At 40.9% G+C, this 249,469-nt stretch overlaps 24 protein-coding genes and 2 non-coding genes across 34 annotated transcripts; 12 read left to right on the forward strand and 14 right to left on the reverse strand.

Annotated features, from left to right (window-relative positions):
- Positions 1 to 37,151: 37,151 nt before the first annotated feature.
- On the reverse strand, positions 37,152 to 47,704 carry LOC115668637 (uncharacterized WD repeat-containing protein C17D11.16-like). Of its 2 annotated transcripts, none has more exons than XM_056308999.1 (17): positions 47,456 to 47,704; positions 44,069 to 44,189; positions 43,273 to 43,472; positions 41,108 to 41,187; positions 40,932 to 41,030; positions 40,714 to 40,825; positions 40,433 to 40,491; positions 40,275 to 40,349; positions 39,976 to 40,046; positions 39,771 to 39,867; positions 39,192 to 39,266; positions 38,636 to 38,734; positions 38,350 to 38,493; positions 38,219 to 38,248; positions 38,068 to 38,130; positions 37,886 to 37,963; positions 37,152 to 37,701 (listed from the first exon to the last, which is right to left on the reverse strand). In XM_056308999.1, exons 2-17 carry the CDS (start codon positions 44,185 to 44,187, stop codon positions 37,645 to 37,647), a joined length of 1,458 nt encoding a protein of 485 aa, XP_056164974.1. In that variant the 5' UTR covers positions 44,188 to 44,189; positions 47,456 to 47,704; the 3' UTR covers positions 37,152 to 37,644. The 2 variants fall into 2 exon arrangements, with proteins under 2 accessions (XP_056164974.1, XP_030445917.1); XM_030590057.2 differs by having other exon boundaries at positions 40,702 to 40,825; positions 47,456 to 47,702.
- A 21,765-nt stretch (positions 47,705 to 69,469) lies between these two features.
- On the forward strand, positions 69,470 to 71,177 carry LOC115669267 (uncharacterized). 2 transcript variants are annotated; one of them, XM_056305398.1, is made up of 3 exons: positions 69,470 to 69,606; positions 70,051 to 70,379; positions 70,479 to 71,177. In XM_056305398.1, the coding sequence occupies exons 2-3, from the start codon at positions 70,056 to 70,058 to the stop codon at positions 71,058 to 71,060; spliced, it is 906 nt and encodes a 301-aa protein (XP_056161373.1). In that variant the 5' UTR covers positions 69,470 to 69,606; positions 70,051 to 70,055; the 3' UTR covers positions 71,061 to 71,177. The 2 variants fall into 2 exon arrangements, with proteins under 2 accessions (XP_056161373.1, XP_056161381.1); XM_056305406.1 differs by having other exon boundaries at positions 69,492 to 69,606; positions 70,046 to 70,379.
- Positions 71,178 to 71,325: 148 nt separating this feature from the next.
- LOC115667555 (uncharacterized) lies at positions 71,326 to 72,993 on the forward strand. Its single transcript, XM_056303745.1, has 4 exons — positions 71,326 to 71,855; positions 71,937 to 72,168; positions 72,254 to 72,317; positions 72,780 to 72,993. The coding sequence occupies exons 1-4, from the start codon at positions 71,334 to 71,336 to the stop codon at positions 72,991 to 72,993; spliced, it is 1,032 nt and encodes a 343-aa protein (XP_056159720.1). The 5' UTR covers positions 71,326 to 71,333.
- Positions 72,994 to 74,126: 1,133 nt separating this feature from the next.
- On the forward strand, positions 74,127 to 76,621 carry LOC115666079 (caffeic acid 3-O-methyltransferase-like). Its single transcript, XM_030587888.2, has 4 exons — positions 74,127 to 74,707; positions 75,260 to 75,570; positions 75,692 to 75,756; positions 76,161 to 76,621. The coding sequence occupies exons 1-4, from the start codon at positions 74,292 to 74,294 to the stop codon at positions 76,467 to 76,469; spliced, it is 1,101 nt and encodes a 366-aa protein (XP_030443748.1). The 5' UTR covers positions 74,127 to 74,291; the 3' UTR covers positions 76,470 to 76,621.
- Positions 76,622 to 76,886: 265 nt separating this feature from the next.
- Positions 76,887 to 78,015, reverse strand: LOC115666102 (acetyltransferase At1g77540). Its single transcript, XM_030587897.2, has 2 exons — positions 77,648 to 78,015; positions 76,887 to 77,189 (listed from the first exon to the last, which is right to left on the reverse strand). The coding sequence occupies exons 1-2, from the start codon at positions 77,921 to 77,923 to the stop codon at positions 77,118 to 77,120; spliced, it is 348 nt and encodes a 115-aa protein (XP_030443757.1). The 5' UTR covers positions 77,924 to 78,015; the 3' UTR covers positions 76,887 to 77,117.
- Positions 78,016 to 84,633: 6,618 nt separating this feature from the next.
- LOC130134358 (inositol 4-methyltransferase-like) lies at positions 84,634 to 86,771 on the forward strand. Its single transcript, XM_030587872.2, has 4 exons — positions 84,634 to 85,055; positions 85,359 to 85,669; positions 85,820 to 85,884; positions 86,284 to 86,771. The coding sequence occupies exons 1-4, from the start codon at positions 84,634 to 84,636 to the stop codon at positions 86,599 to 86,601; spliced, it is 1,116 nt and encodes a 371-aa protein (XP_030443732.1). The 3' UTR covers positions 86,602 to 86,771.
- A 9,773-nt stretch (positions 86,772 to 96,544) lies between these two features.
- LOC115664904 (uncharacterized) lies at positions 96,545 to 97,563 on the forward strand. Its single transcript, XM_030586781.2, has one exon. The coding sequence runs from the start codon at positions 96,732 to 96,734 to the stop codon at positions 97,074 to 97,076; it is 345 nt and encodes a 114-aa protein (XP_030442641.1). The 5' UTR covers positions 96,545 to 96,731; the 3' UTR covers positions 97,077 to 97,563.
- Positions 97,564 to 97,601: 38 nt separating this feature from the next.
- Positions 97,602 to 102,207, reverse strand: LOC115664903 (chlorophyllide a oxygenase, chloroplastic). Its single transcript, XM_030586780.2, has 9 exons — positions 102,080 to 102,207; positions 101,082 to 101,318; positions 100,742 to 100,846; positions 100,329 to 100,604; positions 99,954 to 100,101; positions 99,658 to 99,842; positions 99,440 to 99,552; positions 98,816 to 99,110; positions 97,602 to 98,034 (listed from the first exon to the last, which is right to left on the reverse strand). Exons 1-9 carry the CDS (start codon positions 102,155 to 102,157, stop codon positions 97,864 to 97,866), a joined length of 1,608 nt encoding a protein of 535 aa, XP_030442640.1. The 5' UTR covers positions 102,158 to 102,207; the 3' UTR covers positions 97,602 to 97,863.
- Positions 102,208 to 106,083: 3,876 nt separating this feature from the next.
- TRNAQ-UUG (transfer RNA glutamine (anticodon UUG)) lies at positions 106,084 to 106,155 on the reverse strand. Its single transcript has one exon. It is a non-coding gene; the product is annotated as a tRNA-Gln (tRNA).
- A 753-nt stretch (positions 106,156 to 106,908) lies between these two features.
- On the forward strand, positions 106,909 to 106,993 carry TRNAM-CAU (transfer RNA methionine (anticodon CAU)). Its single transcript is given in 2 exon segments — positions 106,909 to 106,946; positions 106,958 to 106,993. It is a non-coding gene; the product is annotated as a tRNA-Met (tRNA).
- Positions 106,994 to 111,363: 4,370 nt separating this feature from the next.
- Positions 111,364 to 113,529, forward strand: LOC115664148 (photosystem II 22 kDa protein, chloroplastic). Its single transcript, XM_030586093.2, has 4 exons — positions 111,364 to 111,687; positions 111,812 to 111,925; positions 112,711 to 112,954; positions 113,157 to 113,529. Exons 1-4 carry the CDS (start codon positions 111,466 to 111,468, stop codon positions 113,402 to 113,404), a joined length of 828 nt encoding a protein of 275 aa, XP_030441953.1. The 5' UTR covers positions 111,364 to 111,465; the 3' UTR covers positions 113,405 to 113,529.
- A 595-nt stretch (positions 113,530 to 114,124) lies between these two features.
- LOC115664147 (small glutamine-rich tetratricopeptide repeat-containing protein 2) lies at positions 114,125 to 119,728 on the reverse strand. Its single transcript, XM_030586092.2, has 9 exons — positions 119,570 to 119,728; positions 118,637 to 118,902; positions 117,872 to 118,045; positions 117,285 to 117,351; positions 116,925 to 117,024; positions 115,949 to 116,112; positions 115,406 to 115,452; positions 115,275 to 115,322; positions 114,125 to 114,788 (listed from the first exon to the last, which is right to left on the reverse strand). Exons 1-9 carry the CDS (start codon positions 119,643 to 119,645, stop codon positions 114,276 to 114,278), a joined length of 1,455 nt encoding a protein of 484 aa, XP_030441952.1. The 5' UTR covers positions 119,646 to 119,728; the 3' UTR covers positions 114,125 to 114,275.
- A 4,431-nt stretch (positions 119,729 to 124,159) lies between these two features.
- LOC115664424 (sister chromatid cohesion protein PDS5 homolog B) lies at positions 124,160 to 144,263 on the reverse strand. Of its 2 annotated transcripts, XM_056308880.1 has the most exons (27): positions 144,014 to 144,263; positions 143,033 to 143,266; positions 142,693 to 142,874; positions 141,983 to 142,103; positions 141,531 to 141,752; positions 141,176 to 141,392; positions 140,924 to 141,069; positions 140,693 to 140,850; positions 140,467 to 140,613; positions 140,345 to 140,393; positions 139,764 to 139,952; positions 138,572 to 138,751; positions 137,630 to 137,769; positions 137,018 to 137,144; positions 136,544 to 136,684; positions 136,342 to 136,410; positions 134,897 to 135,033; positions 133,914 to 134,031; positions 127,894 to 128,028; positions 127,605 to 127,801; positions 127,358 to 127,505; positions 127,162 to 127,275; positions 126,988 to 127,074; positions 126,441 to 126,902; positions 126,290 to 126,357; positions 125,488 to 125,569; positions 124,160 to 124,534 (listed from the first exon to the last, which is right to left on the reverse strand). In XM_056308880.1, coding segments are annotated over exons 1-26 (3,885 nt in total). In that variant the 5' UTR covers positions 144,110 to 144,263; the 3' UTR covers positions 124,160 to 124,534; positions 125,488 to 125,568. The 2 variants fall into 2 exon arrangements, with proteins under 2 accessions (XP_056164855.1, XP_056164856.1); XM_056308881.1 differs by lacking the exons at positions 124,160 to 124,534; positions 125,488 to 125,569; positions 126,290 to 126,357; positions 126,441 to 126,902 and having other exon boundaries at positions 127,162 to 127,256.
- Positions 144,264 to 146,668: 2,405 nt separating this feature from the next.
- LOC115667835 (uncharacterized) lies at positions 146,669 to 149,113 on the forward strand. Its single transcript, XM_030589377.2, has 2 exons — positions 146,669 to 147,026; positions 148,806 to 149,113. Exons 1-2 carry the CDS (start codon positions 146,729 to 146,731, stop codon positions 148,856 to 148,858), a joined length of 351 nt encoding a protein of 116 aa, XP_030445237.1. The 5' UTR covers positions 146,669 to 146,728; the 3' UTR covers positions 148,859 to 149,113.
- Positions 149,114 to 155,783: 6,670 nt separating this feature from the next.
- LOC115667791 (UDP-galactose transporter 1) lies at positions 155,784 to 160,083 on the forward strand. The gene is made up of 5 exons (XM_056308202.1): positions 155,784 to 156,303; positions 157,218 to 157,467; positions 157,576 to 157,783; positions 159,187 to 159,418; positions 159,697 to 160,083. Exons 1-5 carry the CDS (start codon positions 156,193 to 156,195, stop codon positions 159,916 to 159,918), a joined length of 1,023 nt encoding a protein of 340 aa, XP_056164177.1. The 5' UTR covers positions 155,784 to 156,192; the 3' UTR covers positions 159,919 to 160,083.
- A 903-nt stretch (positions 160,084 to 160,986) lies between these two features.
- Positions 160,987 to 163,193, reverse strand: LOC115667802 (uncharacterized). Of its 2 annotated transcripts, none has more exons than XM_030589365.2 (2): positions 163,042 to 163,193; positions 160,987 to 162,066 (listed from the first exon to the last, which is right to left on the reverse strand). In XM_030589365.2, the coding sequence occupies exon 2, from the start codon at positions 162,022 to 162,024 to the stop codon at positions 161,257 to 161,259; it is 768 nt and encodes a 255-aa protein (XP_030445225.1). In that variant the 5' UTR covers positions 162,025 to 162,066; positions 163,042 to 163,193; the 3' UTR covers positions 160,987 to 161,256. The 2 variants fall into 2 exon arrangements, with proteins under 2 accessions (XP_030445225.1, XP_030445210.1); XM_030589350.2 differs by having other exon boundaries at positions 163,063 to 163,166.
- A 1,447-nt stretch (positions 163,194 to 164,640) lies between these two features.
- On the reverse strand, positions 164,641 to 175,753 carry LOC115667778 (uncharacterized). Its single transcript, XM_030589321.2, has 16 exons — positions 175,364 to 175,753; positions 174,801 to 174,959; positions 174,386 to 174,553; positions 173,977 to 174,276; positions 173,747 to 173,832; positions 173,367 to 173,451; positions 173,051 to 173,263; positions 171,364 to 171,423; positions 170,295 to 170,374; positions 169,072 to 169,388; positions 168,885 to 168,976; positions 168,669 to 168,798; positions 166,822 to 167,987; positions 166,440 to 166,732; positions 165,578 to 165,742; positions 164,641 to 165,466 (listed from the first exon to the last, which is right to left on the reverse strand). The coding sequence occupies exons 1-16, from the start codon at positions 175,634 to 175,636 to the stop codon at positions 165,337 to 165,339; spliced, it is 3,717 nt and encodes a 1,238-aa protein (XP_030445181.1). The 5' UTR covers positions 175,637 to 175,753; the 3' UTR covers positions 164,641 to 165,336.
- A 4,494-nt stretch (positions 175,754 to 180,247) lies between these two features.
- LOC115667896 (lysM domain-containing GPI-anchored protein 1) lies at positions 180,248 to 183,147 on the forward strand. The gene is made up of 5 exons (XM_030589428.2): positions 180,248 to 181,010; positions 181,778 to 181,895; positions 182,011 to 182,172; positions 182,281 to 182,312; positions 182,634 to 183,147. The coding sequence occupies exons 1-5, from the start codon at positions 180,335 to 180,337 to the stop codon at positions 182,912 to 182,914; spliced, it is 1,269 nt and encodes a 422-aa protein (XP_030445288.1). The 5' UTR covers positions 180,248 to 180,334; the 3' UTR covers positions 182,915 to 183,147.
- Positions 183,148 to 184,338: 1,191 nt separating this feature from the next.
- On the reverse strand, positions 184,339 to 187,798 carry LOC115665185 (uncharacterized). Its single transcript, XM_030587076.2, has 6 exons — positions 187,387 to 187,798; positions 186,880 to 186,997; positions 186,560 to 186,771; positions 186,442 to 186,469; positions 185,778 to 185,886; positions 184,339 to 184,662 (listed from the first exon to the last, which is right to left on the reverse strand). Exons 1-6 carry the CDS (start codon positions 187,663 to 187,665, stop codon positions 184,581 to 184,583), a joined length of 828 nt encoding a protein of 275 aa, XP_030442936.1. The 5' UTR covers positions 187,666 to 187,798; the 3' UTR covers positions 184,339 to 184,580.
- A 2,859-nt stretch (positions 187,799 to 190,657) lies between these two features.
- On the forward strand, positions 190,658 to 194,924 carry LOC115665196 (uncharacterized). 4 transcript variants are annotated; one of them, XM_056308520.1, is made up of 7 exons: positions 190,658 to 190,797; positions 191,576 to 191,846; positions 191,956 to 192,017; positions 192,406 to 192,601; positions 192,698 to 192,794; positions 194,269 to 194,410; positions 194,596 to 194,924. In XM_056308520.1, the coding sequence occupies exons 1-6, from the start codon at positions 190,750 to 190,752 to the stop codon at positions 194,360 to 194,362; spliced, it is 768 nt and encodes a 255-aa protein (XP_056164495.1). In that variant the 5' UTR covers positions 190,658 to 190,749; the 3' UTR covers positions 194,363 to 194,410; positions 194,596 to 194,924. The 4 variants fall into 4 exon arrangements, with proteins under 4 accessions (XP_056164495.1, XP_030442964.1, XP_056164496.1 ...); XM_030587098.2 differs by having other exon boundaries at positions 190,659 to 190,797; positions 194,269 to 194,351; XM_030587104.2 differs by lacking the exon at positions 194,269 to 194,410.
- Positions 194,925 to 194,965: 41 nt separating this feature from the next.
- LOC115665175 (WAT1-related protein At4g08300-like) lies at positions 194,966 to 198,743 on the reverse strand. 2 transcript variants are annotated; one of them, XM_056308519.1, is made up of 8 exons: positions 198,681 to 198,743; positions 198,398 to 198,642; positions 198,143 to 198,205; positions 196,987 to 197,103; positions 196,105 to 196,354; positions 195,829 to 195,987; positions 195,571 to 195,722; positions 194,966 to 195,393 (listed from the first exon to the last, which is right to left on the reverse strand). In XM_056308519.1, the coding sequence occupies exons 2-8, from the start codon at positions 198,598 to 198,600 to the stop codon at positions 195,087 to 195,089; spliced, it is 1,251 nt and encodes a 416-aa protein (XP_056164494.1). In that variant the 5' UTR covers positions 198,601 to 198,642; positions 198,681 to 198,743; the 3' UTR covers positions 194,966 to 195,086. The 2 variants fall into 2 exon arrangements, with proteins under 2 accessions (XP_056164494.1, XP_056164492.1); XM_056308517.1 differs by having other exon boundaries at positions 198,398 to 198,638; positions 198,681 to 198,690.
- An 8,956-nt stretch (positions 198,744 to 207,699) lies between these two features.
- Positions 207,700 to 210,317, reverse strand: LOC115663001 (uncharacterized). The gene is made up of 3 exons (XM_030585071.2): positions 209,981 to 210,317; positions 209,735 to 209,824; positions 207,700 to 208,236 (listed from the first exon to the last, which is right to left on the reverse strand). Exons 1-3 carry the CDS (start codon positions 210,236 to 210,238, stop codon positions 208,159 to 208,161), a joined length of 426 nt encoding a protein of 141 aa, XP_030440931.1. The 5' UTR covers positions 210,239 to 210,317; the 3' UTR covers positions 207,700 to 208,158.
- Positions 210,318 to 218,657: 8,340 nt separating this feature from the next.
- On the forward strand, positions 218,658 to 219,666 carry LOC115667738 (ethylene-responsive transcription factor ERF014-like). The gene has a single exon (XM_030589287.2). The coding sequence runs from the start codon at positions 218,738 to 218,740 to the stop codon at positions 219,410 to 219,412; it is 675 nt and encodes a 224-aa protein (XP_030445147.1). The 5' UTR covers positions 218,658 to 218,737; the 3' UTR covers positions 219,413 to 219,666.
- An 11,327-nt stretch (positions 219,667 to 230,993) lies between these two features.
- Positions 230,994 to 233,538, reverse strand: LOC115668199 (uncharacterized). The gene is made up of 3 exons (XM_030589690.2): positions 232,372 to 233,538; positions 231,606 to 231,834; positions 230,994 to 231,340 (listed from the first exon to the last, which is right to left on the reverse strand). The coding sequence occupies exons 1-3, from the start codon at positions 233,310 to 233,312 to the stop codon at positions 231,176 to 231,178; spliced, it is 1,335 nt and encodes a 444-aa protein (XP_030445550.1). The 5' UTR covers positions 233,313 to 233,538; the 3' UTR covers positions 230,994 to 231,175.
- A 4,392-nt stretch (positions 233,539 to 237,930) lies between these two features.
- Positions 237,931 to 241,672, reverse strand: LOC115666001 (uncharacterized). The gene is made up of 2 exons (XM_030587805.2): positions 241,341 to 241,672; positions 237,931 to 239,302 (listed from the first exon to the last, which is right to left on the reverse strand). Exons 1-2 carry the CDS (start codon positions 241,563 to 241,565, stop codon positions 238,151 to 238,153), a joined length of 1,377 nt encoding a protein of 458 aa, XP_030443665.1. The 5' UTR covers positions 241,566 to 241,672; the 3' UTR covers positions 237,931 to 238,150.
- Positions 241,673 to 244,116: 2,444 nt separating this feature from the next.
- On the reverse strand, positions 244,117 to 246,203 carry LOC115662677 (protein NODULATION SIGNALING PATHWAY 2-like). The gene has a single exon (XM_030584784.2). It carries the CDS (start codon positions 245,874 to 245,876, stop codon positions 244,338 to 244,340), a length of 1,539 nt encoding a protein of 512 aa, XP_030440644.1. The 5' UTR covers positions 245,877 to 246,203; the 3' UTR covers positions 244,117 to 244,337.
- Positions 246,204 to 249,469: the final 3,266 nt, after the last annotated feature.

Raw genomic sequence — 249,469 nt, forward strand, 5'->3', positions numbered from 1 at the left:
GAGCAAAGTAGATTCGTATCCCTGACATTTTTAAAAAGAGAGAGAGACAGAACAACAACGCAAAATCATGATGACTGATGAGTCGCGCTCAGACTGCGGATCCAAAGCTGATGCCGAGCTTTGCTGAGTCAGTTGGAACAAGATAGTCACGTGCTTATCAAAGGACGTATTTAGCTCGACACCGAACTCTTCCCACGTCTCTCTCACGCACGCAAATGTGTGGAGGGAAACAACGTCAAACCCTAGGCCCCAACTCAGTGCGATTACGCAGCTTTGATCCCCATCAACCTTCGAAAGGTTCCGACTCTTGAAAAGAACAGAGCACGTGAACTCACCAATACAACGTGCGACTCGTTAGTTTCTCCGTTCACGTAATTTGTAGGATCCGTCTCCATGATTGAACCTGTTTTATAGCACGTGAAACTCGTTGTCGTTGCGACCTAGCAGATTGCGGCTCGGTCGACATCGGCCGCATGATTTCTGATCGCTCTTCTTTCTGGTTTTGGCTTCGTCTACTTGCATCCCGCGTGAATGTGATCCCTTGAAAGTTACGGCTTTGGGAAGACATTACTTTTGACGTTTGCCGCATTAATGAGCAAAATTATATCTTCCTAAACGTTTCGGTATATATCTCTATGAAAAATAAAAGGAAAACACTTATGTAACGGTTGCCAATATTATTGCAAGTAACGGTGGCATGTGCGCCACAAGTCGTAATTGAGAGAAAAATGGCAACTACTCAGTCAATTCTTCATGACAAAATGTTTTTAATTTTCTGTGGTTTTTTTTATACAAAATTGTGACCGAAGTCTCAGTTTTTGTGGGAAAATTACCAAAAAAGTCATAAACCTTTTGCAGTTGTGCCAATTCAGTCATAAACCTTTTTTTTTTTTGCCAATTCAATCCTAAACCTTTTGCAAACCAGCCAATTCAGTCCTTTTGACCGGCCGGCATTGACGTGGCCGCCGGCTGACGTGGAACCGGCCGGCGTCCACTTGGTAATATTTTAATATTTTTTTTATTTTCGAATTTTTTTCCCTTTTTTCTTTTTTTTTTCTTTTCCTTCTTCCCCCTGGCCTGTCCGGCACAGGCCAGGGGGGAGGCTCGCCAGCAAGGGCCCAGCTCCGGCGAGGAGAGCTGGACCCTTGCCGCCGCTGGGCGAGCTCGCCCAGCTCCGCCTCGCCAGATTTGGGGGAGGGCGGAGCTCGCCCAGCCAAGGCGAGCTCCGCGTCGCCGGAGCTGAGCGAGCTCGCCATGGCTGGGCGAGCTCCGCCCTCGCCTTGGCTGGGCGAGCTCGCCCAAATCTGGCGAGGCGGAGCTCGCCCTGCCATGGCGAGCTCGCCCAGCTCCGGCGACGCGGAGCTCGCCTTGGCTGGGCGAGCTCCGCCCTCGCCCAGATCTGGCGAGGCGGAGCTCGCCTAGCCATGGCGAGCTGGGCCCTCGCCATGGCAGGGCGAGCTCCGCCTCGCCAGATCTGGGCGAGGGCGGAGCTCGCCCAGCTCCGGCAAGCCCCCCAGGCCGGACAGGCTAGGGGGGAGAAGGAAAAGAAAAAAAATTGAAAATAATAATAAAATATTAAAATATTGCTAAGTAGACGCCGGCCGGCGCCACGTCAGTCGGCCGGCGGCCACGTCAGCTCCGGCCGGTCAAAAGGACTGAATTGGCTGGTTTGCAAAAGGTTTAGAACTGAATTGGCACAACTGCAAAAGGTTTAGGACTTTTTTGGTAATTTTCCCCAGTTTTTGTTGGACAATATGTGATAGTTTCACAAACATATTTTATGCACCGGAAGTACTCGCTTAACAATGATATATAGAGAAGCAAGTCAATCATAAATTGAGAATTTACAAATTTTAGATGCAAAATTTCTTGTGATGTATATCATGCATATAACATGAATATGTGATTAGTTTGTTTCGCCAAAATAGTTTTATGCAATAGTTTTGCATACATGTTGTGTAAAAAATATCCGTGCCTCAAATTCACATATTCGCATTCGTTATCGGATTGGTATGCATTACAACCAATTTTTCATTTGAAATTTGAAAATTCTCAATTTGTGATTGGTTTGCTTCTTAAAATGTCATTGTCACGCGAGTACTTCCAATGCATAAAATATGTTTGTGAAACTATCACATATTGTCCAACAAAAACTGAGACTTTGGACACAGTCTTTATATACAAAAAGAAACCACAAAAAAAATACATTTTGACATGACCAATTGAAATTGATTAAATTCTGCAACCTGTAATGAGTAGTAGCCATTTTCTCTCCATTACAACTCGTGGCCCACGTGCCATCGTTACTATTAGTAACAGTGACTGTTATGTTAGCATTGTTCAAAATAAAATCTAAAACTTGTTACCGAAAAAACAAGGAAGTGGCGTTTTTTCATTAAATTGGACCACCACATACTTTGAAACTTTATTTCTTGGGCATCAAATGATTATAAATTTGATTAGAAAGGAGGACTCAACCGATATTCTTTTTTGCGCATACGTACATGTGATGCTAGTATTTGAGATTGGGAAAATTATCCAAAAAGTTTTAAACCTTTCGATTTTGCCAATTGCGTTCTAAATATTTTCACGTTTGGTCAATTAAGTTCATTCGGCTAATTTTAACAGGAAATCGCTGATGTGGACATCGACCTTCCTATGTGGCACGGCTGGTACTGACGTGTATAATTTTTATAATTTTATTAAAAAAAAAAAAATTTTATTTTTTTTTTCTTCCAGACCAGGCGAGGGTCGTCGGCCAAGTCACTCTCGCCTAGTGGCTAACGATGGCCAACGAGGGTCGCCAGTCCTCGCCTGTGACCGGTGATGGTCAGAACTTTTGGGACAATTTTCCCATCTGAGATTTATTCTTGATATAAGCTCATGGACTTGAATTAAGAGAAAACCCTAATCTCCTTATTGATTCGACATACAAAAAGTATTGTCGAGATGATAATAGAACACAGTACTCTTCAAATACATGAAGGGACAAAAAGGTATAGCTAGTGCTAATGTGTACAATTTTTATAAGTTTATCTAAAAAATTATTTTTATTTTTATTTTTATTTTTTTCCTTCTAGACCAGGTGAGGGTCATCAGCCAAGTCACCCTCGCCCAGTGGCTAACGATGGCCAAAGAGGGTCGCCGGCCCTCGCCCGCAGCTGGCCCTTGCTTGTGACCGGTGATGTGACATCAACGATTTTGGCTATGAGGAATGGCTACAGAACAGGTGTGCTGATTATGGGAGAAATTGGCCATGGACCAATCCAAGGATAGGTCATGGACTGATCAACCCGATCGAAAGGATAACCAAGAGATCAGCCATAGTCTGATCGAAGAATCGGCTCTGGAATAATCAAAGGATTGACAGTGAATCAATCCAATTACCATACAAGTGATCCGAGCTATTCGGCCATGGATCGACTTCTCGACCATAAGGGTTGGTTGTGGGATGGTTATGTACCACCATGGATCAGTTCGTGCGACCGTGTGTTGTTCACGGAACGATCGATCCCACACAACTACATGATAACCGAGAGTTGGCCACGGATTAAGTATGCTTGGCCATGGACCAGTCATGGACCACTTGGACGGGTCACGGACCGGTCGTGGATCGACCATAGATTGGTTCGGTGACCTTGCCGAATAGGCCTGCCCAAGCCGTGAGCCAAGCCATGTGCTGGGCCACGAGTTGGTCATGCGCCTAACTTGGACCCTCCCGTAAGGCCAAAAGCCAGCTCAAGCGCCGGCCATGTGCCTATCCGGCTTGTGGAAGTTGCGGACAGGCCACGAGCCAAGTCGTGCACAGGCCGTGTGCCCAGTCTGCTCTGCCTGTTGCCCGGCCATGTGCCCCTCCAGACCAAGGACACGGAGGACAAGCCGCGAGCCAGGCCAAGCACGGGCCATGCGCCCGGTCTGCTCGGCCACTGTGCCCACGACAAAGGCCACCGACTTAGCCACTCAAAACAAATTTGGCCATGACCGCCACTTACAATGGTGACTCAACTACGAACCTCGATTGGGTAGGCATGATCGATCGTGGATGGACACAAGGAACTCATACCCTACTAAGTTAGCACTTCCCTTAGCCTAGTTCTCATGTTTGCCTTATTCCTTGCAAAATGGACAAAATAGAAGATTCTAGAAGGGAGGCTTGTCTTGGAGAGCAAGCTAGAGATAAGCACAAATCCAAAGTCATTGATTACACCAAATCTAGACATTAAATGAGGGAGGGTGAGTTATATGCTTAGTTGTTTTCTACATCATTACATCTCATTAATTTCAAGATGAAACACACCTTAAGTGGCCCAATATGAAGACGACAAATGTTCACCTAAGGCTTAGGCTTGCCATACCACCACATTAGGCTTGCCACCTTTTCTTGTTAGGCTAGCCAACACATCCATTAGGCTTGTCACTCCAAAGATTCTTATTGGTCCAAATGGAAGAGTAATGATAAGAGCTTTGCCTATAAATAGAAGCACTAATCCTTCATTTCTCACTTTCACCACTCACTTTCCTCTCCCACTCTCCCTCACGCCCTCTCTTCTCTCGACTGCGCCCTTGCCCGCGCTCGCACTCGTGCCGCGCCGTGCCGCTCGGCTCACCATTAGGCCACCACCGGTCGCAATCTTGGAGGGTAGTAAGTAGACCTACTAAACTTTGGCTAGGGCATTGCGTTACGTTGTTGGGCGAGTCATGTTCTTGTTGTGCTTGTGTGAATTCCGTTGTTTGTGAATGCTTGATATAGCTTGCCACGCATGTATTTGCATTTGTAAGGTTTGCTCATGCATTTGGCATCATGCGTGAAAGCACGTCTGGGCCATGAACGAGCCTCGCTTGGTTCGGATTGGCGTTGAGGCATGTCGGAACGAGCCTTGCTTGGAGGATCGGTATTGAGGCGTACCAATCCAAGCCTTGCTTGGTGTAGGTTGGCGCCATGACCGGTTGGTTCGGATCACAAACTTGGTTCCATGCCTGGCACGACGTAAGATTTTAGAGGCTATATTGCATGGCACACATTTTGCATGGTTACACAGGGGAAAAGTATAGCCGTCGCCCTTGATTAGGGGATGTTGCCCAATTAAGTTCGGATAAATAGCCATCGCCCTTGATTAGGGGACGTTGCCTGGAGAATTTCCGGAAGAACCGTACTAATGGTTGAGATAACGAATCCCTCGCGTGCATGCTCTTAGTGGTAATGTTATTGTTTGGAATAAAAAGGTAAGTTGAAATCATCTTATGCACAAGGACAAATGTGTTTGAAGCATATTTACGATTGATCTGCCATCAACATTGATGTGGCTATATGCATGTGCTTTGTTCGACGGCGAGGCATCCTCCTATTCGGAATCTAGCGAGTTTACTTATTGAGCTGTGACTCACTCCTTATTTTTACAGATTTGTAGGTATGGCGACGCCGCCTCCACTTCGTCACGGACTTCCCGTTAATATGCATATGTCTGTAGTTGATATTGTAGACGTAGAAGCGAATACCACATACCATAGGTGCATCACCAATTAGTTGGGTGCAAGAGGATGCTGATAACCTGGTTCCCCACCGATACAAGGCCTAGTTCATATGGTTCGATGGAGATTTATGGTGCGCATGAATACCATTCTGTGCTCGGGAACTATTTCTGAACAGAAATGATTTTTTTTATTCTGTGCCCGGAAACAATTTCTGAGTATTTGAAGGCGTTTGATAAACTGTCCAAAATTTCTATTCCTAGAGTAGAAAAGAACAGAAATGCGTTTGGTAACTACACAAAATTTCTGTTCCCAAATAATATTTTAATAATATTTTGAATTGTTTAATTTTTTTTTCTTTCTACCATTTTCTTCTTTGGCCATGGCCGGTCGCCGGCGATCGGCGGCCGGCGACCGGCCACAGCCCAGGGCCGACGAGGGCGTCACGGCCCTCGCCGGCCCGGCGGCGGAGGCGAGGGTCGCCCTCGCCGGCCGCCGGTGGAGACGAGGGTCGCCCTCGCCGGCGAGGGCGAGGGCTGGACCCTCGCCACTGGGTGAGGCGGCCTCGCCGTCTCTGGGCGAGGCCGACCTCGCCCTCGCCGGCGAGGGCGACCCTCGCCGGCCCTGGGCTGTGGCCGGCCGCCGGCCCAGCCTAGGGAAGAACAACACAAAAATAAGAAAAGAAAAAAAAGAAAAAGAAGAAAAAAAACTGATTCTCAAAATTGTGCCGAGAAACAAGAAGCAACTTTTTTTTACTTCTTGTTTCTCTTCCAAAACTGTTTCTCGGCACAAATTTTTGCAAAAATATGCCCGGGAACAAAAAGTTTACCAAACGCATTTCTGTTCCCAAACTATTTCTGGGAACAAAAGAACAGAAATTTTCACTGTTTGGCACGTTGACAAACGGGCCCTTAGTCGGCCCTATCCGTGGTTTTGACGGACCGCCAGGATTCACGCCTGCTGGAACCGTGGAGGATCCTTAGGTTGCTAGTCTAGTAAAGGGGGAAGCCGTTTTTGATAGTGTAGCCCGCTAGAGGAGCTAAGGTTACCCCGGTTTTTTATGAATGTAAGAAGAGGCCGTTCGTAGAAAAAAGGCTTATAAAATATGAAGATGTGATGTATGAAAGCAATAGTGTGTTTGTGAATTGTTTGTCCTTCCTGGTTGCATATTGTTGATATTGTATGGGTGTTGTTGAATGTATGCTTCCGCATGCTCTTAAAAAAAGATAAAACATTCAGGACGACGACGAGCCTGGGACGTCGCGAAAATAATTTTTCCCCGACGTTAGGGCCGCGAACTGGGGTTCTGACAAGTGATGGTCAGAACTTTTGAGATAATTTTTCCATCTGAGATTTATTCTTGATATAAGCTCATGGACTTGAATTAAGAGAAAATCCTAATCTCCTTATTATCTGACATACAAAAAGTATCGTCCAGATGATAATAGAACACGGTACTTTTCCAAGACATGAAGGGACAAAAAGGCGGGTTTTCAATCTGTTGCCATATTTTAACTAAATGGGACAAGAATCTTAGCAATTAACAAAACATTCTCTTTTGACTTTCATCTCGACTATAGTAAAACCCCATCTAATCAACTACATAAAGGTGGGGAACTGGACGGTAAGGAGATAGAGAGAGCGAAAAGGCGCTATGCATAAACAATCCATCATCTGCTTCATGAAAATAAAAGAAAGACGTAGTGGAATCTTATGGTTAACAAAACGATAAGTCCAACTCACGCAGGGGCGGAAGTTGCTGACGCCACTGACAGGGAACGTGGAGTCCCGGCCATCTGCTGCTTTGACTGTTGGCGTTCATAGTGACGCCATCGATAGATTTGCCGCTTGATTTTTATTCTCTATGTGAGTAAGAGAATCTCGAACACCAATATTCTCCGCAGATCCTCAATTTTCTCCCTTATTTTATGTTGCACGCGAGCAACTGTTTATATTGATTTTTTTTATTTATTTTTTTTGGGTAAGGGTAAGGTATCTGTTTATATTGATAGGTTGCTGATTAGTCAGTTTTATACTGTGTTTTGGCAGCCGGTGCGGTGAAGAACACGAAAGGATAGATATCCAGGAAATGAAATTTTTTGAAGAGAAGAAATTGTTCTCTAGCTCTATACATGTGTAATTGCTGATGCAAGCCTTGATCTCAATAGGGCTTTTGTATTAATAAGTTGCTGACCCATTTCTTAATAATAGAAAGATTTAGGGAAAGAAAAAAAAAGATTCCTTTAACTCGTCCTTGTGTTTGTTTACACTTGAGTAAAAGCGAAATGTCTGCTTTTTAAAATATCTGAATTTTATCAAATTATGAAAACTTATAGGTGAGTTTACGCGCCAACATTCGAGGGTTGTGGAAATTTCAAGAGTTTCGAATTCAAATAAAATTCGAAGCGTGCGAGTTGTAAAATTTTTAGAATAAACAAAAAATTCAAAAAGTAAATATCAATCCAAATAAAAAAAATTCATCAGTTAATACGAATAAAATATGGTGAATTCCCTAAAAAACCCCGAACTTTAGGTCAAGTCCCAAATCTATCTCAAACTTTTTTTTATCTCGGAAAAAATCCCAAACTTTAGGTCCCGACCCAAATATGCCCCGAACTTTTTTTTGTCTAAAAAAACCCCAAACTTTAAATTCAGTCACAAATCTGCACCAAATTTTGTTTCGTGTAAAAAAGATCAGCAAATTTCAATTTATTTTCAAAAATATACTCCTATGATCCAGTCCCAACTTAACGTGGTACTTTCACATCGATAACAAATCCACATCAGCAAAGTAATGAACGATAGGTACAGACCAATATCGCATTTTCATTTCGATAACAAATCCAACTCAATAAAAATTATTGAAATTCTCTAGGATAAAATCGTTCTAGGATATGACAGTCAAGGACGATAACAAATCCACCCCAAAAAAACTTTTTAAAAAACTCAATTTTTAGGTTTAGTCCAAATTTGGCCCGAACTTTTTTTTGTCTAAAAAAAACTCCATTACCTTGTTGATGTTGATTTGTTATCGATGTGAAAGTGTCACGTCAAGTTGAGACTGGATCACGCGGGTATATTTTTTTAAAATAAATTGAATTTTGATGATTTTTTTTACACAAACAAAATTTTGGACAGATTGGGACTAGACTTAAAGTTTGGGGTTTTTTTTTTAGACAAAAGAAAGTTCATGACAAATTTGAAATTGAACCTAAAATTTGAGATTTTTTTTTAGATAAAAAAAATTCGAAATAGATTTAAAATTTGATGCAAAGTTTGAAATTTTTTAAGGACTGAGGCTGAATAAAATATAATAATTTCACGATGGTGGATAGGATAAGTACAAGAAGAACAGCAGGGAAAGCAGAAGCAGCAAAATCCAATGAAGGTATGGAAAATGTGGAGTTGCTCGTGACAAGACAAGACAAAGGGGCGACTGGATCAAGATCGAAGGTGGTTGCCGCACACAACGTTATCCGCATTTTTTTTTTTTTTGCTAGAAACGACATTATCCGCATTAAACCAAAGAAGCTCAGACAACAAGAGGTGGAAAGTTTGAGTTTCTGAGGGACAAAAGTAATATATATTTTAAGGACTTCTTGTAATTGTGTCCCCTACTTCCAAGTTGTATCCTTGACCTTGGTGGCCAGCTGGTCTATCTTTTGGGAAGAGGAGTGCATGAAAATGGAGTATTCTGTTCTTGGACTCATGGTGCTTGTCCATGTTGGGAAAAATGTACACGTGAATAGGAAAAATAATAAAGTTGAATTTTGAGGCGTGATATCACTTTCTTTAAAAAATTATTTGGCCCACAACGTTGCTAATTATTATTGACAAAAATCCTCTAAGATATAACAAAATCTCAATGAGAATACCAGATAATAATTCTGGTATTTCTCTAGGATCTCTCAAGGGAAGCAATTGAAAAAGATGGCTAAATATCTTTTGGAAGAAATGGAAAATGGTTGTTCTAGTTCATGAACAAAAACGTTGAAATATTTATACGTTGAACAAACACAACCTTTCGAATGTGAACAAGTTATGTTCGAACAAACACAACCTTCCAAATGTTGTAAGAGAGCCTAATTATCGTTAGGCAGAAAAATAAAAATTCGAATTTAAATTATTAAAACATAACCGCCGCTTTATTACGAACAATCACACTATTTCAATAGGACAAAACAGTTATTTTATAATAATAAATTCGAAATTTAATAAATAAAAAATAATGATAATTGATTAGTGTCAAATCTCATCCACATGCACACTCACATCCTTTCGATGTGGGACAAGGCACCTCTTAATTTGTTTTACGAACAAAATACCAACAATCTCCCTTTTTGTTTGTAAAACAAAATTGAAGTAAAACGTTAAAAATATGCAGCCAAAATTTCCATGAGACTAATATGCATACACAAAGGTCTCTTTCGAGTTAAACCTTTACTCAGTGGAAGTACCTTAAAATTCTATAAAAGTTTCAAGTAGCTATGCTTTAAACTTGCCACTCTAATAATAGAATCGGATATATCGCACATATATCAACCTCTTGTTTCAGCAAGAAGTTCTAATTTACTCAGCACTATTATGGCATTGTGCTTGTACCTGTTTCATGAGCTCTCTAAAAAGCAACCCTAACTTTCGTAAGAACCGGCACCACTTCTAAGCTTATATAGGTGAAGTATATAATATGTGTTTTTGTTACTAATAGCACTTTGTAATATACTTCATTAAGAATTTAATTCAGCCTACTAAACATAACAGACGATATTGACTTTTCATGTCCGGGCTAATGTCAGTATCAAACAATTACTTTCAGTAATTTATTTTTACTCATTAAACCTTATAACTAGTGATTTTCTAGTATTAGGTTGGGTTACCATTACTGGTGATTTTGGTTAAAAGGTTTCAACCCCATTTCTTTTTAGGTCATCTTTACCTCATCTCTTGGTAAAGCATTTGTAAAAGGATCAGCTAGATTCTTTCTTGACCTCACATAGACAATTGTTATGGTACCATCCTGAATTAATTGTCTCACGTACTCATGTATTAGACTAATATGTCTAGACTTGTCATTTTAAATGCTACTGTGAGCTCTTGCTAAAGTAGCATGACTGTCACGATGAACAGAAATAGGAGGCATAGGACTAGGCCATAATTTGATATCCAACAACAAATTTCTAATCCATTCAGCCTCTTTCCTAATTGCAATTAAAGCAGTAAATTCAAATTCCATAGTTGAGTGTGTTTCTTGCTCGCCCAAGATACAGTACATCCACCTAATGTGAAAATCCATCCAGAAGTGGAATATTTATCATCCACACTTGTAATCTAACTAGCATCGGTATATCCTTCTAACACTACCAGATAATTATTATAGAACAATCCCAAATTTTTAGTTCTCTTAAGATAACAAAAAATTCTGGTAATAGCTTTTCAATGTTCTATACTTGGATTACTAGTATATCTACTCAACTTACACACGGAAAATGCAATATTAGGTCTAGTACAATGCATTGCATGCATTAAAGACCCTATAGTACTCTCATAGTCAAGTTGTGCTACTGCTTTACTAGTATTATAATTTAATTTAATACTGAAATTAAATGGAGTACTCATATCTTCGAAACCAAGATGTTCAAATTTATTCAACATTATTTCAATGTAATAACACTGGCCCAAAGAATAACCTCCACTATGTTTTCTCACTTTAATATTTAAGATAGTATCTACTTCACCCAAATTTTTTTCATTAAAAAAAATGGAAGTTAGATACTTCTTAGTCTTGTTAACTCCAGTTATATTAGTTCAAAAATAAGCATATCGAAGAAAGACGCTTTTGATAGCTCTAGGACCAAGTTTTTTTCTCTTGGGATCGGGTACTCGGTAATATGCCAAACACCCCAACACTTTAAGACTATTTCGAGAGGCATCCAATCGAGACTTTGCATCCTTAGGATGCCAGGCCAATTTGGTCACTAGGCGCAAGAAACCTTTGCATACAATGAGACTCCATGGAATGTTTAGAAAAGGTTCAAGTGATAATTCTTTTCATGGGCCCACTGACACTCCACATGAGACTCTGGGGACCACGTCTTTGACGCCCCCATGCAAGAGGTGCCGAGAAGTTGGATTTATTTGTAGCCTCCAAAGGACCAGACGTTACCCCCTCCTCGATCGGCCCATACATAATACCACCTCCTCTATCCAAAGGTTAATTGGTATGACACAATTGCATAGACTACCAACTAAAGGAGGGTCATTGATCCACCTTTCACTGAACATTGGATATAAACAGCAGAGTCTGCTCTAACATCTAAATGCTAGTTCAACACATGCCACAAACTCTTTCCAGTTGCGAGCATCAAAGTCCAGTTTGCTCACCTCTAACCAAGATAATTATAGATACAATCAGAATAAATGATCTCAGAAAAAGGGAAAACCTCTGTATCTATATGTAGGTAGCATTATCATATCATTCATTCCTGTGATCAAACCCACAAAATTTGTCCTTTTTCTTTTGCAACATATTCATTCATAAATTGACAATACCTGTAGTGAGCGGAAAAGTACTGGCTCTATCAGACAAAAAAGACCTTCTCAACGCCATCAACAGTTCGCTGATTGATAACCCACCCAAGACTCTTCATTCACAGATTTGTCTTGTATCTATTGATGGCGATCATGTGCAGCTCTTCACTCGAAAACAGGGAGCGGCGTGGGGTGAGACCCAGCAGTGATGGCGTGGGTATGGCGAAGTGTCGGGGCTGTTCGCCGTGGAAATCGTCGCACGCAGCCACAATCTGATGCCGGAGTCACGGATGCAGTTTAGGTGCGGGCATCTCCAAACCGAAGTGCATGAACGAGTAGGGACTCGGGGCAGCGAATAAACTTGTTACTTTCTCTCTAGTTTGTGCTGTATTTTGTACCTAATTCTGCTTCGGCATTTTCTCGACTTCTCCCTGGATGAACTTATATCCCTTTTTTTTTTCTTTGTGAACTTCCAAGCCCACAATTTTTCCTTGTATTGCCTCTGCTCATGAATTGTATTTCTATTTTCCTTGGGGCCAACCTCTCACGGTTTCTCTTCTTTGTCTCCTTCCTCTCCTTCTCGGGCCGATCGCCCTTCCACCATTCCTCACACAAGCCCACAATCTCTGCTGACCAGACCGCGGCCAACTCGAAGAGAACTAATTATCCTGCAGTGCTCACATCATCGGCAACAGATCGTCCGCCGACTATGCCTCGCGAGCGACCGAGATGCACAGCCGGGCCACGTAGGCCAAGAAATGAAGCCTCTCCAGGAACTTCTACTTTTGGCGATCGACTCTGACTCCATTGTTACACAAATAATTTCTTAAAATTATTGGGAAAAATATACATGTTGTTACGGCTAGTGCTATCACCTAGATGGAGTAGGGAAAATTACCAAAAAAGTCCTAAACCTTTTGTAGTTGTGCCAATTCAGTCCTAAACCTTTTTTTTTGCCAATTCAGTCTTAAACCTTTTGCAAACCAGCCAATTAATTCAGTCCTTTTGACCGGCCGGCGCTGACGTGGCCGCCGGCCAGCGTCCACTTAGCAATATTTTATTATTTTTTTTTATTTTCGAATATTTTTCCCTTTTTTCTTTTTTTTTCTTTTCCTTCTCCCCCTGGACTGTCCGGCTAGGGGGGAGACTCATCGGCGAGGGCCTAGCTTCGGCGAGGCGAAGCTCGCCATGGCTGGGCGAGCTCGCCCAATTCCGGCATGGCGGAGCTCGCCATGGCTGGGCGAGGGCGAAGCTCGCCCAGCCAAGGCGAGCTCCGCGTCGCCGAAGCTGGGCGAGCTCCTCCCTCGCCCAGCGGCGGTGAGGGCCCAGCTCGCCATGGCTGGGCGAGCTTCGCCCTCGCCCAGATCTGGTGAGCTCCGCCCTCGCCCAGATCTGGCGAGGCGGAGCTCGCCATGGCAGGGCGAGCTCCGCCCTCGCCCAGATCTGGCGAGCTCGCCCAGCTCCGGCGACGCGGAGCTCGCCTTGGCTGGGCGAGCTCCGCCATGCCGGAGCTGGGCGAGCTCGCCCAGCCATGGCGAGCTCCACCTCGCCGGAGCTGGGCGAGCTCGCCCAGCGGCGGCGAGGGTCCAGCTCGCCTTGCCGGCGAGCCTCCCCCCTGGCCGGACAGGCCAGGGGGAGAAGGAAAAGAAAAAAAAAAGAAAAAAGGGAAAAAAAAACTCGAAAATAATAAAATAATAATAAAATATTGCTAAGTGGACGCCGGCCGGCGCCACGTCAGCCGGCCGGCGGCCACGTCAGCCCCGGCCGGTCAAAAGGACTGAATTGGCTGGTTTGCAAAGGTTTATGACTGAATTGGCAAAAAAAATAGGTTTAGGACTGAATTGGCACAACTGCAAAAGGTTTAGGACTTTTTTGGTAATTTTCCCAGGGGGTGAATAGGTGATTTTACCAAATTGTATGATTTAATCGTGCGGAATGAATATAGTCGAGGTCAACAACTCGTATGATCAATATCAAAATGATGCGTATGACAAACTTGTATATAAGTTGTCGTCAAATGATTGCGTCTGATGACTATGATGATATTTTAACGAACTCGTTTGACAGATATATATACAGTATATATAATGTCTGCAATGATAAATGTAAGTTTAGGGATAGAAAATACTGCACACAGATCTTTATAGTGGTTCGGCTTTATCAAGCCTACGTCCGCTCTCCACGCTGACAGCCTGTTAGCTGTGTTTCACTATTGAATCACCAAGAGATTACAAGAGCAGTGCTTCTCAGATGATAGATTGCACTATCACGTACACTCTTCACTCAAGTAATTTTCTTTCTAAAGTAACAACGTGAAATATAGTAATCACAAGTGTGTAAGATCGAAGTTCTATTCAGACTTTGGAATTCTCGATTCTAGTTATTCTTCATGTACCACATTTGCACTCCTTTTATACTCCTCTATATCCAATCTATCTGTTGGATAGTCTTAAGAGGATTGATCCCCAAATCAACCCGTAAGAGAAACTTCCCAAAAGAAAATCCATAGCCGTTAGAAGAAGAACCATTATCTCCAAGTGATTTTTAATCGCCCATACAATCAAATCAAGGTTTCCATAAATGTAGTTCTTCGTATTTAAGGAACGATCTTGTGATTGACAATTATGATATCTTGAAATATCAATTTGATTATCCTGCATAAACTTGCCAAAAATAACACTTATTGAATCTGGCGAGTAATTATGAGTCTGATAACAAAGTCCTTCATCGACTAAGTCTGATGACTCAGTATTTACCTGCATCAAATAACTTAAGTGTAATTTTGGTCAGTAAAGGATTGTTTTGTCTTTCTTCAAAACTAATTAGGGATTTTCCTCAACACACGTGAATCGAAAAGAACAATGAAGTCCGACTTTGAGGCGTGATATAACTTTCTTTAAGGAATTATTTGCCCCACAACATTGCTAATGATTACTTGCAAAAATCCTCCAAGATACAACAAAATCTCAATGAGAATACCATATAGCAATTCTGATATTTCTCTAGGATCTTTCAAGGGAAACAATTGGAAATGATTGCTGTATATCTTTTGGGCTGTTCTAGTTAATGAACAAAAACGTTGAAATATTTATACATTGAACAAACATAATTTTTCGAATGTGACGAAGTTATGTTCAAACAAACACAACTCTCCAAAGGTTGTAAGAGAGCCTAATTATCATTAGGTAAAAAAATAAAAATTCGAAATTAAATTATTAAAAAATAACCGCTACTCTATTGCGAACAGTCACACTGTTTCAATAGGACAAAACAGTTATTTTATAATAATAAATTCGAAATTTAATAAATAGAAAATAATGATCGCTGATTAGTGCCAAATCTCGTCACGTGCGCACTCACATCCTTTCGATGTGGGACAAGGCACCTCTTAGTTTGTTTTACAAACAAACTACCAACAGTCCATGTTCAAATGTTGCGACAAAAAGACAAAGATTAACTATTTCTCTCTTGCAGATTCGCATATAGGTTCAAAAATTATGTCGAGAAATTAAAATTGGTATATACATAATTAATCTCTAAAATGATGTGCGAAACTATTATTAGAAATGTGATTCGAGAATAACCCATTCGTTAAATACCCATCTCCTACTAACCCAAAAAAAAAAAAATACCCATCTCCTAGCATTTCTCTAGACTTTGTGCGTGCTTCACCTCATGATTTGTGAGTGCATAAAAAATATGGACCTTTTCTCTTTCCAAAATACTGCTTATTTTTTAATCGCTTATGCGGCAATTTCTACCTTTTAATGTAAGCAGGAGGGAATTTCACTAAATAAATTTTCAAGCGTCTTACCTTCTTGAGACGATACAGAATCAGTCGAGTCAAAACTCTGAATACTCGTCGTGATACTCCAATAGAGCCTCTTTTTTCCACGAAAGGAGGAAGCACGAGGAAATTATGCTGGTTTCGTGTCTAATATGTGAAGGTCCAAATCAATCTTAGTCCGGCACTGAGGGAAAAAGCGAGCCCTGTCTTTGTTTTACAAATTGATGTAAGATTGGATTTCAAGCCCATGATTTTCCAAGATCCACCGATCGAAAGGGACGATACATGGTCGCGCATGTTGAATTAGGCACCTATTGCCAGCGAGTCCGCGAGGGCGGCACTTGTTGGAAATTTAATTGAATTAAAGGCACTGGAGGAGTTGGTGAACCAAACAAACATTGAAAGGGACCATATATGGCATTTGATGGCAACTTTGGCTTCTGGATCACAGAGCTCTTGCCCATGTTTTTGGCGTTGCTTCTTTTCACGATTAGTTTTTGAGACGGAGAAGAAGATCGAGGAGGAAGTTATTATCGACCAAACACATGATGATTCCCCTCACGATTTCGACACCAACATCGTGCATGAGCTCATGAGAGATCGCATCATGCATTAGAACCATATGCATGTGATGCCTTTGCTAACTCGGTCTCAATGAAAGTGAAGGTTCATTCCCATCAAAGATTGGAAAAATCATGCATCAAGAATACCTCCTTGTGTAAATAAACAAAAGGAGAAAACTTTCATATGTTGATAAGTTTACGATAAACGCGACATTTTGATCATGACAAGTAAACTAGCTCTTTACACGAGTATGGAGTAGTCTTGAATCTCGTTCATGGCATCCATTTGAAGCTTCGATGCTTCACGGATTCATTTAAGGAATTACTATATATCGACCAAAAAAAAATCATTATACTAATTTATGCTCCGGTTATTTCACGGAAAATGAATGATTTGAAATTTTTTTTCTAAAAATGATTGCTTGTATTGCTTAAACTAATTAGTTAATGAAAAACAATTTTACTACCGATAATAATTTATATCTAAATATTTTTGTAGACGATGAAAATATTTTTCGTTCATTTATTTTTGTAAGCGATACAAATAAACATTTTTGGAAAAATAATTTTTGAATCATTTATTTTTCACAAAATAAATGGCCGTCCGTCTTTGACATTATCTGGTTCGCTAAAATTTAGTTCAAATTTTCCTCTCTCGCTCCCAAAGACAAGTGCTTTTCCGTGGTTAAGTAGTGGAACTGACTGTGCATGAAAGACCCATACTTTATAACACAAGGATAAACAATTTTATTCTCTTTGTATAAATCCGTGAAAAATAATTGAGCCTAAAGAAAAGAATAATCTCTTGTTTCATAAAAAAAAATGTTAGTCTGATGTGACCTGATGAATGCTGATAATTAGCGAGTTGAACGGTAAAATGAAGATATAACCTTGAACGGTAAAATGAAGATATAACCACGAATCACATTGACCCCTATGAGATTTGGTTTAAAAGATTTCGTCTTTTAAGTAGATTTACGTTTCCTTTTATTTAGTGTTTGTTGAAATTTGCTAGAAAATTGTCCAAAAAGTCATAAATTTATTATATAGTGGCCAATTCAGTACTAAATCTTTCAATTATGCTAATTTAGTTCTAAACATTTTGACGATCTGTCAGTTTAGTCATTCCGGCTAATTTTGGCCAAAAATTCATTGACATGACGGCTCAGTCAGTGTTGACCGTCCTGCATGACATGATTGGCGCTGAAGTAGGCATTTTTTAATCTCGAAATTCGCAATATTTTGGCAAAACAGAGGTAATCAACTGACCATACATGCATTTTATTCCTCACCTGAAAACTTGAATTGCCGGTAAAGACACGAGGGATCCTATTTAGCATCGACGAGGTAATCATAAAGTAGAAAACAAGCAAGAAAAACATTAAAAGAGTGTCATTCTGTCGGGATTTAAACTCGTGACATGTGACCTTGCACTATGTTGGACAAATCTTTTTTTTTTCTTCCAAAATGTTAAGCTGTCAGGGTATGATGCGTGCACCAACATGTTTCTTTAACAGCTTGTGGGCATGGCATATGCTTTATACGCAAGCTTTTCGTACATAAATGGTTAGGCTACATTGGGTCATCTTTGGACAAGCTAAAACACGACCTGTGATTCGAGAGAAATGTTTTTGGAATGCAAGCTGATGTTTGGATTTCAACGGAACAAAAGGTTTGACATTTGTGACATCTTATTGTCTCGTCTAATCATAGAATTAATTTAACTCTATTGACATCAACGCCAACCCTAGCCCAACTCCAGGAAATGGAAGATTACAGACAATAGCTCCTAAAAGAGTTCTGTTCTTAAATCAATGACAGTTTGCTTTTGGAAAACGGGTCATATTAACGAGTACCTTTGGGATACTTGTTTAGTAAATTTTATTTAAAATAACTCAAATTTTAAGGTACTTGTTATTTATAACACGAGAACAATCAATACATTAGAAACTGTAAAGTTTCTTTAATTGATTGCTTAACTAGTGCTTCTGGGACACTCATTAATATAATTCTTAGAAAATTTGTTGGATGGATTCATATGCAACGTTGGATAAGATAATACCCAAATGAAATTTCTTAACCTAAGGTTAAAACTTTCACGGTTTCTCTTAATTCGGATCGTATAGATTGTTGATTATATAACCTTAGATAGTTACCGTAGACTATGTCTTCATTATCAATGACTATAATGACGTTTTTAAGAGAACTAACGGGCAGGTCTCCTGTGAAGGAATTTTATGTGCTCGTATGTCTAAAATACTTCTTTCGGGCATATAATACCTTTCGTTACGATACATTATATTTGCGAGTTAAGTCTGAAGAGCCTGACCTAGTTTTGTTATTCCCTGTTCCTGATACTGCGCCTACTGGCCCATTTAAAACTGGGTGATGGGTTTTAGGTAGACAGCAAGAGAGACGAGTCAAGACTGTTCTTGGAAATTTTGCTCGTTGGTGGCGACGTTAATTTCAGAAAGAGGGAGAGAGTTGAGAAGAAGACGATATGAAGCGTGAGTAACAGCTGAAGGCTACAAAACTGAGAGAGAGAGAGAGAGAGAGAGAGAGAGAGAGAGAGAGAAGTGAGGGAAGGATAAGACAGTATCAACTTGGGTTGTCTTATTCTCGAAGAGTGATTGGACATCCTAGTCACAGATTAGGGTTTTGGGTTTCAATTGAAGTTCCGCGAGGTAAAAACATGGTTTCAGCTGGGTGGTTTGGGGGAGTTTATTCCATCAGCAAGTGAGGTGCTTACTTCAGCCCTAGTTCACCATTCTCTTTTCGATTACGTAGGTGATTCTTCTATCCGGTTGAACTGGCCATGAACCAACCTAGGCCGATTCTCCGGTAAAAACTTTGTTTCGAAGTCCAAAATCGGGACCTATCCAAATAGGCCAATTCTTGACTTCTGGAATCAAGAATTAGATCGTTTCTCAAGTTGAAACCCGACCCGACCCGCATCCTTATTTGAATAACGATAACAATCAGTTTAAAAATTTTGACAATGTTTCTTCTTCTTCTTTTATGATTTTTCACTCTTACCTTTTTTTCTTCTTTTTATATCCAAATGCATGATTTCGTAAGGCGAAATCCATTCGCCAATTTTTCATCACAATTGTTAGACCGTATTAGGATTACTATTTAGGATTAAGTTAATTCTATTTTACATTAATCGTACTTAAGTCTCATTGAATTCTCACCTTATATATAGGGTTGTTTTTGTTACGGCTAGTGTTATCACCTAGAGGGAGGTGAATATGTGATTTTATAAAATTGTATGATTTAAACGTGCGGAATGAATATAGTCGAGGTCAACAACTCGTATGTACAATATCAGATGGATGCGAATTACAAACTTGTATGTAAGTTGTCGTTAAATGATTGCGTCTGATGACTAAGATGATGTTCTAACGAACTTGTTAGACAGATATGTATGCAGTATAATGTTAGCAATAATAAAAGAAAGTTTAGGGATAAAGAATACTGCACATAGATCTTTATAGTGGTTCGGCTTTATCAAGCCTACGTCCACTCTCCACGTTGGCAGCCTATTGGCTGTGTTTCACTATTGAATCACTAGAAGATTACAAGAGCAGTGCTTCTGAGATGATAGACTGCACTATCACATACACTCTTCACTCAAGTAATTTTCTTTCTAAAATCACAACGTGAAATACAATAATCACAAGTGTGTAAGATCCAAGCTCTATTCAAACTTTGGAATTCTTGATTCTAGTTTTTTTTTCTTGTACGACGTTTGCACTCCTTTTATACTCCTCCATTTCCAATCTATCCATTGGATAATCTTCAGAGGATTGATCTCCAAATCAAACCGTTGGAAAAAACTTCCCAAAAGAAAATGCATAGCCGTTAGAAGAAAAACCATTATCTCCAGGTGATTTGATCGCCCATATAATCAAATCAAAGTTTCCATAAGTGTAGTTCTTCGTGTTTAAGGAACGATCTTGTGATTGCCAATTAGGATATCTTGATATATCAATTTGATTATCCTGCATAAACTTGCCAAAAATAACACTTATTGAATCTGACGAGTAATTTTGAGTCTGATGACAAAGTCCTTTCATCAACAAAGTCTGATGACTCAGCATTTACCTGCATCAAATAACTTAAGTGTAATTCTGATTAGTAAAAGATTGTTTTGTCATTCGTCAAAACTAATTAAGGATTTTGCTCAACAGTTTTCTTCATTTGCAATGTACATGATATTACATTTTTTTCTCCTTCGTCACATTTCTCATCTTGGTATCAGAGCTATCTTGAGGTGTATCGAGTGCACATCACACCCAATATATATCTCAGTGCGCACACGGAGCACATCTCTTATCTCGTGTCTCTTTTATTTTCAATAACTATTATTGTCCCTCTCTCTAGAAGAACACAGATAATTCCTTAGTCAACAATTTGAAATGAAAGATCTTGTGCGATTCAGCTACTTTTGAGGCTTGGATGTTACTTTAGATTCCTCTGGTTATGTTTACACCAAAATCGGCATGGATGTCAAGTCGGTTTAATGTCAAAATCCGACGGACAATGGAGCTCAGTCGTCTGCCGAAGTACGTTTGGATAAAATTCGGGAATGTAGTAAGCGTGAATGGCACCATGTCCCGAATTCTGTGATTGGAGAGAATCGGTAATTTTACCGAAACATGAAAAGTTTACATTTCGGGAAATGTTGAAGCTACTGAAAACCGACAACAATGCAAAAACACTCAAGCTTATATGCACTTTAGTTTCCTCTGCACTTTTACTTCCTGCATTTACAGCTTCCTGTAGCTTTAGTTAACCTTCAAGTCATTTACAGCTTTCATAGGAGTATTGTAACATAGTTAGAAACTTTGTTGATCTCAGATCCATTTTTCAATCCACTCAATTTCTACCTGTTTCCATATAACCCTGCACTACACTCTGTTTTTCGCCACGATTTTCCTAGAAATCAAGCCACAGAACCTACTTTAATAAAAACCGAAAATCGAAGTTTCGGTGAAGGATATTCCTCGTCGTAAAAGGAGCGAACATCTTTTTGGCACGCCCGGTGGGACCTGCGTGGTAAGATTTGGAGAAATGGTAAGAACTAGGCAATCTGAAGGAATACCGGTCGGCAACGTCAACAATCCAGTTGATGAAGCACGTTCTGAACACTCTGCGGCGAATCAAGTAGAGGAGAATGCCGACATTCCTCGGCAATTAACTGAAGAACAAGCCCGTGTGTTGGCACCAGATAACACCTTGGTAGCCACGATAAAAAGGATGTTTGAGGAACAGCAGAACGATCTTACCAATCATATGGTGCGACATGTAACTGATGTGATAAAGCCCATGGTGATCAATGCTATAAATGAGGTAATATCGCGTCCCAGTTCATCTTCTCAAGTTCCACCCTTTTATGCAAATCCTCCTGGGACAACATCATTCCCACCAACATCGGGACCTCCTCATGTTGGATATAATGGTAATGGGGGATCAAATTCTCAACCTCCTGTTAGAATTATACCAAGGCCAGAGAATCCTACCCCTATAAACCTTGTGAATGGTGTGAGTGCTTATAATTTCCCTCAAAATGCCTCAAATGAGGTTAATTTGATTAATTCCATGGCCACTAATGCACCATCAGTGATGAATGTACCTCTACCAGTGAATATGCCTAATGTTGACCATATCAGACCACCTGCGCCTCAACCATATCCTCATGTGATAGAAAATCCTCTTTATAGACCACCACTACCCGTTAATTTCAACGTGGAGCAGCAAGGGGTGAATCGACCTCTACAGTTCGATCCTAGAGGTCAAGATCCTTGGTTAGGCCAGCAAAATTTAAGGCCATGGAACCCAAATAGAGTTGCAGAATTGGTAATGCAACAATTGGGAGCAGAGAGAGGAATGCCAAGGCCAGTGTATAGGAAACCACATCCCGATTGGGTTAACAATATACCATATCCGAGGGGTTTCAAGATGCCAGATTTTGCTGTATTTACAGGAGAAGAAGATCAGTCAACTATGGAACATGTGGATCGGTTCTTAGCACAATGTGGAGAAGCTGGAACTAATGAGTATTTAAGGTTAAGGTTGTTCCCACTGTCTTTGTCAAAAACAGCGTTCACTTGGTATACGAATTTGCATGCGAATTCTATTCAGACATGGACGGAGATGGAAAGGCAGTTCCATTCTCAATTTTACCGAACAGTACCAGAGGTAACGGTAGCCGATTTGGCCAGGATGTATCAATATGGTACCGAAACAGTAGATCAGTTTATTGCACGTTTCAAGAAATCCAGAAACCGATGTTTAACGTCACTTACCGAAAAGGAGTTCACGGATTTGGCTTTTAATGGCTTAAGGTTCAACCTTAAAGAAAGATTTGAAGGACAAACATTTGACGATCTCTTTCAGTTGAACGCACGGGTTTCCAAGTACGAACAATTGTTGAAGGAGAAAGATAAGAAGCCGAATAAGGACAATCGGCATACAGTGGCATTTGCTGAAAATACCAAACAAGGTGATATAGCCGAAGAGGAGAATGAAATAGCCGTAGCAACTATGGTGCTTGAAAAACCATATGTGTGCCCAGCACTAAAGCCAGCTAGGATGAGAGATGCATCCAAGTTCAAGGTTAAGGAGACAAATAACTATTCCTTCGACATCTACAAGTTGGATGAAATATTTGATCTGTTGTTAAAGGATAGAGTGATCAAGTTATCTGAAGGGCAAATAATTCCGCCAAAGGAGGAAATGATAGATAAGAGGTATTGCAAATGACATCACTCTACAACTCATGATACGGTGAATTGCATTGTATTTAGGAAGACTATTCAAGAGGCAATTCGCCAAGGCAAAATTAAGTTTGTTGAAGACAAAGGCAAGGCCCCAATGAAAGTGGACACAGACCCTTTCCCGAACATGATTAGTATGGTTAACATACGAGATATGACAGGTGACGATAACAAGCAACTTTACACTCGTTGTCACCAAGAGCTAATTCACCAGGATCGGGAAATACCCAAGTTCCAATACATGAGAGGAACAAGGGGGAGATATCGATCGGAATCGTTTGTCCGCAAAATAGGTAGACCACAGGTAAAATCTGAGATTGTTGCTACCGAAAATTGTACGGTACAAGCTAGAGATCAGGAAGTTCAATCAAGACAAACAACACATGTTCCCGAAAGAATAGATGTTAGTCGTAGATATGAGAAGAAGGAATATCACTATGATTCGTCGCAACCAGCATTCCCACTTCGGGAATCGACCACTCAGGTTCATGAAGAAAAAGAAACATTACCCAAGCCTGCAAAGAAAAAGAATTTGTGGCAACGATATAAAGAAGGTGATCCTAAAGTCGGATTGCTCGGAGAACCTAGTGGGAAGTTTGACTATATGGTCTATTACGGAGATACGGATGATTATACACCTCCGTCATTACCAATTGTGCCGACTGGCTGGGGAGATGAGTTTGATGATCCACCACCATCAAATTCCCAGGAAATCCACAAGCGAAAAACAGTTAAGGTGCCACACAATTCTCCCGAAGGAAAATGATCAATAGTTAAATCGCCAGGACAAGCGTCTTACAGAACCATCAAGAGGCGTTTTCAGCGGATGAAAAACAGGCAAAAGAATTTCCAAAATAACCGAGTTAAAAGTACAGCAAAGCAGGATTTACCTTTCACATCTGTTAGTAAGAAAGATAATTGGGTCTGGAAGAGAAACCCTGATAAAAAAGATCAGATTAAATCAGAGCCAGGGGATTCGGGAAATAGTTCTCGAGTTGAAATGAGAAAAGAAGAAGTTTCACAAGCTCCTCAGACAGTTAATTTTGGGCAGTTCACTGTAGCCCTCAATTCAAGACATCAAGGAAAGGTGGGGCAAAAGAACTTGGGTCCTAAATGGTCACGAGGAAATGACAGGAGTTACCGAATTGGCTACCCCAAAATGTCAAAGAAATATGATCATCCATTACGGATAAATATGATCCATGCTAAACTTCCAGCAGAGTATGGAACTAATTTGGTAGTGGAAGAAGATACCGAACACATTTCGGAAAAGGAGATAGCCATGGCGGAATTCCAGTTTCCCGATAAGGAAGCCATTAAGTTTGATAAGGTACCTTCTGAAAAAGCAAAGCATCTAAGATCCTTGGTTATTTCAGGAAAGGTCAATGGTAGGTCTGTCGGTAAAATTTTCGTAGATGCCGGAGCCACTTTGAACCTCGTATCTTACAAGTACTTCAAGAAATTAGGGAAGGACGATGATGACATTATCCCTTCCAATGTTCAGTTGGCTGATTTTCTTGGGGAAGTTACCGAAGTCAAGGGGGCAATAGTGCTGGACTTGATTATAGGGTCCAAGTCGTCCAAAACGACTTTCTTTGTGATAGAGTCTGATGGTTCATATAATCTGCTGCTCGGAAGAGATTGGATACACTCTAATCAGTGCGTACCTTCAACTTTGCATCAAGTCTTGGCATTCTGGAATGGCGAGAAAGTGGAATATGTTGAGGCAGATTCGGGATATGCTTCAATCGGGTGGACTGACATTTGCCGAAAGTATCGAGACTGTGCACATGAAGGTTATGCTGTTGAAACACCAGGGACAGATCCACAGTCCCTTGCTTATTGCCGCTTCGGGGATGTGAAAGCCGAATGGATCCCTAAGTCAAGCCTGGCATTAGAAGAATTACATACTCTATATGGAAAGCGAGTCAGTATTGCAAGAAGTTTGTAAAAGGTATTTTACATATTTGGCGGAAATGGCGCATCAAAAGGTTGAAGCCTCAGATTGTATAGATGAATGGGAAGATCCACTGGTCAAAGAAGACAGGACAATGGAGGCTTAAGATCCATTGTTAGAAGTTGATATAGGGGAGCCTAGTTGTTTCCGCCCGATATATGTGAGTGCTTTTTTACAAGGGGGCATGAGAGAAAAGTTGGTTAATCTAATAAAAGAATATAAGGATTGTTTTGCATGGGACTCTAATGAAATGCCTGGTTTGTCAAGAGATATTGTAGAACATCGCCTTCCAATCAAGAAAGGATTTCGTCCGCATAAGCAGCTAGCAAGGAGGTTTGCTCCAGATGTGGTGGATAAAGTCAAGGAGGAAATAGAAAGGCTGCTGAAAGCAAAATTTATTGAAACAACCAGGTATGTAGAGTGGCTTTCAAATATTGTCCCTGTGAAAAAGAAGAATGGGAAGCTGAGAGTTTGTATTGATTTTCGGGATCTGAATAATGCCACTCCAAAGGATGAATACCAAATGCCTATGGCAGATATGTTAGTAGATTCAGCATCGAGAAATGAGATGTTATCCCTGATGGATGGTCATTCGGGTTATAACCAAATATTTATAGCTAAGGAAGATGTCCCGAAGACAGCATTTAGATGTCCTGGTGCAATCGGGACTTTTCAGTGGGTGGTTATGCCTTTTGGACTAAAGAATGCAGGAGCTACGTACCAGCGGGCAATGAATTTGATTTTTCATGATATGATTGGTAAATTCTTAGAAGTTTATATTGATGACGTGGTGGTTAAATCAGCCCAAGAAGATCATCTGGATTATCTCGAGCGAGCATTTATTAGGATGAGGAAATACAAATTGAAGATGAATCCAGCCAAGTGTGCCTTCGGAATACAAGCAGGAAACTTCTTGGGATTTTTGGTCAATCAGAGGGGAATCGAAGTTGACAAGAACAAAACAAAAGCTATCATGGAGCTTTCTCATCCTACGTCAAAGAAACAATTGCAGATGGTGATCGGGAAAATAAACTTTCTAAGAAGATTCATTGCCAATTTGTCTGATAAAATGGAGCCGATGACATAGCTTCTGCGTCTCAAAAAGCAAGATGAATTTATATGGGAAGAAAAACAACAGAAGGCGTTTGATTCGATCAAAGCTTATCTAATGAATCCGCCTGTATTAATGCCGCCAAAAGCAGGCAAACCATTGAAATTGTACTTATCAGCTACCGATATAACTATCGGGAGTATGTTGGCTCAAGAAAATGAGAATGGGAAAGAACAAGCGGTATATTATTTAAGCAGGGTGTTAACTGATGTTGAAAAAAGATATACCGCAATTGAAAAATTATGTCTATCTTTATATTTTGCTTGTATTAAGTTAAGGCATTATTTGCTGTCAACTATAATACATGTGATCGGTAAGACTGATATAATAAAATATATGCTATCCCGACCTGTTATAAAAGGGCGTATAGCAAAGTGGGCCTTTATCTTGTCCGAGTTTGATTTGATATATGTGCCGATCAAAGCAGTAAAAGGCCAAGCCATTGTTGATTTTCTTACCGAATATCCATGTTTACAAATGGAAGAAGGTGAGCAAAGTCTCGGTCAAGTACTGCCATGGACTATGTATTTTGATGGATCGCGTGCTAAGAGCATGGCTGGAGCTGGATTGGTAATAATTTCTCCCGATGGGAAACTTACAAGGTGCGTCTATAAGTTAAATTTTGTATGTTCAAATAATCAAGCCGAATATGAAGCATTGATTATCGGACTGGGAATATTGATTGAGTTGAAAGCACAGTTTATCAAAGTATTCGGTGATTCACAATTAGTGGTGAAGCAATTAAGGGGAGAATACCGGTGTTTGAATGAGAATTTGATTGGTTATTACTATCTAGCTAAGAAGCAGTTAGAGCAATTCAGGGAGTACGACATAGTCCATGTTAAAAGAGATACAAATTTTGAGGCTAACGAGTTGGCTCAAGTAGCTTCTGGATACCGAATATCAAAAGAGCTAGCTGACATCACAACCACCATAACACTGTCGGTACCTTCTATTGAACAAAGAAATATACCAATAGCAGTTAGCGAAGTAGTCCAAAAAGAAGATTGGAAGCAAAGTATCATCGAGTATTTGAAGAATCCAGATTCAAGAGATCGAAAGCTGAGAAGACAAGCCCAAAAATATGTCGTATTAGGAGAAGAATTATACCGAAAATCCTCAGATGGATTGCTCTTGCGTTGTCTTGATGAAGATAATGCAAAATTGGTTATGGCAGAAACACATGAAGGCGTATGTGGAGTTCATCAAGCAGGAATCAAGATGAGATGGCTGTTAAAAAGGTATGGATATTTTTGGCCAGCAATGATGCAGGATTGTATCAATTATGCCAAAGCATGTCTTTCATGTCAAAAACATGGACCGTTGCAACATGTACCTGCTATGGAGCTCCATTCTGTTATAAAGTCGTGGCCATTTAAAGGATGGGCAATGGATATAATTGGTAAGATCTACCCACCTTCTTCTCATAAGCACAGTTATATTTTGTTAGCCACAGATTATTTTACGAAGTGGGTGGAGGCCATTCCATACAAGAGTATAACACAAAAGACCGTGATCAAATTTATGGAGGAAAATATAATTTATCGATTCGGCTTGCCTGAATCAATTACTGCCGATCAAGGTACAGTGTTCACTGGAAGTGAAGTAAAGGAATTTGCGCGATCAAGAGGAATCAAAATGATTTATTCCACACCGTACTATCCTCAGGCAAATGGACAAGCTGAGGCTACTAACAAGGTTGTTATTAGTCTTATCAAGAAACATCTAGAAGAAAATCCAAGGGAATGGGAAACTTTATTGTCAACAGTATTGTGGGCATACCGAACGTCACGAAGATCAAGTACAGGTATCAGCCTTTATATGCTTACATATGGACAAGAGGCAGTTTTACCAATGAAAATAACAGTGCAATCTTTAAGAGTCCAATTACAGAGTGAAATGTTGCCTGAAGATTATAAAGATTGGATGCATATAAATATGGATGAACAAGATGAGGTTCGTGCTGCTTCTTTGGATCAATTGATTGCACAAAAGAGAAGAGTAGCCAGAGCTTTTAACAAAAGAGTTAAAGTTAAGCAGTTTGTGGTAGGGGATCTAGTATGGAAAGCGATACTGCCTTTTAATCTCCAAAATAGAGAATTCGGTAAATGGTCATCAAATTGGGAAGGACCCTATTTAGTTACCGAAGTGCTGAGTGGGAATGCATACAAGTTGATGGACGTCAATGGAAAAGAACTATCACGTTCTATAAATGGGAAATTCCTAAAGAAATATCATCCATCAATCTGGGAAACATAAGGAGATTTATTCATCCACTAGAAGTCAAAATACATTCTGATCTTGGTTACAAAGATTTGCAGATCCTTAACAAGTTTGAGATTTTGGGCTACAAGATTAGAATGTAAGGCAAGATTCGGGTGAAGTTCAGAAAGTTGTTCTTCAAGATACTTCATGTGACGAGAATGGAAGCGGACAACTTCAAACTTTTCCCAAGCTTCTCGAAGCAACTGCCTGTACCTGTTTGAAGAAACTTCAACCATGGATCTAACTCGAGAGATTTCATCTCTGATCACTCTCTGTTCTACACAACGGTGATTCAAAAAGAAAGTAAGGAGCCGACGTGCCATCTCAACGTCAGCTTTAGCCTGAGTACAAGACTCCTGGGTTTGAGCATATTCAGCGTTAGAATCTTGCAATCGGGAAAACTCCTTTTCAATATGAAGTTGAAGAGCATCAGCTTCCACAACAACAGGTTCCAAATTCCAAATCTCCCTCACATTATGTTTGAATGCATCAAAGTTATCAGGGAATAAAGAACATAGCTCCCAGACTAGATCCAGAAAGGTAGAATCTGCAGACAGAAATACTTTGGATCTGAAGAAGTCTGTCAGGTTAGTAACTTCTACCTTATGATTGTTGTTCAATAATAAAGCATGGTGTCCTTGGGACAGCAGTTCGTGTAGTCGCCTCCATAAGGATCGATCACCTATAGAGAATGAAGCAAGTTGTCATGTTAAAGGGAATGAAGAATGGTCGTCAAAGGTCAGGTAGAAAGTTTACCTTCATAAGTATTACGACTATTCTGTGATCGAGACCAAAGAAGCAGCCGAGATGAAGAACCATGTGAAGACATCATGAACAAGATTGTGAGTTTGCAGGGAATCTGTGGCAAGCTTAAAAGTTATAAAGGGAGCAGATTGTGGAGGATGATGTGTCAGAATTTTCTCGGAGAGATGGGATGGAGATGGAATTTGATTCATGCGTGTGGATAAGCAGTTATTAAGTTGGTAACCAATAAGTTCAGAGAGAATGAATGATAGGAAAGGTCAGCATTTGATCTTTCAGTTACACAAGTTGCAGTGGAACAGTTATCTTTGAGTTGATTCAGATATCCAAAAGAACCAGACAGAGATAAAGAGCGACATTTGGGTAGAACGTTTGAGTTACCGATTGCTAAAATATACAGCGTCGGGAATTTGCTTTATCGGGATATCCTACATTTGAATATACAGCATCGGGAATTTGCTCTGTCGGGATATTTTACAATTAAGCAAATGCAAGGAAGACCAAGAATGGAATCCAACAAATGGTTTCGACATTTTATCTCCAATTAGCCAATAGGGTTTTGGCTTCAGTTACAAAGTCTCTTAATCTAATCTCTAGCCTGTAGTTTTCATCCATAATCTCTGCCCTTTTCTTCTCATGAACCCTAACTAACCCAATAGTATTATCAAACTCTCTCTCCAATTCCCTACATTTCTGCATCTTGCGTCTAAGTGTGGGAGAAAAGTTTGAGACTGTGAATTTCTGATCTATAATTTGAGCATCCACCATCCTCAGCTCTGCTTCAAGTTCTGCTTTTCTGGCCTCCAAGCTTTGAAGTTTGATTGCCCCAACTTTAAAATAATTATAGAAGAGACGAGCATCTTCACGCTTGTTGGCTAACTCATCCTGGATTGCCAGTCCTCGGCTTTCTCCAAAGAGAAGATGGGGGAAATGATCAAGATTGACTCTAATTGTAGTCACAGCATCTACAAAGTCAACAGCGAAGAGATCAATCTTGTCTTGGAAAGAATCCGACAAGATAAAGGATGGATGGCCAGAGCATATTTCCTAGAAAAGATTCCTCGCTTGGCGTTCTTTGTTAGAGTCAATGATCAACTTCCCATAACCAGGCTCTAATAGGTTTAAGAGCTGTTCCCATTTAGCTTTAGCCACTTCTCTAGGAACTTCGGCAAGCATTGACAAAGTTGAAGGCCCTGAGGAGTCATCAGTCATTGAAGAACTGGGATGGGTACCTGCCAATATTCTTTCCAACTCCTCCCGTTCTGCTAAAGAGAAAATTTCTATCTGAGCAGATGGATTGGGCACAGCAGAGGATGTTGAGGGAGGTAAACCAGTGATAATCTGAGACGTTGGTGGCACTTGCACACTCAAAGGTTCCTGAATCGTCGTTTCTTCAGGCATTGGAATCTCTTGAGGTGCAGAAGCAGGTTCTATGACATCGGTAGAAGTATCCTGCGTTGGTATACCTTCTTGGGAATCTGAAATAGGAGGTTGATCTTGAATCAACTCAGCAGTAACTTCTATCAAAGAAGCAGGAATTACTGGTGAAAGATTTGGGGCTGATATGATAAGAGCCTTGCTAGGAGAAGGAATAGGGGAAGCAACACTGGATGGATCAGTCTTGGGAGTATCTGGATTAATCAAAAGATATACAGGTTAGTGCTAATATGCACATTGCTAGTCTCCATAAATAGAGCAAGAGAAGTACCTTTTGGTGGGCGCGGTTTCATCATAGCTCGAAGCGTGAGCTCTGAAAATTGATCAGATGTTGGAGGATTCTCTGGAGATTCTGAGGAACGAATAGTTACTTTTCTAAAGCCGCGTTTTGCTGGTGCTTTCTTTGGGACAATAGAGTCTGAAGTCTTTCTTTTCTTGTTCACTGCGAGAGTATGATGTTAAATGGGAGGCCGAAAATCAAGCAAAACATATATTGAAAATCAGAATCAAATTACCTTTGGAAGGTTCTATTGACTTGCTTGGAGACATATTCACAGCCTCAATTGCTTTTGGTGCTATAGGAGGAACAGCATCTCTTATTTTTTAAAGAATCAGGTTCAGAGGATCTGAAAACACAGTCTTTTGATAATCCTTCCACCAAAGGTCAAAATCGGCTGAAGAATAATCAGAGTAGCCAGTGAATTCGATGACACGGGACAATCGGTAGATACTCCGTATCAACGTGGTCAGCTCATTAAAAGGCTGATCATCCTTCAGCTTGCAAGTTAATTTATCAAAAGAAGCATCAGAGAAAGTGTAAAGAGTAGGAACAGGAACTCCTTGAATTAACCCAAGTTGCCTGGCACAGTATTGGGGAGAGTAGATTTCAAAGCCAGCAGCAAACCTGCCTTTTGTCGAAAATCTCACAGGAAGATCAACAGAAGTCAAGACAGATTGCCAAAAGTCACTTTTGTTCTTCTGAAAGGCAGGAAGGTAAGATTTGAATTGAGGAGTAAAGAAAGGAGAGAAAGAATGTGGATTCTCCTTAATGGAATAAATTTGAGAAATAAAGTACCGAAAACAAGAGGATGGTGTTTTAGGAACAGAGACCAGTTTCCTACTCAAAATTTGGCAGACTAGTTGGTCAGGAATAGAAACCGAGAGAGGCTGGATAACTTGATCCTTGGAAAACCAAGCAGGGAAATAGAAGGTTGCCCATGCTTGAAGAAGCCAAAGGGGACCGCCAAAAACGCCACTAACTTCATCTGAAGCAGTGGAGGAAGAAGCATGGGCTAAACCCCGATAGAGTAAGGCTAACATTGTCTTGCCTAAAGAAAGTCGGGTCCCTGAAGCTAAAGCAGAAGCAACAGCAACAAAATCGTTCGAGACCCTAACTATAGGGTGGCAGAAAAGGAATTTACAGAGCCAGTATAAAAGAAAAGCAGTGTGCTCTTCGTCGGTAATTGCATTTTCCTTTTTAAAGTAGTTTTTCATGAATGTCCCGTAGGCCATTTCAGAATCAGATAATTTGCCGAGCGGCGAATGAGAGTCTAGAGACAGGGTAGATGGGTCTGTACCCAAACGAGAGAGCCCAGCAAGGCAATGTACATCAAGCAAAGTTACCGACATAGGAGAAAAAGGGAAAAAGAAGCAGTTGGTCGAAGATGACCAAAAACAGGACAATGCGCCAATTAGTTCCCGATTCACATGGTAGTCGAAACAACTAAGACGCAAAGCATCGTGGATGGAAAGGGTATTCCAAAGAGAACCCTTAGAAGGAAGAAGACGAAGGTACCATTGATAGAACTCAGAATCAAAATCAGAGAAAGCCCTAAGGCGAGAAGGACGAGAATACCACTGGTACGCCAAAATAGATGACTCATGGATGGGAAGTACCTCAATCTGATGACGAGGGAAGCGGTTTGACAAGCATTGTGGAACGAAAAAGTGATTGTGAGCAGCAGGGCCAAGGATATAAGAATCTTCAAAATCATTCTGTACAGAGAACAGATGAGATCCTTCTTTGAAATTATCAGAATCCCGGAATAGATAATATCGGTCGAGGGCATCTGATGCAGAAAAGGAGAAAGTTTGGTCCTTGGAAGCTTTGGAAGCCATGGATTTTAGTAGAGTGTCGGAAAAGATTGCAGAGATTCAAAAAGGTGAAGATGAAGAAGAACGAAAAAGGAACGATTTTTATAGAAAGTGTTTTGGAGACGAAAAGGTAGGCGCGCGAAGCAAGGTGACGAAGCGACGTCAAGAATAGGTACTATTTCTTTGACATTTAAAAGAATTAAAAGTTCTTTTAATTCTTTTAAAAGGGGGCATTTGTTTACACCAAAATCGGCATGGATGTCAAGTCGGTTTAATGTCAAAATTCGACGGACAATGGAGCTCAGTCGTCTACTGAAGTACGTTTGGATAAAATTCGGGAATGTAGTAAGCGTGAATGGCACCATGTCCCGAATTCTGTGATTGGAGAGAATCGGTAATTTTACCGAAACATAAAAAGTTTACATTTCGGGAAATGTTGAAGCTACTGAAAACCGACAACAATGCAAAAACACTCAAGCTTATATGCACTTTAGTTTCCTCTGCACTTTTACTTCCTGAATTTACAGCTTCCTGTAGCTTTAGTTAACCTTCAAGTCCTTTACAGCTTTCATAGGAGTATTGTAACATAGTTAGAAATTTTGTTGATCTCAGATCCATTTTTCAATCTACTCAATTTCTACCCGTTTCCATATAACCCTGCACTACACTCTGTTTTTCGCCACGATTTTCCTAGAAATCAAGCCACATAACCTACTTTAATAAAAATCGAAAATCGAAGTTTCGGTGAAGGATATTCCTCGTCGTAAAACGAGCGAATAGGTTATTATCTTTCTTAAGCCAATTATGCCATCGAGCTTCTTTCTCGAGCAGGACTCACTAAAGACAAGGTTACTCCCACTCCTATTGAGACCAATGCCAAGTTTGATGCCAAAGGCAGGAGTTCTCTTTTGAATCCCATACTCTATCGGCAGTTCATGGGCAGTTTTATATCTTCCCCTGTTGCTCTTTCTCACATTGCTCATGCTATTTATATTGTCGGTTAGTTCATGATAAAGGCACTAGCAACTCATTTTGCTGCTGTCCTTTAGGTTGTCCGCTAAGTCAAGGATATCTTATCTGATGCTTCCAATAAATGCGTTGAACAAACCATCCCAATTATGCGCTCAATTCAATACATAGTGACCATGTTTTGACGCTCTCACATCTACTAATTGGTGTAGTTGAAATTTATTTTCTCCGGCTTCTGAAAAAGACATTATCTTGCATAATTATTGACTGGCCGACACTGTGTAGGTGCTGTTCTATGTGTTATAAAAAGAAGGAAATGCGAGTAGAGCACCGAGGAAGGAAAACCAAAATTTAATAGGGAAAATGACGCAAACAATCACTGAACTTTGACCCAATATGCAATTTGATCTCTAAACTTTTAATTTGTTCAATATAGTCCCTAAACTTTAGCCTAATATTCAATGTGGTCCATGAACTTTTAATTTGTTCAATGTGATACTTGAACTTTTGGTAAATGTTTAATTTAGTCCATGAACTATACGAAAATGTCCAATGTAGTCCTTCCATTAATTCAAGTTTAGGGACTATATTGAACATTTTCATAAAATTCAAGGACCACATTGAACAAATTAAAAGTTCGGGGACCATATTGAACATTAGGCTAAAGTTCATGGACTACATTGAACAAATTAAAAGTTCAGGGACTCTTTTTATTATTATCCCAATTTAATACTAAGGCTCTGCTTATTTCGTGGAAAATAACTTTTAGGAAAATATTTTTCGAATTTTTCGGCGTTCGGTGCACGAAAAAATAAATTAGTCAAGAAAAACATTTTCCACCAATGGAAAAAACACATTCAAAAGTGAGAAATTTTTTTTTCCGATTTTCAGAAAGGGAAAAACATTTTCTATCTTCTTTCTTTCAGCTCTAAACAAAGCACTTTCTTTCACCAAACACACTCTTTTATTTTTATTGTTTCTATTGTTCTTTTTTTTAAATGGAGTTTTTAATTATTTTTAATTTTTAGTTTCTTTTTTCCTTTTCTTTTTGCTTCTACCTCAGCCGGTCGCCGGCCATTGCGGCGGCCGACGATCGGCCATGGGTGAGCTCAAGCCTCACTGACCTCTAGCGACCTCGAGCCTCGCCAACCTCTCCCAATCGGCCTCAGGCGATCTCGACCTCGCCTGTAGCTGGTTGTCGTCCATCGAGGAAGAAGCAAAAGAAAAAAAAAATAATAATTAAAAAATTCAAGTTTTTGGTAATTTTCCCTAGAAAATCAATTCAGATACCAAATTGTGAAAAATATTTTCTAATTTATTTTCAGGTTTCAGCCAAACACTAGAAAATATTATCATTTTTCAGGAAAATGACTTTTTAAAAAATATTTTTTAGAAATATTGCATTTTCCGTGAAAGGAACGGTTTACTATGATCCCCCCACAGTGGCGGGACCATATCTAATATTTATTGCATCTGGCCCAACTACCTTTAACCGACACAACAAACAAAACTATACCTTGGTTTGAACCTTTTGACATGTTTTTTTACGCCTTTTTAACAAAATTTTGAGGTAGTTTTATGATTGGGATTATTTGCTCAAAATCCCTCGAAATTTTGGTAGTGTTTTGTAAGTCTCCAAATTTTGAAAGTTGCAGATGACCCTCTTAAACTTTGGCACCGTTGTATAATAGCGCTCGAACTTCGACAAGTTTTAGATCAACTCCCTAAACCTTGACTTTTTTGTGGTTACTAGTGTTTCTGTCTACATAACCGTTAAATGTCGCTTGAAGATGGGACTTATTTACCCAGATGATCTCTATTATATGGTTGATGAAGTTAAAAAAAAAATAGAGAGGGTGCATAGTTGTTGATGTAGCTAAGAAAATTTTGCAGAGGTTATTTTGGAGAAGAAAAATGAATTACTCCATGGCAACACTTAAGGGCTATGTTGAAGGAAAAACTACCACCACAACAAAAATCAAAGTTCAAGGGGGTAAAACGTAAACTTTTCAGAATCGAAGGCAACTGTATAACGATGCCAAAACTCAAAAGAGGGCTTTGATTAATGACATGAAAGTTCGCCTGTGATAGGTTCTTGAATACAGTCCTAAAATAAAGAACAAAATCACATATTCAGAATCATAGAAAAAGGAAAAATACATTGCAAGAATAGAGAGTAGATTGAGAAAGGAGGGGAAGACACCAATTCTTGGAATAACCAATATTAATCAATTCAAGATATACAACTTGAAAGGGTGTCAAAATATTGACACGCTGAGCTTAATTATGTGTTTCTGATATATCTTGTTTTCTATTTAGTATATATGATGGAAATAAATGAATGTGTAACTGAATAGTTTCTAACAGAGACATTATAGTTTGACCATTATTGTACTTCTCATTTATGGATCATGTTAAGTAGAGAGCTATAGTTGTAGTACATAGAAGGGACTACTATGACTCACATTAGTTTTCTTTTCTTAATTGTGATTGTCATGTGGTAGCCAATTTAAGAAAGGTTTTAACATAATATTGTTGTGCATATTATGGTCTTTATTAAACCATGAAAGGAATGTCATATGGGCCAAGCGGGAGAATGTAAGAATAATTGTGGCACAAGTGATCTTATTAATTAATGGTTTAATAATTATTTAAATGCTATAAATAACCCTTTTGGCTAAGAAGACATCCGACTCTTCTGAAATGGAATGCGCTTTGATGGAAGGCACCTATTGATAGACTGTATAAATAGAGTCTGATCCTTTCTCCACCCGTAAAAAAGAACGAACGGTGTATTTTATCCTTCATCAGATAAGATACGTAAAGAGAAAAGTGGGTTAAGGGAGAGAAATCGAATTTCTACGTTTCTTCTATTTTTACAACAATTATCATCAAGGACAACGCTATGAATAAATGTATGTCTTTGTCCATTTTATTGTGAAAATCATGAAGATTTAAGATCCTGGATTTCAAAAAACAATTTGCATAAAAGAATTACATTATTGCTTATATTGTGGGGACTCGAGCATAGACCCGTTCAGTTCGATTAAGGGGCCGTTTCACCGAACAAATTAAGAGATTAAACCAAATCAAATAATGTGTAGGAGTCGATGAATCAAACCTTGGGTTTTATGAGACAAGACAGAGGTGTGGTTTGAGAACTGGGATCAGTCGGAGGGGGCCAACCCCCGCCCTCTTCCAACAATGGGCCAAATGTGGAGCCGAACTTGGAAATTAAGCTATCAACTGAACAGCCTGATGGTCTTGTTTCAAGACCACCGTACTTGGATTTTTGAGTCCTAAACAAGTACAACGCCAAATCACGAGCATTTGCATAACGAAAGAGAAACCCACCTCCTCCCCCCACCCCAAAAAATAAATAGCTTGGGGCTCGCCTACAATTTCCATATTAGTGCCTTGATTATGATTAATTACAGGAACATGTAGTAATATGACAGGAAGCAAGAATGGCTGTCCATCTTGACAAAGTCTATCTAACAAGATACTGGATACGCGGATTCTAGAGCCGATGCTCGTAACTACCGGTTGAACAAGATTCTGAGTCAAAAAGACACTATTGCATTAGCTTCATATATCATTTGTAACACTTTTCCCCGGGATCTTTTCCTTGTGATGCTCTCTTGTGTACTTGCGGAAACCCCACCCCAAAACCCCCACCCGCCCAAGAAAAAAAAAACACTTTCTTTTTTCCTTCTCAACACCCAAAAATAAGACAAAAACACTTAAAATGCTCAATAATATGCTGCTACAAGAACATGACTGGACTCGCAGAGCAAACCCTGACTTCAGGTGTTTCAATGCGCTCTAAGAACTGAGCAAGGCCGACATTGAGAAGATGTAAGACATCTTTACCATGTTCTCATTTGGCAGCATCAAGAACCAGGTTCTGCTGTTTTCGGCTAGCCGTGGTTTCCAAATCTTCGTGATACAGCTGCATCAGATAATGTATCCCACACCTACAGATTCCCAACCGCATAGAAATCATTAATAAACCATGAATGGAAAATCGCGAGGTAAAATGTTGAATGTGGAAATGGAACCTACAGATTCCCAACCGCATAGAAATCATTAATAACCATGAATGAAAAATTGCAAGGAGGAAAAATGTTGAATGTGGAAATGGAGAAGATTTCCACTTACTTCAAGTCTCCCCTTTGAACCTCCAATAGCAAGTAAAAAGGGACTATCCTCCGAGAAGGAAACAGAAAAGACAGCACCCTAGAACAATGACAAAGCTCAGTATTCTGATTGTCTACAACTGTTAATTGGCATGTGCATAATGCTTCAGAACATCAATATGGGAATAACATATGGTCTCTTACAGCTTTTGGGTTTCTCGAAGCAATACACGAAGGTTGGTTATTGGACAGATCCCAGAGTTTTACCTGCATTTGGTCAATGAACATACATATATAAGTACCATCCACCAGGAAAGATCAAGCCAACAATATTGCATGAGGAACCAAAAGATACCATCTTATCTGTTGACCCTGTCGCGAGAAGCTGAAGTACATGCAGAAGCAATAGTCATTATAATTAGTTTAAGAAATAAAGTTCAGAATGTGCATGGAAAAACATAGGAGAAGGAACGTCGTGGTTTGTACATTAGGTGCCAAACGATTGTATGAAATTGTGCTGGCAGCTTTCTCATGTGCATGAAGAGTAAAACTTGCTCGTGACTCGGAGGCAGAATTAGATGTAGCAGCACGTATATCGAATCCTCTAATGGTGCCATCTTCAAGGGACACCTGAAAAACCCAATTAGTTTATAATTAAATATTGCTTAAGCTTTCCAGCGAATCCATAATATACATGTCCAAGGAGCATCCTTTCAGATGCCTTTTTACTTGTAAAAAAAACAATGAAGACTTTCACTGGTTCATAACACACCACAAAGGAGTGTTCAGAATGCGGATCCCACGCCAAACTTTCAACATCTGCCGTTACAGACCATCTATATCCAGAATGTGAAGGTATTCTTCCATCCTTCTGCAATTTATAAATGATGGAAAACGTATCAAAATCTCGTAGACATACATTATGCAATGTTAATAAGCAGTATAGTAGAGTATGCAAAGATCCTGTCATGAGACACTGCCATAGCCGTACAATCTGTGGCATGAGCCAAACAGAGATAAAGCCCTTACACAAAAGTTTGATGTCAATGCTCAGCAATCGTTCTAAACTTTAAAACAGAAAAAGGATACAAAAAAAAAATGGAGTCCAGAGACATATTCCTAACCACAAATCGAGCAATAAAGGGAATAAGGTCCGTAAGACCCTAAATGATGTCACAGTCAAATTTGATTCGAGAATAAAAATTCAATAGTCTAAGTCATCAGTCAATGTTTGAGGTAGGCAAAAATACATGAAACTGAATAGTATTAATAACAGAAATGCCACAGTAGCGACTGATGGGGAGCCTCTGAATAATACAATTCGTTACCATGACTACTGAATGATCAAAAGATCCGCTAAGAAGAACTTGTGGAGCGTGATGATTCCATGCAACTGCTTGAACCTGTCCATGTTAGAGGAGAAAAGTCAAATCAAGACTGAATGCAAACAAGTTTACATACCTAAACAGCCAAAAAAAGAACACACAGAAGACAGACAGACAAAGGCTTCTCAAAATAATGCATTTGCTCAAATGTCTCTCAATTAGTGATTGAACTCACTCCAAGATTTTATGCACATCCTTGTGTGCGTTCAAGCTTTGTTTAATAGAGTAATCATCAACATCATACAACTTCTAAGATACAAGAAGGAACTTCCCATCTTCTGAATTTATAACTACATCTCAAATCCTCGACACTTCAATACCAGGTCGTAAGTAACATGCATATCCCCTGGTTCTTTCTATGAAATACCATCATGTAATTACCCTCATCTATACCATGCAAAAGGTCCTTTCCTGATGAACCAGAGATTTTACCATAACAGACTGGATCTTAGGATGAGCAGAAGCTGAAGGTTCATCATACAAAAGAATGAAAACCATACATTAGATGAGATGATTTCTTGCCTTGTCGGTGTGGTGTTCCATGGTAATATTGCATTTTCCAGCTGCAACATCCCAAATTTTGACTTGCCTGTCAGCACTTGCACTGGCAAGTATATTCCTGTTTGAACATTTGCATATCAGTCAAGGATATCATTAAGCATGGAGAATTGGAAGAAGAAACTACAAAATTACCAGGACCAAGAGAATAAGTAACAGTTTAAACAACCTGAACTCCTTGTTCCAAGCAAGGCCAAGCACTGAATCTGTGTGACTACCCTCCTTGTACTTAATCGATGCCTATAAATTGAAAGTGACAACATTCATAAAGGGAACCAGCAGCCTATGACAGGACTTGTCAAAAGCTTTTCTCAATAACACAGAGACATGCATGACACAATAACATAGAGATATGCATAAATTATGCTCTCTTATATATTTTCATTATAGTCAAGGAAAACTCATTAAGATAGAGTATGTGTACTGGCATTAAATGCTAGACATTCCAATAAGATAGTAGTAGCTGACCTTCTTTCCTTTCTTCTTTTTCTTCTTCAACTCTTCTCGACCGCCTAATACAAGACATGGTTCTACAGCATCAATCTACAAAAATATGGATGAAAACTCAAACAGACAGCTTAAGCAAATCAAATGCAAAAACAATTAGTGATCTATAGTTAACATACAATATCAAGATCCCAAATCTCAATGGCAGGCTCCATAGAGCCAACAGCAACAAAATTTCCTGCCATCGCATAGCGTAATGTGAACAAAAATGAGTTAATAATACATAAAACCAAAATATATTCCAATATTAAAACAATGAGGCAATCATCTTGATCAGAAAAACATACTGATGCAAGAACCTAGCTATATTTAGGAACCTAAGGTACATTTGAAACCCTTAATGCACTTCCTATTCAATTAATCTTTCTTAAAAGGGCCAAAATCAAACCTTTGTCTCCACCTTTAAGCGGACAGTCAAGCCACGCTGTGCAGAGGGGAAATTCTGAAATAACTACTTCATGGTGAACATACATATTTGATTCATCATTAGCTGATGGCTCCAATAAATAGACCTGCTTTACGCAATGAATTGACCAATTAGTAGCTGTTTTTATATGAATCCCAGTACAGCCAGGGAAAGTGCAGCGAAAAAATGCATTATCCCATGAATGTACATGCCTCAAGAAGATTGACTTCGTCATCTGTACGCGCACAAACAATGAGAGAGTCCATTGGTTTAATAGACAGGTCCTCAAGCTCTTCAGAGTCATCGTCATCCTGAGCAAAATGAAATCACATTAATAACTACTAAAGTAGCCACAATATCAAGGTTGAACCAGATAGAGCAAACTCACATCCTTATCCTTGAGGTAGGGATCCATGTCATTACTCGGGTAGTACAAGTCACCAAGTCCAGTGCTAAATAGCTCTACATCTGGCAGAAACCAGAACGAAATCCAGGTTCAACAAACCATTAATGTAGAACAGTTGGATAGAAAAGGTCCCTAACGATTCATTCATCAAACACCTTGTCATAATTTATTAGGACTATCAACCAATAAAATGTAATGAGAAGACTTTAGTGTGCACTCTTTTTTAATTTCAAACGAACTTAAAGAACTGGAAAGGTATAAATCCATGTTACAAGACTTTCAGAACAGGCGTGACCTGAGGCCTTTTAAGTCAGATTTCTACATTGTATGCATATTAAAATGCACACAACAGTCCTCCAATTAATTTGATTAATAAGTGGATCCAATTAATTCTCACTCAGGCTGTCCCTGCAGTTTTTCCAAAAGACAGGAGGACTTTTGGCGCTTGGTTGGTTCTCATAATTAGTTTGCTACTCACATGAGCCCATGTCCTGAAAACAAAGCAGGACGTGCATCTCTTATATTGTTCCATGTTTAACAAGATATGTATGATAATATAACTAATAGAGTATGGTTGGAAGCCAAGTCTTTACTCTCAGGAAAAATGATTCCCTTCCCCGTTATTCCGTCATCATGTTACAACCAGTCCAAAAGATATGGAAGCAAGCTTGGAACAGAAGCTCTCAGCATTTCCAATCATTAAAATCAATTAACGGAACAGCCTCTTAGATCCGGCTATGGGCAGAGCCTGACTTCTTCCTGGTGTCCTCCTCCCTTACCCTTCCATTAACGGGTCATCACCCAGTTTCATTCATAGTTTGCCTCCACGTTTAGCGTGATCAGCAGATCAAAGGCACATTCAAAACCTTTAAAATCTAAATTTCTATGTGATTGTACATCCCTTCTCAACTATCCTACCATGTACTAAATTTTATGTCCATGTAACTTTCGCTGCTTCACATCCCAAGAAACTCTGTAATAAGCCAAGCTAGCTAGCTACTACCGCATCTCATGCAATATAGGAGAACCAGTGGAAAGGCAATATTGAGCCAAGTTCTCACACAGTGTGCAGTCTTTCCATTCCTAAACATGGAATTACAGATTACATTTTGTGAAAGATTACATTTTTCAATAAAGTTATCTTGACATTTTAAAAAGGATGGGAGTATTAAGATGGATTGGCATAAAATTAGCATGTTTTCCTTCAGATATTCTTTAGGGTTAATACCACCAAAAACCCCAAACTATGCCCACTGTGACACAACTACCACATACTTTTTTTTTGTGTCACTAAAATCCCTGAACTAGTCCACTGTGACACAAATACCCCAAACTTTTTGTTGTGTCATAAAAAATCTTGAATTTATACCAATGTGATAAATATATCCCGGATGAAACTTTAATAGAGGGTATATATGTCACATATGTAAAGTTTGGGTTTTTCGTGACACAAAAATAAGTTGGGGATATTTGTGTCACATTGGCCAAGTTTTGGGTTTTTGTTGAAACAAAAAAAAAGTTAGGAGTATTTGTGTCACAGTGGGTATAGTCTGGTGTTCTATATGGTATTTGCGCTATTCTTTAACAGTTTCTTTTCTGTGGCAAGCAATTCAAAATAGGCTTGCCTAGAACAGTAAGATGCTAGAGCCCAGTCATTTCTTTCATCCTTCTTTAGTTTTCTGTGGTGGTGTTGTTGAAACAAGCGACATGTTATACTTGCCTATTAGCAAGCAGATTTAGCAGCATCCATTGGCTTTATTAAGCATGATAAGTGGGGTGTAAAATGTTGAAATTCAATTGGCTCAAAAGGTCTTTGACATAGACAGCTCTTCCTTCTTTGCTCTTAAAGTTGGCTTAGAAAGCACATCTAGACTATGTTCAGATTTCTCATACTACGAAGATTCATGATATGTCCATTACTTGTTCTGTTAAGTTTGGCTGGCTCCTGTTAGTGATTTTAAGAGGAAGACTGACATGCCATTATAATGAGTCCTTGTGTATTAGGTGGGGCATTCGCATACAATCCATTCTGATGCTACTTTTTGGGAATCCAAGTAGGAATTAGCCATCCAACTTCCCTTGGATGAACTAAGAAACTTACTTGTAATGAAAAAATAAGATTAGAGGACCCACAGAAAGGAACATACCTTCATCTTCTTCATCATAATTATCCATATCAAGCTCCCTCAAACCATCAGTTATATCCTCAAAACCAGATCCAACTTTTGTCACCTTGGAACTTCTCCCAAGTGCATCAGCGGCAGATAATGCAGTGGAAACTTCATCAGCCTTTTCTGAAGCAACCGCATCCATGTTTTCATCATCCTCCTCGCCGTCAATATCTCCACTGCACGAAAATCAAGCACAAGCTATAACAACAGAATATGTGTAATCATAGATTCTCTCTAGACAATTTCACTGAAGCAAACAAAACTATCTCTCTTGATAAGCTCCTCAAAATTCATTAGCAGCATTAAACCAGAAGGAAAGAAAATGCACAGACAATCTCCATCAACTCTATCATAGTAATTTTTCCCTCAATGCTCTTGGAAATGTATGCACTTCTTACATGCCCAAATAGACAAACCCTTATTCTATCTTAATTGACTAATATAATATACATAAACAGCTTTCTTAGGCACTACTTGCTAATTCCCAATACTCCAATTCCAATGCACTTTTCTTGGTCACTGATTTAACTTCATTTCGCCACAAACAACCAAGAATCGGTCCACCTTAAAGGACATTATAGACCTGAACAGATAGTTCAAGAACTTAACCAGACACACATGGACCAAACTTCACATTAGTCATTAGAACCATCACGCATTCGGCTCACTAAAATCATACAAAGAGTGACCATTTCTTTAATAATCATTTAGGTCGCTAGAAAGGGTATGAACACAAGGCCAAACACACTTAAAAAGAGAGACTTTTCTTTACCTTATTTCCACAACTCCACTCTTCAAAATCTCTTCAATTTCCTCCTTGGAAGGCTGTTCGGCCACATCGGGGACCGCCTTTGAAGCCCCTCTAGGGACCCAGGATATCGCTGCTATCATCCCTTCAAAAGACAAATTACCTGAATTCAATATACAGAGCACCTTGCAGAAGACGGGAACTCTACCAGCGAAGAGTCTAATGTGGAATTCAAAGGAGAAGAAGAAGAAGAAGAGCCAAAGAAGCGAGGTTTTAGCTCTTCTTTGCACCGGGTCGCGAGCTACTTTTCCCAGATCCGCTCCTCGGCGAAGATAGGTTTAGAGAATTACCCAAAGAGACGCGCCATAATGACCTATCAATTTAGGTGTGAGCTCTCCCAAGCCCATGCATCACGTGACATTGGACATTCAATTTTTAATGTTCTCTAACAACCTAATAATTCTAGGAGTCGTCACTAGCCTATTGGGGTCGGCTAGAAACCAATCGAACCGCGGGAGTGTTGTCTCAATTTCTACGCAACCAAATATTCTAGGGTCGAGAACTTGTTTACGCTAACATTTCTATTACGCCCTTTTGGTACCTAACTTGAGAGTGCGTTATCTAAGTGGCCACGCGATCTTGATTACAAGTTATGATCCTAAGGTATCAAAGCCGCTAAGTGATCATACAAATGTTTTTGTAGGGCTCATTTATATTAAAGTCTAAACTAACCCTAACCTATTTTAGGAAAGCGGTAAACAACCAATTTATTGAAAGACAGTGCGGTAAATAAAGACCCAAGTATTGAAAGCAGCTAAGTATCGGTACGGAAAGTAAACACCCAATACGAGTCGGGGCAAAGAATACAGATGGTCACATTACAAGTCTTGAGACATGATCCCTCGGAAGCTTGAAGCTAGAGACTTAGAAACTATCAAAGGTGATCCTAGTTCTAATCATTTTCATTAAAAGAGAGGCTACACTAAGCTACCCTAACATTTATTTTGAAAGTGAAGCTAAGTCTAAATTGATTTTATCAACTATAGCGTAAACTAATTAAAACCTAAGTTCCCCAATTAACTAGACTAATAAGAACTAAACTAAAATTATCATACAAGGATTAAGACCAGTATGGACATTGTTTTCGATTGGCCAATTCCTCCATGGACGCCACCATTGAACACCTCTCATGATGTCAATTCGCACACAAGTCACCCATTCATTCAAACAAAACAATCAAGCAAAATTCATCCAATCAAACACAAAGTGGCCCTAGGGTGGACCTCTGATCTCATGCAACTCAATTTTCCCAAGCCACCTCCTAAATTGACTAATGATTCGGAGAGTGGAATTACTGATTAATAGCCTACGCTTGCATGCATGACACGTAAAGCTATCGTCATTAATCCCCTAATATCTAGTCATCCTTCTAATCTACCCGCCAAAAAACAAGCATTAAAATTAGAGCTTGTGCATCTATACACTCACATACGTAATCAAATACGTGAACTAAACACATGAACAACATGCAAACAAGCAAGCCTCTAATTACACTAAAAAGACAAGACACGACACTTCCTAACTAAATTTCTAATTTTCTAATTAATTTTCTAAATTTTTTTAAATAATAATTTTCTATTCCGAAAATAAGGACCCAGGCAGGGCCCCTGGGATCCAGTCCGAATATGGGCTGCGATGGACTCTCGGGTCAGGCCGTGGACACAAAATTGGGCTCTATTACATCAAACCCCTTTTAGCAATAAGCCCAACTCATTAAAGAACAATATTCAGCCCAAACCTATCCATACTAAGCCAAGCCAAAACTTTCAAGATCAAACCAGCCTATATTTACTAAACTAAGGCTAAGCCCAACACCCTATAACCCTTCTAATAGAAGAAAGCCCAGAATTCCTAATGCTCTTTCTTCTCTCATTCTTTCCTCTACGCCCCTCTCCACCATTCCCCTCTCTCACGTTCAGGTCCACCTCTTCTACCCAAGCAAACCAATGGACGAGAAAACAACGCTTGACACTTCACAGTGAATCAAAATGTAACCTTCAATAAACTTCCATTGTCAGCTGCCATATCGGGGCACCATTGTCGTCCATCGACCATTCAAGATTCGCAAAATACAGTCACGACGTGACTGGAGCAAACGTGGCATCTAAAGAAACTCCATAGACAAATCGGTATGGCCCCATTGAGGAATCAACAGAAGGCCTTTGCTTCACCAACACACCTCATCGTTTACCACAAGCATACATACGGTAAACAACAAAAAAAACAGAGAAGAGGGTGGGCAGAAATATTCAGGGTAGCCACGAATCGTACTAAAACTTCAACACACCAGTTCACCAAACGAGCATTAGTATATGGAACAGAACAGGACAAGCTGGGATTTGGACAAAAATGGAGATTAGTGCCATGTGACTCCTACTGATACGCGAGCCAAAATAAGAGGAAGGTGCTTGCGAAATATGTTTAAACATTTCAGCAAACAGGTGGTCGGCATGCATTGAGAAGAAGGTATTGACCACTTTTAGAACCCGAACTCAGGTCTGGACTCAAAAGAAATCTTCACAATACGACCGAAATCAACCACAACAGCTAGCTCAAACTCAGTATGCATATGGACTTAAAAGAACGAGTCTCAGCTTCGCTTGGGCCAAAACAGGTCGGCTCATGGGAATGAACGTTCAATGGAGGAAACATAGCATGTAGCTAACAGAATACAAAGATGTGGTAACGTCATAACTCATGAAAAACAAGCCTAACAACTAATGACCGGATGAGCCGCGCCCATACATGCCTTTGGATTCGAACAGCAACAAAAGTCATCTTTCTTACACTTCTCAGAAACATTTCATCGAGCAAGTCTCGCACATTTGACTAAAAGTGATATGGCACTCCGATGAACCGACACTCTGGTGTCGAGTTCATCCTACATCAGTCAGAGAGGCCCTCATAGTTGATTAAAACACTTCTAACAGATCCAAGATATGCTTTCACAAAACCAAACAAATTCTCGTTCTCGTTTTCAGAAGAACATTAACTGAGGCATTACATCAAACATGTGGTGAGCACGGATAAAGGAGGAGGTAGTGATCCTTCTAGAACTCTAAACCACTCCTAAACCCAAAGAATCATCAGAGAATGCTCGACATCAAAGTAATCAACCCAATACGACACAAAACACTCAAAAACCCGTGAAACCGAGCTTGGCTCAGGCAGAGCAGGGTGAACCAAAAAGGCGCGTGGGATGAGCATGTAATCTCGGGGACCCGGCACGGCGGCGGCGAATAGGGGCGAACTCGACAAATCGATGGCACGCCACCGAGCCGGAATCCTCACTAAATCGACCCCAAATCGGAAAAATAGAAAAACGACGGAAAACTTGAAACCGAGACCTACCGGAGCTTGGCGCGGGAAAAGGGGCGACGTCGGTGGGTTGTCGGCTGCGGAGCAGGCCCGGCGGTCACCGGAGGAACTCCGTTCTTTCCGTTCCCGGTCGTCCCCCCGCTCTCTCTCGGCAAAATTGGGTGTCAGCAGACCGCAAACGCCGCCACCGCCACGAGGGTTTAGTTCATGCGGCGGGCGAAGGTTGTAATAAACCGACCGGACGTCGAACCGGTCTCTATGCTTGTTGTTGTCGGCTCAACCGGACAGGCGCAAACCGGTTCGGCGGTGACTCGCCGAAGAGAACGAGCAAGGAGTTGAGAGAAGAGACGCAATGGGCAGAGGTGGAAATAGGGTTTTCAGTTTAATAACGTTGAAAATAAAATAAAATAAAAACTCAGCACTTGTATAGGTTTTTTTTTTTTTTTTTGTAACCGAGGATCCGCCACCATTCTCCGGGGACGAGCCCGCACAGGTAATCGGGGCGCCTATACCTCGGGGGAGACTAGCCCAACAACCCACCGCCAAGGCCCCCCACTTAAATTACGGAACCGAGCGGAGATTCGAACCCAGAACCTCTCTGAGGGAAGGAAAGCGCCCACCAACTCAGCACTTGTATAGTTAAGCATGATTAAGTTCAATAATCCTAATTAGCATTTGAGGTTCAATTAAGTTAAACCAAAAAGTCCGCCCTGGACAGCGGGCATCAGCGGCATGTAAGCGTGCACCACAAAATCGGACGAGAGAGTATCCCATCGAACGCTCCGTGATCATGGAAAGTGTCGATAAAGACTTCCTTTCTCTCGTTAGCGTGATTGGTAGTGCTATTGAGAATTATAAGACAATGAATGGCAATTTCAAGAGTCGGGAACTATCTGTTGAATTATCATATTATTTCAATTTCTTACAATTTATCCTTTCTAATTATTTGGCATTTATTTCGTAATTAAACAAACTTGAGTTATTTGCGGCCACATAGTCGGCGGCGGCGGCGGCGGTGATGGCAGTGGAAGAGCTAAAAGTTAAACCTACAAGTGCAAAAGAGGACAGTTTCAAAATGTTGGATGGAACCTTCTATATAGAAAAGACTTGCTATTACATCTCTGGTTAATTATCCACAGATTGGCAACGTTTCTTCAAGATGCAATGTCTCGGACAATCGGTGATGTCTTCGGTGATGGTCCCTTGGTAGCTATCGTCGTTGTCGCCACCAGATCGTTGACGTGGGGAGCCATCCGCTTGTCGAGCCATTTTCTGGAGGTTGTTGCTAACTGTCGGGTCAGCCAGAGGTGGCCACGAGCCGGTTTTGGCCCGGAACCGGAACCGGAACCGGCCCGGTCAAACCCGGGCCCGCGGTTCGGAACCGGAACCGGCCCGTGGCATACGGTCCCGGTTCCGGTTCCAGAAAAATTTGAAACGGCCCGGAACCGCCGGTTCTGCGAAAAAAAAATTTAAAAAAAAAAAAAAACGCAGGCTACGGCCACGGCTGCGGTGCGGCCATCTTTGCGGCTGCGGCGCCTGCTCGGAGAGAACGGGCCAACGGCCCAACCAAAAAAAAAAAAAAAAATTTATCCGCAGCACCTTGCGGCCCGTTGGGGCAACGGCTACGCCCCAACGGGCGTTTTTATAATAAAAAAAAAACACATAACCGTTGCAATTTTGCAACGGTTATGTTTTATTTTTTTTAATTCTAAATTTTCTTCTATTTTTTTTCTATAAATTCTCTCAAATTCTCACAATACACACACAATTCTCTCAAATTCTCTCCAATTCTCTTCTCTCAAGTCTCAAATTTTCTCAATACTCGAAATTCTCTCAAATTCTCTGAAATTCTCTCAATTTTCTCAATCCACGCAATTCTTTCTTAATTCTCCCAATTAATCCGCTCAATTCTCTCAATCCATTCGAAAAATGGCAAGTGGAAGTCAAGTGCCAACTGGCAAAGGTAAGAATATCGCGACGGAATCCCATCATTCTTTTGATCCTCGTGAATATACAGATTTTCAAGATGATGAAATCAACATTTTTCACGATGTGGAGTGCGTCCCGACGCAAGAAAGTTTTCATCCTCCTGCTGAAATATCTACAACAAAGGAAGCGGAACGGGAATTTACATCCGACATTTGGAATCACTTCACGAAAATGGAAAGGTTTGATATCGGTCAAAAAAGGTATGATATAATTTGTAAATATTGTCGAAAAATATATAAATATACAGGTGGACAAGGATATGGAACATTTAAACGACATCTTATGAGCAAACATCCAACCGAAACGGGAATCGATATCGGGCAACAACAAATTTCCGGGTACGTCAATCCTAACACTTCCCCTTTATTTCGTTTTAATGAAAAAACTTATAAGGAAGAATTAGGCAAATTTATTTCCGTTGAGCATTTAGCATTTAATTTTGGAGAAAGATTTGGTTTTAATGAATTTGTACAAAAAGCATGTGCTCCACAAGCAAAACGTGTTTCTAGAAATACAACTAAACGAGTAATTAAAGATCTTTACAAAAATGGAAAAAATGATTTACAAAACTTTTTTATGCAATTTAATGGATGCGTGCATATAGGTAGTGATATTTGGAGTGATCATTGGCAAAATCATTCTTACATGGGCATAACATGTCATTGGATAGATGACGAGTGGACTATTCAAAAAAGAGTTATTGCATTTAAAGTTTTCGATGATCATCATACGGCAAATAATATTTATAGACTAATTAGGCAAGTTTTAGAAGAATATTATTTGCTTAACAAAATTTTTTCAATTGGTTTTGATAATGCCGCAGCAAATGCCGCTTCAATTGCCGAGTTAGAAAATATTTGTAAACCCGCTTTTGGCGGAAAATTTTTTCACATTAGATGTGCTTGTTATGTTTTAAATTTATGTGTACAAGATGGTTTGAAAACTCTTGATATTTTTCTTCAACCAATAAAAACGGCGATTCAATTTTTATGGAAACATCCCAAAAAAATGAAAGAATGGGGTAGATTTTGTAGAGATAATGGCAAAAAGCCAAAAAGATTTCCAAGAGATGTTCCAACTCGTTGGAATTCTACTTTCCACTTGCTTAGTGAATCTTTAGCATATAAAGATTTATTATGTGCATTCATTTCTAATAATATACCTGAGATTAATTTATACCCACAAGAGTGGCATATTTGCCAAAAAATTTTAGATCTTTTAAAGGTTTTTAATGATGCAACTTATACTTTGTCTGGTGTTTATTATCCTACTACACATTTATTTTTAGTAGAGTGTACTAATATTGTCGGAACTTTTGATGAATATGAAAATGATGTTGAATTACAACATACTATAGTTGCAATGAAAATGAAATGGCTTCATTATTATAGTGAAATTCCCATGATTTATTTAGTTGCTTGTGTTTTTTATCCGCGTTGCAAATTGGATGGCTTAAATGATTTTTTGCGTGCGTATTATCAATGTTTACATTATGATGTGACAAATGTTACAACCATAGTACGTGAGGTTAAAAACGTAGTAATAGAATTATATAATGAATTTTATACTAAATATAATTTAGGTGATATTAGATCTTCTCAATCTACGGAGATACAAAATGACAGTACAGGTAAAATTAGTAGAGGGTACTAACTTTTATTACATAGACAAAAAAAACAAAATGGAGTAATAGGAAATATTTCTGAATTAGAGAGTTATCTAACCATTTTATTTGAGTTTACTGAAGCCGAATGTGGTACAGATTTTTTTATTTTGGATTGGTGGAAGAGGCACGCAAGCCAATACCCAATCCTTTCTCTTATTGCAAAACAGATTTTTTCAACCCCTTGTTCCACAGTTGCGGTCGAACAAGCATTCAGTGCCGGAGGTAATATTTTGAACGAACATCATTCAAGATTAGATCCAGAATCAGTGGAGATGCAAGCTTGTGTTGCTGATTGGACGAAGGCTCAATACCGGCAACAAGAGATAGATCGGAATAATGAATCCGAATTCTTTAACGACGGAGATACTACCGCTACCACTATCGGTACTGGAACGGGTAGTGACGATTGAGGGTAAAAGAACTATTGGAGTTGGCAAATATTTCGGGAACTCTTGTTTCTCATACCGGGTACGCCCACGTGAGCTTAGGGAAACCGAAATATAATACGACGATATGTGACCTCTGGTCCCCTGCGCACGGAATGCTTAGGTTTTGGGATAATTTTAGGGTATATATATTGTACTCCTTTTTTTTTAAGATCGTTGTAACGAATTGTAATGTGCTTAATGATAATTTATTAAGTTGAAGCCCTCTCTTTCTCTCTTGTCTTTTTGTCCCCAAATTTGAGTACAATTTACATTGTAATCACAATTTATATTGAATAATGTTCTATCACAAGAATAGTATTTTTTTTAATTTTTTTTATTTTCATTTCTGTTTTTCCTTTTCTATTTTTCTTCTTTTTCTTTTCCTTTTCCTTTTCTGTTTTTCCTTTTTCTCTTTTGTCTTTTTTCCTTGTTTCTGTTTTTTAAAATTATAATTTATATTTTATTTTTTTTTCTTCCTCCGCGGCCGCCGGCCGGCCATGGCCAGGGCCGGCGCGATGGTCGCCGACGTCGGGCGAGGGGCCCTCGCCGGCGTCGGGCGAGGGCGGCCCTCGCTGGGCCAGGCGAGGCCGGCCTCGCTGACGCCCGGCGAGGCGGCGGGCTCGGCCTCGCACACCGCAGGCGAGGCTCGACCTCGCCGGCGTCGGCGAGGCCGGCCCTCGCCTAGGCTGGGCAAGGCCGGCCTCGCCCAACGCCGGCAAGGCTCGGCCTCGCACACCCGCAGCGAGGCTCGACCTCGCCGGCGTCGGGCAAGGCCGACCTCGCCCGGCCCGGGCGAGGGCCGGCCTCGCCTGACGCCGGCGAGGGCCGCCTCGCCTAGAGGCCGGCGATCTCCGCGCCGGCCCCGGCTATGGTCGGCCGCAGAGGAAGAAAAAAAAAAGAAAAGGAAAAGGAAAAGAAAAAAAACAGAAAAAAATAGGAACCGGCCCGGAACCGGACGGTTCCGGTTCACACTTGGCCACGAACCGGAACCGGTCGGTTCCGAACCGTGGCCACCTCTAGGTCAGGGCCACTTTCACGAGTCAAAGGCCTAACTTAACTAATTAATAGGCTTGAAATTTATTTTATGGACCTCTAAGTAGAAGGGTCTCGGCACTTGTACCGCCAGCTTATAAAGAAAAGTAGTGAAACATGATATTTTATCTAACTGAACGTTTCTAAATAAAGTGCAGTTGTTTATTTGGATAAAATTGATTGCATGAGAAACCGAACAAGTCAAGAACACATATTGGATATTATAGATTAAACATAGTGAGAAGCACAAGAGATCATGTTGCCTCTCGAATTATTCGTGATACAAAGCTTCTCAAGAGCGGTTCATATGACCATGATAGATTATTGATATTATTTTCACCATACTCAGATGCATATTTGTATATAGCACAAGTCTCACCTAATGAACGTGCGCAGCTTAATGTTTGTTGAATTTATAATTCTCACACTTGATTCTACAGTCTTGGAGTTGAATTTGACCGCCGGTGCTTTGGTAACAATTATCATGCAACAAATCCGCGGCGCGACTCATGCACTTGTTACAATCCTCAGTGAGTGAGTATTCCATTGCATGCTCCGTGGCCATAGCCAATTGGAACCGAAAAATTCACTATACTGTCCATAATAATTGAAGCCGGAATTCGATGTATTCTCGACTATATCTTGAACGAGATTGTCGACCGCCTCATCGTACCCAAGGGACGTATCCTTGTCTCCATTGCAGATTTTGTATACCAATGTCTCATCTGGATCACCTTTATAATGTTGCATGACCAAAGGAGCGCAATTAGTGCAGTTGCAATTTTGTGGAGCGAAGCCATGCGTCTCTTACCTCCTTTTCTTGTGACTACTCATCCTGGGCAAAAGGACACTATAAGTGCCATAATTTGTGTACGGCGCTTACTTTAATGCCAAAAGTTTTCGCCGGCTCACTTAAGTGCCAAATCGGAGGAAAAACGATCACTTAAGTGTGAAAAGTTTTTTTTGGATCACTTCAGTGCCAAAATTTTTGAAAAATGATCACTTAAGTACTAAATTTTTTGAAAAACGATCAATTAAGTGCTAAATTTTTTGAAAAACGATTACTTAAGTGCCAATCTCCGACAAGCCACGTCAGCTTCAGAAATTAATAAAAAAAAAATGCCACGTCGGATTTCCTGCGAAAAATTGTGTACGGCACCGGAGTTAGCACTTAAGTGATCGTTTTTCAAAAATTTTAGCACTTAAGTGATCGTTTTTCAAAAATTTTAGCACTAAAGTGATAAAAAAAAACTTATGGCACCAAAGTGAGCGCCGTAAACAAGTTATGGCACTTGTAGTGTTTTTTTGCCACTCATCCTGTATTAGTCTTTATATAAAGTCTATTTCCAAGAAAAGTTATGCTTCTCATAAGTTTCTTCTCTGGAATTATCGACACTCAAGAATGTGAAAGACAGTGAAGTTCTTGCTCTAGCAGTAGTTTCGCATCTTTGTCTCATCAAAATTAGGAAGTCTGTCGTTGTCTTGTTTACCTATGAGTACATTTTATGCCGTCCCTCTGATCAAATTTTGTTTGGAATCGTTGGACCTTTTTCCTAATCAACCTCGTCCAAAGATATACCGGTGTACTGTTGAAGCTTAATTAGATTCGACAGTCATTGGGTAATTAGATATAATCAGCATTCTCCTCCATGTTGGGCGAGTATATTTGCACGAGATGTATCATTTAGAGATAGCAATTTTCAGCAAAGTAATAACCTCTTCTGACTTCTCCTCTTTTGGAAAAAAATCAAAGCTAGAGAAAATTACCAAAAAAAGTCATGAACCTATGACCCTTGTGTGAATTCAGTCATAGTGTAACATCCGGAAATTTTGTAATAATATGTATGTGACGTTGGAAGTTTTCCATGTTCGAAAATGATACTTAGATAATAAAGCTAAGTATTATTTAAGTTAGTATTCATGCGGACGTGTAGAAATCGTTGTTGGACCATATATTGCGAGGCGCGAATTCGAGAACGTAATCGTTCCGAGCTCGACATGTTTAAAATTTTAAATGTTGTTGCGTACGTTAATAGTAGTGCGGTGTTAATTAATTTACCGTTGTCTTGATAATTAGTAGGTAATATTATTGGTTAATTTTTGGTTAAGTTGTGTTAACCATTTTATTAATTTCTAATTGGTGTTAAAACGGGGGGAGATATTCTCACCAAAATATCTCTTCAGACTCTCCTCTCATGTGGCTTATGAGGAGTAAGCCTTGGCCGCATGCCACTTGTCCTCTTAAGCCAAGCTTCTTGTTCTAGTTTGATACCTAGCCTTAAGCAATCATTTTACTTGGCCATCACTCCTTCCAATTAAGCCCTTGATTTCTTACATCTGGCCATGATGGAAATAGAAAGTGCCACCTGTGAGTGCAATGTATTTATCTACCTCAACGTCTACTCCTCTAGCTCATTTTCATCTTAGTAAATACTGAAGGAAATTTTCACCCAAACCATAATTCCCTTCTTCACTTTCTACTTTCACCATTGCCGATCCAAAATCTACAGGAGAGCTTTAATTTTTGGTGTTCAGATTTTTGCACAATGTAAGTGAAGACTCTAGATTTAAGCTACGTAAATCTACTTAACACTTTTTAACTTGATTGCTTGAGAAATGCTATTCTGATGTGTGATAATAGTGAAGATATGGTGATGGTTGGATCTGCTTTGTTGGTTCTGTACGTGTTCAACTGGATGTGTTTTGTTTCCTTAAAGTGTGTTGAAAATCGGCAAGTGCAATGATTAAATCTGAACATGTAAATATCATATTTGAGGTGATTGTGGAAATTGACTTGTTGGTTTTATGTATGTTTAAAATAGTAGAAAATCGTTTTACTCAAAATAGAATATATTAGGTGAGTGTAAATGATGATTCTGTTTACTTTTGAGATGAACAGATTTTAACCTCAAATTCTGATTCTATTTACTTTTGAGCTGAACAGATTTTAGCCTCAAATTTTAGTTCTGGTTACTTTTAAAACTGAACAGACTTTACTGTCAAAATCTAGATAAGTATATTTTTGAGAACGAAGAGATTTTCCATCAAAATCTGGACATGTCTATTTTTAAAACTAACCAGAACCTTACTTTCAAGGTCTGGACGTATGTATTATGAACCTGAGTAGACTTTATTTATAAAGTCTAGACATATGTATTTTGAACCCAAGTAGACTTTATTTCCAAAGTCTGGACACATGTATTTTGAACCCGAGTAGACTTTATTTCTAAAGTCTGGACATATGTATTTTGAATTTTGAACCCGAGTAGACTTTATTTTCAAAGTCTAGACATATGTATTTTGAATCCGAGTAGACTTTATTTCTAAAGTCTGGACATATATATTTTGATCCTAAGTAGATTTTATTTCTAAAGTCTGGACATATGTATTTTGAACCTAAGTAGACTTTATTTTCAAAGTCTGGATATATGTATTTGAACGCGAATAGACTTTATTTTCAAAGTCTGGACATATGTATTTTGAACCCGAGTAGACTTTATATTCAAAGTCTGGACATATGTATTTTGAACCCGAGTTGACTTATTTTCAAAGTTGGATATATGTATTTTGAACCCGAGTAGACTTTACTTTCAAAGTCTGGATGAATGTATTTTGAACTCGAGTAGATTTTACTTTCAAAGTATAGATAAATGTATTCTCTAAACCGAGGAAGTTTTATCACAAAAATATGGATATGTGTACTTTTTGAGCTTAAGTAGATTTTAGCCTTTTGAGTCTGAACCGTATTGCTTCATATTTATTTGCTTGAATGATGCATTTTATTGCTTTAAATGACATATGATATAAATAAGGTGAGTATATGCATGCAAATACTTAGTTGTCATGGCTTGCATGAGAATAATATAAATTCCGTCACTCACAATTTAACAGTGGCGATGCCCTGTGTGTCGGGATGCCTCAGGAGTGTTCGGGATGGGGGGAACGACACTAGAAGTTTCAAAAGTTGTGTACGGCGCTCACTTTGGTGCCAAAAGTTTCATCTGGATCATTTAAGTGCCAAAATTTTTGAAAAACGATCACTTAAGTGCCAACTCCGGTCAGTTTGGCCGGAAATTTGACGTGGCATTTTTTTATTAATTTCTGAAGCCGATGTGGCTCGCCGGAGATACAGTCAGCACGTACAGTCAGCATTTTTTATTTTAAATAATTTTTTTTTCTTTTTTCCTTTTTTTTCTTTTCTTTCTTTTTTCCTTCTTTTCTTTTTTTCTTTTCTTTCTTCTCCCTTTGGTCACCGCCCGGGGGAAGGCGACGCCCGGCGGGGCCACCGTGGCCTGGGCGATGGCCGGCCTCGCCGGATCTAGCGAGGGGAGCCCTCGCCGGGGCTCGCTCTCGCCCATGCGAGGCAAGGCCGACCTCGCCGGGGCTTGCCCGTCGTCGCCCAGGCGAGGGTTGGCCAGGCCTCGCCTATGGCGGGGGGCAGCGGCCTCGTCCGGGCGAGGCCAGGCGGCCGATGGCCGGCCTCCGGTCACCGGCGGTGACCAAAGGGAGAAGAAAGAAAAGAAAAAAAGATAAGAAGAAAAAACATAAAAAAAATTCATAAAAGTATTTAAAAAATCGAAATATATACGTGGAAATGCCACGTAGACTAATTTTTTTAAAAAAAAAATCCAACTAAAATTAAAAATTTAATTATAAATGCCACGTATTAATTTGGCCGGAATCTCTCGCCGTTGGCACCAAAGTGATCATTTTTCCTCCGATTTGGCACTTAAGTGATCTAAATGGAACTTTTGGCACCAAAGTGAGCTCCGTACATAACTTTTGGCACTTCTGCTGTTCTTCCCCCATTCGGGATGCCTCGAAGTTGGAATACCCGTTGGTCGGAATGCCCCGGGAGTGTTCGAGAGGCAGAAGTAATGAACCTAACGCATGAGCATGAATATTTTACATCATATGCTTGCGTCTGAGTAAAAGTATTGTGAAATGTTGAATTGCTCAGATTTTGTGGCATATCCAAATGGAAAAGGTATAGCATTCATTCAAATTCTATGCACACTGTTTGTTATGCATGTATATTGTTTGTACCAGGTGAAGTAGTAAGCTAATTTTCCTAACTTAAAACTAGAGATTTCATTTACTGGACCTCGGCTCGTTCCTTTATTTTCAGACATGTAGGATGGATGGTCCACAGCCTCTACGTTTTGGAGTTCCCATATATCATGAAGTTGTTTATGAAAAAGTGCTTGTGCCTGAATCTGAAGTAGTATATACTAAATGTAGCTCTATTGTCTGGGTTGACGTGGGTTCGGCAGAATGGGTTCATTATCTTTTTGTTGCATGGTACTTTAACCTTGATGGCGAGTTAGTTTACCCGTTGAGGGGCTTCGACTTAGATGATGGTGGTTAGGTGAAGTTACCGATTCATGACATCACCAGACTTTTATTCAGACACATTTTTGGAGTATAGTCTAGTATGGAGATAGGCAACCTCGACTTACCCAGACTTTTATTTTTTGTACTTATATGATGTTTTGTTTGGGCTTGTAAATCTGACAAGTGTTGCTAATAAGAAGCAAAAATATTTTGACTAAACTTGTATGATATTCATGTTTAAAACTTGTTCGGACTTTGACTTCCGCTGGCCAAATTATTAATAAAGATTAGTAATAACAAAAGACTCGTATCGCGCGTGACGTTCTGGAGTGTCACACAAAGACCTTTCAATTTGGTCAATTCGGTCATAAACATTTTGACAAATTGTCAATTTAGTCATTCCGACTAATTTTGGCAAGAAATGTTGACATGGACAACGGCCGGGACTAGCCATCACTGACGTAAATAATTTTTACAATTTTTTATTTTATTTTTCTTTTCCTCCTTCCTTCGCCAAGCCCTAGTGATAGCCTACAACCGACCACGGGCGAGGGCCGGCAAGGCTCTCTTGTCTTTTATTAAATTTCTCTGCATTTAGATAAACGACACATTTAGGTCTAGGCATTATGCATTCGAGTCAAATAAAGCTTGTTTTCATGGGTTCAGCTATGAGTTTCATCTAAATTAGCCGATGTGTAGCCTGACTTGCGGGATGAGCTAGAATTCACAACTCCAAGATTGTGAGTGTGAGCTTAACTCCAAGATAAGTGGGCTTGGACATGACTCAAAGATTGCGCGATATAGCTTTAACTCCAAGATAGCCTGAGGTGATCTTGACTCCAAGATGTTGGAGTTGGATATTCTTTGGACAAAGTGGATCATATTCCAAGAATTGTGCAAGGCCTAGCCACAATTCAAGATTGGATGAGGATGGCCAGCCAACAAAGGGGACAAGGATTGACCAAGAATTCAAGATTGTTTAATAAAGATCACTATCCGGTCAATAAATATTGAGATGGGCGTTGAAAGACCATTTCTCGACATCTCGCCTGAGAGCTTTCCTCTCCCTTTCCTGGGAGCTTTCTCTCCCTATCCTCAATCTAGGAGTTTCTTTTCTTTTTCTATCGTCTCGGCGTGCCGCGGATGCTCCTCCTTTGACGAGTGAGATCCCCACGTTTTAGAAGTTTTCCCTGCTCATCCTACAGGAAATCCAAACCCTCTCCTTTGAAGACCAGCTACCCGGATCCATAGCCAGATCCCCACCACGAATTCCTCCATCTCTAACCATGATATCTCTCCATCCATAACCGATTTGAGCCCTCCACCTACTATATACATATCTGGAATCTCACATTTGGTTGTGTATACCTACTACAACGCCGTCTAATTTGAGTCCCGGTACACCAACTCGAAGGTGCCGGAAATACTCCTTCAATTGTGACTCGTTTGGTGACTGGTAGAGTAGGTGATCCAATGGTTATCTACCCGCCTCACTGAACAGTGCACGACCCGCAAGCACCAAGTTAGGTGAAAGAAGGTGCACACAAAGTGTTTGATAAAATGTCTAGTAGAAAGCTGATTTCTTAAATTAGCAGATGGCTTTCTTTTCATTCTTGAAGTGCCGCTGGAAGCTGTAGTTTTTGTTGAACGTGTTAGATGGTCGAGGAGTGACCCTTGCTATGTTCAGCAGAATTCTAGAGGCGAGCCAAGCTATGTGCCCATTGTAGACATGAATATTATAGCCTGGAATTGTCGAGGCATTGCGGGAAACTCGACAATGAGAGAGTTGAAGGCCACATGCCGATCTTGTGACCCTGATATCGTGTTTCTATTGGAGACAAAATGTGATGCCAGCCGGATAGAAACTATTACAAGAAGGATTGGATTTACTCGGTCCTTCTCTATTCTCGCGGAAAATAATGCGGGAGGTCTAGCAATCATATGGAAAGATCCTATACCTTTATCCTTTTCCTTTGCAGACAAAAACCAAATTCATACAGAGATTTCTAACAAAGAAAATCCCGAACAATTGTGGTGGCTTTCGTTGGTGTATGCACCTCCTTATTGTGGGCTTAAACGAGTGTTTTGGGAAGACTTCACAAGCCGAGTTCAAAACTTAGGAGAAGACTGGGTTGGAATTGGAGACTTCAATGAGACTATTTATGGCTATGAGGCGTCCAATAGAAGGGGTCCAGGCCCATCTCGTCACTTTCTGGTGGATTTTATGGACACATTGGGTTGTGTTGATCTTGGGTTCAAAGGCAAACCTTACACTTGGACAAATGGCAGAGAGGGCTTTGCAAGCGTTCGGAAAAGACTTAATCGAGCAGTTTGTTCGACATCATGGTGTGAGAAATTCCCTCAAGCAGGGATTGTCCACTTGCCGGTGGCAAACTCAGATCATTCTCCTATTTTGCTGAATTCAACTTCTATTGAGGATAACTCGAAACGTCTTTTTAAATTTGAAGCCGCATGGCTACGGGATTCAACTTGTGTTAATGAAGTGGAAAAGGCTTGGAACAATAATGTGGTTGGCAATTCATTAACCACATGGCATAGGAAGCTGAAATCGACAGAAATAGCTCTCAAAAGGTGGAATAAGGAACATTTTGGTATTTGCCAACAACACCTCAAGGAATTGACGGTAGCACTTGATTCCACTCAAAGGGATGACCCTTCAGAAGAGCATAGCAGGAGGGAAAAAGAAATCAAGGTGGCTATTAACGACCAATGGGAGAGATTGGAGATAATATAGAAGCAAAAATCGAGACAATCATGGCTGCAGGAGGGTGATCGGAATACCAAATTCTTCCATCTTTCTACAACTATCAGAAGGCGCAAAAATTACATCCTAGCAATTCAAGATGATGGAGGCCAATGGCTTATGAGTATAGATGAGATTAAAAACTTCTTTTTATCCAAGTATACAGAGCTTTTCTCTTTTCTCGGGACTATCACTAGATCCACACCCTCTCATTAGGGAACTCTTCCCTAAGGTAGTTTCTGACGAAGAAAACTTGGATCTTTTGGCAATTCCAACTAATGATGAAATATATAGCGTCTTGAAAGAGATGGCCCCTCTTAAATCACCAGGCCTAGACGAATTCCATGCTATTTTCTACACGAAATGCTGGGAAGTGGTGGAGGCCCAGATTGTCCAATTTGTGCAGCACATCTTTAACACAGGTCAGTTGCCTCATCTTCTCAATCATACTTTTATAGTACTCATCCCAAAAACTCATAATCCACGCACCTTTAACCAATTTTAGCCCATAAGTCTATGCAACGTGAGCTATAAACTTATCTCTAAGTTGTTGGCAAATAGACTGAAAGGGTACCTCAGTCGTATTATCTCACCTCAGTAATCAACTTTTGTTCCGGGTAGAAGCATACAAGAGAATTCTGTAATTGCACAGGAAATCTTACACTCCATGAGGAAGAAAAGAAAGGGGAGTCCATTCATGGGAGTCAAGGTTGATATGTCAAAAGCTTATGATAGAGTTGATTGGAATATACTTGATGCAATATTCTGTAGATTGGGGTTTTCGTCTCACTTTTGCAGGCTCATAAAAATATGTGTATCGTCAGTTCATTATTCTCTTCTCATCAACGGTAGACTTGCGGGAAGTTTTAAACCTCAGAAGGGACTCCGACAAGGAAAAAGCAAGACAAAATATCAATTCCTTGAATAAAAGGTTGATAACAAACTTAGCTCCTGGAAAAGAAAGACACTATCTTGGGCGGGTAGAGCAACATATATCCAATCGGTTGTTCAAAGCACACCGATTTATGCTATGCAATCTAGTCGTTTGCCTCGGAGCACTGGTGACAGACTTGATGCCTCTATAAGAAAATTCTGTTGGGGTGTGCCAACCGAGAAAAACAGATATTTTACACCTAAATGTTGGAATTCTCTGTGTAGAAACAAGAAGAGTGGAGGAATGGGTTTTCAGCAGAATAGGGACTTCAACAATGCTTTGCTTTTGAAGCTCGGTTGGGGAATGATCCAAGATAGAGGCAAGTTATGGGTTCGAGTCCTTGAAGGGAAATATCTACAGACCTCAAATTTCTGAAATCACAAGGTCAAGGCATCAACCTCTCCTTTGTGGAAGGCAATCATAGATACCAGAGAAGTACTCAAACTGGGAACTCTATATCAAATAGGGGATGCAAAGTCGATCGAGGTCGGAAATCACCCCTGCATTCCTAATGTCTCAACTCATCTACCTTCTTTTATTGATCCAGACCCTGTTTTGAAGCATAGAAAGATAGAAAGCTTCTTTATCCCAGGGACAAAAACTTGGGATGTATTAAGTCTAAATCAAATATTTTGCCCAACCTCAGTCCAAGCCATCCTTTAGATCCATGTGCCAAACTCCATTGGGGTAGACAAACTGATTTGGCATCCAACTATCGATGGAATATTTTCCGTTAAATCTGCTTACAAACTCATAAAGTCGCAAAATGAAAACGGTAACAACCGCGGGATTTGGAACAAAATCTGGAAAGCTAGAGCTCATGAGCGACACAAAATGATGTTGTGGAGGATAGTGACTAACGTTTTACCTTGTCGAGCTAACTTGTTTCAATTGATCCATATCCCAGACCCCTCTTGCCCGTTGTGTAGAGCTTCGGAGGAAAATTCAGTACATTTGTTCACAAGATGTCCTCTAGCCCAAATTTTGTGGAGACAAAGCCCATGGGGTATTATCTCATTTGCTTGGAACTTCAGGTCTCCGGAAGAGATGGTGAATCACTTTCTTGATCTAGGAAAAATAGCATAGAGAACGGGAGTGGATTGCAAGCTCTTCACCCTTTATGCAGCAATTCTTTGCACTAGAATGTGGCGTTGTAGGAATGCAAAGCTACATGATCAGACTATTCTAGTTCCTTCCAGGCAATTCAGATGGCCATACAAGATTTCTTGGAATATTCAAATATGTTCAAGAGGGAGAACAAAGTTAAGTTAAGCAAGGAACCAGGTTTTATTGGGGTAAGGTCAAACTCTTGGATTCCTCCATCAAACCAAGAGTTGAAATTTAATGTAGGTAGTGCGTGGAAAGATAACAGAGGCGCCATAGGTATTATTGCACGATCGTATAAAGGCTCAGTTGTCCAAGCATGGACAAGACGAGGAAGATGGAACTCGCCAGTGGAAGTGGAAGCTGCAGCTCTTCTTCTCACATGCAAAGCTGCTCAGTCCCTTAGCATCCACAAAACGGTTTTTTAAAGTGATTGTAAGGTGTTAATCGATGCTGTTCAACAAAAAGGCATTTGTCCTTGGTATATTCATCCTTTCGTCTCGGACTCTCGCGTACTACTTAGCAACAATCCAGAATGGAGTTTGAAGTGGATCAGTAGATCTAGTAATGTTGTTGCTCATGAGCTTGCAAAATGGGCTTTTTATCAGTTAGGAACTGTATCATCTTTCTTTTTTAATGATCTCTCATCTAGAGTTAAAAACTTAGTATTAGCGGAATCTTCTTTAATTTATCATGTTGATGTAGGCTCTAGTTTTTCTGTGTAATATTTGATCTTCTCTGATGCAATGGAAGGTTTGTTTTAGCAACAACAAAAAAAAGATTGAGATGGGCGTTCGAATTCAAGGATCAGAGCTGGTCGAATTGGCTAAGTGTGGGAAAGAGATCGGTTTGTAGTAAAGCTCAATACATACATTTGAAGCCAAGTGTAATGCTCGACCAAGATAGGAAGCAAAGGATAAAGATCACGGTTTAGTGAATGTCGAGAGCAATCTGGCCGTGAGAAATAAAATGGTAGAATTATCAAAAAAATTATAAACCTATTACAATTGTGTCAATTTATTCTTAATTTTTTTTATTTATCAATTGAGTTATGAACCTTTTTTCATTTGTTGCAATTCAATCCATCCGGTCAATTTTCGCCGGAAATCACTGACATGAACGCTAGTCGTCCTACATGTCACGGCCGGCGCTAACGTGACTCCTTTCGTTTTGCTGCCACGGCGATGGCCGGCGACCGGCCACAGGCGGGGTGGGCGAGGTAACAGAGAAGTAACGGAGACAGAGATAAGAGGGAGTTTCAAAAATTGTTCAATGAACACTTGTCGCACTCTGAATAAAGTGACTCATTGCTGACGTGACAAGTCCGACGCATTTTCTTGTACGGGGCAAGACAAAGGATCTAAAAAGTAGAGCCCATTCGAGAGATGCGTGCCTATCATCAAGTTGTTTGGTGGGCCGAGACTACTCAATATTTTCTCAGGAAGGTCCTCCATGCACATTGATGGAGACACGTGGCTTTTTGTACGGCCAATCTTGAAACACGTGCTTGGTCTTGCAGCCATTTATCCGTTGGAAAAAAAAACAGCTATGCGTCTGTGTTAGAGATGTTAGGCGATAATTAGTGTTGGTTTTTCTTGGTTCAACTTTGTGTAATTAGGTCTAAAATTAAGGTTCTCTTATTAATCTAGAAATGCTTAATGCGCAAGTAACTATCGACATACCGGGACGAAAATCTTTACTCAAACAAATAGTTCTGAGTAATATCATCGTTTCCAAACTACAATGAAATATATTTTAAAATCATATATTTACTCGTTGTATATGAAAAAAATAGATATTCATGATCACGAAATTGTAGGGATAAAAAGAAAGGGAAAATTATCTGTACAAGTAAGCAAGCCATGCATTTTGAGATTCTTAGTTGTTTGATAACCCATGCAAATTCCATGCGGTGTTATAACCATCGCTACTTTAGTATAAGTGGAAAATAATCTCTCTCTTATAGTTTGATTAGGGTTTGTCGTCAAATTAGGTGACACACGATATCCTTTGACCTAACTATGTATAGCAATTCAATTAAAATTAGATGAGGGGATCTTTTTTTTTGGGATAAGTGCACTACAAGTCCTAAAACTTGTCACAAAAGTGCGTTTGAGTCCTAAAACTTGCAAAAAGTTCATTTGAGTCCTAAAACTTGTCAAAATGGTTCATTTGAGTCCTAAAGTTAACACCGTTAGATTTACTAACGGAAAATGCTGACGTGGCGCTGACGTGTCATTTTTAATTATTTTTCTTGAGACACGTGGCGCCACATCAGCAAAAATAAAAATAAAAATTGAAAAAATTGAAAAAAAAAAAAAAAAAGGACCGGCGGTGGCCAAGCCCGGCGGCCACTGCCGGTGGCCGCCGCCACAGCCACCGGGAAGGACCGGCGAGGGTCGCCTGGGCCTTCCCGAAGCCCGGCGACCCTCGCCGGCCCCGGGCGAGGGCCGGCGACCCTCGCTCGAGATCCGGGCGAGGTCGCGCCCTCCCCTAGATCGAGGGTCGCCGGCCCTCGCCGGGACTCGCCGGGGCCGACGAGGGTCGCCGGGCCTTCCGGAAGCCCGGCGACCTCCGCCGGCCCGGGCGAGTCCCCGGCGAGGGCCGGCGACCCTCCCAGTCTGGGGTCGCCGGGCTTCGGGAAGGCCCAGGCGACCCTCGCCGGTCCTTCCCGGCCGCCGGACTTCGGCCACCGGCGGTGGCCGCTGGGCTTGGCCATCGCCGGTTTTTTTTTTTTTTTTTCCTTTTTTTGGTTTTTTTTTCAATTTTTATTTTTATTTTTGCTGACGTGGCGCCACGTGTCTCAAGAAAAATAATTAAAAATGACACGTCAGCGCCACGTCAGCATTTTCTGTTAGTAAATCTAACGGTGTTAACTTTAGGACTCAAATGAACCATTTTAACAAGTTTTAGGACTCAAATGAACTTTTTGCAAGTTTTAGGACTTAAACGCACTTTTGTGACAAGTTTTAGGACTTGTAGTGCACTTATCCCTTTTTTTTTTATTGATATGCACATAGAACAAAAAGTATAAAAAGTCTTTTGTGAATGACCTAACTTTGATCGATGGGAAACTCAATCATAGTTTGGCCTACAAAAAAATCGGCGATGAAAGCTTACAAAAAGATACCGAATGAATGTATCAAAGATAAGAAATTGCCCGGACAAAATAGCCATTGCCGGATCACATGCAATGGCGCCGGAGCTAGTAACTTATACAATGTTATAAATTTACATGGAAATGCACAAGACTGATTCATTGTAAAGAATACGCATGGACTGGACTGACTTCAATGTTGTAGTTCGAGAGCTGTCAAGAATTTCATGATGATCTTACATTTTCAAGAGTCGTAATCATGATACGATGATGTTTCGAGGGGGAGAAAAAAAGGGAAAGGGAAAGAGAGTGTTGTCATTTCTCCTACTTTCTTTCCTTTGGCGCTGATATGGTATTATTATTTTTGGTCAAAGTAATATAGTAATATTATTTTTTGGTCAAAGTGATATAGTATTATTAATATCACACCCCGAAACCTACCAGGACGAAAGATAACATGGCCGTCCTTCCACCCGAAGGACGCAACCTGAAACCACAACCAAAGAACAAACTCTCAAAAGATCCCTGTTGATATCGCTCTCACTCCAATGTCTACTAACCAAAGAACCTAAAAGATTAGAAAAAGAAAGAGTGAGCAACTACAACTCAGTAAGTAGTGCATATTTCTTCTAAGTAGATCGAGCAGTCACTATGCACATACATATAACAATACCGGAAGCTCAAACTTCAATCCAAAGATATAATATAATATATATATATATATATATCAAATCAAATACGAGTTGTTTCATTTCAACAAGACTTTATACAATTAAAAAAATACTCATTTAAATCAATAATATCAAAGCAAAAATCAATGGTCATTCCATTGGCCAAACTTGTCGAAAAACACACGCCAATGGTCCATTTCATTGGCCAATCTCATCGAAAACACATGCCAATGATCCATTCTATTAGCTAATCTCATCGAAAAACACACGTCAATGGTCTATTCCATTAGCCAATCTCATCGAAAAACACACGCCAATGGTTCATTCCATTAACCAATCTCATGCTCAGAAATATAACTATGATCACAGAAAACGCCCCATGAAAAGGGAACCAAGATTCCACCTTTGGCAAGGTCTCCATCTACTATAAGCTGGTGGCTCAGCCCACAAGGATATTTTAGACTAGTATGCGCATCCACAAACCCTCATTGGGTTCACAGAGACACTGAGCATTAAACATTTGTCCTCAACAATATCCTCCACAATGCTAAATCCATAAATCATTTCATAACCATTTCATAAATCACAATATGGTTCCAAAACCATTTCATAATCCATTTCATAAACATAATTCACAAATCAATATGTATAACCTTTAATAACATCTTCCATAAAACGTTTCTCAAATAATCTTAAACCTCGTTCCATAACCCAATTCGCAACATAATACAAATATATCCGTTAACAATATTTTTCTTAAAACCATTATCAAATTTCTCAAATCGTTCTCAAATATCAAAAGGTAGTAATTACCTGATCTAGGATTTTATGCAACAAACATGTTTTAGTAACTCATACGATACTCAAATCCTTATCACTTTCAAAACATGATTTTAGAAACTCAAAAAAGGGATAGCACCGCTCACCTGGAAATGCCTACAATCAAATAACAAAGATTACTCGAACCGTCGAACTCGCAATCCTATCAAATAAGCGAGAAACAACGTTAAAATCGAGTAAAGAGCTACCTCAACTGCAACTCAGCTAAACTAGGCTTAGACGCTAACATAATGACAAAAAGGCGCCCACAAATCGCTCACCCAAAGTGATTACTTAAAGCCATCCGCAATGCGGAGCTCGAACGCGAAACTTGGTTGCGCCATAACTTTCTCCACTAAACTCCGTTCCAAGCGAGCTTATAGTCAAAAGAAAGCCCATTCAGAGCACTACAAGAACCCAACTTGGCTGATCCATAAGCGGGCCAAAGGCAATGAAAATCGGCATGGAAAGCTGCTGTCGTGCACTATTCACCCATTGCAGCCAACTTCAAAAATTTGTTTCGAGTAAACCGCAAGTCCAAATCGAGTTCCATAAAATCACACGGCTCCATGACACCCTAAATTATCAATTCTATATATATACGCAGCTCAACGACTCAAAAATCGGACTTCGCGGCTTGATTTTCACCAAACTCCAAAATTTGAACCCTAACCTGAAAAATACTCCAATTAGACGAACGAGAAGCGCGAGTGTTTATCGAGCGTTGCGTTACGAAGTCAAATCGGCTTGGCGAGACCTCCGTGGCGCAAAACCATCTTCTTTTTTCTCCTTTTTTTTCTTCTTCCTCTTTTCGCCCCTTTATTTTCTTCTTTTCTTCTCTTTCCCCGGGAGCTCTCGGGGCGCATTTGGTAACACTTCTATTTCTCTCTTTTTCTGTTTTTCTGTTCCCTGGAACAAAAAAAGAATAGAAACTTGTTTGGTAACGCATTTTAATTTTCTATTCCCAGAAATAAAAAAATGGCCAAGAAATAGATTTGCAGCAGAAATAAGAAGTAGAAAATATCTACTTCTTTGTTCTCAGAAGTAGAAATAGAAATAGAAAGGTAAAAAGGGTTATGTAAACCCTAAAATTTTTATTTCTTACCTCTTCTTCCTTTCGAGCAGCGGCTTCTTCGGCTCCTCCGTCATCCGTCGTCTGCAGAGGCCACCACCCCCGTCACTCGCGGTAGAGGTGCAATTCCGACCTTCCTTCTTGCTCCTCGAGGGCCGGCGCGACGTTCGTTCCCGGTTCGAGGGTCTTGAGCTCCCGATTACGCGCATTACGGTTCCATCCCCGCCTCGATTGGCCAACGACGGACGTCCGTCGATCGGATTTAGCCCCCGCGGTTTCTGATGTCTGGCGATTTTTGGCGATTCGTCTTTGCAGGTAGCACGACGCCGGGACTTACGACGCGAGGACGAAGACCGCCGGTCCGAACGGCTCGATTCGGAACAAGGAAGAGTACTCCCACGGTGCCAATGCTGGCTTGAAGATCGCTCTTGATTTCTGTGGTGAGCGCTCCCTGCTCTTTCTGAGCTACCTGCCTTGAGGTTTCTCTGCCTTCGCGGTGTTGATTCCTTTGGCAGAGCGGTGTCTACGCCTCTTTGAAGGAAGACTTCCAGATGCTAATCAAGGTATTCTGTTGTGTTAACTTTCCCTTTGTTGTCTGGCCTCCCTTCATTTCCCTCCATCCCTCCCTCCAAATATTATGGGCCACTGTGCTTCTTATTGCTCCAGGCAAAACGTTAAATAGCTATTTATTGTTTTCCTTAAGGTTGCTGCCTGTTAATCTTGAAATGTATGTCCATCTCATCTGAATGTCAATTAGTAAGTTTCCAGGGGAAAGATTTGAATGAGATAAGAAGCACAGTATATATGCTTCTCTTGTTGAGCATTTTCTTGTGGGTGGGTTTGGGATGTGATTATGTTGTTGTTGGTGATCTTTCATTTTGATTAACTAAAACTGAAAAAAAAAAAAAAGAATGATATTTCTTGTGTATGGACGCTACATTATTCCTTGTCTCTATTGCACTTGGTTTGTTGATTGGATTCTCCCTGTGAAGCATGATATTTCTTGTGTCTATTAGTCTTTTCTTGTGTGGTTTTTGGAGGAAAATAGAACAAAGAGGAAGGGTTATAGAGGACAAATTTGTTTGTGATGCTTGTTCTGTTCAACTCCTCAGATCAACTTTGCATTGATTAAATTGGTACTTGCTGCCTGTTGAGCTCAGGCACCTGCAGCTAAAGAAGTTTGTGGCAAAAGTAGCTGATAAGAAGGGGAAAACAGTTGAAGTGGAGAAGCAAGAGCAACTAGATCCTCTTGCTGGAAAACTACAGCAACAGAGGTAACTTTTGTGCTTCTTTATATGTCCTTTAGCCGGATAATCATCTGGAAAATGAGGTCTTATGGAATGACATGCTTCATCCTGAAAAATTTCTTACAAGGATTATATACTAATTTGCAGAAGTGATTACAATATCTGTTTATTAGGTTCAAATGTGGAAATTCTTAATGTCACTCGTCTTTCTGCCTTGTTGAATTGGTTCTTTCATGACACTAGATGGAAAATGTTGGTTGAGTATCCATGTGGCACTTACATTTTCTGGCTGCCAATAATAGAAATCCTATTTGATGAAATTCACTTCCATTTTAATTCCTTTCTAGGGGCAACTGTGGTGGTCAATGTTGGGTGGTTACAATGTTATGGTTTAATGTAGTATTGCGTGTAATTCCTATATGACTATGGTATGATTTAATGCATGGCTCATATGATGCTCAACTAGTGAAGGTTAAATGGCATCACAGAAAGAGGTATTCAATGCAAAGTGGACCGAGCCTTTAACCGATCTGTTTATAAGTTTGTTGGTAGAAGAGGTCAAAAAGGGAAATCGCACCTCTTCTACTTACAACAAAGCAGGGTGGAATAACATACGGGTCGCATTCAATAATCAGACAGGGCTCCAATATAACCCACTACAGTTGAAGAACAAGGTGAACAAGCTGAAAAAACAGTATGGTAGTTTTAAGAAGCTTCTTTCACAATCCGGATTTGGCTGGGATAATGTGAATAAAACAGTTGTTGTGGATGATCCAAGCATATGGGAACCTCACATCAAGGTATCATTTAACTTTTTGTGTTTTTAAGATCATTGTAGATGTAAGTTTTAAGATGTTTGATTATATTGCTAACGTATGTCATCATTGTGAGAATTGCAGGATAATAGTGAGTGGGCAAAATTCAAGAAGGATGGGTTTCCTCAGTATCCCAACCTGTGTATTGTATTTGGTGATACATATGCTACTGGGGAGCATGCAATAGGAAATGCTGAAGACTTGATGTTGTCAGATGATGACGAGGGACTATTCAATGGTGGTGGTTATGCAAACAGTAATCCAGAAGACATCAGTGAACACCACCTTGATGAGGGAGTATTTACATCTGACAAGACAACTACTCCACTTCATGACAAGCACAAATTGGATAGGACTCCAAATACAAAGAGGAGAAGAGCGAGTAATGCATTCAATGTTGCCAGCACCTGCAAAGCCATACAGGATATGATCAAAGCTAGGGCTAGTCAATCTATGACTGGCTCTGTCACTTCACAGGTCACATCACCACCTGTAGACCCCTACTCTGTATCTGCTGTGATTGATGTCCTCGTTAGCATGCCTAACTTGGACCAAAATCTTTACACCAAAGCAGTGGAACGAGCATGCGCTAGTGCTAGATGGTGTGAGGCTTTCATCAAAACCCCAACTAAATGGAGAAATGCACTTCTCCAAGCTCTTAACTAGATGTTGGGAATTGTATCGTGGATTGCGTAGGATTTTCATGACTTTGTGTTTCATTTTACTCTATGACTTATGGTATTGTTTGTTATTTGGTTTTTAAACATATTCATGTTGAGACTATTGTATTTGTGCGGTGGCATGGGTGTGATGGATTGCGTGGGATATTTATATTTGGTTTGCTTTCACTCTATGACTTATGTTATTTAGTTGTTGTTGGTTATTTTTTCTGGATATCCATATTGATGTGCTATTATTTGTTTAAATGGCATAGGTACTATGAAAGGGGGAACAAATAGTGTGTCTAATGGGGAGGTAGCACCGGTTGAACAATACTTGGATGAGTTTGATATTGATCTAATAATAGGATGGTTGTGCACTTTTTCAATGGACACGTTCGTGCATTTGAGAGAACCTATTAGGGACAGCAAATTATCAGGACCCGAATGGGTAAGAGAGATTGTTTATGGACATTCAGATAGAATATATGAAGCATTTAGAATGGAGAGACATGTTTTTCTAAACCTATGTGATTTAATGAGGGCAAGAGGCTGGTTGAAAGATAGTCAGTATGTTAGGACAGATGAACAAGTTGGGATTTTCTTGTCTTTGGTTGGTCACAAGAACTCCATCAGAGATTTATGTGAGAGATTCCAACATTCGGAAGAAACAATCAGCAAGTATTTTACCATAGTGTTGAAAGCCGTTATGAAACTGGCAAAAGAGGTTATCAAGCCACCTTCTTTTGATATTGTCCCAGAAGAGATTCTTATGGATCCTAACCATAAACTCTACTTCAAGGTATGATTTAATGTTGATTTTACTCTATTAAATACATGTGTCGATAATCTTATATGACATTAGACTTTTATAAAATCACAGGGCTGCGTAGGTGCTATTGATGGCACCCACGTTAATGCTTCTGTGCCTGTGTCGAAGCAAATCCCATTTAGAGGCAGGAAAGGGACTACCACCCAGAATGTTTTGTGTGTTTGTTCATTTGATATGAAATTTACTTTCGTATATGCTGGGTGGGAAGGATTTGCCAACGATTGTCGGGTGCTCTCGACAGCACTCGAGACTCCTCAACTGCAATTTCCTCGACCACCACCCGGTATTTACTTTGTATATAATGATTAATTTTCTGTATGATTATATTGCGTTGATGTCATAACAAATTTATATATACCTTGTTATAGGAAAATACTACGTGGTAGATTCTGGTTATGCAGCACTTGAAGGATTTTTAACTCCGTTTAAAAGGTGAACGGTATCATCTAAATGATTATAGGGGTAGGGAGAGACGGCCCAGAACAGCAAGAGAATTGTTCAACCATAGGCATTCTTCATTAAGGAATGTCATTGAGAGGTCATTTGGGGCATTAAAGAATCGCTTCTTCATTTTGAGACACATACCTCCATTTACAATTCGCAAGCAAGCATGTATTGTAATTGCATGTTGTGCTATCCATAATTACATTCGTGATCAAGATAGGATGGACAAAAATTTTTCCCTATATGGAGACCTGGACTACCCATTTGGACCTACACAAGTGGAGGATGCAGATGAGTGGCATGAGGAGGCAGTTGAGATGAACATGCTTAGGAAAAATATTGCAAATCAAATGGCAAGGAATAACAATATGCCTAAGATTCCATGACTTTATGTTTCTGACTTTTGTTATGTTGTTCATAAATATTTGGCAACATTTTGTTAATTAGCAGGTATTATTATCGTTGTATTTTTGAAATCCAAAGCCTGTGCAGCGTTTCAAACAGAGGTTTGGCAAGCTTTGAATATTTGGCAAAGCATGAGTTGATGGGATATTTTAGTACTAGGAGTACAGAGAATCTCATTGGAGTGTTGGCATTCAACTACATTTTTCTTGCTGCAAATGAAGACTACTCCTCCACCTACATGTTCAACTTTATTGGATGAAAACAAGATGTAAATATTTATATATATAAGTCACAATCAAATTTAAATTGATTTTGTAAACTTAATCATTATAAGAAAATGAAGGATTCATGTCTATATAAATCAATTTTCAAAGGTACTGTGACTATTTAAGTGATTAATAAAGCGAATGGATCATATTCAAGCGCCCACTAAAATCGGCATCATCCACGTATTATTGTAATGTCGTATATGGAGTTTCGAATGTTCTTTATATATATATAGTGGCAAAGAATTCTATGCATCATAGGAAAGAGTTCATAAAGAGAAAGAAATGTATAATCTTCTTAAGTGACAAAAATTAGTGACGTCAGCTATTGTAAATTATAGCACTGTCAATGTTGACCTAGAGAGTTCTTCACATTCGTAGAATGAGTTCTTGTTTTGTTTATTTATTGGTAATAAAAACAACTAAAACATGGTTAAGATGTAAGTATTCTTTTTTATCTTTTGGTAATTTAATATGAGAATAAATAGTATTTATAATAGCGGTTGTGAAGAAACTTTTGAAATAGATAAATATGGTATTCAGAATAATTGGTTGATTACGATAATTAATTTTATATATATATATATATATATATATATATATATATATATATATATAATGTAGTGTGAGTTAAAAAGGATTAAACAAACCAATAAACAATGCTTCTTGATTTTTTTCATTTATAACTTGTACTTACACTTAAATAAAAGATATAAACTTGAATGAAAAAAATTGGAAATAGAAATTTTTTTGATTGTACCAAACGCATTTCTATTCTTTTTCTATTTCGGAATAGAAATTTTGTAGCTACCAAACACATTTTTACAGAAATAGAAATTTTGTGCTATTACAAACGCCTTATTTTGTTCAGAAACTCTTCCAAAAAATAGAAATAAAAAAATTTATTTCTGAAAAGAAATTGTTCTCAGAAATAGAAGTGTTAGCATACGCACCCTCGATATCTCCATAAAATGACCAGAAGTCCACTAAAGCTTCTTTGTCGACCTTTTTTTTCTTCCTTTGACCTATTGACTTGATAATCCATATTTTACAATTAATATGATGTCATTTAATTCGATTAGACATCAGCCAAAAAGTCTACACCTGCCAAAGTTTTCCAATCTACCCGTCAATCACCTTCGTCCCGTCCATCGCCACTTCCCAAAACGAAGCTCCGATTCATGTTCCTGTCGTCCCGAGCGTGACTTACCAACACACTTTGATCGCCTGCGACCCCCGAAAGACTGCCTACTCTCTTTCTTCTCTCGTCACTGCCCATAGAAACCCCGCAATGGCCAACATCCAGGGACGCGGAGGACGCGATGGAGAAGAGGAAGTCGGGAAGCTGGCGGTCCGGCTGGCCAACGCGGTGGTGCTCCCGATGGTCCTCAAGTCGGCCCTCGAGCTCAACGTCATCGACGCCCTCGTCTCCGCCGGCGGGTTCCTCTCCCCCGCCGAGATAGCGAGCCGGGTGGGCTCCAAGAACCCGGGGGCTCCGGTGATGCTGGACCGGATGATGCGCCTCTTGGCGAGCCACGGCGTGATCGAGTGGCGTGCGAGGAGGGGCGACGGCGACGGAGGCGGAGATGGAGGGGAGATAGAGTACGGCGCGGGACCCATGTGCAGGTTCTTGGCGAAGGACGAAGAAGGGGCCGCTGTCGGTCCTCTGTTTCTGCTGCATCATGACAAGGTCTTCATGGAGAGTTGGTATGCAGTTTTTGTTTAGGTCTATCAGCTTAGATTATTAAAACGACTTTAGGCTAAAAAGTGGTTTCTGTGAACAATGGCCTCTGTGATTGTTGACTGGCGCGATTCCAATGGTGAATATTAGGTTACTCGTTGAAATGCTGAAACCAAAATTTAATTGCGTCACTTGACGGTGACAGTTCACGCTGTGTCGTCGACTGTGAATCTTGAAAAAACGCTTGATGCAAGGAAAGATTACTATATTTCTGAAGAACCAATTGAAATGTGTCTTGCCCTCTCGGAGACGATTGTGTTCATGTTCGATTTGCCGTGGATCGTATTATGAGGCCGTGTCCAAAATTGTTCCATTGAAACAGCACCAGTTGAAGGGACGGCTATATTTAACCAAACAAAAGAAAAAGGGGGGGACTGCTATTTTAATTTCAAAGATTACAGATGTCTATACAGATTTCTGCACTTGTGGGCCTCATCCAAGTTTGGTTAATCCCAAAAACTACGCATTTCTACCTGTACAGATCTATGGCTGCTTCAATTTTCATGGACTAATCTCAGGTACCATTTGAACGATGTCATCATGGACGGAGGGGTTCCGTTCGAGAGGGCATATGGGATGACGGCGTTCGAGTATCCTGCCATTGACGATAGGTTCAACCGAGTTTTCAACCGAGCCATGTCGAGTCATACAACCTTGATAATGAAGAAGATACTTGACGTCTACGGAGGGTTCCAAGGCGTCAAAGTGTTGGTCGATGTGGGAGGCGGCGTCGGGGTCACTCTCAAGATGATCACCTCCAAGCATCCCCACATCAAGGGCATCAATTTCGACCTGCCTCACGTCTTGGCGGATGCTCCTTCTTATCCAGGTAAACCAAATCCAGGACCTTAGTATTCCGCAAGAACACTGAACTCGTTGCTTCTAGTTACATCATTCGACAATCTCTTGGTCCTGTTTTTGCGATAATGTGTTGATGTCTTGTGTTTTAGGTGTGGAGCATGTTGGCGGAGATATGTTTGAGAGTGTTCCTAGAGGAGATGCCATTTTCATGAAGGTAAAGACATCAACTTATCTAATGGTCATTTAACTTGTGAAGTGTGAGGCCTTAAACGTGTTTTCTTCATAGCTCTGAGAAATTCCTCTTTCACTTTCCCTTTCCTCAAACCATTCAAAGAAAAATAATCTGATTTTTCCTAAGTAATCTCCACAACCGACGCTAGGAGGGTTTTCAGGAATCGATGAGAACAGCCACATATATCAGGATAATTACTATGAGAGAAACCTTAAGTTGAAGAAACTATAGTAAAACTCCCATTATTTAAATAAGTTGCACCATATTCCTTGGGATTAATTCGTTCTCTTATTTCATGATTTTGTTAACATCAAAGTTGTCCTTCACAATTACATTACTTCTTTATAGTTTTCTAATCAGATTAATCTATGAACATTTACATGCAGTGGATACTCCATGATTGGAGTGATGAGCATTGCTCGAAATTTCTAAAGAACTGTTATGAGGCTCTGCCCGCCAATGGGAAGGTGATCATCATCGAGTCAATTCTTCCTGTGGTTCCAGATAGAAATGTCTCTTCAAACATTGTATTCGAGCAAGACCTGTTCATGTTTGCTCAAAATCCCGGCGGGAAAGAAAGGACGCAAAAGGAGTTTGAGGCCTTGGCGGTGCAAGCGGGATTCGCTGGCTGCGAAGTCAAATGCTGCGCGTACAACAGTTGGGTGATGGAGTTCCCCAAAACAGTGGGTCATTAAGTCTGTTGAGGTCTATTCCTGATTGCACTTCGAGCTCAGATAATTGCGGAACAAGTGTTGGATTCTCTTTTTTATTATCCCCTTGATGGTGTGAATCAGATGATTACCTTCTCTAGGAGTAAAAGAAATAAAAGGAGGCGCTTTTCCTATAATATTTAAAGCATTTAGAAGAAAATTACTTCACACCTTAATCCTCTTAGCATGACTGCACACCTTAATCCTCTTAGCATTGTCTCACACAATTCCATCCCATACAGACAGGTGATGTGGTAGCATCTAATATAAGCAGCCATCAGGGCCATGAGAAATTCCCAATGTTCTGTTGCAAAAGGGTAAATGGAATTCTTCTAATCAAGCTTAAATAGCAGAGACGCATCAAAGAGGAGAAAAAAGTAGAAAGCTACTTATGAAACAGAATTAGAATAAGTTATTATATATCTCTTGAAGATGTGTGAAAGCATACAGACCCAAGAAGAGCATGTAAATGCAATACTGAAACAAGCATCTTTGTGCGGGGGAACCACGCCCTGCTACAAGTTCTGAGACAGATACCGAGAAAGAAGTAGAATAGAGCAGTTCAAGCTAGCAGTTACATCCACTTGACACTCACAGACTTGCCTTTATTTCGCCGAACATTTAGAAGAAAATTTACATATGAGACTTGAGATCTTCAGAGTACAAAAGAGAGTTCCAAGTTGGGTTCCTCGGAAGAAAAGTGTCCTGCCCAAGCAAACATTTGATTAGTAGCATTTCCAAACTACTCTATATATGGTGATTGAAGAACTGAGTGCGGTAAGAGTAACCAATACAAGAAGACATGGATCCGCGTTCACCGATTGTAAGTGCAGAAAGGGAACGAGGGAAAGAAACGGCACAGGCACAGGCACAAGCAATTCTGTGGGTCCCGGGAAGAAAGGGAACTGGGGAAAGAAACGGCACAGGCACAAGCAATTCTGTGGGTCCCGGGAAGAATGAGTGATAATAGACAACAAAAACAGGAATTGAAATACAAAGTCGGGTTGCTTCATTTCTTCAAATCACTTAGCAACGCCAGAGAAATGACAAAAACCCAGCTCCATCATCAGATAAATTTCATCAAACACTTCGTGGGCATGGGTTCCATGACAAGGAGACACATCCAAAACAGAGGAAGAGGACGAAGGGTTTCGAGAACGGACCGAGACGTAAGAGCATGTGGGGACGACGGACATGGAGTTGGTCTTGGCATGCTGGAATGCGGAGACGCAGAGGTGGGAGGCCAAGCCCAGGCCTCGCTTCGAGGGAGGGACGAAGGTGTGGACGATGTCCATCACCCCGCCGCCGCCTCGGAGCGCGTACTGGAGGTAGGCCTTCTTGTCCTCCGTCTCGAACCTCTGCTGGGGCTGGTTCCACACTATCTTCGGGCCCTCGCCGGAGGTTCCGCCGCCGGCGGTGGTGGTGGTAGCCGCCGCCATCTCTCTCTCTCTCTCTCTCTCCGGCTTCCGCTTCCTGGGTCCCGTGAGCGCGGAACTGGGAGTATGCGGTTTCCCGGTAGTTAGGAGAATGAATCAACGAAGGTGACTCGGTCAAAGTCTTTAGGAACGATGACGTTGACCATAACGTCTAACATGCATCCACCACATGAGCATACGTGGGCGCTGTAAATTGCAATATAAATTCTTTTTCCTTTTTCACATTATATTCTAGATTTTTGTTTTTTTTTTGTTTTTGAATTTCTTGGCTGAGAAATTGAAAAAAATAACATTATACATACATATATTTGCTCGAACGCAAGATTATGGTAACAAAAGAACAAGTAAAACTAACGAATGAAATAAATTAATCGATTCATTTCGTACATCAAAACATTTGGCATTGAATAATTTCTTCTCTTATTTTTCATCATGTACTCATAGATGGGAATCATATATATCGTTTCCTATAACTTTCCTCTCCTTTCTTTTGTTAATCAACCTTTCTTTCTTTCTATTTTTTTCAAAGATAAGTGCATTAGAAAATTTAAAACTTATCAGTAAAGTACAATTGAACTCTAAAACTTTTTAAAAAGGTAATCGAATCCTATAACTATTGAATTGGTGCAATCAAATTATGTTAGCTCTGTCTAATTTGAATTACAAAAAATGGTCACGGTGGTTTCTTTTATTACATTTTTCTTTTAACGTGACCTCTATGTCAATAAAGAGCTCAAAATGACCAAAACGATGCCGTATAAGTGCTCCCGTTTGCAGCTAGGCTTTTGGGGCCAAATACGGGACATGGGCGATGAGATACTGATGCTGATATCCGTATCGTGGGCGGATAATGCGCACCATACGGCCAAAGAAGGATCAGATTTTAGGACTTTAACTTTTGATTGGACAAACTGGCATATCATGCAAAGTGGAACTTTGTGTTACAGGGAAGAGAGACCGAATGCCAAATGCCTAGCAACTCAGCAGCAAATCTTGAACACTTCTGTAGAAATTAGGAGGACTAATGAAGAAATTCCGGTTTAGTCCCAGAACTCGACAGAACCGATTCTGGGGATAACCGATTCCGTGAATCTACAACCGGTTCGATTCCTTGTACCAAGGCCAAAATCGCCGGAGCTACCCACGATTCTATTCAAACTAGTTTGATTGGTTTTTTGAATTGAACTAGTTCTAATCCCATTTTCAAGTCTCTTTGAGGAAGAAGAAGAAGAAGAAGATACTTTTGCACCCATCAAGAATCAAATTATGGTTTTAAATGTAAAGAAATAACAACTTAACCACTTGATCAATAAATATTTTTGTAGAGAATTAATGTAATTTTTATATAAACTTGATTTATTGCACAACCAACGGTTCTAGAACAAGCCGATCATAAATCTCGGTTGCAATGTTTTAGAACCGGTAATCTCGAGATCACTTTTCGATCCTAAATTGAGAATCGACCTATTAAAAAATCGATCACCCCAAAATAAACTCACATTAAATTGAAATCGAGGTACTGATATAAATAAATGAGAATCCTTATGTTGGGTCACGAGCATCATGGACAGAAAATTCATTCTTATTTTTCACGTCATCTCATTTCAACTTTTTGTTTCTCTTTTTTGTTTTTCTTTTTCTAAATCTGTAGGAGATTTACAACATGCATGGGGAAGAAAATATTGGGTAGTCACGCCCCACCATGTCAACATGGTCTCGAGTGTTTAACACGTGTCCTCGGTGGATGTCGCTTTTGTATTTTTCATCTCCTTCGTTTACAACCCCCACCAAACCCCTGCTTCTGCTTTCTTACTTCTTTGCAATGCCTATTTCCCGTGAAGTTAGACTTTGAGACGTAAATACATTATCTTTAAGAAATTATTTACCCCACAACGATATTAATGATCGCTTGGAAAAGTCCTTTTGGGTACAACATAATCTCAAATGAGAATACCATATATTAATTTGATATTTCTCCAATAACTCTAAAAAGGAAAATAATTAAAAACAATAGCTATATTTTTTTGAGAAAAAAAAATCGAGAAGTTAAAAAGTATTGAGACAGAAACAACAAATTCATAACAATATTTTTTAATAGGTACATCCTTTCCTTTGAAATGTTGCATTAACGGATATTGTTTCAAAAGACAAACTGGAAATTCGGATTATAAGAATTAGTTGTTTTTTTCGAATTTTTTTTAATAACCAATTTTTTTTAAATATCCACTAAAAAAATATTCATTTCAACGGATACACACTCATATATTTTCGTCAATTAAACAGATTAAAAATAACCATCGCACGCTCATATCTTCTTTACGAGACAAGACATCTCTTGATCTATTTCACAAACAGACTATCAAGAGCACCACCAACCATACCATCCTCGTTTAGCAGTCATAACTACGAAGATGCTCTCATCTCTTCTTTGTTTGCTGACAAATATGGAGCTCGACGTTCCATCGAGCTTTGCCGTTGGCAACAAGCTCCACAGCGGCGTCGGTACATGGAGGTGAGGCAACGAAGGCAGAGGGAAGGTAGTCGCAGGTGGGCACGGTGGCCATGGCGGGGTGATCGGCTCAAGAATGAGGTTACGGTGGGCTAGAACCTGTTCCTTTGTTTTTCTATTCGATTTTTGAGCTAGTAGTAATTGCCGTCCTGACGTCTCGTGTATGGCCGTCAGGATCTCAACCTCGCCGGTCGGGGCAATGGACGGGCCGGTTGTGGCTACATATGTAGCGGCTTAGGATTTGGAATTGAATTCTATGCCAGATTTTTTTTTTGGTTAGAATTCTGCGTCAAAGTTGGATAGCTCCGTTCATGAAGAAGAAAAGTGTAGCGAAAGAGAGAGGGGGTTAACGGATATGAGGAAGAACCTGAAAAGTGGGGCCATCCGAGACACGTGTACCACACCGACGTCGCGGAGCGGGTTTACTTCATTTTTTTTTTTTGAAAAGTGTGTCCATTTAGGACAGGATTAATTCAAAAAATAAAAAACACACAAATTTTAGGTCGAGTGATAATTCTGGTCCGAACTTTTTTTTATCTCATAAAAAAATATCAACTTTAGGTCGAGTGACAATTCTGTCTCGAACTTTTTTTTTTGTCTCATAAAAAATTTACCAACTTTTACCCTTGTTCCAAATCTGATCTCCCGTTGACTCTCTATCAAAAAAAGGTTATGGCGGTGAGCTTGGCGGATCTTATCTATGGCGTTTGTTGACGGGCGGTGGTCTACAGCTTCAGATTACAATGAAGTCTGGCAAGAGAGATTCAATCTTGAGATATTTTTTACTTGCTGGTGAAGTGAAGGAGACGAATAGTTTCACCATTATTCTTTAAGCTGTGACTTAGAAAATAATACAATAAATAATGTTTTAAATCCAGTTAGTAAGTCATGTGGATTTATTGTTGAGGTGGAATAGTTAAATTGGATAATCAATGGTTCTAAATTAATGGGGTCAGATTTGGGATTTAAGTAGAAGTTGGTATTTTTTTACGAGACAAAAAAAAGTTTGGGCCATAATTGTCACTCAATCTAAAGTTGGTATTTTTTTACCAGCCAAAAAAAGTTTGGGTCGGAATTGTCACTCGACCTAAAGTTGAATTTTTTTTTTTTGCATTAGGCCATTTAGGACACGTGTTAAACACTCGGGATCACGCTGACACGGTAGGGAGGGTCTACCCAATATTTTATTCCCCATGAATCTTGAGAAAGCATGAGGAGTCCTTCGTGCACATTAATGGAGATGGGTGGTTTTTTGTTCGGCCAATCTTGAAATACATGGTTGGTCTTGCAGCCATGAAATTAGGTGACACGATATCCTTCAAACTAACTATGTATAGCAGTTCAATAGAAAATCCTAATTAAAATTAGAAGAGGGGACCGTTTTTTCTATTGATATGCACATAGGACAAAAGAATAGAAAAGTCTTTTATGAATGACCTAACTTTGATCAATCGGAAACTCCATCACGGTTTGGCCTACAAATATCGGCCGTGCATATCATATGATCAGACAATAAAAGCTTACAAAAATATACCGGATAAATGTATCAAAGATAAGAACTTGCCTAGACAAAATAGCCATTGCGATAAGAAAATTTTATAGAGCCCGGTCTTATGTAATGGTGTTTGAACTAGCGACTTATAAAATGTTATAAATTTACGTGGAAATACACAAGACTAGTTCATTATAATGAATAAACATCAACTGACTTCAATGTTGCAGCTCAAGAGCATCTAGAAATTTCTTGATGATCGCACATTCTTAAGAGTTGTAGTCATGATACGATGTTTCGATGGGGAGAGAGAAAGGGAAAGGGAAAAAGAAAGTGTCATTTCTATTACTTTCTTTCCTTTGGCATGATATAGAATGTGGTGTCATTTAATTTGATTAGGCATAGTCAAGAGCAAAATAGTCTACACTTGCCAAAATTAGGTGACACATTATCCTTCGAACTAATTATGTATAGCAATTCAATTGAAAATCATAAATAAAATTATATGAGAAGACCGTTTTTTCTATTGATAGGCACATAACAAAAAAGTAAAGAAAAGTCTTTTATGAATGACCTAACTCTGATCAATCGAAAACTCAATTACAATTTGGCCTACAAAAATCGGCCACGCATATGACACGGTCGAACAATAAAAGCTTACAAAAATGTACTGGATAAATGTATGAAAGATAAGAAAATTTCCGGACAAAATAGCCATTGCAATAGGAAAAGTTTATAGAGCCCGGTCACATGCAATGGCATATGAATTAGTAACTTATAAAATGTTATAAATTTATGTGGAAATACACAGGACTAGTTCATTGTAATGAATAAACATCGACTGACCTTCATGTTGCAGTTCAAGAGCGTCTAGAAATTTCTTGACGATTGTACATTCTCAAGAGTCATAGTCATGATGCAATGTTTCGATGGGGAGAGAGAAAGGGAATGGGAAAAAGAAAGTGTCATTTCTACTAGTTTCTTTCCTTTGGCGTGATATAGAATGTGCTGTCATTTAATTCGATTAGGCATCGTCAAGAGCAAAATAGTCTACACTTGCCAAAATTAGGTGACACATTATCCTTCGAACTAATTATGTATAGCAATTCAGAGTCACAGTCATGATGCAATGTTTCGATGGGGAGAGAGAAAGGGAATGGGAAAAAGAAAGTGTCATTTCTACTAGTTTCTTTCCTTTGGCGTGATATAGAATGTGCTGTCATTTAATTCGATTAGGCATCGTCAAGAGCAAAATAGTCTACACTTGCCAAAATTAGGTGACACATTATCCTTCGAACTAATTATGTATAGCAATTCAATTGAAAATCATAAATAAATTAGATGAGGGAACCGTTTTTTCTATTGACGGGAACATAGGAAAAAAGTAGAGAAAAGTCTTCTATGAATGACCTAACTTTCATCAATCGAAAACTCAATTACAGTTTGGCCTACAATAATTGGCCACGCATATCACATGGTTGGATGATAAAAGCTTACAAAAATATACTGGATAACTGTATCAAAGATAAGAAATTACCCGGTCAAAATAGCCATTGCGATAGGAAAAGTTGATAGAGCCCAATCATGTGCAATGGCATATGAGCTAGTAACTTGTAAAATGTTATAAATTTATGTGGAAATACGCAAGACTAATTCATTATAATGAATAAACATCGACAAACTTCAATGTTGTAGTTCAAGAGTGTCTAGAAATTTCTTGATGATCGTGCATTCTCAAGAGTCATAGTCATGATACGATGTTTCGAGGGGCAGAGAGAAAGGCAAAGGGAAAAATAAAGTGTCATTTCTACTACTTTCTTTCCTTTGGCATGACATAGAACATGGTGTCATTTAATTCGATTAGACATCGTCAAGAGCAAAATAGTCTACACATGCCAAAATAGGTGACATGATATCATTCAAACTGATTATGTATAGCAATTCAATTGAAAATCCTAAATAAAATTAGATCAGGAGACCGTTTTTTCTATTGACATGCACATAGGACAAAAGTAAAGAAAAGCCTTCTATGAATGTCCTAACTTTGATCAATCGGAAACTCAATCACAATTTGAACTACAAAAATCGGTTACACATATCACATGGTCGGACGATAAAGGCTTGTAAAAAGATACTGGATAAATGTATCGAAAATAAAAAAATCACCCTGACAAAAAAGCCATTGCGATGAGAAAAGTTTATAGAACTCAGTCATATATAATGATGCCTGAACTACCAACTTATAAAAGATAAATTTATTTCATTATAACGAATAAATATCGACTGACTTCAATGTTGCAGTTCAAGAGCGTTTAGAAATTTCTTGATAATCGTACATTCTCAATATTCGTAATCATGATACGATGTTTCAATAGGGGGAGAGAAAGGGAAAGGAAAAAAGAAAGTGTCGTGTCTACTACTTTCTTTCCTTTGGAGATGATACAGATTGTGGTGTCATTTAATTCGATTAGACATCCTCAGTCAAGAGCAAAATGGTCAGTGCTTTCCAAAATTTTATACTCTAGCTGTTGTTGATCACCTCCGTTCATCGCCATTTCCCAAATAAAGCAAGTCAGCGGAAGCGAGAGCCTCCTTTTCATTCATTTTCTCGTCTCCCGAGCGAGACCCATCAACACACTTTTTGATCACTTACAACCCTGACAGACTACTTCCTCTCTTTCTTCTCTCGTCACTGCTCACAGAACCCCTACAATGGCCAACATCCAAGGACGCGAGGGACGTGATCAAGAAGAGGAAGTCGGGAAGCTGGCGTTCCAGCTGGCCGGCGCGATGGTGTTCCCGATGGTCCTCAAGTCGGCCCTTGAGCTCAACATCATCGACTCCCTCGTCTCTGCCGGCGGGTTCCTCTCGCCCGCTGAGATAGCGAGCCGGGTCGGCGCCAAGAACCCGGAGGCTCCGGTCATGGTGGACCGGATGATGCGCTACTTGGTGAGCCACAGCGTGATCAAGTGGCGTGCGAGGAGGAGCGACGGCGAGGGAGATGAAGATGGAGATGGAGGGGAGAGAGAGTACGGCGCGGGACCCATGTGCAGGTTCTTGGCTAAGGACGAAGAAGGGGGCGCTGTTGGTCCTATGTTTCTGCTGCTGCATGACAGGGTCTTCATGGAGAGTTGGTATGTAATTTTTGTTTTCGACTATCATCTTAGATATTTTTTTTTTTTTTTGGTCGAAGACTATCATCTTAGATTATTAAAACGATATTAGGCTAAAAAGTAGTTTCTGTGCACAATGGTCTTCATGGTTACTTGTTGAAATGCTGAAACTAAACTTTGTTTGCGTCACTTGACGGTGACAGTTGACGCTGTGTCGTCGGCTGTGAATCTTGAAAAAAGGCTGGCCCCATCGCAAGTTTGGCTCATCCCAAAACTTATGTATTTCTACTTGTACAGATGTAAATATTCATGGACTTTTCTCAGGTACCACTTGAATGATGTCATCATGGACGGAGGGGTTCCGTTTGAGAGGGCACACGGGATGACAGCGTTCGAGTATACCGCCATTGACGATAGGTTCAATCGAGTTTTCAACCGAGCCATGTCAAGTCAAACAACCATGATAATGAAGAAGATACTCGACGTCTACGGAGGGTTCGAAGGTGTCAAAGTGTTGGTCGATGTGGGAGGCGGCGTCGGGGTCACTCTCAAGATGATCACCTCCAAGCATCCCCACATCAAGGGCATCAATTTCGACCTGCCTCACGTCTTGGCGGATGCTCCTTCTTATCCAGGTAAACCAAATCTAGGACCCCAGCACTCCGCAAGACGGTGCATGGTATTGATAATGGTGACAGAACACAGAATTCGTTGCTTCTAGTTACATCATTCGACAGTATCTTGGTCCTCTTTTTGCGATTATGTGTTGATATTTCATGTTTTAGGTGTCGAGCATGTTGGCGGAGATATGTTCGAGAGTGTTCCTAGAGGAGATGCCATTTTCATGAAGGTAAAGACGTCAAATTATCAAATGATCATCAACTTGTGAAGTGTGAGGCCTTAAATGTGTTTTCATCCCCCTGAGAAATTCCTCTTACACTTTTCCTTCCCTCAAACCGTTCAAAGAAAACTATTCTGATTTTTCCCAAGTAATCTCCACAACTGTCGCTAGGAGGGTTTTCAGGAATCGATGAGAACAGCCATATATATCAGGAGAATTACTATGAGAGAAACCTTAAGTTGAGGGAATTATAGTAAAACTCCCATTATTTAAAAAGTTGCACCATATTCCTTGGGATTAATTCGTACTCTTATTTCATGATTTTTGTAACATCAAAGCTGTCCTTCACAATCACATTACTTCTTTATAGTTTTCTAATCAGACTAATCTATTAACATTTACATGCAGTGGATACTCCATGATTGGAGTGATGAGCATTGCTCGAAACTTCTAAAGAACTGTTATGAGGCTCTGCCCACAGATGGGAAGGTGATCATCGTCGAGTCGATTCTTCCCGTGGTTCCAGAGGGAAATGTCTCTGCAAACATTGTATTCGAGAAAGACCTGTTCTTGTTGGCTCAAACTCCCGGTGGGAAAGAGAGGACGCAAAACGAGTTTGAGGCCTTGGCGGTGCAAGCGGGATTCACTGGCTGTGAAGTTAAATTCTGCGCGTACAACAGTTGGGTGATGGAGTTCCCCAAAACAGCGGGTCATCAAGTCTTTTGAGGTCTATGCCTGATTGCACTTCAAGCTCAGATAATTGTGGAACAAGTGTTGGATTCTCTTTTTTATTATACCCTTGCAGTGTGAATCAGATAATTGCCTTCTCTAGGAGTATAAGAAATAAAAGGAGGCACTTTTCCTATAATATTTGAAGCATGACACTTTTAATCCTCTTAGCATGGTCTCACACAATTCGATCCCATGCAGAGAGGTTATATGATAACATCTAATATGAGCAGCCATCAGGGCCATGAGAAATTCCCATTATTCTGTTGCAAAAGGTTAAATGGAATTCTTCTAATCAAGCTTAAATATCAGAGACGCATAGAAGAGGAGAAAAAAATAGAAAGCTACTTATAAAGCAGAATCAGAATAAGTTATTATATCTCGAAGATGTGTAAACGCATACAGAAGAACCTGTAAATGCAAGATTGAAACAAGCATCTTTATGCGAGGGACCCTACTACAAGTTCTGAGACAGATACCGAGAAAGAAGTAGAATAGAGCAGTTCAAGCTGGCAGTTGCATCCACTTGACACTCACAGACTTGCCTTTATTTCACTGAACATTTAGAAGAAAATTTACATATGAGATTTTTTTTTTGTTGTCATTTACATATGAATCTTGACATTATCAGACGATGTCCATCACTCTACCAAAGTCTCGGAGTGCGTACTGGAGGTAGATCTTCTTGTCCTCCGTCTCGAACCTCTCTTGGGGCTTATTGGAAATACCGTTGTCCGTAATTTGATATGATTAGTAGGCGCTGATTGATATTGTATATTTGATACAATTCCCTTTGATTGATAGTGTATATTAGGAATCATTTATTCTCTTTTTTGTACATTTGTTGCCTGGATTAATTAGACTAGATGTATTATAAATAGGCTTGTACACATATGTCTTCGATATGAGAAAGCAAATGTATTCTTCTTTTCCGTTCTTCTCTACTTAGCATTCCATCAGCTTATATTTTGTCATGGTATCAGAGTTTGGTTATCTAAAATAGCTTCCGCATATCATCCTTCAACGTGCAAAAAAAAAAAATGCCTAGGAATCAAAATTCAAAGTATGGCATGTCGCATAACCCCGAAAATCCTTCCAATGACCCACCTTCGGATCCACGCATAGATGCATCAGGCATGACCGAAGAACATCAAATAGAGGGAGTTCAATCCACACAGCCAGATCAAGTTCAATCTCGACCAAGCCAAATTTTTCTAGGATCGGATCCTACTCAAATGCATTCAGGGCAGTTCTATTCGGGCCTATATGTGCAATGGGTCCCTGTCCAGCCCAGTTCAAACAAGCTACATGGAGAATAGTGGGCTGGGAGGAGGCCCACGTATCGCTCCTAAGCCCAACCAAGTTCTTGGACCGGGTTGGCATTTATCGAACCAAACCAGTTTGAGCCCGCCGGGTTTTGGGGCAAACCCAGCCCCAATTTTTAGCCCCGGTTTTTTCCTTTTGCAAGCACCAATGGCGGCCGACTGAAACCAAGTGAGCTCTCTATACCTCCACCGCCGACAGCCCAAAATTCCACCTTATCACCCTACAACTCTTGGGACCGGAGAACCGTAACATCCACGATTCTAGCTATAAAAAATGACTATGGAACTGGTGTGCCAATAGTGGGAGAAATCAGCCATGTACCCATCCGAGGATCGGTCATGGACCGATCAACCCAATCGGAAGGGTAACCAAGGGATCAACCATGGCTTGATCGAAGGATCGACCTTGGAATGATCGAGGGATCGGCAGTGAATCAATCCAATGACCACACAAGTGACCCAAGTTATTCGACCATGAATCGGCTTCTCGACCATAAGAGTTAGTCGTGGGATGGTCACGTATCACCACAGATCGATGGACGATCATGGATCAATCCCGCGTGTTCGTATTTCGATCGCGGGTGATTCCGCATGGTCATGTACCGACCGCGGACGACCATGAATTGATCCGTACGATCGTGTGTTGGTCACGGAACGATCTTTCCCACGCGACTACATGACAATTGAGAGTCGGCCACGAACCAAGTATGCTTGGCCATGGACCGGTCATGAACTGGCCATGGGCCACTTGGACGGGTCACGGATTGGTCGTGGATCGGTCGCGGATTAGTTCGATGACCTTGCCTAATAGACCATGTGCCAAGCCGTGAGCCAGGCCTAGTGCCAAACCACGAGCCGACCATGTGCCTGGACTTGGACCCTGCTGTAAAGCCAAAAACCAGCACAGGCACCAGCCATGTGCCCGGCTAGCCCGTGGACCATGCTACAAGGCCATGAGCTAGGACAAGCATGGGCCATGCGCCCGGTCAGCTGGGTCCTGTACCGGCCATATGCCCGGTCAAGCCGAGGACACTGCGGACAGGCCGCGAACTACGTCAGGCACGAGCCATGCGCCCGATCAGCCCGGCTGCGGCCAGCGCTAGCCACAGTGCCCATGCCATGGGGCACCGACTTAGCCAATCAAAACAAGTTTGGCCATGACCCGCCACATCTGATGGTGACTCGACTTCGAACTTTGGTTTGGTAGGCACAGTAGATCGTGGATAGACTTGAAAAACTCATACCCGATTAAGCTGGCGCTTCCATTGGCCTAATTCTCATGTTTGCCATATTCTTGAAAATATGGACAAAAGAGAAGGCTCTAGAGGATTGGCCATTAATGCAAGGGGGTGAATCATCATCTTATCTGGCCTAAGGCAGATTTGGTCATGATGGCTCAAGATTTGTCTTGGGGAAGAAGTTAGTGACTCATGACCAAGTGTGCCAATTAGAAATGCACACATTGGCTTCATGATTTCCCTAAGAGCTTAGGCATGCCACCTCTTCTTATTAGGCTTGCCATTTATCCAATAGGCTAGCCAACTCATTCTAGTAGGCTTGCCACTTCAAGAAAATCAATTGGACCACTTGGACAAGCAATGATGAAGTTGAGGCCTATAAATAGAAGAACCCCTCTTTCATTTCCACACTTTAGGCTCACATTCTCATCCTCCCTCCCCCCCCCCCCCCCCCCTCTCTCTCCTCTCTCTCTCTCTCTCTCTCTCTCTCTCTCTCTCTCTCTCTCTCTCTCTCTCTCTCTCTCTCTCTCTCTCTCTCTCTCTCTCTCTCTCTCTCTCGGCCAAGCTTTCTAGACCATCCTTAGGTAAATAGAATTCCTAACTCTTGGCTAGTGCGATAAGCTACATCGTCAACTTTAGTTGTGTGTCAACCCGTGAAAGCCATGAACATGATTGAAGGTCTATATTTTATGTTTCTCATACCTTACATGCTTGAGTGTGCTCACACCTCGAGACAAGGCCGAGGTTCGCTCGGCTTGGATGCAACGTTAAGGCGAGAAAACCAAGCCATAAGGCCTCGATTGGCATTGAGGCGTGCCGGTTCCAAGCCTTGCTTGGTGCGAGGATCGGCGCTAGACGTTTGGTTCAAGTCACGAATCAAGGATTGTTCCCAACATATTATATATATATGGAAGGTCATGATGCACACACATATTAGTTTGAGCACGCCCACAGGCTTGTATATGCATTAGCTAAAGAAAAAGATAAGCAACCGGCTTGCTTGAAGCATTATATGTGATCATTAAAGAGAAGATGCGCCCGTCATCATGTAGCGTTGGCGGCGATGCCTCGGTCATTGAACGAGATGCCTAGATTGAGCCCGAATGCCGGGATTGAGCCCGGAATGCCTCGGTAAACTAGCGTCGGGATGCCCTAGTTGAGCTAAGATGCCTTGGTTGAGCTTGGATGCCTCGGGTGAGCTACCCCCGAGATGCCTCAGTTAAGCCGAGATGCCCTGGTTGAGCCTGGATGCCTAACTTGAAGCTGGATGCCTCGGTTGAGCCTGGATGCCTAACTTGAAGCTGGATGCCTCGGTTGAGCCGGGATGCCCAGATTGAACAAGGATGACAGTAAACGAATCTTTCATGTGCTCCGGTATGTGCATAAGCATGTTTATGTGTTCATTGACAAGCCAAGGGTAAGTATGCACTAAGCATGATATTGCTATTGATCTGCTATCGATAATATATGTTACGAGTGTCATGCCGCTAGATTTGATGATGAGATGTTTTCCTAGTAGGGAATTAAGAGTTTTACTTACTGAGTTTCCCAACTCGCTCCTTTATTTTTCACACTTGTAGATATGGCTACTCTGCCCCCTAAACGTTTTGGTTTACCTGTAGATATGGAGATGTCTATCATAGATATTATCGATGTAGAAGAAGATGTTGCCTACCGTAGATACATCACCACGATTTGGGTCGAGGAAGGGCTGGACAACTTGGTTCCACACCGTCATCACCGTTTTCAACTGGCTATCGGCCCTTTGGAACGAGAAATAGTCGAAGAGAAACTCGAAGGTCCCAAAGCCACCCTAGCCCAATATCGGGCAATCAAAGAGTGAGAAAAGGTAGCAAAATTCCTACTTATTCTAAACGAGACATACCTACCTTTTCGAAGCCAAATTCTTGCCATGGTTCCGGCCCCCTCGCTCGGATGGATCTACCAACCCGCGGTGCAAGAAGTGTCCCAATGCCTTGCCTCCACAGAGCACCTGAAAGTCAGCGACCGCATCATCCTTGCGGCAAAGGCGACGCTGGAGCAACAACGAAGTGCAATAGAAAGACCCAACCATGGAGGTCTTTCTCGCTCGGGAATGGGGAGACGACTCCTCTTCATCCGGAATCGACAAGCACAATTTAATCGTGCCGTCTCGATCCGACAACCCAGGACGCGCTCGAGCTTCAGTCCAGATGAGTGGCCGAGATCTAATCACATGATCGGATGGCTCAGGACACGCGGCTCAATCTGGCAGTCCATCTTTCATCTTAGCCGCGCTTAGATCGGACAGTGCACATCATGCCACATCATTGCCTGCGTAGAAAGCTTCCAACGGCCGAGATTTTGCCACTCTATCCATATCAAATGGCCAAAATTCCAATTAAAGAAAAGGTAAATTTTACGATTATTGCAAACGTCCTTATCACTCTAAGGAAAATTATTGAAAATTGCATTGAAAACGGACAAACAAAGAAAAAAGGATATAGAATATTTCAGTTACAGCAAATGCCAAGGTCAATCAACCTATCAATCAAGATCAATTCTAGCAAATCATGAAGGCATTAAGCCAGCTGGGAACTCACGACAAGATGGCTAGCTATGCAGCTGTAATCTATTGGCTCATGAACTCTATTTCAACTAAGGCATGGATTATTAACCACATAGTTTGTGATGAACGTTTCCTTTCCCATATTTGTGAATCTCCTCATAGTACTTCAGTTCGGCTTCCCAATGGAAGTGGCAACTCTGTCACAAAAATTAGAAATGTCTGTTTGAGTCCATCCATTACATTAAAATATGTCCGTCTCATTCCCGATTTTCAATTCAATATCATTTCTATCTCCAAACTTTGTGAAAGACAATTCCTACCGAATCCTTATTTATTCTGATGTCTTGTTTCTTTCATGTCCTTTCAATTGTGAAACTGATGGACTTGGGTAAAAATCATGATGGACTTTATTTTTAGGCCATACTACTCAAAAATCTTGATTTTTCTTATGTTCCCTTGAATGAGGGCAACCTGTTTAATGTCAAAAGCAATAATAATATTATCTTATCTCATCAACGCTTAAGTTATAGTGCTTGCTTTCCTCATCCCAAATGCTCTTTTTGTCCATTGGCTAAACAATCATGACTTCCTTTCCCTTAAAGCACATCACCTGCTAATGATGTTTCTGTTATGTTACAATGGACATTTGGGGCCATATCACACTCCACATCGTGAAGGGTCTTGATTTTTCCACACAATTATGGATGATTATACATGCAACTTGGGCTAACTTGGGTTTTTCTCATGCAATCCAAAGCCCAAGTTCTTTCCAATCTTAAGAGCTTCGTTAGAATGATAAAAAAATCAGTTTCATAAATTTGTCCAACAAGTTCGTACGGATAATGCTCGTGAGTTTTTCAATCATGAATGTTCCTCATTCTTCACGTCCAATGGCATCCTTCATGAAAGTTCTTGTGTCTATACACCCCCAACAAAACGGAACTGTCGAAAGGAAACATCATCATCGTTTAGAAGTTGCTCGTGTCCTCATATACCAAGCTTCCATTCCAAAAATGTTTTGACGACGTCTGAATATGACAAGGGATTGTCGCCACTAAATGAGGATCTTTTACTCGATGATACTTTTACATATCAGCGACTTGTTGGAAAAATTATCTAACTCACCATGACTAGACCTGATATATTATACGCAATACAAATTCTCAATCAATTCATGCATAATCCAATACAGTCTCATATGAATGCTGCATTGAAAGTAGTGAAGTACTTGAAAGGATGTCCTGGATTAGGAATACTATTGTCTCGAGAGAACGATATGGAAATGATGACATATTGTGACATCAATTATGCCACTTGCTCTATGAGTAGAAAATCCATTATAGAAATTGTATGTCAAACTGGGAAACTCACTACTCTCATGAAAAACGAAGAAACAATCAACCACTTCATTATCATCCACTGAAGCAAAATATCGAGTAATGGCGAAGACCAACTGTGAAATTGTCAGAATAAGAGGATTGCTTCAAGATCTCGAAGTATGGGTAAAGGAACCGACGATCTTGTTTTGTGACCACGATACTGCCCTTAAACTCGCAATTAATCCAGTTTTTCATGAAAAGATGAAGCATATAAAGTTGATTGTCATTTAATCAGAGACAAGATATAAGATTGAGTGATCCGGACAAAAGGAATAAGGACAACGGAGCAACTTGCAGATATCTTCACCAAACCTTCACGTCAGAGGCAATATGCATATCTACTAAGCAAGTTAGGAATTCTTGATGTGTATAGACCAATAGCTTGAAGGGGAGTGTTGGAGATATTGTTGCCCATGATTTGATATGATTAGACACTGATTGATATCGTATATTTGATACGATTCCCTTTTATTGATATTGTATATTAGGGAATCATTTTTTCTCTTTTTCGTATATTTGTTGCCTAGATTAATTAGACTTTATGTATCATAAATAGGCTTCTCCACATATATGTCTTCGACGTGAGAAAGCAAATATATTCTTCATTACCATCCTTCTCTACTATCTCTCTCCGGCTTCTGCTTCCTGGGTCCGGCGAGCGCGGCACTGGAAGCATGCGGTTTCACGGTAGTTAGGAAGACTCAATCACCGAAGGTGACTCGGTCAGTCTTTAGGAAGGTTGACGTTGACATGACATGCACCCACCACACGAGCATAGGTGGGCGCTGTAAATTGCAATATAAATTCTTTTTCCTTTTCCATATTATATTCGAGGTTTTTATTGATATACATATGTATATATAATTGCTCGTCGTATGCGAGAATATGGTAAAAACAAACAAGTAAAACTAAGGAATGAAATAAATTAATCGATTCATCTCGCATATCAAAACATTTGGCGATGAAGAATTCCTTTTCTTATTTTTCATCATGTATTGATAGGTAAGAATCATATATCGATCGTAATCTTGTAACTTCCCTCTACTTTCTTTTGTTAATCCACCTCTTTTTTCCGAGAATAAGTGCATCAGAAATTTTAAAACTTGTCGATAAAGTATAATTGAACCCCCAAAACTTAATAAAAATGTAATCGGATTCTATGACTGTTAAATTTCTGCAATTAAATTCTGTTACCTTTGTTCAACGTGACTTACAAAAAATGGTCGTGGTGGTTTTTTTATTACCTTCTCTTTCAACACGGCATTATTTCAATGAAGAGCCCAAAATATCCAAAACGATGCCATTTTGCTCTTGTTATAATTAGAGTTGGATTTAAAAATTCTGAAGAAATAGACTAAAAAGTAAACCAAAAAAATTTGCAAAGCACACTTTCACAAAGAAGAGAGGGAGCACCGGAGCCCACAATTGGGGCCGCCGGCCCTTGCTACGAAGGTTGCGATCCCTCACTGGCGAAGTAGGAGCCTACTAGGAGGCAGCGCGACCCAAGTCTTATGGGCACTATATTTTTGTTTAATCTTTTAGCTTTTTCATGTTAATAATTTTTCCTCCTCCTTTTATTTTTTTAATCTTTTTTCCTGTTTAATTTTAGTTTCTTTTTATCTTTTTCAGTTGCGTCACGTGCATCCAACCAAACGGAACAGAGCAAGGGACTCGATTGCTTTATCTTTTTTCGACAAATTTCAAAACTCGATTGTATCTTTCGAAAGTTTTAAATAATCAATTACGCTCGGGCAACAGACGGTGTACTTACCCTTTTTTTAATTAATCTTTCATCTTTTTTCGATTCATGTTTCTCAATTAACAGAGGCAATGGATTGTTTCGACCTCTTCGTAATAATAGCTTTGTTCCGTCTCGTTTTGCCACTCCCTCTGTATCATTTGATTCTAAATTCGTGATCATAAGACCGCAATATCCTTCTGAGAGAATATTAATAATCTTTTCGCTACATTTCTTTTTTCTCGGTCGGATCTTTCACTACATTAATTAGTCTCGTATTTATGTGAAACTTATATATTGAAAACTAACACTAGATAAGGGTTAATACCACGAAAAACCCTAAACTGGTACACTTGTGACACATTTACCCCAAACTATTTTTTTTACCATAAAAAACTCTAAACTGGTACACTTGTGACAATTTTACCCTGAACATACCACAAAAAATCCTAAACTGGTACACATGTGACAATTTTACCCCAACTAATTTTTAATATTATTTTTTTATTTTTTGAATTTTTTTCTTTTCTTTTCTTTTCTTTTTTTTTTTCTTCACTTCAACCTCTGACCGGTCGCCGGTCCGGCGACCGGCTAGAGGCGGAAGCCGGCGAGGGCCGCCCTCGCTCGACTCGGCAAGGGCGACCCTTGCCGGATTGCGAGGAGGCCTCGCCGCGGCCGGCGAGGGTCGTCCTCCGCTCGACGCGGCGAGGGCCGCTCGCCCGAGGATTCTCAGCGAGGGCCGTCCTCGCCGCCCAGCGAGGGCCGCCTCGCCCAAAGCTTCTAGCGAGGGCCGCCCTAGCACTACGCAGCGAGTGGTCGCCCTCTCCCGAGCCTGGGCGAGGTCGCCCGACGCCTAGGCTGGCGAGGACAGCCCTCGCCTGACGCCGGCGAGGGCAACCCTCGCCCGACGCAAGCGAGGGTCGCCCTTGCCAGATCCGGTGAGGGCAACCCTCGCCCGACGTAGGCGAGGGTCGCCCTTGCCAGATCCGGCGAGGGCAGCCCTCGCCCGATACCGGCGAGGGTCGTCCTCGCCTGAGTCGGGCGAGGATCGCCCTTGCCCTGGGCGGGCGGGGACAACCCTCGCCCGACGCCGGCGAGGGCGGCCCCCACCCGACGCAGGCGAGGGCAGCCCTCGCCCGATACCGGCGAGGGCGGCCCTCGCCGGATCTGGCGAGGACGGCCCTCGCCCGACGCAGTGAGAGCAAACCCTGCCCGATCACGGCGAGGGTCGCTCGCCGGATCTCGGCAAGGACGGCCTTCGCCCGACGCCAACGAGGGCGGCCCTCGCCGGTTTCCGCCTCTGGCTGGTCGCCGGATCGGCGACCGGCCAGAGGTTGAAGATAAAGAAAAAAAAAAAAGGAAAAAAATAAATAAATAAATAAAAATTCGAAAAAAATAAAAAATAATATTAAAATTTTAATTCATGGTAAAATTGTCACATATGTACTAGTTTGGGGTTTTTGTGATAAGTTCATGGTAAAATTGTCACGATCTTACCATTTGGGGTTTTGATGGTCAAAAAAATAGTTCGGGGTAAAATTGTCACAGATGTACCAGTTTGGGGTTTTTTATGGTCAAAAAAATAATTTGGGGTAAATGTGTCACAAGTGTACCAGTTTAGGATTTTTCGTGGTATTAACCCCACTAGATAATAGATATATGTTGTCAACACGTATGCGATCCTTTTTTAAGCTGAAAAACATCAAGATTCTGGAACAAGCCTAAAGCAGTAAGCAACCCCAAGCAGAATCCAGAACCCTCCGGCGAGTCCCATCTCCTTCTCCTCTTCCTCCATTGATAAACCCCCGATTTTAGAGGCATCGCGCAATCTCCATAAACCAAGCAGTTAACGTAAAATCCCAGAAGGAATTCTTCCGTTCTTCCGTGGGTAAAAGAGGGATGTTCTTCTTCTTCGTGGGAGGGCTGGAGCAGCAGGCGAGGCGGGTGCTGCAATCGGGCGCGGGGCGGTGCGTAGCGTGCGGGTCGAGGGCCGATCTCGTCGACTACGACAAGGTGCTGAAGCTCTTCTTCGTCCCCGTCTGGCGCTGGCCGGGGAGAGCCCCCCTCATGCACTGCGGCGGCTGCGGCCTCTTCTTCCCGCCGCCCTCCGCGTCCCTCCCTCCCCCGCCGCCGCCGCCGCCGCCGAGGATGAAGGCGGAGCCCCACGGCATGCGGTGCGGCTCCTGCGACCGGCCCGTCGAGCCCGAGTTCAGCTTCTGCCCCTTCTGCGGTGCGGCTCTGTGATCCGTCTTTCGTTATGGAATTCTTCTGGACTTTCCTTTGGCCCGCGTTTCAGTTTTCAGGGTGGTGCGAGTAAAAACGAATATGTGGTTAGCCATTTCAGTTTTGTGTGTAATTTGATGCTCCTAGTTCAAAGGTTACAGAGATAGCGACTTTATGATACCCATCTTGGTGTAGTAAGGCACCGTATAAAAGTGCTACTGTTTGCAGCTAGGCTTTTGGGGTCATATTCTGGATATGCGCCACGAGATATTGATGCTGATATCCGTCTCGCGGACGGATAATGCGCAGCATCCGGCCAAAGAAGAACCAGATTTCGGGACTTTAACTTTTGATTCGACAAACTGGCGTTTCATACAAAGTGGAATTTTGGGTTACAGGGAAGAGAGACCGAATGCCATATGCCTAGCGACTCAGAAGCAAATCTTGAACACTACTGTAGAAACTTGGGAGGACTGATGAAGAAACCCCAAAAAGAGCAAAAAACAAATCGAGAAATGGACTTCTTAATACTGTACACAGGAAAAAGGTAAAAACTGAGTGCACAGTATTACCCAGGGCCGTTCCTGTAAAGAATCCATTTCGTTTGCCTCAGTCCAATTCACAGTTCCCGCAAGGTACATCCGACTGCCCTTTAGATAGGGCCGAGGAGGACGAATCAAACTGAATAACAATGGCATCGGCCAGAAGGCTTTCATTAGAGCTTAAGCTGTGCACGAGGAGTCAGCAATCGAATGCGGCGTGCGGATCATCAAGAACTGATGGAACTCCGTCGGGCATGAGATGTAGATTACCCCGATTTGCTGAATGGTAATTGCTTGGCCCCTCGTTCTACCGCATCTCTCCATAGTCTGTATCTCACTCCCAGCTTGTCGTAGGATACGGGCCAATTCCATACATTCGCACCATTGATCATTCGCTCTTGCTGGCCGAGCACTAGCCGCAAATCCTCATTCAAGACCTGTCATACTTTCGTCTATGAGTATAATATCAGAATGTGATCATTAAACGACAGTAATAGCAGCTCTTTCGGTGTTATAAGGGCTATAGAATAAAGTTAAATCCTGGAAAAGGAAAACTTGCTGAGAATACTCGAGTTTCGGAAACCCAGTAAAGAAATTTTGACCATTTCTTTTTTCAAAGAAAACCAGAAGACGTTTGGATTCCTCGACATAGCTAGATGAGATTAAGTTCCATGGTGAACTGCAACTTCCAGTTATAGCGCCCTGCTGTACATGAGATACATCTCTGGGTTCAGAAGTTGAACCTAGATGACTCCTAGGCTCTCTGTTTGGGGAAAGAAGGAAAACGAGAGGAATGGGCATAAAAAATTAGAGAAATTTTGAAATTTTTGTGAGATGAATTTGGAGGGAAAATTTGGCCAAGTTTCATTCCCCACCCCCAACAACTCCTTGGTTCCCAAACATAGAGTTAATGAATTGGCTTCAGATACTGTTGGAAATCAGTATCAAGTACATGGCTTGACATATATCACTGGAGTTCCATCTCAACCTAAACATAATGATCTATTGTCAAGAAAAACCTATGAAGAGTGATCCCCTACCCCACGATGAACGACTGGCGTGCTGTGCCACAGGGTTTACTCTGATAATAGAACATCAGGGCACCTCTCAGGTTTCGCTCAGGATGCCCTAGGAAATAACTTGTTGATCTAAAACGAAGAATGTCCATAGTATCCCTCACCCATAAGAAATAATAGAACAGGCTAAGAAGATCTTTACCTGTTCTGCAAAGTGCCTCCATAGGTATTGCATAAAGGGAACTTGCTTCAGCAGGGGAGCAAAATCCAGCGACATTCTGTACAATAGCCTCGTCTTATTTGTTGTTGAAGGTAAACATACATGAAGCTGGTGGAGATGTGTTGCGCACTGCTGGGTACTCTGCCCTTCCAGTTTTCCAGGCTTAGATATCCCAATGGTCGACAAAACCATACAAGGTGGTCGAAATTCCATATCAATTGGATAGGGATCCCAGTAACCTTGGAGGCCGGATGCAGGCGTGAGAAATTTCACCAAGCTGACAATTTTGCACCATAACCTGTAAGTGAACCAGAGAGGAAACACATATGCAAGAATAGGGATACTGATGCATCGTGAACATGTCATTCTCTTTCATTACCTGATTTCTCATTTTTTTCCCCATTTATCGGCCTCTTTTTGACCCACTACTCGTGTTTCAAAATAAAATACCACATTTCCACTCACTTCTATTTATGTACAAGAAGCATTTTTCATCTTTTACAACAAAAAGAACTGAAAAGCTTTTCATAATATCAATTACTAAAAGGGCATCCGTGCTTCAGTCGCCTAAATCTCTCGATGGCAGATAGCTTTGCAGAAACAAACCTGGGAACACTCCATCCCTTTGCAAAGGTGGAAGTGTGAGTAAAGGGAGCATGTGCAAGATCCAAAAGGTTGTCCAGAAGCAGCCCATGTTCCACAGGAAGTTCCATTACTATCTGAGGCATCGGGTACACAAAATATGCAAGATCAGTTTTCTCCAACAAATTCCAGATGTCTACAGTATGCTTCATGAAACAAATAAATAAAGAGATAATATATACCTCGGCATGGACCACAAATCCAGAAGGAGGCAACAATGAAGGAAGGATTGTGTCTGGAGCATCATCACCAGGCCAAATCCAGATCATGCCTTCTTGTTCAAAACAAGGTAAAGATCGAATTCTAACATCAAGCAGTCGTGTTGATGGCATTTTTTCGCATTTCCCATCAGTTGTATACTCCCATCCTGATGCCATACATGAAATATGTGAAAAGTTAGACACTTATTCATCTATATTAAAAAAAAATGCGATCCCTTTGAGTACAATTTTGATGGAGGGATGCTTATCCCACTAACCGTGGTATGGACATTGGATACGACCCTCATTAATGGAACCGAGGTGAAGAGGGCATGCTCTATGTGCGCAAGTATTCTGGACACATCCAGGTTTTCCATCCTTGCCACGGAAAAGAACCCAAAGTTCCTCGAAGCAATCGATTGGCATCTGCAACAGAGCATTTAATCCAAGTAAGCTCGACTGAGCTAAGGTTCATGGCAAAACTATTATCGGAAACCAAATCTCAAGCATAACTGGTCCTAGTGCTCTTTCACGTTTTCTGAACTTACAGATTCATGAAAGCTTGGTGGGGCATGCTCTTACTAGGTAAAAGCAGATTATATGACAAACATGTAATACTAAAAGAAGATGAATATTTTGGAAGACTAATTTACCATTGTGTCATCCTTTAGGTCAGCTGAGAAAGCAACAGGGTACCAGAAGTTCTTCAGGCGAGGATGGTAAGGTTGAACTGGACCTGACACCTTTAAACTTTTCCGAGGCGCTTTCCTTTTCGCAGCTACGAGAGATTGAGCAGAAGTACTAGGGGGAGAAGCTGTTTCAGGGGTCTCAGTTGTGTTTCTGTCTTGCAATAACCGGTCGTTAACCAATGTCTCCATGTACGCTAGCTTATCCAAGGCAGTGGCAACCCTTGCTTCGGAGATATGAACCTGTCAAGTTATGCGTGTTTTAGACTCAAACAAGTCATTCTACACTGTCTTGTCTCTCCAGAAATGAACCGACAATGGATGCATGGCTATGGAGTACAGCAATGTCGCAATAGGTTTGTAAAATGTATGGTATTCACCTGTCTGTGAGCTTGTTCTAACTCTTCTTGCAACCCCGCCAGGTCCTTCTTCAGGGTACCAATGGATTTGTATTCACGAGCTAGAGGATTCAGAACCTCCACGACCTACAATTGTTCTCTGAAAGTGAGAACTTCAAATAAAACCAACTCCGACATTATACAGGACGATGTCAGTGACAACAACGACCGATCCTTCTGACAACCTAAAGTACGAGAGAACAAGACTTCAAGATAGAAGAAAATTATCAAAGTATCCATGACCCTTCAGTGAGGTACAAAGAAAAAGATGAAGACTGATTTAGACATTCCACCGAATCTATTAGACGAGATTGACGCAAACCTTTTCATGAAGGAGCATAATCATGAGTAGATCTTGTCTAGCTCTCCAATCCAAATATTGAATGTCATATCTAGCAACTTCCAGAGCCTGATTTACATCCAAAAACTTCCCCTTCAACTGTGGGGCTCTAGACCGTGGATCCTCCACATCAAAGAGAGGACCCCACAGACTCTTCTTGTCCACCAGTTCCCCTTCCTCTCCAAATACAGCAACAACCCTAAATCTCCCTCTGACCCCCTGCAATCCAACAACCTTCAAGTAAGCAAGTTTATTACAAAACTAATCAGATACTTTACTTAGATTGCGCGTCGTAGTCCTGATGAATCTTATTTTAAAGAATGATAAATTTGTGTTCACGTCCTCCGTTCAGCAGTAGAGTTTGGCAAGATCCACTGAACAGATTGCCGCCATCCTGTATTCCTTACATAGGATGAAGCCCAATGGCATGCATTACATAGGATGTTGCAAGATATCACCAACCAAGCAGAATGTTTTGGGGATTGCTCACATTCATACTGAGAGCAAATCTTGAAAAGCAAAGGATTCCACCATATCTTATACTCGATCGAAGTGTTTCTAGGCACAATTCAGTGAACAAGTTGCCCCTACAAAATGAGAATCCTAAAAAGATAATCTTGATGAAGCTAAATGACACTTTCGGTTTCTATCATCCCACTGGTCAGGCTACCATAAAACGATCAGAACATCTAATCAGACTAATCCTCACTAAAAGAAAGCAACCGAGCAAAAGGCACTGAAAAACATTCAGGAAACGCTGATCAGCTGGCGAAACGAGGAGCGCCGCGCGATCGAGCGCCGAGCGAGGACGACAATCCATGATTTCATCCCCCTAGCCTCGCCAGCTCGGTGGTCATTAACTCCTAAAGGTTCAGCTACGGACTAAACAGTAAACAACACGGACTCCATTTTCCAAACACGGAGAAACAGGCCAGATACATACAGCTCCCGACGAGAGGAAAGGGGGTGCGTTTCATCACCTTTCTGACGTTGAGCTTCGATGGTTTGCAGAGGGAGATCGGCAGCGACAGAGCGGCGGCGGTGGCGACGGCGTTCATGGCGTCGGAACCGTTCCGACGGAGAGAGAGAGAGAGAGAGAGAGAGAAGAGGGGGGGGTCAAAAAGAAAAGAGAGAAAAATCAAAGGACGAATTAGTAAGAGAGGAATTTTTTTATTTTTTTTTTTGGTGGTGGAAAGAGGGAGGGATTTATGTGGGAAATTCTGTTGATAAGAGGTGGGGAGTTGCGCGCGATCTCGGGCGGCCTCCCGCCGGGCGCCACGTGGACGAGCGCGCAGCCCCGCGGGGCGCTCACGTGGCACGCCCGATCTCCACATGCTTCGACGGGGCTGTCTTTCTTCTGTCGTGTGGGTGGGAGCGTCTTCCTTCATGTGGGTGGGCCCCCCACCCCCACTTATATCTGGACCGTTGCCAGCTCGGACGGCGAAGATATCTTCCTCTTATCCCGATGGAATTCGCACGGCCCGCTGTTTCTCTGGTCAATCGCGCCGAAACGCGGTCTTTATTGTTGATAATGTAAAAATCCCTTCTTCTTTTTATTTCCTTTTTCCTTTTTTTGGGGGGGGGTTATTCCCAGAGAGAAATTGCTTGGAAAAAAATCAAAGCTTCGGCCTGACCACAAGTTTCGATGCCACGTGGTCCCTTTTGCCATTGGGCAGCGAAAATGAAGCCTGCAACGGAGGGAAGATTCAAATGCGACGGTGGACGAAAATGGAATATGCTTTTACCAAATCAGTTATGAATTTATTCGTAAGGATATCGATTTAATCTTAAGTTTTTTTTTTATTTTCGATAATATAATTTTAAATTTTTGGTAAGATTTCAATATAGTCTTCTAGTCAATTTGTGCACGAAATTGTTGATGCGGTCATATTGTCATCGCCAACCGTCCAACGTGACACGCTAGTGCTCTGACGAAGACAAATTACTCGAAAACGATGTCATTTTGAGTTATTAATTTTCCAAAACTTTTCCTTCTTTCTTTTTATTTTTTCCTTCTTTTCTCCTCCTCCTCCCAGATCAGGCCCTCCTTCCTCCTTTTCACAATTGAATCTGCGAACTCCTTTCTACTCATTTTATGGCTGCCATCAGGGTGAGGGGATGCGGCCGCAACGAACCCAAGCCTCGATCTTAGGCTTTGGAAGCGCTCAACCGAGATATAGGGCTCGCTCGACGACGGCAAAGATGAACTGCCGCCGCGAGAGTGGAAATCGAAGGCGAGGGATCATTGGCCTCTAAGCACATCCTATCTAGTGATTATGTCTCTTGGAGATCGAATGACGTTAGATGCTGCGCAGATGTGTTTATTTGCAAAGCTTAATTTACAACAGGTTTAATCCTAATTTCTCGTACTCGTGTCAAATTAGAGATGTACTCAATGATGCTATGAGACCAAACGAACCAGGATTAGTCCTTTCGGATGCGCGAGAGATGATAAGGGAAAAGTGTCAGAAAATCCTAAACCTATTTCACTGGTGTCTATTTAGTTCGAAACCTTTTTTTTGTGCTAATTTAGTCATAAACCTTTTGACATAGTGTCAATTCAGTCCTTTCGACTAATTTTGGCTGGATATCGCTAATGTGTATGTCAGCTGGCCTACGTGGCACTGCTGGCGTTGACGTAGATAATTTTTAATAATATTCTAATAATTTTCATTCTTATTTTTATTTGTTTTCTTTCTTCTTCCTTTTACCGGTGACCGGCCACCGACCACAGGCGATGGTCGACTGGGTGGGCTGGCCTCACTAGGGCGAGGGTCGTCATTGACCACCACAAGTGAGGCCCAGCCAAGCGAGGGTTGACTTGCCCTGGCCAAATCTGGCGAGGCCACCCTAGCTTGGGCAAGGGCTCTCCTTGCCGAGCGTCACCCGGGTGAAGGCAACGCTTGGTGAGCCCACCGTGGCCTAGGCGAGGGCTTGCCTCACCAGGGCCTGCCCTTGCCCGGTCGGGCCTCGCCTGTGGTGGGCAACGGTGACCCTCGCCCAGGCCAGGTTAACCCGTCCGACTATCACCTGTGGCCGGTCATCGGCAAAAGGAAGAAGAAAGAAAAATTTTAAAAAACATTTAAAAAATATTAAAACATTATTAAAATTTATCAACATCAGTGCCAGCATTGCCACGTAGACCGCTCGACGTCTACATCAACGATATCTAGCTAAAATTAGTTAGAATGACTGAAATGATAGGTTTATAATTAAATTAGCACAAAAAAAATATTTTTATTAAATTAGCGTCAATGCAATAGGTTTATGACTTTTCTGATATTTCTATAAGCAACCATGATTGATTCGTCTATCTTGAGACGGAGACGATGGTGGTGGACAGGGGAAGAAGATCATGATCAAAACAAAAAAAATTAAAAAAATAAAAGGATAGAAAAAAGGAAAAAAAATTCATAAAATTACTCACAATGACTTCGTTTTGAGTAATTTTGTTCACGTCAAATCGGCCATATGACTTGGAGATGGAAGTCCTCTTTCATTTCTAGATGGTGAAGAAAGACCAAGCTCATGAGCTTATTATCCTAGGTCAGAACAAGTTGATAGGATCCCATTTTTTACGTCCTCATGCCTCTCCCGTGTGGCGACATGGGGGCGAAAAAGAAAAAGGGGGATGGGGTTTCTCGTGCTTTTGATATAGTCGATCCCAGCGGGAGGCCTACACAATGAGCTATTAGCTCAATGGTAAAGCACTCTCTTAATAATTGCGTTATTGTACCTAGGCTGTGAAGGCTCTCAGTCATATGGATAGTTTAATGTGCTTATTAGCGCATGACCCTGAGATTTGGATCATCCAAGACACGTTAGCATGGCGTACTTCTCTTGTTCGAACTGGGTTTGAAACCAAATCTCTCCTCATGAGGATAGATGGGGCGATTCATATGAGATCCAATGCAAATCCAACTTTTTATTCACTCATAGGACTTGGGCGATCCCCATGGCTCCTCTCTTTTTGAGAATCCGTATATCCCTTATCATTGTACAGACAATTATCTATTGAGCACGGGTTTAGGTTCGGCCTCACTAGAAAAATATAATGGAACACCTAACTAGTATCTACATAGATCAAGAACTACAAGATCTCCCCTTTCATTCTAGGGTGACATAAGACGATCGGCAATGACTAGATGTTAGGTAAGCAATTTCAGGAGAAAATTGGTTAGAATGACTATATTAAAATTTTACAAAAATATTTAAGATTATATTGGCAAAATTGAATATAATAGGTTTAGAGCGGATTTGTTTTTTTTTCCGCCTTTAGATGCTCCGACAGATTTATTTATTTCAAAAGCTGTTAGAAAATATAAATATTCATTCTCTTTTCTAATGAATACAAGGTACTCAAATCTTCTTGAACACCTAATTAAGCTCATTTCAAATGTGATTTTCCTCGTTACAAGGATTTACAGAAACACAGATTTGTGTGTCCTGAAAGTGACCACAACAAAATCCAAGTAAGCATTTTTAAATGAAGCATTCGTGTACGAACGCAGCGGCATTGTATATTGTTTGTTTTTGCCATATATTATCAGTTGTGCTAAAAGTGATAAATCAATACAAGAAAAATTCGATTGGAAGTTGGTAGAGAATCAAAATACTAATTATGCACGACTCAACATTGGATCTAACAAATTTAACTTGCTAATCCATTTTAGATAAGACACCATGAAAATCTTCAAGTTGAACACGAGCCCCACGCGGTTAAAAGAGTCCCTTTTTTGGGGTAAATTCGTTTTGTTGTTCAAACTTATGGTTCGAAAATCTAAAGGATTGAATTCATTGGTCTCAACCGTGTGACTCTGCATCGTGATTTTGATCTCCTCTATCCGTGGAGTGCTACCAATTCCTTGCGGGCCACTTGCATTACAAATATATACATATTTTTTTTTTGTGCTCAAAATAGAAGCCAAGAAACATAGATTGAGATTGAGCCAAGGAAGTTTCGCTCAAAAAGAAGAAGCGAGGAAGGTCCCACCGGGAGTCGAACCCAGGTCGCTGGATTCAAAGTCCAGAGTGCTAACCACTACACCATGGAACCCTGCTTTTGCCCCCACAAGGCATATGACTAAACCCATATATATGTAATGAAGTATGATCTTTTTTTTTTGTCTTTATCAGTTGTACAAGATGCTTGATTTTTATTTGGTCGCTTTACAAGATGCTCGATGATTTGCAAAGATTAGACGGAAATCAAGTACAATTATTCTTTATCTTTGTAAGTAATCCTATCTCAATAGGGTACAAGGGAGATGCGATTGCTTTAACTGTGCTTTTTAATTTTCCTATCCGGGCTTGGTCTCTATTTCTCCACATCGAAGCTTATGGAGCCTATGCGAAGATTTAAATTCTAACAAGAGAAAGCACGTGCGAATGTATCCGTTTAACCACAATAGAAAAGTCACTATCGAGGTAAAGAAAATGAGAGTGAATGTATTAAGGCAGAAACGGGAGATTTCAAAGAGAAAAAATAGCAGAATATGTCATTGCACAATGAATAGGGTATCCTCGTATTCACATTTATGTAAAATTATTTCATGCTTGGTCTTTTTATAGGGTACCCTATAAAAGTAACCCTTCAAATTTGCCTCATTTCCTCAACGTTTGAGCAATCGAAACAAAAAACGAAAAGGTTTTCGCATACATTCGACTGATTAGAACAAACTGAAAATTTTCCGATACATTTTACTGAGTAACATGGAGATTAACATAATTAAACTCGTGGCTTATCGAGTCGATACATCAATCAAAATGTTAATGATTATTATGTTTAATTTGAGAGAAGGAACAACCGGGGGTGGTGGCGCAGTTGGCTAGCGCGTAGGTCTCATAGCTTCTGAGTTATCCTGAGGTCGAGAGTTCGAGCCTCTCTCACCCCAATTAACATTTTTTTCTCTAGTTATTTATTTTATTTTATTTTTGGGTTAATACCACGAAAAACTCTAAACTGGTACACTTGTTACACATTTACCCCAAACTATTTTTTTTTACCATAAAAAACCCCAAACTGGTACACCTGTGACAATTTTACCCCAAACATATCACAAAAAACCCTAAACTAGTGCACATGTGACAATTTTACCCCGAACTAATTTTTAATATTATTTTTTTGAATTTTTTTATTTTTTCTTTTCTTTTCTTTTCTTTTTTTTTCCTTCACCTTCAACCTCTGGCCGGTCGCCGATCCGGCGACCGGCCAGAGGCGGAAGCCGGCGAGGGCGACCCTCGCCGGTATCGGGCGAGGGCTGGCCTCGCCGGCGTCGGCGAGGCCGCCCTCGCCGAGATCCGGCGTCGGGCGAGGGCCGCCCCTCGCCGGAGTCAGCCGCCTCGCCCTCGCCGGATCGGCAAGGGCGACCCTCGCTGCGTCGAGCGAGGGCCGTCCTCGCTCGCCCGGGAGCAAGGGCGACCCTCGCCCGGACTCGGGAGAAGAGGGCGGCCCTCGCCCGACGCAGCCGAGGGTCGCCCTCGCCAAATCCGGCGTCGGGCGAGGGCCGCCTCGCACCTGAGTCGGGCGAGGGTCGCCCTTGCCCTGGGCGGGCGAGGACGGCCCTCGCCCGACGCCGGCGAGGGCGGCCCTCGCCGGCTTCCGCCTCTGGCCGGTCGCCGGGCCAGAGTTTGAAGATGAAAAAAAAAAAGAAAAGAAAAGAATAAAAAATAAATAAATATTCGAAAAAAAAATAATATTAAAATTTTAATTCATGGTAAAATTGTCACATATGTACCAGTTTGGGATTTTTTGTGGTAAGTTCAGGGTAAAATTGTCACAGGTATACCAGTTTAGGGTTTTTGGTGATCAAAAAAATAGTTCAAGGTAAAATTGTCACAGGTGTACCAGTTTGGGGTTTTTTATGGTCACAAAAATAGTTTGGGGTAAATGTGTCACAAGTGTACCAGTTTAGGGTTTTTCGTGGTATTAAGCCTTTATTTTTTGTTTTGGTAAATGTTTTGCGAAATTCACGACCAAAAACTATCCCTGCTGCAAATAACGAAATAGCTGGTTTTGATGATGATGGCAAGTTCCAGTTGCAATTTGTGTCTGTCCGCCATATTCTTACTAGTAACTTTTGATTCTTATCGAATCATCGTGACTTTTGTTCAGCGTACCAAAAGGATTCGACTTACAATACCAAAGCACGCCTTCTTGTCATCTATCGGAACAGCTGCGAAGTAACGATTGTCGTCGATGTACGGATCGAATGTTGTATGTCGTGTTATGCTTAGATTTCCTCTCGCTTTTTGCACCCGTATCATGCATTCAAATGTCATGTCGATATGAGATTCATGAATATCTTTTATGTTCTTCTAACAATGGGGTGTTCGAATTCTTCAAGCACCCACTAATTCCTCACCCAAGTAACCACAACAGTTTCTGTCATTCGACGTATACCTAGCGGATCCCTATATAGTAAAAAAAATGTTGTCATTTCAAGTCGAGGATTTGATTTAGGGACGTGCAAAATAGACCGACCGAACCGGGAACCGTTCGGACCGGACTAGACTGAACTGGCCGGTTCTTGGCGGTTTCAGAAGGTATCGGTCCGGCACCCGGTTCCAAGAAATTGGAACCAGTAATTTTTTATCTGATTCCCGGTTCCAGGGTGGGAACAGAACCGATCGGACCAGACCGATTATATATATAATTTTATTTTATTCCTTCAAAAAATTAAGTAAAGTTGAACTGTGATGAAACAGTGAAAGGGGGGGTGAAAACTAGTGTTTTTGTCTTGTGTTAGATGGAGGCTTCATCTCCGTAGGCTCTCTGATTGTGTACGTTGATAATTGAGCGATGTTGTTTTGTTCTTTAGCAGAGAAGATGGTGACTTAGCGACTTAGCTCGTTCCATACTTATTAACGATGAGACGGAAATTGTAATTTTTTCTGTAGTGTCTCTGTATTGTTTCACTTGGCCTGGTATAAAGAGGTGTTTTTGGCTAAACCCTTTTATATGCTGTGTGGTAGCATTGCTGGAGTTAATGCTTTTCGATAGGCCAAGCTATCAACTTAATCTCTAGTTAACATCCTCTTCAATTTAAGCCGGTTCCATCATCGATGTTTTCTTCTTTTAATTGCTGAGATTATGCAAGGTTGATGCCGCTACATGGATCCTCCCGACCTGTCTTAAACCACTCCTTCCTCATCCCTACTCCCTTCACTTCGGCACGATTTGAGTTCAGGCCGAACATTTCCAGCAAGATTGTCGTTTGATTTCCCAACTCCCTCAGTGGTGGAAACTTTGGTGGAAACAACATGATCCATTAATTTTTTGTTAAGTTGTTCATGCACGTCTTCTACACATTCGGCAAAGACAGGTCACAAGGAACTTGACGATTTTGCTCAATGTAATATGATCAACTCTTTCCACAGATTTGTTCGGGTTTCATGTCATCTGTTTGCATAAAAAACCAAGTTTGGTAGATATTTCATTTGCTTAATGCAGAGTATAGAAAGAAGTTTTGGAACAGCAAGAACTTTTACGTGACCGGTCCGATTCCCGATCCAAGACCAGCTAGTCCGGTTCCCGGTGCCCGGTTCTTGGGTGGGACAGGACTGGACCGGGAACTGATCACACCTAATTTGAGTGAGCAAGACAAACGCAGACGTCAGTCAAGTCATCATTTAGGTCTGATTTCCAGTTGAGCGGGCAATTGTCTTCCTTGTTCACTGAAGGATTGGTTGGTTGACATAGTTAGTTGCAGAGGCTTGGGTTGGAACTTGGGCCGGACAGCATATAGCAGGCCTGTGTGTATTGGGCCAAAACTTAGTTAGCATTTGCAACTTCACAATGCTGTGGCCTTTGCCACTGGGCTCGTTGGGCCAAAGCCCATCATAGTGAAGCAAGGCCCCATTGGGCTGCCACACCAACACATGCAACCGATGCTTGGGGCCATAATCATCACTAACCCGATGTTAATCGCCGTTTGGTGCCATGTCGTGGCGGCAGATCATCATATAGAATTTCCCCTGCCCCTCCGAATTTTCTAATTCCAGTCATGACAATGCCCTGATAACACCGATCCGAGACATCACCCGACCTCGACATTAAAAGGGCAAACATACCCACTCTTTTAAGGGCACACAGCATACGTTGAGACGAGCAACGTTGAACTTTTTGAATAGGGAAAATGACAAGGAAGGGCAATATTAGCATGGTTCAAGTGGATCCATGGGGTGTCACAAGCAAGGCCTGGCCTGTAGGACCTGCTGCTACAGTGATGGGTACACACATTTGGGTCCAAACCCATGTCTTTTTGCTTTAGGTTTTCTTCACCTTTTCAATTTTATTTTTATTTATACTTTTTTTGAGGGAGTGACTTGTCTGTGATGGACAAGTGCAACCACTGGGTGGGACTCATTGTACTCCTGAACATTCCAGGACCTTAATTTCTTTTTCTAATTTTTATCAAGGTGAGAAAAATATTGGGCTGTTGTAATTAGAGGAATTGTTATGTGCGGATGCATTTGTTCTCTCTCTTCTTCTTTTTTTTTTAAAGAGAATCGACAAAATGAATTTGTTTTATTCTTTCTCGAATTGATGGATTTATCTTTTTAAATTGCTTAGCTTTCCTGTTATAGAGCATCATATCGTTCAAACATAAATTTCTACGAATTAACGATCGATGTCAAATTTCATGACCCAATTGAATATGTACTAAAGTTTAATTGCCGGTAGTGGAGTCACTCCCCAATATGATCGATGTTGCTTAATATAATATCAGAATTTTGTCATTATTTCTTCACATGTTATTCTATAATGATTATGCAATCGCGGATCATTTTTCTTTTCATTTTACGAAAAGAAATGACTTATGACACGTAATCACAGTAACTTTTTTATACACGTAATGACAACAGATCCTTCGTCATTAGAACTGATAATTAAGAGTCAGACGGCCCTGATTGAGTCACGTCGAACTCTTTGCAAGAATCCAAAGTTCTAAACTCGTTTTGAAGCCCATGGTTTCAGGAGAAGGAAGCAACCTCTTCCTGCCGCGTTCGATGGACCACAGTCAACACTTAAGTAGCTCCGTAGCAGCAAAATCTGGTGTCGGAGGTTTCATGTGAAAGTTCATTTTCTCGTGAAAATGCTTGGAACCTCAAAAAATGATCTCCACAAGCACAAAGTACAGCAGAGGAGACGTGGTCACTCTATTTGCCCATCGCTACATCTCGCAACCATATCCTCAAATCTCTTCCATGCAAGCTCAAGCCATAGCCACCCACCTCCTCATATTAAACAAACCAAAACCATCCCCATTTTCAGCCCATTCCAAAAATATCAGTGAACGAAGAGAGTGTGTGAGCGAGAGAAGGAGAGAGTCGAGAGTGCGTGTGAGAAGCTGCAAAAGAAAGAATGGCTCAAACCATGATGCTCATGCCAAGTGTCTCGGGACACTCGGTGGACTTGAAGAGACCTGATCGTTTGCTTCAGTTCCAGATCCAAAGATTGAGGCCTAACTCATCTTCTTTCTCTCAGAATCTCCTGTTTAGCCCACTTCCTCCGCCTGCAGCTTCTCATCGTTCCTCTGCAGTTTTTGCTCTCTTCAAGTCCAAGACCAAAGCCCCTCCTAAGAGGGTCTCTCTCTCTCTCTTCCTTCTCTCTTTGCTCGTCATGTTTGAATTTGTTTTTAGAGGAAAAGGGGTTGAATCTTGAGTGTGAATTCTGTTCTGGGCTTGTGTTGTTTCTGCGTGGTTGACAGGTGGAGAAGGCTAAGCCGAAGGTGGAAGATGGCATTTTTGGGACATCTGGTGGGATAGGTTTCACCAAAGAGAATGAGCTCTTCGTGGGTCGTGTTGCTATGATTGGCTTTGCTGTGAGTTCCCTCTTTTTTCTTCTGCTCTTGCTCGAAGTCATTCAGCACTTTCTAGTACATGCATGAGCATATGTTTCTCTTGATGACCAACCGAGTTCAAGAATTGAATGGAGAGGTGGCTTTTAGCATTTACACGGGTTATCTTATCTCTGACAGTGGAAAACCATAGTATACTGTGATTGTTTAGTGGAGTTGATTTCATGTCCAAGTGGTAAGGTTTGGTCAGTGATGCTGAAAGACTGTACATTGACCATTCTGACTAGTACAATGGAGTATACTCAGTAGGTTTATTGTTTTCCGTTTAATCTCTTTTTCCTTTTTCTGGCGGCTTCAGCATGTAAGTTATTAACAGGACAATATTGTTTGAGAGGTAGTTTAGGGGTTCAATCTGCTAATCAGTGTAACTACATTGTTTTAGAGCAATGCAACATGTATCGCTTACTAAGAAGCATTACTAATCGGCACGGCAATTAAAATGTGTTATATATGATCGAAGGTTTATCTTTCTACACTCTATCAGAGTGACTTCAAAACCGCTCGACAAAAGTTCGCGACATGATTCCGTAGATGAGCGTTTTGGAAAAGTTTTTCAGTACATTTAGCATTTCTCACGGTGCTATCCTTTGTCAGACTGCCAAGATCCAAGTAAAAAACGTTTGCCTTACTGGGTTAACAAGTTAAAAGGTCAAGTAAATGAGTATATCTTGTCAGGCATATGCACCCACACACATAAAACTTTCACATTGTGCAATGCATCATATGAAGTCTTGGAAAACTATGTTCAGGCATCCTTGCTGGGTGAGGCAATTACGGGGAAAGGAATTCTTGCACAGTTAAACTTAGAGACTGGGGTCCCCATTTATGAGGCTGAGCCTCTCCTCCTTTTCTTCATCCTCTTCACATTGCTCGGAGCCATTGGAGCTCTTGGAGACCGTGGGCGGTTCGTCGATGACCCCCCGACTGGGATCGATGGGGCTGTGATCCCTCCCGGCAAAAGTTTCCGCTCGGCACTAGGTCTTAAGGAAGGAGGTATGTAGCAGCATCTTACTGTTTTATTTGTTTTGACAGTTTGGCAGATGGAGATGAATTTGAATGAAAATTGTGCCTATTCCGGCATGGTATCTTAGACACGGCCACTAAAATAGTCAATTAATTTCGAGAATATACGGCTGCCATGAACACAAAAGTGAGTTTAGCTCCTGAAAAACTTTGCCGTCGTCTTGTGTGCTAGGTCCGTTGTTCGGGTTCACGAAAGCGAATGAGCTCTTCGTCGGAAGATTGGCTCAGCTCGGGTTCGCCTTCTCTTTGATCGGCGAAATCATCACCGGAAAGGGAGCTCTAGCTCAGCTAAACATCGAGACCGGAGTGCCCATCAGTGAGATCGAGCCCCTCGTGCTGTTCAATGTCCTCTTCTTCTTCATCGCCGCGCTGAATCCTGGAACGGGCAAATTCCTGACTGACGAGGATATAGAAGATTAAGACAAACTTTTGTGCACAGAGTGTGGTGTTATTCGAAATTTGTAAGTCATGATAATACTGTTCACTGAAGCAGTTGTTTACAGCATCTCTCAAGAGCCGATATTACGAGCCTCATTTTAAGTTCACCTTCAGCCCTCAATATCACTCGGCTGGTCAAGAGTTGCATTGATCATAGGGCATGAAAAAAATATACGAATTTCAAAAAGCCATTAGAGTAAAAGCTTTAACTTTCTTTCATGCTTCGGATAGTTCCGGTCGCAATTTGAAATCTTGGGGCATCACCTCTCCGGCGCGAATGTTCGACTAAACATTCGACATCTCTCATGATGCAAATTTTATTGTGGCCCATGAACACCAACCAAAAGCTAACATTCGATTTATTGTAGAAAACGACTACTAGGATATGAAGTCGAAGCCTAAAACACCAGTATCAGACGCGCACTTCAGTTTGTGACATGATACTGTCGTACTGGCGAAACGTCGCAGCACCAAAAATTTCAAAACTTTGAAGTACGAGATTTACCGAAAAAAGAATCACTGGTAACCATCACCAACTAAACGAGCTTGAAGAGTTACTACCTACTGCGGGGCTAGAACCAGAAGCAAAACTGAGGAGCCCCGTGAAAAAGTCTTGAGTTGGCTCATATTACGAAAATAAGAAAAATTCTGCGTTGATAAAAGCTCCTCCTTTGAACAAAAAAAAAAGGAAAAAGAAAAAGCTTCAGGAAACACTGAATGCTAAGTTAACCTATGATTACTGTCAATCAATCTGTAAACGTGGATGAAAAATCCACATAAAATCTTCAAGTCAGAAGAAGGCAAAAAGGAAAAAGAACATGACATCGACAGTCCTTAAACATGAGTCGATGCATCAGCTAGGAGCAGATCTTCCATCAGCTCCATCTTGTGCATTTTCACGTGAAGCTGTGCCTGTGAACATCTCCATAACACTTCTCAATGCCCCAGATATATCCTCAGGCATATTTTCACCCACATTCAGATTAATGTTCCCACCAATTCTTATCTCAGGCCCAAGTGGTTCAGGGTCACCTATCCCTTCTCCTTGGGAATGTTGTTCTTGTCCTTGGTATGCGGTTGAACCCCAGTTTGTAAACATGTTAGACAAGTTCACAGGAATGGCATTAGGGTCAAGCGGGAAAGAACCAAATGGAGGTGGAGCGGCCCGGCTTTCTGATCCACTGGAAGATTGGCTGTTAGATTCATTCCCAGCCATATTCATGAATATATTAGCAAAATTTGAGGGAATTGTGCTAGGATCAAAAGGAAAGGATGTAAAAGGCGGTGGAGTAGCATGGCTTCTTGATCCACTCGTAGATTGGCTATCAGACTCTTCTCTAGTATGGTTAGATGAACTAGTGTCCCACTGCAGTAAAGGCAAAAATGATTCTTATTAGATGTAGAATAAAGGCGAACGCTACTAAAAAGGGCTGCAAATGACAATGACAAAAGACATACGAAAATAATGCCGGTAAAAGAAACCTAGAGAAGTACGCTAAGCTACTCCGAAAAAGTATCAAGAAAGCTCTTCGCATAAGATGAGAAGATGAGTAAAGCACACATTAAAACCAATACATCCAAGTAGCTTGTTACATCTCGTGGAAATTGAATCATGGAAGTGTTAGAAGATAGAACTTTATGATAAGACCAGGGCATTGACAGAAGCACTTCCCTGGGCAGCAGGCAAGAAGCAATAGATCGTTAAAGTAGGTCTTGGCAAATACCATATCTCAACTCGCTACATTATATCTCTTCATTGTCAGGGAGCCGATACTCAACAGTGAAGCACCAATTGAGAGGTGCACTTAACTTAGACAGACCACGATAATGGAAAATTAGAATTTCATATTACCTGGTTACGTTCTCTCTGCTGTAATTCTTCCAATTTCTGCTCGGCAACCTATAGTCCAACAGGATATTGTGAGAGAGAGAGAGAGGGAGGGAGGGAGGGAGGGAGGGTGGGAGAGGGAGAGCTAACCCAACCCGAATATTCTCTTTGACAAATTCATTGTTTGGATCAAGTTGCAACGCTGCATATATTATGCAACATTGATCAATAAAATATGGAAATAAAACAGGTAGAACACACTCATTGACCAATAATGCCATTCACCAGAAGAGAATAAGAGTGAGACATTAACCTAACAGAAAATCCAAGTGTTTTTCTTCAGATGATAAGGAGAGTATGATCCAACAATACAGGAAGCATATAAAACTGACATTACATCAAGAGGTCCAAGAAGTCAATATTATGTTGCACTGGCTTGGTCAAGGAATTGCAGCTCTTATCCAACCATTTGTTATTTCATCTAAGGAAAATGAAGAAAACAACCACTTGAGCATTAATGAGACACCTAGTTACAGCATACTCTTTTGACAAATAACGAATTAGCATATATTCAAGCTGTTCAGTGAATTCTAATTGTTAACACCTGCTGCCATTACAATACTAGACTCGGCTCCAATATATGAATATGAAATGCGAACACTGAGGTCCGATGGGTGTAAAAGAAGTATTGAGCCTACCTTTCTTAAAACCTTTATCAATAGAGTCAGCATACTTCCCCAGAGCGTAATATGCTGTACCCAAACGGCTATATGCCTTTGTATAATTTGGGTCAATCTCTAGAGATTTATGACAGTCTTTAATTGCATCATTGTATTTGCCAATCTGAGTATAAGCAGCTGCCCTGTCAGGTGTTTAGATAATTCAATTAATCAAGAGTGATGAAAAGTTACCCATGGTATACCTTATACGTTGTTTTTTCCTGATCACTTATCATAGTTAAATTCCATTTTAACAAAAATATTCAAGCCACTACAGACTTTTTATTTCTCATGCGAGTAGTTCTTTTAAACAAGCCGCTTCAGCGTTCTCTTTACCTAAAGTTGAATTGGTTGCATTCTCTGTTAGCATTCAGAACTCAAATTTCAGAGAGAGATACCAATTTCTTGCGACCAAAATAATGCTGCAAGAAAATTCACTATCTTGGCTGCATTACTATACCACTACTATAACTCCATGAACGAAATAACAGAAAATAAGGTGTGGGAAACTTAAATGGTAACCAGCCAGTATGCCAAACTCATAAGACAAGAACACAAGTCATCCATCCTTTCAAAAAATAAAATGATCTGCTAAATGGTGGTTGCTCATGAGAACATCCAATTCCCTGAAAATTCTTGCTCTAAGAAAAGCCCTGCTACCAGTGAAATTCATAACGTGATTATGTCAAAATAGCTACAGAACTATTACATGCATTCTGTCAAAAAATAATTCTCCTAATTTTGTTCAGAATATCTTGTACATTACCACATTCACAATCCTCTAACAATGTGCCTAAAGCAAAATGTGCTAGAATCACAAGGTCCTACCTTTGGCGGCATACTGCGGATACTAATTTTAACAGTGGAAAAGCAACAAGAAGATATTTTATTAAAGTTACACTATTTTCAACTTTTGTTAGTTAAGAACAATATAATCTCATAAGTATTGCTGCACCTGTTACTGTAATAGACAGCATTATTTTCACAAAGTGCAATGGCACAAGTGTACAACTCAATTGCATCAGCGTATAGCTTTGACTGCATGGCCTTGTTGCCTGAGAAAAAAACAGTCACAACAGCTTGTAACTAGCTCAAAAATCACATCATGCCAAAAATAACTTCTGTCAATTTAAGATTAATTATGGATCACTAGAGACAAATAAAACAGGGGCATCAATTTTTATACTCTTCCAAGTGATAGTCAGTCTCTCTTGCTAGCTCTTGTATCTAAATCAGAAGGATAAAATTAAAATCAACTTTCAAGTTCCTGTTGTAAACACAAAATACCAGACAAAATGAGAAAAGCTATTATTACCTTGTGATTTTAAGGTCTCTGCCAAACTGGTTTTGTTGTATTGCTGGCATCCAGATCCTTCCATCTCCTGATAGGTAATATGATATGTTTTATTGAGAAGAGGTCCAGATGTAGAGAAACAGACAGAATCTAGATCTAGGAGGGAAAACCCAGGATAATTCGCATATCAAATGACCAAGAACAACATATAACTTAAAGTGATGATAAATCAACTTCTAGGTTGCATGCGAGTCCGGTTGCACAATGTTTCCTCAATGAAGTAAAATCAGGTCACACCTGTGTTTTTTAAGCAATCATTTTTACCAAAGTCAATGACAACGCTAATACAAATGTGTTGGTGCAACCCATTCTGTTAATCAAATTCACACCGGATTTACCCAGACTGGGAAACAAGCAAAACTGGTTAAGGGCCAATCGTTCGCCAACCAAAAGTAAGCATCATGACACACTTTCCAGGGAAAATCACGTGCACATGATAAAGAATGACTATATTGATCACGCAGTTAAAATAACTCAATGCAGATCGAATTAAGGTGAACACTATTCAACGCTACCATAAACTCCCACAACAAGTCAGTACAACATACATTTATAGCATTGTGAAATAGGCGAGTCACTTTCTCTAGTTGGACCATGTCATCGTTCCCATCAGAAGTAGGCTTGAAAAAGTGAACTTTCTCAAGTGCAGCAAAAAATTGTCCAAAGAGCTCATCTTTAGATGATTCTGTCAAAACATGAGGTTCTCCTTCTTGAAGCCCATCCTAATCAATCAAAAATGGAAAAGGAAAGTTAGACAAAACCCGAAGTAGACGAACATAATAGTGTTTCCTACGGTTAATTGGTAAATTCACACATAACCTATGTGATAGCTGCATGTCCCATTTCCTTTAAAAATTTCAAGTATAAACCCCCTTCCCCAACATATTAAAATCCACAGCCAACCCATGTTCTAGTATGTGCATCAAGTCTAGCCAACTTTAACTGAAATATCAAAAGAGCCCTGAAAATTTTTTATATTGAAGACAGAATTCCTTAGGTCCCACCAGTACATAATTATGGTTAACAAGATTCAAGTATAGATATTTCTAGATGTTCAAAACCTCCTACTAGCTAGTAGAAAATCAGGCAAAAATCAGGATGACCTGGGGAACCCCCAAATGTAGAATTTTCAGTCCCCAACTGATATACAAGCACCAATAGGTAAGATCCAAAGTAAAGTTAGCTATAAAAGATATCAAGCTCAAAAAAGAAACTTACTAAGGTTCTCCAACAGAATTATACACCCGGAAAATACGAAAACGCATTTGTAAGAGAAGAAGTCAATAGAAATTACAATAAAAGATTACCACGACCTTAGACGTCGACGACTTTAGTATATTCAATCCACTAGAAGTTTGAGCAATGGACGGGCGAGATACATTCTCTGAAGTTCTTCCACTTTGAAGACATAAGTTGTCGTGTCGATGCTCACTCGAATGAAGAGATTTGAACATTTCAACTAGCAAATCAGGTCTAACTTGGTCATCCTCACCGGAAGACAAATCCACCTTGAAGGCCTCCGCTAGGCATTCTCTGGCCACCTCCAGACCTTCGACATCGACTCCGGGCGTGGGTTCAACTATTCCGAAGCAAGAAAAAACAACCATCAAAAGCGGGAATAAGCTTTGACAGCAATCACTACGAAACAAGGATTCGCTCATGCGAATGGCGCTCAAACAATATAATTCCAGAAGGAGAACGGTATGAACTGCGCTCATTCTTGCTCCTTCCCCTTTTTCTTCCCTACAGAACACCATTCAGTTAAAGAAAGAAAAGCAGCATCGGCGTTCTAAGACCAAACAATTCATGGAAATGCGGACGAAAAACTGACCCATATGAAATGTGAATGGCTTGGGGACTCGAAAATGGACACTAGGACAACAACCCGAGACGAGCGATCGCGCTGTAACTCAATTAGTTCGGGCGGCTCGTTAAAAGGGCATGGGCCACCTCTACCTCTACCATGAAAAATCTTGCCCAAAAAGCAATCTTTTTTCCTGTTCCCAGGGCAACTCTTGCGAATTGCAGCTAAGATCATGCACCACACCCGCGCAGCAGCAACGAGCAGCAAATGTCGATCGAATCGATCATTAACCGCCGCGAGAAGGAAGAAAAGAAAGCCATCGACCCAAATGAGAGCGGGGGACACACGAAGAAGCGGAAGCGGAAGCGGAGTGATTGCGCGCAGCATCAACTCAGAGAGAGAGAGAGAGAAAGAGAGAGAGAGAGAGAGAGAGAGGGAGGACCAGAGGAGAGGAAGTCGAGGAAAGCTCTGACGATGCGGCGGGAGATGGGATCGTCGGTCTTCAATTCACCGCCCATGTTTCGGACGCGAGAGCAGCGCGAGCTCGGACTCGCGCTCAGAGCAAAACACCCTCCTCCTTCCTCCTCCCTTCTTCTTCTTCGCTGCAGGAGAAAAGCTCTCGGACTGAGCAGAGGACGCAGAAACTGCGACCTCCCTTCCTTCCTCCCGTTTTTTTTTTCTACCTTTTTCCTGGCGAAAGGACTCAGCGCGGATTTTGACCCAAATGAAAAATGAAAGCCTTCGTTTTTTTTCTTTTTTTAACAGGGGAGAGGGGCAAAAAGAAAATCAGGGAGAGAGAGAAATCCGATGCCTCGCAGCTGATTATATCGATGGGCTCTCGTGGGCCCTCACCCACGTGACGGTACAGGCTCAACGGTTGTGATGGCACGCGGTTCATCGCCCCAGTCATCCTAAAGCAGTTTGCCTTGCCACGGGCGCGTGATAGTCCCCGTCCTCACCCGAGCGAGGTCGCGGAAATGTTCGTGGGAGGATTTTAGTTGGTTCAAAGAAAAGGGTAACGACATAAATAATTTCTGCACTTTGATCCAATGTGTAATGCTGTTCTTAAATTTTTAATTTGTTCAATATAATCCCTGAACTTTAGCTTAATGTTCGTCTCTGAACTTAAATTAATGAAATGACTATATTGAACATTTTCATATAGTTCACGGATTAAATTGAATATATAACAAAAGTTCATGGACGATATTAAACAAATTAAAAGTTCATGGATAACATTACACATTGAGTTAAAATTCATCCACCACATTGAACAAATGAAAATTTTAGGGATCACATTATACATTGGGTCAAAGTACATGAACTATTTGTGTTGTTTTCCCTTTAAGAAGAAAAAAACGAACATTTTCAAAGGTATGCGTCCACTTAATTTTGTCGGCAAGGAAAAATATATATATATATATATATATATATTATTTTTTATTTTTTTTATTTTTTTATTTTTTTTTTGTCTAATGATTAATTTATTTTATATCCGACATTAAGCTGCTTGACTTAGAAATTTTATCGAGGAGGATCCGAGATGAAATCTTCGCCTGGGGATAAACGAAATTAAAAAGTTTTACTCCTTATTTGAATTTTTCCCGACATTTCGCATGATCCCACTTAATTAAAAAGTATGCCCCATTACACATGTATTAAAAGGATTTATCTTACCAAAAAAAACAAGGTGACAATTGAAAGGTAAATAGTGGGAAAATGAATAGAATAGGGAAGCAATAATTGAATTAATAAACAGTGCGCGAATAAAATTATGCGATTGTTCGTGATAAAAACCGCCAGAGTGAATTGTAATCTTGAAAATGCTAGTTAAAGAACCTGGAGTTTCTATATTGTTCCCTCTCTTTTTTTCTTTTTTGTTTTTCCCAGGTTCTAATCTTCCATTTTGGAATAAACAACAGATTCACGTTAATATTTACTAGTAGCATACACGTGGTCCGTCAATTCTGTTTTTTTTTTTTTTATAATCGAGGTGTCCGCGCGTCCGGCGAGCCAGGGCTCAAACCGGCGGTGATGCCCAACTAGTCATCGAGGGGGGCTAGCGCAGCATCCCACCGCCACGCCCCCCACTTAAATCACCGATGGGCGAGTTTGAACCCAGGACCTCTCGTGAAAGGAACTGAGCGCAAACCAACGTGACCACCGATGGGTGGGTAGTCCGTCAATTCTGTTCATTTGTATACAAATGGAATACGTTTTTTAACTTAAATTACTTGTTGAATTGTATCATATTTCATATGAATTTTTCCTCTTTCGGACAAAATAAAGATAATATTTCATAATTAACATCACATATAATGTAAACGATGGGACTCAATAACAATTAGAAAATTCATAATTGACGTTGTTCTATGAAATAAGGAAATGTTGTACGAAATCAATTAAATTAGTGTGATATCCAAAGAATATAATAAAAATATTCAACGAAAACAATTCATAGGAAGAGTTTAAAAATGTTAGTGTCTTCAATAATTGCTAAATTATAACATCAAGATTCATTAAACCTAATGTTATTTTGAATGATAAAAGCACAATGAGCGAAAGATGTGAGAAAAGTACTTCTTGCGGGACTGATCAGTCTCTTGCAACTTAAAGCGCTATGTGTCACTCTTAGGGCCGATTGGTTCAACTTTGGGAAGGGACCTTTGGAGAATACAAATACATTTAGGCTCCGTTCGTTTGATGTTTTGGAAAATATTTTCCCGGAAGTCATTTTCCTGAAAAATGTTTTCCCGGAACATAATTTTCCGGTGTTCGGCGACCAATATGAAAAAGTTTCGGGAAAATAATTTTCGCCGACGACCGACGTCGGCCGGCGACCGGCAGCGGCGGCGGCGACCGGCGGAGCGGCGGCCGGCGACCGCGGCGGCGACGGTGGCGGGCGACCGGTGGCAGCGGCCGGCGACCGGAGGCGGCGGGCGACCGCAGGCGGCGGCGGCCGGCGGGAGGCGGGCGACGGCGGCGGCGGCGGGCGCACCGGCGGAGGCGGGTGGCCGGCGACGGCGGCGGGCGACCGGCGGGAGGCGGGCGGCCGGCGGCGGGCAACGGCGGCGGGCGACCGACGGGAGGCGGGCGGCCGGCGGCGGGCGGGCGGGCGGCGACCAACGGCGATGACCGGCGATCAACTTCCTCTCCCGCGGAAAACATTTTTCCTCTCATGGGCAATTTTGCCTTCAATTTGGAGGAAAATGATTTCCTCTTTGTGAAAAGAGGAAATCATTTTCCTCAAAACAATGAAGGATTTGGGGGTGAGGAAGGAAAATGTTTTCCCACGGAAAACATTTTCCGCCCCCGAACACCGGAAAACGCGGAAAATATTTTCCGGAAAAATAGTTTTCCGCAAATGAACACAGCCTAAGTAGGTTAAAATTCAGGGGAAATACAATAGCGTTTTGTAAAATATTCTTTGTGAAGCTACTTTAACCAAAGTAGTGTTTTTTTGCAAAGGGCTTTGGGACCCTTTTTTATTAAAAAAAAAATGTTACCCTTTGCTGGAACCGGCGAAGGGCTACGGCCGCCGGCGAGCCAGATCTGGAGCCGGCAGCCATCGCCCGAGCTCGGGCGACTGCCGGCGAGCCAGATCAGGCACTAGCGGCCGTCGCCCGAGCTCGGGCAACCCTTGGCGAGGGTTGCGCGACCTCAGCAACCGTCGCCGGGGGTCACCCTACCTCAGCGACCGTCGTCGGGGGTTGCCCGACCTCAGGCGATGAGGCCTAAGGTCGGCTTGGGTCGCACGACCCAGGCGACAACCGCTTGGGGTCGCACGACCCAGGCCGACGGCGCGTGAGTGGTCGCGCGACTTTAGGCAGCCGTCGGCTGGGTCAGGCGACCTCGCTGGCCCTTCGCCGTCTAGATCCGGTGTCATTGGCCGCCCTCGTCGGCTATGCTTTCGTGAAGAAGATGAACAGTAGCAAAATGGCAAAATCGGAATATTAAAGTTTGAATAAGAGTAATTTGGGAAGGGAAAAAAAAATTTCAGCATTTGTGGAATGCCGAAAGCCCAGACTAGCTTTGGGCTTTCGGCATTCCAAATACTAGGCTGAAAGCTGAACCAAACGAGACCTAAGGCCACCGCAAAATCGGCACCGTCACGGTGTCCCCCATTTAGTATTTGCAACCAACAGTGACCTCGAGGTGGCGATCGCAAGTGGTTAGTACCGTTTGCGTTGACGGTGATCGGGAAGGTCGGCCACCTAAGAGACAAAGGGAGATCTACTGCCTTGTTCGTCGTCACAAGTGGCGACGGCGGCCTAACTCTTTGAATTGGAGTGGTCAAGCATCATACGCTCTCTCTCTCTCTCTCTTTACTATTTTCAATTGGGTAGCATTTTGAGTCTTAATTGAGTTATTTAAGGAGTTAAAAATAGATTTATCTCAAACCCATTGAATCCCATTTTTTGTTTGGCCTTTACCGCTATAAATCTATTCCAACATATTGTTAAAACTTTAAATGACCCATATTCCACTTGATCCATTAAATCGATGCAGATTAACTTAATTAACATTTTGTCACCTATATCTAGATGAGCGAATGTCATAAATCTATATCAATTGTTCATCTTTCAATCTTTAACGAGGTCACATCCACCGCTGAATCATTTAACTATACAAAGAAAGGCAACTGGTTCCGCCAATTAACAATCAAGATAATGAGTAACTCCGGAGTGAAAAGTTACTAGCTACAGAATTGAAAATCCACCTATACTTGTGGAGAATTACGAAACACGTGAAAATAGAGGCTTATGTAAGAAGATGAATCTTCCGTATTGAATTGCAGTTGAACAAAGCACATGCTGATGGGGATATTAACCGTAATCTCAGGTGGAAAAGCGAAGATGGTGGCAAGCCATCTTCAATAGTTAGGCACGATGATTGGTTCATATATTGAACTGGTTAAATGGGACATCCTTCATGGAAGTCCTCTAGGACGAGGAATAAGGAACCAAGCAGCCAATGAACTCTCAAAAAGGAACTTGAGAGCTGCAAATGTTCCTGATGTTTTGCTCGACTGGTAATTTTAGACCGGGTGGCTTTGTAAATAATCAAGAGAGATTCAAGACTCACTTCCTGTAATTACATCCTTCAAGCACCTTGTGAAATCTAACTTCTGGTTAATTTTGACTTCCAAATAAGTCGGATCCAAACACATGTAGCCCGTACGCAATCAATTTCTATACGAGCATTATATATGACATTTTATCTGGACATCATAAAACGCTATACAAGAACCAAAATGTTTAATGGAACCCCAAACATTACCGGGATGGCACTTGCCAAACGATTATACTAACTGCTATGCCTATAGCATTAGAGGGCAAGAGCTATTTCCTTGTCACCCGAGAGTTCACATGATGCCCCAAACTTCTGCCTCTTTGAGTTCTGCAGCCTGAATCGGGCATATAAAATTTTACAATGCAACATCACAAATAAATAATCGTATGATGCTGTAATTTGTCTAAAAAGTCGAAGAAATTCCTTCCCACATGTAGAAGCAAAACTATGCACCTTTCACAGTTCAGAGAGATAATCCACAGCAACAAATCTTCTAAAGCAAACTATCTGCAGCCACCTTTTGTTTTACTGCCACCTTTTAAATATCAGTTCTACTCCATCGAGAGACTCTCCAATCTCAGGTCAAAATCTTGACCGAACCGCATATTTAATGCAGAAAGTATCTACTCAAAACTTAAGTACCACTCCTCCTGTCTCACTGAAACTCCCTGGTAATCTGGCCCTGCCTATGATCTCATTAAGAATAAGTCTCCTGGCTCTTATATTTATCATACCGTGTAAAGAAATCTGAGACCTGTAATTCACATAGTTTCTGGATTTGCATAACAATGCCTACTTGTCTAGGCATAAACTAGCTGGATGCAGAGGTGTCATTGCAAGTATGAGAGCAGCATTATGGAATGTTAATAACAGACAGACCTTCTTACCTTACAGAAAATATGATGACATCTATAGCAGTCTGGCAGAAAGGCATGTCTGAAACTGAGAAATGCAACAACTAATCTCTTTCTGTCCAACTAAATTAATTAATCCCTTAATCCCACTGAGCAATTAAATACAGCTTGACAGGTTTTTAAAACTTTAATCATGGTGTTAGAGGAGAGCGAATATTAGGAACGAGCCCAGAAAAGATATTTGAAGGGCATAAAAAGACATTAGAAAACATTAAAAATTTGCAGAGTCAGCAAAAAATTTTCAGCTTTTCAAATGATGAAGTATCTGCATCTTCTACCTTGATAGGTTCCCGGCACAAGAGATAATAAATTTAACTATACTGAAAACAGCTAGTACAGCTTATAAATCTAAGGTGCTATGGCTAAAACTTACCCATCCAACGCTTGATTATCTCCAGTGTTTCACTCTAAGCACATTATTTCATCCTCCTCACTGCCATCCAACATTTCCCGATCTATATATGGTCAGCAAAAACACCAGGTTACATCTCAGGAAGATAAACAGAATTTCTATGACATATATCTCAGGAAGATAAACATAATGTTCTTTCAGACTAATGACAAAGTATCTCATCCCTTTTCATGCATTCCAAAAGTTAAGCACATTTGACCATTTGAAATATTAATACCGTCTTCTGTAGTATTTAAACCAGCAATAAGTATAGAGAGAGACTTCCTGAAGTTTTTGTTCCACAGATAAGTCAATCTTCTTTACGAACATAACTTTCACTGTCCCCAGTCACATGACTTACAGAATCTAATCGTACTCATCACTAAAATAACATTTTCCAGTATCCATAAACAGCAAAAGGTTTTCACAGAAAACAAAACACAGATAATAATACAATGCTGCCAGAAGTCGTGGACCTATTCTCCATGAGAACGAAAACAAAAGCACTCAACATATCAGCTAACAAAAAGAACAAATATACAATTTTATACCAACTATTTTAAGGCAAAGAGAATCAATGCCAATTGGTTACAGATTCTGCACAAAATTCACCATTTCCATAGAATTATTTTACATGTATTCCTGACATAAAAAGTTTCACCAAGTGATCATAGCTTTCAGAGTACAAACCATCCACAAGGTATGAATGGGAGCTGGAACACCATAAACAGGGTTTATTATATATGAAGACAAAAAACATCTCTATCTATCCAGATATTCTCACCATTCATCAACTATAGAGAACAATTTAATTTGCTGCAGAACTTGCACCTCTTTATTACACCGAGTTTCCTGTGTGGAACAATTGTAAGGCTCTTAGAACAGTGAACTTCGGAGACAAAAGTAAATCTACTCTAAGGTAAGGTTCGTTCAACCTTCAAGCGGGATGGATCGCGAAGCTTGGCTCTGGAAGATGCATTAGAATCAGTGGTGACACTACTACCTGCCTCGGTATTCTCTTTCAAAGAAGTACTATTTCTACTAGTCTTCCCACTCTTCGCTTTTTTCTCTGTCAATAGTGTAACTTTATCTACAGAATCACAAGAAGATAGAAGCTGTTCTTTGTCCACAGTTGGTTCGAATCCATCATTTCCATGCTCAACAATTGGTGGAAACTCTTCGCCCAACAAAACAGAACCCACATCTGGAGAGGGAACGTGCTTTCGTTTCATTCCCAGACTCATCTTGCTAGCAGTATCTTTTTGAATTTTTGAGTTTCTAGTAGTCAAGGAATTGACTTGCTCATACACATTTCTCAATCTTTTCACCTTCGTGTTTTCTGGTTGTTCACAATGCTCAACAAACCTTCTACCATTTTTAGTAAGACTGCCAGCAACCTGAAAAGTGAACAAATCAACCAGAAAAACATTCATGTAACAATCCCTAATCCCATAAATGCTAATGCTCTCTGCAGCTATGTACCTTGGAGATGTTATTCTTGAAAAGCTCAATGATCTTCTCAACAAGTCCTTCTTCGATAGCATAGCGAGTAATACCCTTTGTATTAACCTATAAGAAATGATTAAATTCTTATGCAGGGCAAGTATGAACTTTCTAGAGGACCTGCTTCTGCTATTATTTTGCTGGGAGACTTACTGTATAAACTGATGATGGCAGTAATACAACCCCAGGGGAATGTGATGAGGACATACTGCCCTGGTTTAACGAACTTGTAAAGGCACTTCCAATCTCTGACAGAATGTGCAGTCTCTGCATCAGAAAACTACATGATATGAAAAAAAAAGTCGCAAATTGTAGCTATAAAGAATTGGGATGCGATTGAAGCACGTACAGGAGATTTATGAGCATCAACAGCATCCTCAGCTTTTCTAATCCCTCTAAATATACTAAACAATTGCGAGAAAGTGTCAGCAATGAGAACCAAATCACCATTGACATTCTCCGGGTTTACTAAAGCCTGTATGAGGTGAAAAAGAGGGCTGCAAAGGAAAATTATCCAAGCCTTGTCATAATACAACATCTGTATAGTATAATTAGCAAACTATAGAGCACTAAAGTTCATTCACTCTTGAATCTACCTGCAAAAGTGACAGAATATGTGTTCGTCCTGATATTTTTCAGGAGGGAAATCTTCGTCATGCGCAATAACATGAATTAAGAATACCAATATGTAAACTGGCAAATCAGTGATCGAACATCCTCGCACAGAAGATTTCTGGTGACCACAAGCTTCCCTGGCATGATCCTTAACAAACTCTCCCATATATTTGAAAGACTGAAGGAACAACGTCAACAGAGAGCAGTTGGCAGATGTAAAATCAAAGCAAAAAGAGTAATGAAGAATGATGGATAAGGACAAAAACATACATCATCTTTTATATCTGTGACGCAATCAGAAGTGGCCAATGCAAAAGCACATGCGTATCTATTTGGAATACCGCGCTCCCTTAGTAGTTTACGTGTTTTATCTATGAAAATTCTCCTGACCAAGGAAGAAGGATCCTGAAAAAAAGTACACACATTTTAATATGAATAAGATGAACTGTGAAATGAGAGGAACATCACTAAAGCAGGTAAGACTACAGCAGTGATGTCAGAGAAGGATACTGTTAGAGTAGAATTATTTTTTATTTTCTAGGTTTTATTCCTTTTTTACATATATAAGGGCATTATGGTCATATACAATTCATATTTAATATAAATATATCGTGATGGGTGTAGGGTTTCTGTTACACACAGAAACCAAGAGCCCCTTTCTTGGATTTTACAATCTCTTTCTTTCTCTCTTCTTCTCCTCTCTTTTTCTTCTCTCTTCCTTCTTTTCTCTCGTTATTTTTCTGCGGGTTCTCTAATCAGCTTAGTAACATGGTATCAGAGCACGGTTTGACTACCTGATTCCCTGGTCCTATTGCTGGTTTGAGAGTCCCCTAATAACCCTATTCCTTCTCTGGTGCGTAGCCACCTAAAGCTACAATTTTTACCTATTTTCTCTTCAAGTCCCGATACATATAAGATCAGGAGAAATCAGATTTATCAGGTTCTGTTTGTGACAATGGATTACAACACTTCCTGATCAGCAGATTCAAGGATCAGGGTATTTCGTTGATTATGCAGCCTATATTTATAAAATTTCAGCATCCCTTTGTTTGATTGATGGAGCCAGTCGCATCTGATTATATGTTGGTATTGCTGTTTTATTTCTTGCACTGAAGTTTCGGCCTTTTTGATCGGTGGTAGATATATTTATATTGAGATTTTCACCATGAATGGCACTAAGTCTTCTACGGACAGTGTCAATGTTCAGATTACCACCATTAAATTGAATGGATCCTCCAATTACTTGCTATGGGCTCAAGTTGTGAAGGTTTATATTAATGCCAAAGGGAAACTTAATTATCTTACTACGTAACCCCCTTGAAAACTCTAAAGACTATAGATGGATGAGAGAGAATGATACACTTTTGGTGTGGTTATGGAATAGCATGGAACCATCCATTGCTGCTAATGTCATGTTCCACACAACTGCCAAGGGAGTGTGGGATGATCTTATGGAGAGTTACTCACAAGACAAAAACATGTCTAGAGTCTATGAGCTCTATGAGAAGATCTTTAATTTTAAACAGGGGGACAAGTCTCTTGGAGAGTATTATAGTGCTTTGAAAGGCATGTGGGAAGAACTTAATCTTTATCAGCCCATCACTACTAATCTTGAGACACTAAAGACACAACGAGCTGAATTTCAGGTGGCCAAGTTTTTATCAGGCTTGAATGCTGACTTACAGCCTATGAAGAGTCAGCTTCTTGCTGGAGAGAGAGTTCCTTCTATGAATGAAGCATTTTGTCGGATTCAGCGCATTGTCCCTCCGTCTTCTACATCATCTAAAGATAATTCAGCATTTGTGGCTAGTAGTGGTGTTCGTGGTCGTGGTGGATTTTCTAATAGAGGTCGTGGTTTAGGGGGAGGTCGCGGTCGTGGTGGTGGACGTAGTGGACAAAATTCTGATCGAGATAGCCGTCAGTGTATATACTGCGGCAAATCTGGTCATATTGTTGACACATGTTGGGCCAAGCATGGCAAGCCGAGTGGGCTCGGCGATTAGTTCTTGCAAATGCTGCTATGGTGAAGGGAGTCTTTGGAAATGTGTCTTACGGCAACACGAATCCATCTATCCCAAGTGGGGTAGTTCTTCCGAGTCCGCGTCTCGGGATGATACGGTCGCACAACTCATCAAGCGTGTCCAACAACTGGAGGCTTCCAATTTCTCATCTACTGCCACTCTTGCACGTACAGGTAACATGGCCTTTTTCTCTACTTTGTCTCCTGGCACCTCTTGGGTCATTGACTCGGGAGCTTCTAGTCATATGACCGGTAAGCAAGAATTATTTTCTTCCCACCATAACTCTAGTCCTTCACCTGAAGTTATTCTAGCTAATGGTTCCTCTACTCAAGTGGTTGGATCAGGGGCTGTTCCACTTACACCCTCCTTATCCTTGTCCTCCGTTTTACATGTTCCCCAACTTCCTTTGAATTTGTTATCTGTTAGTCAGTTAACTAAAAATCTTAGTTGTTCTGTTACATTTTACCCCTCCTATTGCATTTTTCAGGACCTTGAGACAAAGAAGAAGATTGGTGGAGGGCATGAACATGATGGACTTTATTATCGGATGGTGTCTCCATTGCGACGCCAATGGTCTAGGCTGCTAGTCCTATTACCCCCTATTATGGCATTCCCGTTTAGGGCATTTATCTTTATTTAAGTTACTGACAAATAATTCCCGAGTGTAAATCAATTTCTACTCTTGAGTGTGAGGCTTGTGAACTTGGGAAACATCATCGTAGTTCTTTTCCTAGTCGTAGTGATTCTCGTGCATCTACTTTATTAGAACTTGTTCATTCAGACATCTGGGGACCTTCCCGTGTTGCTAATAGAAATGGTTTTAAGTACTTTGTTACTTTTGTGGATGATTATTCTCGTCTAACATGGCTCTATATGCTTCATGATCGTTCTGAATTTTTACATGTTTTTCAATTATTTCATCGTGAAGTTACTAATCAGTTTAATACATCCCTTAAAATTTTGCGAACAGATAATGCTCTAGAATACTCACAAAAATCAATTTCTTTGTTTTGTTCTAGTCTTGGCATTATACATCAAACAAGTTGTACTTATACCCCTCAGCAGAATGGTGTGGCCGAGAGAAAGAACCGTCACCTTCTAGAAGTTGCTCGTTCACTCTTGTTACATATGCATGTCCCAAAATCATTTTGGAGTGATGCTGTCCTTACTGCTTGTTACCTTATAAATCGTATGCCTTCCACTGTCCTCAATCAACAGTCACCAATCAGTATTGTATTTCCTGACAAGCCGTTATTTCCTCTTACCCCGCGTGTCTTTGGGTGTGTCTGCTTTGTCCATAATCTACGACCTGGTGCTGATAAACTATCCCCTCGTGCTACTAAATGTGTTTTTCTCGGGTATTCACGTACTCAAAAGGGATATCGGTGTTATGATCCTATGACTTGTGCTCAATATGTCGATGTCGACGTTACTTTTTTCGAGGGCACACCATACTATTCTACGAGGGTAAAGAGTTTTCAACTGACATTGTAGCTGATCCTCCTATTCCACAACTTATTCCCTTAGATTCTGTTAGTCCTTCCGTACCTCCTCCCTTGCAGGTATATCAGCGGCGAAAGCAGTCTACGGCACCACCGGTCTCCAGCTCTTCCGTGCCCTCCGTTCAATCTCCCTCCTTGTCTCCTGGTCCGGACGATCTTCCGATTGCCCTTCGCAAAGGTACTCGTTCTTGTACACAAAAATCCTCTTTTGCTTACCCTATCGAGCGTTATGTGTCTCTTTCACATCTTCCTTCTCCATTACATGACTTTGCTCTATCATTACATACTCACACAATTCCTACTTCTACCACTGAGGCCTTGTCTCATCTCGAGTGGAAGAGAGCTATGGATGTAGAAATGGAAGCTTTGGTGTCCCGCCAAACGTGGTCTTTGGTTGATCTTCCTCTTGGGAAAGATGTGGTGAAGTGTCGTTGGGTGTACACTATCAAGTATAACCCGGATGGCTCAGTTGAGCGTCTCAAAGCTCGGCTCGTTGCTAAAGGTTTTACTCAAACTTATGGAGTGGATTATTTTGAGACTTTTTCCCCCGTGGCACGTCTCAATTCTGTTCGTGTTATTATTTCTCTTCTCTGTGAATTTTGATTGGCCATTATATCAATTGGATGTCAAGAATGCTTTTCTTTATGGTGATTTGTCTGAAGAAGTATATATGGAGCAACCTCATGGGTATGTTGCCCAGGGGGAGGATCGCAGTAAAGTATGCCGGCTACATAAAGCCATTTATGGGTTGAAACAATCTCCTAGAGCATGGTTTGAGAAATTCAGTTCAGTGATTTCCAAGTGTGGTTTTCACCAATGTTATTCTGATCATTCTGTTTTTGTTCGCAAGAAGGAGTCGGGAGTGGTCATTCTTGTTGTTTATGTGGATGATATAATCGTCTCTGGTAGTGATGCGACCGGAATTTCTGAGGTTAAATCTTTTCTTCAACAGCAATTTCAGATTAAAGACTTGGGAGCTCTTAGGTATTTTCTAGGTATTGAAGTTTTACGAAGTAGGAAAGGTATTAATTTGTCTCAGCGAAAGTATGTTCTTGATCTTTTATCTGAGACTGGTACACTAGCTTCCAAGCCAGTTGATACTCCTATGGATCCAAATCAAAAGTTTGGAGTTGATGATGGAGATGATACTGAAGATAAACATCGGTATCGGCGTCTAGTTGGGAAACTAATTTATCTTACTGTTACACGTCCCGATATTTCTTTTGCTGTTAGTGTGGTGAGTCAGTTTATGGAATCACCCAAGAAGGCTCATTGGGATGCTGTTTGTCGCATTCTTCGATATCTTAAAGGCTCTCCTGGTAAGGGACTCGATTTATAAACCGAATGGTTCTTCCACCTTAGTTGGCTATTCGATCTTTGATTGGTGGGTCAAAGTGTGATCGGCGGTCTACGACTGGGTATTGCACCTTTCTTGGTGGTAATTTGGTTACTTGGAGAAGCAAAAAACAGACTACCATTGCCAGATCTAGTGCGGAGGCTGAATATCGTGCTATGGCACAAACTGTGGCTGAATTGCTGTGGTTGAAATCTCTTCTCCAGGAGCTTGGATTTTCTATTAATCATCCTATTGATATGATGTGTGATAATCAGGCAGCTATTTATATTGCTGGAAATCCTGTTTTTCAAGAGCGAACTAAGCATATAGAAGTTGACTGTCACTTTGTTCGTGATGCTGTGAAGCAGAAGTTGGTTGCCACTCCTTACGTTGCCTCTAGAGATCAGTTTGCTGATATGTTCACTAAAGCGTTGTTTCGTCCTGCCTTTGTTGCTGGTTGTTCCAAGCTAGGCATGGGTGACCTATATGCTCCACTTGAGGGGAGTGTTAGAGTAGAATTATTTTTATTTTCTAGGTTTTATTCCTTTTTACATATATAAGGGCATTATGGTCATATACAATTCATATTTAATATAAATATATCGTGATGGGTGTAGGGTTTCTGTTACACACAGAAACCAAGAGCCCCTTTCTTGGATTTTACAATCTCTTTCTTTCTCTCTTCTTCTCCTCTCTTTTTCTTCTCTCTTCCTTCTTTTCTCTCGTTATTTTTCTGCGGGTTCTCTAATCAGCTTAGTAACAGATACAATGTGAGTCATGTAAGAGTAGGTAGCAGCTGTGTACACGAGTTTATGCAATGATTGGAAAATCCTGATAACTAAAAAAAATACAAAGATAAGCTATTGATTTGTCCAATGCCCAGATATATTCCTATAGGGATAAAATGCAGAAAAATTGTTGACAGATAATAGCTTTAACTGACAAAGTTGTCACTGAGAAGGTACTTGAAATACATTCATTACAACCAACCTTACTGACAACAGGGAAAGAAAAGGATAAAAAGCAAGAAAAGAAGATCCTTGACCAGCTCCCGAAAATGGAAAGATGAGTCATCTTATTCCACAGCTAAAAGGCCAGTACCCACAATCTTGGGACAAACAGTTTTCTTTCCATGATCACAGAGTAAAATTAGAACTTGGTCCTAACTATCTCAATGAGGATTAGTAATATTTTCCAGCAAGAACTTCCAGTAACCTAAAGAACTGAAACCTAAACAAGCATGACTCAAACATAGAAGTTTCTCTTTGTGCCACGTCGTAAATCATAGCATCATCAACATATTAGAAACATATGTGAAAAGGGACTATAACAATGTTAAATTTAGTTCAAGTGATATCCTCAATGCTGTAGTTATAATTTGGAAAATTCTTCGAAGCATTAAGCAAGGGGTCTAAGGTGAGTGCAGTGTACCTTTGCAGTTAAGATTGTAAAGTGAAATATTTCTGGAGATATGTGTAAATCCCATCTCTTCGAAAGCCTAAGAACAGATTTTGCTGCAGCCAGTCTTATATGAGAAGAGTCGTTTCCACTGCATCTCCAACAAGCAAGGCACCGACAAGAAAAATGAGTTATCTAGGCAAGCTTTCAACAAGAAAGAAAGAAGCATGATGAAAGCATTGATATTTTGGGGGAGGGGTGTCCATTGAGAAGGGTAAATGCAGTCTGGCTTCTCATGAATTTGGGATGAGGTTTTTTCTAGTTTCGCGTGTCCTTCTCAATGAACACCCCATCCCCAAAAGAACAATCACCTAAGTGATCTATTCGTCTCATACTTCTTCACCAAAATTAGCATTCAAAACATGTTGTGGTCCTTGCAACTTTTTCTTTTCACCGTAACAAGAATACGCAACTATGCCCTATATTGTTCTTCTCCACTTGCTGCAAATGTTATCAGTTATTTGGATAAAGAAAAGGAACAAAAAGGTGATTAACTGAATACTATGGAGTCTTTTATTGAATTTCTTTTATTCAAAAGGTCCCTAATTAGACACATCAAACAAAACAAGAGCTGCTTAAATAAAGAAACTCTAAGAATTGCCCCTTTGGAGTGTGGGGCTCCTTGGCCATGCAGCAGCATGCAGACAAAAATAGAAATGGGGAATCAAGCTAATTAGGAAAATACTTTTAAATGAAAAAGAATATTCCCCAAGTCTCTCTTTTGGCGATTTAAGTGTTTAACCTCAGTTGATTTAAATAGAATAACAGAAAATCAATTTTGAGTGCCAAGCATAAAAAAAAAAAACACGACCGATATCACTATGATTTAAATTTGTCAAAACACTGCTCACATACAGCAAATTGGCTAGCACTTGTGGATGGACACCAATGACAGGATTGACTAGAAGAAGAATGCATGTGATAAAAAACACAGATTCTTTAGTAATAAATAATACCTGGAAAGGACAGAATCAGAAATTTTTCCTTCTTGCAACATTTTTACCAACAAGCTCAACAAATGGTCAATATTTCTCCTCACTTGACTGCCACGATGAGGCAAAAAGCTTTTTACTAGAGTTTTCAGGCAATAAATCTGCACCAGGCAAGAGATAAATGAGTATAAGCTTAGATTATCCTGAGGAAGTCAAAATTCATAATGAACTTATCAATAAAAGCTTTTTTCTAATTGCAAGAGCTTAGATCATTAAAAGCCCAAACAGAATTGGAGATAGGCTACAGACTATTTCTCATTCATCACTCCTAAGCACTACGGCTGTATCTTCTTTCACATGAACCGGGGCCCGGGGACAGTGTTTCTATCAAGTTTTTGCAGAAAATCCACTTAAAGTTTAGTTTGGCTTTTGCAATCCTTTATAGGACCATCTCCTTGCACAATAAAAAAATTCAGTCTTGTATGGGGTCATTTGTAATTTGTTGACCAAAAGCTAAAAAGGCAGTTGCAATCTCAGTCTTAAAGTTAACGCTCGCAACTTTTATACTCTTAAAAATACAGTTTACCAGTATTGACCTTCATTCCTTTGCCAACAAAAAATCACCCTCAAGGAAGCATACTCTTTATAGCCAAATTTTTTAAGAGGATAGAGCTGTCTATCATCTGGCTACATACTCTTTTTGCTAGGTAAATGTGGGAAGGGGAAAGACAGGAAACAAATCCAAGCCCTCATGTTTGGGTAAGGGTGGACCAAGACTAGGCCGTACCCTTGTTCCTTGAGGGAAACTAAAAGCTACACTACAATTAGAAACTCAGACTTAACACAGTAGACTTTTACTCCTTTAAGGTACTTAATTCGGAATTTTTTAGTGTTGGCATTGCAGTTGGCTCTTTCATTCATAGGAAGAATAGGAATTAAACATTTGTTAACTGCTAATCTCACAAGCAATCATTCTAGTGATCCAGCTGAGCTGCAATCAGTTGTTTGAACAGCAAATTGGGCAGCCATATGCAACATGCACTCTTAAATCTGCTATTGCTTCTTTTAAGATTGAGGGAATGATAGTGCTCTTCAGTTAGCAAACTTGATGTTACTGATGGTCAAGTATTGATAAAACACACAAGAAAATGTATGGCTCGATAAGAATGTGGTGGCAACAGTACCTATGAGCCCTAACTCCAAAGTCAAGTAACTGGGTAGGGAGATTCTACTCTCCGTTAACTTCAGTCAACAATTGTATATTAGCTATTCAACATTCTCTGCAATGCCAAAGTTCATTTGCTTTTCGTCAAGCAAATCTCAAGTTCTTTGATAATTTCTCATTTTGACTTTTGCACTGTAATTTTGATCCTGAAAACCCCATATAAGGAAATACCAGAAACCAAAATTTACAGAGAAAAATCATCAAATTTGCACGTTAACACATACGTAATTTCTCTCAACATTACCCTCAATTTGCAGGAATTGCTACAACCAGATGTCTCATCCCCAGAAGTTGAACCGTCCAGCAAATTCATCTACAAAACACAATATTAACCATTAGGCAAATTAGTTTCCAAGAAAAAACAAGTGAATGGGGATTTGGCAAAAGATCAGACCTGATACAAACTAAAGCATGAGTAAGCATATATTGCAGCTTGTACAAAGTACCTCAAAAGTTTTCTCTAGTATAAGTGGAGTAATCTCTCCATCTAGATCTTCGAAGGTGGCAGTTGAATGTTGTGCAAGACATCCCAAAGATTGCAAGACAGTGGGTAGATTCTTCCCACTATGCAATGAATCCACCAGTCTCTGGTGTGCGAGATGCATCAAGCAAGCATTATTAGTGATATCAATAAATGCCAATACACCATACCATTTCTTTGCTTTAACAACATAGCACTCTGACTGGACTAAACTAGTCGCCAGATAAAGAGAGAGAATGATGATGATGAGACGGAACTTAAAAAATTTCATTCAGACAGTCCAAGGACTTGAGTGAACAATTAAAAGGCTACCTAAATGGCTAAATCTCCCGTTGAACCTTTGCCTCATAACTTTGGCCCCAGAAGAGAACCATTGACTCAAATTCATATCCAAACACCACCATGTACAAAAACTTCCGTTTTAAGATTATAAATTTACCTTGGTTAGTTCTGAAAAGATATATTGCTCCGAACTGCCCATGACAGCAGCAATTGCGGAAACAGCAACTTTCGATTGAGCACGAGTACCCTCAAGGCACATTTGCTCCAACATTGGGTAAATATCACTGCAAAGTGAAGAAAAGTTTGAGTATTCCCGTTAGAAGCCCAAACTACATATGAAAACAATCCTCTCACAAGTTTAGCAGAACGAGAAAGTTTAAAGTGGAAGTTCCGCAAAAACAGGTATACCGTAGCACTTACTAAAATCCAATCTATTCAAAAAAAAATTTAAAAAAAAACTTCATTTCTGAAATGGAAAAGGAAATATTAAGAGATACACAGTGAATAATTTTCTCTCCTACGAATGTAAAAGCAACAAGCAACCTTTAATGGATCTTGAACCGGTCATTGCATGAAATGATATAAGCATCTCTGACCGGATGTTATTTTTCTTTCAATTAAAAGACTCACTCAAAAAAGCATATGGGCATTCTGTAAAATTTCCATAGGGTGTATTATAATATGACAGGAAATAAAAGGATGCCACAAATATAACTTAAACCATATAAGATTCTGTCCAACATGTGAATTCACAGAGTTCAAAAACTACCTGAGTTTGACAAAAATGTGGCTGCCTGCTATAGCTAAGACTTCGGTCAGTTGATCACGATAGGGCTCATTTCTCTCTAATAATGAACAGAGCTTCGCTTCTGAACCTTTGAGGAGGGAGGGGCAGTAACGAACAATAGCCTAACCAATTTTAATAAAAGAGTAAAAATTGTTAGGATTCAACCTAATATAAAGGCTTCAGTACAGAATATCTTCTAATCCATTGACAAATTCAATGAATCGCGTCAAGAAAAAGAGAATTTCCAATTAACTGCATTTGCATCAGGGATGCACTTAGAGCTCATATTTAGTCTACTAGAGAATGGAAGGAAAATATTTCTTATGCGATTATTTCCATGAACTCATCTTAAAATTTTCACTTGCGGCTCTAGAGTAAACTTTCTGCTGCTTGCATTGATTATTCTAACAAGCAGTCAAATTAAGCTCAAGCTAATCCCTCTTAACTTGATCCCTTCATATGATATTGTAGGTTTTAAGACAATTTATCCAATTAAAAGACCTGATTTCTACTACATGTCGACTAAAATGCACAAATAAAACCAGATGAAAGACAAAAGGACATGCAAGAGATTATCTCTCAATCCTATTGCTCCAACAAAAGAAGAAACCGTCAAACACCCCTACCCCCCTCTCCCCCAGTCCACAAACAGATCCCTGAAGAGTTAGATATCCATGACAGCGGAGGTCTATCATCTGTTCCTCCTCTGCCAATTGGAAGATTCAATTTTTAAACTATTCAAATACTTCCTTTGTAACTATTCTTTCTTATGAGTTTTTGTTTGCACTGTAGACCCTTCAGATTGACAATCTATCATCTGTTCCTCATCTGCAAGAGTTTTGGGTTAGTAGTTGAATCTCGCACTATCAAAGGGTACCTATTACTTTGCCATACTCCCTAGAATGAATAGCGCCACATTCTTACCATAAGTAGTTTGATCGAAGAAACCTCCAAATGTCTGCCTCCAAATCTCCCACTGGAAAGATAATCTAGTACATTTTCTGCATGTTCTGAGCTGAATATGCTGAAGATGCACTTGGCACTCAGTAAATGCAAAAAATCGACATGTGGATGTCTATCCCTGATCTTTTTCACAAAATTTTCCTGAAAGAAGGTGAGCAGACAAGAACAATCAATACAAAGTATTTCCATTAACTGAAATACAAGGCAGAACACTAACCAGAAAGTTTTACTGGATTCAAACTTAAATAAGCTGGCTTTAGTATCTAACATTGTGTGTTTGCTGCTGCCAAAGATCCCTATTTATGATCATAATGGTCCTTGGATAAGTTATATCATTTAGTCTGGTTCTAGGTTATTATCTACTTTGGATGATGTTAAGGAGTGTTGCGCGAGGTAGCTTTGGCTTTTTGAGAAGTGTTTTGGCTCTTTTCATGTATTTAACGACACCTCAAAGCCATGACACTCCCAAATTGGCTTCTAAAAAGCACCTTATAGGTGCTTCCAGAGCATGTTTTGAGGGTCTACTCAGACAAAAATATCATTTATCTAAAACACTTCTTCATAGTTTGAAGATTGTACAATACCTTAAACTATTTGTTTTCAAATGTATTTAATAGCCACAGCCGTGATACAAACACCACGAACACCAACAGCTAAGCAAGATGCTACAGCACTGCCAACAAGCTCTTAATTAAATCATGTCACTCATGGAACAATGATCACGTTCCTTACACAGTGTCAAATGATAAACCACTGCGAATCCTTTTAGGTTGGTCCACTCAGATTTAAGGGGTTCGGGCAATGTCCTTCCTAAGTTAGGATTTAATTAATTCACCTCTTTCATTATTACTATTGGAAGTTGATGCCTTGATTCAGTGAAAGTTTGTTCTGACAAGACACTTCTCAGATTAATTATAATTTTACAAGACAAACTCACATTGTTTTCTCAATTAAGTATGCCAAAGCGAATGCATCACATGTTCAGTTAACTAGTTGGATCTGACAAATGAATCTGGGTGGTTTGAAGGTAAAATAATTGAGGCAAGTAATGCATAATCACTTAACAACTTGGAAGAGGCAGCAATGCCAAAATAGATGGATGATAAAGTGAATACATATATAGCCCAGAGAAAGAGTAAGGATGACAACGCACTCGGGCATGTTGAGCTTTTATAATTGATGCTTCATCCAATAGCTGAGCAAGCGAGTTAAAAATATAATTATCCTTCATCTGGTCTAGCTTGTAAAAGCACTCCTCTGCTTTGGCGGGATCTGGAAATGATGCAGACATTCTCTCAAATGATGCTTTGATTTTCTTTGCCAGTTCATCCGAACAGGTCTCCTGCACCACCAATTTAAACTCACGAGTACTCCAACATAATGACCAATCTTCAAGAGAAACAAGACTAAACAAGAACTTCAATTTCCATTCTCATTCAGGTAGTCAACTCCAGCAAAGATATTCACGTTACGAAAAATCCTTTTTAAATGACATAATGTCAAGTAACGGGAAAGAGATACCTAGAGCTACAATCAAATTACTTCAATTGCATACAGATTCGCGCATCTTGACCTTCATCGTGCTTTAGTTGAATATCAAGGAAAAAATTACACCAGGAATCGATAATGGACTCCAGGACAAACGTAGACACATATGACAAAGGATCAGCATGACAGTCTGCCCCCAACTTCAAAACAAAACAAGAATAGAATGTGAGTATTCAAGCAAAGTACCTTCTCTTTCTTTCTTAGAGCCAAAAAATTTCTTAGCTCAGACTGCAACCTGCAAGTACAATTGTTTTGTTAGTAAACCATGCTTCAATCTGCCTAATGCAGCATCTACTACTTCTGCCTACCTCCATTTCTGAGACAATATAGCATCCAACGCCTTGACATGCAGAGATGTGAACAGAGAAAACATGTGCACCCAATGCATTGTTCTCTCCATTAAAGAAATATCAGGAAATAAATCTTCGGCAAGTAGAAGCTCCATGTTTTGGGACCTAAAACACATAAAATTGCATCACAATTGGCGAAATGTCAATTTGATCACCAGGGAACAGAAGGTATATGTATGCATACCTGAATTCCTTACAATCTCTATCATAGGAAAGCGTCAATATATTGCATGGAATCCGTTCAAAGTGGTCAACTATGGTCATGTTGCCTTGAGCACACTTGCTGCAATAACTCCTATACACTTCCATCAACTTCTGCAAGGCCTTCTTCCTCACAGATATCTGCATTTAAGAGATCGTTATGGAGTTAGGACAGCTCTTACTGGCCACAAAGGTAGATCCTTAAGAAAAGTACCTTCTTATCTCTAAGTCTTTCAGCTGCTTGAGATATCAGTGTGAGTGGAATGAACTTTAAATTACATTTGGCCAGATCACAGATAGCTGCCACGGCCTGTATCCTCACTCTATCATCTATATCCAATAGTCGGCCCTCAAGTGCAGCTGCCCAAGGTATTATCAATATATGAGATGCGTAAAGTAGGGAAAACCACAAAATCAAGAACTAATGCCACAGCAAATGAACATGTTAGATTGCTGCACAGCTTACAAAGAACTTCTTGTAATTCAGCCCCAGTGGGGTTGGCTGTACAGAAATCTTTTACGCATTGCAAAGCTGTAACTCTAACTTCCACAGATTTATCAGAGAATCTGTTCAAAAACTCTACAAAAAGATCGTGATAATTCTGCGCAGCTCGGCATCCAGGCACAGCAAAGATTTTCCCAATCAAACTTACAGCTTTTATTCGAACATCGACTTGATCAGTCTACACAGAGAATAAGTGATCAGTGCACACACAAGTATGCGTTTAACTTCTAAGCAAGTAGAAGAACGCGGAAAAAAAGTGATTTTCTAAAATGTAAACACTTTAACGTGACTAAAGTCCTCCAATTGAAGCCAATACCAGTAACTCTTGTGTCAGGTTTGGGATGACATCAAAAAGCATGTGAGGAGTGAAGATGAATATTTTAAATATTATTTTATGGTAAGTCTCTCTAAGCTCACTCCCTTCAGCATCTCTCTCCATGATGCAGGATGTTAAAAAACCACGAACGAAGGGTTCAAGCTTCTGGCAACAAGTTTGCAGGACAGAGACGGCAAGCTGAGAAGAAGCAGATGGTACACCCTGTACATGAATAGTGTATACTTCAGAAGAGAGTAAGTTGAAACTTTCAAACAAGAGTGAAAGCAACTTCACTAATGACCAGACATCCTATGAATATATATGCTGTATGGACCACCACATGCACACACTCAAACAGAAAGACACAAAATGAAGCATTTGTATGCAAGCCCGTGGCAGTATCACTGAGCACTGAACACAAATTGATGAACTTTGACTCCATCAGCACTTACCTTTTCCTCTTTCAAAAGATTTCGCAGTATCACTTCCAAGAGCTGCTCAGAAGCTTCCTCATCGATGATATGTGTCAATATCGACATGATATCATTAATCAAACTCTTTTCATGTTTTTCTCTACAAAGGAAAGAAGAGAGTGTCACATATTGCCTAAAGAAATGGTAAGGAAAATGAGGAAGACAAAAAGGATTATTTGTGCCATCCAACCTAATCATTGACCAAAATTATATACATCGACTACTTAAAAAACTCAAGTCCAAATCTGGTGGAAGCCGAAACATTTTACTTTTCAAACATCTCAATGTTTCCAATGCATTATGGGTAATCATTACAGTGAAAATACCGAATGAAATAACAAAGACTTCTTAATGATTAGCTTGCTAAAATTGTCATTAGATTTTAGTGGCATTCCCATTCCGGGTGAAAGGGCCAATAAGAAGCAGATATGTAATTTTCATGGAAACATCATTTTGCATGATTGCAAATGCTAAAGCCAAGTTCACTAGCTCTAGACTTGACCCGTGAAAATTACATGCTCCGCGAATTTCAACCATAAAAATTTCACTCTCTTTCTCTAACAAAAGATGGGTTGAAGGAAGAATCGTCATATCATATAACGTATTAAATGTTATACAGATCTATTATGCCACTTAAGGACAAAGAGATAGCACAAATACGTTTGGAAAGAGAATATGAGAGAGTTTACCTCACAGTGGAGAAGAGGACATTGAACATTTCAAGAATAAGATCACTACACTCGCTATCCAACATTACCACCCAGCATTTACAACGTGCAACGGTCTCTAGAATTTTAACCCTCTTCGAAAAGTACGGGCTCTCTGTGTCAGCCAGCTCCTCGAACATGCTAGCAATGAGTTTAAAGATGTCCTGCAATAATACAGTCCACACATCTTGAACACAACACTATATACAGAATATGCATACAAAACAAATGGAGCAGTTTATGAGAACTGACATCATCAATCTGCAGCAATAATTAAGAAACACAGGTGGCTACCAAAGAACTCAGTGAAGAAATCTCTTACTGGAATATACTTGTCTTCAAAAGGTGGCTCAGGGGCCATGACTCGAAAGATTTCACTTGCACATATGGAGACAAGAAGCCTAACATCCCTGTCTTTATGCCGAGCGAGAGAATGCTTCACTATTGTCTCCCTTAAAGGCTTTAAGGAATCTTGAACCTTTTTGGTGGCTTCTACCTGCCGAGCAGCCTCAAGCACTGAAGGTTGCTCTATTTGGGACAATGCACTTGCAGCTTTCTGCAGAAAAATGTGTTAAAATATGTCAAAGAAAATTCGTGGTTGCACTGGCAAATCATATACGATTCCTCGAAAGCTTCTACATAAACCAAACACTTCAAGAAAGAGATGGCAAAAGCTCGGGACAATTTAAAACAAGAATTACCGGAAACAGGCGTTAGATCATCTTCATACAATAAACAAGTAATCTCCACCCAATCGACAGGCTAACAGTAGGTGCCAGAAATTGCACACTGCGGAACTCTTCTGATTGATCATTTTGAGAGTTACGAAGAAGTGAGGCGTGAATTTAGGTTACGCATAAATCTCTGCTCATCACTCCCACCCGACAGAAAATGGAAAAAGAAAATAGCAATGAGATGTTGCCGGAACAGAAGAAAGAACTATTAACGGGGAAGCTTGAAAAATTTACCAAAACAAAAACGATAAACACGACTTCAACCACAAACTCCACGCTCCAATGCCTAATCAGCTGGAGCGCGCCTGAAAAAGCTATTACGACGGCGAAAGCACAAACGCACAGCAATAACTAAGACTGGGCCTCGCATTCTAGTTCCCCCGCTCTACCAGCTACCAAACACAGCACACTAACTCGGCATCGTATGCCTTCATGGCTTCGGCGCGAGAGAAATGAACCGAACAGACACGGCCCAAGTGGTCGGGGACTACAAACAACTTCACATTCCATTGGCGAAATGCAATTGTTACGCTTGTACAAGTATGAGAGTGTCTCGGGTTTAGGCTTACACGGAGAGATTTGACCAGAAAATCCTTGTTCGGGCGCGACTGCCGGAGAATCTGGGCGCCGACGTCGGCGACGAGCCGCAGAGCCGGCTCGTCCATCGTTCGACGGAGGGGAAGAGCGCGGTCGGTGGCGATCGATGAGCGAGAGAGGGGGAGAAGACGGAGCAGATTGCGAGGGTTGGCGATGGATTCGACTGGCAATTGCTCGATCGAATGCTGAGAAGAAGAAAGCGGTTTTAGAGAGAGAGAGAGAGAGAGAGAGAGAGTTTTGGGTTTTAAGAAAGAGCGCTCCCGCCTTCTCGACCGCGTGGCTGTCACGTGACCTGGTTCAAGCGGTAAGGGAAAATTTCAATTAAAAACCCCAAGTGGGGTCAAATTCTCAAAAAGGGGTCTAAAGTGAACATTGTGTCAAATAAGGGCCCGAAGTACTCAATCAGTCTCAAATAAGGATCCGAAGTGCCCAAAATGTCTCAAATAAGGACCTGGGTCCCAGTGCCAAAATACTGCCGTAGCAGAAAGTTCTTGTTCCTAAGACGCAAGACATTAACTTTATTATTTTCTTTCTTTTTCCTTTTCTGTTTTTGTTCTTTTCCTTTTCCTTTTCCTTTTCTTTTTTTTTTTTTTTCTTCCTCCGGCCATACCGGCCGGCGTGAGGTCGCCGGCCTCGAGGCGAGGCCGCCTCGCCGCGTGGGCGAGGCCGCCTCCCCGGGCCGGCGAGGCCGCCTCGGCCGGCGTCGGGCGAGGCCGGTCTCGCCGGCGTCAGCGAGCCGACCTCGCCGGCGTCGGGCGAGGCCGGCCTCGCCTTGCAGGCAAGGCTCGACCTCGCCGGTCTCGTCGGCGTCGGGCGAGGCCGGCCTCGCCCGGTTGCGAGGCGAGGTCGAGCCTCGCCGGCGTCGGGCAAGGTCGAGCCTCGCCGGATCTCGGCGAGGCTCGACCTCGCTCGCAACCGGGCGAGGCCGGCCTCGCCCGACGCCGGCGAGGCTCGACCTCACCCGCAATCGGGCGAGGCCGGCGAGGTCGAGCCTCGCCCGGCCGGCGAGGCCGGCCTCGCCCGACGCCGGCGAGGCTGGCCTCACCTGAGGCCGGCGACCTCCTCCGGCCGGCTATGGCCGGCGGAGGAAGAAAATAAAAAATAAAAAGAAAAGGAAAAGGAAAAGAACAAAAACAGAAAAGGAAAAAGAAAGAAAATAATAAAAAAATTTAAAAAGTTTCTTGTTCGGTCTTAGGAGCAGATAACTTTCTCGCCGGCCGGCGGGTATTTTGGCCGGCCGGGACTCGAGTCCTTATTTGAGACATTTTGGGCACTTCAGGTCCTTATTTGAGACTGATTAAGCACTTCAGGCCCTTATTTGACACAATATTCACTTTGGACCCCTTTTTGAGAATTTGATCCCACTTGAGGTCCTTAATTGAAATTTTCCCAAAGAGCGCTCCCGCCTTCTCGACCGCGTGGCTGTCACGTGACCTGGTTCAAGCGGTAATTTTGCTTTGGAATCGAAATTTCAAAGCGGATGGCCCCAAAAAATGAAAAATAAACCAAGCCAGCATTGCATTGGCCATTGGCACACATTGCTCCCCTTCTTCTTCTTTTTATCTTGCTCGAGTGAACAATCATTTTCTATTCGAGGGTCCAAAACGATTTTAGATGGAGCAATTTATGATTACGATACGTCATTACCCGACGATTATGATTTCATATATATAGATATATACACGTAAAAATTGCTCAAAAGATTGGAATTCTTTTTACTTCTTTAAAAAGTTGGCACATCAATATAATAGAATCGGTAATCTAGGTTTGTTTAGTGATAAAAATAAAAAAGAGCTAAACTTAATTTCCTAACTCTCTTTCTCATTTGCATTGAATTGCTAAAAGCTTGTTGCACTTTCTCTCTGATAAGACACTCTCTAGTCATTCACCTCTTTATCACTTCACTCCCTCATTTGACGCAATCTCTATCTCTTTTGGGAATGGTACTCTTGTGGGTCATCGACCTTCGATATATGATTATTGAGAGAGTTTGAGTGTCAAAGAAAAAATTGAGTGAGACGAATCAAAGGAACGGGTGGTGTGCAGATTGTGCGAGCGAAATTATTAGTAGTGACAAAGTCAACTTGTTGGTGGAGAATAGGAGGTTAAAAAGGACAAAGTAAAGGGGAGATGAAAATATCAAAGACGAAATCATTTTGTCAAATTGCAACTATTGAGATTATGTCGTTATTTTTCTAATCATTAAATATTAAATGAAATTGAATATTTAACGCTAAAAGTTAAAAATCGAAAGCAAAAGTGAATTCTCCAAAATTCGACACGTTGGTATGCGAAAGTCCTTAAACAGTGAGATTCGTGCCGTTCCAAATATAAACTTATTGTTGTAATGGCTATTCATAGATATTCCAATTTTTCACCTTGTGAAAAGATTTTAATATTCCAACCAAACAAAAGAAATATAATTTATTCCGAAAATTATGAAAAATTACACTCAAATTCGCGTGTCAATTTATAAATATTTTGATAAATATCAAGAGTTTCGTATTAAAAAAAAATCAAAGCACGAAAATCGAGGAGGCAGTCAAAATTTAAAAACGAAAGTCGCCCTACTTAAGATAATTTTGGAGGTAGAGAGATTTTATTGTTATTTTTTTGGCCAGATACACTTTGCAAAACGACCAAAAACCCCCCCGGCAAAAACCCTCGACCGGCGGCGATCTCCGACGATGGAGGCTGCGAACAGGGCGCTGGCCGCTCTCACGAAGGTCGCGAACAACAACGTCGTCATCGACGTCTGCCTGGTGGGCGCCTTCGCGGCGCTGTGCGCGAGATCGGTGAACCAGCAGAGGTACATCGAGTCCCTCGAGGCCGAGAAGGACACGCTCGTCAAGTCGAACAAGGCCACGAAGAAGGCCATGTGGGATTGGAAGCAGCAGCTGTTCGCGGAAGCCGTCTCCGATTCTGCTCTCCTTCCGCTCGACAAGCTCAAGGTCATCTACGGCGAGGCCCCTGCTCCGCAACCCGGTACTCTCCCTCTCTCTCTCTGTCTATTAAATTTCTCGATGTTGACGATCCGTGAGTACTAGATTGCAGAAAACCAGGGTACTCTTAAGGTTCTGTTCGAAGTTGTGAACATCTTGAGTACGAGTTGAGAAGCTGACATTTTGTGGAAATGCAATCAGGGTTGCCAGAGCGAAGCCGCTTCATTGATCTTTTTAGATTCTCCCCACTTTCTGTTTGGAGTTGCGTGGGATTGACTGTGAATTGTTTAATTGGCCACTCTTAAAATGCATGTGCACGATGGGTATGAATGTGGGCAGAAACGTGCTTCTGTAACTATGTAAACAGTTTTGAAGAAGAGTATGGTAGAGTTAAGACTACAAGGCATCTCTTGTTTTTGGCTGCCATAAGTGTTATTTGATTGGATAGGGAGATTTTGATCTACAACGAGTGATAGTTTTAGACCCTCCATTGGGTTCTTTGATTGCGGTAATGTGATTTGATTAGAAGGGTAGCGTGTGATTGTTTGTGGTTAGTATCGATTAAATTTCTTGAAGTCGTGGAACATTTTATCTGCTTTTCTGTTTTACTACTAGTCTGCTCGAATTAATTTCTATGGTAGGCTAGCTGTATGCTTGTACCCTGTAAGTTTTGTCTGTATACAGTTTGGATTGACACTTAGGAGGAATACTGCTCCCCCTCTTGCTTCAGTCTTACTCTTTCCTTTATAGCAACCATAAACCAAGTAAAGGGTCTAGAAATGTGTGGCCTGTGGATCATTTGGATAACCTTGGGAGGGAAGGTGACGAAGCGCATACAGAATAATTATTTAAGATGCCTTACAACTTAGGTTTTGAAGTCCTGGTGGGGGGCGGTAATTGAATGCTGATATTGTTTGGGTTGGAGAATTGTGGGCTACCCCACTTTTGCAGCCCATTTTGAACCCTGGATGTGATGTACTTGGTGATCTTTCTCTTTCCAAGGAGAGTGAGTTTTCAGGACGCAAATAGGGACACGGGGTGTGAATGATTAGACTATCCCTGGAAAGTGAGAATTGGATTTTTAGAACCTGTTTGCTACGCAATTTTATCTCTCTGCAGGGAAGGCGGTCGATCTATATTTCTGAATTAGCAAGGACACATCTCACAAACTAGAACTGGTTTCTTAATGAGGAAGCAATGTATCGGTGCCTCTAACCAGTAGAACTGAATTAGGAAAACAATCTTTTCCCGGTTCACTTTGGAGTCTAAATATCAGTAAGACATGATATGAGAAAAAGATTCCTGCAAGGTAAGAGAATGAAGTACAAGTGATTTTAAATATTTATTCAAAATAAATGGATATACCAGTTCTAGGACGCAATCCTCTATTTTCAGATTTGAAGAGTATTTTGACATTTGTTTGTGCTGCTATGATCGTCGCTTAGGTGAGAGAGGGAAGAGAAGTGGCAGTGTACCACCCATTTTTGTTGAGACCTAGAGTACTGCTTTTGTGGCCTAGCAATTTTGTGGCCTTCCATTTCATGGCAGAGTGGTTTTCTAATGCATCAAAAGAGTTGCCGTTGGCGATAGCTTTTGTAGATCTTCACGAGAGAATAGTCATATCACACTTACAGAGATAGATAAACGGGTAGATGGATGTCGATGCACACATAGATCTTCTTCTTCATACATATATTATGACAAACTGCTGTGTGATGTGTGTGCTTTTTTTGGGTCATGGTTCTGAGGGTACCAAGTATCAGTTGCTATCTGAAACTAATTGCTAATATATCTAATTGGCCAGCTTTTATGTGTGTACCAGGAAATACAGTGGGAGAAGATGCAAAATCCCCTGCCTCCAAGTTTGTCATCTGAAGTCCTCTTTGCCGGTGTTCTCATAAGCTGGAAATGCAGCCGATCTTGAATACTGAGAGGTTTCATTACTCCCTACTCGTCTGACGTATAAACTGGAGATTAGGCATAGAAACAGTGCCTAGTACTTTTGACCATCCTTGGATGGACCAAAAATGTAACTATCGATGTACGGAAGGCCCATCTGCAATACGAAGGCAGAGTTTTGTTTGTTGAGCCCCGTTTTGGACTTGTCAAATCAACCATGTTTTCCCCCAATGTGGTGGTTTTTCTTTCTTTATGATGGAGGACATTCTAGTGTTTTCTTGGTCAAATAACATCGTTGTGAAGCCGACAATCCCGGTCCTCTTGCAACGATAAAGGGAATTCGACTCTCTCCTTGACCAACGGTGAATGGTGGCAATAGTAACTAATGACCGCGATCAATGATATGCGATTGAAGGCCACTGATCAATGAAAAAGAAAAGGAGTTTTTGAAACTTTCATAAGCCGGAAAATTGACTAGTAGGTTTCTTAAATCAAGCCAGCTGCTGGGAAATTGAGAGTGTTTGAACCGTTCATTCTCAGCTTATCAGACAGAGAACCTGGGATATGATTCTCTCTTTAACATACTGACAACGTCAGATGAGGGCTTTGTTTCGTCAAGAAACAATTTCTCCAAGAAAACAATAGAAGTAGAACCATCTAACATGTTCCTTTCACATCAATCGGGTTACCTTAGTGGTTTCAAGCCATTGATGGGTCCATGAATTGAGTGCTTAGAGACCTGAAATATATTATAGAGTCTCCACTTCGTGTGCCTAAACTTCAAGGACCATCCGAGGCTTTTCAAAGGATGCCCTCATTGAGTAATTGAAAGAGTCTAAGAGCTAGAGTTTGGCTTATGAAGTACGCCCCACCGTGCCTAAACTTCAAAAACCATCCAAGGTTTCAAAGGAATGCCCTCGTTGAGCATTACAAAAGTCTAAAAGAGCCAAGAGTTTGGCTACGAAGCAACACTTGAGATCTTGAAGTCCAGAACGCACCCAAAAAAGCCTGTTGCTTTCTTCGCCAGCTCCAGGAGCTTGAGATCAATCTGGCCATCTACTCACGCTCACGCAAACCCTAGCAATTGGTCAAAGTCGACGCCGGCACACCTTTGCAATCACACCCTTCTCTTTATTTAGCTGTTGAAACTTGGGAATTATGATATGTAGCCCTCAAGGAAAGGAGGCCCACTTTGAGCAAGTTTGGTCAAGGGAGCGAGACGGTCATCTTTGCACTCGAAAACAAATGTGACGACTCTTTAATGGCAGTAGGTCCGCCGTAAGTCTAGGAGCCATGCACTTTGACGGATGGAAAAAAGTTAGGTGATTCTAGTAGGGTCGTCCACCCTCTCGAGTCTAGACCCTGACTGACCGTGTTATCATTTGGTTTTTCTTTTCCTAACACCGTCTTCTGATATTCCTGTACATGTGGTTCTTTTAACTGCGTTAAAAGGAAATGGTGAGGGTTGACACTTGATTAAACTTCTGTGCTTATCCTATCAGCCTTATATCTTTAGCAAAAGAAAAAAAAAAACACAATCATCAAATCTTCTAGCCCATTTTTACAATTTTCGTTATCAAATCTTGCTTGCAAATTCATTATTCTTCCTTTATTGATCGCATTAGAGGTGGGAAAATCGTCCGATCGGCCCTAAATATATCGTACAAATGCCAATTCTAATATAAACTTTCAAATTTTGCAAATTTAACCCTAAATCTTTGTGGGAAATTTCAATATAATTCTTCAAATCAATTTTCGTTGGAATCACTGACATGGTAATTTAGTTATCGCCGGTCGTCCTACACGGCACACAATCAAGTTGGCGATTTCCGGCGAAAATTGACCGGAAGGACCATATCAAAATGTGCCTAAAGATTTAGGATTAACTAGACAATTTCACCTATTAGAAGTTTAACAAATTCTCTGTACTTAATTTTCGTTTTTTACCATAAATTTCATTACACTCGATTCCACAAACGAATGAAGAGTTGGAAACCTGGGGCAACTCGAGAGTTGAGGCATGTTTATGGGGGAAAGAAGGGCCAAATCGAGACGGAACGAAATCGAAGAGGGGCGAAAGCGAGACATTGTCCAAATTACAAGGGCAGAACCAACCTTGCTCGATTCTCGAGGCAATAAAAGAATGCGCATAGGGGACGTTCTCAGCTCCGACTCCGAGGTACGTAGTCGGCGTGAAATCTACCCAATACAAATTTCTTAGTACGAAAAGTATAGCACGGTTGACTGCAGCTTTGACGCAGTTGAACCCCAAAGCAAAGATTTTTTTTAAGAGAATCTTCATTGAGAAAAATCCGAAAAGGGGAACTGGCAATTTGGCCTAGACATGGCCACGGGACGGTTTCGGCCCGGAATTGACCCGGGTCAAACCCAAGACCGAACCGGAACCGGCCCGTGGCCTACGGGCCCGGTTCCAAAAAAAAAAAAAAAACTGCAGATAAGTGAAGAAACTCTTTTTTTCCCAAATTTGATTACAATGTACATTTTGATTACATTTTATATTGAATAATTCATTATTTCGTAATTTGATAATTTATTATTATTTTTATTTCATAATTTATTTTTTAAATTTTTACCGGCCGGTTCTGAACCGGGCCGGAACCAGAACTGGCTCGGAACCGCCGGTTTCGGTTCATACATGGCCACGAACCGGAACTGGCCGGTTCCAAACCGTGGCCATGTCTAATTTGGCCATGCTCGGCCGTACATGGTTGACTTCACTGTTGAGCGTTGACGCAAGACGTGCGCCAAGCTCCCTCGATGATCTTACACGAAAATCATATCTTATAGGTTAATCGAATCGAAACTTTCTCTCCCGTTCAGGATTTCTTTTTCTTTTTTGTCCAACTACATTGCGAGACATGGGTCTCGAACGTTTAGAAACAATTGCGACAATAAGACGGTCCTTTTTCGGATCAAAAGTAAAGGCGTATGAACTTTACCACGTGAGATGTTTCTTTTCTCTACAGGTATTTTGATTTCTCGAATCTTATCTTGAATGATGATGAAAATGGGAGTTATCGTACGCTATAAGGGGGAAAAGGCTAAGAGATGGAGAGATCATGGGCGGTCGTTTTCTCCTGTTGCGCAATACCAATACGTGAAAAGTATGAGTGGGGGGCTCACGCAGGGGAATCTTTTGTGGCATATTTCTTTCATATGCTTTTGCCAACCTTGGGTTTCTTTTGTTGTTAATGTTTTCGTGCAAAATCTCAATCGTGTTTCCTTCACACATATAAAAATAAAATAGGATAGGATAGAATAAAATGTCACGGGTAACTGATTTTTTTAATTAGTGTCGTTACGGTTAATTCGTGTACATTTATTGGATAAAAAGAGATACGCGTACCTATACTTGAAAAATGATAGGAGTAGATGTCCGAAGTTGAAGATGGAGAGTGACGATCAAAGGACCGATCTACGTATTAATCCTATATGGATCGAAGGACAAATCAAACTGGCATTATATATATGGGTCTTTTCTAGATTTGCTAAAATGGGTCATAAACCCATTTCTTAACCCATATATTAGTAAATTGGTCATAAATTGGTTAGTTATATTTAGTAAATGGGTCATAAATGAGTAGAAGTCTTGTATTAGTGTTAAATGGGTTGTAAATGAGTTTACAACTGATTTAAACTCAACGCATCTCTCTCGCCCTCACTCATTCTTGCACTCACTCACTCCGCATTCTCATTTCAGCTTGGGTATGAATTTTTCTATATTTAATTAAATATGGAAGTGTGTTTAGCAATATGGATCTGATCGGGTATGGGTTGGGTATGGGTCAAGAAAATTGCATTGCGCATAAATGGATTATAAACGGGTTAATGGGTCAATTTGGGTCAGACAATTTATGATCCGACCCAAACCCGACCCTACCCACCCATTTAACAGGTCTAGTCTTTTGTCATTATTGATTTGACAAAGGATGGGGCAAATTCGGTCGGCGTGAGCTTTCATGGTCGAGTCGACGTCCCAACGAAGTCCGACGACTAAAAGCCCCCTCCCACGTAGCAACAACACCAAAAGAGAATGCAAAGAGGTGGGATCTCAATCTCAGGTTGATTCATCGATCTTGGGTCGGTTTCTACCCCCTTTGAAGGCTCTCACGTATCAATCACTTCACCATAATAAAAAGCAGTAAAGAGATGTCCACCAGTTTCCACCAACTCGGAAGCAAACTCGTGAACCTTGGGAATGGCAACGGGAGCCGCGAATAGAGGAGCATCGGGGAAGGTTCAAGTCGAAAGCCTAACCAATTAACGATCACGCACGCCTCTTCAATCCATTTTGCCGTAGGCTTCGCCTTTGGCACACGCTAATTCCTGTAAAGAACGTCCACGGAGCGCTCCGGTTCGCCCTACAGTCGCCTCGTGAAGCGGGGCGCGTCAACGAGGCAAAAGTCGGACGCGCGAGTCGACAGTGGACCCAAATAAGCCATGGATCGCGTGGTTAAAACCGACCGATCTAGATATTCAACTTATGTTTTGCAAAATCCTAATACTCGCCGGTGTTCGACTCGCTTTGGTTTTTTACCAGAAACATTTCACTAAGCTGTATACACCCGTTCTTGACACGGTAAATAAACTTTCTTTCTCGAGCATCGAAATGAAGAAGCACGATTCGAGATATCATTAACTCAAATCACCGGTGACTGACTATCTGGGCAGTAGTAGTAGGCAATACATGTGACACCGTGACTCCACTAAAACACGGTAAAAGAGAGGAACTTTCAAAAAGAGGAAACCCATCCCACGTGCCCTCGCCCACAACAAAAGCAGTACGCCCTCGGGTCAATGCCCCGCCCTATACTCCACACATTATTACCTTCCAATTTCCATCGCTCGCTTCCACCGGGACCTTTGGGAAAAAAAAATTTATGTATATATTTTTGGCTTCCTGCAAAATTAAAACCGTTGGAAAAGTTCCACGTTACATAAATATTCGGTCATAGTTGGCTACTTTACAATAAAAAAAAATCGTAAAAACCTCAAATTATACTAGCCGTGACACATTTACCCTGAACTTTTTTTTAAGACATAAAAAATCATAAATTATACACACTGTGATACATTTACCTTAAAATTTTTCTTGTGATATAAAAAAACCTCAAGGTTCGTCATATTATTTTTCAGTCAAAATGTGTTTTTATTTAATTTAAGCCACGTCGGTGCCTTATCAACCCCGTTTGCTTTCCAGCGTCTATGTAAGCAGATATTTAATGGTGCTTATTGACCGAAACTTAACCGATGTAAATATGTCATATATGTACAAGTTCGAGATTTTGAATATCATAGAAAAAAATTTAAGGTAAATATTTAGAGTTCTTTTTGTGGCTTTTGCCCTAACAAAAATGGAATTTATAAATGCTTAATGTCCCTATCGGCTAGTCTCTTCGATCTTCAAATTAGCATAAATCACTGCCGAGCGGGTCAAGGGGAGATGTGGCAACAATCGAGCCTAACTTGTTGTCGAGGCCATCGGTATCACACGTGGTTGCTCTTCGTCGATCCAGTCAAATCAAGGTTGGGTCGAGCTAGAGATCCTTCGTCCGAGCTCTCTCCGTCCCTCCCGAATCACCTTCGAGCCCCGTGGAGAACCGGGCCGATCTAGCGAGCCGCCTAGCTCGCGACAGCATTTTAGGACGTGCACGATAACCATTTTGTTTCTGTTTAGAACTAGTTTTTTGTTCCCGGAAACAGATTTGGAACAGAAACCCGTTTGGTAACGCAATTCTATTTTTTTTTATTTCTGGAACAAAAATCTGGACCAAAAATCAGAACAAAAAAAAGAGTAGGTTTTCTGTTTCTGGACGAGAAATGAAAACCATTTATAAAAGAACCTATCTTTTCTCTTCAAAACATATCTCTTTCTAAATTTGGCCCTGGTCTAACCTGGTCAGGCTGGTCCAAACTGGTTCGGTCCGGTTCATTCCCGGCGGGAAAACAAAAAAAATTCTAAAAAAAAAAGAAAAATCATAAAAAAATTTAGGAAATCCGAAAAATTCCTAAAAATCTCAAAATTTTTTTTTCAGAAAATCCATAAAAATTGAAAAATTCCAGAAATATTCATAAAAATTTCCAGAAAATAAAAAATTCAGATTTTGGGAAAATAGGAAATTTGGTGAATTTTTTCAAAAAAAATCAAAAAATCAAAAATTTCAAAATTTTACGAAATGGCTTAAAATACCAGTGGCCACTTACTTGGAGTGAAATTAAAAATTTTGAGGTGCCCAAGTGATATTTTTGAAGACTCCTTACTTTACGGATTTAAAAGGGGTTTTAACTCCCAAAAGAGGCATTTACTCCTAAAAAACCCTAAAACCCTAAAAAACAACACGATCCTTTGAATGAATAAACCTTTGGGTGTTTTGATTGATTTTCATTTCAGAGGCCATTTCTAAAAAAATGGATTTCTGTTTCGGGAAATAGAAATTTGTGTTGTTATCGAACGGATTTATGTTCCAGGAAATAGAAATTTTATACTGCTATCAAACGGGTTTCTATTTCAGAAATAGAAACTTTTAATCGTTATCAAACGAGTTCCTTTCTTCATAAACTCGTCCTAGGAATATCTATTTCCGTTTCAGAAATTATTTCTGGGAACAGAACGATAATCGTTCTGTTCCCGTATTTACCGGTAGGTATCAAACAGTCGAATCAGCAGCGATGAGCGTTATCTCTCCCTCTCTCGCTCGAATCATGAAACTCTCGCCCGTAATAATAATCCTCATCGAAGCGGGGACCCACACATGACCCGAGAGAGAGGGAGAGGGAGAGAGAGAGAGAGGGAGGAGACTTTACCTAGAATTACGAAGAGGCTGCAAAACGCAAAGTAGCGAGAGAGGAGGGAGAAAGAGAGAAGAGGAGAAGGGACGAAGGCACAACCAAAACCACACCCACCCCCTCCCGAATCCATGGCGTGCGAGGGCGAGCGCGACCGGAGAGGAGGAGGAGGAGGAGGAGGAGCCAGCAGCAGCAGCAGCAGCGACGTTTAGATTTCAACGCGTCGCCGAAGCAGAGGCGCACGTCACATGGGACCAAAACACGCGCACGCGCTCACCCCTTCCTTCCCACCGTTACGCACCCCCTCGCATCCTCCCTCCCCCCCTCCTTCCTCCTCCTTCTCCCTCTTCTTCTCCCTTCCTCCATCCGCGGTGCTTCTGATCGATTTGGAGAGCGCCGAGGAGGAACTCGATTAGGCTCTCTCTCTCTCTCTCTCTCTCTGTCTGTCTCTCTTCTCTTTACCTGGGGCTCGGAGAAGGGAGAGAGATTTGGGGACGGCGAGGATGGAGGACGGCGTGCTGTGCCAGTGGAGCGTCTTCAGATCCCTCCTCGCGATTGTCCAGTGGTGGGGCTTCAACGTCACCGTCATCATCATGAACAAGTGGATCTTCCAGGTTTCCCCCGCCCCCCCTCTTCGCTTTTGTGCCGCGATTCTTTCTCTCGAGCTCGTCCTGGTCCGTGGAAATCCGGCGTCGCCGCGATGAGTTTCGTTTCGCTGGATTCCGCTTGTTTCGGGGGAATTCTCACTTCGATCCGCGATGTTCTTTTTGGTTGGACGCTTGTGATTGTCGCGCTTCTCTGGTTAGCTGACTGAACTTCCGGCGGATGTGTTTGCTCTCAAAACTGAGCTGATCATCGTTTTCCTTCTCGCTCTAATTTCGCTGTTTTCTCTTGTGTTCTCCTTTCTTAAATTTCATCACTTGGATCAGCGAAGCTGCAATTTTCGATGCCTCCTTCTCCTCCTCGTGCTTTTTTTCGTTTTATGGGTTGTCTCGTATCCCGAGCTGACGATTGAAGACGGCACGAAGGATTTTAACCATCTACTAACGTGATCCGTCGCCGGATCCAGTTTCTATTCGAATCTCTGTTGCCCTTCTCTCAGTCCCTCTGTGTTTTTTTTTTTTTTCAATTATAGACTGGTCGGCTGCATTGACGGATCAGGTCAAATTTACGCAGCAGACACACGCCCAAATACTAAAAAAGAAAATGACCCACCAGTTGATCTCCGTGCGAATCGTTGGATCCATATCTTTCTCAGGAAGAAGTTCAGTCTGGCATTGCATATCCTTTAAGCTGTCGAGGAGATTGCTGCATTGCTGACTTACCTTTTTCTTAGAAGAATCTAAATGAACATAATCCCCGTCTATTCGTGTTTTCAGTGTCGATTCCGATTGCTTTCTTATTAATTTGTGATGTATTAGCTCATCGAGAGGTGAAATTCTGTTAAACGGATGGGTTTTCCCTGTATATTGGATGTCCTTGCTCATCTCGTAGATTACCTTGAGAATATTCATCTTTTGCTCCGCAGAAATTGGATTTCAAGTTTCCTCTGACCGTGTCGTGTATCCACTTCATATGCTCGGCTATTGGAGCTTACCTGGTTATAAAAGTGCTGAAGCTCAAGCCCTTGATTGTTGTTGACCCGGAAGATCGCTGGAGACGGATTTTTCCCATGTCCTTTGTGTTCTGTATAAACATTGTCCTCGGGAACGTGAGTCTACGTTACATCCCAGTTTCTTTCATGCAGACGATAAAGTCATTCACTCCAGCAACGACTGGTTAGTGCGAAATATTTCTTTCGCGGAGTAAAATGCTTTCGGTCCCTGCATTTGATCATATGCTTCATTAAGCAATCGGAAGACCCAGCTAACTATGGATCTGAACAGTTGTTTTGCAGTGGCTTGTGTGGAAAAAATACTTTGATTGGCGTATTTGGGCTTCTCTGGTACCAATCGTAGGGGGAATTCTTCTTACATCAGTTACAGAGCTTAGTTTTAACATGCTGGGGTTCTGTGCTGCCTTATTTGGTTGTCTTGCAACTTCCACAAAGACAATTCTCGCAGAATCCCTGTTGCATGGATACAAGTTCGACAGGTACATCACCGTTGCTGGTTCTTTTCCTGCCTTATTTCTTCTAATATACCTTTATAATCATGTCTGTTTTTAGGATGTCACGAACCTTTCACGCCAAGGCATTATACACCTTTGTTGTGTCGTAGTTTTTCCATCAGGGTGTGTTGGATTAAATGGCAAAGGAGAGTCTCAATGAAATATGATATTACTACTTGCTTAGCTTATGTAACTGCTACTATGGAGGTTGTTCATCTGTCACACGAAAGGAAATAGCTGAGGGAAAATGTCTGATACAAAAGGAACTTTTGCTTTAAGTCGACTGGTTCTCTTAGAGTATAGCTGATAGAGATGATCTTTTCTTGGCTCTACCAGATCAATGCTTATGGAAGGAAATTCTAACAGATCAATGCTCATAACTGGAATGAATCCCCGTACACAAATGTTGATGGTTTTAACTTTGAGATTCCTTGGATAATTGTTAATTCTTTAAGTTACGCATGCCTGTCCAGTTCTCCACACGTTCAATGTGGATTGTGGTTAAAGGGAACAGCATAGGCATGTAATTGCTTAAGGAATGTAGACATTGTACAATAGGTCTATCTATGAGTAAGCTATTTCATGTCATCTGGAGGTACTTGTCTAGCTGTTGTTATTGATGCTATAGAAGTGTGCCTTGAGTAAGCCTCATAATAAAGCATCCGCATCCTACTTCGATAGTAAGAAACGAATATCAAGAAAAATGCTGCAAATTGCTCATTTAGACTTACTTACTTGTTAAGTTTGGTTTGGATTCTATCGATTCTCTTTGCAGATATTTATCGACTCCACTTTCGTTACTGGGGTTCTCTCAGCATAAGCTTAAAACACATGAGGGTATTGAATGAGATTCCAGCATGGTTAGGCTAGCTTATTCCTTCATTCTCCCATGCCAAATTCCTGAGTCTTGCAAACAAAGCGATTTAGCAATCTAGACTACATTTTTTTTTTCAGCTGAGCCTTTCACTACCTTTACTTGTCTTTTTTGGTGGTTGTTCTTCCTGTATGACTAAAGAAACATGTTAAATTATTATGTTTTCATATCAGGACGCTCAACTCGGCATGCAAGATAAACGATGGATTTAGTACCCTTGTCAGAGATGAAATTGCAATTATTTCCTTACCAAAAAAAAAATTGCAATTATTCCGTCCTTCTCTTCTCGCCCAAATTAGTTGCACTGCTAATTTATGCTGATGACTATTAAATAGAGGCTTTTATGATGGCTGTTTTTCTGCCTTAGGGGAAGAAATCTTACTGTTTGAAGAACCCTCTGAAAATAATTTGAGATTTTCCATTTATCTTCATGTCTGAGATATTTGTGCTCTGCTTAATTTGTAGTAGTGAGACTGATGCTAATTTACTTTTCTCGACTTATTTGTGTCTGTAGCATTAACACGGTATACTACATGGCACCTTTTGCAACAATGATATTGGCTGTCCCAGCGATCCTTCTTGAAGGTTCTGGAGTTCTTCTCTGGTTTCACACCCATACATCTATTACCTCATCCCTCATCATTATTTTCAGTTCGGGAGTGTTGGCATTTTGCCTAAATTTCTCCATCTTTTACGTGATTCACTCAACAACTGCAGTAACATTTAATGTTGCCGGAAATCTCAAGGTAAGGTTCTTAACAAGTATATAATGCTCGATTTCTACTATTCTGTGTTTGGAATTCTTATTGCGATTGTTGATCCTTCATTCATGCGTCACAATTCTCTTAATCGATGTGACAATTTCAGTTGATTTACTGGAATTCCAGAAGTGCATGAGAACTTTCAGATTGCAGTCACTACCTGATATTGCGTTTTTCATGCAACGTAATTTTTGTTTTTTTACCTGCTTTTCCTCATGTTTTCGTGCTGAAGTAATTCGAGTTACTTGTATTAATTCATTTAGGTTGCAGTCGCCGTCATGGTATCATGGCTCATATTCCGGAATCCTATCGCGTATCTGAATGCCGTGGGGTGTGCAATAACGCTCTTGGGCTGCACTTTCTATGGTTATGTGCGGCACATGCTATCCCAACAGCCACCAGGGACTCCTCGGACTCCCCGTACCCCACGAAATCGTATGGAGCTCCTACCCCTTGTAAATGATAAATTAGATGATAAAGTGTAATTGAGGCGCTGTTGGTTCTAGGCAGTTGGACAGGGTGCGATATTAGCGAGAGAAGAGAAGGAACTAGGAAAGAGAGAACTCCCCTTTGTCATTTGAAGCTTTGATTAAGATTATTCTGAAATTTTTAATTATACGCCCTCTCTCACCGGGCAAATTATATGTTTTCGCTGCTGGTGTAAATCATGCTCTTTTGAGTGCTCTCGAGTTCGATTGTTCATCATTCCATTGCTTTTGGTTCATTTTAAATCTTCCTTTTGTTGTAAATTGCAAAATAAAGCGCCGACCGACTTCTTCTAAGCCCGGTGATATTGGATACTTAAGAAAAGAATATTAAAACTGGTTTAAGGGCAGAGATTCGGTTGTGCCTGGTGGCAGAAGTTTGGTGTGGATAAATATTTGATCGCATTGTTTGTTGGGATTCTTTTCAGACTAATGAATCACCCGGGCAATGAGCAAGCGTATATAGCTTCAGTAATTTATCCAATAAGCTCATATCCAGCTATAGATTTTCTTTAAATAAGGGAAAGAGAAGATACAAACCTTATCTTTACTTGCATTGCCGCTTCTATTTCCATATGATAGTTCTCGTCAGCAGTTATTGACAAGGTTAGTTGATAAGTTTTGTCATTGAAGATTCGAAGTGTGTAAAGTTAAAGTCGGACTTGTATAAATGTGAACTTAGCGTTGACGGTTCAAATTGAACTATATCAATGACCAGTCTCGAAATATTGGCTTGGTTTGAGCGCGATCATTGGTTTGATTACAGTTTGGGCTGGAAATGTACAGCCGACGCTAAAGCCAATTAACCGCAAACGCATAAATCGCGTGTTTTGTTATGTCGAGATAACGTGATTTAGGCCATGATATACTCGGATTTTAACCAAGACTTGGGAGAAACAGACGAGCCCTAACGGATATCTAAAGCGATACCAGCTTACCCGTAAAGGTGAATTCTGGAGGGGGGTGCACTTACGCATATGCACCAGTACCAACTAACGTAACACTGTTCATACAGATCCATAAGGGTATATCTCCTAGCCAGATCCAACTTATTCTAGACCACAGAAGGATCATAAAGAGCCAGCTAATTCGATTAATTTGCACAACAAAATCAAACAAAGAAAAGTGTAGTAAGCAGTGCCTGGACACAGAGACGAACAAAAAGTGCTCTTCCAATAAACCCCAAGCTATTACTTCTTACTTCAATGATCCTCAGTTAGATAAAGAAGGGAATCCAAAGCCTGATTTTCAACTATTCAACAAGGTGTTGTTGCCCCAACGCGATATTACACAAAACACAGTATATATTGAGAGGACTCCACTACACAGCATGTCGGGTCAGTCATTGCTTTCGACTTTTTTCCAGAATGGCAATCGATGAATTTGCGAGAGTACAGAATCCATGACCTTACCGCCGGCTGTTTTCTTCAATGTCGCCGTTTCCTTTTTACACGTTTGATCACCTGAATCTTGCCAGAACTTGATGATGTGAAGACTTTCCTCTTCTGTGGACCTCTGCACAACTATCCTAGAGGCATAGCCTCTCGCTTTCATTTGGCGGCATATCTGCAATGGATTGTTGGTGGTGAGAGTGACCATATACAACCAACCTCTATCTGACAAAAGTTTATCCACAACCGGCAATATTCTGTCGATAACAGTTCGGCCATCAACACCCCCTGCCCACGCGGAGGTAATGCCGTCCCGCCCAACTTCATCTTCAGGAGTTGGAACATAAGGCGGGTTCACAACAATTACATCAACCAGACCGGCTAGACGGGTGTCTAATCCTGATGCAAGATCAGTAGCTATCACATCTGCATGAACATTGTGTGCTTCCAATGTTTCACGGGTAACTCTCACTGCATGAAGATTGATGTCCGTGGCAATATAGTGTACTCCAGGCACTTCTACAAGCATAAGCGCCAGAGAAGTGATGACATATCCACTACCGCATCCCAATTCAAGGCAGAGAGTTGGTTTGTGCTCCAACAGATTAGTGCGGTCAGCTAGCAATGCGTCCACTAAAGCAAATGAATCGTCACATGGTTCATAAACTTCAGGGTGAGAGCTCACCTTGGGTATTTGGGCAATTCTGCAAGACATTTTTGCAGGTGCCTATAACAACAGCAGGGTTCCGAAGGGGTTCTGAAAGAGAATAAACTTGAAATTAACACCAGACCTTTAGTTCAGGCATTCGACTTGGTCAGGAAAAGCTACAGCATAACGAAAAACTAGTGAATGCATTCTGCCCTCATCGACCACTTGTATTACACAGAAATTTACCCTGGTGATCTTTTCAAAGATAAGGGTTTCGTCCGCTTCAGGACTAAATTGCTGAACACGTGCCCGATAGAGGTAATACTTTAGTGAGGAAAATGTACTGACGAACGGAAAAGGCAACAGATGACTTGCTATCAAGCTACAACCGGACCAACAATAGATCAAAAAAAGAAAAGAAGAAAACCATCATGTTCTACCATCGATAGAGCCTGTAACAGCCACCATTTACAATCGATTTTCATAAAAAGAGGCACAGAAAACAACCACAGCCGCCGCGACTTCATAAAGGGATGCCAATGTCAACTCAAGATACTGAAAACCAAGATAGTCAATAACTGGAAATTCGCTTCTCCATACAGGATCGGTCGAAATCCCATTCCCCATTTGTAACACTTTTGCAGGGTTTTCCCCACGAACCCTCCAAAGACAAGTTCTAAAGATATCGCTACAGTGGTCCCCAATTTACGTTCTCGAACTCGATTCAACAGCTCAAACAGTGGTGGAAAAAGGCGCGCCCAAAGGGCAACTACCCGGGCACAGATTCTGTCAACTTCGACAAGAGATCAAGGCAACGACCCATTTGAACAGACAAACAGAAAAACTATAAAAGATCGCAAAGGGAAACTGATCGATCGGCGGATTCGATGGAAGCCCGCCCCCGCCCGCCCCCCCAACTCCGAGCCAAACCATTCCACCCTACTTTTTCCATACTTATCCCGCGAACGCCCCGACTCGAATACACTGTAATCAGCAGCTCAGTCCCAGAAATTTCCCAACTTTTTCAAGAATTTGGAACGCGCGAGTCGAATCGAAAGAGAAAAAGGGAAACTTGGAACGCACTTGGTAGTGAGAGAGTCCAACCTGCGAGCGATCAGAGAGAAAGAGAGAGAGAGAGCGAGCGAGGACTCCTGCTATAGTCTGCGACTCCAACCCCGTCGGCGACGCCACCAGAGAGAGAGAGAATGACCATCCGATCATTTCAACGCCCCAAAACCGTTCCACTTTCCTTTTTTTTTTTTTTTGGTTCGGGATGTTCATCTTGAGACGCTCACTAATATCGGACGCTCAACTAGATATTTTACTAACCTGACAAAATATATATATATATATATATATATATTTTACTAAGGAAAAATTCTAAATAAGGATCCGAAGTGTCCTTATTTTCTCAGATAAGGACCCAAAGTGATCTTTGTGTCAAATAAGAATTTGAAGTGGCCTTATTTTATTAAATAAGAGCCTAAAATGGCCATAGCAGTTTCAAATCAAAGCCTTACCCCGCCAGCCAACCAAATTTTCTGACCGACCAAGGGAATTTTTGTCCAAAAATAATTTTATTATAAATTTTAGTTAAATTAGATTAAAAATTTTAAAAAAGGTTTAAAAAAAAAAAAACAAGGGTCTGGCCGGCCGGCCAGCCCTCCCCGCCTATGGCTGCCGCCCCATCGCCGGTGGGGCGATGGCAATGGCTGGCGAGGTTGCCGGTGTCTCAGCGATGGTCGGTGAGCCTCGCCAGAACCGAGAGAGGGCGTCGACCCTCTCCCGGATCTGGGCGAGGGTGGCCGGACCTTGTCCCGGTATAGGCGAGGGTTGCCGGCCCTCGCCCAGGTCTGGCGACCCTCTCCCAAACCTGGTTGAGGGCTGGCGATTAATACTTCTCATGAAAAATTGTGAATGGCTCGTAAAACTTATGACAATCGAACGTGAATTACATCGTCCAAAGAAAAGTCACACATTTGTAAGAAATAGATAAGTTATTATTAGTGGGGTCGATCATGAATGCAATAGTAAAGTCGCAACCAATTAGGTAGCTTAGTTACGATAGGAAAAAGATATTTACGACTAATTTAGGTAGATTACTATTTTTTGTGAAATATTACATATCTACGTCCTCCCAAGAAACATTACAAAATAACAAGTTATAGGAAAAAACTGTTCAGTAACGATAATTACAACCAACATAGGAATATGGATATAGATTTTTGTGAAATAAAAAAGATTAAAATTCACTGAATATCATTAGGTATCATACCGTTGTAATTAATGACCTTTCGTAGAATTTATTCAGAAAAGCTCGAGACTGAAAACATATGTTGGATTTCCTTTATTATATAGAGAAGATTATTTATACTTAAAAGATTTCCCTCCATCTCTCACTAAAGAAACTTTAATCTACTCAAACTCTTGATTAATAGGTCACATGACATCACCCACAAATTCATTTTTTTTATTAAGTCTGCATGTAAATAAATTTATATTAATAGCCCAACAATAAAAAAGATTGATGGAATGATACTTCCTTGGAAAAAAGAAAATGAAGAAAATATGACCCAAAGGCCTATCATTATGTTCACTCTTCCTTTCAAGGTCTTTGCACTTGCATGAAGCATGGGTTTATAAGCATCAGATCGTCCATCTTTCATAACATTGAGAAAGAGATGTCAAAATGAAAAATTTATTAGTAACGACTCCAAAATGAAAGAAAATGAAGCATGTTAGTCCACCCACATGGGCCACACCAAGATTTCGAAGTCTGTACGATTAGATCTCTACCTCTCTCTCACTATACTTGTCTCTTCCTCTGCCAACAAAGACTACAAAAAGATTTCTCCATCACAGCTCCAATTGTGTTAGATACTGAATGCAATAGCATTGTGAAGATCTACAGCGAGCAAATGGGACGCATTTGTATCCCATGTTTAAGTAAATTGTGCAGGCTACAAATCCTTATTCTTCTCCTGCACAATCTTAATATCATTTCACGGTCCCCCCAGTATTAATTACAAGCAGTTGAGGCAGACACATTACGGTGGTGGCCTCCGTTCTGTTCTTGTAGCCAATCAAGAAGTTACCGTTTCCCGTTTTGATTGCGGGTCCAGAAGTTTTTGTCCTAAAGCACACTTCCTGAGATATTTTAGGCGAAGCAGTTTGTGCATCCTGATCAGAAGCCAGGTCTTCACCAATATTTATTCTCACCAGGTCGATGCAAATGACCCAATGCCGCTAAGTGCTACTTTGTAACACGAACTAAGGCACCTCAGAGACGCCACCCGACCCAGCACATATATTGATCGATATGAGGAGGGAAAGTTTTTCTCCAGTCATTTTTGCCTTTGATCTAATGGGGCAAATAATTTAGCTAAAACCAATATCCATTACTTGGGGTGAATTATTTCCAAAAGAGCTGCTTCTCTGCAACAAGGAAATGTCTTCAGGAGACAACTTGAGTGCACCATTGCTCAAGTAGTGGCGGGAAGCCCGCCCCCTGCAAAATAACAAGATTTTTTGCTTAAGACATCATGGTGAAGGAACTGCTGAGTTACAAAAATTAGAATGCAAGTTTACGGGAATGCATATTCAACACTGAAAGATGTACCTTCGCCTCTTCTTGTCGGTACCTCTGGACAAACGAGCTGTTTCTGCTTTTGAAATTTTTCCTAGAGACGAAAGATAGTCATAAAAAGCATGATCTCTCAAATACAAGTACAGTTTTGATGGACCCATGGACTCTATGACGTCAAAGAGGGATGCCCTTGTTTTCCTGCAACAAAGAAAAACGAAAGAGAGTCAAGTTTGGCAAGGACTTAAACAAGTCTTGCACCTAAGTCTAATGATTGAATATTGCATGGAGTTTTACTAAATCAGTGCGTGAACATTCTGATACGAAAATGATGCTTGTAGACATGACTTGATCAACAATTGATCAACACGTCATGAATGTAAAATCAAATTTGAGATGCAATATAGCAGTGAGACCTCGTATTTTGAAAACACACCAATATGCAATTTTTTTCCCAACCTATTTCAAATGGTCTGGACATTCATCATGTGAATCATTCACCCGAGCCATCCGATTTCACTTAACGGAAAGAAAAATCCCATCAAGACAGATTTTCACTTCAGAATCATATTTTACCAAGATTGTCATCATACCAATTATGGTTCACACCACCAAAGGCCTACTTAATTATCAGCTCACTGTCAATTTGTGATGCTTATTGATTTGATGTTAAGAGGAAAAGGGAAAAACTAATAGAAAACTGTCGTTGTGCCAAGGTGTATGTCAGAAGGGAAATAAGTTAAATAATGAGGGAGTAATCCGACTCAAAAACAATTAAAAGGGGAAATTAAGCTCTTGTGGTACAATGTTCATGCAATGTCGACTCACTCATGTTCTATTCGATAGATCATCATACATATGACGAGTGCATGAGTAATAGAGGGTCAGAGCTCCACACCTTCTGGATACATCAATATCTGGAGTATCAATGACAGCATCTGAAATCTTACTTCCTCCTGTATCCTGGATAATAAGCTTAGCCACTGCCATTGTGTTAGTCGTCAAAGCTAACATCTCAGAAACCAAATCCACCCGACTCTGGTACTTGTTTTCAGACCCAACAGTAGGTATATCTTTAGTGAAAGAGCACAATCCATGCTGGACAATTGTGGATGTCATCTGCCATTGCTCATTGTATCGACTAAAAGATTCAGGTTCCTCAGCAATAACCATTGTTGGATCTAGATAATCCTGCAAAATTATTTATCAGCCAACTGAAGTGAAAATGCACGGTAATAGAGAATTTTGAAGTTCAGTTGACAGTTAGAAATAGAACTTACTTCTATCACCGATTGGCAATTATTACGTAACAAATCAGCTTCTGAAATTAGATTGCTCATTCTGCTGGCAATTTGTATCATTTGAGAAGCATCTTTCTCATCCTTGGTAACATGGTTTTTTAATTGCTCACGCAGCCTTTTCCATGATTCTTGAACTAGATTAGATTCTATCCTAAAGCCAGCCTGATATCTGTGGCTTTCATTAAAGTCCACACGGCTGCACTCATCCATTAGCTGGTACCCTCTATCGACAGCTTCCACATTACCCAACTGAGAATCTTCACCAACACCATGTGAAGAGTCTTCCATCACATCGCATCTGTTAGCCAACATATCTGAAAGTCTCCGTAACCTGGACAATGGCTTCACACAAAATCCATTCTTTACTGGAGATATGTCAGATGCCAACCCATTGTCGAAATAAGGCTCCCCCATTTCACCACCACAACAAGAATAAGTTCTGGATGACAGCTCCATATCATCATCTATTTCTGTCTCAGGAACATACGTTGATTCAGGGACACATGACTCATCCGGTGATTTGCATGGGTCAGTTATCTGTAAGTTAATGTCCCTCTTTGAACAAGGCAAAAGGCAGTTTTCCGCTTCTCCTCCTACACATGGACATTGTTTTTCACTAAATGGGGCAACATAATTCTGTATCTCTCTCTCCTGAGTGGGAGCCCCACTGTTGACCTTGGGAGATTCCTCATGCATTGGCGTGACATATCCATGATTAAAAGTTTCATCTTCAGAATCTGAAGACAGAACAATATCAAGTTTCTTCCGGCCTTTTTGTTGGGAGAATGCAATAGGAGTTCCCGGGTTCCCAGATAACTCACCAACAGTACCAAAATGAATAGTCAAGTCCTCGTCATCATAGATAGAACAGTTTCTCCTTAACATGGCTTCCTTCTTGGATTGCAAATCGATTTCATTCTGATCCATTCTCTGAGGACACTGAACATCCTTGTCCTCGAGATGTTCATCAATCATCCCCAATAGGAAAGAATTGTCTTGCATTGTAGTCAATGATTTGCTGGTTTCCTTATCAATTAGTTCACACAATTCAGAGGGAAAATCCCAAGGCATTAATTTTGGTAGTATCCTATGGCCAGACTCGAGATCAAACAAGACTGGACCATATGTTTTCCGGACATCACCACCTGGAAACCGTATGTTACGTTAGATTGGTATAAATATCTATAACTGGTCGTAGGTTTAGCTAGACAATTTGGACACCATTTGAAACTCTACATCTTAAATTCTATCGTCCCTAGTGCCATCATACTTGAAACTGGTGTTAGATAATTATAAACCTAATACTACCTTCAATAAACAGCACACCATCTCCAACAACAATAACAATAATAAGGCCATCGAAAAGCAGAAACGTGACAACAATCCTGTGACATGCCATTCCTCACTCGACAACTCAACTTCAAAAGTTAACTGGCCCGTGAATGTACAAACCCGACATGCCCTTGATCTTCATGCATGGGCTGTCTGCTTCCATCTCAAAATAAGAAGCTGCCCGTGAACTAAATTATCCATGAAGAACATCCATGTATAAATGACCATATATTCAAATTCATACCCAAGCATAGCCTCAAGTGTCTTAGTTACAATATTGAACCAAATGCTAGACATTTAACTTATCGAATTCACGCGCCTTGCTATTATAATTGTTAGAAAGTCTAACCCAAAAGCTTAAGCTATTAGGTAGAGGGAGACCACATGAATATAAAGAGCATTTAGAATCCGTTGTCAATCGATGTGGGATAATACTTCAACAATAATGAAGCATACAAAATGCAAAGGTGGATAGAGTTGTCCAGGAAACGGACCTTCTTGATATCCATTACCCTGGCACCAGAATTGGAGATTCGTAATGGTTTTCCGAATATCTCCCTCACAGCATCCAATAAACTTTTGCACTAAATGAGGCTGAATTCTCGTTTTCTCCGCACCACAAACCTAAAAGAAAGGTACAAGTTTCACTTGGTAATAGAATCTAATAAGGTGTAATCAAGAAAGAGCTTAGAGTACAGAGGGAGGGGTACCATATGCACATGGCATAACAATTCCTTCACAGAGGGTGTGGTGAAACATGTCTCTAGCCTTTCCATATTATCAGGCAGGAGAAGGTTGCAGTCTAGGATAAAGCACCAAATTCAAGTCAATAAAGTGATGCAAATTAATACTTGCCAAGTAGGAACAAAATTTTCACCAAACAGCCATATTTCTTACTACTACTGGTCAGAATTAAAGGACCCTTTGCTGTCTCCGCAATATGTTGTATAGCAGCTATAAAACCACGATCATCAAGAAAAGTGATATCAACATCCTCGAAAAGAATCAGAGGTTTAACTTCTGCTTGATGACAAGAGGCCCCATTCACCCTGGCTATCAATTTCTCAGCTCCAGCAGAACAACATGGATTTTCCTCGTCTGATGGTTGTATCAATTCAATCAACTCTGTCTTACCCTGACACTCTGCTTTAACACTGTCTGCTGCTGAACAAAGTTTATTCTTGGTTTGAATATCCATTTGATTTTCTGTTGACCTAAAAAAAAATACTCCGTTACCCATAAAAAAAAATCCTATCATGCAATCATTATACAAACACCATAAAAAGCATAGGCATCATAATACTTAAAAAAAACTCTAATGGAGAAGATACTTTAAGAGAATTTTAAGTAGGAATTTAAGGCTTCATTTGTTTCACGGAAAAAAAATGAATTGGAAAATATTTTCCTAAAAATGATTGCTCATATCACTTGAAATAATTAGCCAATGAAAAATATTTTCATTGTCGACAACAATTTATGTCTAAACATTTTCATGAACAATGAAAAAGTTTTCGCTCATTCATTTTTGTAAGTGATATAAGCGATCATTTTTTTGGAAATCCGCAAAACATACGGAGACTAAAATGATTGAAGATCTCAAAGCTGATCGGCGACGATATTACAAAATCCCGACACGAACTAAGCTAATAATTTCATCTGTAGTATTTGATTGGGCAGAGGCAAAGACCCGTTCAGTTCTCTATTTCTAACCAAGCAGTCTGTAGCAATCATGTGAATGATGTATGGCAGTAGAGATTCGATTTCATGTGGCCACCTTTTACATAAGTATTTAGAAGCTCCACTGAAATTTAAATGCAAGAAGGTAAAAGCATCTATCTGCACCACACGTTGTTTCCCCTTTCGGCTAGAACCATATTCATCACCTACCAAGCATATTGATGAATGTATGTCCTTCATTCTCCTACCCTCAATTCCACTGAAAATTTGTTGGGGATAAAATTGTTACTCCTAGTTATCTAAAGTCTACATAATTCCATAACAAATGTTCATCAAGTAAACAGAAATACAGAAATGTATATTGGATGAAGCAGAAGAATGCAGCTGGGTAAACAGAGAACAGGAGCAGTGTTGCAATGACTGCAGAAAATAACTTCACGAACCATTTCAGCCAGTGGGATTCTAAGGCTTCTCCAAACTTTTGCTTCATTAGAGCTCCATTTCGACACTCTGATGCATTGACCTGGCAAGGTAAGTAACTTGTGTTCACTAGAAAAAAACTATTCCATAGAGTAACAAAGTCCGCGAAACCATTCAATTAACTGAAGAAAAGTAATGACCACCTATAGAGTGGAATTTATATAACATTCCTTTCTACTCAGGCTAATGCTACGATAAAATTGGAGATACAAATTGCAAGGGGGAAGTGAAGACTCAAATATTGTAATGATAGATAATGACAGGATTTAAAATAATTGATGCAAGCCCCTTGGATATGCAACTAAGGAAGAACAGGAGACCAATGAAAAACTTCATGATTTCTGCATAAAATCTGCATTCAACAATCAGTACTTATGAACGAGACAGAATCTGAAATGAGAAGCATCAATTTAGAGCATAGAGATAATTGAAACCCGAGTTCTCTAACTTTTTAACTAACAAACATCACTAGAATAAAATGTTCTTTCCTGCTTTAATTGTTCATCTCCTCTGTTTACTCTTATCCAATATCATTGCATTGACTATGAAAGATGCCAAGCATCTTGATGAATGGAGCTAAGAATATACTGACCAAACAATTATAGATGTTTTTTCCTAAATCCAACATACTCACCGGTACATCGTTTCGGAAGGGGACAAGTTGGCAATGGTATTGCCTATATTAGCAATACATCATTGCAAAATGAACAAGTCAGGAACAATATTATTGCAAATTTTACAGAAGCTATCATGGACCATAGAAGCAAAAAGTTCCTGCATTTTCCATTGATATATTCGTGCTCAAGGTCCTCATAACCTTCTCAGTTTCTCCCTATATACCCAACTATGATGTATGTTAATCATACACAAAATTGCTGTAGGTTCAGGGAACTTTGATTTTGCAAATGAAAAAAAAAACACCACATTCGCCATTAGTTTTAGTCTATTCAATCAGCCTTCATTTCCCAATATTTCAAACAACTAGATCAGACGCATTCATGGGCACAACAGGCTTTGTAAGTTTAGCAGTACCTCCATAACTTCAAATCCTTGCTCTTCTGCACAAGCGTAGATCGCAGCAGACTTCCCACACTGCATAAGCAGGACAATTTATTAAACACCTCCAATAGACTTAATAACAAATCTCTCAACACATTTTGAAACAAAAACTTCCAGACAGATCGTATGAATATCATTCCAAAGGAGACAAAAAGAGGGCGAAAAAAAATGTCAGCTCTGTGCCCTAAGCAGTCAAAGTTAGATTTTGATTGGACAAATGATGCACAGCCAAACTAATTGCCCGACAGAAAAAAAATTAAGCACGACTAAAACATTTGACCAGGCTAAGTAAAATTACTAAAGGATCAAGCAAGGAGGAGAAGAAACTCTGCAAAGAAGGAAGTAAGAATAATCTCAGTGTCAAAATCTTTATCTGTGATTGTACCCAAGTAAAATTAAGTGATACATCACTTGACAGTTGAAAGATACTATCAATCTGCAAGCTTCCCTAGGAGACAAAATATTTTAAAGCTAAGCAGAGAAAAAAAGACAGTTGTTTGTGAAAACAAGGGAAATAAGAACTAGTTCTAACCAATTAATCATGCATCAAAAAACTGAAGCAAAAGTAAAAAGGAAATCATCAGAGATACAAGTTATTAGCTGATCCTCAAATACCTTCCTTTTGATAAAATGAGGTTTTATGATTGTAAAGTTGTTCATCATTTTTAGCCATAAACCTCTATCAGGATGTCTTTTATCTCTTCAAGGATATTGCGGAGACAAAATATTTAAAAGCTAAGCAGAGAAAAAGACAGTTGTTTGTGAAAACAGGAGAAATAAAAACTAGATCTAACCAATTAATCATGCATCAAAAAACTGAGGCAAAAGTAAAGGCAAACTAACAGGGATACAAGTTATTAGCTGATCCTCGAAGACCTTCCTTTTGATAAAATGAGGTTCCATGATTGTAAAATATGTTCATCATTTTTAGCCATAAACCTCTATCAGGATGTCTTTTATCTCTTCAAGGAAATTGCGGATACGGTATTTAGATATGATTCAGCCTATTTCCTTAATATGAAATGTATGTGATTTGCAAGTTTGTGGCAAGTAGCCCGTTCTTTCAGAGAAAGAAGAGAAAACTGTTCAGTTGTAATTTCTCAAGAAATTTAGCAGGCCTTATGATTGGAATCATACCACTGAATTTGTACAACCAGAAAAAAAGATTCAGCCAAAGCTTAATGGTTACTTCCGTGAAACAATAAACTTACAGAGTTCCATAATAAACATTATCCCACGTCCATGCAAAAAAAAATAAAGAAAAGCAGATCAACTAAGGCTCTTGGTATGCCAGACCAGCTGAGAGTATTCCTCATTCCAGTAAGTTGGCATTGATTATGAAAAGGATTTAGAACTATTAACTGTGCAGAAAACTAAAACTAATTCTGTTGACATGGGAAACGAAGCATCCACTTGACAGGTCTTGAAATTGATCCACAAGTTAGTTCCAAATTGTTTCTAGGACAATTTCATGTAGGAAGAAACCAGACAAGTATGAGATATGACAATGCCTAAAATGATCAGTAAAATGTTCCATAAGTTAATGATGTACAAGCAGACAGATAGAGCATATTCAAGTATAAAAGCACAAAATCATTTACATCTAGGAACCTAGACAATCAACAAGGAGAGCAGTAGAGCTAGAATAAGTCGTCCCTACCCCAACAGGTCCAGTAACCAAGAGAACATTTTTCAACCTAGCATGCCTCTCTTTGCATTCTGACTCAGAGTCACTTTGGTCAAAGACATAATAATCATATTGCAAGCTAGACTCCTCAACCCCATTCAGGTATTTGATATTTTTATAATCTGCTTGGTGCCAAAGCCGTAGCCATTCGGTCAGGAACTTGACAGCTTCACTGTTCCCACAAACCTGAAACAGCAGGATTTGAGAGGAAAATCACTTGATTGAGAATGTAGCAGTATTTGAGGAAATATATATTGTGCAAGAAAGTAAGGAAATAAAATTGTCAAACCTCCATGGAGTTTTTTGGCTGATACTTATTTGTCCATAATGTATTCAGAGGCTCGTCATGAGAACTAACATTGGATGATGGCGTCCTGTAAATGCAACAATCAAGGAAAGGAATAAAATCTATGATTTCGAAGCTCCTAGATGAAGTTAACTAAACGCAACTGAAAGCATCAAGAAGCAACAGTATCAACTGCCTCACTAATGGGAATGGAACATTGTGCTATCACGAGCCTTATTGTCACATGATATGCTATATTTAGCAAATTCTATTCGGCGGCATCTACAACCAGAACTAGTCAACCATTCCATAATCCTCTGCAACCTAAGAGGTCCATGGACTATATATGGTTCATGAAGTTGGGCTTCCAGAAAAATCCTGACCTTTCCTCTTGATGCTGCTTAGGATCTGACATTCCTAAATGTGCGCGACACTCTGATAGGGAACCAACTTCATTGATCTCATGGTCCTGCCACATTAAAATTTTTTAGCCAGTTAACTACAGTACACATATTAGGCAAGAAGGAACATACAACACAACAAAAGCGGAAACCTATCATGATTTACAACTCAATTAGTGCCAATAAGAAAGAAGAACAGATATTAAGCTTACCAGTGTGCTGCCCTCAAAATGATAGGAATTTAACTTCTCGTCCAAGATATCAGCCCTGTATGTAGCCGCTGGTTCATGCAAATTCCGTTGTTGATCGTGGCTTTGCTTCCGTGACATCTCCCTCTTTACAGGTGATTTATTGTAGGCATAGTGGAAAACACAGTGAAACTTATCGAAAGTTAAGGAACATGCAGTGCCTTCAAAAACAGAAGACGTGCTTTCGAGACGGGAATGTGTGCCCGAGAAAGTTTCCTCATTGAATATCCAACTTCTCCAATCAAGAGAGATTCCTCCATCATCCTGTACAAGATGGGTTAAGTTCCACCCCAGTTGAGCAGGAAAAAGGTTGAGATGCAGTTAGGAGCTCCACTGTGTAAGATTATAAGAGAGTAAACGAGGTAAACAATACCTCAGTCTTTTCAAATACGTGGATAGGCCCCAGGGTGATGCTTTCGCTCTTTCTGTCACTGGAACAAGAGTTTCCTTCAATTTCAGTAGCCTCCTGACATTTCTTGCCCGACCTCCATGATGAGAAAAAGGGATGAATTTGTCTTCCAGCAAACATTCGTGAATTCTCCTAATTATGGGCCAAAACATGAAAGACTTTATGTCTTGTATCCGGCATTTATTACAAGACTGCAAATTCTCTCAAAAACTGAAACTAAAGCAACAACATTGCGAATTCCAGGCAGCATGATATGATCCAGATAGCAATTATTGTTCAGCCTAGTTCAATAAATTCATAAAAGCAAACATACTGTTGTAACCATTGCAAAATCCGGATTGAATGCAATAACAAATCCAAGGAAGTCACAACAACTAACCTCAGCTCTGAGTTTTGCCTCCATCCGCAGATTGGGGATAGGTGGAGAACCGTCTTCATTCTCTACCAGATTCATTGATTTTGGTGTTGAGCAGGCTCCCTTCACGCCATTGGTCGTTCCATTCTTCTTTGGTGTACTGTTCGGCTGCCGCTTATCCTTCTGGCATGATCCCAAGAAAATTGCAAGAGAACGTTTCAAGCATATACCAGTAACGCATAATTGGTATATGATTTATGAACCTTAGAGAACTCCCTAAGAATGTTACGCTTCCGTCCATCCATTCATGCATGCACGTATGGTGCTTCCTAATACATAATAGAAAATCCTAATTTCCACAAACACTAAGCTGAGCTATGTACTAAAGTTCTTAAGCTGGCAACGGCCACTTAAGTACTTAAGCTTGATAAAATTCTGCCAGTAAACAAGCTGAGCTGACGCAAGGCATTCGTTCTGCCTATCATCCTCGTATCTAATCCGCAATTCGAAATTCAATCCGACCAACACACATTAACCAAATAACACCAGCTGGTCACCCCCACGTGCTGCGCTCGGACGAGTCATACCTTGGCGGAAGAATTCCGTTTTTTCGGAGTCGCCGCTTTTCCTCCCGGCTTCCTCCTCTTCTTTTGGCTCGCGCAGGCCTCGTCCTCTCCGTCGCCCTCGCTCTCGCCCTCGCCCTCGCCGCAATTCTGCTCATCGTCCTGAGCGCCGGCTGCCTCGACGTCCGGAGCTTTGGGGGGGGAGAACAGCGTGGACTGGACCAACCTCCGGCGGACGCCTTTGCGCTCGCCGGCCTCGGCCGCCGGCGGGGATTCCTGCGGGAGCGATGGGTCCATCGGAACTGAATTAGGGTTTGGCGGTGATTTGGGGATTTTTCGGAAGGGACTGAAGCTCAAATTGACGACGATCTAGAGAGAGAGGGATCTTCCCGCCTTATTAGGGAGTTTCCTCTTCTTCTTTCTTCTTCTTTTTTTCTTTCCTGCGCCTTTCCTCCGTAGAGTTTCCCTAATTTACTGGGTAACGTACTTGAAATTTGCTGATTTTGTGAGAAAAAGAGAGAAAAAAAATATATATCCTTTTTTTGATACCGGTAGAACCGGTGGCCGGTGACCTTGGTTTCAGCGTTTTCCCGCTAATGACTTTCGCGTGCAACGGCGAACAGCGCAACGAGCACTCGCAGTCTCCCGCCAAATTTTTCTCGTCTAGTATATATATATAATTTTCTATATTATTATGTATTTTTTGGTATTTGAACGGAAAAAAGGAAATAAAACGAAGGACCCAATATTTATCCGGAACTTTTAGGTAATAATAGTGGTTAACTCATTTTCTAATTCAAACTTACTGACTTTTTCGACTTCGATGATTATATACTGATATCGTTCATTTACAGGACAATTTTGTCTCTTTAGGTGATTCAGTAAATCGAGAGAAATTTACTTTGCTCTTTGAGCCTTTGATGAGGGCTATTTGTGAAATTTACCTGTGTTGCGTTGTTGGTGCGACTGGATTTGCTTTGAACCACACTTGTACTACATAGTTGATGTGGAAACGAGGAAACTTTTTCAATGGTAACGGGTCTGATAACGATTGCTTGTTAATGGTGGGAGGAAAGCATTTCAAGAGAAAGTAAACCATTAAAGTCTTGCCTGTAGCCCACTGCTCTGGAGCATTTGTAAGCATGAGTAAATAACGTTAATCATATTAGTGTTTTCTACTATGAAATGCCAATTTTCTTATTCACACGAAAAAACTTACAGCTGTTTACTTTACATCTTAGTTCAAGTAAATATATATGTAATATATGTCAGATTTAGAAACTTGTGATTTTAAAAGTAACACAATGGTCGATTAATTGACAAAGGTATTTATAATTTACTAGAAATATATCATGCAAAGTAAACTGTTGTAATTTGTTCAATTTGATCATTGAATCTTCGATATATGGTTAATTTAGTCATTTAACTAGAAAATTCAGGTACTGGATAGAATAGAGGAATACAATAATTAGGGACTAAATTGGACATTTACCAAAAAGTTCAAGGACCATGTTAAATAAATTAAAAGTTCAAATACCATATTGCACATCGAGTTAAAGTTTAAATATCACATTAAATAAATAAAAAGTTTATAGACGATATTGCATATTGAGTCAAAGTTCAATGATCATTTGTGTAGTTATCCAAAGAAAAATCGAGTCACGAGAGAAGCCTATCAAGTTTATTCCGGAGCCCATTACGATTTTATAACAGTTTTTGGAGACAACTTTTAATTAGAAAAAATTAATTTATTCTCTTCAAAATATATTCACGATGAAACTATCTCATTCATAAAAAAATTGGGAGCGTGCATCACACGCAAAATAAGCCGCGTGACGCATCACTTCGCGCAAATTAGAGAAGAAACCAGAAATTCTTTACGCGCAGGCAGGTGCCTCCATCCAAATAAAGCAGCGGAAAGAAACCGAAATAGCCCCTAAAAGAAGAGAAGGTGGGGCCCGTTTCTCCTCAGTACAAATTCCTCCAAAGCAATGCCGCATAGTTACCAAAATGCCCCTGCTTGCAAAGTTTCTTCACTTTCCCACTTTCACTCCCAATAATAACCCATTCAACATCAATTATAATTTGTTTTGTAACGTTTTTGTTCCCATAAATAATTTCTGTTCAGAAATATTTTTTTTATTTCTATTGCCTAGACAAGTTTCTGAGCAAATAAACGCGTTTAGTAACTGCACAAAATTTTTATTTCCAGAGTAGAAAAAGAACAGAAATACGTTTTGGTAGGATACTAAAAATTTTTACTCTCAATATTTTTATTTAATTATAAAATTATTGACGGAGACTTAACAATTCGTATTTAGATAAAATTGGGCTAGAAATAGAATAAGAATATATTATGATATAGAATTTGATGACCTTAATACAACCATAAAGAAAATTACTCCTTATAGACAAAGCAAATATCGGGTGATGGTCAAGAAAATTGCAGTTTGGGACGTATGATTTTAGAATTTGGGGTTAGGATTTAAGGATTTTGGTTTTGAGATTTAGGATTCGGGGTTTAGGATTTTGGATTTTAGGGTTTAGGGCTTGGGTTTTGGGTTTTAGAGTTTCGTGTTTTGGGTTTTAGAGTTTATGTTTTAGGGTTTCGGATTTGGAGTTTTAGGGTTTAGTGTTTCGGGTTTAGGATTTGGGGTTTAGAAGGTTTAGGGTTTTAGGGATTTGGGGTTTAGAAGGTTTAGGGTTTTAGGGTTTTTGATTTTAGGGTTTGGGTATTGAGGTTTAAGGTTTTGGGGTTTAGGATTGGAGGGTTAAGGTTTTGGGTTTTGGGATTTAGGGTTAAGGTTTGGGGTTTGAGGGTTTAGGATTTGGAGTTTTGGGTTTAGTACGAGAATATATTGTGAAAGAGAGAGAGCTAATCTTGTTTCTCCTTTTGTTTCAGAAACAGAAAAGTATATTTTTTTTACTTTTTATTTCTGCTCCAAATCTATTCCCTAACCGCTTTTCTGTTTCGGGGAACAATTACTAAATGGATTTTTGTTCTTTTTTTTGTTATGGGGAACAAAATAACAGAAAAATAGATAAACATAAACGTTACTAAACAGATCCTAAGCCTTTGGATTTCATCCACCTGTATCATTTTCACCCCAATCTTTTGTAATCTTGGTGTTAGTTTGAATGAAATTGGGCAAGAAATCTTTTACCGTAAGTCCAATTTTCCCCCAATGTCATGACTAAGTAAATAAACATAAGGATTTAAAAATTTTATTATGTTTGGCATTTCTTTAAAGGGATATGTGCACTAGAAGTACTAAAACCTAGGGGTGTGCAAAGGAATCGGGAACCACTTAGAACCGGATTGGAATCGACAGTTCTCGTGAGGATCGGTTTGGTTTCCGGTTCTAATTTACTAGAACCAATGAGTGCTTGTCCGGTTCTCGATTTTAGGCTCACCTGGACCGGACCGGTAATATATATTCGTATATATAATTTTTTAGAAAAATTTCAACAAAAAAAATAAAGAAAACATTTTTAGAAAAATGAAAACCATAAAATCCTCAATCTAAAGCTCGACTCTCAACTCCCATTAACTCACTCTTGTGCCTTTAATTGTTCATCGCCTCCCTCTCTCACTCTCGATTATCTCCATTTGCGTGAAATTTGGTGGGACCGGTTCCATGGACTCACTCGAGAACCGGATCAGTGGGTGGATCCATGAAACCAACTGATGGTTCCCGGTTCCAATTTCTTAGAACTGGTCTTTAGTAGGCGGTTCCCAGTTTCATGTCGGGAACCGTTCGCTTGGACCATGCTCACCCCTACTAAAACCTATTGCGAAAGTGTAATTGAATTCTAAAACTTTTAAAAAGAGCGTTCAAGTCATAAATTTTGTCAAATTAGTGCAATTGAGTATTTTTGTTAATTTCGTCCAACTTGGTTAAGGGAAAATATTGACGCGACTTTTTAAAAATATTTTCTCTCATACACGGCGAAGATATGGCTAAAACGACGTCGTTATGGTTCAAATGTATTTTTAACACAAATTTTATTTGAGTTCAATTTAAACAATAACCTAAAATTGAAAAAAAAAAGAGAGAGAGTTGGACCAAGCGACAAGGGTTTTGCAACTCTCGTCGCTACATGGGAAAGATAAAATATTAAAAAAAAGACACGTTAGTATTTTTAGTTAGTTAAGTTAGACGGAATTAACGGAAGGACTTCATTGCACCGATTGATAAATTTTAGAATTTGATTATATTTTTTATATATTTAAAAATTTAATTATATTTTCGTGACAAGTTTTAATTGCTTCGAAGCGAGGAATTAGCACGATGACTCTATCTAGAGATCTTGTAATAATTGGATGTCCATATGGGGGGTAATTTGGGAAGTCAGCTCCAAGGCTCGAAGACCGAGAATCTGACTCCCGGTCGGTCACTCTGTGCAACACTCTTGTCCCCTACCCCTCTCTCTCTCTCTCCCCACCATTTTTTCAAGCTCAGCTGCAGCTTCGTCCTCGTTGGTCGACCCACCTTGTGCAAAGGCATTCCTGCTCAGCCCTTACAGACCTGCCAGACTCTTCCCGCTCCCCTTCCTTCCCTTCGCCGGAAGCTCAAAAAAAATCTCAACTTTGATGCTTCCCCCAGCTCGCCACCAATCTTACTCCATTGATGCTGCGGAGCTCCGTCACTCTCCGGTGAGACGGCACAGGAGGAGCTGCAGAACCCCGGCGACGAAACCCTAAGACCCCACCTCCCGCCCCCTCCCTCCCTCCAAATCCAAGCGCCAAAGCCCTCCCGAGAACCCATCTTTCTTCAGAGCTCGAAAGCCTCCAGTTCCGCTCCAAAGTCCCCGTCTTTTCGGTGTCGCGAACCCCAGCACATTCTTTGACATCGCCCCCGCCCCCCCTCCTGTTGCTCATTCTTTGCTTCCCCCATAAAGAACACTCCACCCAGTTGTACCCTTTCTCCCGGCTTATCTCATCTTCTGCTCTGTGTTTTTTTTCCTAGCTCGCGAGCTAGAACCCCCCCAGAAATGCCTGTCACGGGACCTGCGTCGCTGTCTTCCTTCTCCACCCTTTTCGTCTTCTTGATTTTCGCCAATGTGGCTGTTCTCGTCACCCCCAAGTCCACCATCGAGCCCTGCTCGAACTCCAACTCTTGCAACGCCCTGCTCGGCTACACCCTCTACACCGACCTCAAAGTCTCCGAGGTCGCCTCTCTCTTCCAGATAGACCCCATCTCGCTCCTCACCGCGAATGCCATCGACATCTCGTACCCCGATGTCGAGAACCACATCCTCCCTTCGCAGCTCTTCCTCAAAGTCCCCATCACTTGCTCCTGCGTCGATGGAATCCGGAAATCCGTGTCGACCCGGTACAAAACCCGGCCCTCGGACACCCTCTCGCTGATTGCGGATTCCATATACTCCGGTCTGGTCTCCTCGGATCAAATAAGGGAGGCTAATTCGATATCGGACCCCTCGGTATTGGACGTGGGGCAGAACTTGGTGGTGCCGCTCCCCTGCACTTGCTTCAATGGGACCGATAACTCGTTGCCGGCAATTTATCTGTCCTACGTGGTGAAGCCGGTGGATACATTGGCAGGCATCGCATCCAAGTATTCCACTACAATTACGGATTTGATGAACGTGAATGCTATGGGGAGTTCGGCTATAGATGCCGGCGACATTCTTGCAGTTCCACTGCCAGGTAAATTGTTTGATTGATGAAATGTTGGCAAAATTGTTTCTTAGATGATGTTCCGTTTGTTATGGCTTAATGCTTTCTTCTACCGGAGGGTTGGAATTTGTATAATTAATCACCTTTAGCAGAATCCAAGGATTCGTGGATTTAAATGTGGGTGTTGCTTTACTTTTACAATATTTTGATGCTTTTCGTCCATGGAGTTCGTTTAAATTGCCGGCAAAGTCTGTGTGCTATTGTGTTTATAATAACTTGGTTCCACTGTTTACAAGAAAAAAAGTTTCTTTTACATGATGTGCGGATTCTTGGCTTTCCTCTAACGTTTATTTGGTGCCACTGGTTTTCAACCACAGTGCTTCTAAGTAGGGAACTTCTAATTTGAGCACAACCTTCTGCGTGAGTACTGTTGGACTTTGCGGGGTTAATGGCTTTGAAGAAGCTCGGTGCATATGCATCGGTGGAGTGGAATCATTCATATTAGGGCATATTGATTCTGGATAAGTTTTGCCTTTTCATTCAGTGAAGATTTCGTGATCAGATTGTATTGTCTGCGTTCTATTTTCTGCAATTATGCTTTGTAAAGCTGTTTAAATTGCATGTTTCTTCACCTTCATTTCCTCACTATTTTAAGGTAAACTCTTGCCAATTTGGTGATGAAAGCATCATTACTGCTAATCATATTTTGACTATGCTGGCGTTTTTGTTGCTTTCCTTTTGAAATGGACTTTAGGAAGGCCATGAGTTGGATGCTCACCTTGCTTCTTATGTCACAGCCTGTGCTTCTAATTTTCCAAGATACGCCTCAGATTACGGTCTAATTGTGCCTAATGGGAGCTATGCCATCACAGCAAGCCATTGTGTGCAGTGCAGTTGTGGGCCGGGAAATCTCAAGTAACAGATGTTCCTTCTTAAATCATTTAAAGCTTGTTAGCATGAATTGCCTTTGACAGTCCCCATTAAATTCCTGAAATCATCTTTCATTAACCATTGGCATTTTCTTACACAGATTGTACTGCATGCCTGCTTCACTAGCAGTTTCTTGTTCTAGCATGCAATGTCGAAACAGTAACTTGATGCTTGGAAATGTTACTGCTCAACAGAGCAGTGCTGGATGCAATGTCAGTGCGTGTAGCTATGGTGGTTTTGTCAATAGCTCGATCGTCACCACGTAGGGCTACTACTTCAGGCCTCTTTTGTATTCACTGTCATTTGGGGGTTGAAACTTGGAAGATCTGTATATGCTTTGAGCTGTAATGCACTTTTCTTTACCTTGCAGGTTGTCCGCATCTCTCCAACCGCGATGCCCAGGTTAATCTTGATTGTTGCTGTCATGTCATCGAGTTTCTATTTGGACCTAGGAAAGCTCTTGATCGAGTAAACTAGAAACAAAATAATAAATTATTGTGCTGGACTTACTTTCTGTGACTTTACTCTGGTCATGGGGGCATTGTAACTCTTGCTCTGAGCTTGAATGCCTCATCAATCGATAAATCACATGCTTAAAATTCTTCTTATTCAAAGTCAACATATCTGGTACTGGTAATATTGTTTGTGAATTTCGACCCAAAGAAAATATATTGGTTGTGACTGAGATTGTGATGTGTTATCATTGCCTTGAAACACATGCAGGAGTGCAGCAATTTCCTCCGCTTATAGCCCCACCTTCCTCGGTCATCAAAGATTCAACATTTGCTCCAGCACCCGCCCCGCAATCGGACGGTGCCATTTCACCCACGTCTTCGGTGGTGCCAAGTACAAGTTCGCTTCCAGGATTTAACCCTGCAAATGCTCCTGCTGGAAGTGCTTCGGGTGTCTCTGCTGCTCGCTCATTGATGAATCCTATCGACATTTTACCAGCTGTGGTGACATTGCTTTTGTTTGTCAAGTTGATGATCTTTCCTTCGTTGTGATTCCACTAGGGTGGCTACCACCAGACGGTGAGGGGTTTTGTTACATTGATGTTGCTATGGCCCGGTAAGATTGGTTTCCTCGTTTGTCTGCTGTATCTACGTGTTTCCTTTTCCTTTTTGGTGCCTTATTTATTATTCTATGGGATCAAACTTAATTTTTTTATGTGGAGACGTGAGACTCTTTCGGAGCAATTTGTATCTTTGATTCAGGGAAGGAACCTGTTTTTTTGCTAGCAGAACTTGTTATTTTCAATCCTTTTTCTCTTAATCGATTGACCTCAGTTGATGCATATTAGGTGAAAATGCAAAGAGCAGTCAGCAATTAAAGGCTGAGACAACAGAGATGGTGATAAACTTCTCGACCCTGTAACTCTTACCTATTTTTGGATGACATCCTTAGCACTGTGTATTTATGTCCTTGGCCATTCTGTTGAGGGTAATTTTGTAGCAGCAGGATCGGCTAGTCAGCTTCATTCTCGGCTAAAAATTATGTAGCTAGTCTTATTTCGTCACCCTCGCAGGCAATTCTTACAAATGCGCATTTTGAATACTTTCAAGTTAAATTCGGAGAAACCGATGGCAGCATTCGTCTTGTTAAATGCTTTCGCAGGACATAGAGAGGGAGATCTTCCCCTTACTACATGATCAAATGGCCTATTCTCAGCTAAATTTATCTGAAATGAGCAAACTTGGCCATAATTCGAATCCACTGTGATATTTATCATTTTCTGTGTAGTCCACAATCCTATATCTTGTGCATCCAACTCTCAAATTTAGGTTCTTATTTCGTTTTCAACGCCAAATGCCAAATTTGGAGCAAAAAGCGATTTCTCGAGAATGGATTTCGTTAAGGAGCGTCCCATGAGCACTCGCTCAATTAATGACCTTTAAAAAGAAAATGTATGTTTCCAAAGTACAATTAGTGACCTTCAACAAGTGTCCTAAAAGTACTCTTTAACGTTCCATCCATATATTCATTCCAAAACATAAGCAAACGGGCAGATTCATGAATCGCTGACTTGGCTGGTCGAAAAGTCATATTTTTGATCCTCTGGTAAGAAACCTCGATTAGCGTGTGAAGTACCGGATGGGGCTTAGGCGCATTGCCAGTGTTGAGCTTCTCCACTCACATAAGGTGGGTCCGTGGGACGAGCTCACCCAGTTTTTTGTCAGTACCTTGAACCGAATATTTCCAACATCACAGGCAAGTTCGATTGGAAGGAAGATGTCCATGCAAAATCGTATATAGGATTTGGCATATCCACGACGCAGTAGCTCATTTCCATGGATGTTAAACAATGAAGACTTAACGGGTTCAGCTCAAAAGAACCCTAACAATCCAGGGAGCAGAAGCTCATTTATCGGGTTCAACTCAAAGAACCCTAACAATCGGAGGCTGAAGACAGACCAATCACATCACACTATACACATGAAAACACATCAATAAACAATGGAGTGTTTCATACGTTCCAAAGACTGAGCGTTTTGAATACACATACTTACATCCAAGCTTACTTCAGGAGGATGTGGGAAGAATAATGGAAGCGGAAGCTATTTACATGAATTTACACTGACAAGATGCTGGCAGGACACACCGGCAACAATGCAGCATGACGGAATTATGTTTTACAATTTCTTCTTGTTCTTGCTGTAAAAGTGAGCAATCTTACAGAGCCCTCATAACGACTTTGCTGGTCGTGCAAACACCCGTTGCAGCTAGCTTCAGAACAGCACGACTGCGATACAACCTACAACAATGAACCCGACTTCATAATGTTAAAGAGGCTATCGCATGTTCAAGTTACTCGGACCACTTTCTTCTTCAACCCCCATTTCCATGCATCTACTATTGAAGTAACATTTTTCAAGCATAACATCTTCTATTTATTAAGCCAAAACCACTCTTTGTTTCACTTTTTCATTTCTCCCAAGATTGCCACCAACAACAACTATAAGAAAATGGATCTATTCCAAATTATCTCTGTATTAGATAATAAAAGGATAAAAAGGATACAATTATAACATTTCTCATAACTTCTCATTACATCAACTTCCTTATGGATGGAACTAGCCATTTTCTTATCATAGAAAATCAACCAACTTCATGCCCGTGCCCCCAGATGGGCCCGGACTTAACCGGCACATGGGGCTTGCAATGTTGCATGAGCCTCCAAATTGCCAGATCGCCCGCGCTCCGGGATTACAGAAAAAAAAATACAAATCTTCATGGATGCGTGTAGTGCGTGACCCTACACTAGTTTTAGATACTATTCTTGTTTTATGATTAGCAGAATTCACCCTTTAAGTATGATCAAATGTAATAGAAGCATAAGGGAAAGTAAAACACAAATAGTTAACTTTCAAATCTCATTGATTCTTGACTAGATGTAGCTCAAATGGCAAAGAGGATGATAACCAAGTCAACCCGCATCAAATTAGACTAAAAAAAGCTACCTACAAACGGCCTGAGAAACCAATTGATAGAAGCCCTACTATTAAAACAAGTGCGCCCGAGTATGAAAACAATATTTAGAGAATTACCAACGAAACTTCATCTGGGCAAAGTACACATTAATCACATGTCCATTGTAAGAAAATAAGCATCTTAAGTATGATCATTCCCAACAGCATTACTACAAGAGCTTCAAAGTTCCCTAATTCATGACAGGATCCTACTCAAGAACAACAATGGAAAACACAGAAAGATGCATATTCACTGATGTGACCACCCAGACAAGCGCACACAGTAACGCACCATGGCACATAAACTGACACGAAGAGAGAGAGAGAGAGAGAGAGAGAGAGAGAGAGAGAGAGAGAGAGAGAGAGAGAGAGAGAGAGAGAGAGAGAGAGAGAGATATACCCTGCAAGAGCAAGTCCCCAGGTGGCCAAAGTATAAAACAATGTTCCCGCATGCCATATACTTAAGACCTTCTCCATCTTGCTCACTCCACCTAATGCATTTGACAAAGCTGCAGTAAACGTCATTAGACATCAATTTCAGCGACCACGTAGATAACAACACTTTCGTGGCTGTAAAAGTACCCCATGGAGGAGATCTAAGTTGAAAACAACTTTAAATTCAATGTATCTGATTTAGGTTCAGAAGAACATGAGGTTTTCAGATTATCAAATAATTCTGGGAACACTGCTACAAGAAAGGACGTCTCAACATCACCCAATGGACTATACCATGCAAGCAAAGCCTTTCACTTGCTTTTATGAAGCTTATTAGTGATCTAATCTTTGAATATCCTCCACCAGCTTACGTATTCAGGTTGATTTGTTATCATATGTGGTTTAGTTGTACCGATAAGCAGCTACTGATGTTGGCAGAATATATACAGCAAATAGCATGTCAATTCTCTTCTTTGGTCAAAATGCATGTCCATAAGTACTTTCAAGTCTCAACTTCTTGCACCAGCTAGCTTAGCAGTAATATGCGATCATAAGGATTTGACCAAAAAGCACCCAATGCAATTGCTAAGATGGTCCGTGTCAGTCAGAAAATTCAGCTGGAAACTCACTATTTTGCAGCTCTTCTGGGGTCAAGTTCTGAACACACAAATAGAAATTAATGAGATACAATCCAAAATTATAAAAGTAAAATCGACCATACTCGAAACTGTCTTAAAGAGAATGTACCAGAGATTTTGGGTTTGACAATATGCATCTAGCCATAAAGTTGGCAACTCCATCCACCACGTGTTCCTCACTGATGACGACATACTTCTCGTCATCAATTCCGCTCCACTCTTCAACATTGCTCGGGACCATCTCATCTGTAACCCATACCCACCAACTGGGTTCTTCATGGCCAACATTAATTAGGAATTCAGCAGACTGCATATCAGCTCCTACTCAACAATCCAAAGTTCACAACCAGTTGATAACAAGGATAAAAAAAAAATCCCAGAAAAAAGCCACGCAAAGATCACTCGAAGAAAAAAGAAGCTTCTCGAAACCTGTGGCCTCCCTGAATGGAAATTCATTTCCGGCTCCATTAATTGATGCCTGCTGGAATTCTTTTATCCGATTCAGAAAGTCTTTTGAATCAACAGTTGTTACAAGGTGGGCATACAGCTGCAATCACATAACAAATCCCTCATATGGAGAAAAGAAAACCTTAAAACGTAAAAATTTGTGCAATCTCCAGAATGTCAAATGTACAGTACATAAATGCACTCACACACACGAATTTCTTCAACGAATTCAGCAAGAAAAACATAAAAGCGGACAACGTGCTTCTGCCGCTGCCAAGATGATTGCTTGCTCATAATATCATGATAGCTTAAGCACTCAGCATATAAGAGAGAAACAATCCGCGACATAACGAACTCGCAACTCCTAACGCAATCGCAATTGGCCGCGAATCACTCGCAACTTCAAGGGACGGAAAGGAAAATTCTCACAAACAGGGAGCTCCAAAAGATCAGCAAGAAACGAAGAGAAAGGGGCAAGCTTTTACGCACATCGGGAGGGCAATCGTTCAGCAGGCAAGGCAGTTCGGAGACATTCTGGAGCAGCTTCAGGTTCTGCTCCAGCAGGTTCCTCAGCCGCCGGTTCTCGCGTCGCAGCGACTCCAGTTCATCCTCCGAGGACGGCGAACTCGAGGCTTCGTGCTCGTGCTCGTGCTCGTGCTCGTGACCGTGGGGGTTGTGGTGGTGATGGTGGCACTCGATCGCCTTCCACGCCACGTCGGCGACCTCGATCACCGTCTTGGCCACCTCGATCGCGCCAGGTTTCCCCATCGATTGGATTCCGACGAAGCTCTTTCTAGGGTTTCCGTCGCGGGCTCGTGTCTGGTGAAAGGGGGAAAATGGTGATGATGCAGATGTGGAGATGGAGATGGAGATGTCGTCGCGTGTTTCGTTTCTGTGTTTTGCGTTCCTCGTGGCGCTTTCTTTTGGGACATCACAAACGCTTTATTTATGAAATTTGCCCCTACAGATTCCCAATTTGACCCGCATCAAACTTTTACTTTTAGCAATTCACCCCCCACGATTTCACAGTTGTTGGCAACCTTCTCCCCCGATTGCTTTGCCTATCAATTAAATCCCTCTCAGATTAACTTCAGTTGGTGAAACGTTTAAATGTAAATGGTAAAAGATTGAGATTGTGAAATTTCTTGGTCACTGGTCCTTGGACTTTGATTTCTTCGTATTTAATCTTCTTCTTTTTTTTTTTTTCGAAAAATGACATTCATGTAATGGAATAATGCTCGAGAGGTAGAAGGCTTTCAAGCCTAGCGAAGCCAAAATAACTATGAAACAAAGCAAATATCAGAAAGCAAATGACAAAGAACCACCTTCCAAAAAAAAAAAATGACAAGGTAAAATCTGCAACTAGAAGCACGTTTTCATCTTTCAAGAACAGATTTATGATCGGCAGTTGATCCCAAATTCACTGATGAACACACACCGACATATCTCGCTCCATTTGCAACGGCTCGCGGTGCAGTTCAACGTCCTCATTGCTATGCAGAGACACCAACGTGAAAATGTTGAAAGAACACATATCAAATACCTATAAGGAACTCCCAGCTCTATATCTATATCTAATTCAAGAGACTAAAACCCCAAAACTTAACCTAAATCTAAATCGGGAGAGTAGAGCAACCTAATTTCGAAGACATTGTGGAGTCACGGTATGAACATCCTCCTCGGTAGCCGTCGATTGGACGAATGATCGAACTCTATGATACCCAAGATCAACTGCATAAATTTATTCACATGCACAAACTCCTAAATCAGATTGTAAGAGAAAAGAAAGACCGAACGCTTCAAAAGAAAGAAGAGAGAGGGATAGAAGGTCTCGGGGATCGCACTGCGGAGAGGCGGCGGCGGCTTCGATGGAAATGAGAGGAAACTCTAATATAGGGAAAATAAAGGAAACACCGACCCTTGTGTATTTAATCATTCTAATGACCGAGTAAAACTTACCTTCTTTGCGTCCGTAATCTCATTGAGTTCCGATTTTGATGGACGACTTATTTCTAAATTGCAAAGATGGTCATTGTACTTTAATTTGGTTGCATCAACAGTAACAATGCTGTTTTCTCATTTCAATTGGAGTCATCGATCTTTCAAAACATCCGGTGTGATTTAAATCGGAAAAGATCAAAGTATATAAGTTACAAAGAAAGTGAGATTCATTCGCAACAAAAGTGAGAATTTCGAGTCCAACTAATTAAATGAAATATATACCGTGGAATATATATATATATATATATATATATATATAAATGATAAGATGCGAAATATTTTCTATGAACTCGTAAATGGTCATTTGTTATTATTTTGAATTCTTCTTACAAGCAGTAATGCTGATTTATGAAACAAGTATAGTTAGGAAGTGATTTATATTGACGAATATTACACGATATTGTATTCTGATTACCTTGATTCGGCCATGGATATTCTATATGGATTATGTTTTTAATTTCTATATCTTATCGTAACATTCGGACTTTAATTTTTATTTACGATCGAATGCGAAATACTTAAAACCTAATTAGTATTCTATATTTAAAACGACGCTTCGAAATTTAAGATGCTTTTTTGCCCGATTTATAAAGTAGGAGGAAAACTGATAACTACTTTTCTTTTAAGCCCGCTATCAATTGCTCTTGAATAAAAAGGTCGGGGTGTGCAAAAGAACCGGATCGGGGGGAATGCCCCGAACCGGCCGGTTTTAGACGGTTTCGATTAGAACCGGTGAGTACCGATCAGGTACTCATTTTCAGATGTATTTTTTTAATCTCTATGTTTTTAAAACCTTAATTCCTAATCCCAGCTCTCTCTGACGCTTCTACCCCGAGAGCTCCATCGATCCTCAGAGCCTTCCGTATTTTTCTGCGGCCGAGCTCCCCCCCATCGTGCCATGGTGGCGGCGACGATACTCCCGGGATCTCGGCACCGAGGTCCTAATCCCCGTATGTGCCGTCTTCGGCATCGTCTTCTCTCTTGTATAGTGGCTCCTCGTCCCCAAGGTCGAGCTCTCCTCCCCGGCGAGACCTCCGCTCCCGCGAACAACGGGTATGCCGATTACCTGATCTATAGGGAGGAGAACGTCAACGACCACGGCGTCGTCCTCAAATATGTCGAAGTCCAGAGCGCCGTCTTTGAATGTGAATTCTTTAATCTACCATTGCCCTTTGTCGGGTTCGCTTGCATCTGGTTTTTAGCGTGCGAGAATTTCTCTCGTCTCAGGTCTTTGATTAAATAACACTTTCTGTACATATCTGAAATACGAGACGGACCGAGTTCGGACCCATCTGGGAATCGGTTCTCGGGTCCAAAAAGTAGTGGGGCTCTTTCCGGATCCCGTTTTGTGAAACCGGCGGATCCGTTTGTGATATCGGATAATCCAACGTCGTCGTCTGTAATTTCGTTAAATTCAAGGCGTAATTTTTGATTTGGGACTTTATGTGCACTATGGTAAAATTTCGGGAAATTACATCAACTTTTTCGCTGTTGGAGAAACGTCCTCTTCAGGTAAAATCCGGGAATCGAAGCCGTGGATTCTTCTGCGGAGTCGGGCAAAGTTGACCATCATCATCCCCCCGCTCGTTCCGCTTTCTCTTTCGTTCGCGAGATTCTATAGCAGGCGTTCGAGGGACGGCGAATTGGTTTTGCTGCTCCACTTCTTCTCTCCGATTCCGATTCGTATTCGTCGTGTGAAATTCGCCGCGTCTTCGTCTTGGTCTCTGTCGCCGACGGGCCCTTGCTGTTTCAGACCCATCAAAGCTTCGTTCTTGGCGGCTGTTCTCTTTTGGGTGCCCGAGATATTTGCGTCTCTCAATTCTCTTCTGCGCCATTTGTGGTTTCAGAAGCATGGGCAGCGCGAACAAAACGCGGGGGCCAAATTGCTGGGCTGCTCAGGTGAGTGCTGTTGGCTCTGGCTTGTGTTCATAGCAAAATTGCTCGGGCATGAGTTTCTCTTCAGCGAATTTTGGAAGTGGTTTTTGTATTGACGGTTTTTGGGATCATCCCAGGTTGCCTTTCTTGATATCTTGTCTCGGGCAAGAGTCAATGGAGGCTGGTTAGTGCTGATTTTGATTTATGTGTATGCGATTCGATAGCCCAGTAAGTAGACATGGAACCAGAATATGACGGGTCCATTGTGTTTTTGGTCGGTTTTCTTAGGAAGGCAAGCCGAAACAAGGCAAAGGGCACACGTAATTAACGTCCTTTTCTTCAACTAAGCACAAAATGAAGGGAGTACGTTTTCCTTTGGATAATTAGATTAGCACTAGGAAATTATACGAAGATGGGTAGGGAGCTGAATTATAATTTGTAGCACCAAATTTTGCTCATTTACTTTTGCAATCGGTGGGAAGAGATGGCCTCATCTCTTTTTTCCAGGACATGCGTGCTAAAACGTGCCAGTTGCACTGTAATGGAGATGAGTAGGAGCAGCTGACCAATATGCAATGTCCATGTCCTTCCAGATGCGAAGGACATGAGAAGTGTCTTTTTTACCGAATGAAGAATAGAAATAATATGGTCTCCCAGCTGTCAATTGGGCTGATTGTTGCTGGGGAGGATATGCGTGGCCAGAAATCTCTTTTGGGATTGTCTTGTCGTAGATTTTAAGGATGATTTAATTAAACTTCGTTTCTAAATTTTTGTCACCTAATGTGTTTGTAAATCGTCGCAGGTCGGAAGTTTCAGTCTTCGACTTATTTGGCACTTTATACATTTTATTATCAGCACATGTTTCTTTGTGCTGGGATTAGCTGGTGCAGTTGATAGTTATCTTATCTCAAGTGGACTGTTGAAGAAATATAATGACCTTAATCTGGGGAAGCTCCGGTATCTGGCCATTGTGGTGGATAGTGATGAAGCTCGGAAAACTTCACAAGTTATTAAACTTCTGCAGTGGCTGTCTGATATTGGTGTGAAACACGTGTGCCTATATGATGAAGAAGGTGAAGATGCTGTTTTATTTTCCATTTGATGCTAGTGCGGTACAAAAAGTTTGTGATACTGTGGAAGTTACTCATGCTGTACCATTGACATATTTTTGGGAGGGTTTAGGGGTCCTGAAGAAATCTAAGGATGCTATCTTGGAGAAGTTGAGCCATATCAGATTATTTGAGGTACTAAATATGGCATATATTGTTCGACTTTGATACATCTGCATTTGGTATTGTGCAATATGCTCAGTAACAGAAACTCATTAACATACGTATTGCTATGTAAACTGAACGTTATTTGGTATATTAATTTGATTCAAGAGGGTTTGTGGCACTTATGTGGGTTAGGAGCATGAATGAACTGAATGGTATGTCTAAGACAGCCATATGTTAGTGTTCTGCTATCTGTTTTCTTTTGACTTTTACATATTTTTGGGTAATCCGAAATGATAGTAATCAACCTTTAAATTATAAAAAGTAGGTAAACTTTTATAGTTTATTCCCTTTTCATGATTTATCCAGCGTGAAAATTTTAGACCTTCTTAATGATATCATGCTCTCCTATCTGCAGGAAACTGATGAGATATCACCCCTTGACAAAAAAAACATGAACCTTGAACTTGCTTCACCATCTGATGGGAAGGAAGCCGTGGCAAAAGCTGCCAATTTGCTTTTTACAAAGCATTTGGAACTGAAAAATACCACAGAGGATCAGGGGGAGAATATCTTTACAGAAGCTAATATGACTGAGGCACTCAGAACTATTGGTTTGTGTTGCTGCTCACTTCATTCCAGGTTTAAAAATTTGAGTATTTTTTGAACTGGCATTTTTATATGAATGTGCACCTTTGATGCATATGTAGGTTGTAGTGGGCCAGAACCTGACCTCCTATTAGTTTATGGACCGGCAAGATGTCACTTAGGTTTCCCCCCATGGAGGCTCCGATATACAGAGATTGTGTGAGTTCTCAAATTATTCATTACCTCCCAGACTTGTACGTCTTTTTAGTGATATTCATGCTGTCTGGAGAAGCTCCCGAAATTGGAATTATGGATATATATTTTTCTTTTTTTTTTATATACAAAACAAGCATTTGTGCAGAAAATGACGATATAACAATTTGGGCTGGCCAAAGGGAAGATCGGGTGCGGAACACCCTTTCCTTTTCTCCCGCCTCGTAAAGAAAACTATTTACTATCTATACTCGTTGTTGCCTCAGGGATCAAGCCAAGCTCTACCATTTTCATATATTATAAGTGTGGTGGGGCCTGATCTGCCTCAGGGATCAAGCCAAGCCTACCCATTTGGGTTGAGGTACTGCTAAAGGGAGTGAGTTGAGAATGGAACAGGCTTATAGAAGTAGTTGAAAAGAGCTAGGTTAGACTTTGATTCCAGAATAGTTGTAATGTTAGTGGAATTACAGGATATGTTGGTACTTATACCTCAGGGAAGATAACTGGGAGAAAAGGCTCAATTTCCTCGGAGATCCACCAGATTAATCAATTACTTTTGGCCCGTCCCTCACGCCATTAGCAGTTTAGCAACTGCTGAATAAAAAAACCCTGGGGAGGAATCCCCTGCTGCTGTGGCTGTCCCTGCATGACATCCTTAGCTGCATTTTGTAGTCAATCAATCACTGGCTAATGAAATGCAGCCTGACATTGTTTCTTGTGTTAAGGCTGAATCTACTACGCAACAAAAAGTTATTTCATTTGCCAGTGAAGCAACAGTATTTGTATCTTCTCTCGGAACTTAAAATAGAATTATTAGAGGCCCATAGCTTCTGAAGTAACAAAATATCCTTCTGCTGGACCTTTGACTGTGTCATCAGTGTTCTTTTCCTTTGATTTTCTTTCTAGGGTTGTCCCTCTTTTTCCAATAAGGGTTTAACTCATTGACTGCTGATGAAGTTGATACAACACTGTTTCTAATCTTAATTATCAGAATGTGCTGATCTTCTGTTACTAAAGGGGGCCTCATGACCCAACGTAAGTTCTGTAACCTGAATTTAATGCCTGTGACGAGCGACAATTAGACTTAACCTCAAAATCTATGTCCTTCAGTTGTGTGAGTTTTTTTTTTGGTTTTTATTTATTTCTTGTAACTTTTGACAGTGCTTATGGTGCCTTGGACGCGAAATAATTCTCAAGAGTTGACTGATATTTCTAGTTTTGAAATCTTTTGGAATTGGATGCTCTATATCTGCAGTATATATGGTCATATTGATGGGAATAATTGTTAGGACGGTCTTCATTACATGGTTTTCTTTTTGCCACATAAAGTTTGGTATACAACCCGTTTTTTTTTCTTTTCACGGGATACATGGGACATATCGAATGCTCTTCCTTTGATTTATTGGTCTGGTACTGTGAAGTGGTCCTTTTGCTTGCTCTTTTTTTCCCCACTAAACTGTATAGTTTTCTCTTATTGCAGACACATGGGATCCTTGAAATCCATGAAACATGGTTTGCTAATGAAGGCTATTTACAAATTCACATTGGTTCGCCAAAATTATGGTATGGGATGAGCGTATTTTAAGACATTTCTTTGAAATTGAAAACTGCAACCAAAGAGAGTCTAATCTACTGCCACCAACCCATTCTAGTGTCCTGTTACCTCTGTTCTGATCGTTCGATGAAATTCATTTCCGTTGTTCTTTACCACTCAAGATTACTATCCAGAGATAACTTTTTGGTTGGAATTTCAAGCTACTGTCAATGACCGTTTGGCTGACAATTTTTCTGTTGCTTATTATAACAGGTAAATGAGACTGTCTTCGAGAAGATCAAGATCTGGACAAGGCAAGCGGCGATGTATAATTGGGAACAACATTGTTTCACCATATTCAAAGATTGAATAGGTATATTCTGTACGAGCACTGAATGTATACTGGAATCTCAGGGAAGAAAATCTGGTCCGTTTTCCTTATATCGTCAGCTTGATCGAAGTCGGAATCATGATTATGGGGCTTCAACTTCTCGGAGTTTCTCGAATGGGACCCGAGTTCTCCCCCATTTACATTTCGTTGTGTATCTGTAACTGTCAGGCACAGTTAGTGAGTGAATAAGTTTTGATCTCTTTTCTTCCAACAGAGTCCATAGATTTTCTCTGCTCGAATCAAACGTACATCGGTTCCAAAAACATTATTCCACATAAAATCGAGAGAGCATCTTCATTAGTTTATTGGTTATACATGCCAGGCTTCAACACAAAAAAGAAAGGATCGTGTTGAATGCTACATATTCAAATTCCTATCTTGTTGTGGGAGAGAGAGAGAGTTGTACAGACAAATGTTGTCCGACATGAGATATTCGCGTGTCGGTAGTATTTGAAGAGTCCTCTTGGTCTTGGAGACGATTGTTTCCCGAAATCCTCGGTATCTCAACTTGCTTATGGACTTTATGCTCTCCGTTGCTTGACCTAACATCAGTGATCGGCAGTTCGGAGGTCGGAACTTTCTCATCCAGCATCAATGGCGTCGACTCAGTTTGATGGTCTTTGCTCTTACCCCACACCACGGTGTAAAGACCGACCACGATGAAAATTGCCCCGATGATGCTGGATCAAAGGGAACATACAATACAAGTAACTTAGTAAACGCGATCAAAGGGAACATACAATATAAGTCGCTCAGTAAACGCGATCAAAGGGAACATACAATATAAGTCGCTCAGTAAACGCAATTTCCATTGTTTACGCTGAAACCCTGATGCGAGAAAGCGGGTGTTTTCGTACCTTCCAAGGTGAATCTTCTCGGCTAACACGATGGCGCCAAGAGCAGCGGTGATAATCATGCTGAGCGGGCTAAAACACGTGACGAACACCGGCCCTCGCTCCTTGATCACTACTCCTTGCACGTAATATGCTATTCCAGAGCAAACCACGCCCTAGAATATTTTCCAAGAACATTAATATTTGGGGAAGAGTCTCACAATGCAAGAAGACTCTCGACTCTCTTAGGACAAGCGACGCATCGAGTTTAATTTTACTCACGGAATAAACAGCGGCGAGCAGCCTAGAGTCCCAGCTGATTTGCCAGACGCTCATGTCGCGCTCCATCACGAGCGAAACTGCCGCGCCTTCCACGGATCCCATCAAGCATATAAGTGCTGTCAGTGAGAGCTCTGCTGGGTACTTCTTCAACGTAAATGACTGTACCACAACATCGCAATTACCTTAGAAGCTAGCTTTTCCTTAAACTCTGATATAGCTTAAGCTCATTGAAAAACAAATTTGCTAATATGACCTATAAAAACTTGCGAATGTTACCTGCAATATGAAGAAGCCGGACCAACCGCAGCAACTGGCAAGGAGCATGAGCGTGCCGGTGACCCAATGCTGGTCAGCCGACCCGTTGGGGGTGCTGCCACCTGCGTGGTGGTGGCTTGTTCCACCCGACCGTATAATGTCGATGATGGGGCCTTTGTACAGCGTCATCACCATTGCTCCGGCAACAGTCACCGCTGTCCCGATCACTTTAGCTAGGCTCTGAATCTTCTTCACGTTCACCTTCTCTAACCTTCAAAAGAAAAAAAAAGCAGCAATTACAACATTATTTTCTATAATGAGATCCCACGTTTTGATTCGTTTAATTGACCCGTGAGCCACACGCATGAAAATGTTTGTTCTCTATCTTCAAGTGAGTAAATTGAAATTACAATTTTACAAGAACAAAATGATCAATATTAGACAGTCAAGATTGATTTCAGAAACTGATCTGCCAATTCTGCACTTGTTACAATCAAGAATGGTTTTCAGAAGTTAATTCTAGAGCACCTTCAAAAGCATCGGCCCCCACACGCGCACATAATTTTTGAACCGACATACTATTAATATTATTATTCGCTACCGCATGGACGAGCCATGTATCCCGACACACGTGTTATTCCTCGGAGCCTTTCATAAGTTTCGATGCAAGTGATGCAATGATCCACTAGTTTTCAGTATCATAGTAGCCACTAGTTATTGTGGGTGGAATATTCATCTGTGCCGCGATAATCCACCCGACAGAGAAGAAAATGATGGACACATACCATTCATGGTTTTGTAATGATATGTATCGATACCTATGATATTTGTCGGACTCACCGCCAATAGGCCAGTTTTCATTTTCTCAGCAGTGTTTTCCATAACCGAGAATGTCGATCATACCTGAAGGCGAGTGCCATGATGAATGTGACGGCGGGGAGGACATTAACGGTGGCTGATGCGAAAGTTGCAGACGTCGACTTCATCCCCACGTAGTATAAGTTCTGATCCAACACCGGCCTTGGAAACAAAAAAGCAAGCATCAGATCCCAGAAAAGCTGACTCCCTCAAGAATCGAAAGCTGACGTGATTTCTGTTATTATGAACTAACATAATGATGATAAATGCTGATTAATGAAGTTAAATGTCATCTGTCACATCTCATCCGACCTCGCTGTTGCTCAATATTGTCAATCATCTTGGTATTCATGGACTTCACATGTATATGCTACCCAACACCGTGATGTGTTTTGTTTATTTAGGCTCCGTTCATTTTACGAAAAATATTGTGCTTCCGAAAAATATTTTTTAAGAAGCTATTTTCCTGGAAAATGACACAATTTTCCAGTGTTCCACTAAAATCTGAAAAAGTCTCGGAAAATATTTTCCTTCATACATTATTTTTAATAATTTTTTTTGTATTTTGTCCTCTGCCGGTTGCCGGCCATGGCGACAGCTGGTGACCGGCCACAGGCGAGGCTCGGCCTCGCTCGACCAAGGCTGGCGAGGCTCGGCCTCGCTCGACCAAGGCTGGCGAGGCTCGCCGTGGCCGGCGACCGACCTCGGGCAAGCGAGGCCTCGCCTTGCCTTGCCTCGCTAGATCTGGCAAGGCTCGGCCTCGCCTCGCCGGTCTCAAGCTCGGCCGAGCATCATCGGATCGAGCGAGGCGAGGCGAGGCTAGGCTCGGCCTTGCTCGAGCTCGCCGGCCATGGGACGAGAGGACGAGCAAGGCAGCAGTAGGGGAGGAGCAGACGAAGCGTGAGGCAGCAGAGGAGGAGGAGCGTCTTTGTAGATGAAAACCTCTGTCGGTTGCGTGAGAACGACGGTGAAAAGGAGAGAGAAGAGGAGAGGACAGGAAGATTGGAAAATGATTTCCTTTCCTGAAGGAAAGGAAACTATTTTCCTCAGTTTTCAAAGGAACTTTTCCATTGATCGGAAAATATTTGCCTCGACCACTCAATAACGGAGCCTTAGTGTTGTGTAATACTTCAAAACCACTTAGTTTTTTTCTTTCGTTTTAGCTTTTGGGTGATGGGGGTGGGAAAGGGGAGAGCATTACTCAAGGAAACCAAGCACCATTATCCTCAGAAAGATTGGGAGGGTCAGCTTCGGCCTTATTTTCCTGCCACCAAAAGGTACCAACACACACAAACAAAGTCAAGTACAGATGAGTCTGACATGTTTGAGCAAGGACAGATCTCAGAGAGAGAGAGAGAGAGAGAGAGAGAGAGAGAGAGAGAGAGAGAGAGAGAGAGAGAGAGAGAGAGAGAGAGAGAGAGAGAGAGAGAGAGAGAGAGAGAGAGAGAGTAAGAACCTTTCGAGGACAAAGGCAAAAGGGGCGATCAGTAGGGTCGCGACAACATGGCGATACACGGCCAAAATGTAGTGACTCATGCCGTGGTTGAGAGAGACGAGGGTGATTATGTACATCCCGGCATACCCGAACTGCAGCGACACCATTGCCAAGTATGGCTTCACCTTCTTCATCCCAGACCAAAATGCCCCTCTCTCTCCCATCTCTCTCTCCCTCTCTCTCTCTCTCTGTCTCTGTCTCTCTCTCTCTGTCTCTGTCTCTCTCTCTCTCTCTCTCTAAGTACTTCCTCTATGCGGGTTTGTATAGTTTATGCATTGATTGGAAACACGGGCCTTCTTATAGACAAGTAAAGCAGCACAACAATGAGAGAGAGAGAGAGAGAGAGAGTCATTTTCTCACCCACACATTATCCATGCATGTCCAAGAGAGCACTCCCTCTCACTCCTTTTTTTGGGTGTTTGATAACAATTAGCCAAAAAGAAAAAAAAGTTACCTGTCAAGAACCGGGATGATTAACTCTCGCTAACCATACTCAGTTCTTTATTTTCATTCACTTTCGTATCTCAGACTTAATAACATTTCAGAAAACATTCTAATACCGTACAAATCATGTAAGTTACGTTTTACGGAATATTTAAAATTTGAATCATTAGATTTCCTAAATCGAACGTAGATAGTACCATTTTATTCTCTCACGGAACATCCATGCATGTCAAATCGCACTCACTCTCACTATTCTCTCTCTCTCTCTCTCTGGTTGGAGATTCCATTACCCATGAACTTGAAACACCCACTTCCCAATCACTTGGAATCTCTTTCCCTTTGGCGATAGAATCAAAAGACACCAAGAGGAGTGGGATTCGCGTAGGTCTCTCAACAACTGTGTAAGCTCAATGCCTCCATGTCTATCCTATTCATCTCCTGTAACTAAAGGGTTTGAATGGAATTGACCGGCTAATGAGAGCAAAGCTTGGTGTTTTCCCATGATGCAAGCAAATTCGAGAGTCGTGTGGCGTTTGCAGAAGAACAGCTGCAGTGATAGGCGGTAGGAATATCGGGTGGAAGACACCATTTCCTAAAGATATTGGATGGTGAATGAAAAGAGAATATACCATCCTTGATTGGGGGATTAGCTTAGTGGGTTTACAGAAAATTTCGGCCTAAATCCAGTGAAAAAGCTAAAGATTTGAGTGACTTGGAAACTTGTCTAACTTTGTAATGTTTTCCGATGCCGCAAAAAAAAACATGCAGCGTGTGGGAAACATGAGGCAAAGAGTATACGTAAGTGAATTTACATGGTATGCTTACTCATGCTCCATTTCATCAGAAGATGCAACCAGCACTAGTTGAAGATTAACATAGATACACGTGTGCGTATGGTAGACAGCTTGGATTGTAATCGACTCGAGCTAAAGAGTCAACTATACTTTAATGCCAAAAATAAAACTTACATGTTGTTGATGAAATTCACTAATAATGCATCTATTTGATGAGTTACAAATTATGAACATCACCCACAAGTAAACTTAACTTAATATAAACGTAGGTAATGTCCTTTGCAACCTGTCAAATAGAAGAGTGGGGTGGAGGAAAGGGATAGAGGAAAACATTGACCTGAATTGCCTGGTAATGAAAATTTACGTGCAATATTAGCCATTCACTACCAAAAAACACAACGTAATGCAGTACACAGAACAGAACAATACTGCAACTTCACATATGTACCATCGATTTTTCCCCTTTATGGATTGAAACAATCGATAAATTGTTATGTTCGCTAGTAAGCAACATATTGCGATTCAATTAAGTGAGTTAATTTCTTTTTACTGGAATGCAGATGATCAAATCCAATTTTGGGTAATAATAACCTCCTATTCCTTCAGATAAGACCGCAAAAAACCCGTTTAATCAAAGACTAGTTGATCTTCTCAATCCTTTTCAAAGAAGTCATGTTCTTTCCAACCACTACTAAATCCATCAATTAAAGCAATATCAGTATGTTCTATCAACAATCAAGTAAAAAGAAGGAAGACAAAGCATACAAAATCTGGCAGCTCTCGCATCAGAAGTGAATAATTCTTTGTCACCCTCTTTTTTCCAAAACTAAAGCTGGCTTTACGCTCTCACGTTGAGTTACGCTACCTAGACATCATCGTAGTCGATCTCAAAGCATATCTTCTCTCTCTCTTTTTAAGGCCAAGTCAGTTTCAAGCATTTCAATCGACTCAAAGATGGAATAAACATCAACTCGGATTTGGCAACTGCCCAAACAAAGAAAATCTAATTCTTGCCCTCCATTCACAATGTCGTCATAGCCATCTTCCGAATCTCTCGAATATAATTGAGTCCCTACACCTTAAAATTAATATATTTGCGACCTTAATAACATTCGATAATAGTTAATCAAGCTAAGATCTGAACTCTTCATCATATTCTAAAGGATATTTTAACAGAGGAATCTCGAAGTCCTTATAAAGAAATAATTATTGGTAGATTTTTCTTTTTCCTCTTCACGAGTTACAAACACATGGGAGGACAAAGGCCACGAATCGTTGTGGGTGCTTTTCGAATTAGGATTCCAATATGAGAAATTATAGCTGGGTTGGCGGATTCCCATTTCCACAATATTATAAAATTTATGGGAACCACCTGAGAAAAAGTTATGCCATTTTATAAAAATAAGGGTATGGATACTAGGCTGCTAGGCAAGCTTTTAAAAGAATTTTTTGTTTATTATTTTATTTTTCTTCCTTTTGATAGATTTGGCTGTAGACGGAAAGAATATGTGGTCGATAATTCTAGAAAAAGAAGAAGGATTAGCGGGTAAAATCAATAATAAATATATGTCATTGCTTGTCATCATTGTCACCCATCAACGGAGAACATATGCATAAGCACACGATTGGTCGACTCGCATCGATTGGAGTTTTGGGAGTCAGATTTGCTCGGTGGACAAAAAAAACCTAATCAAGCGGAGAGGCGGGCTCGACGCCATCGGAATCATGGAGGCGAGCACTTGAACATCATGTGATTAATGTCAATCTTAGATAGCTACATTAACTTTTCAAAACTACTATAATCATTAATTGCTACACGCGTGGATTCTTCTACGAATAGAGCGAAGTGGATTGCAATGTCCAATCAAGGTTGACATAGGTTACATCATGCAACAACATGAACAGGATAATAGAGAAAGGTTGACAAAACTCATCAGCACAAACTGGAGACAGGATGCACCAAATTAGACGGGCACGAGGTGGCCGTCGAGCGGTTTCAAATTCGTGCAAAGTTGGGGGAGAGAATTAGAACCCTATTCTTCAGTCCCCACCATGATCGACAGTGCTTGCTGAGGAGGATCCGTGTGATCGATTTCGATGAGCATTTTTCAACGCGCAAAAACTTTCTTTTTGTTGGAGTTATCCCAAATCGGTTGTGGATAGAGCAGGTGATCGGTTTATAAATATAAGGAAAAGTCTCACCCTTTGAGCTAATTTAGCTTTTGGAGCGAGGGAGGCCTAATAGCACTCACAACTAATATAAGAGCCCAGGTCACTAATAAATTTGGACCCAAGAGTCACTCAGAGAAGGTTGTCGGTGTGAGGGGACGATTATTGGAGTTATGCCACGTCACTTGTGGAAGGGGCAGGTGGTTAGTTTATAAGAGTGAGAGAGGCCCAAAATCACCCAATATTTTTTCTCTATTATTAAAGTAGGAGCAAGAGGGTTTTGATTGAGAGATTGAGATAATTACTAACCAGAAATGGCACCAATGTCGTACCAAGTTGGTGTCCTATCAATAGAATATTCTGGACTCACGTTAGAACATCATCAAATCAGACAAAGATGGAACATGTTCCATCTTCAATTCGCAATCCAAATGGTATATGATGTTGGATGCTTAAAGTCCACCAGATTTTGTCTACTTTGTATTGTAGTTGTATCCACAGACAAGTAGACTCACGGAGTCACGAGTATTTAGCGGATGGTTTCTTTTATATTGGGAAAAGTGCCAAAAAAGTCCTAAACTTTTTGTATTGATGATAATTTAGTCCTAAACCTTTTTTTGGTGCCAATTCAGTCCTAAACCTTTTGTATTGGTGCAAATTTAGTCCTAAACCTTTTTTCGGTGCCAATTCAGTTCTAAGCCTTTTACATTGGTGCCAATTCAGTTTTTCCGATCAATTTTGGTAGGATTTTGCTGACGTGGACGCCGGCCGGTCACCAGTGCTGACGTGGACAACTTTTGATAATATTTTAATATTTTTTGAATTTTTATTTATTCTTTTATTTTATTTTTTTTCCACCCTCTTCCAATCGCCGGACCGGCGACCGGCCAGAGGCTAGAGGCTGGCGAGGTCGACCTCGCCGGCAGTTGGGCGAGGCACGACCTCGCCAGATTTGGTGAGGTCCAGCCTCGCCCAACCATGGCGAGGCTCGCCTTCGTTGTCGCCGGCGAGGGCGAGCCTCGCTGGCCTTTGGCTGGTCGCCAGTCCGGCGACTGGCTAGAGGAAGGAGGGAGGGGAGGGAAAAAAAAATGAAAATTCAAAAAAAATATTATTAAAAATTGTCCACGTTAGTGCCGGTGATCGCCCGACGTCCATGTCAGCAAAATCCGGCCAAAATTAGCCGGAAGGACTGACTGAATTGGCACAAATACACAAGGTTTAGGACTGAATTGAAACCAAAAAAAGGTTTAGGACTAAATTGACACCAATGCAAAAGGTTTAGGACTGAATTGGCACCAAAAAAAGGTTTAAGACTAAATTGGCACAAATGCAAAAAGTTTAGGACTTTTTTGGTACTTTTCCCCTTTTATACTTGTTTAAAAGTTGATAATTTCGCATAAGAGTTAAGTTATGTCAACGACAGTTTGAAAGTTATTAGAAATGTTCGGTGATTCAAAATTAGATCAAAGAAAACATCAGCAAGAGACGCAAATAAGAGTTCGTAACCTTGAATTTATTGCAACTTCATCGGAAAAATTCGGAGTCCCTTAAACTAGAGCTACGTCTAGTTGATGATTTCATTATAATTAGCATCTTTGACCTCTTAGTTACATCCCTCAATTACAAGAGAAAGATAATATATATATGTAATAATTTGATTCAAAATAGGAAATCTCTTTCTAGGAAACCTACTCCAATTAGGAAACCATTCAATTAGGAAATCCTGTCGCTAGGGAGTATGAATCACACCCCAACAAATTAACTCAAATAATGTTGGTAGCTTCAATAAAAAATGGGTAAGCTATTAGAAAAGTTGGTAATTCAGACACAACCTTGGGTAAATGGCTCAAAAATAAGATTTCATGACCTCAAACTAATTGGCAATCTTATCGAGGAAAAAATTGAGTAAACAATTTAAATAAAGTTGGTAATTTCTTATAAAAGTTGATAACTTCAGTAAAAGTGGGTCAAGTATTAGAAAATTCGGTATTTCCAACTTAAATGAACATTGTTGTTCGTAACTTGTAATAAACATAGTTAAATGGCTCAAAAAAGAATTAGTAACCTAAAAGTAGCCGGTAAATTTATTGGAAAAAAAGTTAGTAAGTAACCTAAGTAAAGTTGGGAATTTCATATCAAAGTGGCCAACTTCAACAAAAGTGTGTAATTAAGTTAATTAGAAAAGTTGATGATTAAAATCAATTGAAAGTATTGGTAAATGTTCTTGATTAGAGTTGGTAATCTAAAACTAGTTGGTAACTACATTGGCAAAAAGGTTGGAAATAAACTTAAATAAAATCAATAATTGGAATAAGAGTTGGTAACTTCAGAAAAGTTGGTACGTTATTTGAAAAGTTGATAAATTGGAATAGATCAAATAAATACTAATGAGTGGCTCGAATGAGAGTTAGTAACATAAAATTAGTAAGTAATCTCATTCGGAAAAAGTTGGTAAATCACATAAGTTAAGATTGTTAATTTCATATTAAAAGTTGGTAACTTTAACATGTTAGTAAGCTAGACCGATAGAAGTGAGTAATTCATTTTGAACTCTCAAAATAAGTGTTAGTAATTTAAACTAAGAGTTGGGAACTCATAAATTTATCAAGACAGAAACTTACTCCCTTTTTTTCTCCCAAATGGATTGATTGAATAGTCCTTCTTATGCAAAAAAGGGTATGCTAAGGTAATAATATATGCGTATGAACATAAATAATGGAGGTTGACGTAATATATGTCCTTGGAATAGTGTATTTGCTTTTCGAGTTTTAGACAACTCGTGACACATGCATGTTTTCTTTGATGCATGACATACGTGACTCTTAGAGAGTTTATTTGTCACTCATATTTAATGAACTTAGAACACTGTAATCTGAGGATTACGCGAGGAAGAAAATGAAGTAAACGCAACTCTAGAGCTCGAGATTACTGCTAAGACAGAGATATGTAATAACGACGACCGTATTAAACTAAGCAAATCCTGCCAGCAAAACCTCCTATATGTGACGACACGTACCAACATAACATCATTTTAATATACTCAACATGGACCAAGCGTCAATGAATGAAAAACAAAGGTGCGGTTGTTCTACCATTGTGAATTACATCATTAACTATTAGTAACCTGGGCTCTAATGCTATTTGTTGGGAGCGCCTAGAAAAAGTTCAATACCTTCGCCCGGGGAATCGCCAAGAAAGAGTTCAAGTCTGTGCCCGTCAACATATTCAGTTGAAATCACCTTTGCTCAAAAACTTAAAACAATAAGTTAAAAGCTTAAGACAATAAGTTATTGACCAATTATGATGTATTAACTATTCTACACCACATCAATTCTCCAATATGAGACTTTCTAACACAACTTACACGTGTATCCGAACAATCTCCCTCTCACGTATGAGTTCAATGTTGAGTCTGCTTCCCCTTAATTTAGATATCTTTTTGCATCAACATATCTAAACTTGAATCTCCATCAACACCCACCTTCATCCCTAGTCTTTTTCTTCAAACCGAACCATGAGGATTGCCATCGAGACCGCGTTGCTACACCACAACGCCCATCACCCCGGAAATCGCGTTGGTCAACAAATTCATTCCTTAAGATATTCACCAAACATCAGAACAGATTAGGGGCCTACCAATATACCATAGGCTCTGATACCATTTGTCGGAAGCATACAGCAAAAGTCCAATACCTTCATCCGGGGAGATTGTAAAGGGAGAGCAAAGTCTTAGTCCGTCAATATATCCAGTTGGATCCACATTCACTCAAAAATTTAAGCCAATGAGTTATGGGCCAACTAGGATGTATTAATTGCTTCACACCCTTTCACCGGGGGAGATCGCCAAGAGAAATTGCAAGTTCAAGAGTAAACCTAACACTGAGCTCACACGTGAGAAAATAAGATTTTGGAATACATGTGTGAGTTGTGTTAAAAGTCCTAAATCGGAAAATTGGTATGGCGTGGAGCAGTTAATACATATAATTAATTGAGTTAAGTTTTTAAGTGAATGTGGATTAAACTTGATATGTTGACGGGCTCAGACTTGGGTTCTTCCTTTATGATCTCTCCAGATGAAGGTATCGGACTTCTACTGCGCGCTCCCCATATTAATTTACCAAATGAATGATTGAAAAGAAATCAAACCTAACTTCCTATTTTGTATGTGTGCTTGTGCATGCATATCAGTGAGATGCATAATTAATAGTCTCACGGAGATGTCAATTGCTCATAAATTTTTCTCAAAAAGTTCCAATCGATGAAATGAAAATGCATGCTCCACCAAATGTGGGGGTGGGGACTAGTCTAGTAGCAACAGTCGATCCAGATATACTTGTTTTTTGTAAAGAAAATCGTCATTAAATCAAGATTAATCATGCAAAGGTGCAACTAGCTTCCTACCCAACTTTTCGACCCTAATTTCTGAGCAAAATATCTTGCAAAAAGCTAGCAAATAAGAGGACAGACTGGCCCTTATTGGTGATTGATTAAGAACTTTTGATTATCTTTTCATATTAATCACAAAAAACAAAGAAGAAAACGATCCTTGTAAAAGGACAGCAATATCATGGGCTCTGTCTTCCAATGACAGCAGGGCAAAAGGGGGATCTAAAGCAGGATAAGCTTCGGTCAAAATGATCTTTGCGTGCCTTTAGGAGGATCGAGACTTGCGAGTGAGGAATCATAAAGCAAGATTCACTTGTGTATATGCTACATGCATGCATGAGAAATAAAAAAGATCAATTATTGAACACGGGCAGATATATAAAAATAAGAGCAGGTTCTGCAATCGCGACATTTCAGCATAAAGGAGAAGATGATGAGATGAGATGAGGTTTCCATGGTCAGGAAGAGAAGGAAAAGAATTGAGGAAAGGTCTCATTTTATATGGAAAAAAATGAGTCTGTTGCATGCATCATATAGTGTTTCAGATCCATGGGCAAAGTATCTACCTTTCTTTTGCTTTGCTTTTTGCTTTGATAATTGATTGAAGAGCCTCTGGAAAACATCTTCCAGAAAAGTTGGACAGCGTAACATGTCATTTTTTTGGCTTACAAGCTCGCATGTTAGTGACTATTTTTCTTGATGCTATGCCAAAAGTGAGATCGGGCCAACTCCGGAACATCGTGTCGGGTTCTGCCTTCAAGATCTGATAAGGAGAAGACAGACAATTTACGCCCGGATCGGTAGATTTACAAGAAATCAATTTCTTGTGACTTAGCCCAAAGAAAATTATGTTGTATTAACTGGACCAATGCCTCTGCTTTTAACCGGTCGTATGAGGTGGTCCCTTTCCAGTGTAAAGCATGAAAGAAGAAAGAGAAAAAGATGGTGAGACGGACGATGGATTCCACTTTTTCGTCAAAAGAACGATATCGATGTTAGTTGACAATGCTGGACCGTCGATATCGACGTTAGTAAATGTTGTGATGACCGGAACTTTCTCTCAACTTGTGATGACACAAGCTTCAATGTCGTTTTTCCGAGTGACTTTCTGTGTTGTCCTAAAAACTCAGAGGAGCTAAAAGCAAGGCGCCTTCTACACGACAGGAAAAACAAGGCAAAGCCTTGCCTAGATCTTTATTTAGATGAACTGGGTTAATCACAGTCGTTCATCTTGATCACGTAAGTCACAGTGAAAATCCCACGAAATCCAGTGGCTGAGTGTGTGCCGAGTCCATGCAACACTTTTCCCAAAACAGGGAGCCCTAGGCCATCTAAATTGCAATACCCCAACTCAGAGGAGAACAAGAATCCTCGCGCCATCGGGGGCATCATGTCGATGACATGAAATTACTCGTGTTGAATATTGACCTGTGAAAGGAAATGATAGGAGGACGAAAAGAAAGCTGGTCATTGTTTCAACGTGTTACTGTTCTTATTCCTTGGGTGATCTAAGATAGGAGTACAGGATGCGGAGACAGAAGCCTTCACATATATGCTATAGAGTATAGAGTGTAATTCATAGAATAGTCTTCCAAAATTCTATTTAACATACATATTGTTTATGCGAGAGGTATGACTGCCGTCCTGCATTGGCAAGGGGCAACACACCTAAAAAGTACCAGGATTGAATTAAGGAAACAAAACATCTTCAGACTGAAATCTTGACCCAGCAAGAACATATTGCAAAATCTAACATAATGTGTAGCACAGAAAGGAGTATAAGGTTTACGAACTGAATAAATATTTAGGCAACCGATGTTAGAATGTGTACCGCTCTGTCGAGGGGCGTAGCTTATAGTAAAGCACAGAAATTAAGCATCATTGAGGATCAGCAAAGGAATAAGACCTGTGAAACAGATTGTGCAAATCTCATTGTTTCAGTGCAGTGGCTATTTTCTTTTGGATGAGCTCCACTCCAAGGCGAGGAGACAATCTTGGCAAAATTTCCTAAAGCACAGAATTCAGTTAGATATGTCCAGGAAATGCAATGTAAACTTTAGAACCCAAGCAAACAAACCAATCAGGTTTGGTTGATTTAGAGGACATTTTAGAAGGCTTCTTGCAAATTAGGCAAATGATAAAGGCACAATTAAAGATTTTTGAGCGAAGCAAGTTCAGGATAATCGCCTCATCACTGTCGATAACAAAGCAGTTTGGAAAAATGAGGTCATTGATGGCATTTTTTTCATGAGCTTTAATTTTTTCTTTGGCCGATTTAATGAGCTTCAATCAATTCACAACATGTTTGGCAGGAGATAAATTTGCAGTGGTCCAAATACCAATTCGATCCATTCTAGGGGACAGAAATGAGAGATCTAGCCTATGTAGGATTGAAGACATAATACATGTGCTAATCAGTATGTTCAGATACAATCATACAAAAGCAGATAGAAACAAGGAAACCTCAATGGTAGAAATACAATCTGTTACAGTCGAGAATGGCAGCCCAATGCAGACATAAGTTGCCAATTGTAGGTATCATTTTCATATGCGTGTAGATGGAAGCCTTTTAACATATGACCAAAGAAAAAGTTCAACCAAATCTTGACCCATCTGGCACAGGTCAAAGGCTAAATGCAGTTCGTATTCGGTCGACAAATCATAGCGCAACGCGGAATAGAACAAGGGAAGAATCGAACTCAGAATAATTTGATGGAAGGCTAAGCAAGGATTCATTGGATAGTGGATACTGTCTGATATTTTGCTCCTCTATCACAATATTAACACCATCAGAAGGAAACAATTGTGTCACAAAATCCATCCCTAAAGATTGTAGACTCTATGAGCCTAGTGGAAATTGACAAATGGAAACTATATTGCATTCAAATGGCATAGAAAACAGTGAGACAAAGTCGTTTACCGAACAAAATGGAAAAGCAAGACATTAAACTGATGATAATCCAAGTGATATCCACATATCAAGCCTAACTAGTTCTAATCCCTTAGCTTCGTAGACACCTTTAGAGGGTACAAGTAGCCTTCCACTTTCCTCCCAGCTAGACTAGTCGATGGTATCGACGTTCCTCGGATCCATTTGTCTCGCCTCAGCCTAAACTCTCGGCCTGCCTCCACACAGGTCTCTGGTGAGTTCAAGGACTTACTAAGCAGCCAGATTTGAAATAGCACCTTCATGTGCCACAACATTATTCCCTGTTGCTCCATGATTCCTTTCTCATGAAGATAAACATCACATCGGCATGGTCGGCATCTATTCGGGGCGCCGCATTGCCGTTGTTTAATTCTTAGTCTAAGAACCCGCCATTTCGTACTACATAATCATGCAGGCATCTGCTCCACACATATCTAATCCGATATCTACCCACGACGCATCAAACATATCCTATATCCTATTCCTTGAGCGAATCACTTCAGCAAGCGAAAATCCTCGACTCTTTCGACAGAAAATGAAGGCTGAATGAAACGGTCGAAAATCCCAAAGCCTTACCTCAGAACCATCAGAGAGCACTTTGGCCAGCACAGGTATCTCGAACTGGTAAGCTCTCTCCCACTCCGGGTTGCTCGTTATATCCCTAACCTGCGCAAAGCATCACGAAACACAAAGCTCAATTCGCGGAAAAAAACTACACCCAAACATCCACGATTACACTTTCACATTTGGCATACTGAGAATGTAAGAACAATCGAAACCTGACCGTGTTCGCGCAGCTACACTGAAGATGCGCAGTCATACCTGCAAATCGACGTCCCGGAGAGAGTCTGGACCGGAAATCAGGAAGGCGGCCTGGAGCTTCTCTTTGAGGCCATCGCACAAACAGCAACCGGGCTTGGAATAGAGGACGAGCTTCCTCGCGGCGGACGGAGGAGAAGGAGGTGGGGAAGAAGAATAGGAGGCGGAGATGAAAGACTTGAGAGCGCATGTAGGCAGCTTTCGCGCCATTGCCACCGTCGACGACGGCCAGGCCGCGGCGGCGACCGCTGCGATGGCCATGGCTCTCCGGTGACCGGTAATACAAAATTTCGGGCTTGGAGATGTTGTTGGCTCGGCGCTGGACCGCTGGTAGTTGGTGTTTTGCTTGCATCACTGGTGGAAGAATTTGGGCCGGCCCGTCTCATCCGGACCCGGACCCGGTTTTTGAAGATGGATTAGGGATTAGCGAGTAATTTCACTCGAAAAGCAAATAAATTTTTTAAATTTTAGAAGAATTTTTTACAATCATATAACTTTTTCATGAATTTTTGTCAAATGTTGACTTACTTAAATGTGCATTTTTATTCTTTCTTTTTTCGCCGGTAGAATCCACACTACCGATGGTTGATGTTTCCTTTCAATCCTATTCGATTCAACACGAGATATATCGTCTCGTCAGATTTTTCTATATAAATCTTTGCAAAATACCAAGGATGTGAAGATTAATCCACAAGGCTAATTTTACAGCACAAATCTTACAGATATATATTTATTGCACATTGAATTCGTAGCATGACCAATACATTATAGCACTGGCCGCACTACGTAGGATGGCCGGCGCTGACTAGATCGCCCCATCAGCGACTTTTGGCCAAAATTCGTTGGAATGACGAAATTGTCAAATTATCAAAAGGTTTGGGACTAAATTGGTGCAAGTGCAATAGTTTAGGACTAAATTATCCAAATTGAAAAGTTTACGATTGAATTGACATAAGTGCAATAGGTTTATGATTTTTTTTTTTGGTAATTACCTCGTTTTTTCGATATCTTAGAGACACAAGCATGGAGACCCGGCTACCTGGATGCCGGTGGAACACTCTGCAACTCCTATGAACCGGCCAAGTTCGGACTTTTGACATGTGCATGTGGCTATGATCCAGAACAATTCACATGCAGTTAGTGAGACTCCAATGGATGATCCTCTATTTCTTGAATTGAAAATCCTCTAACGCCCCAAACCAACAGTGTCAAGTTTGGAGGGCTGACATTTTGTTTATTGCAATAACAATTACATTCAACTATCTAATCTAAAGTTGTACTCCTTATAACATAACCTCCTGTACAATATCTTAAGATAACCTAATCCACAGAGATAGAGATACGAAATCTTTTATATTTCTCTTCCATTTCATTATTATATAAGTTTAGAATCCAACATGGTTATAGTTATTACATGCATCAAGTAATAATGGTTATCCCCCATCTACCGGATCATGTCTCATAGCTATTATCGTCATTAACTAGTTTTGCTCCCTAACCTAAACGACACACTATGAGATTTCACCATATAATTCTGCAAACTAGGTTGACGAACCAAGCTTATACCTCGGTTGCTCTGACAAAATCTCTCTCTTTCTTTTGTAAGACCCAAAAATATGAAATTAAGGGTGCGTTGGATGAGAGCTATCCTATAATCATTATGAGAGCGTTGGAGGTTATGTCAGGATCACTCCCCCTTTTTGTTTCACGGAAAACTTCACGATAAAAGAAAATATTTTTCGGGTAAATCATTTTTAAGGAAAATGGTTACTTTTCGTTTGTTTGGTGATTTAAAGAAAATGATTTTTTTCTTATTAGAAGGGATGATCATTTTCCCCAAATTTAAGCTTGTTGTTTTTAGTTAATGCAAAATCGTTTTTTGTACATTGATTAGTTTTCAGTCATTCAAATCCTGAAAAATCGGAAAACAATATCTCGAAAATGGTTTTCCTTCAAACAAACGGATCCTAATGGTTACTTTGTATTTGTTTGATGGTTTAGAAAGGAAAGTTATTTTCTGTGAATCTAAACTCGTTGTTTTCAGTCCATAGAAAACATTTTCTGTAATTCGATTAGTTTTTCATTATTCATATATTGAAAATTCGGAAAAATAATTTCTCAAAAACAATTTTCTATCAAACAAACCGACCTTTAAGTTAAAAAGTACATCGTTTCCGAGGGGGTGGTTGTGAACTGTGATGCATCTTCTTCTCAAGTCAACAAGTTCGTCTCCATTTACATCAGTCACAACATCACCATCAATTTCACTTGGACGTCGTGGAGGAATGCACAAACCCTTGTCGACATCCTCAGAACTCCTTCCACGATGCTTCTCCATCCCTCTGCCGATCTAGAGATCGAAAGAGGGTGACCTACTTCACATGGGCCTTGCCTCTTCACAGTCCAACATCTTTCCAAAGAAAACTAAAAGACCCCGAATAATTGAATATATACACATATATAATATGCCTTCTGATCTCATCTGCTAATTTTCTGCCCATTCCTCAACGGCACTACATCTTCGCATTAGATTCTCTTGTATTTAGGCGGGGCGACCATGCGACACGTCGCCCAATGTGCGTGCTGGGTTATGGAAACCGTAGTGGGTACGAGCAGAGAATGTAAAGAGTTGTGCGAGATCATGCAGATGGAATTTTTTGAGATTTGGATGGACAAGTTCATGATGAATAATGAGCAAAATGCAAGGTGGGTTTCATCATCTTCTTTGGGTTATTCTCATTCTTAATAGTAGGGAGTGCAAAAGCATGTCTACTGATAAGAACTAAACGAATTAAGGATATCCGGAGTTTGAATGTTCCTCCTACTAATTTTCTTTTATTTATATATTGTGGGTTTTGATTCAAAAACGAGAAGCATGCATTAACACAGCACATCAAATCATATATGCAGCCACACTTTCACTATCCATATATAACTTATGACCACATCAGGGAAAAAATTGTTCAAAAAGTCCTAAACCTATTACAGTTTTGCCAATTCGGTCCTAAACCTATAATTTTGCCAATTCGGTCATAAACCTTTTAACTTTACCAATTAAGTCATAAACCTTTTAACAATTTACCAATTGAGTCCATTTAGCCTCTCCCGTGGCCGCCATGGCCTTCTAGGCGAGGCTCGCGGATGCCTTCGTGATGTGAAGGCCATCTTGACAATGGCAAAAGTAGAAGCAAAAGGGTCGAACACGAAACCAGGATGGATGACGCGTGGCTTGCGTTGTAGATGGTGGGCAGTGCACGGTTGTGGGCGAATACGGTCTCTCCTAGTAAAAAAAAGTAAAGAAGGAAAAAGGGAAAAGAAAAAGAAAAAGAAAATTTTTTAAAAATAAAAAATTTGGAAAATATTATTAAAAATTATCTACGATAGCGTTGGCCGTCTTACGTGGCACGTCCAGCGTCTATGTCAGGGAATTCTGGTCAAACTTGGCCGTATGGACTTAATTGATAAATTTTCATAAGGTTTATGACTCGATTGACAAAATTGAAATGTTTAGTATTGAATTGGCTAAATTACAATAGATTTAGAACTTTTTGGACAATTTTCCCTCACATAAGATATGATGAATTTTTTTCTATCTAAAGTATGTCGTGATTGTTTATGTAGTAGATCTATGCAGGTGCGTGGATGAAATTCCAAATAGATCGAGTCATCATCAATAGGAACATGTAGCTTCCACAAGCTCTATACGTCTTCTGTTACATGAATGGCTCAAAATGCATAGAAACTTGATATATAAAGTCAGTCATGAACCATATATACTACTGCATAAGGTCACATTTATATCTGACGTCTGTGTGAAAGAGAAGACTACACAGAGATTAGACTTGATTTTAATGACTAGACTTATATAATGCGAACGTTTCTGTATTTTTTTACTGTCGATGCGCACGGTTCCTTGTTTTGTTTTTCGTGAAGTTCATTGCCCTCTACGATGATCTCATATTTCAAAAAAACTATGCCACTTGCTTATAATTTGAAACATTTCATCCCTTACACACATCCCAACTCCCAAGAAAGTTTACTTTCAAATGGATCGATTCTTGCAACAGTTGACAATTCATCCCCTATGCACCATTTGTATTTATTCTATACGCTTCATCTTGCAATCTACAATTGACCGCACCCTCGTTGTGTTCATTATCCTCCTTTTTCAAATTTGGTGGATGGACATTTACATTTGGGAAGTAGCGATTCTAGCTCGAGACACTAAAATGGATACATAAAGTTGGTTTACTTGGCAAATCGCGAGTGGGTATTTAAGTAAGTGGGTCATTTTCAAATGTTAAAATGGAAAATTTAGCAAATAACCCCATGATCTAAAGTCGTAATCAATCTCTGTTCATATCCCTCGCATCATTGTTATATATATATATAAATGAAATTTCCTGCTAACTTCTTAAGGACAGAGAGTCCTTGTATATTATTCCATGATATATAGCTTTATGTAAACTAAACAAGTAAGGGGAGCGTGGCAGGAACATGTGGAATGATGCCGAATTCCTGATGAGACTAAGCAATTAAGCAGTGATTAATTAAAAAGAATAAACCTAGAGAAGAACATTAAAGTTTTTAATAGCTAGAAAGAGATGAAGTGAGGCAAACGAGGACTGGTACGGATTTGACGACACTATTCTTTTTTGCACGTGCATCCTCATCGGACAAAGCAAATTCAGCCCGCCTGTCCTCCTCCCTTCCTTCCTAGTTCCCACGTATGACACCCGTGTTTGATTTTTTTCCTTGCTGTTTATTTCTTTTGAACGAATTATTTTATTGCTTGATGTCGGCTAAGCACTCTTAGCCCTAGATCATTAGTGTTCGGTTAAAAGTTAACCTCATCAAAGAGAGGAAGTTAAAGTTTCGGTAAGGGCCTCCGCAACTTATTCATTTGTATTGCAATGACGGCGGATTCCAAAGAAGCGTTTTTTATTTTAATATGTTGGTGTCCACATGTTTTGCCTCCCGAATTCTTCCTGTATGTTTATCTGATTCAGAGAGAGGAAATACCTTCAGAAAATTTTACTTTTAAATAATCCTAAGATATGGACGATGACTGAAATTGGGCCTTTTAAGAATTTACTCAGGTCAAATTACCTTCAAAAGAATGAAGAGATCATTCCCGAGATGGACTCATTTTAATTACCCTCCTGCGATTGCCTCGATCAACCAACGATTCCTAAAGAAAAAAAGAGGATCATTTAAAGTGTGAAAAGGTGCAATAGAGACAAGTGAAAATTCGTCATGTTTGCACGAAGCTTTTACGTAATTGGTATATTAAGGCTCCGTTTATTTCATGAAAAAATATATTTTTTAAAACAATCACTTACAAATATTAATAAACGAAAATTATTTTCGTTGTTCACAAAAATGTTTAGACATAAATTGTTGCTGATAATAAAAACATTTTTCGTTGACTTATTGTTTTAAGCAATGCAAGCGATTATTTTTAAGAAAATATTTTTCAAATCATTTATATTTCACAAAAGATATAAACGAAAAATCCATCAAATAAATGGAAAATATGCAATATATATACATATTTATATATTTCTAGAGTTACCCTCTGTCGCATCCCAATTGATAAGAAGATTGCTCTTTATTTTAAGCGAAAAAACTTAGACTTTCATTGCGTACTACAAAAAAAACTATTGATACAAATATATGTGTGTACGTATTTTCCCAAGTATATTACCACAATGGTATAGATGATTCGTCATTTTCCGATTGGTAAGTATTGATTGAAAAATATTTTTATTTTTTTTTCAAGATCATCTGGTACATATGTGAAATAACCCTCACGACATCCCGATCTCCTTTCCAACGACAGTTTGATCTCGATTTTAGTGTTGGAATGCACTTTGAAATCGGGATGAGTATTTCGAAAATGTTAAAATATGTTTCGAGTTTTAGCCTATTGAACGAACCCGACCCAAATTGATTTGCGTATTAACCCGATAGATCGAAGTTCAAGATTGGATCTTGAATTATGCGGAAATTGCATCCGTATTGAAGCCGCGATCAAGAACATAATTGTTTCCTTCGGCAAATTGGACTCGGTGAAGAAAGAAGATAGAAAAGGAAAGTGACAAGGTGGGGCTTTGTTGACCGAATTCAATTAGGATTCTGCACATGGAATTTACTTTCTCATGTTGATGTCGTCCAAGAGCTCTAAGAAGTAATGGATGCGATTTATGCCATTGAGATTGGTGCTTCTCATAAGCGATTTTGCTTGTAATTTAGAGTTTGTTGGTCAAATTATACCCTCTGAAATTGATAAAGTGCTTAAACCGTGAATCTTGTGCTAAGATTTTGTATATTTCTTTATGAGATTGAGAGATTATTTCGTGAAAAATTGTTAAGCCAATACCGTGCGAGTTATTGGGTTCAATTTGGGGTTGGGAAACATTAAGATTATTTGAGTTACTCGAGTGTGATTGTAATCTCCGATGTAAATCTATAGTGAAATTCTTTGTTACTTTCCCTATGACTTCACATCGACCGAGCCACTTAAAATTTGTTGTCCAATCGATTTTCTTATTTTTCCTATTTTATTATTCGATTGCTTATTTTCGCACATGAAAGTACAGTGAGCATTCTTTCTATACGTGAGGAAATGACCATTCCCTCACCATTTTCTGTCATAGAAAATTTCATTTGTACTCTGGTGCATTTTGTCTTTTCATGTCTAATATGCGAACTCCATCACAATCAAATATTAAAAAATTTCTAACGTAAACGAAATATTCCATTCACCGTGCTAAAGGCTACACCATTAGCATTTTCTTTCTGAAAATGACATAATATGCATTTTTGAATCAATGATGGAGGGAACGCGTCTTGGGCATCTATCAGCCATCGCATCTTAACTCGAGCTGTCAAAAAAATATTTGCAGAAAGAAAAGTACAAAGAGAAATTGCCCTCCTGTGGGAACGCCGTACCAAATAGAATCTCGAAAAGCAGATGCAAGTCAAGCCCCGCCGTGCATGGATTGCATGCCCACGTAAGCCAACGAAAGTGTGCTACAGCAACTACAAACATGGACTAGGGTTTGACAGATGCCGTCATCTTCATCCATATTCTATACTCTCCGCACACAGAAGAGAGAGAGAGAGAGAGAGAGAGAGAGAGAGAGAAGAGAGAGAGGGGCACTTGGGACGCGGTTTTGGGAGATGCAAAGACAGAGGTGGGACAGCTGGTGTTGGCGTAAGGAAAGGTAACGATCAGAGACTGCGCGTGTTGATTTTTGCGTGTCCATACGCAATATAGATTTGTTAGATGATTGCCCACTCTATATTTGACAAAATGGCTCTGCGCAGCATCGCAAACTATAGCTCTCGACCACCCCCCATCATCCTCTGCAACATCCTGGAAGCTGCCTGCTGAGAGAATCCTATCTCTCTCTCTCTCTCTCTTCCACATCACACGCACACAGACGCCAATGGACATCTGGTATTTAGTTAGCTAGTAACGTGTTATCATCTTCTCTATACGTTCATAGACAACCCTTTCTGGGCAAAAAACACCCTGGTCTTAGCTATCTTTATTAATGATCTAGATAACTATTACCCAAAAAGATGGACATATCTTGGAGATGACTCGTACAATCGGCAGATTACACGATCCATGCATCAAATATTAGTTTGGGACCTAAACTTTCACTTGAATAAACGAAAGCGACTGTATATCCGAACATTGATATGTATAACTAATACGATTTTGAGACGACATACAAGTGTACTTTTGTCCTATAATTTGGTTTATTTATTATTTGGTATATGATTTACCCTGCGTCTAATAACCTCAACTTTTTATAAACGATTGTTGCACAATCAAACGTAATAATTAGATTAGAGTGATATACCCCTGTCATAAAGAAATCAATGCCCGATGCTCGCTATTTATCGGCAATTGGCACATCATCGAGGTCAGGGTACCTCCCTTACTCATACGTAGACCCGTCAAACGAGTAGGTCGGATCGAAAATTGTCTGATCCAAATTGACCCATTTAACTCACTTCCATGTAATACAAATCTAGTGACCAATACCCGACATGACTCATATTGCTAAAACGTGTCCAGTTAAGTTCATACCCAAACGAAGGTGAGAGTATGAAGTGAGCAAGGACGAGAGAGGGTGAAGAGAGAATTATAGGGCGGGTTGTGTCTAAGTAAGTTGTGTACCCATTTAACACCCATATTATTTTGTGTTTTACTATTCTATATAACAACTCACCCATTAAATATGAGTTAAGAAATGGGTTTACGATCCATTTTGACAGATTTAGTCTTATAACTATATGAGTTCAGATACAGAATAATAATGCTAATGACAAAGCAGAATTATAACCATACTTATAACTTATGAAAAGATGTTCCATGTTTAGTTGTTGGATTTTGGCTATTCATTCAGATTTTAATTCACCCCTTACTTATTATTCAATTCATGAAACGGAAGATTCTTCTACAGAGATTACGAGAACTACCTACTCAGGGGGGTCTTCCTCGGCATCACAAAATTTTAAAATTGACAGCCATTTTCGCACTTGCGTTTATACTCGAAAGGTAACTAGGCAATAGCCTTTTCTGTTCATTGACCAATTGGAATCTACTCGGAACCCCCCCAACTCCAACCTGCGTCATCTATATATACTCTGTCTCTCTCTCTCTCTCTCTCTGTCTCAACAGCAACGCAAGAAACGAAAACATAGAGGTTCAGGCATCATTCTCACTTCAGTTCATCAACAATGGTGAAGAGGACTAGCGAGCTGAAGATCCAATCGGAGCCTTCCAAACGGGCGTCGCCGTCGCCGTCGCCGTCGCTGTCGCCCGCGTCGTCGTCGTCGGCGTGCAGGAAGTACAAGGGCGTGAGGATGAGGAGCTGGGGCTCCTGGGTCTCCGAGATCCGCGCCCCGAACCAGAAGGCGCGGATCTGGCTCGGGTCCTACGCCACGGCCGAAGCCGCCGCTCGGGCCTACGACGCCGCCCTGCTCTGCCTCAAGGGCTCTTCGGCAGCTTCGGCGCCCAACAGCCTCAACTTCCCTCACTCCTCCCTCGCTTATCGAGTCCCCGACCGCGCGATCCCCATGTCCCCTAAATCCATCCAGCGGGTGGCGGCCGCTGCGGCGGCGGCGGAGGGCGGATCTCTCGACCGCGCCGCCTCGAGCCCGCAGTCCCCGTCGCCTTCGTCGTCGTCGTCGCTGGCCTCGTCCACGTCGCCGCCCGATCACCTGGATGACGACGCCGTCGTCGTCCCTGCAGCAGCCGCACGCGACGGGACGGCGGTAATGATGGACACGTGGTGCAATCTGGAGGGCTGGCTGCAGTCGCCGAGGTTCCTGGGTCCGATGTTCGCCGGCGGCGAGACGTTCGATGATTACTATGAAGAAGCTGGCGATATTCGACTCTGGAACTTTTGCTGATTTTTTTTTTACCCCTCGCCTTTTCTTATCTAAATCAAATTACCAGCGTAAATTCAAGAAAAGACGAAGAAATCTCGTCGATCGAGGAAGAGTTTTTTTTTTTTTGTGAATTTGTATGTACTATTTTGGAATCTCCCATGTGAGCGATGCACGTGGGAGTGTCGATTTCGGAGGAAGTCATGTTTTCTTGTTCCGGACGCTGATTCATTAAAATTCATTCATTAACAAAACTAATAGATTCTCCACTTCTGCGCCGTCTATTTCTGTCTTTTAATAAAAAAAAATTTGCAAAAAAAAATAGTCTTTTTTTTCTTTGTACTCGTATTATGGAGCTGAAGCCAGGTGGTCAGCTGACTTGATCTTAAATAAAATGATATTGTATAATGGTTTCATTCATTCATACCAAAGTACATACTAAGATTGATTTTACGCAATCGGCAGATTAGATGAATGTGGCGGCCTCTAATCATGTCTGGAACGTAACTTTTCTAATTAAGTAAATATCTAAATCTGATACACAAATTGCACATAGAGCGGTCCTCTTGATGCTTTGTCTGGATCCCATCCCATATGAAAGATAAGCCATGATGCTAAGAATGCCAGATCCTGATGGTATTGATCCTTGGTAAGCATCTCATTTTTTCTGTTTAACAATTGTGTTGCAGTGGATATTTTGCAGGGTGTTTATATTAGGCCAAACAAAGAAGAAGAAGAAGAAGAAGTTTGCAGTCGAAATTACTGCGAAAGCGCTGAAATTTGTATTGGGTGGAGTTTACTTCTTCCCATTCTTTGTAATGAACTGTAATTTACATTAATTTATGTTCTCACTCTTTTGGTCCAATCCTAAAACACCCTTGCAGATAGGACTTTCCATCGTCGCATTGCATGATGCTATATTAGGGCCGGGAACCCATTTTGTGACTCAGATTTAACAAGCCCAATTCGGTATGGGAAACTTGTTTTTTTTTTTTTCCTAAAATAAGCTAAATTGGGTTGAGAAAAACTAAAGCCCAAAAAATAGGTCATAATGTTTTTTTTTTGTCTTGTCATACTCTAATTCTCAACTCACTCTCAAATTTTTGCTTCGCTTTTTTAATCTTTACATAGTGCGGGAGTCGAACCCCACACTTGAAACGAAACATCCCCACCCCCAACTCTTCTGAGAAGGTGGGGAATCGAACTCCCCATCCCCCCACCTCCCGGGGAAGGGTGGCCACTTGGGCAACCGCAGTGGTTAGGTCATAATGTTTAGTCACCCATGTTTTAACCCAATTTTTCAAAATAGATAATGACATAAATAGTCTCCGAACTTTAGCCAAATGTGTAATGTGGTTCATGAACTTTTGTTACATATTCAATTTGGTTCCCGAACTATATGAAAATGGTTGTTGTTGTCATTTTATTAATTTAAATTCAAGGACCACATTACACACATAGAGGAAGAATCGATTATGGAAAGGGGATTCAGTTTTTTCAGAGAGGAAGAAGGCAACACGCAGAGAGGTGCAAGAGAAAAGTGAAATCCAGAGGAAGAAATTCGAACATTTCTGGAGCTTTCCAACTCTTATAGTGGCCGAGAAACATCCTTTGTTACCAACCATTGTCATCTCTATGATTTCCTCAAGTACTCATCGAAACTTGCTAAGCTTCGTCATCTCTCCGCTATTACCGAAAGCTTCAACAGCTTGAACCTCAGTTGAGGATTCAAAGAGCTCGGATCTCTCTTGAGCTACTTCTGCGAGTCATGACTTCAATCAACAACTTCATAGAGGCTCGGTCGTTGGTCCAGTTACCAATTGTTGCTTTGTTTTGCTCTATTGACTAGGTAACCTCAGTCACTTTGCTATATCCTGTTTTGAGTCGAGATCCACGAATAAGAATATGAGAATATAACTTTGAATCGTAGCCAATTTATGGTGATTCAGGCGATTGTTGTTGTTGATGTAAAGATTTCATATGAGGAAACCGTAATACTTTTGTGTTTACCTTTATTCTTATAATGTACATAATCTGTTCAACAAAAGGTTTCTAAAACATTTTCTTGGTGAAATAGCTCCAATGTTTGTCGGATTTGAACATGTGTAATGATAATCTTTAAACGATTAGATTTCGTGTTGTTAGCTATTAGATGAGATGAATCGTGGTTATTAAAGTTTGCCTCAGTGAAGTGATCTACTTAGATGTCCCTTATTGTTGTTGCTATTGCTAGTGAAATGATATGGCTCATAGGGATTCGTACAATTTTTGGATGACAACCACTTCATGGGTGATTCTGATTAACTAAACTTGAGAATGTTGTCGGCCAGCAGAATTGGTAAAAAGAGTATCCTATGGCTACTTGTTGGATGTACGTGGTGGGCTTTCGTAATTGTCCTTGCTCTACCTGATATCACCAAACCAATCAACCAAATGCCGATACCATGTTGGCGTACTCCATCTGATTCCACTGAATAGCTGGTTTGTCCTAAAAACGGGGCCAACCATGGAACGATCTGGTAGGGAAGAGTTCTTATAAGCAAATGTTAATTTTCATGTCAATGGTTAGCTGGTCGAACTTTCCCTTATCAAGATTTCTTTATAAGTATTTCAATATATAGGTTTTTTTTACGTTTCTTATTTAATTTACTAATTTTTTTATGGGATAATAACGCAAATAGTTTTCGAACTTTGGCTCAATGTGCAATTTGGTCCATAAACTTTTAATTTATTCAATGTAGTCCCTGAACTTTAACCTAATGTTCAATGTGGTTCCTGAACTTTTAATTTGTTCAATGTGGTCCCTGAACTTTTGGTACATATTCAGTTTAGTCCCTGAACTATATCAAAATGTATAGTATAGTCCCTGAATTTGAATTAATGGAAGGACTACATTGAATATTTTTATAAAGTTCAGGGACTATATATGTTGAACATGTATCAAAAGTTCAGGGACTACATTGAACAAATTGAAAGTTCAGGGACCACATTGAACATTGGGTTAAAGTTCAGGGACTACATTGAACAAATTAAAAGTTCAATGATTTTATTGCACATGGAGTCAAAGTTCAGGGATTGTTTGTATCATTTTCGCTTTTTTATTGTTTAATTTACTTTTCTAATTTGATGTGAAGATTTTATCCGAGTAACGTATACACATGAAGACTTTAAAGTGGGTCAAATGGGTGGGTATGAGTTTTCCTATATTAGGTTAAATATTAATGTATTTTGATAATATGAATTGGGTCAGATACAGGTCGGGTAGGGTATGGATCATTAAAGTCACATTGCATGAAAAATGAGTCAATATGGGTTGGACTATTTTTAACCCGACCCAACCCACCCGTTTCGACCGCTCTATGCTTTATTAAGACAACAATTTTTTTTGGTCGTTATAAGAAAATGATTTAGGTTCTGTTTCTTTGGCGGAAAATGAATAATTCGGAAAATATTTTCTTAAAAATGATCGCTTATATTACTTACGAATATAAATGATCATTCAAAAAAAATATTTAGACATAAATTATGGTCAATAGCGAAAAAATATTTCATTGTCTAATTATTTCAAGTAATACAAACAATCATTTTTGGGAAAGTATTTTCCAAATTATTTATTTTTCCGCGAAACAAATGGAGAAGTAAAGAAAGATCCAAAATCCGTGTCTAAATAGTAGAAATTTGAGTCGCTAACAAAAGAGAGCTCGAAGATCGCTCTTCCTCTTATTGCGGCCCGTGGGCTAATGCTATGAATCAGGGACATTAATTCCACAGACCAATACACGATATCTCTGTCTATCTACTTCTGCCATCTAGGTTCTCTACTTTTCCATCTTCAACGGTACAAAAACGCGACGTGAAATCACGCTCGCCGATTGTCCTCGTTTTGCGCGATCCGACTTGCATATCCCATGCATGCAATGCATGCATCATCTACTTCTAGTGGGAGGAAAAGGGGGAAGAGTCAAGTCGAGACCAGGTATCGGCCCAAAAAGAGAAAACTCGAAGACTAGACGAGATCGGCTAAAATCAGTGCTGATTGCACAACCAAAACTGGGCTAAATCAGGCGACATCGGGCACAAACCCCGTGCAAAGCAGTGATGGGCCCCGTTTAATGGATTTCGGAAGATATAATTGGCCCAAAAAGAAATGTGATGGATTTGAGGATTCTGGTCTAATTTGAAAGGCTTAAACTTAATTAGTCGAATTATGTCTTCGAGCCGAAGCCCTAACACTAGACCTATCAAAATGGGTTATAAACCCATTTCTTAATCGTGTTTGATGGCTGAGTAGTTATATGGATTAATTACATTTAGTAAATAGGTCATAAAGGGGTTTAGAATGGTTTATCCAAAATAATATGGGTGTTGAATGGGTTTACAACTTAATTACTTTACACCCAATCCACTTTTATGACTCTCTCTCGCCCTCACTCGACTCGCACTTACTCACTTCGCGCTCTCACCTTAGTTTGGGTCCGAATTTTCCTAGACTGAATTAAATATAGAAGTGTTTTAGCAATACGTGTTAAGTAGAGTGTGGGTCACTAGATTTGAATTGCATGAAAATGGGTCAATTTGGGTTGGATTATTTTTGTGACGCCCCGAGATTAACTCTCTTAGGTATTGTTCGCTTTTGCTCGTCTCATACCGAGCTTCACGATTTTGTCCATTGATGTAAATGTGAGCACCTTCCCAAGAGGTCGTCACCCATCTTGGGAATGCTCCCATCTAAGCATACTTAACTTTTGAGTTCCAAAGCTAAGCATTGTCAATTCGTCAACAGGTGCTCCTTTGAGTTAATTCCAATTTTCACATATATATCTCATATCGCTCTTCCCCTATTTGATACACGATTCGGTTCATTTTTGCCCCATTCGTCTTTCTAGAAGCTTGCCGGAAGCCGCTCCTTATCCAGGTCCTATGATCCTGGCAACCACTTTCCACCCTTGTCGGACCGGGCCGTTACAAGCCCACTAGCTTCTGTATGCTTTGTCCTCAAACTATACATCTACTGGAGGGGGTCTCGCTCTGATACCATAATGTGACGCTGCTAAATTAACTTACTGAGGTATTGTCTACTTTGGTCCGTCTTATACGGAGCCTCACGGTTTTGTCCTTTGACGGATATGTGAGCACTTTCCCAAGATGTCGCCCATCTTGAGACTGCTCTCACCTGAGCATGCTTAACTCTGGAGTTCCAAAACTAAGCATTGTCATTGCGTCCAAAAACACATTTTTCAGTTAATTCCATTGTTCACATACACACACATCAGAATCGCTCTCCCCTTGTTCGATATTGATGGGTTTTAGTAAATAAATGGGCCGCCCATGTTGGGCCAAACCCAGCCCATAAACCTTAAAAGAGCCCATGAAAGAAATAACCGCAAATGGCAGTTATTTTGTGGGAACAAAAGTGAGATGAGAAAAACTCACGTAAGTTCTGAAGTGTGTATGATTTTGTTTCATAATCCAGAAGTAGAAACTCTCACTCACTTGAAACTAAAAGCGAAGAAGGATCGCTATCTCTCTCTGCAATAGGGACATTTAATCTGTGGCAAAGAGATATGTTCGTTTACGTAATATGCTTCGTTCGATCGGTGATTCAAGTATAGAATGGGCACGTTTTTCGCATTTTAGAATGTGTTTTCGAGATTGTGTTTCTCAACAGATACACGGCTCGATTCATTCATGCCCCTTTCGTCATCCTACAAACCTGTCAAGAGCCACTCTTTGTCCAGGCCTTCTGGCTTCGACAACCACTCCCTGCTCTTGTCAGACCGGATCGTTACAATTTTCGGCCCGCCCCGAACCGACCGACCCGTTCGACGGGTCCACCCAACACCTGTGCATGCACTAATTTGAATCTTAACCCTTGAAGAGTAAAACATCTATGGACAATCACTAAATGAAAAGGGATTAGCCGGTTTCATTATGTCGATGTACAGTCAACCAAAGCAAAGTTCATAGGATCACTTTGGACCTGATCAACACATGCCTCGTCCCGTTCGCCAGAACGAGGAGTAGGGTACACACTCCCGGTGTTGATTTTGATCGATTCTACAAGAATTAGACACATGACAATCTTTTCCTCTTTCACATCATTGACATTCATGGCATGGCCGGAAGAACGTTTGGTCACCTAATTTTACTTCTGTCATACTCGACAGGGCCAAGTCGTTCACATTTGGCCGTGCATTTGTTCGACAAGACGAAGATGGAAATTGAGTTAGGCTATTGCCGCAAGAAGAGGGAAACCCCTCTTTCCCCAAGCAATGATATAAAGATTTTATAGAATAAGATGATCAAACCGAAGTATTACAGTAATCGCCGCGAAGCTTGCAACCACTCCAATATCTTTTGTCCATCTGACATAAGAGATTGCATCATAAATTTCAGTGTGTCGTCTCAATCGGCCAATCCTTTAGAAAAATCTCAAGCTTGCGTGGTCAACTGGCTTACCACCAGAATTTCATTTGTAGAGTTATGGTTATTAAATATTAACATACAGTTTAACCCACTTGCGATCGTTTAGCCACCATTCAAAGTAGACATGTATTCCCGACCCCAAAAAAGGAGACATGAATTAGCATGAAAGCTGAAAAAAACACAAAGCTTTAGTCCTTCGACCAAATTAAATTCCGAATAACGAAAAAACGTCGCATCTTAGTCATTCATCGAAAGGGATTTTGCTACGGGGCTCGTAAGGAATTGTCCCAAAAGGCCTCACTAATTCGACACATTAGATGGGCTCGATTTGGTGCACGGAACTAACTCGAGATATTACCTATCGTTACGCCGAAAAAACAGAAAAGAAAATCTAAAGATAAACATAGATTGTATGAATTCCACGAGCACGGAAGACTAGTCACATCAATTTGACTCATTTCTGCACATTTCAAGTAAATCTAAAGCTAACTTTTAGCATATGCTCGATATACTTCTTAGTCATATTGAAGTGTCTATTGGGTAGAAACAAAAGTCTTGCACCGTAGTTAGAGGTTCAAAATTTGAAACGAAGGGAGAGCCTAGCATTGGCAAAGGAGGGTTTGAATGGACATGGGCAAGAAGTCAATCTCCGGTGCCCCACCTTCAAATATAAATGGCCGGAAAGAACACGGAACGTGCGTCGAAAGTCAAAAGGAGAAGATGGGGATTAGGTGACTAACAATTTTGCTTGATGAAAAAGACACCCACAAAAGGGACAAAACAACGAAGGAAATAGTCCGAGAGCGACACCACGAAGAACGAACGGTCGTCGCATCCTGTTGAAATTTCGAATGCTATGGCCATCGCCGTCGCCGTCGCTTTAGGGGTTCGCGGGTTTGCATTCAGTTCCTTGGTCGGATTAGTCACCCAAACATTTATTTCAAAGTCCCAACCACATCATCGGGAACACGAAAACGGGACGCGAAATAGCTTAAGGATAAGCGTATCGAAAATCAACCGAAGGCATGAACCGTTTGAAGTTGTTTCGCAATTGATCATTCTTAATAAGTTCTAGGGATAAGTGTATCGAAAATCCTAAAACTCGTCATGAAAGTATAATTAAGTCATAATTTTTTTTAAAAAAAGTACAATTGAATCCTAAAACTTGTTACGAAAGTGCAATCGAGTCGTAAAATTTTCAAAAAGTGCAATTAAGTATTAAAACTTGTCGTGAAAATACAATCGAGTCATTCTATTAATTGTACTTTTCGAAATTTTTAGGACTCAATTGCACGTTTGTGACAAGTTTTAAAACTTAATCACACTTTTTGAAAGTTTTAAAACTTAATCACATTTTTTGAAAGTTTTATGATTCGATTGCACTTTCACGATAAGTTTTTAGAATTTGATTACACTTTTAAAAGTTTTAGGATTCGATTGTACTTTCTAGTGCACTTATCCCTAAGTTTTATATTTAGGATAAATTTTATGAATTGATGACGAGATCAACGCATGGGGAATACATTGAACAAATACACAAGAATGTTTGATAAATTGTCCAATCAGTCATAAATCTATTGTACGGATGCAAATTCAGTCCTGAATTTTTCAATTTTGCTAATTTAGTTATAAACTTTTGCACGAAATTTCAATGTAGCCATTCCGGCCAATTTTCGCCGAAAATTACTAACGTAGCAGCATGCCACGTAGGACGGCCGATGATTATTAGACAGCTATGTCATCGATTTCCGGTAAAATGTGATCGGAAGGACTACATTGAGAATTCGCACAAAAATTTAGGATGAAATTGGCAAGATTAGAAAGTGTAGGACCGAATGGTTAATTTTCCCCAAGAATGTCCTCTTTTCCTTTTTTTTTAAATTATTTCCTCATTTTTTTCCATGAATAATGCACTAATTAATATTATTCTATATAAATGTATATCTTTTTTTTTTGTAAAAAGAGAGAAACCATGGCCTTTAGACCCCTAAGCATAATTATGCTGTACTCGGCTGACTGTGGAACAGTAACATCATTGATTGCCATAATCTACTGTTTCATTGTAGAAATCAACGCCTACTTTAATAATGGTGCAGTTAAACTGCTAAACCTAAAGTTAGTCCATTTTGGGGTTCTCTTATTCAATTCTCTCTCTGTCTCTCTGTCGAACAGCAACCTCGATTGTCAGTTTGCGCAATAATGCCACCATTTTCATGCTGCTTCATGTGCCATTATCATACCCAAATCTGAAATAAAGCCATGGGGAGCAAGCTAGAGCATGACCAATTGCAGGTATATGAAAGGGAAAAACGAGAAAAAGAGCACACTGCATCCAGGAGCTACTCACTCATTAGCAGGTCTACAGCTTGACTTTTCACCACCAAGCGCCGTGGACCCATTTTGTATAACAAGATCTGCACCAAATCTCTTGCAATTACAGGGGTGGGTTTGCTGAAATGATGGGTTGGAACTCTTGAATTGGGTTCGAAACATGGTCAATAAGATTTTGGGGCAATCACCTTATAAAGATCTCTCGAATCGAGTCCATTTTTCCATCGCCCCGGTCATGGCTGACTGATGATTTATCGTGGCGCCCTTGTGTCTTAAGGTCGGAAAAATGCTCCAAACGAAATCTGATATTACTTGGCAAATGAAAATCTGTGCGTGCTCAAGTTACAACAGGAACATGTGAAAGAGGCCGGGACATAATCAACGAGGATAAAATTTTTTTCCTGTTCTTAACATTCAAGGAACAGTTGTCAAGGAAGTGGTAAGTGGCATAATAAATAAAAGGGGTCTTTTGCCTCTGATCAATTTGTACAAGAAAGAGAGAAACAAAGTTCAAGTACGTTAAAACCCTGAAGCATCGCCTGGAAGCTTGGGATTCAACGCACATGCTTTGGGGATTTTCCCAGGACATTGTAATTAGCAAAGTGAAGTAGATGCATGAAACACATCCTAAGAGAACACATTTTATATATATATAAAATCGTACATTATGTTCAGATTGCTCGGGTGCAGACCCACGTATTTGAATCCCCCAATGACGAGATAACACAAGCCATATGCATCAATTTGTATGCGTTAACTCTAGTCGCCCTTCTAGAAAACAACAATAGAAATGGTACATTTTTTTATCATTTATGTCCATCCTCATGGTGCTACATACATCATTTCATGTGTTGTTTTAGTCATAGTCGTGGGACACATGAGCCGACATCATCTTAATGAAACGAGTATAACATCGATTGCTAGAGACACCTTTTTATGCGCGCTAGTATATTTTATAAACGATTGACGAATCGCACTTCCGTGCATATTCAACCTTTTAATGGAGGGTTTACCTTAGATTAGCGTAGGGCCCCCCACCATTTACCAAGCCTCGCTTTTATTTGAAAAAAAATTGAAAACCACATTGGAATTAGGATTTGGTCAAAAGCAATGGATGACCATCTATCTCGTGGCACATGTGGTTCGGAAACCTAAACAAATCTCAACAAGACAGAACAAAATGCATAATGGGGGAGTGGTTGGGTTTTGAAGCTGAGGAAAAGTTTGAATCTGGGTATTTAGGAAAGAAGGAAGAATCTTTCGCAGATTTTAAAGCTGGAAACAGAGAGAGCTACTTGCTTTTGATGGGTGATTTTTATATGTATAGAGTAGATCTCTCTCCCTACATAGAACATTGCATGGAAAAGTAGTGTAAAGAGTTTTGGTCCTTTCACCCTAGACAAAAGAAAGTTAGAGCCCTACCACCATCGCCGCCACCGCCACCACCACCACCCACAATCATGTGCTGCTGTATGATTTAGAAAAACTCTCGATGCCCCCCACATTATCCTACAACAAGTAGCAGGGGGGCACATGACTCACGCACCCATTTCCTCTTTCTTTCTTTTTGTTTTTTTTGTTTCTAATGAGGAAATCGATATACAAAGCACATCAAGACTTGATGTGAGATTCTTCGTTCCAATCTAAATCCCCTCTCGATTTGTCGCTTCCTTGAATTGAATTTGCGAAAAGAGCCCGGCCTACATGAACCTCGAGGAAGTGTGTGCTTGGATTGAAAAAAGCCTCATCTTCTGATGGGAATCTTTGGACAAATTTCGATAGTTTATTCTGAGATTTGACAGAGCTGTGATGCCAGATCTTCCATGTTTCTTCATGTCAAATATTCTGTCACATGGAACTGCAACGAGTGGAGCCATCAGCCCTTTTGCTCAAATAAAGAAATTTCCTAACGTATTTGGTAATCATTTTATTTTCGAAAATAATTTTTATTTATAAATGATTATTTTTTATTTTGTTTCTGAAAATAATTTCTTTCCATTTCTGAAATAGAAAAAAAACAGAAATGCGTTTGATAACTTCCCAAATTTTCTTTTTATTAATAATATTTTTAATTTTTTAATATTTTCTTTTCTTTTCTTTTTTTTTCTTTCTTCTTCTTGGCCGTGGTTGGGTCGTCGGTCATGGCCGGTCGGCCGGAGAGAGAGAGGGCTGGACCCTCGCAGCTTGGGCGAGGGCGGCGGCGAGGGTCCGGCCCTTGCCTAGGCCAGGAGCCTCGACGGCGGCCCTCGCCCTCCTCGGTGAGGGCTGGAAAAGGCCAACGAGGGCCACCCTCGCCCAAGCTGCAAGGGCCGCGACACCCTCGCCGGCCCTGGCAGTAAAGAAGAACCAGCCACAGCCAGGAAGGAAAGAAGAAAAAAAAAAAAACTCTCTTTTATTTCTGATTCTTGTTTTGTTTTTTTATTTTGTTTCAAAACTGATTCTGAAAATAAATTTGTGCCCAGGAACAAAAAATTTACCAAACGAATTTCTGTTCTTTTTTTATTTTTGAAAATAAAAGAATAGAATCAATCACTATTTGTCAAGTTACCAAACGCACCCTCAAAGACCCTTTCTGATTTCTCATTGAAAAGCAAATTAAAAGAACAGATTTCTTTTAAGAGCCAAACAGAGAGTAGGTTTGAGCAAGAAGCAATCGTCGGAGATAAGATTTTCCCAGGTCCTTTGTTTGTCTGTCGAAGATAATGGTGAAAAAGACAAGTTGGGATCAAGCCCATGATCTCATTATTGCAAGAGAACATAATAATGGGGCATCCTGAGTCAACCCCACAAGAGTAGATCATCAACCCTTTGAAGAGAAGGAACATAATTTTAAAAAAGTTCTTCAAGAAAAAACAAATTCCTCATTTCATTGATACACATCGCTTATGTACAAGTTACATTCTTGTGATCAATAGAAAAGAGGAGATCTCAACCTCCGACGAGCTTGTGCTTGCCGGGGCGACGACTTCCGTGATCATAAAGATTAGTCAAATGTACACTTTCAGACAAAACCTTAAAAGCCACCCTCAGTTAAGCTTCTATGTCACAAAACTTGCCGTCCATCCGGTTCTGAACAGCTTTCACAGCGGCAACTCTAGCAGCGGTCGCAGCTCTACTCGCAGCCAAGATGGCCTTGTTCACCTGTTCGTCCACTCGGCGGAGGTGAATTGCATTTTCAGCTCCCTTTCTGGCAGCCTGCATTTAGAAGGCAAGAAAGTGAGTCAAACATCCACGCAACTGCGAATTAACAAAACATGAATGTGACAACAGAAAGTTAAAAGATATAGGATCCCCTTAGGTCCGTTGCCCAAAAAACCAAAAAAAAAACAACAAAAATATCGACGAAGCTCACCTGTTGGAGTATTCATCAGGTCACATAACTGACCATCTATTCTGCTATAATTTCACATGAATCTAGTAATCAGAATTGCCCAGAGATAACGATTGAAAGCTGAAGTACCTGAATTGCTCGAAGAACTGTGTCAGTCAGTGGGGGTAAAGGGCTCTTGAGGGAACCAGAGTCCCATTCACCGCATTTCGAATAACCATTTCGGAAAGTGTACATTCCATAGCCTTGCTTCGAACCTTCGTGCCAAGAACCCTCGTAGCAATGGCCATTGGCAAAATGGTAGACACCGAATCCATGAATTTTATCGCCAAAATATTCACCAGCATATCTGTCTCCATTCCTATAACAACAGCAAATCATTAACACAAGAAAAACCAGGGCATAAGCACCAGAGCAGAAGATACTCTAGAATCATTAGCCCAATAGTTATGGTCTCAAAACTCATCAGATCTTCTAAGCTGAAAAATGAACACAACTCCCAGCATTTGTGTGTAGATCATCAACCAGAGCAAATGAAGATGAACGTCCACTCTTGTATAATCTTGAGAAATCATATCCAAAATCGTTGAGGACACAAGCAATCTAAGGTTGAATCCATTGTATGAAAACTCCAGACTTGGATATTACAGCACAAAAAACGATCACCCACCAACTTCCTGATCACGAGAGAACCTATCTACTTCGATCAAGACAGCAAATTAAGCATACCACCCGTCGCACAGCTACAGAGACAGAAATCGAAATCAAATTTTCATGTCCTATCTCTACGATCAAAGGAGACTGAACCCAACAAAAAAAATCAACATGATCACACCTAAATCAGAGGCAAGAAGACATATGTACAGACACAACACAGAACAATGAAGAAAATCTTCACCTGAAATAGTAACACCCAAGTCCATGCTTGACCCCACACTTGAATTCCCCAACATAGCAGCTCCCATCAGCACAACTCTGCACCCCAACCCCATGGCTCTGCCCATTACACCACTCTCCGGCATACGAATCCCCCGTGTAAAACCTATACACGCCGAACCCGTGCCTCAGCCCGTTCCGGTACTGCCCGCGGTAGCGGCTACCGCGAGCCCAGCTCTCGATCCCGTACCCATCGTACTTGCCGTCGATCCAATCCCCTTCGTATCGCCCGTTGACGAAGTAATTGTACACGCCGCTCCCATTGCACCTCCCCTTGTGGAACTCGCCCTCGTAGTAATCCCCATTGCTGTAGAACTCCACTCCCTCGCGGATTATCTTCTTCTTCTCCCTGATCGCGGCCTTGGCGTCGCCGGCGCTCGAGTCGCCGCCGATGAACCACTGCACGCCCCTCCCGTTGCCCCGCGCGAACCCTAGCCTCTTGGCGTTGAGGCTGTACAGGTGCTTGATCGTCGACAGGTTGCGCTCGATGAGGGGCTTGTTCCTGGAGACGAAGAAGAGCGCGACGGCGACGAAGATGAGGGCCAGGAGGAGGTTCTCGGAGGCCGTCGTCGCCGGGGCCGCGTCCCTCCTGGAACTGAAGAAGCAGACGAAGAAGACGGTGGAGAAGGCCAGGGAGGCCAGGGCGAGGGCCGGCCCGAACCGGCTCGATCCGGTCGGGCCGGGCCGGCGTGGGGCCCGCCTCCTCGCCTTCTCCTCGTCGACCGAGTCGCGCTGCGGCTGCGGCTGCGGCTGGTGCTGGGGCTGGTGGTGAGAAGGGAGCAAGTCGTCCTCGGCGACGGAGGAGAGGCTGTGGATGGAGGACCGGACGGTCGGGGAGGAGCGGAGGAGGGACGACTTCGATCTGGTGAGCACGGCCGACGACTGGCTCTTCGGTCCCTCCATTGCCGGAGCTCGCGGGAGCTGCTAAAAATCCAATTCAAAAAATCCCCAGCCGTCGGGGGCGGGGCCGGGGGCTCGATCTCGGTTAGTTTCGGGTTTTGCTTCTTCAGTGCCGCCGGTAGCGGGAGATTCTGATGAGGAGGACGGCGGTACTGGACGACGGGGCCGCCGGCGACATCATCGCGGGTGGTGTGGGGGTGCGCAGGATAAGCAGAGAGGAGTGACTTGGAAGATAAGTGTGGCGATGGAGTTCGCTGCCTGTGTGTGGGAGAGGCCGAGGCCGTGTAACGAAAAATGTTAGCCTGCGCTTTTAGAGAGAGAGAGAGAGACCGGGGGGGTGGGGGGGCTTTGAAATTTGGACCTGGTTTAGGAGAGAGAATTTATGGGGGAGGGGGACGGGGGGAGGGAAGTTTGATGTGGGCCGTCCGATTGGAGTTCGGGGGATCTAACGGTTTGGATGGATTGGGGGGGTGGGGAGGGGGGGTTGAACGTATCATCCGGCCACATGATATGGAAATGGTCTCGCTTTGGGATCTCGATTTCCCCTCCTCAGTGCACTCTCTCTCTATTTTTTTTTTTTAAATTTTATTTTGTGCTCTTTTTTTTTTTGGGGGTGGGGCCCACGACGGTGGTGCAGGCGCAGGCCAGGCCGGCACGTGCCGCGACAGTTTTTTTGTGAAACTCGCTGCTTTGGCGGTACGGCAACGGGGACGGGGAGGTGTAGACGAAGCGCGCCTGGAGCGTCTTTCATCAGCGTCCTCTCTCGGTAATTTGTCCAAGCACCGCAAACAGATTCTGGGACTCCCCCGGTCAAGCGCGATGGGCGCGCATGATAATTAGGAATGAGTATGATTTCAGTTTATCTTGAGAACCTAAAAATCTGACCGGGGAGAACCTATAGGTTTCAAGTTCCAAAGTATGCAGGGTAGATTTCAGGTTTCAAAAATTGAGAAACCTATTTCGACGGATAGGTTCTAGATTCTAGGTAAGTGAAATCTAGAACCTAGAACTTAAAAAAAGTTTTGTTTTATGTTTTTCTTTGTCTATATTTTCACGTGATCCTGTGATATTTCATTGCATTAGATGATGAGTGTATAATCTGTAATCGCTAATCTGAGCTTTCATTTTATGACTTGTTAATGTTTCGTATCTTTGTGTGTTTAAATATAAGTTGCGGTCAATGGATCATAGCAATAAGTGTTGGTCATTAAAAGTAATGATTCATTGTAATTGTTCAATTAATAATACTACGTAGACCCTCGAACTTGTGATAAGGTATGTTTCAGGTTCCAAAGAATGATGACCCTATTCTCATACGTAGGTTCCAGATTGAACCTATATGAAACATGGAACCGCTTACCCTCAGTATCGATTCACGCAATGACTTCTTATTTTGATTGTATTTATTTGAACCGTAATACCAGGAAAACTAGTCTTTTGTATTCTCTTTGGTGAATGACAAGCTTGTTCAGTATTATTGCGTTCATTTTCGTTTTATTTAACTAAAAATGAAATAAATAAAAAAAGAACCTGTTAGATCCTGAAACCTGTGATAGGGTAGGTTCCAGGTTTCAAGTTCCGATGGGTAGGTTCCAAGTTCCAAAAAATGAGGAACTTGTACCCGAGGATAGGTTCCAGCCGCTCACCCCTAATGATAACTATTCTATTTCTTTGTTTTTTATTTTTTTAGTTCTTGAGAACAGGTTTGGAACAGAAATCTATTTGGTAACGCAATTTCATTTTTCTATTTCTGAAACAAATTTATACTCCAGAAATAGGTTTGGAACAGAAATCAGAAATAAAGATTTTCTACTTTTCTATTTTCTGGAATAGAAATTAAAAATAAAAATCTTCTTATCGCTTGCCCTTACTATTAGCTGGCCGCCCACCCGTCGCCGTTGCCGGTCGCTTTCCACCGCTGCCGCTCACCCTTGCTGCCCGCCGGCCGCCTCTCACCGCCGTCTCACGTCATCTGCCTGCCTCTGCCACCCAATGCAGTCGCCTCCCATCGTCCTTCGCCGCCGGCCGCCTCCTGCTGTGGCCAGTCGCCACCCGCTGCCGCCTAACACCGACCACCTCCCGCTGTCGTTGTTCTTCACCGCCTCCTGTCGTTGTCCTCCGCTGCCTCCCGTCGTTGTCCTCCGCCGCCGGCCGCCGTCCTCCACTACTGCCCAACGCCGACCACCTCTCACGGCCGCTCGCCTCCCGTCGCCACCTGCCAGCCGCTCGGGAGGGAGAAATTTTGTATTGTTATTAAACACATATTTTGGCTCAAACTCGTCCATGAAACAGAAACAGAAACAGAAATAAAATATTTCTGGCCAGAAATTGATTTGTGGAATAAAATGGTTATCATTCGCGCCCTAATTCACTGCACATTAGTATGTTAGATCGGTGAGGAGATAATGCGGGATCCACGTGATAGAGAATCGTCGGCCAATGTAGGTCGGGAGTGCTCGAAAAAAAAGAAACTTGACGAACATGCTATATGATGTGCACGATACTGACCATTGATACTGTTAAGGTCTCGCGCGGGATCCATGTGATCGGCCACTATAGAGGAGCCGGTCCATGTTGACCCGAATCCGTGCGAGCATTTCACTCGTGGCTCGTCGCATCTCAGCTGCAGAATTGCCAAACCAACGCGGTGTAAAATCGATCTTATATGCTTTTTGTAACTGATGCTTGTGCATTTTAGAAAATGTCTGTCATCTAGTCCTTTCGTTGAATTGCTTATTGAAATGTTAAAATGGACGTCGTGTCGCTAATCCATACAACGCAAATGTCATTTATGACGTTAAGTTTACGTCAACAAAATCCGGTAGCGATGAAGAGAAGAACAATAAACATTCTTAAAAGTATAGGAACAGTTTTGAGTGAGAAGACAAGGATTTTGTATTTCTAATAGGCATTATTCCAAACTCATTAAGAAGCTCTTCTTTCAATAGATGGAGGTGCTAAGTAGATTAAAAAGTTTTGTGGGTTAGATTACAGATTTTTTTTTTGTCTGTTCTACTATAACTCACCTCTCCCTCTCTTGGATTTCTATTCTATCTCTTTGCAGAATGTAGGAATCAAACCGTCACACTTAAAACGAAACATCTCCATGCCACCCGATTTCCTTACCATTAGACCATGTGCCTAGTGAGTTAACTTGGACATGCTCCATGTCCGACTATGCTTTCCCCCAAAACATATAATGGCTTCATCCTACCATAAGATTGCAAGTCATACTTTGGTGGTTCAACACGAACCATTAAGTGAGCTTTGGTCCCTAAGCTTCGCTCTAATGATCATCATCATTATCTATATTATATATGAAGCATGGTAACATATTCGAGATTCCCGGCTAACGTTAATTCGTAGCACATCAGTCGTTAAATCAATGATGAGATAATGTTGGATCCACATGATATAGAGTCGGCCAGCGCAGATCGAGAGTACCCTATAAAAACTTGTCCAACACACACTGATTGTAGCACAAAAAAAAAAAAAAACTTAGCACGGATCTCTGGATCCATATGATATATATAATACTAACCATTGATTGCGTGAAGGTCTCGTGTGGACCCATGCGATCGACGACAATAGTGGAGCTATAGTTCGTGTTGACCTGAACTCGTGCGAGCATTTCCTTCATGGCCTGGCGCTTCTTGACTACAGTAATGCCAAACGAACACCGCGATTTATGTTTCTAATTAGTTCGAAGACTATTCGACAGTTTAATAATGATCCTAGGTACATAGGGGAAAAAATAAATAAAGAAGGAAAGAAAAAATACAAGGACCAGATTGAATATTAGATCAAAATTTAGGGACCATATGGAACAAATACAAAAATTCAGGAACGATGTTTCACATTAAACCAAAGTTCATGAATTATACGTGTCATTTTTTTTCTCGAATTAAACAATTCCTTTTCCCTTTCGATTTCCGAATGAGGAAAAAAGGAAAGACACCATCGTTGTTTCAACTGTGGAGGACGTGGGGGGGACCGAGAATCAAAACGTTCGCGAGGCGTTGTTGTTGGTGAAACGCCTTCAATGCGATCGGAGTACGGCGTCGTTGGGGGGGCCCCGCCGATGTTTTCTGGGCGGCAAATTTCATGAGGAGTTCGGTCGTCTTTAATACGGCCGATTTTGCTGAACAACCTGACATGGGGAGGATCCATCTTACCCTCCATTAGAATCGGATTTTTGAATTTTTCTCGCGACGAAGGTTTCGGCCGTCTACTTTGACAAGAGCAAAAAAGTCTTATGTTTGCGCGAACGAGAACCATAGGTAATGACGACCGATTTATTTTAGGGGCCTTCCCTTACTTTCCGAAAAGGCCCCGCGTGTTCCTTGGACAAGGGGGAACAGAATCAACTGTCCCCGTTGGAGAATTCTCAATTGCTGAATTGGTCACGAACGACATGATGGATGGCAAATCATGGTCATCGATGCCTTTACCCGGCTCTTTTCTTCTTGGTTTCTTATGGAAACCGTGCCCCATATCGCACCGCAATGCGCCGGGCCAGCCCAAAAGATGCTAATTCTAACTGCGTTAAGGGGGGCCAAGGGAGACTACAAACTCAATAAGCCTGACCTGTCTCACAGATAAACATAGAACAGCCACGAAATTTAGCAAAGGATTATTCAGTTCATATTATGGCGTCTTTGTGACAGTTGCCTCATATCGCAGATAAATCAATTGGAACAGCATCATCGCATCATAAGTTCAACTATCATTGGCGACTTACGATCAAGAATCCGATGATCTCCGGTACTAGATGCTCGATGTTACAAAGAATTCGTCCGTTGACACAGTTTGCTTGAGGTTGATCCTGATCGCTCCCCCTTTTATGTTTTCTTCAGCTTCTCCTTCATCCTCTCGACCGCAGACCTCAGAGTTCCCTCATCTTTGCAGAATGTGAATCTCACTATGTTCTTACCCTCCTCCGGGTTCAAGTAAAATACGCTAGTCGGGATCGCCACCACTCCAACTTCTTTGATCAAGAATTCGCAGAACGCGACATCATTTTCCAGACCAAAAGGGGTATGATCTACAACTACAAAGTATGTGCCGCTTGAAGGGAATACCTTAAAACCAGCCTCCTTCAATCCCTCCACCAAAATTTGCTTCTTTGCTGCGTAATCCCTCCTTAATTCCACGTAGTAAGAATCAGGGGCTCTCAGTGCTGCAGCGGCGGCCCACTGTGCAGGGGTGGAAGTAGCAAACGTGAGGAAAGAGTGCGCCTGCCGCACTCCCCACGTCAAGTGTGGAGGAGAAATAGCCCATCCAATCTTCCATCCGGTCAATGAGAACGTCTTCCCCAAGGAATTCATGGTCACTGTTCGATCGTACATCCCAGGAAGAGAGGCAACGGAAATGTGATCCATCTCAAAAGCCAGCTTCTCATAGACTTCATCGGAGAAAACCAAAACATCATTTTCAATGCAGAGAGAAGCAATCTCATTAAGCTCCTCCCGAGTGAACATCTTTCCAGTAGGGTTATGGGGGGTGTTCATAAGTATCGCACGGGTTTTCTTCGATATTGCAGACCTGAGCTCGTTAATGGGGACGGCAAAATCCGGGGGGCGCAGCGTGATGCATTTTATATCGGCACCAGCCATAGACAGAGTGGCTTCATAAGAGTCATAAAAAGGAGCAAAGAGGATCACTTCATCACCAGGATTTATCAATCCTAATATAGTTGCAGCAATTGCCTCAGTGCACCCGGAGGTAACAGTAACTTCCGTCTCAGGGTCCACCACAAGGCCAGTGTCCTTCTTGAACCGAGCAGCTATAGCAGAGTTCAAGTCTGGTATTCCATAACCCCGGGCATATTGGTTCTTGCCATCCCGAATTGCTTGAATTGCTGCTTCCTTTACAAATTCAGGTCCATCGAAGTTGGGGAAGCCCTGTCCAAGGTTTATGGCTCCATATTTGATGGCAAGCATACTCATTTGTGTAAATATTGTTGTTTTAAATTTCTCCAAGCGCTTTGCAACCTGGATAGGAACAAAACTGTGTTACATTAGAGCAACAAAAGGGAAAAAAGATCATGTTACTACACAAAATCATCAATTTTAATAAAGCCAAGTTTTACCAGACAATTACATTGAGAAAATGGAGCAAAGCCCAGACAACAATATTTCCTTTCTTTCTTTATTATTGACAAGTAAAGAGAAATTCTTCATGAAGCACTAACGGCATGCCAACCCATTTATAAAACAAATATCAACCCTTGAAAAAAAAGAGGGGGCGGAGGAATCCGACTCTCCTTGCAGGTCAATTTAACCTAAAGAATCCAGAAACACAAAGCAGAACCGTGATGGTTCTGGGGCAAAATACATTACTATTGGGCAACCTGCAAAAAAAGCCAAAGGTCATGCGAGTAAAGTGTCTGTTGTTTGCTAGCTGCAATATCAAGTGATATCCAGAGTTAACAGTTGTTTTCACTATTAAAATCCATCAGTTTCCGGTATTTCCAGAACTTTCCTGAATCTACCACTGCATGTGCAATAGGTAATAGTGCTCATATGAAGCTCTTTGTTTCCGACAGTTGCCTTATTTCCACTAAAAGGGGCAAACCTTCTCCGCTCCAATTCAGGAATAAGACGGTCAATATATTTCCTTCTGTTATATTTAAAGTTCAATAATAATTTTATGTACAGATGCTTCATTACAATCAGCGAGGATATCAACAGTCAAACCACACTCGGTTAGGCACCTTCCAATGTAACGAGCATCAGAAATATAAGCTGTTGGAGCAAAGCCATTAGTAGATTAGAAGACAATAACAGCAATATTGTACCGACCACTACAACAACCAAGCAGGCTACTAATATTGGCCCACAGAAATACATTACTAATATTATGAAAGGATGGGAAAGAGTAGGAAAGAGCAGAAATTTAGCCTAGCGATCGATTCCACTTCTGATCACCAGTGTAATTCCCAGGGAGAGAAAAGGACCTTGTACATTGAACTTGATGTAGGCTCTACCAACCTTCTGTTTACATAGAAGGGAAGCAGAGCATCATTAATCTGAAGGCTCCAGCTTCGGTGGAAGAGATAGGCATCACTTCTAATTTATGAAATTTCATGGTGTAATCTGAAGTTCTTCCAATTTCTTTAGAGCTATTCGACGCAATTAAATTAGGCAGCAACTGCCTAGCCCAATCTCTATATAAACAGTCAAGTTCCCTATTAAGTGGCATGGATCCATATGACATGCAGACAGGCATTTTTCTGATAGATTCACAAATAGTTTGTGAATTTACAAACAAGTCTTAGACTCATCCTGAACACGGGATTAATATCTGGCCTCTGAATTGTCAAACACAAGAATGCAGAACAACAAACACATTCCTTTCTTCTTCTTTTATGGGTAACAAGAGTTAAGAAGCCCAAAGAGATACTGTCAAGTGATATAGCAAAAAGGGAAAAAGCCGAATAGAGAGGCATCTAACTCCTAAACCCCACGTGTAATATCCCGTATCTACGGATCAGCGGCATAGCATTTGACAAACATCAAACAACTAGACCAAAGGCCGAACAAGAAAAATCCAATGACTATACACCATCACACCACTGTAGTTGCAGTACTCGACCGCTCGGGCCTCGATTACAACTTAGGAATGATCAATCACAAAAGTGTAATGGCAGAATTCCTAATTGCTCCGACCAAAAGCGCCAAGACTTTCGGACAACGCAACCAACCACCCCTCGATAAGAACGACACCGAAAGATGGCGTGGGAAAAAAGCAAACGGGGCTACTCGCGAGTTGCGACAGAGATTTACGTTGATAAAAACAGAGTACACAAACGTATATAAACTCCAAACACATATCAACAAAATCGGATAGACAATTAAATCCAAACTCTGGAAGCTCGCATTCAAAGCATCCTCACACCGAGAGGATTAAACAACAACAACCCACATCGCACTACTCGGTCTCAGCTCGATCCCGACTATGGCGCGCACGCGCGTACACACACACACGAATTGCAATCAATCACAACTCAAACCGAAACCCGAAAACCACCTGCAAGGGCTGGCCGCCCGACTCCTTCCGGTTCGGGGCCGCCTCTTTCTCGGTGGCGACGGTGGACATGGCGGCGAACGAAGGCGGCCGGCGTCTTCCGCTCGCGGCTGCTGCGGAGGACCGGCGCTGGAGATGCCCGGAGAAGGAAGCGAAGAGGGAGGAGGATTTCGATGTCAGCGCACCGAGCATCTCACGGCGGCACGACCAGGTGCACTGCGCCTGCATTTGAGCGCAGACTAAGCTTTTAGGGTTCGAAAGCGGAGAAAGCGGAAGTTGCTGTGCTGAGTGTCGGAGTCAACGGCGAGATCGTCGGGGCGGGGGGATGAACTTGGACTCCATCCGGACTCCGTTCGGGAATCTCCGAATCGGCGTGGGCGGCATGGGCGGCGTGAGCGTGAGACACGACGCGCGATGCTATTGGACTTCTTCGAAGAGATTAGGATCATGGGCTTTCTCATGTTGGGCTGAGAGTAAGATGGCAAAGGCAATGATACGATTACATTAGTAAATAGAGAAATATCGATACAATTGGTAGAGGCCATTGCATCACTAACCATTTTCGGACTTCAACTTTGTGATGTACCCAAGAAATAAAAGTCAATGAATACACCAACCAATTTTAGTAATTAAAGAAAACAAAGAATTGAGTCGATGAAGTGTTACTTTTCATTGATATGCTGTACAGTATAAACAGAGATATCATTACCTATAATTATGGTAGGAGTTAAAGATACAATATAACAATTTGATTTATATGGGAATTGAATAAAATACAAATCAGAAAAAATCTCCAAAATGATCAACTCGTGGATACTCTGCTTGACATGTTATCTTCATGCTGATTTGTAGAGGATTCTGCACTGCAACCATTCTAACTTTTTGCCTTTTGATTTGTTACCTCAATACTCCCCTTCAAATCGGTCAATGGGAGGACTAGAGACCGGGTTTGATTAGTAAACCGACAAACCTATCTTGAGTCAATGATTTGGTGAAAATATCAGCATTTTGTGAGGAAGACGGAATATAGTGAGTTACAATGGAACTAAGAACAACCTTTTCCCCAACAAAATGATAATCGATCTCAATGTGCTTTGTCTGAGCATGAAAAAATGGATTAGTTGTGAGATGTACTGCTGACATATTGTTCAAGAAAAGTAACGAAGGTTGATGTTGGTAGATCCCAATGTCACGCGGTATGTATGAAATCCAAGTGAGTTCAATAATTGCGGAAGCAAGAGCACGATATTTGGCTTCAGCTGTGGAGCGAGCCACGGTAAGTTGTTTCTTGGCACGCCATGAAATACAATTTGAGCAGATAAAAGTACAATAACCGGTGGTAAAAAGTCAGGTGAGTTTGCACCCAGCCCGGTTTGCATCAGCAAAGAAACGAAAAGTCAATGAATACAATACACCAACCAATTTTAGTAGGTACATATCTCAATACAACGATGACGTATGGTCCGCATAACCGATTAATTCAGGCTCGTGCTATTTCCACCTCCTTATTAGCCCTGACAACCCCTTGTCACACTGAATTAACTATATTATCCTCTGCGAGTCTCACTCTTGATTTAAGATTATTTCTTACATTATTTCTTATTTTTCTTTGGTTTCAATTTTACTAAAAGATAAAACTACTCACATCCCTTTCAAACAATTTTTTTTCACCTAGCCGCTTCTCGCACCCATTGCATTATAGCGTTTCCTTCACATTTGTCTTTCTTCTGAACTTATTCTCCATTTTTGTATACTGAGCAAGCACTAATTATATATCGGAGTAAAGAAATACTAGTTCTATCTGCAAATTGTTTACTTTATTTCCCTAAATTACCCCCACAATCGTGAATTTCAACTTCAATACTGGGGTTGATGTATGCATTGTACACAATTTACTTATCTTTCATTGCACTATATGGAAGACAATATTGTTTTTTGCTTAAATGTATCTATTAATGGTGAAATTGCGAATGAGAATAGCAATCAATCGTGTAAACAAGTTCATTTTAAACTTTACCATGTAAAATTTTAACGCCACGGGATTTTTTGCGTAGTGTGCGAACGCATCTTCTTGCTCAAGTATATGTTGACGTCTCTATAAAAAGGTCAAAGAGTGACAAATATGTTCTTCTTGGTTGCAATAGTTATCATGATCGACATAATATTTCTATCGCATGTCAGAGAAGAAAAACCGGATCTCGTTTGATTGACTATCATTTTGAAATTTGTTGCTATAAATAGAAGAACATGTTAGGGCCACTCAAAATATTTAATGCATTACACAATAAATAATTAAAATTTTAACAATTAGATTCACTGAATAAAATGAAAGTTGAGTAGTTAAAATACACGAACTATAACGTAATGAATAATTAAACGAAATGCGTACTAAAACTCGTAGATGGTTCTTTTCACTCTTAATTGTGCTTAGGCTATTTGAATAATAATTCCCCAGCAAGAAAAAATGGTTATTTATGGCCGAATTATAACACGATATCTCCCATTTATGAGTTTCGAATACTCACAAACATTTCTATTTCCAAAAAACTCATTTTTACCTATGCTTATTGAAATTGCAAGCTTTTTGCCTTTCATCCATATATCAGCCTTCCCATGTGAAATAGTGTTGAAGATGTGAATCATGATCGTGAGTTGCTTTCTTTGAATAATCTACAAAGTGCCGTGCATATTTCAGCAATTTTGTCCGAAGTTTTTCGTTCGGGCCGATCTTGAACCGTGTGGTCCTGAGAGGGCGACTTGCCACTATCAAGACCAAAAGTGCAACGAACGACATTCATCTCCCCTGGACAACCTTGTTTCAAGTTATTATTAAAGCTTAGTTCTCGCATGATCATCAATCATGAAAGATAAGAAAAAAGAGAGCTGGTCTCACATAAAAGTGACTTCGATATTTTCTTCCTCGCTCCCAGACAAAAAAGGAGGAGCAAATGATGACGATCATCATACGAATTTTCTTTCCGGCAGAATGATAGTTCTGTTCTAATTGAATGAATCGGGATCATCAGAGGAAGCGGTCCAAATGGAAGCAGAGAGCAAACGCCTAGATTTCCAGCCTAGAACGAGCCTGTTTCCGGCGACCTCCTCCACCCTGTACCCGTCGCTGAACAGACCCGCCAAGAGCTTCGCTTGACAGTGATTTGAAAAACTCACTCTGCCCGGCCTATACCCCTCCGCACCCAGCCACTCCCCCCAAGAGCGGCCCCTCCCCGACCCTGACCCCGACCCCTCCTCCTCGCCCTGCCTGGCCCGGTACACGCCTGCCAGCGACCCGGCTATTCTCGGGCGCAAGAACACCCTCTCCACCAGCGCCCGAGCCTGGTCCTGCATCGGGAACCCGGCCTCGAGCGAGTCGTACACGGCCGAGTAGTGGTGCAGCGAGTCCATGAACCGGCCCACGAACCCTCCGCCGCCGCCTCCCCCGGGCCCCGCCTCCTCCTCCGCCAGCGTCACCAGCCTTGGGCTCAGGGCCCTGGCCCCGGACAGGAACGAGGCGACCGAGCTAGGCGCGTGGTAGGTGGAGTGAGGCAGGTGCAGCATGCAGTTGATGACCAGCGCCTCGCCCCGGACCAGCTTGAGGGCGGCAGGGCGGAATGTCTCGCCCGGGTCCAGCCTGCACTGGTTGAACGAGAAGGGCTGCCCAAGCGAAGCTGCGAACGCTGCCAGGCGGCGGCCTGTCTCCTGAACAGTTGTGGCAGTCCGGCGTCCGCTGCTGGCCCTTGAGAGTGCCGTGATCCGGAGGTGTGGGGCCGACTGGCCGCCCTTTTGAGAGACGAGGGCCTGCATTAGGGAGGGCCATTGGACCCCCTCCATTATGTCATAGTCCACTACGTGGACCCGCCTATCATGACCCACCGCCTCCAAAATGGCCTGATTGGCCGTGAAGTGCCCGAACTTGACGTACGGCGACATGTCCTGCAGCAGCTGGAACGCCGCGAGCATGTCCGTTTGACTGTAACACCCTTCTTCACGGTGGGGCAGGCCACGAATCGAGTGCTTCCCGCCGCCACCGGAGGACGCCGCGCCCGCACCCTCCAGTAAGCCGTGCAACGCGTCGGTGAAGTGCGCTGCGAGCCGCTCCATGTTGGTCCCGTCGCCGCCAGAGGCCGGGGAGACCAAGTCCTTGAGCCGAACCAATATCACCCGAGCCAGTTCGCTGTTCTCGCCTTTGCTGCTCAGCGCCTCAGCCGCGGCCATCAGAAGGTGGACTAGCCTCAGCCCCTTGAAATCGTGGCCGTCGGTCTCGTCGCCTTCCATGTCGTTAATCACGGTGTGCACGGAAGGAGGAGAGTCGCACCACTGTGGAGGTAGGTGGTGCTGGCCGGGCCCAGTCCCGTCTTCCAACATGGACTCCATGAGGTCATGGAAGCCATCGCGGCCGCGGCTGCCGGGGACGGCGTCCCAGTCAACCATCGGCGACCAGTCACTCCAGTCGCAGCAGCCACCACCGAGCTCATCGGTGGTGGTGCCGCTGTGGCCTGAAAACTCCATCATGGCGACATGATCAATGGCCATGGCCATGGCTAACCAATACAACGCGACCAAAATCTAGTGATCTACGGAAGTTGCGGGTTAAGCGTTTGTTTCGCGAGAGATCTGGACAGAGGGTGGAGAGGATCGGGTAGAGATGAAGCACGAGACACCGTGAAGGGCAGAGAAGAGATTGGTTAGGGATAATAAAGAAGAGGTTTATTCATCAAAAGAGGTGTTTTCCATCGACTAAGATGGGCATCTGATGCCTTACGTTTGCTGGTTTTTATATGCTTCATCAGATCTTAATTAGCTTCTCAGTGATGTTGCAACAATGCCCCGCTGCTTTTACGTAATTCTGATTCTGCCTGTCTTTGACTCTTTCTTAATCAACCATTATGCATCTACTTAAAATCCTTTTATTAATCAACCATGAGGATATGTACTTATAAGAGCAAACAGTTGTGCTAGATATATGAACAAGAAATGTTAAAAAGTGCTCTTAAAGGGTTTGATTATATTTCATCGATTAAGATATGAAAAAATAGAGTTTTTAAAGTCTGAACGAAATTTTGCTAGAGACAGATCGCATTGATAGGCATAGGAAGCCAAAATATATCTATTTTTTAACACAACCTCATGAAAACTTAGGACGAATTTGGATATACTTTCACTTTTTGCTTTTTGCTTAATTTCGTTCCTGCGATGTAGGCACTTTGACTTTTTTAAATCCTAAAAAAGTAAAACTTTCATAATATGCAAATGACGCATAATTCACACATTTTTCATAATTTTTTTGAAATTTGGATGAACTTTGAATTTTGATGAGAAAGCAAAAAAAGTATTTTTTCCTTGAACTTAATTCTAAACGAGCAAACCCTTAATCATTTTCTGAATACAAGAATAAGCTAGAAGATGCTCGTTTTTAAGAGTGTCTCCATTTTAATTAAGAGAAGACGTTGGTGTAGAAGAGCCAAAAAGAAATCGTTGTGGGTTGAGACAACGTCCGTGGAAGTAAAGAAGGAAGTGAGCACAGGCCATTGATTCCGCTTTGGAGCTAACGAAGCGAAAGCTCAGTCGCTGGGAACGCATTTGGACGCGAGCTCTTGACGTTTTCACTCGGTCCCCTGAACTCAGCTCACTCGCATGATTGGCTCTTGCGATGAAGCTATAGCTGTGAGTTCGAAAGTGGCCGAGTTGACCGAGCTCTTTTGCTGCCACGTCCCGCTAGCTCCTCCGCCCTTCGGCTGTTCAGTCTGGCATCACCTCACTGGTTGATCCGGCCGGCTCGTTCTCAGCTCGGCTTTCTTCGTTTGGTTGTAATCCACTACGCTCGCTTTCGTCCTCCTAGGAACGATGCAAACATGTGGTCTGCACATAAGATTCGATTTGCTGTATCGGATGTTGTCGTCGAGGTGATAATAAACATAAGTAACACACAAGTGTCAAACGGTGGACCTTCGTTCACAGGCTTGGTTATAGATCTTCGAAGGAACACAGATGACGTCCTCCGGAAAATGACATTTCTGTGTCCACCCGAGTCAACCACCATGAATTTTGTTTTTATTCTTCTTTCACTTCGCATGAGGTAATTGGCTTGCGTGGATGGAGACTTCGTATTCTTGGAGCACTCGAGATACTGAAAACGCACCAAACAAGTCCCGTGAATTAGCTTAGTAGTAAGAGGTAATGAACATTACGTGGATTAATTGCATATGCAGATTCCATTTTTCACTCTATCAGATGCAAATGAATCTCATATATGTTTAGGCTGGTAAACCTTCATAGAAACTAGCTCTTGATAGCCTGTCCTCGAAGTGTTCTGTGTATTTGCCCACTTTGAGAGTTTAAATTGTCCTTTTGATGAGCAGGTATCTTGCCAAGAGTTCTAATGAATATCCTTGTCGCTGCGCATCGACAATCACGGCTTGGTGATGATCGAGTGAAAGCAGTAGGGTCTTTAATTGGCACAATTTAATTTAGTCAATCCCTGCCTAATTGGTCCTTTTACTAATCTTCCCACCATTAGGGAAATGGAATTCGAACTCCTGAGTTTTGAGCATATTATACGCCAATGATTCTCCAATCCATGTCTAAAAATATTTGGATGAGCGAACATGTTCACTTGTATGCTTCTGCTAATGGATGAGATTCTTGCTTATCCTCACTTCCCTCAGATGTGCAAGTTCTATTTTTCTTAAGGTTTTAACTTTTGGTTTTGGCTGGGGTGGTTCATGTGTCAAGTGTCGTGTGCGCTTCCTCGCTGCATAGAAAAATCTCTGCTTCTTCGGTAGGTGGGTGGGAGGCAGACTGTTCCTGAAGCACGCTTTCAGGACAAGGAGCCGACTGTTCTTGACCTAATGCACAGAATCTCCTTAATGAAACAAAAAGAAGAGAGAGAGAGAGAGAGAGAGAGAGAGAGGAGAAGATAACACGTGAATAACGTACATTCGGCTACACATCGAAGTTAGTAATCAAAGGTGCCCAGGAGACCTCATTGTACTCAAAGGTTAAAAAAACCCACGAAATGACATCACAAATTAGTGCAATCGAGTTCTTCCATTAACTTCATCCAACTTGATTGACGGAAAATGTTGACGTGACTTTTTTTATTATTTTCTTTCTCCTACGTGGCTAAAACGATATCGTTTTGGTCCAAATCTGACTTTCAATGTTAATATTACGTAACTTATATTTAAAATTAAGCTAAATTAAAAAAAAGAAAAGGGTCGAGACCAGGCTGCCGCCCCACGATCGCCGGCCAACGATGGTCATTGGCCACTGGCCGGGCCCTGGTGACCCCCGCCGGCCATTGCAGGCGATCGTGGGGCGGCGGCGGCGAGGGCTATGCAAGACCTTGTCGCTTGGTGTCAACATTTCTTTTCTTTTTTTAATTTTTTTTTTAAAAATTGCATTAAAAATTATATTTGGATCAAAATGACGTCATTTTGGTCTTCTGTTTCTTGTTATAATCACGTCATCGCTAAGTAAGAGAGAGAAAACATTTAAAAAGAACTACGTCCGCATTTTCCGTTAACTAAGCTGGACGAAGTTAATGGAAGAATTCGATTGTACAAATTTGACAAGTTTTAGGACTTGATTGCACGTTTTGTAAGTTTTAGGATTCAATTGCATTTTCATGACAAGTTTTAGAACTTTCAATGCACATATCCCTAAACTTAAATAGGAATCTACAATCACAAGCATCCTTAGCATGTAAAAAGCTGCCAAAGTTTTCAATTTTTAAAAAATTAGACCTCTAACTTTTTGAAACTACAAAATGGCCCATATTCTACAAACTTATACTTTTTACCTGATTTTATTTCCCTTAATTAATCTATTATACTCACTAATTAATGGTCACTTTATTTAATAAAAGTTCAATGTTCACAGAAGAACTTGCATTCTGTGAATTTACTTTTTTGCCCTTATTTTACAAAAATATTTACGCCTTCACATGCATAAATTTCATCTTTCTAGTACTTTTTACTCATCAAAGTCATTCAAAATCTTCTTGAAATCGCTCATCCAAGTTTTTAACGTTGTATCCATGAAACATAGTCATTATATATAAAATGACTCGTAACATCTTCTAATGGCATCATGAACATAATGGATTTTTCATGTAATATCAATAATTATCT

The sequence above is a fragment of the Syzygium oleosum genome, unplaced genomic scaffold (genome assembly GCF_021117445.2).
Source record: "Syzygium oleosum isolate NSW1041296 unplaced genomic scaffold, Sole_v2.1 Sole_v2.02, whole genome shotgun sequence".
In the NCBI taxonomy this organism is placed as follows: Eukaryota; Viridiplantae; Streptophyta; class Magnoliopsida; order Myrtales; family Myrtaceae; genus Syzygium; species Syzygium oleosum.

Bases quoted from the DNA above. Each gene is read 5' to 3' on its own strand.
- LOC115663001 (XM_030585071.2), bottom strand. From the start codon at position 210,238: ATGGCCATCGCAGCGGTCGCCGCCGCGGCCTGGCCGTCGTCGACGGTG. The intron at 209,825-209,980 runs GTATGACTGCGC...TGCTTTGCGCAG, and splicing joins TCCGGGACGTCGATTTGCAG to GTTAGGGATATAACGAGCAA. The intron at 208,237-209,734 runs GTAAGGCTTTGG...TCTGTGCTTTAG, and splicing joins TGCTCTCTGATGGTTCTGAG to GAAATTTTGCCAAGATTGTC.
- LOC115665185 (XM_030587076.2), bottom strand. From the start codon at position 187,665: ATGGGGAAACCTGGCGCGATCGAGGTGGCCAAGACGGTGATCGAGGTC. The intron at 186,470-186,559 runs GTACATTCTCTT...TTGTGTGTTCAG, and splicing joins TGTCAAACCCAAAATCTCTG to AACTTGACCCCAGAAGAGCT. The intron at 184,663-185,777 runs GTATATCTCTCT...TCATTGTTGTAG, and splicing joins TGGGGACTTGCTCTTGCAGG to GTTGTATCGCAGTCGTGCTG.
- LOC115664147 (XM_030586092.2), bottom strand. From the start codon at position 119,645: ATGGGCGGTGAATTGAAGACCGACGATCCCATCTCCCGCCGCATCGTC. The intron at 117,025-117,284 runs GTAATAATAGCT...TTTTTTTCTCAG, and splicing joins AGAGACCTTAAAATCACAAG to GCAACAAGGCCATGCAGTCA. The intron at 115,323-115,405 runs GTTGGGTTAGCT...GTTGGACTATAG, and splicing joins TTGTCAAAGAGAATATTCGG to GTTGCCGAGCAGAAATTGGA.
- LOC115667738 (XM_030589287.2), top strand. From the start codon at position 218,738: ATGGTGAAGAGGACTAGCGAGCTGAAGATCCAATCGGAGCCTTCCAAA.
- LOC115665175 (XM_056308519.1), bottom strand. From the start codon at position 198,600: ATGGGAGAGAGAGGGGCATTTTGGTCTGGGATGAAGAAGGTGAAGCCA. The intron at 198,206-198,397 runs GTTCTTACTCTC...TTTTGGTGGCAG, and splicing joins TTTGCCTTTGTCCTCGAAAG to GAAAATAAGGCCGAAGCTGA. The intron at 195,394-195,570 runs GTACGAAAACAC...CCTTTGATCCAG, and splicing joins GAGAAGATTCACCTTGGAAG to CATCATCGGGGCAATTTTCA.
- LOC115666079 (XM_030587888.2), top strand. From the start codon at position 74,292: ATGGCCAACATCCAGGGACGCGGAGGACGCGATGGAGAAGAGGAAGTC. The intron at 75,571-75,691 runs GTAAACCAAATC...CTTGTGTTTTAG, and splicing joins GGATGCTCCTTCTTATCCAG to GTGTGGAGCATGTTGGCGGA. The intron at 75,757-76,160 runs GTAAAGACATCA...ATTTACATGCAG, and splicing joins GAGATGCCATTTTCATGAAG to TGGATACTCCATGATTGGAG.
- LOC115664904 (XM_030586781.2), top strand. From the start codon at position 96,732: ATGTTCTTCTTCTTCGTGGGAGGGCTGGAGCAGCAGGCGAGGCGGGTG.
- LOC115667791 (XM_056308202.1), top strand. From the start codon at position 156,193: ATGGAGGACGGCGTGCTGTGCCAGTGGAGCGTCTTCAGATCCCTCCTC. The intron at 156,304-157,217 runs GTTTCCCCCGCC...TTTGCTCCGCAG, and splicing joins TGAACAAGTGGATCTTCCAG to AAATTGGATTTCAAGTTTCC. The intron at 159,419-159,696 runs GTAAGGTTCTTA...TAATTCATTTAG, and splicing joins ATGTTGCCGGAAATCTCAAG to GTTGCAGTCGCCGTCATGGT.
- LOC115664424 (XM_056308880.1), bottom strand. From the start codon at position 144,109: ATGGACGAGCCGGCTCTGCGGCTCGTCGCCGACGTCGGCGCCCAGATT. The intron at 141,070-141,175 runs GTAAGCTGTGCA...TACCTTGGGCAG, and splicing joins TGAATTACAAGAAGTTCTTT to CTGCACTTGAGGGCCGACTA. The intron at 137,145-137,629 runs GTAGTTTTTGAA...TTCACTTTGCAG, and splicing joins CACATTTTTGTCAAACTCAG to TGATATTTACCCAATGTTGG.
- LOC115665196 (XM_056308520.1), top strand. From the start codon at position 190,750: ATGGGCAGCGCGAACAAAACGCGGGGGCCAAATTGCTGGGCTGCTCAG. The intron at 190,798-191,575 runs GTGAGTGCTGTT...AAATCGTCGCAG, and splicing joins CAAATTGCTGGGCTGCTCAG to GTCGGAAGTTTCAGTCTTCG. The intron at 192,795-194,268 runs GTGAGTTCTCAA...CTCTTATTGCAG, and splicing joins CTCCGATATACAGAGATTGT to ACACATGGGATCCTTGAAAT.
- LOC115664148 (XM_030586093.2), top strand. From the start codon at position 111,466: ATGGCTCAAACCATGATGCTCATGCCAAGTGTCTCGGGACACTCGGTG. The intron at 111,688-111,811 runs GTCTCTCTCTCT...CGTGGTTGACAG, and splicing joins CCAAAGCCCCTCCTAAGAGG to GTGGAGAAGGCTAAGCCGAA. The intron at 112,955-113,156 runs GTATGTAGCAGC...CTTGTGTGCTAG, and splicing joins ACTAGGTCTTAAGGAAGGAG to GTCCGTTGTTCGGGTTCACG.
- LOC115667778 (XM_030589321.2), bottom strand. From the start codon at position 175,636: ATGGACCCATCGCTCCCGCAGGAATCCCCGCCGGCGGCCGAGGCCGGC. The intron at 168,977-169,071 runs GTAAGAAATATG...GCTTTATCCTAG, and splicing joins TTTAATTCTGACCAGTAGTA to ACTGCAACCTTCTCCTGCCT. The intron at 166,733-166,821 runs GTAAGTTCTATT...ATAATTTTGCAG, and splicing joins ATTGCCAATCGGTGATAGAA to GATTATCTAGATCCAACAAT.
- LOC115664903 (XM_030586780.2), bottom strand. From the start codon at position 102,157: ATGAACGCCGTCGCCACCGCCGCCGCTCTGTCGCTGCCGATCTCCCTC. The intron at 101,319-102,079 runs GTGATGAAACGC...GTTGGATTGCAG, and splicing joins CGAAGCTCAACGTCAGAAAG to GGGGTCAGAGGGAGATTTAG. The intron at 98,035-98,815 runs GTAAAGATCTTC...AAAGTATGACAG, and splicing joins GGAGGCACTTTGCAGAACAG to GTCTTGAATGAGGATTTGCG.
- LOC115667896 (XM_030589428.2), top strand. From the start codon at position 180,335: ATGCCTGTCACGGGACCTGCGTCGCTGTCTTCCTTCTCCACCCTTTTC. The intron at 181,011-181,777 runs GTAAATTGTTTG...CTTATGTCACAG, and splicing joins TCTTGCAGTTCCACTGCCAG to CCTGTGCTTCTAATTTTCCA. The intron at 182,313-182,633 runs GTTAATCTTGAT...AAACACATGCAG, and splicing joins TCTCCAACCGCGATGCCCAG to GAGTGCAGCAATTTCCTCCG.
- LOC115667802 (XM_030589365.2), bottom strand. From the start codon at position 162,024: ATGTCTTGCAGAATTGCCCAAATACCCAAGGTGAGCTCTCACCCTGAA.
- LOC115666102 (XM_030587897.2), bottom strand. From the start codon at position 77,923: ATGGCGGCGGCTACCACCACCACCGCCGGCGGCGGAACCTCCGGCGAG. The intron at 77,190-77,647 runs GTCCGTTCTCGA...TTGCTTGGGCAG, and splicing joins CCACATGCTCTTACGTCTCG to GACACTTTTCTTCCGAGGAA.
- LOC115662677 (XM_030584784.2), bottom strand. From the start codon at position 245,876: ATGGCCATGGCCATTGATCATGTCGCCATGATGGAGTTTTCAGGCCAC.
- LOC115668199 (XM_030589690.2), bottom strand. From the start codon at position 233,312: ATGGAGGGACCGAAGAGCCAGTCGTCGGCCGTGCTCACCAGATCGAAG. The intron at 231,835-232,371 runs GTGAAGATTTTC...CTGTTGTTATAG, and splicing joins CTTGGGTGTTACTATTTCAG to GAATGGAGACAGATATGCTG. The intron at 231,341-231,605 runs GTACTTCAGCTT...TTCTAAATGCAG, and splicing joins CAGTTCTTCGAGCAATTCAG to GCTGCCAGAAAGGGAGCTGA.
- LOC115669267 (XM_056305398.1), top strand. From the start codon at position 70,056: ATGGCATCACAGAAAGAGGTATTCAATGCAAAGTGGACCGAGCCTTTA. The intron at 70,380-70,478 runs GTATCATTTAAC...TGAGAATTGCAG, and splicing joins TATGGGAACCTCACATCAAG to GATAATAGTGAGTGGGCAAA.
- LOC115667835 (XM_030589377.2), top strand. From the start codon at position 146,729: ATGGAGGCTGCGAACAGGGCGCTGGCCGCTCTCACGAAGGTCGCGAAC. The intron at 147,027-148,805 runs GTACTCTCCCTC...TGTGTGTACCAG, and splicing joins GGCCCCTGCTCCGCAACCCG to GAAATACAGTGGGAGAAGAT.
- LOC115667555 (XM_056303745.1), top strand. From the start codon at position 71,334: ATGAAAGGGGGAACAAATAGTGTGTCTAATGGGGAGGTAGCACCGGTT. The intron at 72,169-72,253 runs GTATTTACTTTG...ACCTTGTTATAG, and splicing joins ATTTCCTCGACCACCACCCG to GAAAATACTACGTGGTAGAT. The intron at 72,318-72,779 runs GTGAACGGTATC...GTTAATTAGCAG, and splicing joins TTTTTAACTCCGTTTAAAAG to GTATTATTATCGTTGTATTT.
- LOC130134358 (XM_030587872.2), top strand. From the start codon at position 84,634: ATGGCCAACATCCAAGGACGCGAGGGACGTGATCAAGAAGAGGAAGTC. The intron at 85,056-85,358 runs GTATGTAATTTT...GACTTTTCTCAG, and splicing joins AGGGTCTTCATGGAGAGTTG to GTACCACTTGAATGATGTCA. The intron at 85,670-85,819 runs GTAAACCAAATC...TTCATGTTTTAG, and splicing joins GGATGCTCCTTCTTATCCAG to GTGTCGAGCATGTTGGCGGA.
- LOC115668637 (XM_030590057.2), bottom strand. From the start codon at position 44,187: ATGATAGCAGCGATATCCTGGGTCCCTAGAGGGGCTTCAAAGGCGGTC. The intron at 38,131-38,218 runs GTATCTTTTGGT...GACCAAATGCAG, and splicing joins CAGGGTCAACAGATAAGATG to GTAAAACTCTGGGATCTGTC. The intron at 37,964-38,067 runs GTAAGAGACCAT...TCATTGTTCTAG, and splicing joins CTTCGAGAAACCCAAAAGCT to GGTGCTGTCTTTTCTGTTTC.
- LOC115666001 (XM_030587805.2), bottom strand. From the start codon at position 241,565: ATGCAGGCGCAGTGCACCTGGTCGTGCCGCCGTGAGATGCTCGGTGCG. The intron at 239,303-241,340 runs GTGGTTTTCGGG...GTTCCTATCCAG, and splicing joins CGGGCGGCCAGCCCTTGCAG to GTTGCAAAGCGCTTGGAGAA.